The 288,358-nt window shown below is 39.4% G+C and overlaps 11 protein-coding genes across 15 annotated transcripts; 6 read left to right on the plus strand and 5 right to left on the minus strand.

Moving 5' to 3' along the window:
- Nucleotides 1-2,406: 2,406 nt before the first annotated feature.
- Nucleotides 2,407-4,378, minus strand: LOC141805700 (zinc finger and BTB domain-containing protein 26-like). Its single transcript, XM_074690874.1, has 2 exons — nucleotides 4,082-4,378; nucleotides 2,407-3,455 (listed from the first exon to the last, which is right to left on the minus strand). Exons 1-2 carry the CDS (start codon nucleotides 4,376-4,378, stop codon nucleotides 2,544-2,546), a joined length of 1,209 nt encoding a protein of 402 aa, XP_074546975.1. The 3' UTR covers nucleotides 2,407-2,543.
- A 12,875-nt stretch (nucleotides 4,379-17,253) lies between these two features.
- Nucleotides 17,254-68,937, plus strand: LOC141805290 (tyrosine-protein kinase JAK2-like). Of its 2 annotated transcripts, none has more exons than XM_074690258.1 (24): nucleotides 17,254-17,691; nucleotides 31,941-32,227; nucleotides 39,152-39,275; nucleotides 39,374-39,494; nucleotides 40,124-40,269; nucleotides 45,617-45,911; nucleotides 46,093-46,212; nucleotides 49,661-49,818; nucleotides 49,951-50,062; nucleotides 51,458-51,644; nucleotides 51,844-51,968; nucleotides 54,219-54,353; nucleotides 54,499-54,586; nucleotides 56,580-56,707; nucleotides 56,797-56,935; nucleotides 57,064-57,215; nucleotides 57,474-57,624; nucleotides 57,705-57,838; nucleotides 61,565-61,754; nucleotides 62,077-62,201; nucleotides 62,450-62,622; nucleotides 64,721-64,838; nucleotides 65,111-65,224; nucleotides 67,599-68,937. In XM_074690258.1, exons 2-24 carry the CDS (start codon nucleotides 31,975-31,977, stop codon nucleotides 67,704-67,706), a joined length of 3,396 nt encoding a protein of 1,131 aa, XP_074546359.1. In that variant the 5' UTR covers nucleotides 17,254-17,691; nucleotides 31,941-31,974; the 3' UTR covers nucleotides 67,707-68,937. The 2 variants fall into 2 exon arrangements, with proteins under 2 accessions (XP_074546359.1, XP_074546358.1); XM_074690257.1 differs by having other exon boundaries at nucleotides 17,254-17,684.
- Nucleotides 68,938-69,595: 658 nt separating this feature from the next.
- Nucleotides 69,596-70,983, minus strand: rln1 (relaxin 1). The gene is made up of 2 exons (XM_074690842.1): nucleotides 70,569-70,983; nucleotides 69,596-70,048 (listed from the first exon to the last, which is right to left on the minus strand). The coding sequence occupies exons 1-2, from the start codon at nucleotides 70,762-70,764 to the stop codon at nucleotides 69,702-69,704; spliced, it is 543 nt and encodes a 180-aa protein (XP_074546943.1). The 5' UTR covers nucleotides 70,765-70,983; the 3' UTR covers nucleotides 69,596-69,701.
- A 3,149-nt stretch (nucleotides 70,984-74,132) lies between these two features.
- plgrkt (plasminogen receptor, C-terminal lysine transmembrane protein) lies at nucleotides 74,133-97,759 on the minus strand. Its single transcript, XM_074689673.1, has 5 exons — nucleotides 97,621-97,759; nucleotides 97,114-97,215; nucleotides 79,869-79,999; nucleotides 79,203-79,312; nucleotides 74,133-75,829 (listed from the first exon to the last, which is right to left on the minus strand). The coding sequence occupies exons 2-5, from the start codon at nucleotides 97,192-97,194 to the stop codon at nucleotides 75,702-75,704; spliced, it is 450 nt and encodes a 149-aa protein (XP_074545774.1). The 5' UTR covers nucleotides 97,195-97,215; nucleotides 97,621-97,759; the 3' UTR covers nucleotides 74,133-75,701.
- A 2,505-nt stretch (nucleotides 97,760-100,264) lies between these two features.
- LOC141805007 (uncharacterized) lies at nucleotides 100,265-113,247 on the plus strand. Its single transcript, XM_074689672.1, has 10 exons — nucleotides 100,265-100,352; nucleotides 101,624-101,684; nucleotides 101,862-102,130; nucleotides 102,530-102,626; nucleotides 102,864-103,130; nucleotides 106,472-106,579; nucleotides 109,034-109,102; nucleotides 111,046-111,102; nucleotides 112,143-112,269; nucleotides 112,613-113,247. The coding sequence occupies exons 2-10, from the start codon at nucleotides 101,630-101,632 to the stop codon at nucleotides 113,100-113,102; spliced, it is 1,539 nt and encodes a 512-aa protein (XP_074545773.1). The 5' UTR covers nucleotides 100,265-100,352; nucleotides 101,624-101,629; the 3' UTR covers nucleotides 113,103-113,247.
- Nucleotides 113,248-132,297: 19,050 nt separating this feature from the next.
- mrrf (mitochondrial ribosome recycling factor) lies at nucleotides 132,298-159,009 on the minus strand. The gene is made up of 7 exons (XM_074689751.1): nucleotides 158,938-159,009; nucleotides 155,720-155,902; nucleotides 155,452-155,604; nucleotides 146,864-146,982; nucleotides 139,072-139,163; nucleotides 135,133-135,292; nucleotides 132,298-133,018 (listed from the first exon to the last, which is right to left on the minus strand). Exons 2-7 carry the CDS (start codon nucleotides 155,898-155,900, stop codon nucleotides 132,941-132,943), a joined length of 783 nt encoding a protein of 260 aa, XP_074545852.1. The 5' UTR covers nucleotides 155,901-155,902; nucleotides 158,938-159,009; the 3' UTR covers nucleotides 132,298-132,940.
- A 149-nt stretch (nucleotides 159,010-159,158) lies between these two features.
- rbm18 (RNA binding motif protein 18) lies at nucleotides 159,159-186,371 on the plus strand. Of its 2 annotated transcripts, none has more exons than XM_074690719.1 (6): nucleotides 159,159-159,377; nucleotides 161,141-161,254; nucleotides 172,176-172,302; nucleotides 174,064-174,144; nucleotides 182,170-182,270; nucleotides 184,592-186,371. In XM_074690719.1, exons 2-6 carry the CDS (start codon nucleotides 161,148-161,150, stop codon nucleotides 184,773-184,775), a joined length of 600 nt encoding a protein of 199 aa, XP_074546820.1. In that variant the 5' UTR covers nucleotides 159,159-159,377; nucleotides 161,141-161,147; the 3' UTR covers nucleotides 184,776-186,371. The 2 variants fall into 2 exon arrangements, with proteins under 2 accessions (XP_074546820.1, XP_074546819.1); XM_074690718.1 differs by having other exon boundaries at nucleotides 159,160-159,377; nucleotides 174,064-174,150; nucleotides 184,592-186,370.
- Nucleotides 186,372-187,759: 1,388 nt separating this feature from the next.
- On the plus strand, nucleotides 187,760-203,772 carry lhx6a (LIM homeobox 6a). 3 transcript variants are annotated; one of them, XR_012599715.1, is made up of 9 exons: nucleotides 187,760-188,014; nucleotides 188,895-188,966; nucleotides 189,181-189,363; nucleotides 191,170-191,291; nucleotides 201,516-201,736; nucleotides 202,097-202,197; nucleotides 202,313-202,408; nucleotides 202,611-202,765; nucleotides 202,857-203,772. XR_012599715.1 is itself a non-coding variant. In XM_074690591.1 (9 exons), exons 1-9 carry the CDS (start codon nucleotides 187,937-187,939, stop codon nucleotides 202,934-202,936), a joined length of 1,128 nt encoding a protein of 375 aa, XP_074546692.1. In that variant the 5' UTR covers nucleotides 187,760-187,936; the 3' UTR covers nucleotides 202,937-203,772. The 3 variants fall into 3 exon arrangements, 2 of the variants coding, with proteins under 2 accessions (XP_074546692.1, XP_074546693.1); XM_074690591.1 differs by having other exon boundaries at nucleotides 202,591-202,765; XM_074690592.1 differs by having other exon boundaries at nucleotides 201,519-201,736; nucleotides 202,591-202,765.
- Nucleotides 203,773-205,297: 1,525 nt separating this feature from the next.
- On the minus strand, nucleotides 205,298-220,861 carry morn5 (MORN repeat containing 5). Its single transcript, XM_074690870.1, has 5 exons — nucleotides 220,705-220,861; nucleotides 217,598-217,747; nucleotides 216,005-216,114; nucleotides 215,080-215,211; nucleotides 205,298-205,779 (listed from the first exon to the last, which is right to left on the minus strand). The coding sequence occupies exons 1-5, from the start codon at nucleotides 220,749-220,751 to the stop codon at nucleotides 205,697-205,699; spliced, it is 522 nt and encodes a 173-aa protein (XP_074546971.1). The 5' UTR covers nucleotides 220,752-220,861; the 3' UTR covers nucleotides 205,298-205,696.
- A 757-nt stretch (nucleotides 220,862-221,618) lies between these two features.
- Nucleotides 221,619-225,460, plus strand: ndufa8 (NADH:ubiquinone oxidoreductase subunit A8). Its single transcript, XM_074690630.1, has 4 exons — nucleotides 221,619-221,835; nucleotides 222,805-222,968; nucleotides 224,317-224,482; nucleotides 225,079-225,460. The coding sequence occupies exons 1-4, from the start codon at nucleotides 221,785-221,787 to the stop codon at nucleotides 225,214-225,216; spliced, it is 519 nt and encodes a 172-aa protein (XP_074546731.1). The 5' UTR covers nucleotides 221,619-221,784; the 3' UTR covers nucleotides 225,217-225,460.
- A 48,146-nt stretch (nucleotides 225,461-273,606) lies between these two features.
- On the plus strand, nucleotides 273,607-285,866 carry LOC141805467 (keratin, type I cytoskeletal 18). Its single transcript, XM_074690551.1, has 10 exons — nucleotides 273,607-273,678; nucleotides 275,329-275,601; nucleotides 275,706-275,831; nucleotides 276,413-276,495; nucleotides 277,862-278,018; nucleotides 279,234-279,398; nucleotides 281,970-282,095; nucleotides 282,818-283,035; nucleotides 285,013-285,041; nucleotides 285,251-285,866. The coding sequence occupies exons 1-10, from the start codon at nucleotides 273,613-273,615 to the stop codon at nucleotides 285,364-285,366; spliced, it is 1,359 nt and encodes a 452-aa protein (XP_074546652.1). The 5' UTR covers nucleotides 273,607-273,612; the 3' UTR covers nucleotides 285,367-285,866.
- Nucleotides 285,867-288,358: the final 2,492 nt, after the last annotated feature.

Raw genomic sequence — 288,358 nt, forward strand, 5'->3', positions numbered from 1 at the left:
CTTTACGTTTTTCAAATGGAGAAATTGCGTCTGCACAAACCCAACACAGAGATTAAATTTGAGAGAGTTTGGAGACCTTTTTTTGGCACATTGTGGCATCAGCTTGCTTTCATGAGACCATTTTGGTGGTCCTGAGGTTGTGTCTCATCTACCATATCCTTATGTGGCTTACTTCATTACTGAACTGTTGCTCTTGTGTCAACAACTTAACTACTATGTACCATGGACTGGCAGCCATGTTGTGTGTTTAAAAAAAAATATATATTATTATTATTATTATTATTATTATTATTATTATTATTATTATTATTATTATTATTATTATTATTATTATTTGTCTTGTTTGTTTGTCTGTTTAACTATCTTTCCTTAATGTCCATGTGTCCTGTATCTTTGTACTTGACTTTATTTGTGTATTTGATCAAAATGGGTTCTTGTGTATTTTACTACCAGCATATTGATAATTGTAAATTGAAAAATCTGTAAATAATATATATATATATATATATATATATATATATATATATATATATATATATATATATATATATATATATATATATATATATATATATATATATATATATAAAACAGTCAGTCTCCAGGTTGTGTCAGTCTTTGGGTCCTAATATTGAACTGACACAACGTTATCATTTTGTGTATGAGTTTTTAATGCATTACACATAATCACTCCATCACTAACCAGGACTTAAGTCTGTCTGTCCTTCCAACCCTCAGAAAAACAATGTTTCCAGATGTCTGGCCAGCAAGTGACAGAACTTTAATGAGACCTTTCATCAGTAGCCCCCTGTCTTTATCCATTCCCATCTCCAACCCCGAATACGATGTTTTATTTTGACTCAAGCTCAAAATAAACTCTCATAAAGAGTTGGAAAGCACCATTCAGCTGCCCTTAACATATGTCATTGATTTATTTGGCTGTAACTTTGGCTTCTTTTTGAGCATCCAGCTGAGCCCCGAAAAATTCACGCCAACATCCAGGTCTCCGGGAAAGACAGAGTCAGTCTTTAGTTTCCATCTTCTGAGTACAAGTTGAATGTTCAAAGAACAGATGTCTGTCATGTTCAGTATTCAGACAGTGTTTGCTGGTAATGTCAAAGTCACTTGAAGTGCCCTGCACTGCATGTAAAAAGTGAGGACAGGAGCTGTTGCCTTGTTATGCCACAGGAGGGAGCCTGGTCTATAGTCGGTGCGATAAACAAAGTGAGGCAAACACTGGAGCTGTGTGAGAAGCTAGCAGAAGTGCCGGCTGTATTTACACAAATCATCAATCTTACTCAGTAGTTACCCACAAGCACTGAGAAAAGTCATGAAAATGTTTGAAACTTGTGATTTATTTGTTTTTGTGTTCTTCATATTATTTAATCTTGAATGTTAAACATGGTTTTATGAAAATTCCAGAGAATTGAATCCCCACATGTTGGTCCTGTGACAACAAGGTTCATCAGTAGATCATCAGCTACGAATGAGCACGCTCCGTATCCCTGACCTGAGACATTGAGACACTGAGACAGAGGCAGGAGTTTGACTTTGTTCAATAGGACCAAAGCGTAATCCTGTTGCTCAGTTAAACCAGCGAGGTGTCAGTGTGCTGTTGGCTCACATGCTGGTGTGATATGAGGTCAAATAAGAACAGAGCATAAAATAGTTGAGAGTGAGATTAAGATAAGAAGAACAGGGATCTCAGCATCAATAAAATGTAAAACATTTTAAATGAGGAAATTTGAATGAAGTGGCTAGAGCTGTTCTCTCTCAACAATAAGCTTGATCTGACTCCCTGGCTCGACAGGAGCCTTTCAGTGTGGAGTCTCTTGTGTAGGTTCTCTTTGACTTCCTCTCACAGACCAAAGCTTACTTAGGTTGGTTGTAGTTTCCAGTAGATGTGAGCCTGTGTGTGAATGGTTGTCTGCTCTGTGATTGGCTGGTGAACTGGTGACATATTCAGAGCATACCTCAGCTTGTGCCCAATGACAGCTGCAATGGACTCCAGCTCCTGGGACCCCAAAGGAAAAAAGCAGCAAAAGATCATGTATGAATGTTAATTTTATTTATTTGATCATTTAATCAATGAATATTAGTGAGAGCTACAAACACAACACTACTTGGGCAAAAGACACTGACATTAATAGAACAGACAAAAGCCCTTTTGGAGGCAAAAACACACTGTGCCCCCTTCATTAGTGATATTCATACCACTCAGGAAGACCAATACTAATGGTACTTTTGATGGATAAAATTTCAATTAACAGTGTCAGATAATTTTGAGGCTGCACGGTGGTGCAACGGGTGGCCCTGCAGCCTCACAGCAAGAAGGTATATATATATATATATATATATATATATATATATATATATATATATATATATATATATATATTACTCAGGATTTGGTTTAGATGTTTTCCCACTTCCACGCAGCAAAGTGCTTTTTTAACCTTTTATCTTTTGGACATGCACTAAATGAAACCCATGTAAGAATTATCGTTATCTGAATGTATATCAGCGAAAACCTTTCTTCATTCTCACTGGACAGTCTCCTCCTTCAGGTTCTCCATGCTGCTCCTCCCCTGAAAGCCCCTAACATGGCGCTTCAGGCCGAGCTTGTGCTCAAAGTGCACGGAGCAGTAGTGACACTGATGAGGTGTATCCCCTGTGTGCAGGCTGAGGTGGTCTTGCAGTGTGGCCTTATGGGAAAACGTCTTGTGGCACAGCGGGCAGCGAAACAGCTTCACACCCGCATGGACGTGTATGTGCCGAGTCAGGCTGCTTTTTTGGGAAAAACCTTTCCCACAGACTAAACACAGGTACTGTCTGTGCTCCTTCAGGTGGCCCAGGTAACTCTCCAGGTCCTGGAAGACTCGGTCACACCTCCTGCACAGGTACGGCCTCTGGACAGAAACAGTTTCTTCTTTTTTGTCTTCTTCAACCTTATCTTTCTTTTTAGAGTCTAAAGATTCCTCAGGTTCCTCAGGTTCACCTGTTGTGTCTTCAGCCTGAGATGATTCTTGGTGATCGGGCTGGGTTTGTTCACCTCCCTCTGACTCCAGGGTGTTGACACAATAAGCTGCGCCTCCATGTAACTCCTTTGTAGCTAAAGCTTCCCCTCTCTTATCTCTGACCTCCTTCCTTCCTTGAATATCCACCTTGGGTGTTAGCCTCACCTTTGGCTTAGCCTCACATTCTTCACTGAAGACTTCCTGGATGCTGGAGCCAGGCCGGGCCGCATCTTTTTCCCCCTCATTTTCCAGGCTGGCTCCTGAGCCGCTGTTCTCTGTCTGCTGGATTTCCTCCTCCTTGGACAGTTTGTTCAGCTGTAAGAAAGCCAGAGTGGGACTGAGATACTGAGAAACAGCCTGAGCACACTTCTCGGCCACTTGGGTCATCTGGAGTGCGCTGGCTGCAGTGAGGAAGCTGACCAGCTCTCTCAGAGGGACCTAAAGGAGCAAATATATAGTTTAAACACACATAGACCAGATAAAGCCAGTAGTATTTGTGATTTATTACTACACACAATTATATACCCTTCATTTGATATTTTGATAATGTAAACACTGTCTAATGCTAACTCTTACAGGTGTTGCTCTGAGGTGTTTGCCAAAACTGTTTATTTTGTATATAAATGATATCATCATTGTTGTTTAGAGACTGTTAAAATGCATACTTTTTGCTGATGATACAACCTTTTTCTACAGCGGGGAACACTTAAGAGGAGAGTTGAAGGTGATCAATGGAACTAAAAAAATTCAGACACTGGCTTGATGTATACAAATTATCCCTTGATGTTGAAAAGACAATTTCATGGTCCTTGGTAACAAGAAAAAACATTGATGCTCTGTTAAAAATAGAAAAAAAAAAAAAAAGATCAACCAAAAGACTCCCTAGGGGCTGTGGACCCCCTGTTATAGACCTCGGCTTCATCTTGTATTCCTGATGATTTTTCCAGAGCAGCACAACAGGAAACTCACACAATAAATCTTTCAGATGTGATGGGTTTGGAGATGTGACTATTTCCTGGACTTTCTGCTCTAAAGAGTGAGGAAAACTCAAGATGGTATTTCACCTCTAAGAGTCCAGTGTAGCAGGCCAGCAGAAGCCTCCTCCCGACCTCCACACTGGAAACTACTCCCACCCTCAGCTCGGCGCATCCGTCATGGAGCAAGAACTGGTCCCGCAGGAAGTCTGAGGACGCTGCGAGCACCACTCTGTGACCGTGGAAGCAGAGGGGCTGGGCAGGATCCCCGACCAGGAGCGTGATGTCACAGAAGCGGAGCTCCTCTCTGAGAGCGTTCATCTTGGTGAGGATGGAGTCAGCATGGGTGGTGAAGCGGAACAGAAGAGTATCAGGAGTTCTGGCCATGGTGGTCTATCTCTGATAAGAAGAATATTCAAAACATTTTGTTAATAGAAGCTGACAGTAAAAACTTCTTGTCTTGTTGGTTCCCTGACAGCACCAAACTCTTCAAGGAAGGCCACATGTGATTTTATGAAAATGACTGAGGGCCAGCAGCACTTACTGATCTCTTAACCATGAAAGTAACATATGAATGCTCTATTTGTGAACTGTTTCTTGGTGATTTCAGTAAAAATCAGTCACTAAGAGCGCAGCCACACTGGCCAGTCTAACTGTGCCAAAACATGCTTCAACCCAAAGTGTGGTGGTCAGTTTTCTGTAGTGTTATGGCTGCGTAAACATCAGCAAACTGCTTCTGATCAAGAAACATGTTCTCCACCAGGGGGCAATATGGAGAAAATGAATAAGGATGTTTCTATGGCAGGATCAGCATCTGGATTGTTTTTAATATTCAGACTCTTTTTGAACCTAAAACAACATTTTAAGCCCCAAATATTTCTTAACGTGAATTCTGAAGATTTTTTTACCGCACCAAGTTTTGTCTTTTTGCACCATTTCATATCTTTAATCTCCTCTTGTGTCCTTTATTGTGTGTATTGAACCCTCACATTTTCACATCATAATAAAAACATTCATTTACAGACGTCATCTGACATAAAAGTTCTTCACGTCAGATGACGTAGGCACTGCTATGCAGAATGTACAAAGCTTTACCTGTATTCATGCTGCCTATGCACAGTCCAGATGTGGTTCAGTGAGACAACAGTTCTTGTTCCTTGTAGTTTTGGCTGTTTCTTGTCATGTGCGGGTCTTTTAATGTTTGTTCTTAGTGTTTCTGTCTTGGATTTATCCAGTCTCTGTCTTTAGTTTCCCTGTGTTTGGTTTGGTTCTCCTTGTGTTTCCTTCCTGGTTGATTGCCCCTCATTTGTTTCATCTGTGTCCTGTTTTACACCTGTGTTGGTTGTTCCTGTGTCTATACAATCTTCCTTGCCCTTATTTGTCAGTTCATTGTGCGTGTATCCTGTCTGCTGTCGCATGTCTCCTCATCTTCTAGCATCATCTTGTGTTTTTTGCTTTCCTGTGAGTGTTTTGAGTTTTTTGGCTTTTGAAAGAGTTTGGGATTTTCAGGATTTCTTTGTAGTTTTTGATTTTGAGTATCCTGGTAGAATCTACAGGAGCAGGAAACAAGAGGTGGAGGAACCAATTGCAGTTACAACAAATGTCTTATTTGAACTTAACTCAAGATACACAAAAAAAAATCCAAGAGTGGACAGGAAAGCTGCCTCCACCTCCAAAGACCCCACCTACCCCTAACATTGACTCTTCACACTCCTACCCTGCCATCCAGGTCCTAAACAACTGATGGGAGTGTAACATTCACACACTACCTCATGCTCAATTTGCACATATTGCTTTCTTTTTAAATTCTGTTTTCTCTTTCACACATAATAATAATAATAATAATAATAATAATAATAATAATAATAATAATAATAATAATAATAATAATAATTATAATAATAATTATAATAATAATAATAAAAACAATAATAGCAACAATTATAATCATATAATAATAAAAACAATAATAGTAATAATTATAATCATATAATAATAAAAATAATAATAATAAAAACAATAATAGTAATAATTATAATTATTTAACTATAAAAATAATAATGTAATAATAATAATAATAATAATAATAGTTATTATTATTATTATTATTAGTAGTAGTAGTAGTAATTATTTAATTAACTTTTGTTTTTTAAAATTGTTTTAAGAACAATGTAATGATTATTTCACTACCTGCAAATTTGTTTTATTAATTTATTTTAAATAAAATAAATTAATAAAACAAAGTTTATTATTTATTCCTGCACTACCTTTTATGTAGCACTTTGTTTTAGCTGTGGTTGTTTTAAAGTGTTTTATAAATAAAGTTGAGGTGATTTGAATTCTTACTATTATTATTATTATTATTATTATTATTATTATTATTATTATTATTATCATTAACAACAACAACAACAACAACAACAACAACAACAATAATAATTTTATTTCTTTTTGGCTTTTTTTTAATATAGCTACTCTTGGCATTTATTATGGATAGCAAAGAAACTATTTCATTGTACAGGGAAACATGCTTCTTTACTGTACACATGACAGTAAACTCTTTGAATCTTGAAAGCTGTTAGTTTTGAGATGAGAAGAAACAGAGGGTCTCTAAAGCTTTGAGTTCTGGTACTTCGTATATTGATGCTATTTGAAAAGGTTTTCTTTTAGGTTGACATTGACACTTAACAATATTACTGTAGCTCAACACATGTGGTCAAAGTATAACTGATTAGAGGAGATATAAATGGCTAGTTATCAGGATGTGTGAACTTAAACTACTAAAGTCACCCTGACATATTACAGCGACCCACACAGACCATCTGAGTCACAGCACAAACCTGAGCCAGTGCATGGATGAGGCCTGCTGTTCTACACTCAGATCAAAGTTAGAATATGTACTAATATTTATTAACTCAAACATGAGGCGTGCATTTTAAAAAGAGGTTTAAGTTATGCAGTAGAAAAAACAGAGTCGATGACTGAGACACACCTTTCACTGCAGACTCAATCCCAGCCGATCGAGGATCCAGACGAGCTCTTACTGGTTTAAAACTTCAGCATCCCACAATGAGTCTCTGAACAAGCAGTGACGGAAAAATGTTCATGGACTCCAAACGCAGGGAGATGATCTGTAACTTTCAGTGGTGAAGCATCCACATCCTGTTGTCCTCCTGTCTGCTGAGCTCTGTACATTTAAACAGCAGAGTGTGCAGCGCAGGGGCACATGAGCCACTTAACCCCTGCAGTGCCAGTTAGAAAACATGTTTCCAAATGCTTAACCAATTTGAAAAATACTAACTTTTTTTGGATCATCACTGACTTTTTTCAAGTTGCTTATCAAGTTTCTCAGCAAACAGAAGTGAACAGACTGACAGTTTGTATTTTTATCAGCAAGTCTATTCACAGAATTCCCACAGGGGGCTTAAAACTGGATATCAGCCGTGGATCCTCGGAGCTGCTTTGAGAACAATCTGCAGGGGAGCTGACAGGAAACAGTTTCGCTTGAAGAGTCTCTCAGGCTATCACAGTGGCCTTTTTGAAAGCTTGCACTTTCCCACACCCTTCATGATTTTTACCTGCTGATTATTTCTGTTTGTCCTGCTAACACCAGTGTGTTGAACAGCATCAGAGGCTGAGTGAGAGGAGAGGAGAGGAGGATTCAGCCATTTCTCTGTATCAGAGTTAGCTGATGGCTAATTTACCCCAGGAGTCCCTGGGCAGGAGACAGAGACAACCTTAAAAACAAACTACATCAGACAATAATCAATAATAATATCAACAATAATCATAACCATTATACACTGATACAGCAAATATCTCCCACATTGACATTCACAGTACCATATTACAGCTAAATGCATTGCTTTATAACAGCTACACACCATCAAAATGGTGTTAATACATGAAACTTTTACAGCATCAGAAATCTTGACAGAATCTTTCTACACAATCTTTACATCAACATACAGATTTCAGCCAAGTCTCAAATAGGCCTCAAGGATTAAATAAAGTGAGTGCATCCGCACTTAGAAAGTTAAGGTTTGCATGGAGGACTGGGAAAATCTAATCCCTGTACTGTGATTGTTATAGTGAGAGTCCATCCATCCATCCATCTTCCACCACTTATCCAGGTCAGGTTGCAGGAGCAGTGATGCTGTCAACAAATACCAGTGGCCCCTGTCTCCAGCCTTGTCCACCAGCTCCTCTGGGGAGAAACTTCCCAGGCCATCGGACATAAATAATGTGTCCACCGTCTACCTCAGGGTCTCTTCCCAGATGGACATGCCCAAAACAGACTCACCCCCAACCCAGAGTGGGCAGTCCAACCTTTTTTGACAGAGAACCATGGACCCAGACTTAGAGGTGCTGATCTTCATCCTGGTAGCTTTGCACTCGGCTGCAAACCACCCCAGAGGTCAGTGTTCGATGAGGCCAATAAGATCACATCATCTGCAAAAAGCAGAGATGGGGTCTAAGAGCCCCGAAACCTGACTCCCATCACTTGGCTACACTCAGAAATCTTGTTCATAAAAGTGATGAACAGAATCAATGACAAAGGGCAGCATTGGCTGGGAATGATAGTGAGAGCATAACTGGAAAAACCTTCCCAGGCTCTTTATACCAGCTCCACTAAAGCACACAGAGGGATCAACAGCTGGAGAAAGTACAGGATTGTAAAAGGTAATTACCATCATGTATTTTGGGATTGCTCAGAGATGAAAAGTTATTGGGAATCAGTCAGACACAACATGGAGCTAGTTCTTAGACATAAGATCAACTCTTGATATGTGATCTAGTGTTAGATCTGATGCAACCACCACTCCTTGGCATCTACAAAGCAAACACATGCTCAGGGTTGGGTTGCAATGGGCTGGAAAATTTCTGGTAAATTTCATTAAAGTTTCTTGAAAATTCCCAGGAAATTTTGGCTCAGAGATTCTAGATTTTTTTTTCTTTTGCTTTGATCTTGATCAAGACAACATGATTGAAAGATTGAATGCAGATCCACCTGTGCGCCATGAATCACAGGCTGTTGTAAATACCTGAATTTTCTTTCATGGTTTTTGTTGTTCTCGGTAGGGAACCATTAAGGTTCTACAAGTCTAAAAAAAACTTATAAGCGTCATTTACAAATGTTATATCAGGCATATTTACATGTAAATATTTATCACATAAATTCATGACAGACTCAGTTTGGGAAAATTCCCTTAAAAGTAATTTATAATGACATTTTAAATTATTGGGTAACACTTTATTATAGAGGTCTGCAAATTTCATCACACTTAGGTAATAATTAGACTTTTTTTTCCCTATTTCTTTGTAATTACCCCCGAAATTTCATGAGAATTTGGTGAATATTATCACATAACTTCTGGTCAGATTGTGTTTTGCAGTGCGCCTGTACTCACAGTATCACAATCAGGTAAGGCCAATTTACGAACCCACTCTTGGTGAATATCACATCTGAAGCCTTCAGTTCTATCATGTCAAACATTATAGGCCATATCATAAAGGTATACCATTTTGCATGTGATCTCAATTACATCAACAAACTCGGTACTAAAGAACTTGGTGGAATGAAATATCAAATAGCAAACTATCAACTGCTTATTGTGATATCATTCACTTACCATTTCAAAGGTAATTATCTGAGGAAAAAATGAACCTAACTTCTGTATTCAAGAACTAAGCAGCTATTTATCACCTGCTTCTCTGGAAATAGCAGAAACGTTGGGATACTTCTAAAAACATTTTGTGGTGGGTTGTGATTTAATTTCAAATAAATTATTTGCTAACCGTCACCTTCTTACCTTTCAATTTGGAGTCAATTTCAAAGAACCTGGGAAAAAACAGCAACCTACCAATTGTGACTTGGGACCATAGACTGTATATAGAGTAGCCAGTGTAGCTTCGCCATTTATCATTCTACGGTTTTGAAGCCAAAATTTCCCGGTCACAGGCACAGCCATTGGCAGCAGTTGTGCAGTAGAGACTGTGAGGGAGTCTGGGAGAATCTGAGTGGAGCTGGGTGACAAAAATAATAATTATTTTTTTGTCTTTCGAGAGTCTAATCACTTCTTGACTCTACCTTCCGACATATTTTACAATCCCCGAAAAAAAATACACGAGAATCATCGTTAAACGTTATGTAAAGCCTAGATTTTAACCTCGTATAACTAATGAAAACAAAACTTTTCAGGAAAAAAAAAAGACCTGGATACAAGACAGCCAAATGATATCTTCAGATCACCACAACAATCAGATGTGAGAAGCATTTCTATGAGGAGTATTAATTTTTTTTTCAAGTTTGACCACAGCCCATCTGGAATGGTTGGAAAGCCAGATTTTTTAACCTATACTGCAGCCAGCCACCAGGTGGAGCAGTTTTTGTGGCGACCTCACTTTGAGCTTAGCAAGATGATGTCCATAATTTTTTACAGTCTATGCTTGGGACAATAAATGAGGACATTATTTTATAAAAGTTATGTGCTAATTTTAAAGAAATAAGAAAAAAACTTTGTCTAATTATTACCCAAGTGTGATGAAATTTGTGGACCTCTAAAGTAAAGTGTTACCAAATATTGCAGTTTGTAATGAGAAAATTTTTACTTTAAGGACTAAGGAATAAGATTATTTGCCAACACAGAACAGATTTCAGGCTAAGATCCTCAGCTGGACTCCAGATCTCCGACCTCTCTGCCACACAAGGACTGTGATTTTTTTTTAGTTGGTGGTATGTCAGTTTGTCTTTTTGAATTAATCAAAAAAATGTTAATTTAGGAACGCATTGCTTAGGTTGATCTTCAGATGTGCAGCCCTCTCTAATTTCACTGGACAATGAGTACCAAAGGTTGTTGTCGTAATAGACAGAGATTTGCTGAATATCTGTGATTCATTATCTTCAGTTGGCTATCCAAGTTGATCTCCTACTGACGCCAACCAGTGTTATCAATTATTTTGATGGGGAAGGAGCCATGCACAGCTTTCTATGCCAAACAATCAAAGAAATAAAAAAGGGAGGAATAAATAAGAATTTTCTCTTGCAGTGTTAAATAGCATTTCACATGTTTCTTCCTGGACCGCTCATATCAAAATCAACAGAATGTTTGGAAAAGAAGAATATTTTGTTTGTCTTCCAGTCAAGGCTTAGTGATGGTTCGGGTCAAGTTATGTCAGTGGAGACCATCCTTCCACAGCCATAGCAGTTTCTCCAGGTGGCTGGCAGCCACCTCAAACATGAATCTGATGACTGTCTTCCAGCTTGGAGTTATTTAAACCATGTTTGCTCCATGACTGAGAAAACTGATCTGTTCTTCTGTCCTTTTGACTCCGATGGATCGATCAAATGTGGCACATTTAAAAATAAGAGTTTATAAAGTGCTGTATCAGACAGCAGAGCCCTCGTAGGGACCTAAGAACAAAAGAGCTTGAGCTGTTTACCTCAAATTTCAAGAACGCAAACACAAGTGGAACCAAACATCAAGATAACAGCAGTGGAAGGGAAAAGAGGGGTCAGTGAGTGGAAATCAAAACAGAGGGCAAAACTTATATTTCATTAATACATGGAAACATTGATATTGACAAAACATCTTCACTGCATCTAATATTATCTCAATACCATATCAGGCTGAAACAAGCCCCAGTTTGAAAGATTTGGATGATGTAATGTTAGAAACAGCATCTTAAGAGTCCAAGCTGCACAGACTGAAGAGGGACTCAGGGTGGGAACACCTCCTGGGACTGCCTCTGGACCCATAAACCCTGAGAAACTGTGCACACTCCAACAACAATACAAAATGCAGCAGCTTGACTTACAATACAAGGAAATGTGCACATACCACTCCAGTGTTAGCCGACCTACACTGGCTGCATGTTGCTTTTAGGATTGATTTGAAGATTCTTTTAATCACATTTCAGGCCAAGCATGGACTTGCACCTCAGTATATTTATGAGCTTTTAACCCCATATGTACCCCCATGCAGTCTGAGTAAGGGTGACAGAGCTTTCTCAGTGAGAGTCCCTAGACTCTGGAGCCTGCCAGAAGAGATCAGACTTTCACAATCAGTCCCTTGTTTTATTTCACTGCTAAGACCCACACCCACAGAAAAGCTTTTATTTTTTATTCTATTTTCTTTATCTCATTTTATCTTGATTTTATTGGTTTTGCTCCAGTTGATTTATTTATCTGCCTGACTGCTTGTCTTGTTTGTTTTTTATTGCTTTTTACTGTCTGCTGTTTTTTTTCTTTTTTTCTTCTTTTTATTTTATTTTATTGTTACCTTTTTACTGTTTACTGTGAAGCACTTTTTTACTTGTATTAAAAAAATGCTTTATAACTAAATTATTATTATTATTATTATTATTATTATTATTATTATTATTATTATTATTATTATTATTATCATCAGCACTTTAACTTACACATTGTTTTACTTTTGCAGTGCATCCACATATTTATCTATTTATTTCCTTGGATGTCTGTCAGTCTGTGTTTTGCCCCTTTTCTCTTTCTCTTTTGTGTTGTCATTATTGTTGGGTTTAAGATAAAGGGAAAAGGCATCAGAGGCTTTAATGTTAAAACATTACAAGATAAAAATAAATTTTAGACATTTGAACAAAAGCTAGTAGAAAAGATAACAGCAGATGAAAGTCACAAAAGCAGGAAGTAAAATAAAGAAAATATGACTGATTAAAGGAGGAAGATGATGAGGGCAATGGGAGGACCACTTTAAGTCTAAGCAAGTGTGATGTTGTGTGTGTGATGAGGTAAAAAAAAAAGTGGGAAATAGGGTTTACTGCGAAGGATTTCAGGGATCACAGACGACAGAAATCTCACAGACATTGACATGTGTGGTGGAGGTTGGATGGAAGACACCGTCAGGGTCATGCCTTGGAACTACTGAGAAACACGCGCAACCTGGCAACCTGCAGGATCAGGATCAAGATCGGGAGCTGGACATCACCTGCTGATTGCCACTGACACCTGGACCCAATCAGAGGGTCCCTGAAGCAACGCTTCCGCAGAAATCCTCCCCTCCCCAAAAACTACACAACAAAAATAATGAAAACTGAACATTAACAAGAGCCCTTGCCATTAAAGCAAGTTAATAAAAATGAGTTTGAAGAAGGGATTTAGATGTTGTGAAGCTAGAACTTTATGATACCAGGACGAAGTCTCTGTGACATCACACATTTGTTTCTGATACAGACTTTTGAAGCCCATTGTTTACAGGGGCTATATTTAAAATCTGAACTCAGCCTGGCTTCATTTGAGTTATAGTGAGAGTCAAAGGGGGGGCCTTTAGCTGCTTTGTACCAGGCTGTAAACATGTCTATTTCTGCTGTAAACACAGCCTTTTTGAACCAGGATTGTCAGGGCCTGAAATTTTACAACAACCTGAAACAAAAAGAAAAAACGTAAGAAAACCCCAAATGTATTAACTTTTTCCCCAAAATATGACAAGTTGTTACATTTTGGATTGTTGTTACATTCCAGGCTCTAACAAGGCTCTAAATAGGTTTTTCAATGCTGTACAAGTCCGCTTTTTTTTTTTGCTTAGTGTGTGTATTACTGTGGCCAGTAGGTGTCAGAAAATGTGCAAAAGCCAAAACACAAATGCAAATGCTACAACACCACGGAGGTGCAGCTACAACGGAAGTTAAGAGGTCAGTTATCTCAATGAACACAGAAAAGTTGTCAAAGTAAGTAAATGGTTGTTTTCTTTTTTACCTTAAGCTATGATACAAGGCGCTCGGCACGCTGACACCCCCCAGTTCTCTCATTCCTGTCTCCCCAAGTATACTCACTGGCCACTTTATTAGGTAAAGTACACCTTGCTAGTACCGGGTTGGACCCCCTTTTGCCTTCAGAACTGCCTTAATCCTCGGTGGCATAGATTCAACAAGGTACTGGAAACATTCCTCAGAGAGTTAGGTCCTTATTGACATGACAGCATCACACAGTAGCTGCAGATTTGTCGGCTGAACATCCATGATGAGAATCTCCCGTTCCACCACATCCCAAAGGTGCTCTATTGGATTGAGATCTGGGGACTGTGGAGGCCATTTGAGTACAGTGAACTCATTGTCATGTTGAAGAAACCAGTCTGAGATGATTCCAGCTTTATGACATGGAGCGTTATCCTGCTGGAAGTAGCCATCAGAAGATGGGTACACTGTGCTCATAAAGGGATGACATGGTCAGCAACAATACTCAGGTAGGCTGTGGACTTTAAACCAGGCTCAGTTGGTACTAAGGGGCCCAAAGTGAGCCAAGAAAATCTCCCCCACACCATTACACCACCAGCAGCAGCCTGAACCGTTGATACAAGGCAGGACGGATCCATGCTTTAATGTTGACGCAAAATTCTGACCCTACCATCTGAATGTGGAGCAGAAATCCAGACTCATCAGACCAGGCAACGTTTTTCCAATCTTCTATTGTCCAGTTTTGGTGTTGCTGTGTGAATTGTAGCCTCAGTTTCCTGTTCTTATCTGACAGGAGGGTCACCCGGTGTGGTCTTCTGCTGCTGTAGCCCATCTGCCTCAAGGTTGGACGTGTTGTGTGTTCAGAGATGCTCTTCTGCAAACCTCGGTTGTAACCAGTGGTTATTTGAGTTACTGTTGTCTTTCTATCATCTCCAACCAGTCTGTCCATTCTCCTCTGACCTCTGGCATCAACAAGACATTTTGTCCCACAGAACTGCTGCTCACTGGATATTTTCTCTTTTTGGGACCATTCTCTGTAAACCCTAGAGATGGTTGTGGGTTAAAATCCCAGTAGATCAGCAGTTTCTGAAATAATAAATGCACTGAGTTGCTGCTATGTGATTGGCTTATTAGAAATTTGTGTTAACGAGCAGTTGGACAGGTGTGCCTAATAAAGTGGCATGTTTTTAGAAGAGATAAAATTAAAATGTAATTGGGGATAAAGAAAGTGTGAAATCGGATAAATATAGCTAAAACGCCAAAGTTATGACATGACTTATTCATAAAGCTTAATATAGGAACATATATTACAGATAAATAAAGAATTAAGTACTATGAAGGATTTTACAAGGTGAGACCCCTATGATGCTTTATTTATCATTATTGAAGTTAAAAATAAAATCATTCGTATTTTTCCATTTGCATTCCTGTTTTTGCTTTTGCAAATCGTATGACACCATATTTATAGTCCTCGGTCAGGACCTTACAGTATCATCCTGGACAGTGAACCAGGAGGTCATGCGGATCCAGGGAACAGTACTATCCACAAGTACCATCCAAGCGCATAATGTCCCACTTCATCAACCTCAGCCCTTTTCCACATCAGCTTTTCAGCAGAAGCAACAGAAATAGAAAAGGAAGCTGACACTGGTGTGGTGTTAAATCAACACTGTAGAGTTGATTAGGGAGTATGAACTCTAACTCCTTGAATCAACACTGACTCCCTTTAAAGAAATAACCTTTTAGTGGATATACACATATTACGAGCTGAGATAATTCTTTCTCTAATAGAAATCCACTGGTGCTGGTTTATTTTGATATTTTGCTGTAAATTACTGCTGGCCCTGATGCTGTGAAGGTAACGTATCACTTCAAGTTTTGTTCTGAATAGCGCTTGGTGTATCACAGGACAGGTCTTGTCTTTATCTGCAATGCTGGTGTAAGGTTTGTTCTAAAACACATCCATTGCAAAGCTACCCTTGTAGAAAAGGGAGGACATTTTTGTGTGCTGACTGGTTTAACCTTTGTACAGACTTGTTTAGTTGTGCACCTTTAATAGTTTCAGTAAGGGCTGCTCCTTTTCTGCCTGTTTTTCCCCATTTTTAACTCCAACATAGAGAATCGAACACTTTTGATTTTGCCGTGTATCTTACACAAAGTGGACTCCTCTCACATTAGGTTTTACTTACAACCTCTCAGAAGTGTTGGCAACCTGATCCTCAGCGCAGCAGGTAGAGCTCACTGTAGAGGCTTTTGAGATAACTTACCAGACCTTTCCAAACAAGAGAAACCCTGCAGCAGCAGTTATCAGAGTTTGTTCAGCTTTGTTTGGGTGGGAACAAACAGGGTGATGTCATGACCACTTGATGTAGATCCCTTTCTTTTAAACATTACTTACACAGAAAAATAGACCAAGCCTTTTATTTACCCTGGAAAGCTGATGTCCTTCCAATCAAACAGTGTTTGACTCATTTAGCTGACCTTTGGGGGCCACCACTCCAAAGCAGAGCCAAAATGATAACCCTCAGCCAAAACGTTTCAGCTCATTTTCCCCAAACTCCTCAAAAGCTTTGTTTCCGCTCCACTTGGCTCTGTTTTAGAAGTGTTGGAAGCAGCACAGAGCAGTTAGTTCTGGCCAAATATTACTCAAATACAAGTTAAAGTTGAGTAATCAGTTTATTACAGGGAAAAAAAAAGAAAAAAAATTAAAACTATAAAGCAAATTCAGGCTACACCTACTGATTCCAAATTATCCAAGTTTTTCAAGCAAAACAGTATTGTTTACAAAGTTGACAGAAAATAGGATTTTTCAAAGTTTAACAAACTTAAAAGGTTGCATGTGTGCTCATTGTGCATGTGTCTGCTGCATTGTAGTATATCGTGTTTGATATTAAAACATAATCCTGTGAGTAATCCCTGTTTTCTTTTAATCAAATATACCAGTCATCTGATTATATATTTTTTTCTGAGCTGTAACGGATTACAGTTACATTTGTATCCTTATTACTTGATGCCGTTACATGTAATCTGCTACTCCCCAAACCTGAATATATTTTTCATGTATTATTTTCACTATTATAACTTTTTTTTTATTACTTACCTGAAATGAGTCAGAGAGCATCACTAAAGGTCCTCAATTTGCCTATTTGTTTCAGTTTGCTTCCAATGTGTGTTTTTTTTATTTTATTTATTTATTTTATTTTATTTTATTTTATTTATTTATTTTTTTTATTTTATTTTATTTTATTTTATTTATTTTATTTTATTTCATTTTATTATTTTTTTTTTTTTTGGGGGGGGGCTCAAATAAATGAATAAATAATTCAATATTTAAATAAATAAAAGTAATGTCAAAATTGATAACAATAATTACAAAAACACATTTTTTCCCCCTTTTTTCTTTACAAAAAAAGAGGCAACATTTTTCTTTCCTCTTACCTGGTGAAAACGAGCTTCCACAGATCACCCCCATGATCCTAAATCCCACCCTTAGTTCCAGTTCGGGCTTAGGTCTTGTCAAAAACTTCCGTGTCAAACACGGAAGAAGCACCTCCGAGAGAAGCCTCCTGCTCTCCTGCTCCGCCCAACATCCTTCATCAACAGAGAGAAGTCATCGACTTTTACGAGAAGACCACAAAGTGTGAGGAAAACAACGCGAAGCAGAACCAGGACACTAGGTGGTTTAGAGTTTCGTTTCCTAACTGAACCGGAACGTGAAGTCTACCGTGTAGTCAAACGTGAGCAACAAGAGCTTTCTGGGAGTGAGATGTCTGAGAGAGACAGAACATGTGAGGATGACGGAGTGGGACCTTACGGGAAAATAACGGAGCATTAACTCTTCGTGTGTTGACGGATAAGGTGAACGTGACGTGGTGCAGTTTGGCAGACAGCGCGAGCCCGTCCAGAACCTGCCGCGTGCGACTTTCACGACCGAGCTGAGTGGACAGGAACAGTTACACAGCTCTGACAAACAACAGGCAGAGTAAGTGGTGAGTGTGTGTGCGAGTGTGTGTCGCGGCGTCATGCCACCAGTCACAGTTACTTAGTTAAGCAAGAACAAAACACACTGTCCATTAAACAGCTGGTTCCAGGCGCTTCATTGAGTCATGGAGTTGGTGCATTTCGCAAGTAAACGCCACGAAGAAGTTAACTGCTGTTTCTGTGTTTGAAGAGTGGCATAAATCTGTTAACAAAAGGAAAAAAGAAAATGTTCACAGAATAATCCATGACTCTATATTAACTGCTGATTTATGAGCTGTGATGTTTGAGTTCATGCATAGGCCATCTGTGGCTGCTGTCCTCAAACAGCAGTGAAGGAGTAGTTCAACTGCAATTTGTTTAACATGCATTTTGTATCAGCCATGCAAATAAAACTTTTGAGGATAGATGCTGTCAGTCAGTCAGAAATAACCGACATCTACACACATTTCAAAAGATCAGGATGAGATTTGTTGATGAAATTATCAACTTTATTATTCTCATGACAGAATCAGCAAAAAGAAAAATAGAGGCAACTTTTCTCAAGAGATCACCAGAATCAACAAAAGCTGCAGCTCCACACTGTAGTGACAGAAGATAAGAATAGGAAAGTTTTACATCCCCTGAGCTGCAATTTACTCATCGGGCAGTTGCTTAAACCACCCGTATACACTATAAATCAGAGGAAGTGACACAATAGAAGCACAGTTTCTGTTGTGTTTTACAAGGAACGTTTCATGAGAAGTTCAGTATATAACCCAGCTCATTTAAACCAAGAGTTTCTACCCAGAGATTTTACCTGAAGTGTTTTTGGATGCTCCAGTTTCTCATGCTTTCAATATGTTACATCATTAGGGCTTGTCAAGGCACTGACAATGCAATTTTTCAAAACAGTGTTTATAAAAGTGAAAAAGTTGTAGATCAGACTTATTACAAGGTGTTTAACCAGGTTGGTCTGTTTTAACTCAACTAACTGATGAAAAAAGTGAAGAATATTCCAAATCACGTTGTGATCAATATGATTTAGTATTGTACTCTGACACTGAACTTTACAAGCCAGGATAGAAAGTTTTTCTCCTCAGAGCTGTCCAGTCATTTCCCAGTAAAAGACTCAGAAATTACTCTGATTGTGAGTCTGAGAGGGGGGTTGAGTCATTGTTTGTGTCATCCCAAAACTAAAAGCTTTGAGGTAAGAGGAGGAGTAAGTTCTTAAATGCCCTGTGAGGAGCAATCCAAGCATTGGACAGTTGCCTAAAAGCTATACTTAAATTGAATCATGCATTCACTGCACAAGATCTGTGTCTCATTCACTGTCTGCATTGGGGTAATAACATCCTCTGTCTTTGGACGAGGGGTGATAGAAGCATGATTTTTATATCGTCTGTCACAGAGATTCATTGTGAGAGCCCAGTTTTTTAAACACTAGGTGTGTTTTCTTTTCAGAGACATTTACTTTTTGTGTTTTGGATGCTGCAATGTTGCATCAGTGACAAGGATGCACTTTTTTTTAAGTTTACAAAAGCAGAATAGTTGTAAACCAGACTGGGCTAGATTTTTAAAGCCATATAAAGGACTGAAAACGTGGAGAGTATCCATATTTAGATATTATTTTTGATACAGCTATTATTTAATGTATGTCATAAATTCAATTTTACAACCCAGCACAGGACAGTGAGTTCTTTTCATGGTTGTACAGTCATTTTCTTGTAAGAGCCTCAGGAGTTATTCCTGGTGTGAGTCACAATGAGGTGTTGTCTCAGTTTTTTTGTCTTCCTGAAACCAAAAATATTTTGATTCAAACTCTTGGACTGACTGCGAGCCATGTTTGAGGTTATAATATCCAGTTATATCACAATCAGACTCACCATAATACCAGAGATGGTAAAAAGTGAGACATACCATTAGTGATGTTCTGTTTTATAAATGTATTATTTTCATTAATAACTTAAAAAAATACATATTCTCTTATTACTTCACAGTGAGTTTTAACAGTATGTAGGCAGAGTTGATTCATCAGGCTACTTGTTAAAACACTAACATGCAGAAGAAACATTTGGTTGAGGGCTTTACTGGAAGAGCCCGATCACTGACAGGTATGTACAGGGAAAGTACATAATTCTTGGTTCACGGTTTGTGTGCAAGATACGTTCAGGTCACATACAGAGAAGTAAACTGTCAGCACATGTCCAGGAAGAAATGGTTTGGTTTGAAAAAAGATCAAAAAGCAACAGAAATGTCATGTTCAATGGAAAAATGAGCACATCATTTGTACCCTGCGTTCATTTTTCCTGTTAATCTGCCAAAGCAAGAGTCAACAGCATGTCAGCAGACTCAGCACGGCAAACAGTCTCCAGAGACTACACCAATGAGAGCCAAAAACATGGTGGGCCCACATCTCATGGCATTAATCCGTGTTTGGAGCACTTTAAGGGTGGCCTAAATATATTACTGTTCTGTCTTGTTTCTTAAATCTTTGTATTGAGTTTTTAACACAGCTGAAAGTGAACACCAGCACGTGAAATAGGATCAGGTGTACTGGTGATATAGTGTATCACCAGTACACCTGTGTAACCACTGTCAGCCATCATCACTTCCCTTAACAAACAACCAAAATAAATGAGTCAAAACAGCACAAGAAAGGCTGCCAGGTTTTGTTGAAGGTATTGCTAGATCCTGCGAGGGTGAATCTGATCTTTTCTAATTCGATGTGATCTAGAACCTTCCTCAGTCAACTATTATGTGAAGGGGGGCAGCATGTTTCCATTTAAATAAAATGAGTTGTCTTGCTAGTAAAGTTGAAAAGGCCATTACACAGTTTTGTTCATTCTGTTCTGTCTCAGCTCAAACTAGGAGTGCATGAAAGAGGAAATCAAAAAGAAGCTTTGTGGCCTCTACAGATGAAGCTGTGCAGTACTGACTGACTTTTTTTTAACTCCCCCATCCCCAAATCTTTAAGTCATAAAGTAAGTGCAGAGCATGGTCACTTTCCAAGGGAAGTTAGATAACAGCAAAATATGACAGTGTTTTTTCTGTTATGGGAAGTAGGTGATAAAAACCGCCATGGACAACATGAACATCTGACTAATGTTTTACTGGATATTCAATGACAAGGGCTTACGGTCTTTTTATATTTTGGATTCATGATGATTTATTTTCTCTTAGTGGTTGTTTCCTCTGATGTTAGTTTTGTTGACGTCTGTGTACCCAAAACTCCATCCAGGTTATCCCGTTTCATGTTTTCCTCTTCTTTCTCACTAAAGAATACGCACAATGATCAACAGGCTTTTTTTTTTTTAACTTTTCAAAGCTTCTGGTTTTTATCAGAATTCCTTACCAGCATGTGAGAAGATATTAGCAGACAGACAAGAAGGCAAAACAATGTTCCTAGTGAAACAATTTTATTACAATTGGATGACTTTCTTAAAGATGCTATGAGGAGGATCTGTTTTAATTGAACTGCCCGCCACCACACTGTCATGAAAACATGACTTTTAACCCGGGTGTGTGTTTGCTTTGGAACAGATTTTCTCTGTTCAAGTCAACTTTTTACCAGATACAGCGCAACTAGGTATTTATCTGTACAGTTACATAGCATGGTTGTTTGAAATGCGACAACAAGCAAATGTAAGGTTGTACCGTATGCCAGTAGCCGGCTGCTAGCAGCCTGGTGCCATAACGTATCTGTAGGCTATCGTGACAAAACGCAGACGGTCAGTTTGTACTGTAGTTTGGTAGCTGTCCATATGTAGCTCTGACAGCCAGATGCTCTGAGACTCTTCTGTCCTTTTCCTGTCTGACAGTCAGGCTCCTGTGTCCACCACCACTACAAAAAATTAATCACAGAAATTGTTTTTAGCAGAGAAAAGCACAGATCTCTGTGCTTTATCTCCTCTCTCAACTTAACTTTGTCAGCTGGCGTGGTGTTGTCATAGAGACTTAGACGTGCCGTATATCAATCCTGTCCTGCTTGACCCATTCAGGAACCTATGTTGTTTTCAAAGCAGAAATTAACCTATTTATAGCCTGGTTCAAAAAACATCTCCTGTCTGAGTCGCTATTTTTACTATCCGCACACACTGTATGGGGAGTAGGGCTGAACAATTTATCGTTTTCAGATCGGAATCGCAATTTTAGACAATGCAATTTTGAGATCGCCAAAGCAGCAATTTTTTGCAGCGCTCTTGACTGACTCAGGATCTGTTGTGTCAAGTATGATACACATTCTGTTTTACAAATTTGTAGACAATCTATATGTTAAAAGTGCTGGTAAACAGGTCAACAACACAAAGCCTCTGTTTAGGAGTAGAAGTTGATGAAAACAGATTATTTATTATCACTATTGATGATTAAAAAATCGTGAATTGCAATATCTGCCAGAAAAATTAGATCTTTTTCTAAAATCGTTCAGCCCTACATGTGAATATCCCAAAGCTTGATTTGAAGAAAATCGTGAATGGAATTGAAATCACAATATCTGCCAGAAAAACAGAATTCAATCTTTTCTTAAAATCGTTCAGCCCTAACGGGGAGTGAATTTTTTTCTAACTTGTCCTTTCAGAGGATATTAAGATTGCTAGGTCACCCAATCAGAGGCCCAGCTCAGGGTCAAGTGACTGACAGGTGCCCTATAGCTGTACGCAAAGCCCTTGCCACTACCAATATGGCCACTACAGCCGATGTGCTTCATTTTCCGTTTCAGAAACAGAAAGGTGACGTCGGGGAGACTACGTCCATGTTTTATACAGTCTTTGCTTTTCACACATAAACGTTTGCTGGGTGATGTCAGTGCTGTTTCTTGGAAAAAAAACTCCTGACTTGCAGTGTTGTGATAGCCTGTAAGACTCATTGATACCTTGATGCATGAGATGACTCTGTAATGGTGCATTCAAACAATTTGAAAGAAAAAACATTTTAAAATATTGTTTGCGTTCAGTCTTTAAAGAGACTGAACAATCCAAAACTTGTTCCTTTAAAAAAATATCTACATCTTATTCAGGTTTGCTGCACTTTTTTCATGCTGTCTTGGGATCACATCACTTTCAGATCAGTTTGATTCTGGTACAAACCACTGGTGTAAGCCGCAGTACAGCTCTCATATGACAGCGCAACTTCTACAAACAAAGACTGGTGAAAAATGCTTCCATGCATTCAGCAGAGCTCTGATGGCTGATATTTATCGTAGAGGATCAAAAGGAGCCAGATTACAAACTTAACAGAAGACCTTCCCATGACGCTGAAAGAAGCTGTTTTGTAAACAAATGACTGGTCAGACATTTGGGTGATGTTGCTACCCAGACTTGACATTGTATAGTTCACCGACATATCTAACACAGCAAATATTTGAGGGTTCTGTTTGAGTAGGGTCAATAAACACAAAGCAACATGACAAATGGGAAACTCAGTTTTTTGCCTCTTTTGGTTTGAACTCACAACCAGACATTAACAACAGAGCCAAGTGTTTGAATCCAGCTAACAGCACAGATTAAAAAAGACTTTCCCTGGAAATGTTGCTCTGTTTATATTTTCAATTGTAAATCCACTTATAATTACCATTAGCCTTTCCTGTTTTTATCTGAATCATGATGTCCTGTGGATTATCTCACAAGCTAAACAGGATTCTTTTCAGAGACTGAAATTTTTAAGAGATATTTGTGAACACTTGAAACCACTTCCACAGATCAAAGAGTTTTAACACACTGCAGAACCAGAACTTCATATCCAGCAATCACACAAAAAGGAAATGGAAAGTAAAATCCTGAAAGACAGCTAGATGAGTTATGATATTTACACACTCACACTGCAACCACTCAGACCCTCTGGAAAATAAATGGGTCGTAAAGGCCCTGTGGGGGCTTCATAAGTGATCTTAAAAGAATCTAATCTTCATAATCGACAATTGGAAAGGAGATTATCGACCTGGCCTATCTGTGTCAATGGCACATAGACTGAAAGTCTGTTTAACTAAGGCGTCAGATGAACTCGGGTGTGGGGGAGAATCCTTGGAGGTGAGGCTGCATGACAGGTGTGTGCTGAAGGGATGTTAACATACAGGATCTGATCATAAACTGAATTACCAACTCATTGTCTTCCACACATTTACAGATCACTTTGAATCATCTTTCAAGACCCACAGAATATAGTGTTTATGACTTTGTAAATAGCGAAACTACCAAAGAAAAGCGGACTCTCTTCTTTCATGTCTCTCTTCCTGTTTTTGATCCAAAAAACAGAGAAAATACAGTTTTTTAGATGGTTCTTGTCGCGGAAGCTCCATTCTTTACTCCTCTGGACATGGAGATTGGTCAAGCCTTGGTACTACCAATTCCTACATGTGTCCCAAGTTCTCTTGATTCCTTTCAGCCATCTCTAAGTTCGTATTCAGACCTGGACTGTTTGGTCCATTTTAATCGGACCAGGGTTCGTTTCCCACACTGGTGCCGACTTTTCATGCAGGTGTGAATAAACACAAACGAACCCTGGTGCGGACCAACCAACCATACCGAGACCCACTTTTTGAGGTGGTCTTGGTCCGCTTCCAAACGAACTCTAGTGCGGTTCGTGGTTCCAGTGCAGGTCTGAATACAAACCAAGGTCCATCCGAACTAACTACTGGATACATGCACCTTTTGGGCCTAGAAAGCCACCGTAATCTAACCGTCTTTGGTTTATACCTGATCCTCCGTCTTCTGTTTAGCCACGCTGTTGCTGGCATGTTGTGGGTCAGGACACGCAGAGCATAGCGTCTCCTTGCTGCGCGCATTCGTCTTCGCTGTTCCAGAATTTGAAACGGTGTTGTTAAGCCTTCTTTGAAGGAGCTGCTCTTGAAACTAAAAATGATTTAGCAGCTCTAATAAGAGCACAAACACGTTTACCTCCATTTCCAGGTCTGGAGTTTAGAGAATATAGTCCACTTGCACCGCACCAAATGAAAAAAATAAAGTCCGCTTTTGGTCCGGACCAAACAAGTGGACCAAAGGACTTTTCTGGTCTGAATACAGCCTAAAAGTAGAGCTGGAACACACCGTGGTACCCAACCCTTGTGAGTGTCTTTTCAGCAGGACACTATTGCTGAAATGATACGAAGGCAATGACTAATAAGAGAGAGACAGACTAGCACAATGCTTAAAGGTGTTTGTCTTTCCTGCAGACTAGTTTCTCAGAAGGTAAATGTGTGTGTAAGTAGAGTTTCCTTCAGCATTAAAAGGCCCTCAGAACCTGGGACTGGAAACTCTGACAGGAAGAAGTCTGGCCGAGCCAAAGCAACAGGATCAAGAGACAAGTGTCTGAGAGTCAACAGCTGGTTTGATAAGAGCTCACAGGGCAACTCACAGGTGGTAGTAAGCAGTCTCAGTTTCACTTACTGGGAAGAGAAGACTTTGAGTTGCAGGTCTGACTGGTCAAGCTGCACAAAGCAAGACATTGCTAAGACACCAGAATAAGAAAAATATAAACTAGTAAATGACACATCTATCTGTGTGGGAAACAAAGCCCATCAGTGAGCTTTCTTATCTAGCTGAGGAAGTTGTGAAGTATTTGTGGACTGCAGTCAAGGTTTTCTGCAGTGCACAGTGACTGCTGATCCAAACTGTAGACTGAGACTGATTAACGAGTTGGTTTAGGCAGTCAGAGTTGGAGCAAAAACAGCCGGAGAAAGCGAAATGTGTGCGAGCTGATAGCTCCAACCTCAATTAGCAGTCATTCCCAGATAAGACCCTCCAGAGGAACTGCTCTAGCTCTCTGCCTGTTTGCTACATGATAAACATTTTGGGTGTGTAAACACGCTCACAGAAAGACTGTGTGGTCCGTGTTCTTTAAAATGTCCAAACTTTATTCTTTTTTTATCACATTTCGCATTATTGCCTTCCTTCCTCATCTACTGAAGGCTTTATAACCAGAACAGTGCTTTGACACCTTTCTGTGTTTTTTACCCCCAGTTTTCCCCGGCATCTGCTGTTTCCTACCCGGGGCTGAACTTTTATGATACATGAAACTACAGCTACAGTTACAATAAGCTTCAAGTTTAAATGCCATTTTAAGTCTGATTGCATCAGGCATTACAACTTTTTGCCATGCTAGCATGATAATTAAACTCAAGTAAAACCTGGGTGGTAGTCCCTCAGGGATCAATACTCAAACCACTGCTTGGCTGATCACTTTTAAGCCTTGAACACATGTAAAGATAAAGATAAAATATAAAATATACTTTATTCATCTCAGAAGGGAAATTCTTGTAGCTGTCTTTTTGAAAAAAATTATAAATTATGTTTTTATTTTTACAAACAAATGTGAGAGTTTTAAGAAAAAATTGTTTTAAATCGTATTAAACTGCGGTTTCATGTGGATGACAGAACTAAACATCTAAAAATTTGTGCAGTTCCTCAGGTACCCTGCTATGAAGGATCATGGCCTAAATCTCCCCCAGATCTACCTTTTCGAAATGAGTATTTAAATAGGTATGCAGGGCAACCGGTAGGTGTCAGACAATTTGCAGAAGCAACAACACGAATGCAACAGCTACAACACGAATGCAAACACCACAACATGAATGCAAAAGCCACAGCACAAAGGGAGTGCTGCCGCAACAGAAGTTAAAGGGCAGTTATCCTAACGGACCCATAAAAGTTGTTTTCTTTTTTTACCTTCAGCTATGATAAATATAGCTTTGATGCTAACTTTATTGATTCATACAGCTAAATATAAGATGACATATTTTTCTAGTAAATTATAACATAGAAGTACTATGAGGGCTATTACAAGGTGACACCCCTCAGCTTTATTTATCATGGATTAAGATATAAAAGATAATCATTTACTTACTTTTCTAACTTTTCTGTGTCTGATAACAAACCTTTTATAACTTCTGTTGTGGCAGCGTTTCCATTGTGTTGTAGCGTTTACATTGTGTTTTTACACTTGTATTTGTGTTGTGGCTTTTGCAAATCGTCTGACACCCACAGGCCACCGTAAGTATGAGTTATGTAAGTGTTCAAACCAAAATTGTGAAAGTATAAATAAAAAAACAAAGACTACCATTGGTGCTCAGAATTAAACTGTTTACCTACCTACTCTCAGTTTTACAGTTTTTACCTGTATTCAAACAAGTATACACATCACCTGAACTTAACCTCACAGTTGGGCTGTGGGGCAATCCTAGCCACCTACATCCACAACTGCTCACCTTTTACTCAGAGCCTCCCACCACAGTCATGGGGACCTCATAAATACTCAGAGGCCAGAGGAGTCTTGGGAGGACTCTATAGTGGTAGACTCGAGCTTTAATTCTACCAGGGAGCCCAGACTTGCCGGTTGCCTTCTGCAAGCTCTCCAGGCCAGCACTGGTAGCCTTGATGGAGTCTCTGTCATTGAGGTTGTAGCTGAAGACCATGCCAGGGCTCAGGTTTCTCTGTGACCGACTGGATTAGATCTTCTCTAATCTAATGCTTTTTTGCGAAATCATTTTTTTTTTCTGTGAGCAAAGTAAAATAAGGATGTTTGGAAAAGGGGAAAATTCATTGATCTGTTTAACGGCACTCCAAGGGGGGCAAATTATTAGGACCTCAACTGTAAAAGATTTCCGTTAGATGTGAAAAAAGCAAGCCCTTTATAATTGCTTTACATTTGAATATGGTATAGAACTTTCTTTAATATATTGTTGATCATCTCACTGTATAGTTTGTGCATTCTGTATTTTGTGTTTGTATTCACACAGTCACACTTCCTATATTATGGTTTCAGCTGATAACACCGCCCATGTTTGGCTGTTTAACAGAAGGTTACTCTTAGCCCCTCACTGTTGGGTTGTGTAACTGTAGGTCATTAATGTAAAGCCCCTGTGCAGGTTTGTGGTAGACTGCTAAGAACACAAGGAAGTGGCCCCTTGCCTGAAGTTAATGTACTTACTGTATACTTAAAACAGGAAACATACCCAACAAATGTAAATGTAAAAATGTCTCAGTCAGGCCCAGTGTTGGACTGATGTCCCGATCTGCAGAGAAACTCAAATATCAAATATTAGACGTTTTCATCAGATTGCTGTGTCACTGATACTTTACGTAATATTTTCCAAGTGTAAAAACAACCTAATGAACATCGAACCAGGTCAGTCTGTGAAGCCTTTTCATAAGTTGTTGTGCGTTTTAGACCATGAACATATTTTAAGATCAGTGATGCTCATCTTGTGGTTTGATAACAGCTTTGGTCACAGATAGGAATGAAACACATCTAAAGTATCTGAAAAAGTCAACGTTCGGAACCTATGTGGTCCCCAAAGCTGCACCGCTGTCATGCAATTATCATTTTATGCTGCTGATTGATGCAGTTAAGATATTTCCGTGACACATTGGAGTAAACAGATAGACAAATGCGTGCTCTGTTCTGTTCAAACTCAGTTCTCGGTACTGGCAGCATTTGTAAATGAAATTGATGTATGAAACATTCATACTCAGACCTCAAACTTGAATGTTGTAATTTTAGACTTTTGAGAATACCTACATGATGACCTGTCTTCATCTTGTAACTCGTGTCTTAAGTGTTTCCCTGTTGTGGCCCTTTTCATGTATTCCAGCTTGTAGCTCTTTGAGTCTTCACAGGGTCTCATACTTTTTTCTCTGAGTTCACTGAACAATCCTCCTTGAGATCACTTTAAGTGTTTTTTTCCACAGGAATTTTTTATGGAGTCCCACTAGTCTAAGTAATTTAAGTTGGTTAACATGAAAAAAGATGTCTCCATAATTAAGAATTTTGATTTAATTGATGGCCGTTTTTGACTTAAATGGATTTGGTCGATGACTGATTCAATGAATTCATCTAATTCAAAATTTTAAGGACTTTTTATAAACTTGAGAGTGAGTTGGTAACACTGCGTGTTTTACTTGGACTCACTCTGGTGTCTGTGCTCATAGACTGTACTCCATACAGTCTATGGCAGCTTCATGTTGAGCACTTAGTGTACTGGATCTGTTTCACTACAACTGCAGTTTGTTCGTTGGTCGAAACATCTGTCACTTGCTGTGTGACTGCAGCTTAAAGGTCCCATATTTAGCTCCTTTTCCTGCAGTTTAATATGGATCATTGATGTCTTCATAAAATGGTAGTAACATGTTTTGGTCCAAAAAGCCAATAAATCAAGCACAGCAGCATTGTTTCCAGGCTCTCATAGCCCCTCTGTTCAGAACGCTCTGATTTAGTGGGCGTGGCCTTCATATGTAAATGAGCCACCGCTGATACTGCCCCGCTCTTCAGCGTCACTGAGAGCAGCGTCACTGAGAGCAGCGCCACGAGCTCTGAGTGCACAATGTTTAGAAAACAGTGAAGCTCATTTACCGTAAGATTACAGGCTAAAACAACAGGCTAACTGCAGCTAAAGTTAGCATCCTGAAGCTAACACAGAGACCGGGGGGACACTGAGGAAAAGCTCTTCCATCTGCTCCACAGCACACAGCATTTAAAATACTCACATTTCCAGGGTCCCAGGTTTGTTGGAGGATGGTTGGTTAATGCGCCTGGATTCAGATCCAGTCTATTCTCTAGCCCTCTGTTGTACTGTCCAAAGTTGGAAAAGCAGTCGGCCATGAAGTGACTAGCACACATGCACAGTTTTACTGAGTGTAGCTGGCACATTTCCTGATAAATGAACTCTATCCACTTTGTCTTGTCTTCTTCTGAGCTGGGAAGCTTGAGCATGGAACTATGTGGCTGTTTACAAACAAAAAAAGAGCAGTGATGGCTCTTCAGCTTTGGCATTTTCCTTCCCATGGGGAGAGGATGTCTTCCATCATTGCTCTTTGTTTATCCTGTGCCGTTTTTTCTTCTTCGTTGGATTACGTAGCTGACGTGGCTAACACGCGAGAGGGGGCACAGTTGGAAACACAAACAGGATCATGCTTTACTGATCAGACCTGTACCAAACTGTACTGATCCATACCAAACTGCTTGGTGGAAACAGAGTTTAGGAGTTTAGCAGACCCCAGACAGGACAGGCTTTTGTTAGCAATCTCACAGAAAAGATTCACATAAGAAAAAAACAAACACAAAACACAGCTGAGTGATTTTCTTAAGGTTTGTCTTTCCACAACATCAAAGGAATTTTCATTTTTTTCTTTTCTTTAGGAAAATGATTGGTGTTGAATTCCTTGTGCCCTGCATTTGATTTTTTTTTCAACTTACATTTTCCATTGCCTGGGCCAAGCAGCACCTCCCATCTATGCCCTTCGTACTGTCTGTTATCAGCCTGGCATTTCTTAGGCGTTCATCACACCGTGCATGGCTTTGATTGGTATGCAGGGAACTTGTGCACTGTGAAATGTTTTGTGATGTCTGGAGTCAGTGGATTGCCTTTAAGTCCCTGTTAGGACTTTCCTGTGAGGATCCTAACAACGTCTCACTTCTTGATAAATACCTGGTCATTGTTCACAACTTAAAATGAGATTATCAGCACCAAAATAGGCAAGTTCTCATGCTGTTTCTCAGCTTCCTGGTTAGGTCAGACGAGTCAGGTTGGGTTACAGCACATCTAGGTCTCCATGACAACACCAACAAAGCTGACAAAGTTTAGTAGGGAGAAAAGAGATCTATGTTTCTCTGCTGAAAAGAATTTCTATGATTAATTTTGTAGTGATGGTGGACACTGGAGCCTAACTGTCAGACAGAATAAAGGTCAGTGAGCAGATAAAAGATAAACAGGAGAGTGATACAGCCCGGGCTAACACACAAGTTAATCTGTTTTTGATAATGTTTATTCCAACCCACAGTCAGCAGTTATTCTGCAGTGGTCTGTTCAAACTTGAGAGTCTATCAATAAAATGAAGAGTGAGGTTACGTTAGCTCTGCTTGGTAGATGACTGGCAGGACATAACCAGGATTTACTGATGTTACATGTTACATACATGTCTGAGAGCATCGGGCTGAGATTCTTCAGAAATTCTTCATTTCAGTCTTTGTTTATAAACTGGACTGGAAAAAAGTTTCCACTTTTCTCCCACAGAGGGTGAAGTGTTTCTCTCTGACTCAAGTGATGTGCTCCTGATATAGTCTGTAGACATCATCATCATCATCGTTTAACTTTTTCACATGGTCTGGTGTTAAAAAAGCAAACTAAAAATCGTAAATATCAAAGAATTGCAATTTAAACTGAATCGGCAACCCAAGAGTCGTAGTAGAATCAAATCACGAGATTAGCGTGTCGTCCCAGCTCTGCTTTTCAATGCTTTAAAAGTCTGTTTTTTGGCTGGGTGTGTTAGTGGTTCTTGCAACAGTAGGTGCAAGTGCTCATGGGAAACAGAGTCTATATCTTGGACAAACAACCATCTTTTTCAACCCAATATTTTTCTGTGATTAATTAATCACAATTAACGCAGTAAAGCCCCAGCCCCAACCATAACCCTAAATCATCCTTCAAATTGATTATGAAAGGTTTTATCTGGCCGTTTTGACCGACTTGAGAGTCATGACATGAGCCATTTCATCATGAGTGAAGTATCAGTCCTTATTAATTAGGTGCAATAGACTTCTCTTTCCTCACAGGATTATATTTGGGCCTGCCCTTTGACAATTTTTATACAGTTTATTTTCCTGCTTTCTTCATAATAACAAAAGCTACTCCAAACAAAAGCCACTTTAAAATTGGACAATTATTTAAACCAAGCTTGGAAGCAGCTGTTTGTAGTCAACACCCTAAACATTTGCCAACATCTTTGCTGTGTCTCAAATTATTTGTGACTGCAATTTATGAAAAGCAGAGGAACATCTGAGAACAGTTGTGAAATGAAATTGTATTTTTCTGTAAATGAAGTGGCAGCGTTTGATTTGAGACTGCACCAGAAGAAGACTGATACTGATGACGAGTATCCGTACTCAAGGAAGATGATAACTGCTATTTGGGGCCAATATTCGTTTGCAGGAAAAGTGAAGATATTGGCTTCAAAATTTGGGATAATACAAATTCCAACACTTGACTTTGTTTAAATGCCGTTAAGCATATGTTTATTAAACAGCTCCCAGGCTCAGCAGCTATCCTATAAAGTTAAATGAAAACTTAAGGAAATAAAGAGCTCCCTAAAGTTTTCTGGTGCTGTGGGTGGGACAATGCAAGAGACTGCAGACAGAGAGGTGCTGCTGTATTGGAGCCAAATAACACGGTTTTAAATTTACAAAAGTTTTTTGTCTCAAACTTTTTATACATACACTTCTTAGTATCACTCAGCCTAAAAGACTAAAGTGTCTTTGCTACTAATTGCTAATTGCTCTACTTTCTTCTTTCTAGTGCTTCTCAGTTGGATGTTTCTTCAAAGCACCACATGGCCTGTATCATGCTGACAAACATGGACCCCTCCACCTCCAGTCCAACAGCAAATCAGACCGGCCACCTCAGCCTGGCTGATGCACCCCAGCCCAAGCAGGAAAAGGACGTGGTCTGCCTCACCATCTACCTTTACTCTGAAGGAAAGGGAGGGGGCGAGAGTGGGACCGATGCTTCAGGAAGTGTGCTCACATTCCCAGCAGGGGAGTACGTGGCAGAGGAACTGTGCATAAGTGCAGCGAAAGCATGTGGTGAGTCAAAAGTGTATTTCAGTTCTGATTTTCACCCACACACACAAAAGAAGACGTATTTAATGTGTATGAAGTCTATGTAACTAGAGGTCGACCGATATGGGTTTTTTTGGGGGCCGATGCCTATGCTTTCCAAATTTGGGCAGCCAGTGCTGATATGCATAGCTGATTTTTCCAATTTGATATTCAGGCTGATTGTTAAATCAATATTTATCACATTTTTGTGAAACGCAGCAATTTCTGAGCAACTTAAAGAAATCTATTACAACAAGTCGTGTCCAGTCCTCTGAACATTTATTCAGCTTTCAAAACAATGAAATATTTTGTCTGAGTAAACACACAATGTAACAAGCAGTAGTAAACATTTACTCTTCTTAAAATGTAAAAGAAGAAATTTAAACTTATTAATATTATTTGAACAAAAGTATGCAATGTATCCAAGTGGTTCCACAAGTTTGAGGTGCTCATCTTTTTTGTGCCTGATCAAAAATTGCGTCATTTTATACAACGGATCAAAAATCGGCTTTTAAAAGAAAATACGGCCGATGGCTGATAGAGACATGAAGGCCAGAAGCTGAAACTTCATCATATTAAAAAAAACTACATGTGGAACCAGAGTGTGACACTGTTCATTTTCAGTCAACCGTCAATCACCATCACCTCAATAACATATACAGTACCAATGCACAGTACATGGCAATCGGTACTGGTACTCAATGGCACCAATTTTTGGTACTTTTTTGTGTTTATGTGGTAAAAAATATAGATTTTTTGAATCATGAAATATCAAAAATATTCAATTTATCACATTTATTCTTCAATACATAAACTTGCAATGTTGTGTTTATGCCAGCATGGAAAATCACCTACTCTTCCACTCCCTCACAGTCACAAGGATGCATTCAGGTACCTAAACATGGTACCTTTTGGTTTTACCTGAATCAGTACATGGTACTTTTGACAGAATTTGGACGATACCTATAAAAGTAGGGGTGCACTGATCACAATTTTCTGGCCAATCACCGATCTTTAAAAAGCCTGATGATACTGATTTGGGCCAATACCGATTTTTACTCTGTATTTTTTATAATTGACAGCATATACCTTCAATGTTTCAATCTTATTTCACTGAAAATCATTGAACAATATCTTTGAAACAATAAAATCTTTATGTTTTAACTTAAACAACCAATAAAGTGTCATGAGTTTGAGGTCTGAGAGTAAAAAAACCAACAACGGCTGGCTGTCAGACCTTCCTGGAGGTATGTAAGATCAGTTTCATATGTAAGGATGGGTCGATCACTGATCCCTGATCCATGATCACCTATCACCGAGCCCCAAAATTAAGGAAATCGTCACAGATCAATCAGGTGCATGTCTAGTTAGAAGCACCTAATTCGGTACCCATCCCTGGTCCAAAGCTTCGCCACAGAAAGTGGCCTCAAGCCTTGTCTACACAACGTTTTACCCAAAAACAAGTAAAAAAAAAAAAAAAAATCAGCATTTACATGCAAACGCTGAGGGACTAAATACGGTGTAGTAAGCATGCCAAGCCTGTAGGTGGCGCTGTAACTGTCTTTTCCAGTAGACCTCCACTGAAGTAGAGTTGGGCCGGTCATCTGGTGTACTGGTGAAATCTAATGGCAGGATTGGAGCAACAGATGCACATTTTGTTGAAAGACGGCAGATTTAACAGCTTCCACTGAAAACGGCAGCTTGCTGTTTACACGGCAATGGCGACGGCGGTGTTTCTGAAGAATTTAAATCTGGAGGCCATTTTCAAAAGTCTCTGTCTTAGGTTGGCAAAAAACCTGCCATTTCCATGTGAAGGAGAGGCTGAAATGCAACAATGCTTTTGCTTTTCATCAAAAAACCATTGTTGCGTAAATGTCCCCTCAGACCATCTGAAAGCCACTAATTTTAATCTGCTAAACAAACAGGTTTATTGTGCTGTCCCTGCATTTGTCTGCAGAGATCATAGACGGGGCCATAAATGGACATCAGTGTAAATTAAAAGCTTGTTTGTACATTTCATGCCGTCTGCCAAAAAGCTGTGGGAAGAATAACAAAATTTCCCAGCTGATAGCACAGCGATGAGAGAGATGCTCCTCTGGCTGTTTTTCAGATATTTCCACAACAATTCTAATACCCGTGAAACACATGGGGACATATGTTTGTTTTTTTTAGGATAATGTTTAACTCTGTGAGAAGCTCTGAGAAATGTGTATCTCCTCACTAAATAAGGAAACATCTCTCTGCAGAATTTAGAGGCTTGGAGGATCAGGATTTGTGGTTGGTGTTGGTTAACTGAATTTATTCAAAAATCTGAAACGAAAATACACCCTAACTCATTGATCATGCCTTTTCATAATTTCCATTTCATCCTTTTTTTCATTGTCTACTCCTAAACTTCTTCAAACTACTTAAACTTAACAGAGTTTTACCCACTCCTGAGGCTTCTTTTTGTTAAATGTATAAATTGTTAAATTCCAATTTGTCCTGTTTCTTCAGATGACAGTCCACCATCAAAACAAAGAAGAGTCAACGTCAGAATGAGTTGTTTGGCATTGGCAGAGAAGATCTGGCAAATTTTTCATTGGCACAACCCACATACTTAGCTCTGCTGCTCCTTCCACAAATGTATGTTCCTTACAAATATGGCTCCATTTAAAGGGAAATAAACAGGCTTTACAATGGTATAAGATTTATCAACAAGAAGCACTGCTAAAAAATGAAATAATTTACCAAACACACGTCAGTTCTTGTTGTCTGCATTAACTTGTCCATTATATTATGGGAATTAGATTGTTCTCTTGAACAAACAAAGTATGTAAACATATTTAAATGAATGCTTTTAGATTTCTTGCCTGGATTTAATCTGATTATAAAAAAATTGAAGACTTTTTCGTGATCTTCTCATTTGGTGTTTACAGAACAAGAAGTGTCTGTTTAAATACTTTGTGCCTCAATTGTTTTAATAATGAAACAAGCAGGAGAACAGAGGATCCATGTTCCAGGTTCCCCAACTTTTCAGCCCCCAAACAGTGAAGCTAGAGACTTGCAACCCCTGCTGTGGTAATGCATTAATAAGCCAATCTAAAAGGTTTGCGGTTCTTAATGCAGCTAATTTGTAGATAATTTACTGTAACTGTTAATGTTTGAATAATCTGTGTTTCCTAAATCAATCTGCCTCCTCTGATACTGTTGTTATCCTGGCTTAGTCACCTCAGGGATCTTCAACAAAGAAATGTGGACAACAAATCCAATGATATAAAATATGACCCCTTGTTATTTTTGTTTATATTTTTACAACAAGGATGAAATATATAGCCATAAATCGTTTTTGATTTTGTCCTTTGTGCGGTCTGAGAGAGCTGATTTTCCTACACACTGAGGACTCTTTAAAGTAACTAATGATGTATCTTAATCCCATCCACTCACCTGTGCTGTGAGTGAAACTATGTGTGTGTCAGCATTCGAAGGAAGTTATTTTTTCAATTACAATTGTGTGTTGAAGAAAATGGGAAATGTTTTAGCGTTTGATTTTGTCTGTAACAGAAGTAGAGTTCAGTCTAACTTTCTGCTTCTATTTCTACCAAGCGGACATCAGGACGTTTCCGACTGTTGCATCTCTGAGCTTCAGCTCTATCTCTGCAGACCATACTGTTTTACTCTCTTGATAAAAACAAACCCCTCTTTCAGTCTGTGTTATCTTCTGCTTTTTCTGTCCACCTCTTTTTTCCCCCAACTTCCTCTCTTCTTTTGTTTTGTTACCTCCGTAGTCACTCAGTGTGACTAACCTTGTTTCCTTTGAAATCAGTCAAATAAAAAGTGTGTGAGAGATTTTTTAAGGTGATTTCCACTTTTTTATCATCAAAACAAATTTGATATGATAATTTATTATGAAAACCCATTTCAGAACTAGTGTTGTAAGAAAGTTGGGCCATAAATACTGACCTGTGCAGCCTTATGATGAAAAATGATGAGAAAAGTTTTGGCTCCTGTGGTTTGAAAATAAAGAAACTCTTGAAACGTTCATTGTTTATGAATTATTAGACCTGAGGTTGTACTTTTCTCTAGTTGTACTTTCTTTTAACTTAAATTTCACTTCCGCTGTTGTGGTTGAGCACACTTCCTCTCACACACCCTCATGCAATTGGCTAACACTTGTGAGTGCTTCCTGCTGTGCAGCAGCATGTTCTGTCTGCTAATGACCTACTTGGCCTAAGATGACACTTTCTGAAAGTTGTTGGGGCTTTGATGATGTGACAGTAACATGTGAATGGTCAAAATAACAACAACAACAATGGATCAATAGATAAAATCACCTAATGAAAGTGATTTATGCTTTGGTTGTTAGTATTTTTGTGTCCAGATGATCCTCTCTTTATCATACAGTCTACTGTTTACTGAGATGTACAGCCTCTCGTTGCATAAGCATAGCCAGCCACTGAAATGTTGCATTGGTTACAACATTTGGATCTGGAATTGGTGCAGAAACTGCAATAGCCCTGCCTTTGAATTGCGCACAAGCAACAACCCGGTGGCGTCTCCCACGTTAAGAGCTGAAGACTTGTCCATGATTTCCAAAAAGAATTTCAGTTCTCAGTTTATAAGACAGAAGAGCAGGTTTTCACTTTATCTCAGTGTATCTTCAGTAGGTTTGAGCGCAGAGAAGTTTCCGGCAGTTCTTTATCATGTGCATCTATGGTTTTCCTTTTGGCACGATACAGTTTCTACCCATGTTTGTGAACGCTTATAGAAGTGGTTTTGAGCCCATGCAGTGGTTTCCACTAGAGGGATTCCAGATACTGTAGATAATAAAATCCCCAAATTCAATACATGTCTCTATTTGCTTTCATAGAGTTCTGAACCACCTATAGTTTTGACCTCTGAGAGACTAAGGCTGTCTGAAATTCTCATTTTTTACCACATCATGTGAATGGTTTAATGAAAAATAACCTTAGTAGTTTTGAAGTGTTTCTACAGGTTTTTTTAAATTCAACATTTAAAAAAATTCTTGAGTTTTTTCTTTCTTATGTGTCACTGGCATGAAATGGAAAACACACACACACACACACACACACACACACACACACACACACACACGCACGCACGCGCACACACACACAATTGTACATATATATGAATATAAATATAAATATATATCAACCAATTGGTAAATTATCACTGCCAGATTTTGTGTTTATCACCATTTACAGAAATTGGGGTTGTTAGCTGAAAGTATAATAAGAAAAACATGAAAACAACAAACACTGTAAGTGCAAACTATGAAGACAGGCCATGTTTGGGAAAAGTTTAAATAATCTGTGTTTTTATTTTAAATCCTGACATATATCTCATTGTGTGGCACACCTGGATGATTTGGGTTGATTGTGGTTGAGCCAGTTGAAATGTGAAGCTGCAAATTCTTTGGCTTTACTTTTGGGCAGCAGTCGTCTTGTCTATGGTTTGGTTTAATTTAGTTTGAATTGCTGCATAAGAGCTGTAATGATGCTGTCAAGCTGTTTTTGTTTTTGTCTTTTAATTATAAAAAGATAAAACTTAAAGTATTTTTTTCCTCTTTTTGCAACATTTTTTGAAGCAGTCAAGCCATTGATTGGCACTGCAAGTGTTAATGTTTTATTTGTAGTAGAAATGTTCTATTAGATTTAATATGAGCCAGATTCACCTGACAAGGTAAGAAAAATGTCTTATTTTGAGATGTTACAAGTTTAGAGTGACGCAAAAAAACTAAAAAGGAAAATGAAAACATTTAACTTGAAAAATTACTTGTAAAGTCCATTGATGTATGACACATGTCCCAATACTGAGCTGAACAAATACATTATTGTTACCCCAAAGGCAGGTGTTTTTACTCTTTATAGGCAATTCAGGTGTAATTTCTGAAGGTTTTAAATTTTGCAAAAAGACATTTTGGCTCATATTAAGTCTGTTGATACAATTTTGACTGAAAATAGGACAAACACTTGATCAGATTTCAGTTTTTGCAGTGTGTAAGTCAGAGTTCAGTTTTAGCCACCCGTAGCAGACTGGATGTGTCCCTGCTCTGTCTGTGCATTTAATAGAATAGAATAGAATCGAATATACTTTATTTTTCCCAGAGGGGAAATTCAGGAGTCACAGCAGCAATCAAGGAAACAAAAGTAAGAAAGTGTATAGAAAGTGCAAAAAGGTCCATAAGAAAACAGATGCTGACAGCTTGTCCATCATTGTCCAGTTCAGCCAGCCTCCACCTCCACAGGGTCCAGGACTGAGCTCCTTCAGCAGTCTGTTCAGTCTCTGTCTCCTGGATCCTGTCTGCTCACAGCAGGTGAAGTTCTTCCAATGTGGCGTTGGTGTCTGATGTTAGCTCTGTTAGCCATGTCTGTGAATAGCATGATGCTACTCTGCCCTCTGGTCTTCCCTCTGTTGCTGGGTTAGCATAGCTAGCTCATCCACCTTATTGGAGACAGATCTTACGTTCCCAATAATGATGGATGGAAGGACAGGTCCATGTCGTCACTTCTTAGCTCACATCTGGGAACCAGCACGTCGTCCTCACCTCCTCCTCCTCACCTTGTGGGAAGACATCAGGCCTTGCACCAGTTAGCATTGACATACTACAGGCTGCTAACAGCTGAGTTCACATGTAAACAAGCGGCCATGGCTACATGTATGATCTCTAGACAAACTGGAGCAAAAATAGTAAAAATATCACTGAAGACACAAAAAGTTTGGTGTCCACGACTAAAAAATGAAACATACAGAGTAATGACCAACTCCAAATACAATGATGACGAAAAAGAGACAAAAAATGTTACAAGAGAAAGACAAGGAAGAGAGAGCTGCCACAATAGGGCAGCAACAATGATTAACTATGTTTCAATTAAATTAACTATGATTTTTTTGCTGTGTTTGCAGGAATTGCACCGTTGTACCTCAGCTTGTTCAGCCTGATGAATGAGAGTGACCGGACCTGGCTCCCTCCAAACCATATCTTTAAAGTGGAGCAACCAACCAGCGTGAAGGTGCTCTTCAGAATCAGGTAGGTAGTCTTTTTCATATTCTGATTTCAAGTTTGTTGTGTTTTTGTTTTTAGCAACATATTTCTTCTCTCATTGTCTGCTCTCACTTTCTGCCCAGATACTACTTTCCCGGCTGGTATAACAATAGCAATTCTCTGTATGCCCATCGCTGTGGTTTAACCAAAGGGAGGGAAAGCCCTGTGATGGATGATTGTGTCATGGCTTACCAGTTTTTCCAAGTGAGTCTCTATGTCACATATGATATGCTTGTTTTTCTTCTGTGTATGAGTGTGTGTGAAGACTGCGTGTCTGCCTGACATGTCTGCTGCTCTTCTCTGTAAGTTGAGAAAACAGGATGTGGGGTCGCAAGAGTGTTTAAAAAGGACAAATGAGGAAGAGGGTTAGGCCAGGGTTCTTATTGATTTGAGTCTGCACGCCAGTTTACGCAAACTTTTGTGGTGTCTGAATTGTGTCTGCTTTCCCACGTACCGGTGAGGATTTGACAAATGCTGCTCTGACATGCTGTGTTTATCTCTGCTGCCATGTTGACACCAGAATTGATGAGTGTAAACAGACTTAATTATGAAGTATCAGCAGGTCAAACAAAGCCAGGATCAGTTTGTTGATAAAAAATTGATTGAAGTCTTCTCTTCAAACCCACCCAGAAAATATCCCATTGCCAAAAGATAACTCCTAATCTGTCAAAATGAAGGTTAAATAAATATCTCACTTGGAGTAATATCTTTCTCAGACTGCATTTACAGCCATGTTTGGGTATAAGAAGTCACGCAGTCTTAATATGGTAAGAAATGGTACGTCTTTATTCCCCCCTCCACCATTACGTCATGTTGTTTTTTGACTCCTCCAGTGGCGCAGTGACTTCCTGAACGGCTGGGTCAGTATTCCAATAAACCATGAGGCCCAGGAGGAGTGTCTGGGCATGGCAGTGCTGGACATGATGAGGCTGGCCAAAGAGAGTGGACAGTCTCCTGTGAACATCTGCAATGATACCAGGTAGGAGATACAAACAGGCAGAAACCTGGGGCAGAACCAGACTCATGTAAGGGGCTGTTTACACGCCAATGATTTTAGGGTGAAACGCAAAAGTTTTGTTGGGGTTCAGCCTGGCATTAACATGGAAACCGACATAAAACACAAACTTTTGGGAAAGGCCTCCAGAGTGGGATTTTTCTGGAACCCTGCCAACACCTTTGCCCTGTAAACAGTAAGCCAGCATTTTCATTGGAAACGCTGACGTCACACTCGGCTTCCCGCGAGCGCATACAACAGTCTAGAGCTGAAACGATTCCTCGAATGATTCGAGGTACTCGATTACAAAAAATACTCGAGTAATTTTCTCTGCCTTGAGTAATCGTTTAATTTTAAAAAAGATCAAGGAGTGGTATTTCAAATAGAACTGAGGCCATATTAAGAGAGTTTTCAGACCCCTCAAGCTACCTCTTATTCAAAATAGCAACTAGCAACAAATCTAGCTTCTTTTCTGGAGTTTGGAGACTAATGGGTCATTCTACAAAATGGGTGCGATTTGGGTCTGCAACATTTGATGAGATGTACAAGGCACAAAAAATGTGTCAAAGTGTGTTTACAAATTTTGGAGCTACCAAAGCAAGTGCCCTTATTGACATGCTGTATCAGAAAAATCTATTCTTAAAGAGAAAAATTTTCATTAGAAAAATAACTGCTCTTTAACTAAACAAAAATGTATTTTATCCGATTACTCGGTTAATCGATGGGATTTTCAGTAGAATACTTGAATACTAAAATATTCGATAGCTGCAACACTCCAACAGTACTGTTGTTACGATAGTCGTGAACTACCGAGTTGTGCTTGTGCTGCTCAATCTGCTGAATCTGCTGAATCTGCTGACTGTCTTTATACAAAGTGTGCATCTGTTGCTCCACTTTAGCTCTCAGCATTCACCAATATACCAGATGATCAGCCCAACTCTACTTCAGTGGAGATCTACCAAAAGACGCTTCTGGACGAGACAGTTATAGCGCTGACTACAGGCCTGGCATGCTTACTACAGCGTTTTTGTTTTCAGCATTTCCGTGTACACGCAGATTTTTGCCACTGCGTTTTAGCGTTTTCAGATGAAACGTTGTCACGTGAACAGAGCCTTAGACATCCATCTGCTAAGACCGTGTTGTGGGTTAGAGAGAAAGGGTTAGAGGGAGATGCTAAAAGACAAAGAGCTGGACAGAGTTGAAGCAGTGATTGATGATGATGAGACTGTAATATTCAGCTGAAGTCTGGCAGGTCCCCAGCCGCAGGCAGTCTACAGCAGCGATCCAGATGAACTAATGAGATGAGAGAGCTCAGGGACCCCCAGAGGGATCAAAAATCAAAGGTCACCAAAACATCAACAACTGTACTTTTGCTGAGCTGGGGGGTATTCCACGAAGCTGGCTTAGCTCAAAGCCTGGCTTATTTGGGTTAGCCTCGCTAACTTTAGCGAGAGTTGGGTTCCACAAACGAGGCTTAGGCCTAGCGTAGCTTGGTAACCATGGTAAATTAGCCAGTGCGACTAGCCTGGTCCCCGTCAGGCTAAACGTCAGGCTTACCTTAGCTCCGTCTCAGAGAAGGTCTGACCGGCTTCTAAAAGACGCCTTGTGAACTGCAGGTGTCACATTAAATTAATCTATACCTGTAATATTTGATGTTTTTGTTCAGAACCATAAACTGAGACCTTTTGGTAACTTTTCTGACACCTGCTTAAAACCCAAAAAGTCAGAAGGATCGTGAGGCTCCGCTTTCACGGTCTGTATTTATACTGAAAATCAAGATCAAGCGAGCTTTTGTCCTTCAGCTCCACGGGAGGTTTCCGTCCTCCCTGAGCTCGCTTTAGGACACCTGCGTGATCCTTTGACAGGTGAACCGCCCCCAGTTATACTAGACTGGAATAACCGTGAGTTAAGAAATGTGAGATACTAGACTGTCTCCCCACATATTAAGAAAGTTGGTGGCTGAGAGGTTAGAGAGTAGGGCACAGTCGCACAGTGAACCACGTTTTATTTGCGGCGTGGGTTCGATCCCACCAGTGGTAACTATTTGAAAATAATTGATTTTCTTTCTTCTGTCTCCCACGAAGCACAGTCAACATATAACAGAATAAAGGCAGAAATTGTCTTATGATATAAAAGATGACAACAGCCACAATTTTCCATAGAAATACCCTCCTTTACCGGCGGTCCGTTCTGATCATGATGATAATGTAAAGGTGATTCCACATGGTGACATAACTTTGTGTCTTCCTCCTTATTTAAATATAGGGCACTGTATCACGGACACATCTCATCTGACAGCTGAATCATCTCTAATGAAAAAAAATGACATCTCATCTACATGTCTTTTTCTGCTGTTTTAGTCAGTGTTTGATGAAACATCACCCCATGAAGTATATAGGCCTATATATACGAACAGCTTTAATTTAATCAAGAAGAATCTCCTCTGGGCCACAGCAGTGTGAGGAGCTTCAGAGTGAGGAGAAAAAGGTAATCAAACTCAGCAGAAACAGTCAGTGTTGATTTGACACAAAAGCATGATATTCTTGAACCAGCAGCGTCTCTGGCTTTAATTATTGCCACCGTGTTACCCTTTTATGTGATTTTCACCTTGTAGTCATGATACGACTCTATGAGGGGTGTTTTCTCCGCTGAGGGAAACGTCTCCGCTCTCGGTTTTGACATGATTTGGTCATTTCGACAATCGACACGTCGGGGCTTTTTATCTACCGCGGACGCGCGCTTAGCCACAGCTTAGATCAGCCTGGCTTGAATAAGCGTCTCTGAAAATCAGCAGAGCCTCGTTAGTGGAACGACTTGCAGCTAAGATTGAAGTGGCAGCTTATTCAAGCCACGCTTACCGGCGATAGCCCAGCCTTCTTTAGCCAGCTTCGTGGAATACCCCCCTGGTCTTGTACTGTATTGTTTACAAACTGCCAACAAATGAAAGGGTTGGTGGAGCAGTTGAAACCTCTCTCATTCCATACAAGTTTGTAATGTTTGTGAGTGAAATCAACTCGGCATTTACTTTTGTAAACTAAGTGGCTAAATTAGCCTTTTGAAGCCTGTGTCTTTGATCTTCAGTCTCCAACAAATAAGACACATCAAAGAGTTAATTAAGGATAAAATAAGATTCATTCACAGAGATTTTTTCCATGCTGTTGTCACATCAACTGGTTGAAAGTCCACAGATTACAGTGTCACTCTTGAAAAACACCAGCGATGCAAAACTCTGACTGCACAGTGTGACCAGTCTGCAGTGCATTTGTTTCCTTTGCACTGAGGAAATAAAAATTTAAGTAATTAGGGTTGCAACAAAATTTAGCGATGCACAAAATAAAATCAAGTAAAGAAAAAAGTTAAAGGGCCCGAATTTAAGTTGGCGACTGTGTGTACTGTACAAAAATTATTCAGTCCCTGCAAGTCTGGCACCGATCATTTAGGATGTTCATTCATACAATAGCTCTGATGACTCACAGTTTTTGCAAAGATCTGTAAAGTACAGATTGGCTGAATATGCATCAGTCTGCTTCAACATGTGTTTAAATTGGAGTTTTAGAAGTCGCTGTTAATCAGCTGACGCTCGCTACAGCTTATAGATATGCGTTTAGTTATTGGACAAACAGTAGCCAGGGTTACATGAGAAGTTTTGACTTTTCCGAAAACAATAGTATACATGGAAAGGAATATTCCGATCTCTGGTCTACATGCACCGCTATAATCAAACAGAATAGTCAATGGGGCATGCGCAGAAAAACATAAACAAATTGAGAAATGTCTCTAGTTGCGTCTTTCGTCATATCTGAGCATGCGCTGAAAGAACGTACCCTGACAACTTTCCATTTGAGTGAATACATGATACCTCAATTGGTTTGGGGAAAGGAATATTCCACCCCTGTGAAACCGACAAGGCTCAGCACTTTTGTTACAAAAGTTGTTACATTTCAGACTTACTTATTTTTTTAAATTACATTTTGGGTCGTTACATTTCAGGCCCCAATAAGCACTTATCATGTTTCATATTGTATCATTAGTTGACTGTTTTGTTACACCTCTATACAGGGCTTGACATTTACACCCGCCAACCCGCCAAAAACACCGCTAAATAAGGCTCTAGTTCTCACCATGACTAGAGCCTTATTTAGCGGAGGTTTTGTGTGAAAGTAACGCACTGAAAATTCTCTGAATAAAGCGTGAATGCATCTTTGTTTTTGATTTATGTTTTTGGTCAAGTAAAATATGGCCCCGTCTGAGTGCAGAGGAAACCGGCAGAGGAGCAGGGAGGGGGTGTTTGGTGCGAGCGCTCTGGGCTTCTGCTGCACAAAAACACTGCTGTAGGGGTCATTTCTGCCCTAAACCTTGTGATAGGACCCAACTTGTTCCATCCTGGAGTATCACTTTAAAGCAAAACAACTTTCATTAAATTCAATAATAAACTACTGCCTGAATGACTTTGTCTTAATAGACTGCATGTTTTCATATAAAAGAACAACTTTACACACAACCATTCCAAAACTGAATACCTGATAAAGAGCTGTACCTCCAAAGATTTATGTAGTCTTGATTTAAGTGTAAACAGGGGTCAGGTTTTAAATCTAGTTCAAGTAAACTTCTGCACTTCATCGTTAGCTTAAATCATATTAAACATAATTATCCAACAACAAGATTGTGGCTAGTGAAAATGCTGAAACTCTGGGAAACCACTAGCTACAGTGGCTGGTGAGCAAAATAGTTCATGTCAAGCCCTGCCTCTATGATTTAATGGTATAAAGACTGATTATCTGATCACCTGCGCTAGAGCAAAGCAATTGTAAACAAGCCCCAAAATATCACAGTGCTGAGTTTTAGTTTTTTATATTTTATCCTCTCATGCTTGTTTCCTTCATCACACATTCGTTTTAATGCTATTGATGTTCCTGTTTTTTTTCACTCTGTATTCACTTGGAAATCACCCTTGGTGTGAATGGTGCTTTACAAATAAACATGTATTACCAAACGTACCACCTACAGCACCATCTTTCCCTCCAGTTGGAAACATCTGCTGCTGTGCAGAATATCTGCTTACAATGAAAAGACTGTGATCTTATTTTTCAGACTGCATAAGTCCAGTGGATGTCGTGCAAGCTCCCTCCCAAACGTTGTGGGAAGCTCTTTGATATGCTGATGAGCATTTTGTGCAACTTATAACACTGTTAAGGAGTGCGTGACAAATGTCTGTTCAGTACTTGTACTTGAAATTAAATGTGATGGGAAGTCACCAGATGTTTTTTTTTTTAGTCTTTTTACCTCCCTCATCTCTTCGTCTTCTAAATCGAACAACCCTTTCTGCTTTCAGCTACAAGTCCTTCCTGCCAAGATGCATGCAAAACCGCATCCAGGAGTACAACATCTTAACCCGAAAGAGGATCCGCTATCGCTTCAAGAGATTCATCCATCAGTTCAGCGAATGTAAGGCCACAGTGTCGAACCTCAGGCTCAAATACCTCATGAGTCTGGAGATGCTGCTGCCCTCCCTCTACTCCGAGCGCTTCCAAGTCACAGAGCTCTCAGCAGGGAACGTCACCATCATCGTCATGGGCAACAAGGGCATCCAGTGGTCAAAAGGGAAAGAGGAGGTGGGAGAAGAGGAGGTGAGAGCAGAGAGACAGGGTGATAATAATTTCTGTCGCAGTGTGGAGTCATTTCTTCCCACCAATAGGTGGAGCTCTAGGAGTTGCTTTAAATTGCCAGTAACCAGAAGTCTGCTTGTGTGTGCATGCTCCCTCATCTCATACAAATTCAAAGCGCTGTTTGTCCTCTCTGTGTCTCCAGGAGCTGCAGACGTACTGTGACTTCCCAGAGATGATTGACATCAGCATCAAACAGGCCAATAAGGAGGGGTCTGTGGAGAGTCGCATCGTGACCCTCACCCGTCAGGACAACAAAATCATGGTAGAGTGAACACTGGACTCTTTTTTACTGTTAACCAAAATCTTTTCTTTAACAGAACTAGAGAAACAGGAACATCTGTTGTTGGCTCTTGATGAGACCGCTTATCAAAGCCACAAAGTCTAAATTTCCTTGTCTTGTAGTTGAAGCTGGTAAATGAAAAACACAGAAAAATCTTTAAACTTTTGTCCATCGAATAAAACATGACGCTTGAAGCCGTTCTCTTCAGAAAACAAAATATAAAAAGAAAAACAAATGAATCAGTCAAATTTAATAACGTTAGAAGAAGAAACAGAAAATAAACTTGCTGTAGAGGGTTTCTCAAAAAGTCTTCACACTCAGATAGCCACAGGACTAAATTTGGCTTTTAGAAAGTCCAACTCGTAATAAATTCAGATTACGACAGTCAAGATACGTTGATCAATGTGAGTTTTTCTCAACAGACAAAAACAAGTAAACATGACATTGATGGTAAATTAGCGGAGTTTAGCAGTAAAATGTGTGCACAAGTTATTTAGATGATCCTTAATCTCAGTTTTAGAGTAATCCAAACTCATAAAGTAATCCAGATTTAAGTGTCCTTGTTGATCAGACCAAGATGAGGGGGTAAATGAAAGACAGAGCCAGTCTGAGGAACAATGAACAGTCTGTCTAGGACTGAAGGTTACAGCCAGTGACGACTTCAGAAGTCAGTGAAGAGCGTAAAGAAGGTGTAGCGGATGTAGCACAATCTTATAAAGGCTTCTCCATTCTGGAGAGGCACAGACACACAGGATGAAACCGGATCTGATGGGTAAAAAGAGGTTTAGAATTTCTCCTTTTACAAAATACAGTAAGAAGGGAAAGAACTGGACCCATATTCACAAAGCTTTAACTTAGCCGAAGAACTCCTAGAAAGGAGTCTGAGCTTAAGAGTGATTCAGGAAGTTTCTGAGAGCAGCTCTGAGCAAAGAGGAGACAGAAACTTTGATCTTAGTGAGAAGGTGTGGTTGATCCTGTTGCTAGGTATGACGCAGTCTCCTGAAAGCTGTGATTGGTTGGTACAAAACAGGAAAAAGATGAGGGAAAAAAAGCGCTCCATGCTCCTAGTAATGAATGGACAGTGAAATCTACTGATTATATAACTTGGGCTTGCACAGTTTTTCACCTTAGGAGCTCTCTGAAGGTCTAAGACACTTTGTTAATAACTTTTATCTTACAGAGGGAAAATTCCAAGAAAAAATCTTAGCATCAGAGAAATTCTCGGATTTTTCTAAGAATGACGTCACTCAGAGCTACTTTTAGCCTGAGGATGCTTTGTGAATACAGGTTTAAGGTGATGTTAATAGTTTGGAGGCAAACATTTTGTTTGATACATTTGACTTTAGTTGACTTGGACAATCTTTTGTTGCTTTATCCTGCCATGTCCTGCGTTTGGATGATTTCAAGATGTTTGTTTATGTGTCTGAAGACACTGTTAACTGTGATGCTGCCTGTCTTGGCAAGTACACTCTGAAAAAGATTTTTAACCTCAATGAGTTATTTCCTGATTAAATAAAAAAATAAAAAATGATCTGACGGATCCTGATACATCATGTTCCTTAGATTAGATTAAAATCATGCTCCCAGAGTGCAGAGTTTTTGAGCATTGAGCGGTTAGACAAACATCAGTCTCAGGATTAACTCTTATGTGTAGTTTGTCTCTATGAAATACAACATGAAAGCAGACTCTGTGTGGCAGTGTTGCTATGTCACACATTTGTAGATGTTAAAAATTGTACCTGTTAGATGTTTTTGTGTTTATATTCCAGTAAAGGCTTCTGTGATTGTTGTTTTTTCCTGTTAACACTGTGGTATCTAGGGGCTTGTGTTTGGAGGAATGCTGGTGGAGCATTGTGATGTTATTTTATTGCTTCCTCAAGATTTGGCATCATCTATTACCAAAACTTTGAATGCCTCTGACATGAACATATGAACTGAATTGACTAAAGCTTAATGATGGGAATGCCTGGTTTACTCTGCCAAATCTGAAATCTAAGCTAGTGTTTTTGCCTTTTTTTAAAAAAAAATGGCATTATACTTGAAATGAGCCACATTCAACTGACAAGTCCAGAAACACGTCTTATTTTAAGATATCAAAAGACAAAAATAAGGTCCGAGTTACTTGAAGCAAGTATAAATATAAGCTGGTGGGGTAGAAAAAATGTACTTGTCATGTCTCTTGAAAAAATGAATACTTTCTTAATCCATTAAAGTTTTTCTTACCCCACTGGAGGAGGTTTTACTTATTTCAAACAATTTAGACCTAATTTTTTTCTTAAGGTAACTTGAAAGAGACATTTTTCTGGACTGGTCCGATGAAAGTGGCTCATATTAAGTCTAAAAAGACATTCATTCATTCATTTTCCAAGCCGCTTGTTCTGTTCAGGGTGGCTGGAGCCTACTCTAGCTGTCATTGGGCAAGAGACGGGTACACCCTGGACTGATCACCAATCACTGACAACCATTCACACACACTCACACCTTCGGACAACTTGGAGTGTTAACCTGATAAGCATGTTTTTGGACTGTGGGAGGAAGCCGGAGAACCCGGAGAGAACCCACACATGCAAAAGAAGAACATGCAGCTCCACACAGAAAGGTCTACCGGCCAAGCTGGGAATCTTGCTGTGAGGCTGCAGGCTAACCGTTGCGCCACCATGCAGCCCTCCTAAAAAGACATTTCTACTAAAAATAAGACAAAAACACTGGATAAGAGTTCAGTTTTTTGCAGTGTAGAATGTAGCAGCAGTAAAAAAAAAAAAGAAAGAAAGAAGAATGGAACGCCAAGGATAGAAAAGTTAGTTCAGCCAAGAAAAATAAGTGGAGGGATGATGAAAAATAGATTTCTGGTGTTTATTGTAGCAAATCCTAAACACACCATTGTTTTTTAAAGGTTTTTTTAGGGGGCTTTTTCTGCCTTTAATTGGATCAAAGAGAGGACAGTGAATAGTGGAGGAAACAGGGTGAGAGTGGGGACATGCAGGAAAGAGGCCACAGGCTGGATTCAAACTTCGGCCACCCACACGAGGGCCAGCCTCATGGAGCGCGACCAAGAACACTAGGCCAACTGCGCTCAGCGCCATTGGTTTTTAAAGGATACAAAATGTGAAGAAGCTTATGTCTTTGATATGATTTATACACTTTTATTTTTTCATAAACATTTTTATTTATTCATGTTTGCCCTCGTGATGGGTTAAGGGTTTATCATTTGAGAACTAAAGGAAGATTCTGACTCATCTTCACCTCTCTTCTATGATGTGCATGGAGAGGGAAAAACAGCTTTGAGTGTGAGAACCGTGACTCTCAGGCCCACGTGTTTTAAAACCTGAAAATTAAGTTCTTTTTACCAAAAGTGTTCATAATGTTAAAGCTAAAAGTGTTTTAGAAATAATTGACTATATTCCCTGTGTCTTTGTGTCGATCCTCCCAGGAATTGGAGTTTCATTCGCTCCCAGAGGCTCTGTCCTTCGTCTCATTGGTGGACGGGTATTACAGACTGGTTGCAGACGCTCATCATTACCTGTGTAAAGAAGTGGCATCGCCGAGACTCCTCGAATGCATTCAGAGCTATTGCCATGGCCCTGTGTCGTGAGTATCACACACACACACACACACACACACACACACACACACACACACAAAGCTAAACGTAACCTATCAACTCCTGCACCAACAACCACAGAACTTCCTCAAGCACTGACTTTGTCTCTTTGATCACAGGATGGAGTTTACCATCGGTAAGCTGCATCGCTCTGGTAACCACCAGGGCCTGTACATCCTCCGCTGCAGTCCCAGGGACTACGACAAGTTCTTCATGTCTTTTGTTGTGGGGGTGAGTTCTCCATTTGTTGTTTTCATCACTGCAAAGGTCACAACATTTGTTTCTGTGATACGTATGAGGCAAAGGTGTCCAAACTTTTTCAAAGAGCCATGTTTGATTTTGTGAAAATGCAGAGGGCCACGGTTCAATTGTTTACATGAAAGTAACCCACGAAAGCTCTTTTTATGAACTATTTCTTTTAGTGACTTCTGTAAAAATCAGTCTCTAAAGCCCTGTGTTTCCACTGACCAATCCAGGTAAAGATCCTCAAATAACCGAGACAAACTGTCCCATTTTGTGGGACCCTTCTGTTGGGGTCCCAGACTAAATTGATCTGATCCCGGAAGGTGGAGCTACAACACTACAGTCCGTTGATTGGTCAAAAGAATCCTCACTTCCTGTGTGACAGGGGCTGCATTTCTCCTGGCAGAACACAGCCTTTCACATTTGAAATGATACACTACTGATGCTCGGTACCTGGCAATCAGTATCAGTACTCAACAGTACCGATTTTTGGTACTTTTGTGTGTGTTTATGTGGTAATCAATCTTAATTTGTTTAGTTATAAAATCTTAAAGATAAATATTAAAATCTTAATCAAACATAGTTATTTCTCCATCTATAGCCTTGCAATTCTGTGTTCATGTCTAGCATTGAAAATCACCTACTTTTCCATTCCCTCACAGTCACAGGGACGGTTCAGGTACCTAAACATGGTGCCTTTTACATTAAGGTGAATCAATGCTCTATACTACAGACAGAATTAGGTCGGTACCTATATAGGTACCTAATTTGGTACCCATCCCTAGCGGGGTATACTGTGTCGCACTGCCATGGCGTTACGCTATTATGTAACTGACATGGCTATCGGCCTGCCAAGAAGGGCATGGTTGGCTGTGGAAATGCAAACAGGACCAGACTTTACCAAACCAACCTGAACCAAACTGAACTGATCCATACCGGACTGCTTGGTAGGAATGGGGCTTAAGTGTGCTCAAACGTCCTTGTGCCATGGTTACAGACTGATTGAATCAAAGCTCACCTGTCCCTCAGGTGTCTCTTTATACTAGAAGATAGTGCTCAGATCTCTGTAGTGTTAAGTGCTGGGTGAACATCAGCAAACTCTGCTTCTGACCAAGAAACATGTTCTCCATTAGGAGGCGATATGGGGGAAAATATGTCCAGATGTTTTAGCTTTAGCTCTGTACAAGTAGCTGATGCAGAGTCCAAATGTAGTTTGGTGAAACTGGATATACTTTGGTTTTTGCACTTGATTGAGAAAACACCAGATGAAATGTGTTGTAATATTGGCCTAAGTACAAAGATTAGGATTTGGTTTAACCCTGAACACAGCGTTGTTACTGTCTGTAGCACAACTTAATAAAACTCCTCTGTTCTGACTGACAGTATGAGTCCATGGTGGACTACAAACACTGTCAGATCACCAAGACGGAGGCGGGGGAGTTCATCCTGAGCGGTGCCAAGAGGAGTTTCAGCTCACTCAGGGAGCTTCTCCACTGCTACCAAAAGGAGGCGCTGCGCACTGATGGATACACGTTCCAGCTGACTAAGTGCTGCCCCCCCACACCCAAAGGTCAGCTCCTTAAAGAGTCATAAATGAGATTGTTCTGACTCACATCACAACACGACCGTTAGATCTCTGATGGTATTTGATAAAGCTGCTTTAGATTACCCATGAGTCATTTCTTTCTAACCGTCTCTGTTAGTAATCAAATGTAGTGTCATAATATGAGTTTGATGGATAACCACGGTCCAAGTCTGTCTCTCCTCAGATAAATCCAACCTGCTGGTGTGTAGAAACAACCAGGGAGAAGAGGTTCCTCTGTCCCCATCACTCCACAAAAACAACATCAGTCAGATGGTCTTCCACAAGATTCGGAAAGAAGACCTCATCATTGTACGATAATAACCTCTTGTATAAGTTTACGTCAGATCTTTCTCTCAACACACCTTTATTCACATTTCCTGTCATAAATTGTTTTTTATTAAGCCGTACACAGGTGAGCTTCCTGTCTTTCTAATGGTGTCATAACACGGACACCACAGCCCGTTGTCCTAACAAATCAGTGAATCATTCATCTTTTAAACTGAAGGGTCAAACACACTCAGGGGGCGCTTCAGTTTGGTCTTTCTGTATGAAACAAAGACTTCCTCATTGATTTTCTGTCGCAGCGTCTCTAGCTGTCCACGCGAAACATGTGTGAGAAAATTGGAGGTGTTAATGTGACGTGTGAGCTCTCACCACAGCGAGCCTGAACCATTTCTGTCTCAGCAGGTTTTCCGTTTGTGAGAAATCAGAGAAGTGAACAAAAGGTCTGTTGAAGAAAAAACACTGCTGACCTTTAGATAATCACAGTTTGCCTGAAAAAATATATTTTTTGCGAGTAATTCAACTCTTTTGCATTTCCTGCTTAAAAAATGGTTTCAGCAGACTTGAAATCAAGCTTTTACGAGCCTGAACATTGTTTTTGACCTAAAAAATAATCTGTTTGATCCTCTTATCTTCAGCCTCTGATCTCTCAAGTTTTGATCACAAAATTTAAGCCTTTCATTGTTTGTTAATCTGATATTTAAAACCGTAGAGTACAAATTATGCAAACCTTTACAGAGAGCTGTGCATCTTTGCTGGTAGCTTTAAAGAGATCTCTATTGGACTGGTTTTTGTAACTAGACCATTGCGATTTTTTTTTATATGTTTTTAAAAACAACTTCCCGCAGTCTTCCTTAGAAGAGTCTCATGGTGTTGATCAGCTGATTTATAGAGTCCTGGTCTTCTACCTGAAGCAGCAGGATGGCCACACCCCAAGAACTGTCTATTAATAATATTTGGTGTTAGACCAAATGACTGTTTTTGGACTAGCTCTATTTGAAGGCACTGTCAGGACTTTATTAGTGATCTTGAAAAAGTCACTTTTACGAAGTTGCCTGTTCTTAATCCATGATTTAGTATGAGATGATAAGCAGCACCATACTCATTTATCCCTGGATGACCCGACCAATCCATTACAGCACACAGACTCAAGAGAATAAGTAAAAGGAAATAATTTCTTGGATTAATTTTGTAGCAATTCTGGACACTGGAGCTGGACATAGGTCAGAGCAGGAAAAAGCTAAACAGGAAGGTGATAGAGTTCAGGCCAAAACACCAGTTAAATCTATGGTCTGCGGGAATTTTCCTTACTTGTTATTAAACACAATATTCAAACAGGCTCCTCCTCCTTGGCTCAGTGCCAGCGGTAGCACACACCCACAGCCTCAAACCGTGTCAATATGAACACACTCACTAGCCCAGCAACCACGTGTAGGACACTTCAGAGCGGTGCACCTCACGTGGTATGTTAGCACAAGCTAATCACGAGCATCTGACACATACCTGGTTAGCAGAAAGCTAACTTTTGCTACTGTCCAAGTAACTGAAAGCCAGTGAAGGTGGAGCCAAGCTTCACCCTCATTTAGTAAAAAGCCTCATCTGTTTGGCGTTTTGTTTCACTTTGGTCGTGTTTTTCTTTCTCCATCCTAGCCGCTCAGGATAACCTTTTTCCACTTGCTAATGAACAGGCAAAGTCACTTGCTCACTGGGGGGCTTTAATTGGCTGAGGTAACCACGCTTACTCTCCACCCAGAATCACCCTGATACAACCAAAGATGTAAAAAAAAAATACTGTTGAATATTTCTATATAGATAAAGATGATAAATAGATAGATAAATAAATGAATAATAATGAATGTGTGTTATTCATCACCAACAGTCTATCTGCTTTTTGAGTTTCAAAGCAGATCTTTTTACAACAGCTATAATACCTGTGAGCTAGCTTTAGCTTCATCTGACTTCATCAGAGTGCTGCGAAACAGGGACGTTACTCTCTGACCTCCTGCGTTGATAAAATGCAGATGAGGGGCCATGAGCAAGTGAGGTCTGTTTTCGTTGGTCTCAAAGCAGAATCTGGTGATGTTTATTGTGAATAACTGTATCAAATATGAGAAATATAATTTACTGTGAAGTTTAAACCCTTTAACACTTTGCCAAACGATAAACTCAGTTTGATTCTTTGCTGGAGTTGGTCAGGGAATAATGTCTTTGACACAAATCAAACACATAAGATATATAAGTAGGTTTTCCAAAATAACAGAGTCCTTCTGTTTTCAGAAAGAGAGTCTGGGCCAAGGAACGTTCACCAAGATCTTCTGCGGTGTGAGGAAAGAGCTGAGAGACTACGAAGACTTGCACGAGATTGACGTTGTTATCAAAATCCTGGACAAGGCTCACCGCAACTACTCCGAGGTCAGGGAGCGAATCAGAGATTAAATGAGTCAGTCTGTGAACATAAAGTGATAAACTCTTTCTTTATGTGATGGATGTTTTTCTACCACACGTCAAGAAGTGAAAAACTAACTAACTGTCTGTCCTCTGATGTTCTCTCCTCCAGTCGTTCTATGAAGCAGCCAGCATGATGAGCCAGCTCTCACACAAACATTTGCTTCTCAACTATGGCATGTGCGTTTGTGGCGATGAGAGTGAGTAAACAACACACACACACACAAAGTAGCGTTTGGGGCTGTCCTCCCTTGTGCCACTTCAAAGGCCAGTTGTGGACGTGATGCACTGATAAAGAAGAGAAATACGTGTGAACACAGAATTCAAAGGAATCCAGAAAGACTGATCACCTTCTGGACAAGTCAGGGAGATTTCGCGGTTAATAACGTGTGTTGGTATCAGTTTGAGCAAGATAAAGAGTTTTCTGACCTTTGTATTGATTGGATAAAAAACCTAGGGGAGAAACTTCATTTTTGAGTGCAGCCAAAGAGAAAACAAAGACTGTAGAAAAGGAAAGTCCTGAAGTAATTGTCACTTGTCCAAAACCAACTATCCATTGTGTCAGTGGAGCGTAGGTCTGGTGCTTTCTTTGTGAGTCAGTGATCTGTGGAGCTGAAGGCAAAGTTGTGGGGTCGAGGATTTTTATGGAATTAGATTCAAACTGTCTCCGTATATACATTTTTCGTTCCCTTTCATGAGTTTAACACTATGATAAAGAAAAGATTGAAAAAAGAGCTTAAAGTATTAGTGTTGATAACATCTTTCTGTCTGTCCCTTTAGTTCATGTGTCGTTCAGGTGAGCAGCTGCAGTCAACAACAAATCAGTTAAAAACTGTAAAAACAAACACCTAAGTGAGTGTTTGTGTCTTTTATTGAAGTGAAAATGGTCTTTTTAGAATTGATCTAAGTGATATTTACAAGGTTTATCAAGTCCAGAAAACTATCACAGTCCAAGATATTAGAAGTGAAGGATTCTGGCACAGCTTCACTTTCAAGGTTCACGAAGAGGAAAAAAGTTGAGTTAAAAGTTCAAAACTTCAGCCTCAGTTTTAATAAACAGAAAAGTCTTATTCTAAAGTGGACCTGTCCAAATAGACGTTTCATACAGCCACCAGCCATGTCTTAAATGATGCGTACATTTACGTTTTCTGTCAAAATCACAAACCAAACCAAAGTCCGTCTAACATCTTTTTAAACTACATAAAAACTGTGCATTGGCCACTTGTATGAAGCTAAAGCTCTGTCCATTCTACAGAAACTCATCAACTCTTACAGCTGACGTCTTTAAATGAATGGCTTTATCATGATGTGAAAAGTTAAAAGTTCATAAAATACATTAGAAGATACAAGACTGGATTGAAGTTATGAAATAGTGCATAAATGGCAAAAAAAAAAGTAGTGCAGGGAAAAATAAAAAGAACATTTGGTGCAAAAAATATTGTTTGCAGGTCAAAATAATCTGAATAAGAAAAACATTCCTAATCACATCCAGATCCTGATCCTGCCATAAAAACATCCTGACACATTTTCTCCATATCGCCCCCTAATGGAGACTTTTACCTTGGTCAGAAGAAAAGTTTGCTGATGTTTACTCAGCACGTAACACAACAGAAACTGAGCACTGATCATCTGGTTTCAGGGACAAGTGAAGTGCTAAAATGATTAAAATGGGATGGAAATGGGATTGGAAAAATTCACTTGTTTGGTTTCTTGTAGGAAGCAAGTTTTTCTTACACTACTGGCAAACATTTTATACTGTACAAAAAAATTCTGGCATCAAAATAATTGAGGTAAAATACAACCAATGAAAATAAATTAAAATAAAATAAATAGAAATGATTTTGAATTCAGTCAAAATAAAATGTCTTAAATAAAATGACTTAAATCAGTTTAAAGATAATTAAATGAATAAAAATAATTAGAAAAACAATAAATTTAGTTACAAAAACTAAATTGAAATTTTTCAAAATGAAACACTAAAATATATTTTAAAAGTTCTGAAAATGGGGTAGGAATAATTCACTTGTTTTGTTTCTTGTAGCAATCAAATTTGTCTTACAGCATTGGCAGATTTTTTCATAATAAATCCAATGAGACAGTTCTGTAAAAAAATGTGATTTTAACTCTTAGGTTTTAGTTTTTGCAGTGCATGGATCGCTAATGTGTGTGTTGTTTTTGTGTTGTGTGTTGCAGACATGATGGTGCAGGAGTACGGTAAATTTGGCTCTCTGGACATCTACCTTAAAAAGAACAAAAGCAGTGTTAACATCACCTGGAAGCTGGAGGTGGCCAAGCAGCTGGCCTGGGCCATGCACTACCTGGTAAAAAGAAGACAGGATGTGCTTTTTGGTGTGACGTGTCAGTGATCAGCTGACATTATGGTAACCTGTCTGTCTGTCTGTGCACACAGGAGGATAAGAGTCTCATCCATGGAAACATCTGTGCCAAGAACGTCCTGCTGATCAGAGAGGAGGACCGTGTGACGGGCAGCCCGCCCTTCATCAAACTCAGTGATCCGGGCATCAGTATCAGCGTGCTGCCCAGAGAAGGTGAGATGACACGGGTGATTGCACTGACCTGATGTGAGAAGCTGAGATGTCACACCTGAGTGTGAACAATACACGTTCAACTTGTACATCCTTCCTTCTCCCTGTCTCTGCGTCTCCTCCTCCGTCAGTTCTGGTGGAGCGAATCCCATGGATCCCTCCTGAGTGCATCGAAAACTCCAGGAACCTGAGTTTAGCCACTGATAAGTGGGGCTACGGGACCACTCTTTGGGAGATCTGCAGTGGTGGAGATAAGCCGCTCAGCACCCTGGACTGCTCCAAGGTGTCAGACACACGCAGATTGATAGTGATGACTTGATGTTATCGGGAAATTCCGAAAAACTTACTGCACTGGCCCAACTGAGCTCTAAGCCAAAAAACATGTTCATCTCAGCAAGCTGTCCTGGGATGTGCACAGATGTTGGAGCAGTATTTATTTATCTTACATAACAATTGGCGTGAAATTGATTCTGAATTTTTTTTTAGACTAATATCACTAGAACAACTCCTTTCAGCCCTCACTTTTCCTGTCCCTCTTCAGAAAAGCTTGTTCTATGAAGACCGGCACCAGCTGCCGGCTCCGAAGTGGACCGAGCTGGCTAATCTCATTAACAGCTGTATGGACTACGAGCCTCTACACCGACCCTCCTTCAGGGCCGTGATCAGGGATCTCAACAGCCTCTTCACACCAGGTATGAAGAATGTTTATGTCATGTTGTGTGTACACTAGCTCTGATCTAAGGTGACCCTGTGAGTGGACCCTGTGTTGCAGACTATGAGCTGCTGGTGGAGAGCGACATGGTCCCCAACAGGACAAGAGGCCTCGGCTTCCCGTGGGCCGCTGAGAACCAGGAGCCGGCCCAGTTTGAAGAGCGGCACCTCATCTTCCTCAAGCAGCTGGGCAAAGTGAGACGAGCACACAGACGATATAAACACACCCATCAAACAGCAGACTCATCTTCGTTTATACAGCATCTTTCATACATCTGAACATGCACCTCAGAGTGTTCACATTAATACATGAGAGCAAAGAGAGAGGAGGGTCATTTACAGGACTAATAAGTAAAATAACATCAGTCCAAGCGAACCAATACAATAAGATCTGAGAAACATCAAACAATTAGAAAATTAAAGGACAAAAGGAATAAAATTAAAATCAGATAACTTGAATACAATAAAATCTGTAAAATAAAAAAAACTAGAATAGAACACAGTAAAATGAACCAAATATAAAAGGAATAAAAAGTTAAATGGATTAAAACAAATGGATTGGGAAAAAATTAAGTAATGAAAAATGAATTAAAATGATAAAAACAAAAATGATTAAAAAAAAACTAAATTGAGTAAATAAAATTATACTTAAAAAAATATATCAAATTACAATAAATAAAAATACAATCGAATAAAAATTAGAAATCTAATTTAAATAAATGAATTAAAGTAATTGGAGCAAAATACAATGTTTAAAATACAATGAAATAAATTTAATTCAATTGTAATAAAAGAAATAAAAATGATGTTTATTAAGTTAAAAAATGTGTTAGATAATTATTGATAATCAATCGAAAGATAATTAAACAAATGAAAATAAAATAAAATGTATTTAAAAAAAAAATAAAATCTGTAAAATAAAATAAAATATGTAAAATAAAACAAACAAAAATATAACACAACAAAATAACCAAAGTAAAAATGAATCAAAAGTGAAATGGATTAAAATTAATGGATTTGGAAAAATTATAATAATAAAAAAAATGAATTCAAATGATTAATAAAAATGAAAAAAAAAAATTAAGTCAAGTGAGTAAAATAAAATTATATCTTAAACAATATATCAAATTGCAAAAATTTAAAATACAATAGGATTGAAATAATTAACATTATTTAAATAAATGAATTAAAATAATTCAAATAAAATAAACAGAAATAATGTTAATTCAGTTAAAAAATAAATTTTAAAAGTTTAGATAAGATAAGTGAATGAAAATGAAATAATATTTGTTTGATTTTTTTTTTTTACAAATTTAATCAAATAAATATTCAAAAACATAAACTTATCCTTTCAAAAAAAGCACTGAAAATGTACTTCTCTTCCAATCTTATCTATTTCATGTCTTCTTTGAGTAAAAGTTGTCTTCTTAGACCTAAAATGGGCCACGTTTACCGGACAAGTCCAGATTTTTTTATTTTTTTATTTCAAGGTCAGAAGACTTAAATGACACCTGAGTTTCTTGTATAGTGAAACTATACTAAGAACAACTCAAAGACTCTCTAAGATTTCAGTTTTGACAGTGTTCGAGGCAGGTGGTTGTGACTGGTGGAGTCACATACTTATTTCTTTTCGATGGACTCCTTCATGTCCTAAAGTTTCAATGCTTTCATCGCTCATCTTGAGGCGTGTTACTGGAAGGAGTTGCTCCTCCATGTGAACTTTGCTGAGCTGAGCCACCGCGCCAACAGACTGACTTACGGCTTCAGTCACATTCACACGATGTTCATCACCCTCAGGCTGGACAGTTCAGGAAGTGTAGGCGCAATAAATTGTTTTTATGGATGTCACCGCCTTGGAACAATCAGATCAAGTTTTAATTTTCTGATTATCACGCTGCTCCCTCTCTTCACTCGTTGTCTGTCCTTAGCAGACGGAGCAGCAGGCTCAGCATTGTCTTTAAAAGCAGCATCAAAAACTTCAACTCTTCCCATGCACTTTAGCTTTGCTGTAACCTTTAATGATATTCAGAAAAGTGGTGAACAAAACCATAATGGAGCACAGCCAGTGGCTGTGATCCCATTCAAACAACGAGTTTTGTAATTGACCACACATCTATCCCGTGGGTCGATCGCTTCTGGGCTATTTAAATAAAATATTTGTCCAAGCATTTTAAAAGCCTGAGTGGAAAAGCTGGATTAAATAGCCACGTCTGTTTCTCATCCCTTCAGATTGGTTTTTATGTTCAGGTTTATTTATGTGTTAAACTGTAATTCAGTTTATGGTTGGTCAAGAAACAGCATCAAACCTTTAACCCACAGATCAGCCTCATTGTTCTGAAGTAGCAGCATCGAGCGTGTTCGCTGGTCTCTGAAGAAAGATCCTCATCTTTTGTGTTTTCTCATCACCAATCTTAGCTTCTTCCGATCTTTTTCAAAGAGAATCTTAAGAAATTATACAAAATAAAATATATACAAAGAGGAAGATGCCCACATCCGGCTTCAGTCAAACAATGTGCACTGAAAACTTCTGGACATGCAGAATAAAGTTTATTATCTTAAAACTTAAAAACACAAAAGATCTGTTCTTAATGAGGCATTTCCCTGATAGATATTTTTTATCAATAATGTGATCATGTGCTCTGAGACAGCACGTCAGTGCCAACCTGCTGTGCACAGAGAGACTCAAAATCAAACTTTAAGCCACATGTTTTTAGACTTCTTGGGTTATGGAGATGTCTAACTGAGGACTGTGGTATGTTTTGATATGTTGTTATTATGAATGTGACATTCTGAATGTGAATCCTGTGAGTGATTAAACCAGGGACGTGTTATTTTCATTGTTATATTTACGCTGCTAAATGAGGCTGTTTATAGCCTATTTACTGATGACATACCCGGAACATAGAGAGTTTTCTTCCATCTAATGTCAATCTAAACTGCTGTGAAAACCTTCGCCTAGAATGACCATCACTGTCTGAATCATTTTTGAGCAGAAAATGATAAGAGAGCTCATCAGAGATCACAGAGATGTGGATTCACACTGGATAAGAATTATCAGAGGAGCTATGTGTGTCTTGAAATGTGGTTGGTTATTTGCCCCTGGGATTTCTACTTTACAAATTACAGATATGGTTGATTGTCATGGGATTGAAAACGTGAACATCCTCCGCAACTGTTATAAATCCTCAGAGGTTCCCAGGTGAAGCTAACCCTGTGTGAGTAGGTTTTAAGTCTGCAGATGTGCTCACTGAAGGGAAGAGCTCAAAGAAAGACTCTCTTGTACACTTTAAGCTTCTGTTGTTTTCATTGGTTTCCTGTCAGTTGTTCAGCCATGGTGGTTTTATTTTCTGTAAAGCCTTATTACTTTGTGTTGGACCTTTTTTTTGTTTTCACTTTTCCAAATCTGTTTTCTGCCTGGGCTTTTGGTGGTTATTTCATTTGGAATAACTTCCAGATCCCCCCTGTGGTCCACACATCTCCTCATCCTTAGAGCATTAAAAGGCCCATGAACACAGACCGTGTCTGTTCTCAGGTCAGGATCGCTGCTAACCAGAGGATTATTAGAAGTGTTCATGTGTCAACATCATCTCCTGTGTTTTCAGTCTTTCTGAAAAAATATTAAATGATTAATACAATCTTTTGTGTGTGTTTGAAACACATGAAGCTAGAACAAACATAAAATACTGACATGTTTCAGTTTCAGGAGTTAAAACATGGCGCACCAAAAAAACAATCAAAGATAAAACAAAGAAGGAAGATGAATGAGGGAACATAATGCAGAGGAAATCTTATTTTATTATTTCTTTCTCAATTTCTGTGATTTCATAAAGGATCACTACACGCATCAATTGAAGCTTTGCTCTCTTTAAAGGTATGTCCAGTGTAAAAACTTCATTCTTCCTCTTTGTTTCCTGTGTGCAGGGGAACTTTGGCAGTGTGGAGATGTGCCGGTATGACCCCCTGCAGGACAGCACAGGAGAGGTGGTGGCTGTGAAGAAGCTGCAGCACAGCACCGCCGAGCACCTCAGAGACTTTGAGCGGGAGATCGAGATCCTCAAATCCCTCCACCACGAGAACATAGTCAAATACAAAGGAGTCTGCTACAGTGCAGGTACGAGCATGTTCGTTCTGTAATAAGTGTGATGTGTTATTTCCTCACTTCCATCGACAGATCCAAGAGTTAGAGGATCTTTTTTTATCCTGACAGGCTCCTTCAACCCACAAATGTTCCTTTATCTAACCACCAGATAGATTCTCCTACATATCATAATGTCTTTAGAGTTTCCAAACCTTCTGCCTTAGGTGTCAGTGACTGTGTCCATGAAACAAATACATCTTGATTTTCTCATTTGTGCGTCTGCAGAGGCCTCCACTTCACTGCTGTGTCACATTACCTCCCTTAAGTATGGCCGTTAACGTCTTTATTCCTGCAGGACGGAGGAACTTACGGCTGATCATGGAGTACCTCCCCTACGGCAGCCTCAGAGATTATCTCATCAAACACAGGGACCGCTTCGATTCCACGAAACTGCTGCACTACGCATCGCAGATCTGTAAGGTAATGTATCGGAGCGGGCGGTGAAGATGAAAGAGCTTGTGTCAGGGTGGGATGTGGATTTCTTCTGATATGTTTCTCATTGGAGTAACGGCATGTGTGAGTGTGTTTGAATGGGAAATAAAACAAAAAGATATGACACAAAAAAATTTATTCTATTCTTAAATGAAAAACAAAGAACAATGTGACAGGTATATCTCTGTGAAGCCTCATTCAAACTGTTGTTGCTGGTGTGATGTCTTTACTTTCAGGGTATGGACTATCTGGCCATTAAGCGGTACATCCACAGAGACCTGGCCACTCGGAACATCCTGGTGGAGAGTGAGATGAGGGTGAAAATCGGTGATTTCGGACTAACTAAGGTGCTGCCGCAGGACAAAGAGTACTACACGGTCAGAGAGCCTGGAGAGAGCCCCATCTTCTGGTGAGGAAGGCACACTGCATGTGTGCAACAACAGTTCAGGATGTAAATTCATGACTTACAAAGACAGAGGAAAAAAAGACAAAAAAACTACTAGAGAATAACCTTTGATTTAAATCACATTTGACCAGAATACGTCAATGAGATTAAAAAAAAACTTTTTTTTTTACAAGAGAGTTCTGGTCCAAATCTGCAGCAGCACGTTCCAACAAAGTTACAGACAACACACTTTGAAAGACACTTTGACATATCGTAGTTCACACAACAGAAAATTATCTGCAGGATGATTTATCTTCCTCCAGCTCCTACAGAGAACAGCTTATTCAGGCACAAATCCTCCCGCAGCAGTTTCCAAAATATCACCAAACTTTCCAATCTGCCATGTTAAAGCCCAAAATGTAACAACAACCCAAAATGTAACAGAAAAATGTAAAACAACCCAAAATGTAACAACAAACCAAAATGTAACAGAAAAATGTAAAACAACTCAAAATGTAACAACAACCCAAAATCTAATTAAAAAATGTAATAAAACCCAAAATGTAATGTCTGGTCATTACTGTAACAAAAGTGCATGTTACATTTTGGGCAAAACATTTTTTTTATCATATTTTAGGCCCGGTACTCTTGTTACACTTGGGTCCATTATTACATTTAGTGTCTCATTACATTACATTTTTTATCACATTTTTTGGTTGTAGTTACATTTTGGGCTCTACCATGGCCCCCCAAAAGTTGACACTCTCCCTTGATCTTCATATTCTTTGCCTTAAGTAGATGTTAGGTTGTTATCTACTGCAAACAGACAGTGTTCATGCTAACAATCAAACAGGGCCACCCTGTCATGGACAGCTTCATGTTAGAGTAAATACATAGTAACTGCATAGGCAGAGTGGACATTTTTGGCTAATGTGAGCATTTAATGAGCTTATGATGGACTTTGACTGAGCAACATGACTCAGTTAGCATGCAGCCCTGTTCTGTTTAACACATTTATTTTGAATTTCTGAAAGTTTTTCTGAAAGTATTTAACAATTTCACACATGATATGATGAAAATGACCAAACGTGTAAATACATACTCTGTAACTAGCCACTGTTTCAGCCTCCTGTGAAGAAGGACAAAATGCTGTTAGTGATGTCACTGAAAATATCAGAGGGTTTCTTAAAGGGGCAGTCAGGGCGGAGAGCGAGCTCAGTGACACATGCAAAATGTTCACTATCATGATGAAAATAATCAAAATGAATTGTTTAGTAAACCACCTGTTGGAGACAATAAAGACATAAAAAATGATTGTTTGATTTAGTTTCTGATTTTGTATTTTTATATTATATAAACCACTTATTATCATATAAATTATAATATATATAAACATCCAATGAAAAGAAAATGGTTTAAAATGAAGGTAACACATTTTAAGAGACTTATAATTGTACTGATATGTGTTTGGCCACTTATAGTAAGACCCCTGAGTTTTATTATTCTGCTACATTTCCTTTATAACTCAGTGATTCTGATGGGGACTCCAAATGCACTTTATGTGATGATATCAACCCATCTAAAAACCCTTTTTCAAAATTTTAAGATTCACTTCGAGGACACAGAGCAAAGACAAGTTCCCTGACCGGGTCACAGAGTCAAGACTGAAGCTTCCAGCATTTTCTTATTGGATTTAATAACAGGGAGTAAACAAAAAAGAGGGAAACACACATGAAGAATCCTTTTACTGAAAAGGACTCATCAGTGCAGGCCAGCCAACTGGAGCACACAGGGAGTAGTGACAGGGAAGAGACCTAAGACTTGTAATGAACCTCAAAGCTTCATGGTCCATGGGGTGGCTGTGGCTCAGTGGTTGAGTCAGCATCAGAAGGTTGGGAGTTCAGTCCCAGCTGTGACATGTCTAAGTGTCTTAAAACAAGACCCTGTACCACAGTTGCCCCACTGCTGGTTAGCACTGTGTGTGTGCAGAGATGAGTTTGAATGTGTTATCTTAAACTGATGGAAAGCACTTGGAGAAAAAAAAAAAAAAAAACAGGACTTACTTGTGAAATTGAATCCCTTTATCTTTGATGTATCATAATGTGCACCTTCTGTTTTCCAGGTACGCTCCAGAGTCGCTGACAGAGAGCAAGTTCTCGGTGGCGTCAGACGTCTGGAGTTTTGGTGTCGTACTCTACGAACTCTTCACTTACAGCGACAAGAACTGCAGCCCACCAGCAGTACGTCACCAACTCAGTCTTTCTTCAGCTCCCACTCTTTTAATCACAGATTTTAAGGGTCCAGTTAACCGTTCTCCTAATCCGGCCTCTGATTGCTCAGTCAACCGTCTGACCAGATGATACAATTTAATTAATTTAATGAGACATAATTTGGAGCTTTGAAAGAAATCAGTTGATTAAGCACTCAAAAACAGGAAACAATTCTCAATATGATTTTTTGGGGATAAAGGCTTTAAACTTTTTTTAAACAGCTTTCTTTGTCTACTTTTCAGGTGTTTATGGACAAGATGGGAAATGAAAAGCAGGGTCAGATGATCGTCTACCACCTGATCGATCTGCTCAAATCAGGATACAGGCTCCCTGCTCCAGAGAGCTGTCCAAAAGAGGTCAGTGAGTCTCTGCAAACAACAAAAGGCTGTAAATAAACTGTTAAAGGATAAGTTTGGTTCATACAGCTTTTATATTGTTTATAGAGAAGGCTTTCCTGATCCAAGCAGTGCTTCGGGAGATATTTAGATCCAAAATCGTGCAGCGGACGTCCGTATAATGGGATCCATCGGGGCATAGACAGCGCCGCTCCTAAAACTGCATTAATCGTCCAAAAACTCATGTTTTTCACCAATATTCCATCATGGTCTGCTCCGGGTTAGTCCTCTGCTGCAGTCTGTGTCACTCCAGACAGCGCTGTTTGGCTGTAATGACCTCTGAACTGACAAAGACTTTGTTTACGCTTGCCCCTCCGCGCATGCGCAGTACTCTCTGGAGAGCTGACTCCTTTCTTTGAGGGGCAATAGAAAAACAAAGTCTTCGTCAGTTCAGAGGTCATTACAGCCACACAGCGCTGTCTGGAGTGACACAGACTGCAGCAGAGGACTAACCAGGAGCGGACCATGATGGAATATTGGTGAAAAACATGAGTTTTTGGACGATTAATGCAGTTTTAGGAGCGGCGCTGTCTATGCCCCGATGGATCCCATTAAACGGACGTCCGCTTCACGATTTTGGATCTAAATATCTCCCGAAGCACTGCTTGGATCAGGAAAGCCTTCTGGGTGAGTATTTTGTTCTACTTCATTCTATAAACAAGGTAAAGGCTGTATGAACCAAACTTACCCTTTAAGTTGTAGAACTTCCTTATGGAGGAAAAGCTTTCAGCCTTTTCTTTGCATTTAATCCTTTACAGCCTAGTCAGCAAAATGAGAAATGTGTTCAAATAAAAGGACATGCTTTAAAAAGAAATAACTATTTCTTAGCTTGTTTTGTTTTCATTGGATTCATCTTTAATAAGCAGGTCTTTAATTCACCAAAAAAAGTCTGGTCCATCCTCGTGTTGAAAGGAAGTTGCTTAGTTTTGGTGTAAATCAAGACGACTGCGAATCTCAATGCTCTGTGGTTTTTAGGGTGAAGAAAACATCATTTTTAAGCCGACTGCTTGTTTCATACTCAAAAGTAAACGTTTTCTATGTGTTTTGTCTTTATTACCAGAGTTCTGATTGTGATCTCAGAGTTTTGGCTTGTTTCTTGTGAATTGAAATCCAAAAATTCTGATTCCTTTTTCAGAAGTCTTTTATTGCTTGGTATAATTCTGACTTTGACCTATGAGTTCTGAAACATTTATAAAATCCTGAGGTCAAATTCAGAATTTAAATGAAAAAAGTGCAGGATCATTAGACTTTAATTCCGAAGCTTTTTCTTTTTTAATCAACTTTTTTTTTTTAACCAAACAGCTGAATTGATGAATTTATTTAAAGGGGCTTTGAGGAGTTTGAAAGTGATCTTGAAAAAGTCTCCATCTAGATATATGCCTTATCATAACCCACACGTTAAAATGAGATTATCAGCACCAATACTGCTGGTTACAGTTAATTTTAAATTACTACTTCTTAGCTTCCAGGTCTCTATGAAAACACCACGCTGGCTGACGAAGTTTAGCTGTGAGAAGACATAAAACACAGAGATCTGTGTTTTTCTCTGCTGAAAACGATTTCTGTGATTAATTTTGTAGTGATGGTGGACACTGGAGCCTAACTGTCAGACAGAAAAAGGACAGAAGAGCAGAAGAAAGAGAAACAGGAGAGAGATAGAGCACAAGCTAAAGGCTAACACAGGAGCTAAACTGTTTGTGCTAATGTTGATTCCAACCCACAGTCAGCAGTTATTCTGCAGTGGTCTGTTCAAACTTGAGAGTCTATCAATAAAATAAAGAGTGAGGTTACGTTAGCTCTGATTGGTAGATGACTGGCAGGACAGAACCAGGATTCACTAACGTTACACATTACACACATGTCTTAGAGCCAGCTGAGCTAAATATAAATTGCGACCAAACTACTTACAAACTGACAGTGTGTACTTGTCTTCACGGGAGCCTACAGATACATTGGAGCACTGGGCTGCCGATAGCGCTACATACAGAAGGCTGCTGCAACGTTTGCTCTGCTTCAAACTATAGCGCTAAGTAACTTAAATAATACCTTACCTCGTCGCGTTGTATCCAGTAAAAAAATGGCCCTAAAAAAAAGTCGTCCTAACTAAAGAAAAATAGTTTTGATCTGATCTTTGATCTGAGCCACAAGGTGGCGAGGGAGTGTAATTAAAACAGATCCTCCCCATAGTGTCTTTAAAAAACATGGTGTCACTTTTCCTTCTCTTGTTCTAGTGATGTATTTTTTATTTTCTGTCTCTTTGTCCTTCTGTGACACTGTGCTTCTTGATTTTACGTATTTACCCTTTTTTTCCCTGATATTACAACACTTCCCACAGATTCACAAGATCATGACAGAGTGCTGGAACACTGATCCAAGACTTCGCCCCTCCTTCAAGAAACTCATTGTGAGTGTGGAGACCGTACGAGACAGCCTGAGTGACTGAGCAGCTCTGACTCCTGAACCTTTGACCTGCAGGTGTTGACTCCTGGGAAGCCGTGGTCAAAGATAACAAACGAACAATGATTACTTTTGAAAAGTTGGACGTTGGCTTTTCTTTTTTCCTCACATGCCTTAAAGTGTAAATATTGCCAGACAATAACGAGGTGGAATATCAAGAACATGCACTGGTGCTTCTTTCTTTTTCCAGCCACATTAAACACGTACACTACATCTGACTGCAGCACAACACCCCGAACGGGAAAAGCTGTTAAGATAACAAACGAATGAATGAATGCAACAAAAACAGATTGTTTCTGAGGCTTTAAAGAGCAGTTCTCTACAGCGTTAGTTCTGTGTTATTTGTACATATTGTGTTTTATAAAATGGAGAAGAAGAGTCGTTATATATTGGAAAACAAAAGTACTTTTCTATGATTCTGAATGTTTGAGTCTTGAAGCAGCATCAGTGGAGTTGAAACGTGGATAAATCACCAAAAAGTGAAAAGGGAATGTGTCGTATTGTAAAATGTTTTTTTTATGAATGAATGAATGAGGCAGAGAGTCTCAGCGCTGGACGTCGCTGTGTTCTCACGAAGCCAAACCTCTGAGGAGGACTGAGGAGGAAGGCTCCAGGTCTCTTTTTCTCTGGCATTATAAAGACTTTTTGTGTCACTTTGAAGACCCCCTATGAGCCAGGTTTCTTAAAGAGGACTCCTGTTTCACAGAGACTGAATGAGGATGACTCATGAAACAGCTTTTTTGAGCTTTTGAAAATTTCACCTTTCTTTAAAGATGCGTTTGTTTACATCATTTCAGCAGCAGCTCTTCATGAAACATTGAGATTTCAGAGTTTGTTTTCTCTTGTCAGGCTTCTGCGGTAGCATCCTTGTGTTGGTTTACTTTGACTTCATAACCTGTATATAACTTATTTTTACAACATGGAGTCTGTAAGAAGTTTAATGATCTGTTGCTGAATGTGGAGAAAACAAAGGAAGGTGTTTTTATTGTTTTATCTGTGGACAAAGTTTCATTCTGAACTTGAATGACCTCTGCTCTGTGTGTGGCTGTCTGTCTCGTTGATTTGAAGATGTAAACAGTTTGTTTATGATGAGAGGGTTTGAAAATAATGTGCCTTTCATTGTCAAATATAAAAGAATGAGATGTTCTCAAGAGCAGGAAGTCGTAGTTCATGTTTTTAAGTGGCGCAAACACTTGTGGAGCTATGTCTTTATTTCCAACAAACAAAGACGAAAGCAGGCGATAAATAGACATGTTTGCATTATTCCCACCTACACAGGTGAGGATGTGCTTTATTGAGCTTTATTTAAGCTTTTTGTCAATATTTTTTATAAATTTCTCACATTTCTTTCCTAAAACTTAAATTTAATTAGACTCAATTTGTGGTATTTTTTTTTCCACATTTGTTGACATGACTGCAACAAACAGCTGCTTTTAATAATGCCAAGAGTCACATTACATACCACACTGGACATTTTTACCCCGTTTTCCTGCAGGTTGCCAGATTCTGTTTTGATGTTTCTGGAAACAGTTTAAAGAGCATTAAAGAAAGAATCCCTGAGGGGTGGGTGAATGATCGTAATGTTGTGAACAAAGGCCGGTAATATGTTCACAGCAGCCTCAATAACATTATTGTGTGATATTGGCCTGTGCTTTTATGAATGGTGTTGAGTCTGCAGGCAAAAGGTGGACTCTGAATCCTTTCCAAACATAAAAACACAAAAATACAGCAACAACATTTAGTTTTGATACAGTATTGAAAATTTATTCTCTATGATCCAAAGCAGACGTACAGAGAATCTTCTCTTTTCAAACAAAACGTGAAACAAGTGAGAGGAAAAGACTGTGACACAGACATGAAGAAGGAGTAAGGGGATGAGGCTTTGAAAATGAGTTCATTCTGTTTTTACTCAGTGCAGATTCTTTTAAAACAACCTCCTGGATGTCGTCTTACCCCACCCCATCCTCCTCCTCCCCCCGTCTCAGCACAAGCGTCCGATATCATTTTTGGTACAGCCCTGGCTGCAGCACTTTCCCGCCACACCCAGAGAAAAGTTCCTCTTCCTTTTGCTCGCCATGAGCCAGTCATCTGCAGCGGGGTGCGCGTCTGGCTCATCCAACGGCAGGGGTGGCAGAGACCTCTCCACCAGCCCCGGGTCTCTCGACGAATGCTGCGCGTCCCTGAAGAAAGCCAGGAGGTCTGTGAGGGAGTAAGAGGAGGGAGCGTGAGGAGGAGAGGGGGGATCTGCTGCGAGCGCTGTGGAGGGTTGCCAGGTTTGAAAGTGGTCCTCCAGGATAAGGTCGCTGAGGGAAGTCCACTGGGAGGGAGCTGGAAACACGAGAGATGGATTATCAATCACCAAAATCAAGATTCATGTCTGACATTAGCTTTTTATTTTTTTCTTGCACATGTAAACAAATTAAATCTTGTTTTTTTTAATATTTACTTTTTTGTGCAAAGACAGTGGAAATACTAGGGTAGGTGAAATTAACAAACTGCACCATTCAAAGGGGCTTAAACATGAGCTTGTGCTGCATTAGAGGCTCTGTCAAACATTTTAATTACACCCATTTAGACAGAGTTATCACTCTGCAGCCTCCAGCCTTCTTACATGATCTGAAATGGGCTCTGGAGAAATGTGTAACTGAATAAAACCACATTATATTTTCTCGCCTGTGCAATTATCCTCAGCCCAGCAGGAAATCAATTTCTGACTCCAGAAAAAAAAATCCAGACAAGTGTGGTGAAGATGAAATTTGTGCATAAGAAACAAATCCTATCAGATAAACATGATGGATATCAGTGAATAGGAGGAGTAATGAATGGAAAAGCAGATGTGTTCACTCACCAGAGTCCTCCTCCGTGGACCGTCTCCAGCGGGAGCCTCCACAGGTGAAAATGACAGCTCTGATGAACTCCCTCCCGCACAGTTTCACCCCATAGTCCCTGGGCAGGATCAGCTTGCTCATCAGATCAGCCTTCACACAGCTACAAATGCCGCTGACGCACACCACAGCCACAGCCAGAGTCAATCTCCACAGCATCCTGCACTTGTCCTCAAACTAACAGAACGAGGCAGCAGAAGGGTCAGCTAAGCTCCACCTCGGGTCTGATTCAAATCCTGCTCCTCTTTATCTTTTTCTTGTTCTTTTCTTTGTGGTTTTTGTTGCTGCAGCCTGTTGGACGCTGAAGTTGTAGAAGATGTGTCTGTGTGTCTGCCTTGTGCTGCAGCACACTTTGGTTTCCTCTTCTTGTACCCTCAATAGTCTTAGTCACTACTTTACGCATCAACTTGTGTGTTTGACCCAAGCCGTCACCCCCTCCCCCTCCCTCCCTGCCTCCCCATCCTTCTAACACACACACGTCAGCGAGATGGATGACCACAACACACTTGTGTGTTCTTTTTTTACAGATTGCTGTACTGTGAGGGGCTTTGTGCGTAAACAGGCACATCACAATTCATTCATTTTGGGGAAAAGAGCCCATTTAAAAAAGGGAAACTCAGATTATACAGATTCAGTTCACACAGGGTGAATTAGTCCAGCATTTATCTCTTAGTTGAGATTATGATGAATTACCGTTAACAGAACCCACTTTAAAAGAGACCAATAGAATAAAATATTGTAAATATAGAATTGCCTTCTGAAAGTATGTTCTTCTATAAGCACTCAGTACTTGATGGGGCTGACAGCAACCTTCAGCTCATCCTCTGGTGTCTCTCATCTTCCTCTTGAAAATGTCCCCAAGATTCTCCATTTTCTAGCCAATAATGTAGATTAATATCATAAGCAATAAACTGGCTTCTGAGACTTCTGGCGTTGTCGGCAGGAACCAAGTCCAATTGAAAAAAAAGAAATCAGCATCTCCATAAAGCTTGTCAGGTGAAGGAGGCAGAAGTAAACATCTGTGTTGACTCTGGACTTCAGAAAACTCAGTGGACCAACAGCAGCACATGACACCACCCTCTGATTTCACACTGGACTTTCTGAGCCTCTCCGCTCTTCCTCCAGACTCCTGGTCCTTGTTTCACAAAGGTAATTGAAATGAGTTTCATCTGAGAAGAGGATTTTGGACCACTGACGAATTGTCCAGTTCTTCTTGCCCTCAGCCCAGGTTAGACTCTTCTGACGTGGTCTCTGGTTCAGGAGCAGTTTGACTTGGGGAAAGAAACCGTTAAAGTTAAATTCTCTGAACCGTCTGAGCATAGAGACACCTGACTCGGGCCTCAGTCCACCCCTTGTGGCTTTTTTCTTGACAGTCCCCTCCAGGCTGTGGTTCTCCCCGCTGCTTGTTCATTTTTTCGTCCCTTTATCTTTCCAGTGATCTGCTTGGATCCAGCACTCTGTGTCCAGCTTCTTTGGCAGTAACCTTCAGCATCTTACCCTCCTTGAGGAGGGGGTCAGTGACTGTGTCCAGTCAACAGTCTTTCTCATGGTTGTGTCACCAATGGAACCAGACTGAGAGACCAATTAAAGGCTCAGGAAACCTTTACAGGTGTTTCTAGTTCATAGTTCATATGAACATGATTCAACTTTTTCATTTCATTTTTAATTCCTGACACTCTGAACTCTGAGATTCAGAATGGAATAGAATAGAATAGAATAGAATAGAACAGAATAGAATAGAATAGAATAGAATAGAACTTTATTGTCATTGTAACAGGTACAAAAAAATTGAAGTCACAGCAGCTATCAAGAAAACAAAAGTAAGAAAGTGTATAGAAAATACAAAAAGGTCCATAAGAAAATAGATGCTGACAGCTTGTCCATCATTGTCCAGTTCAGCCTCCACCTCCACAGGGTCCAGGACTGAGCTTCTTCAGCAGTCTGTTCAGTCTCTGTCTCCTGGATCCTGTCTGCTCACAGCAGGTGAAGCTCTTCACATGTGGCCTTGGTGTCTGATGTTAGCTCTGTTAGCCATATCTGTGAATAGCATGATGCTACTCTGCCCTCTGGTATTCCCTCTGTTGCTGGGTTAGTACAGCTAGCTCATCCATCTTATTGGAGATAGATCTTACGTTCTCAATAACGATGGATGGAAGGACAGGTCCATGTCAACCATATTTTAGGCGCTACCCAAGTAGCTGCCTGTTGCAGCAGCTCTCTCGTCTTTGTCCGTTTCTTGTAATTTTTTTTCGTCTCTTTTTCGTCATCTTTGTATTTGGAGTGGATCATCACTTTGTATGGTTCATTGTCGGTCACGGACACCAAACTCTTTGTGGCTTCGGCGGTATTTTTTACTACTTTTCTCCTGTGTTTGTCTGGAGATCCTACATGTAACCATGGCTGCATTGTTTACATGCGAAAATAGCTGTTAGCAGCCTGTAGCATGTCAATGCTAACTAGTGTAGGGCTTGATGATTTCCCTCGAGCTGAGGAGGAGGAGGTGAGGACGACGTGCTGGTTCTCAGGTGTGAGCTGGGAGGTGACGACGTGGACCTGTCCTTCCATCCATCGTTGTTGGGAACGTGGGATCTTGCTCCGGTGGGATGGACGAGCTAGCTGTGCTAACCCAGCGGCATCGTGCTGTTCACGGACGTGGCTGACGGAGCTGACATCGGACGCCGCGACACATCGGAGGAGCTTCGCCTGCTGTGAGCAGACAGGATCCTGGAGACAGAGACTGAACAGACTGCTGGGGAGGCTCAGTCCTGGACCCTGTGGAGGTGGAGACTTGCTGGGCTGGAGAGTGGTGGACGAGTGGTGGACGGGATGTCGTCATCTAATTCCTTATGGACATTTTTGCACGTTCTATACTCTTTCTTACTTTTGTTTTCTTTAATGCTGTGGTGACTCCTGAATTTCCCCTCGGGGATAAATAAAGTATTTTCTATTCTATTCTATTCTATTCTATTCTATGTCGTCACTTCTTAGCTCACACCTGAGAACCAGCACCTCCTTCTCCTCACCTTGTGGGTAGATATCAGGCCTTGCACCAGTTGGCACTGACATGCTACAGACTGCTAACAGCTGATTTCACATGTAAACAATGCAGCCATTGTTACATGTAGGATCTCCAGACAAACACAGGAGAAAAGTAGTAAAAATATTGCTGAAGACACAAAAAGTTTGGTGTCTATGACCAACAAATGAGCCATACAAAGTAATGATCCACTCCAAATACAAAGATTACGAAAAAGAGACGAAAAAATTACAAGAAATGGACAAAGAAGAGAGAGCTGCTGCAAAAGACAGCCATAACCAACAGGGCAGCGCCTAGCAACTTTATCTTTATGGCTTTATGAAACATAAAGCCATAAACACCAGGATTAAATCATAAACATGTTAAAAATATCTCACTCTGAGTATATTGTTTTTGTTAATCAAGAACCAAAGTTGGGAGTTCAAAAACGATCAGATACAGTTGTAGTTTCGACCACAGATGATGCCAACCCGCGATCCGGCGGCGTCCCCAACACGTCTGGCAGTGTACTAGGAAACCAAATTTTCACTGTTTGAATTGAGCTACTGAAACACATTTATCTATGCTATTCTAATTAAATTCTAATTAAACTGAGATGCACCTTTATATGTGAAGTACTTGTGTGCACATCACAGATTCAGATTATTCCAAAGAGTTTGAGTCTTTCTCTGCACTTTGCAGGGCAGAAACTGAAGTTTGTAGAAGTTTCAAGCTGCTTTTTCACTGTGTTCAACAGATTAAAAAAATGTCTCTTTCCTTTAAAGATGAATGAAGAGAAGCAAGGTTTTACTGTCGATCGTTTTATTGGATTTTCCATTAAGTATCCATGTTTTCAAACAGGGGTTAATCAGCTTCTTCTTTTATATAAATATCAGCACCTTGGAATATTTTACATCCACCTCATAAAACTCTGGCAAATAAAATGTAAGTTAGAGATGCACGAATGACGCTTACAGCTTTGGCATAAAGAGCAGCTTTTCAAAAACCAAACACCCACAAAATAACTGGGAATACAATTTGGTCTACCCCTTATCTGTTACAAATTCGGTCTGAAAACATAAATACAGCATCAAAATTCAATTTATACAAACCATATTTTCTTCTTGCATTTTAAACACCTTGTGTGCAAATTGGCAGCTCTTCATTAGTTATTTAGCTTTGTTACGTTTGAGAATTGTCAGGGTGAAATAACTGTGAATTTTTATGAATTCTTCTGCACTCTTGTGGGGAAATTTTACTCCATGCAGCTTTAACTCAGGCAGTGACCAACATACTTACAAGACTTGTTCAGACTTCTGCCAAATCAGAGATCCAAATGAAGTTAGTAAACAAGAACCTGATTAAACTGAACAGACTTTCTGTTAATAACATTAAGCTCCAAAGAATCAGCAGTTCAAAGAAAATCATGACTTATTTCCCACTGAGCGCTCCTGACACCATCTCCCTCCAGCCTCCATGGTCTCTTTATTTAGTTAACATGAAATGTAAACATATCATCCAGGTAACTCCACTCTGCAGAAAGACAGCGTCAGGATCTAAACAGTGACGTGTTGCTGTGCTGCATAGCGACGCTCCGGTTGGAAACAATAATCCAGTTGATTTCATCGCTGACGTTTGTATGGGCGGCTCTCAGGACACAATAAAAAACAGCATGCAAACTAAACCAGCTGTTTTCAAGGAAGACGTGCAGAAAACAAGCTGCACAGGTAAGAGGAAACTGTAAAACATGTGAAGTTGAATTGGCACACAGCTCTGACAGCTGAAATCTGTTTATTTATTCTGACTGACTGACAGCAATGACGTCTGAACTCTTATGTACTGACAGCTTAGTTTTAAGTGATTCATTGTGGAAACAGTTTGGCTAATGATGCACCTCAAACTCACAAAAACAATCCTCATTAACTTACATTGATTGTGACTTATTTGACTTAAACTCCATGACAAAGAATTAGTGCAAATCATGGACTGGTGTATGTTTAAAGGCAGGAAATGGTTCAAATGCCATAATAAAGAAAAAGCATGAATGTATGGACTGCATGGTTATGATTTTGTCTTTGCTTCATTTCTCCAAGAAGGAGGCGAGGCTGCTCCGAGCGCGGCGAGCCTTCTCTATGCTATCGAAAGTGGGGGTCCCATGGGGCAGGTCCAGGCGGTCGTGTTCTGACGTCATGATGCTCTCAGCCTCCCCTGAGGATGTAATTAAGAGGAGAAAAATCAAAGAGTAGTGTCGTGGCAAGCGGATGTTTGTGAAAGCAGATGTTTTTGTCAATAATGGTCATGAGGAGCTGGAAGTCAGGGTTTTTACATTTTGGGGCATTTTAGCCTTTGTTGGATAGGACAGCTGAAAAGAGATGCGTGGAGGAAGACTGTGATGAGGTTTTGGTTAAGAGATTCTGTCAACGTTAGCACACATTTCTGAGAAATTTTCCACTGATTTATTTTTCTAATGCTAGCTGCAGCTGCTGCTGCTTCATGTTTCTACAGTGAAAATATGCAGCAGTGAAGACTTAACTGGTGATTTAAATGGCTCTGAGCTTAAATTTGGGTGCTTTTTCCTGCTCACAGAAAACTGGACATGTTAAAAAACTGTAGTCATCTTATCCTCCAATATTTAAAAACATCCACATGGGGAGTGTCCCTTTATACTATCAGCTGCTGCAACTGTGCAAAACAGAGATAATCTGTTTACTGTGCTTCTTCTTAATCATGAATCAAAGACTAGAAAATATCACATTTCAAGACATAAAAAGAACAAAAATGGGGCCTGAGTGTTAGGAGTAAAGAATTCTGCCACTAGGGTTAGAAAAATGTATTTATTTGGTTTCTTGAAATAATAAGTAAATACCTCCAGCCCACCTATCCTCGATGGGGTCCTCGTCTTTTAGCCATGCCTTTTAGCCCCCAGTCTCTGGAACTCTCCCACAAACCATTATCGTGACATTACCTCTCTGTCCACTCTCAAAATGCAGCACAAAACTCATTTGTTTTGATTAGCCTTATATATTTATTCACGCTGTTTGTAGTTTTTATGCAGCTGATTGTGTTTTGATTTCTGTGTTTGTACAGGATGGGCCAGAAAGATTTACCCATCGTATATCTCTTTTTTGTTTGCTTAGTTTTTGTCCTAGAAACTTAACATTTTAGAGAGTTTCTCTTTAAAGGCATAGCTTTTGATGGACCTGAGTTCATTTGTTTACTCCTAATGATTGTAGAGTATGGCATCGAAGGGTAAGCGCGACCAAATTGTGGCCTTGAAGGAGGCTGGACTGACAACAATGCAAATCATGAAAAAGGTGAATGTTTGTCGTAAGACTGTCTACAGTGTCATGAAACAATACAAGGAGACTGGTAATACCTCCAGCAAGCCAATCCCTGGAAGAAAACGTTCAGTCCAGACCAAGACGGTGAGGAAGAGAATCCAGAGGAATCTTCACAGGAGCATGAAAGCAACAGCAAAGAAGTGAACATCTCAAGAACTTCACTGAGAAGAATCGTCAAACAGGGTCTGGGACTGAAAGCACTACAAATGCAACACAGACAACTGATTTCAGCCGCTTCTAAGAAAAAACAGCTTGACAGGGGGGAAATGATGCTGCAGGAGATCCAGAGTGTCGCAGACAAAGTCCTGGTTTGGTCTGATGAGAAGATCTTCACCGTTCAGGCAGTGGTCCATTCCCAGAATGACAGGGTTTATGCACATAGTGCACAGCACCTACCTGAAGACTGCAGAGCTCATTTTGGTGGTCAGAAGCAGCTGGAGTCATGGTGTGGGCTGCTGTTGCATCTGATGGCTCAAAGTCTCTTTGGTCTTCACTCAGGAGGGTGTGAAAGTGAACAGCCAGGTGTTCCTTCAAATGCTTGAAGAAAAAGTGTTGCCTTGGTGAACCAATGTGTTTGGAAACCAGTTTGTCTTCACACAAGATGGAGCAGCAGCTCACAAATCCAATGTCACACAGGCCTGGTGCAAGCAGCACTTTCCTGGCTTCTGGGACAAGAACATGTGGCCTCTGTCAAGTCAATCCAATGGACTTTGTGATCTGGTCTATCCTGGAGAGGGAGGTCTCAGAGTATCTCACAGCAGTGTCACCACTTTGAAGACAGCTCTGATGAAGTCATGGTCAAAACTTGATGCAGAGACAGTGCGGCGCTCATACCAGGCAGTGCCAGGTCGTCTCCAGGCTATGGTGAAGGCAAAGAGGGGCCATATTGAGATGTAAATCTTTTTGTTGACAGAGAATAAAGTTTAGAAACTGTGTTCAATGTTTGTTATGGTTGTCTGCAAGTATTTTTGGATAGTGCGGAAAAAACGATGGGTAAATCTTTCTGGCCCACCCTGTAGGGTGACTTTGAGTGTTATGAAAGGCCCCAATAAATACAATGTGTCATCGATATTATTATTATTATTATAATTTTATTTATTTATTTATTTTAATTATTACTAGAAACATAAGAAGCACATTTTTCAAGCTTCATTTGTATCTTTTGACATAAGACTTTTTTCTGGACTTATCAGCTGAATGTGGCTTACATCGAGTCTCACTGGACATTTTTCACTAAAAATAAGACACAAACACTAGCTTAGATTTCATTTTTTGCAGTTTGCCCTCTCTTTATGTGGTGGAATGTGTAGGTTTGTTAATAAAGAAAGTTAAACAAGTTGTTTTTTAAGCATAAATATTAATGCTTAAATATTAAAATATTAATGCCATAAATATTCTTCATATTTTAACTGAGTGATAAATAGTAAAATATTTACTTTATTTAGGCTATTATACACTATATTGCGAAAAGTATTAGGACAGCAGTGAATTCAGGTGTTCCAGTCACTTCCATGTCCACAGGTGTTTAAAATCAAGCACCGCAGCTGTCGACGGCTTCTACAAACATTTGTGAAAGAATGGGTCACTTTCAGGGCTTGGCCACTTAGTTACAGTGAAAGAAACTCTTAATGCTTCAGCATACCAAGACATGTTGGACAATCGCATGCTCACAACTTTGTGGGAACAGATTGAGGATGGTTTCCTGTTCCAACAGGACTATGCACCAGTGCAAGAACCAAGGTGGTGTAGAGGAATGTGACTGGCCTTCACAGAGTCCTGACAGAAAACCTTTGGGATGAATTCAAGCAGAGACTGCGAGCCAGGCCTTCTCGTCCTACATCAGCACCTGACCTCACAAATGGTCAAAAATTCCCATAAACACACTCTTAAACCTTGTGGAGAGCCTTCCCGGAAGAGCTGAAGCTGTCAAAGCTGCAGAGCCAACTCCAGATTAGATTTAACATGGGATGTCTTTAGAATTCAAGTGCATCTCTGATCCTAATACTTTTATCAACATAATGTTTGATGTAGTTTCCAAATAAAACTAGTAGGTGCTGGACATGATGTGTGACAAGGACAAGTTTCAGTGTACTTAGTTTGTCTTCAGACTATTACTTTTTTGTTTGTTTGTTTATTTCAGGACCAATCTCCCCCAGTAAATTTTGTGTTTCCAGTTGTAAAGCCAGGTAAATGGCTTTGTGTGTCCATGGGTTGATGCTAGAATAATAATGTTGTCTTACCTCTCATTCGATAGATTAGAGTCCCGTAGGCGCTGTCCATCTGGTATGCTAATATGAAGCTGAGAGGAATTATGGGAGCCAGCAGGGCAGGTTTCTTTCTCTTCAGCGCACTGGAGAAATTCAAAGAGATGAAGAAAAGAAACCTAAGCCTACATGAGTAAGGAATAAAACGCCATGCACTCAGAATGTGCATGATTCAACTGAAGCTGGACGATTTGCTCTATAACAAAGAAAAACCTTATCATGATATTTTCAAATCTTTTCTCCTGGGACTATCTGATGAGAAAACAGAAAGATAATCACTGACATGACTGATTTACATCCTGAAACTTTGTAACACCTCAAACAGAAGACACAGGAGTCAGGAATACAACAAGGCAGCTGACACATCCAAATCAACCATGAGTCATCATCCCAGAGAATTTATCCAAGTAGACGCTCTGATGAGTGAAACTAACTAACCACTGAAACTCTTTCACACAAGGTGGATTTAATTTTTTTTAACACAATGAATTATTATGGAGCCACGGAGTTTTACACACTTTGCTGACAGATCGTCTCCACATGGAGCTTTGTTACAGAGTCTGTGTGTGCTTATAACAGATCATGTCTGAGGTTATCGTGTGATGAACGAACTCCTCTGAAAGCAGCTGAAGCAGAACTCACCCTGCAGTGAGCCCCACAGTGGCCACCGTGAAGAAAGCGCCGAAGTAATTGAGGAATTCTCTGGACCAGGCGATCTGCATGGCCATCTGTCTCTCTCTCATCTGGTTCTGCATCAGGATCTGACGTTCCATCTACGCACGCACACACACACACACACACACACACACACACACACACACACACACACACACACACACACACACACACACACACACACACACACACACACACACACAGGAGAGAGGAAGAGGAGGACGTCATCAGGCATGACGAACCTTTGCAGCCAAATATGGACATGGCTGCTTTACAACAGGCAACTTTATCACTGCTGCGCACGTAAATGAAAATGAGAGTTTCAAACTATGGCTTTGACAATTTTTTTACTGGATAAAAAAAAAAAGGAATAAGTTTTTGTCCAAAACTTCAAAGACATGGAGGGAGATAAAGCATTCAATGCAAATACACTCAACAAAAATATAAATGGAACACTTTTGTTTTTGCTCCCATTTTTCACGAGATGGACTCAAAGATCTAAAGTTCATTCCAGATAAACAATATTACCATTTCTCTAAACATTGTTCACAAATCTGTCTAAATGTTTGATAGTGAGCACTTCTGCTTTGCTGAGATAATACATCCCACCTCACAGGTGTGCCACATCAAGATGCTCATCAGACACCATGATTAGTGCACAGGTGTACCTTAGACTGCCCACAATAAAAGGCCACTCTGAAAAGTGCAGTTTTTTTTTTTTTGCTCTACTGGGGGTCTGGGGACTCAGAACCAGTCAGTATCTGGTGTGACCACCATTTGCCTCATGCAGTGCAACACATCTTCTTCGCATAGTTTATCAGATTGTCAATTGTGGCCTGTGGAATGTTGGTCCACTCCTCTTCAATGGCTGTGCCAAGTTGCTGGATATTAGTGGGAACTGGTACACGCTGTCGTATAGAATAGAAAAAATAGAATAGAAAATACTTTATTCATCCCCGAGGGGAAATTCAGGAGTCACAGCAGCAATCAAGAAAACAGAAGTAAGAAAGTGTATAGAAAGTGCAAAAAGGCGCACAAGAAAAATAGATTATGACATCCCGTCCACCACTCTCCAGCCCAGCCAGTCTCCACCTCCACAGGGTCCAGGACTCCATAGGCGCCGGCGTCTGATGTCAGCTCCGTCAGCCACGTCCGTGAACAGCACGATGCCGCTGGGTTAGCACAGCTAGCTCGTCCATCCCACCAGAGATAGATCCCACGTTCCCAACAACGATGGATGGAAGGACAGGTCCATGTCGTCACCTCCCAGCTCACACCTGAGAACCAGCACGTCGTCCTCACCTCCTCCTCCTCACCTTGAGGGAAATCATCAAGCCCTACACAAGTTAGCATTGACATGCTACAGGCTGCTAACAGCTAATTTCACATGTAAACAATGCAGCCATGGTTACATGTAGGATCTCCAGACAAACACAGGAGAAAAGTAGTAAAAATATCACTGAAGACACAAAAAGTTTGGTGTCTGTGACCAACAAATGAGCCATACAAAGTGATGATCCACTCCAAATACAAAAATGACGAAAAAGAGACGAAAAAAATTACAAGAAACGGTCAAAGAAGAGAGAGCTGCTGCAACAGGCAGCTACTTGGGCAGCGCCTAGCAATGGAAAAAAGCCGGTCAACCACATCCCAAACATGCTCAATGGGTGACATGTCCGGTGAGTATGCAGGCCATGCAAGAACTGGGACATTTTAGCTTCCAAGAATGGTGTACAGATCCTTGCAACATGGGGCCGTGCATTATCTTCCTGAAACATGAGGTGATGTTCATGGATGTATGGCACAACAATGGGCCTCAGGATCTCATCACGGTATCTCTGTGCATTCGAAATGCCATCAATAAAATGCACCTGTCTTCTTCATCCATAACAGATGCCTGCCCATACCATAACCCCACCACCACCATGGGCCACTCGATCCAAAACACTGACATCAGCAAAGCGCTCACCCACACGACGCCACACACGCTGTCTGCCATCTGCCCTGAACAATGTTAACCAAGATTCATCCGTAAAGAGAACGCCTCTCCAACGTGCCAGACACCATCGAATGTGAGCATTTGCCCACTCAAGTCTGTTACGGCGCATTCTGGAGTCAGGTTACGACCCCAGAACGACGAGCATGCAGTTGAGCTTCCCTGAGACGGTTTCTGACAGTTTGTGCAGAAATTCTTTGGTTATGCAAACCAATTGTTTCAGCGTCTGTCTGAGTGGGTGGTCTCAGACTATCTTGGAGGTGAACCTGGTTGTGAGGCCGGTTGGATGTACTGCCATATTCTCTGAAACACCTTTGGAGACCGCTTATAGTGGAGAAATGAACATTCAATGCACGAGCAACAGCTCTGGTTGACATTCCTGCTGTCAGCATGCCAATTACACGCTCCCTCAATGCTTGTTGCGACATCTGTGGCATTTTGCTGTGAGACAAAACTGCACTTTTCAGAGTGGCCTTTTATTGTGGGCAGTCTAAGGTACACCTGTGCACTAATCGTGATGTCAGATCAGCATCTTGATGTGGCACACCTGTGAGGTGGGATGGATTATCTCAGCAAAGCAGAAGTGCTCACTATCAAACATTTAGACAGATTTGTGAACAAAATTTGAGAGACATGGTAATTCTGTTTATCTGGAATGAATTTTAGATCTTTGAGTCCAGCTCATGAAAAATGGGAGCAAAAACAAAAATGTTGCGTTTATATTTTTGTTGAGTGTAGTTTCCTTTGGAAACTGTCAGGAAAAACCAACGTGTCGGTGACTCTCATTCAAATAAAAAGTAAACAGGAATATGTTATTATACAGCTCTGTGTAGATAGGTTTCAGCATTTATCCCGACAAAAAACAATGAGAAAAAATTCAACATTTACTCCCAGTTTTGTAACAATTACCTCATATTTTTTGGTTCATTTACTTTTGTAATATCTTTAACCTGTGAGTTGTGTAAGTGCAAAGACACTTTAGGGACACCCTGTATATAATCTTAAAAAAAATAAATCTAACCTCACCAGATGAAACCATAGACTGTATTTAGAGTGGAAAGCATAGCTCTGTCTTTACCATTATTCAGTTTTGAAGCTAAAATACCCCCGTCACAGGTGCAGCCATTCTGCCAGAGTCTGCACAGTAGAGACTCTGAGGGACTCTGGGAATCTGAGTGGAGCCAGGAGACAAAAATGTTTGATTTATTTTTGCTTTAGAGAGTCTAAACTCTTCTTGGCTCTCCGTCTATCCCTCCGACGTATCTTACTATTAAAATAAAAAAACTATACAAGAACAGCAGCTGTCAATCATCGATAAACCTGATGTACAGCCTTGTTTTTTTTTTTTCGTTTTTTTTTTACGTCTAATAACTTACGTAAATAAATTTTTCAGAAAAAAGAGGACTTGAACACGAGGCTTCATATCACCACAGTCCAGAATGACTGGGGAGATGGAGTTTTTGAGCTATACTACAGCCAGCCACCAGGGGGAGCAGCTTCTGTGGTGACCTCACATCGAGCCAAGCAAGATAACGGCGGTTTTTTTTTTTGTTGTTTTTTTTTTTACAGTCTATGAACAAAACCTACTTCACAGACTCCTGACAGCAAGCACTAGATACCTGTGCACTCTCCGATTATTAATACTGTATTCCAGTGTTTTTCACCGAACATATTTTATATACACCATCTTTAAACCACGTTCATATCGTGAGACTGGACTGGGTCAAATTTGCTAACCATGTTATGCACTTCAATTTAAAGCAGTCATAAAGAAAAGAAGAGAATAAGTCAGGTCTGTCTCTGAAACACTTTCTACGCCGATGACTCTTCGCTGCTCTTTTCTGTCCGACACCCAAATGCACAGAAACGCTCGCTTCCACCGCGCTGAGTGACACCCTCATTTAAAAAGCTTTATACTCCTAAAGTGAGAGTGTCACAGACCAGCTTTATGTGCCACTTAACAGGAAAGTGTTGCTGAATAACTGATGATGCCAACCCTTTACAAATTAAAGCCCACAGTTCTGAGTGAGTGAGTGATTTGATTAGAAAAATGTTAACATGTCAGAGGCAAAGCGTTTCTGCTTCAATCGTTCTGCACAAAGTCATGAAGAGTTAAGAACATCTGCATTCATTTACAAACATTTCCATCTGATAGACGGAGCAGTATTTATACCTGAGGTCTGTGTGAAAGTGTTTTATAAAAAAGAGTGAATGAGTCATGTCAAGTGGAAAAAAACACACTAACCTGGCACAGAAAATAAATGTGGAAAGGGCCGACAAATTATAGTTCAGGATTTAAGTGTGTGAAGCAGAACTGCATCTACTGGCATCGTAAACTCGATGACCACTAGAAATCAGGACAGAGCAGGAGGTAGAGATATTTATAACACCGAGGGAAAAGCTGTGAGGCAGAGGCGATTATGTTGACAGATTTGTAATATTTAACTCAGAATTCAAAAACATTAATGCTCAAGAGACTTTACGAAACCTGATGACTCAGTTTGCAGCTTTCCACAGTTCACATTAGTTTAAGATCTTGCAGTTGTGAATAAAGATCAACTTTTCTCAATCTGAGTTTGTGAAGTTTTCTCTAACGTCTTACATTGCCTCATTATCTACCATGTCCCCACAGGTGCGAAACTCAACACCTGATAAATTTTTACAAAGAGATCCGAGTTTGACTGTTTGGAGATGAATCATGCTAATATCTTTTTACACAATGCTTCTGAATTAAAAATGTGAAATGGGTTGTCTTAAAACACGCAGTCTGTTGACTGAATGCCCGGCTTCAAGTGGAGGTTGGAAGCTGATGAAAAGAAAGTGTGAAAAAAAAAAACCCAGAAGAGAAACTCAGGAGGGCTTAACAGTAATCACCGGTCTGTGATGTCACTGCCTGATCAAATTACAGTAAAAAGCTCTTGTGATAATGAAGCAATCAACTTTAAATTCTGATCAAATGTGTTTTCATGAGTGCTGTGAGGCTCCTGGTGACTCAATCAGGATCTTTTCTGTTTGTCAAACACTACAACAGAAAGCACACAACCACAAACAATAAGACTGGATCACATGTGCTTTAATAAAAGTGGTCGATCAGCCAAACTAAGCTAGCCATGCTCCAAAGTGACTGAATATATCTCAAAAAGTAGGAAATTACTTGTTGTAACAAAGCTTTTTGTCAGTAAATCTTAAACTGTTGTAATGCCTATTTCTCTTCCCTCTGTATCTCACACGGCTAAGTTCCAGCCCGATGCAAACACACACAAACACGTGTGCACACACACACAGAGATGAGCACCCTCTGTGCAGCAGACAGAAAGTCAGGGAAAATAACGTCACAACCACAGCACACTGCCGTTTATATTCTTTGAGCTTACTGCTGAGTTCAGACATTTTCTTTCTTTTTATGCTTTGTTTATTTTTTGGCTATTCTCGTGTCGCCCCTCAAACTCTTTGGTGCACCCAAAGCTAGGCATGCCCCACACTGTGACTCAGCTACAGCATTTCAAAAAAGAAAAAAAATGAATACTGAAAAACTCAACGATAGGGTCTGCAGGAATTTTCATCACTTGTTAGTAAACACAACGTTCACTCAACGTTCACTCATTGGCTCAGTGCCAGTGGCAGCGCACACGCACAGCCTTGGGCTGTGATTTCATGATCACACTCACTTGCCAAACAACCTCCTGTAGCATTGCAGTTCCATGTTAAAAAGTTTTGTGAGCCGCGCACCTGACTTGGCATGTTAGCACAAGCTACTCACAGGGCATTTCATGGTTAGCAGAAAGCTTATTTGTGTCTCTCTTTGTCCAGTGCTACTCTCTAAGTACCCCAAAGCGAATGAAAGCTTTATCTGTTTAGCCTTTTGTTTCACTGTGGTTGTGTTTTTCTTTCTTCGCGCAACGTCCACTGTCAAAGCTTCTTCTACTCACTATCATCAACTCACAAAGTTACTTGCTCACCGGGCGCGCTATGATTCAGCTGAGATAACCATGCTAACTCTTTGCCCAGAAATGTCAACCAAAACATCAGCACACAGGCTGAGGAGGGGGGTTGAGGAAGACACAGATGCTGAGATGTGTAGAGTATTTTTGTAAAAGCTGACATTCTATATTTAGAGAAAATCCCAAAGACTCTACCTTTAACTAAATGAAAATAAATAAATAAATAAATAAAACCCCAACAGCATTCAAAGACAAAAATTTAATCAGGATACTGTAGCATGTAGTCCATACTGGAAACAGCACTGTGAGCATTTTTAGTTGTATTTTAAGAGTTCAAAACGTGTAAAAAAGCTATTTGTGTTCTTAAATGAGAAATACATATTCTACAGCCACCATTAATCTCTGCATGTTCCTTACAGCATAGCATGTAACCTCATATTACTATTCTTATTCATCGCAAATCGTAATCGTGCGACTGCATGACCCATGTGATAGAGCAATGAGAGGAGTAAGACCCCTGTTTATGAAAATGGATAACCTACTTAATTTTTTTTTCAAACTTCAAACATCCAATCCACCAAACAAACCCAAACAAGAGCCAGTGGTAGGATAAGCTTTTTGGCATTGGCAGAGAAGATTTAGCGGATTTGTAAAAAGGCCCCGCCCACAGATATAGCTCTGCTGCTTGTGCCACAAAAGCATGCTACCACAAATATTTATTGCCGAGAAGTGTTGTAACAAGTTTTGGAATCTCTTCCTGTCACCAAATTCAAAACATAAATGACTCAACCAGGAAGCTGTAAACTTTTACAGCCTTAGGGACATTTTTTAATAACCTCTATTACTCAACTGAGTGCAGTAAGACATTAGTAAACAACAGTGTTGGTTTTCTAATCAGAAAATCCATGAGATACCATCCACTCAAAGAAAAGTCCAACAGGCAGCAGCAGGTTTTGATCATGAGTCATGTTTTGATTAGACCCCTCTCCAAGAACAGCAAAGGGAAATTACTAATTCATTCATCCAGCCGTTGCCTCCTGAGAGAAACGTGTAATGAGGGGTTTCTGGTGACACGGTGCAAGAAGTGTCATTCCTCTCTTCTGAAACAAGAAGGGAAACTTGATGTTTGATTTCTAGATACTGGAAACCACCCGCTTCCTTTCAGCCCATCATTACGTCTCTTTTATCAACTACCTGTAAGTCTAATTCAGAGGGATCAAAAAAATCAAAGTCCTAGAGACTAAAAGAGGTTCCCCGAATGACTTTTAGGTGGACAGCTTCAGGAGTTTGTCTCTGTTTAAACCAGGCATGTCCAAAGTCAGACATGAGGTTCTTTTTCACATGACCCCAGCTTTCATCTTACAACGTATTACTTGAATGAATCACCGAATGAATCACGTTCTGAATCGGGGGTCACCAGCCTTTTTGAGACTGAGAGCTACCTAATGGGAAATGAGTGGCATGAAGGGCTACTTGTCTGATAAAAACTTTCTGAACAACATTGCACAGATCGCTTTTTGATAACACTGATCATAGTAGAAGTGGTAATACTTTATGTTGTATATTGTTTCTGGATTATTGTTAATATTTTATGATAACGATACAGTACTGATGCCCGATACCTGGCAATCGGTCCCAGTACTCAACGGTACCAATTTTCGGTACTTTTTTGTGTTTATGTGGTAAAAAATATTAATTTGTTTAATAATAAAATATTTCATTTTTCAATTTAATATAATTATTCTACAATACATAACCTTGCAATGCTGTGTTCATGTCCACCATGGAAAAGCACCTACTCTTCCACTCCCTCACAGTCACAAAGATGCATTTAGGTACCTAAATGTGGTACCTTTTGGTTTTAAGTGAATCGGTACCCGGTACTTTTGACAGAATTTGGTCGGCACCTATAAAAGTACCTAATTTGGTACCCATCCCTAATGATGTGTTTGTTCATTTTCTCTTTAAAACAAAACCAGTCTATCTCATGTCTTGCTAACCTACATTTGGACTGTGCTTAGACTACTTTCAAACTCAACAACTCTTACAGCTGACATCGCTAAATTAATGTATTGATCATGATGTAAAAATTAGAGTTCAAAAAACACATTAGAGGACACGAGACTAAATTAAAGCTATGAGGTACAGCAGAAAAGGAAACGGGGTGCAGCGGATGGTTCAGCATGGAGGATAAAATCAGATCTGTGTGAATATAAAGAACAATCCTGATACAATCCTGATCCTGATCCTGACATAAAAACATCCTGACATAATTTCCCTCACATCGCCCTCTAGTGGAGAACAGTGGCACATAACACTACAGAAATCTGAGCACTGATCATCTGGCATGAAGAGACACCTGTGGGACAGGTGAGCTTTGATTTTTGTCAGTCTGTGATGATGAAACAAGGACTGAATCTTATAGAAATCACTAATAGAGCATCCATTTGTTGCTCTGGCAGTTAATAATTACGGCAGTAAGAGTCGTCTACCCTTGATCAATTTCACAGAATCAAATACGGCCTTCTTGGACAAACGTTTGAACACTCCTGGTTTAAACCTAACGTCCAAAAACAAAGATGTCCGCAAAACCTCTACACCATCAGCAGCATTGGTGCAGCAGACGGGGAACCCAGAACAAGCCTCCTGGAGACTTGACCCAGTTATTGTTAGATTAGTGTAGTTAAAGTGTAACCACACCTGCCAGTATGAAGTGTGATTTCTGCTGCTGTGTTAAAGCTAGTGATAGCTTGTTGCTCAAACATTGGTCCAAATCAAACAACCAATCAAGGCTAGCCTGCACTCAACTTTCCAATCACAGCAGCTGTGTACAAACTTTTATCATCAACAAGCAAGTAGACTGCTCTCTTTCCTTTCACACCCTCTCAGACCTCAGTTGTTATTGTTTTTTTAACTTTCTGTGGGAAGTACAGCTACTTTTCTGTCCTTTGAGTGATTCTGTAATAACAAGCCAAGTAGAACAGCATTTACCATGACGGTAGCTGTCATGCGTGTCTGCTGTAAAGTGTGTTGGTAGGCGGGCTAACGTGATCCGAGACAAGGGGAGGAGGAAAGTTTTATCAGCAGGACTTTTTGTGTGCTTACCCAGCTTTCTAAATAACCACCTGGCTGTGTTAAATACTTACATATGATTGGTCAACACCCCTTGATAGCAGATTTAAGTTCTGAATTCACTGAAGCAGTTTGGTACATTTTAAAGTTTATGATTTTGCTTCTTCCTGTTGACAACCTGCTCACAATTTATTATCCCTTACTTAAAGAAGCTCTGAGGACTATCCAGAAAAGCTAGTGTTTACCAGGATAAGGACTCTTTTTCCCATGGGAACTTGCACCCACTGTCATGAAGATGTGGGACCCTAAGGCGTGCGTTTGTTTTGAAGCAAATGAAAAGAGAGCAGATCTTTTTAACACTGATTTTCTTTGTTCAAGACAACTTTTTACCAGATATGAAGTGATCATCTTAAGCCCCGTTTCCACCAAGCAGTCCAGTTTGGATCAGTAAAGCCTGATCCTGTTTGCAATTCCACAGCCAACCGTGCAGCCTCTTGGTAGGCGGTGTGTAAACTGGATGTAAAAGTGGGACACAGTGTAGCCTGCTAATAATCTTTGGTGGGAGTGGGACGGTTTGTCTTAGTCATTAAGAAGCCTGTCTCAGGGTTAGTCAATAGAAACGCCACAAAATGTGTGGGCTATATCCAGAAGTGGCTCTTTTTCAGGATCGCTCAGAAACTCCTCACAGCTCCTTTAATCTCAAGCTTAGCTATAGATGTTTACATTGAGAGTCACAGAAACAGAAACCGGGGATCCTAAAAGCTGTCTAACTCTCAAGGGACTATTCTGGTTTCCAACCTCCAGCATCTTAATGAGGCCTTCCATTTACACTAATTTGGCAGAGGAAACAACAAGCACCATGGGATAAATGCGCCTTTGTAGTTCATTAGCCAATAAAGATTGTAGTTTTAGCAGAAGTTGTCTCATATCCATCCAGTGTAAGTGTTGTTAGATTTTCTATGCTTCTCGTAGGAACAAAAGAAAAAAGAATTCATGGGACTAACTGCAAACAATTTTTACTGACCCTCCTGTCTGAGTCATTAGACATTCTCCATTTTTCAGAGGGAAATATTTTTTAACATCTATGTTGTGAACTGTTAAATATATCATGTTTATATACCTGGAAAATTGAGTTACGTTGGCATTAATTCTATCTTACAAGTTTTTTACAAGGGGCAAAAAAATGAAGCTGGAAGTGATAAAAGTTGCTGTTTGTTTGATGATCTGCTTGAGGCTGGTTGCAGAAAGACCAGAAACCACATACATACCAAGCAAACCCCCCACCCAGACTTTTACAGCATTAAAAAGATATTTACAGCCTGGATCAAAAACAGCCTGAGTATCTAACTCTAATTTGAGTATCTGCACACACTGTATGGGGACTGACAATTTTTCCAACTCAGTGTTTTAGAAGATATTAAGATCATACATTTGCCCAGTCAGAGGCGCAGCTCACGTGCCTGCAGCTTTGGTGCCTTGTAGCTGTTAGTGAGGAGATCCAAAGCTCACCTCTTGAGACAGCATTTCCAAAATCTAATGACTGGCTTCATTTCTCTGTATATCAAACAGATAAGTCACAGAGATGACGTCCACATAAAATACAGCCTATGGTTTCTTTAGATTAACATAAAATGAACTGTGACTCAAAAATACAAAGGTACCACTTGGTAACTTTTAGCCGGGTGTGATCCCCTTTAAGTAAACAACGTCATGGCTTTGTGGAAACTTCTCAACAGATGACAAATAGATCTGGAGACAAGCTCGTACAAGCAGAGGAAGACTGTGGCTGTGAAACAATGACAGGAAAAAAGCAGCGAAGAAAAAGTGAAAGAACCTAATGAGCCATGGTGAGTCCTACCTGAGGTGAGAAACTCACTGACATTTCATATGGACCAAAAGAACAGAACAATACTTAGGGAGCTGATACACAAATCTGCACAGAGTGTGAAAACAACCCACAACACACGATACACAGTATAACTCTGTAATGTCCTGATTACTTCTGCCTGACCATTTACAGATACAGATATGTTTTTTTTATCAATTGTAAAATTTTAATTTATGTTTAATTTCTCCAGAGGGACATTCTAACAGAAGCCAACCAGATCCTTGTCTTTCAATACAACATTACCAGAAGTGAACTAATCTACACCTTTAAAACAATTAGGACTGCCGTCATGCTTGATTCAGATACAGTGATCTAGAGGTGCTGTTTGAATCCCCCGTCTTAATTTGGGCTCTTGAATTCAACACTATAGTATAAAACTTAGAATATCAAATAAAAGAATATATCAACCTTGAGGCAATTTAGGTCTGGAATGAATGCATTTTTTTTATTTTCCTCCCATGCTATTTTGTCCCTTTCAGCACACCATAGCTGAGCCGTTGCAGTGTCTTCTTACTTCTAGTGATAAAAAATGAAGGCATCCCTTTGCCGACATGACTTCATAAAAAATAAAAATAAAATAAATAAAATAAAATGCATGTTGAGTCAAACAGAATTAAACTTCCTGCAACTGTACTTTCAGTATAAGCAACTCCCTGAGGGCTAAGCATACAGCTGCAGCTACTCAGACTATTATTGTTGTTGTTAGTGGGCACCTACAAAAGCCAGCAGATCATGCAGATTTTTAAAGTGTGGGCCAGATATCGGTGACAAAGGGACAATCCATAGGAGGACAGATCTAGTCAACTCAGTTCTGCATGCGTATTTGTTTACAACACATGTGTGCACAACATCATCAACACCAGTAGGTCTGTGCATTTTTTAAAAAAGTATGATGGCCCCAGAGGTATTTCACGCTTGTTTCACCCTTACTCTGGTGGCAACTTGTAAAATGTGCAAGTTTGATTCCTCACTTATCCACTGCTGAGGTCGACAGATGAACTGTAATTCCTGTTATTATACAATAACAGAAATAGTACAGTGAGCTGAAGATGCCAAAACACAATTCTCAGTTTCATCCTCACATTAAGGAATAGAGTATGATATCAAATGCTGGTTCAGTTTCGGTATCGCCTGATACCAAAGCTCACGTATCAGTATTGATATCAGGATTCAAGGATGCATCATCACTTATCAGAAACCAGTACAATCTCTCTTTACAAAAGTAAAGTTTACAACGTTCTTTTTAAAACCTGTGCAGCATTGCTGTGAAAGAAAGAAAAACATTTAAGAGTCTATGAACTGTGTTAAGGTGATCAGTGTAGAAAGGTGAGAAGTGAAACACTTCCACTCTTTCAACTAGTTATCAATATTAATGTGTCCAGCTTTTATTTTTCACACAGTTAACCCTTACTGTTTTTTGGGGTTGCTTGGCGCCGCCCTGTTGGCTATGGCTGCTTTTTGCAGCAGCTCTCTCTTCTTTGTCCGTTTCTTGAATTTTTTCTGTCTCTTTTTCATAATCTTTGTATTGGGAGTGGCTCATTACTTTGTATGGCTCATTTGTTGGTCATGGACACCAAACTTTTTGTGTCTTCAGCGATATTTTTACTACTTTTTGCTCCTATGTCTGCCAGAGATCCTACATGTATCCACGGCTGCATTGTTTACATGTGAAATCAGCTGTTAGCAGTCTGTAGCATGTCACTGCTAACTGGTGTAAGGCCTGATGTCTCCCCACAAGGTGAGGATGACGTGCTGGTTCTCAGGTGTGTGCTAAGAAGTGACGACATGGACCTGTCCTTCCATCCATCATTATTGGGAACGAAGATCTATCTCCAATAAGATGGACGAGCTAGCTGTGCTAACCCAGCAACAGAGGGAATACCAGAGGGCAGAGTAGCATCATGCTATTCACAGACATGGCTAACAAAGCTAACAGCAGACACCAACGCCACATTGGAAGAGCTTCACCTGCTGTGAGCAGACAGGATCCAGGAGACAGAGACTGAACAGACTGCTGAAGAAGCTCAGTCCTGGACCCTGTGGAGGTGGAGGCTGGCTGAACTGGACAATGATGGACAAGCTGTCAGCATCTATTTTCTTATGGACCTTTTTGCACTTTCTGTACACTTTCTTACTTTTGTTTACTTGATTGCTGCTGTGACTTCAATTTTTTGTACCTGTTACAATGACAATAAAGTTCTATTCTGTTCTATTCTATTCTATTCTTTCCTCTTTTTTTTGTTCGTTTTTTTTTGTTTTTTGGGGACTTTGATACCTTTATTCAGAGAGGCAGGGACAGTGGATAGAGCAGGAAACTAGGAGGAAAGTAGGGAGTAACCAAGCAGCAAATATGAAGCTCATAAGGAAGTACTTAAAATTGTAGTCAATCAAGAATCTGCTTGAGGCTGGCTGCAGAAACACTGGTAACTCCATACACACACAAAAAAGCCAGTATTTACAGCTTTAACAAACATGTTTACAGCCTGGTTCAAAAAAGGTTTTGGTTGGAGTTCCCCAATTCTCTAACAGCACTCATCATAATGGAGGAATTTTTTAATTCAACTTCATTTTTTAAGTAATTTAACTTGTGGGTTTTGGCCATAGATGGGCATGGCTGACTTGATTGACAGATGATCACCCTGAAGCTGTTTGCAAAGAGGCTAAAGACACACCTTTTACCTCATTCTGACTCAAACAATGTCTGGTTGAGTTCAGTGTTTCAATTAGGGTCCTCATTGACTGTGGGCTCCAAAACTCATGAACAAATGATCAACGTCACAAACACTACGTCCATATATCATACAGCGCATCACAGTGATATGGGGAGCAGGGCTGCAGGTTGTCGTACCTTGGCCACCTGCTTTAAATGGGGGGCACAACTTCACCAGCAGACAAAAGCAGGACCTGGCTCTTCACTCTTTTTCATCACTTGTAGTTCAAAATGTTCTGCTGTGTGATGCTATTTCTATTAGACCCAATCATTAGTTTCAATCATTTCCTTTAATTTGCAGATATTAAACTCATCTATAAATGCCACTGTGTCAGGCTCCTAAAAGACCATCAATATCACACAAAGCACACAAAGCAATTCAATTTCAGTGTCTGTTAGTGAAAGCACATTTTTTTTATGAGAGCAGGCTTGACCCGGTCTTATAAACCAATCCCTCAGAACATGAGTCATTCAAACACGCCCATTTCCAATGAATTTTCAAGTAAAGCTGGACACACACACACACACACACACACACACACACACACACACACACACACACACACACACACACACACACACACACACACACACACACACACACACACACACACACACACACAAATACCCAGTGGTTTTTGAAATTACCAATCAGCTGAGAAGACCAGACAGACATCATATTTGACACCTTAATGCAGGGGGAGACAAAAATGTTTCTTCACAATAAATCCAAAATTACTGGGGTCAATCTCGCACATTCAATAAAATGATTTAAAAATTCAATTTCATAGAGAAAGATGAAAAAAAGCAGCCTGTTAAAGGCAGTCACACTTGATTATTTTCAACCCTAAAGATGTGACTGAATTATAGACCTGTTACTGTGTTTTTTTTCTGCTAAAATCTTCAAATAAAATCTATAAATAGTACAATATACTTGATATGTGTTGTCTATTTACTAAGTTTTATGTGAATTTTTTTTATACAAAGGGGATCCTTTGGATAATTAAGATGAATATATTCGACTGTCAAATTGGCCAATGAAACAGTATTTGTCCTCAGCAAGATTCAGACATAATATTTCCCTGTGCCTCATGGCCTAAATAAGGGTGCATCTGCAACCCAATCACCAAATATCTGCCATCCACCAATAATATTACTCATCATCTTTCACATTCACAGCAGGAAAAGCAGGAGAACATTGGGGAAGGGTATAAACACAAAAGAGTCAAGTGCAAGTCAGATAATGTTATTGGTGTTATGACAGCCACAAATCCCACCTGCTGCTCTGCTGCTGCCAATCCAGGCATGAATGAATAACAACAAATTTGTCCCGAGACGGAGAGAGAAAAATGTTCTGTGTTCAAATGAAAATCACACACACAAAAAAAAAACGTGATAAGTGACGCAGAGGGACTCAGGGGGGAGACAAAAAACCCCGTCTTTGCATGAGATGGATTGGTAAGACAGACCAAAGCCTGATCTGCGGTGAGTCTGTTTTTAGAAACATTATATCATACCTCAGAAGGAGGAAAGTCTTGGAATCATCGATGAACTTTAAATCATTAATGTCATTGTTAACATAAAGGTCTGTACTTTTTGTATCTTTGTATTACAGTTTCCATGTTCTTGAACATAATCACAGCTGGACATGTGTTTTTATAAACTCCAGTAGACCTCTTGGGGTCACTTGGAAGACTTACCCCATTCTTGGCTGGACAACATGTTGTATATGGAGCTATTATCATAGCAAAACTATTTGTGGTTTCCTGTATGCACTTGTACATCTCTAATGTATTTTCAGGCCTGTTTGTGTCCCTGTGGATCATTTTACAGAAAAATTAAAGAGAAATTACATCTATTTCTCAGTCAGTATTGTTGGAACCCAGTGAGCAAGTCAGAAACCTTGGTGTAATTCTGGATTCAGAATTAAAATCTAAAAGTGACATAACCAACATAAAAATGTCAGCGTTTAACCATTTTATAAATATTTCTGATATCACCAAATAATATCATTCATATCCCAAACTGACACAGAGAAATTAGTCCATGCTTTCATTTCAGCATGGTTAGATTACTGTAACCCCTGGTGCAGTGCGCACAAAGATAGCCAAACAATCTACAGGGTGGCTCCAACTTACGAAAATGTCCAAAAAATGATTTGAACACATCCCCCTGCTTCTAAAAACACTTCATTGGCTCCCCATTCAATACAGAAACTCCTTACTGCATTTATGACTTACTCACATGCTACAGCCTGATCAGATCCCTGAGGTCATCAGTGGGAATTTTATTTGAACTCTCTGGTGAAGCATGTTAAAGCTATGTATGATGAATGTTTGACAGTAACTCTTTTGGGGCAACATCTAGTTTTGAAAACATGAAGTCAATGTGGAAGTGCTGAGTGTTGCTTTTTGTTGTTGGTTTGCTGGAGGCTGGCTGCAGAAAGACCAGAAACCACATTCACACCAAGCCAAAAAAAAAAACCCAAACAAATTTATGGCCTGGTTCAAAAGAAGGCTTGGGTCTGAATAGCTGCCACAGCTCACCTGATTGATAAGTTTGCCCTATGGCTGTTAGCGAGGACGCTCAAAGCCCGCCTCCTGAGTCAGCATTTCCAATATGGTTCCCACGAACGATTGGCTTCATTACTCTGTATTAGGAACAGACGGGTGTCCTCACAGAGACTTTGTCCATATATAAAGTCTATGGTTAGTAGTAGAGCCCGACCGATTAATCAGGCAGGCCGATTAATCAACATCGGCCAAAATGTAGCCAGTTATAAAAATTGTTGTTCCACGGAGATTCTGTCGCTCTTGCTCCTGTGTGTTAATTAATATAAGGCTACTACACAGTGTCTCACTTCATAATGCCATGCAGGATTAACCTGGGCTTTTAAATTGACTTTTTTTTTGGTTGAAATAATTTTTGAAAATGTTTCAATGTATTTTGTTGTAATTGTATTTAAAAAGCAGCGACATTGTTACTTAAAATCTAGTTTAGTCCCATGCATTAAATGGAAGATGAAACTTTTCAATAGCTAGTCATAATTTGTGTTCACAGTATTTATCCTGTGTATACCAGTGAATTTATTACATATATCAGCCAATATATTGGATATTAGTCCATTTATCGGAAAATCGGCTGATATATATGGGATATCAGCTTCTTTTTGCCCCCAGTATCGGTATCGACATCGGCCCCAAAAATCCCATATTGGTTGGGCACTAGTTAGTAGCTGTTATTTGTTTTTCATTATGTTTTTCTTTTTTAAATATTTTTTTATCTGTTTTTTATTGTCATTGTAATGCACATTCAGCTTACCTAGAATAAAATGTTATATTCAAATAAAAAGGCTATAATCATCGAAAATACCAGCTCATTTGTTGTTGTTATTTAGTTTGGTTTTAACAGTAACTTCACATCACAGTTAGGCTGCCAGCATACTTTCTTAAGGGAAAAATACTGTATATTTCAAGCTTGTCCCTGATTTTCCAACACCAAGGAGCAACAAACCTACATCCCCCTGTACCCTTTTCACACAAAGATACAAGTTTAGAAGGTCAGACGTGTTTTTGGTCCTGAGTGAACAGGTGCACAGTACTCACCTGCAGCCGTGAGTTGTGGAGCATGAACTCTTGCTGCTTTTTGAAGTTTGCATCCATGGATTTGGACATTAGAAAACCCATGGTGGCTTTGTAGCTGTTCACCTAAAGACAAAATCTCAAATCAAACTTTTCTGAAGTAATATGCTGAGACAACATCAGAGTACTACACTAACAGCACTAATACTCGTTGCAAATCACAGTTTGACACATACTGAAAGTTTATTTACTGTATGTAACCTGACCTACACTGAAACAGCTTGTCACAGCTGTCAGCTGAGCCTCTGCTTACCCCTTTCAATGCTTCTGTCAAACATTTTGCTGTTCCAGGGTAAAATAAATGCGTTTGGCTCATTTTGTCTGATTGACATTTACTGTTGTCAAAGTGGCTAACGATAAGTGCTAATATAAGTTCAACACACAGTATAAGCTCCCATGCTTCAGCGGACTAGCTTCAGTTTTGACCCTGGTTAATCGCGGCACTTGGCTTAAAATGAAGACTGTACGTACCTAATGTGCTTTGAAGACGTTAAACTAATAAATATAAGATGTTGTTCATGTAAGCAGGGCTATAGAGCGCTCAAGGACACGGGTCTGTCAAAATACACCGCCATGCACACTGCTTCCTATCCACTGCTCCTTGAATGTGACGTCATCGCAATATGTGAAACTCAATACTTCCGGTCCGGCCTTCAAAATAAAAGAATGCAACCACAGGAGGTCACACGTTTCTGATGGGTGAAAAACAGCAATTGAGACATAGTAAAATGGCACAAAGGATTTTATTAGAAGGATAATAAAGTCATATTCCTTTAAGTTTCTTGTAATTCTGTGAGAAATGTCTCCATCTGCTGGTGTTAATGTGTTTCTGTCAACTTAATTTTTGAGTCTGGTGCCTGTTTGCCTCAAAGTGTATCAATGTCGAATTTGGAGAAAACTTAAATGTGTTGATATGTTGATATTTTACACAGTTAATTTATTTATAATGTCTAGTATTGTTTTATATTTTCTGAAATTATTTTTTTCAAGAAAATTGAAACAGTGATTTTAAATTCAATGGATTCAATGAAATGTTGTGACCCAGATGGGTATCATTTTGAATTAAAAATGCCTTTCATATGAGAATAACTTTATGGAAGATTATTAGTAATTAAAATGTCCTTTTTTTCTGCACAACATCTCTGAGGAAAACAAAAACGCTCATATAGATGATAGATAATAGGAATCATGTCAAGGCTACACTGTAGTGCAGTGGGTAGTGCCACTGCCTCACAGTATGGAGGCTCCTGGTTAAATCCCCTGGCTAACAGATATAAGCCTTATGTCACCGTAGACAGTATTGGTGAAATTATTTGCAGCTTTAAGAGAGAAAAGCTTGTTTGTACAAGAGCTATGTGTCACCACATTCCAAGAATGACAGATTAAGTTTGTTTTTATTCACATGACTGGCTAAGAATACAAACACACTCCAAATCTAGATTTTCAAAGGGGTTTCCAAAAGATGATCGGTAAAAAGTGTCGCAACAGGAGTAATAAGGAGCCCTGCAAGTGAACTCCTGCTGGAAAGCCCAAAGATGCAATCAGTCTGTCAATAATACCAGCTCTTAAAATATCTGATTAAATAACTACAAACACGTGTCCCGCTCTTGTATGGAAATAACACCCGGCTAGTGACTTAGAAAGTTTGGTTACGTGCTCTCTGATATGTTTCTGACAGAATTCCCAGTGCATTTTCCATCCAAATGTATTTGCATGTTAGTATGTCTGGGGACAGTTTTACTGTTGGGCAAACTAGCTTTTAGTAACCTATCAAAGAGGAAAGGGAAAAACTGAAAATGTGATAAATTTGCAACCGATTAAAATACATAAAATCATAAGCTTAACCTCAGCCACTTTTTGTTTCTTTTTTTTACATGTTTATCCAACTTAAATTGTAAACCCATGGTTTATTAACAACTTTTTATAGTTATTGACATTGTTGGCTAATGTTTATACATGTTTAAGATTAGCTGAACATGTTTTGTGCAGTTAGATATGTTTATTATTATTTTATTTTACTAAGATAAGCCAAATCCTTTAATTTCATTATTATTTTTTGTTATATTGTTTATGTTTTGTCAGGACCTGTTATTGATAATAAGGTCTTACCAAAGTAATTTATACTTACAGCAAATAAATGAGGAACTAAACCCAAAAGCACTGACGTAAGCTGAGACCTTATATGGATCGTGCTTATCAGGAAATTGTGAAATCCTGATATTTTACTAACATGCAAAGACCACTCAGACTTTCTGAGCCACCCTTTCCAGGCATTGCTCTGCTGGTGGTTCCAAGCTCCAGACTAAAAAAACCAAAGGTGACGGGACTTTTTCTGTTAGAGCTCCTCCAAAGAAAATCAGCCTGGGAAAATCAGCCCATTATTTTATTTGATGATTCTAAATTAATTTAAGCTCAAGATGTTTTCATTTTTCTGTGATTTTATCTTATTTTAACTTTGATTTTATGCTTTTTATTTCATGGCTGACAATTGGTTTGGTTTAATTGTTTCAATGGTTATTGATTTTATCCGTTTATATTGCCCAGTTAATTTTTTTTTAAAATCTGTATTCAAAAGTAAAAAATATTATTAATATCTTAACATAAGGGTGATTAATCACCCTTGTGTAATACTATTAATGATGTTTAACGTGGCTGTGAATGACGTCATACGCAGACACGGGCTTGTGAGCGTCTGTTTCATTGCACGTGCAGCAAACTTTTCGTTGAAAGGAAATACTGTGCAAAGTGTAGCCCTTGCTTTCAGTGTGTCGTACATACTTATGGTAAATTATGGTTATTAACTTCTACTTTGTTCCTTACAGTAAAGCTGCAGTGTTAACTTCCGTGTTAGCGGTTTTACAATTAACTCGACGAGAAGGTATCCTCCCTCTACTCACGGACTGTCCAAAATTTTTTAAAACATAAACAAACAAACAAACAAAAAAACTATTAAAAACTGTAAACTGGATTTTCTAGATGTTTGAGTCGATATGTGAGCTACGGTAAGTCCACTGTCAGAGTATGTGTGAGAAAGCACGTGTGGGTGTGTTTATAGAGAGGGGATATCCCTTGTTACAACAGAGAGCGGGGAACACTTATAACATCACAGTCTACTCAGAACAGACAGAGCTGAGCCCAGCTGTGGAGGGAGGCAGAGGGAGCAAGAGAAAATACATCCAGCTTATGAAGGCTATGTCCTGCAGGTAAGAATTATCTTCTGGTTATCAACAAGAGGCTGAGTTTGCACAGCGTGTTAGCAGTGCTGTGTGAAAAGACTTGTGAAAGACGTGTAACTGATTAATATCAATGGTGCAACAATGTCTCTCATAAAAAAAAAAAAAAAAAAAAAAAACCTGACATTGCGCAAAAAGTTTCCATAAATTTGATTTTATGAGGCTACTACACTGTAAAAATGAAATATAAAATACTTTTAGACAAACTGACTCAAAATAGGGAGAAAACATTGATGTCTGCTGACATGCTCAGTACAACAAAATCATATGAATTATTTTCTACTTGTCATGCGCCTGTGGTTACACCATTTGGCTATTTAATGGGACTGTTGCTTTAATTGGTTAAAAATGGTAGAAATGTCATAAAAGATACTTTGACACCAACAGAAGTGCAAACTACATTTCAACAAACATCTAACATTGAAGTTAAAAGCACATTTTTGATACCAACTCTTACTTGTCAGTGTCCCTGGTGTTATGGTGCTGTTATTACAATTTATTCTGCATTTATGTGTTTGCTGGCTTATTTTATTTATTTTATTTGTGAGGCTTTAGCTTTGACATGCTAAATGTGATACATAATGTTAGAGTGCCTTAGCATTTAATAACAGGAATTGTGTAATAACTGAAGTAGAAATGGCTAATTATCAGATCCACATTTAGAGGTGGATATTTCCTTTGAAGTTGCTTTTTTATCCCATTTTTTGAAAGCACCAAAAAAAAAAAAAAAAAAAAAAACATGATGAGGGTGTTAACTGAGTTTTTCTCCGAAAATTAAACCTTTAAGTGCTGCATAAATAATAGTAATTATAAATAGTAATGATAGGGTTACAACGTGTAAAGACATGATTATTCAAGTCAGCTGATAATAAATAATATGTGTGACATGCATTTCATTTAAAAAGAAATTTGGCTTTGCTTGAGTGAGGAAACAGACATGTAAACACAGCACCAGGAAGTTCTCATTTACCTATTCATAGAAGCTGTTTCTTGTCTCTGAAAAATAGATAAGGAAGTGTTTTTCTTTGCTTTGAGCTGAGTCATGCAATGATCATGTGATGTGTGCTTTTTATGTCTGATCATGGTGATGCTATTTTTTTGCTAGTTGAAAAAATAAACAACATGAAACACTTTGTGGCTGTGGAATTCACATCTGGTATTCTTCAGTAAATATGAGTCATGCTGACGGTATCTTCACCACAAGATTTTAACATCTGTAAACTTTTTTTGTTTTGCTTCAGGTCACAATGGACTTTGTCTTTGTTTTAGTTTTGTATATCATATTTCAGCCAGCTCTCTCTGGTAAGTGAGAAAAATCTCCTTTTTTTTAGTGCATACTAACATAATATGTGGAAGAACATTACCAACAACTGCTTGGTCAACATGATTAAAAAGTATTTGATTTTGCTTTTTGCCTCCTAAGCATGGTTTTGTGCTGTAAATTCTTCTATAATCTTATCAGTTTGTTTTTTTTCCCAGCTGTCTTGTTCACAGTGGAGGCAGAGAAAAGCGCGTATGAAGGAGAGTTTGGAGGATATGTCGAGATGGGCTGCAGCTTTCAGCCGAAACTCTCCTCTCCTCATGCTGACCTGAAGGTGACCTGGTCTCGGATCCATCCCTCTGCTCCCAGTGTTCACGTGTACGGGATGGATAACGGGAAGGAGCTCCCAGACTCCCAGGATCCAGACTATAAGGGCAGAGTGAAGCTGCTCACTGAGGAGCTGGAGCACGGCTTGGCAAAGATACAGGTTTGTACACGCAGGGACATGATCATATTTACACTGAATTTCTCTGTGATGGGACACTTCCTGTGTGCTTCTCCTTATATTTTCAACAGCTGATCCAGGCTTGTCATCTCCTTTTCATCTTTTCTCATGTGGCTGTTTATACTCGAGTCTTATTTATTATCTGTGCTCATATTGTTGTATCAGAAAGACAGAAAGGAAACAACAAAGTTTGGACAAAGAGATGAGTCAAGGTTCACATCCCACATTCCCGTCCTGCGTTTCCCAGCAGCTAGCATTAAACAGAAGTTAACATTTATTATGCAGAAAAGTTCCACGAAGGGATTACACAACCAAATTCTTCACTCTGATTTAAATAATGGTGATAATAACGTCTGTGCTCTGTTCTCTATCATCGTACAGATCTCCGAACTCAGAATCAGTGACTCTGGGACGTACCAGTGTTTGGTGGATACATCAGAAGGAGCTGATTATAAAGCAATAACTCTATCCATTAAAGGTCAGTCGGTTAAACTCTAACACTTTTATCCAATGAAGACATCTGGGGCTTTGTTCTGAGAACTTTCAGCTCAGTGGGTCATTTACTGGCAGTGAGAGGGTGCCTCATCGTGAAACTGAAACCAAACCAGTGTTACTCAATTTTGTAAAAGAAAAAAAGCTTTCAAATTTTATTTTGGGATCTTCCCATTTTTCAAAAACTCTTTACCATAACTATTCCTTTCTGCCCCTCCTCCAGCGCCGTATCGAGCTGTCACCAAGCACGTCCAGAAGTCTTCAGCAGGCGACGAGGTGCTGCTAACCTGCCAGTCTGAGGGGTACCCAGAATCCTCTGTTGTGTGGCAGAGTGGGAGCATGCAGAGCTTCAAAGCCAATACGACTTCTGTCCCAACACCAGAGCAGCTCTTTAATGTCAGCAGTCAGATCCGTGTCCATTCATCAGACAGAAGCAACTACACGTGTCGCTTTACAAGTGATGGCTCCTCCGCAACGTTTCACATTCCAGGTAAACAGGAATTTCCTTTAAAGAGTGTTAGATGCTGACTATGCTTTCCATTTTTGCAAGCCATCATTTCTTATAAACACTCTGATATAAAAAAAGGAATAAAAGGATGAATACATTTGGTAAGTATGACTGTATGTCATCATCTGAGTCACTGTCTCGACTTTTTTCCCTTCACATCCCACGTTAACAGCTTCCCTCCGCCTCACCATCGCCCGCAGTTAAGCTGAAACACAAAAATACAAAAATGTACACTTATGCAGTTATCACCGCCTACTGCTGTTTCCCTTTGGGTTCGCATTTTTCTTTTTCTTGTCACCAGCACCTACACTCATTCTTCAGCACGTTGGTAACAAACAGCCTCATTTAGCTCTGTTTCCTGTGTTGTTCTGTGGAGCTGCAGGAGATGTGAAGGGTTGGCCCCTGAAGTGTTTACCAGCTGACCTGAACTTTTGCAACACGTCTTTTCATGTGTGAAAACATGGCTTCCTGGGTGTGTTTGTGTTTGTGGGTTATCGTGTGCCTGCTTATAGTTGTGCAGAAGACATATCACCATTTTCTTTCAGACAGGAAAATTGTTATTCTGTTGAATATGTATAGTTTGTGCTCTTTATGTTTTGTGTTTAATCTGTTTTTTCTTCTTATCTTGTTTGCTTATTTATTTCTATTTTTTAAGCCCTTGTCCAGTGATTCCCAAAGTTGGGTTGGGACCAAAGAGGTTGACAAAGCCCTGATAGGGAGTTTTTCAAAATGCCTTTATAACCAAATCCTATTGATAAATGCACATTTCATCTATTATTGTGAAACTGCAAACAAAGATGGAGTTACATTTTATATGTACCCATCAAACATAGGATGATTGATAAAAAGCCTTGGGGAGACCTCAGCCAGGATAACAGCAGTATTAGTGACAGCAGCTTGAGCAGAAAACACAACAATATGTGCTCATGGGTTGACAATTAGAGTTTATTTATTTGCTCAGGATGATGCACTTTAACATACTTTCATAACAAAGCATTAATCTGATGTGCTGCACAGAGTTTATAGGAAGTGTTTAGCTCCTGTTTCTAGTTGGGCCTTTGAGTAACTAGATCATTAAATGTGTATTAAGCAGCAATAAAATGGCACAAATAAGTTTACAGTATAACAGTTAAATAAAAAACAAATCAACCTAAAAAACAACAAATTCTAGAAACCAGTTAAAAACATGGCAGACTAAGACTGGTGACAGCTCTGGTTTGCTTTCAGCCAGCACTCGACCTGAGCAGTGAAGGATTTAAGTTTGATTTCAGTTGGTGATGAATTTCAGAGTTTACTGCTTTAAGCACATGAGGTTAATGCTACCCTCACATTATAAGACTTTGAAAAGATTTGGAAAAGACTCCTAGAAACTTTCAGCTCACACCTGCTCACATCTAAAGACCAGTTTTAGTCTCACCCTAGTCTCAGACTGAGATTTTACCAAGACTGTGAATCTTGCAGGATCACTGTTTACAAGACTTAACTCCACCATTCGCTCCTCTTTTTCTACGGTCCATTTTCTCCGTCGCTCCTCCATTGCTTCCATTCCTTCATATCTGCCTGGTTTCCTGTTTACGCTTTCGTCAGAGCTCATCTATTGGTTGTTGATCGTGTGACGTCACTGCGACTTCCGATAATATCAAACATGTTTGATACCATCGCAAACCAAAGACTGGGAAAAGACTGACATGAAACAGCGCAGATTACTATCTCACACTAAACGATCGAGAGCACGTGCGCGCGCCACGACTCCAGTAAAACTCCAAGATTTATTAAAGATTTTCAGGTTTTAGTCTGAGACTGTGAAAATCGTTTGGTGTGAGCCCAGCATAACTGTCCAAATGTTGACCTACATTTTTGGACTGTAACAATTTTCATTCACTCTGCTTCTTCTTATTCTGCTACTGCTGCTCTGCCTTTGAACAATTTGGATGAAGGTTCAGGGGCCAGACTAATTTCCCATTAATCAGTTAAATTAAGTATCTAAACCTTTTTTTTTGTAGTTTTGGTAGGGGTTTGCCAGCCTCCTTCACTACTATTTTGGGGGACTATGAAGTTTGGTAGCCCCTGCTTAAGTCTTGCTTCGATGCTCCTTTCCTTTAGGTCAGTGTTCCGCAATCCTGGTCCTGGGGGACCCCCTGCTCTGCATGTTTTAGACGTTACCCCACTCCAGCACACCTGATTCAAATGAATGGCTCGTTATCAGGCTCGAGCAGAGCTTGATGACGAGCTGATCATTTGAATCAGGTGTGTTGGAGTCAGGAACATAAAAAACATGCAGGGCAGGGGTACCCCTGGACCAGGATTGGGAACCACTACTTTAGGTGACTGTAATGCCTCAGTGTACTTTATTACTTTACATTTTTATTTATGTGTTTGTCTTCTCTATTTCATTCTTTAGATTTTTCTTTTATGTTTTAATTTCACCTGTATGTCATCTTACCAATCTTCCTAAATTTAGACACTTTTGGTCGTCCTGGTCTCTGTTTATGCACTGCAAAAAAATGAAATTTGATCAAGTGTTTTTGTCTAGTTCTCAGAGAAAAATGTCTTTTTAGACTTAATATGAGACACATTGACCTGACCAGTCTAGAAAAATGTCTTACTTCAAGTTATTCAAAGACAAAAGTGAGGTCTATAACAAGAAAAAAAATCTGCCAGTGGAACAGGAGAAAAGTTACTTAAGACTTTTCTTGTTTTATTGGCAGATTTTTTTTATTTATTTTTACTAAAAGCCATTTTTCTGGACTGGTCAGGTGAATGTGGCTTATATCAAGTGATTTTTTACTTGAAATAAGACAAAAAGACTTGATAAGATTTCAGTTTTTTGCAGTGTGTCGTTAAGTTCTTGTGTTGCCTGAGTTTTGATTATCAGGCTTTTTCTTCACGTTGCTAAAATAACAGTTACATCTGTTTGGGATTTTGGAGGATGAGTTCTGATTAAGGTTTTCTGTGTTTTAAGCTTCGCTTTGTTCTTCTGAATAATTTTTCCTCTTTGTCAAAGCACTTTGTAAATCTGCTTATTATTAATATTTTCGGGTCTCTGCTGAATAGATAATATTAAAGGTTATTTTAAAATGAAAGAAAGAACCTTGCAGAAAATACAACAACAAAAAGCAGTGGGTGACTTTAACAGCTGTGCTTGTTTATATTTTGACCACTAAGGGGAAGTTTCTGCCAATCTTTGGTAGATTTGGTTATTTCCATGCTGGTTAACGGTTATGATTTATACATAACCACTTTGTATCCTGAACCTGTAATTCCTGATCTGTGTGTATGATGTAACAGGTGTTGTTAACACTTGTGCTTTGGGTTTTTCACAGATGATGTTCCTGCTCCACCTGAGAGAAATGATGCTCTCATCGTTATATTATGCCTGGCCGCGGTGATCGCTGTCATTTCTGTTGCAGTTTTCATGTACCGGCGAAAAGGTAACTAACTACCTGCTCGATCCCTCGAGTGTCTTTCACCAGTTTTTTTCAATTCTCTAAATTCTTGTGTCATGTTATTCTAAGGTAAAACTTCTTTGTTTACAATTGTCGTGTATCAATACATAACACCAGATTAAAGGAAGTGAAAATTTTGAGGTTATGGTTGGAGTGTTTTGGAGAATTTCTAGCCGTAGTTTCCGTGTTGTTCTCTAAATCCGAACGGCAGCCAATTAAATAAATGCATGTGTGGCTGTCACTGGCCTATCAAAGGTCTGTTCAGGCCTCTTATTTGGGGAAGTCTTCATCACGTTGAAGCCTGTATGTACAGGATTGGCAGATAAAGTTGTTTTGAGGTAGCAGGAACAGAAATGGTACTTTCCAAACTCTCCTTCTCCATCAGCGTAAAATCAGGCTTCTCTCTTTGACTCTTCCTGACTCCTCTTTCCTTTTTCTCTTCCTCAATAAAAAAGAGGATTAGCTGGAGGGAAAGCTCCACCCCAATATGGTTGTGTCTTTGTTGCTGTAATAAACTTATCAGTAGAGCATTAACACTGAGATAAGGTTGCTTAAAGATTTATTTCTTCACTGAGCACTCATTGTTTGCTGGTTTGCAGCCTGTGAAGCAGGTTGCAGGAAGGCGAGGTCACTGCTGGAATGGATTTCCCATCAGGATGTGTGCACATGACAGGAAATAGGAGTAAATAATCCAACTGGTAATGTTGGATTTGAACTTTAATAATCCACAAGTGTGGGAGTGTGGTGATAAGGACAGGAAAGAACTTTAAAAAAGACTCACAGACACGTAGTCATCAGTCAGCCCTAACAGTCATACTGTCTGTGGAATTAATGTTTCATTTCAACTTCAAGTGACACAGAAATCTGAACCATACAACATGTTGAGTCAAGCCATCCAACACAAAAAGAGGAAGTATATATCAGTGCAGACTTGAGGTGTTGACTGTTTTGCTTATAGGGAATTTTTCCAGCATGTGATTCTTGTGCTCTCATGTGAGCATGAGTTAGCTTTTTGGATCTTACGTATGGCACAATAAACAGGTTTGGAAACACCGAGCTGGCTCTGTGTATTATAACAGGGGGAATTTAGAGCTAATCTCTGAATGCGTGGGTGATTTCTCAGTATAACAAACACAGAGATGGTATCAGAAGTAGGTCATCAGCATGTTTCTAGAGGGATGAATGTGTGAAAGTGATGTGACTTCTGACATGTTTCAAATCCTGGAACCGTTAACGGTTACTCTAAAGTGGGTAGGAGGTTGTCGTTCTTGCAACATTTGTGCTGAGCTCAGAGGTGTCAAAGGTTTGGATTAGGAAACAGATCAGCTGTGGTTAAACTCCTTAGAAACAAGATCTTGGTCCTTATACCTGTGACAAGTGGCAAACCAAAGATGTGAAGTTCTTTGAGTGTCCACTTGAGGCAGGCTGCTAAAGCACCAGAAACTGCATACACATCAAATCAAATTCTTTACAGGCAAAATGTCATGTTTCTACAGTGAGTTTCAAAAGAATTGAGTTTGTCCCTTTAAGGTCATGGCTGACCCGATAGATCAGACACCCTGTTCCTGTCTCAAACGAGGCTTGAGGCCTGTCTCTGTACCTTACCTTAACTGGGACAAAGCTAAGTTGCATCAAAGACTGTGTAAAATATGGACGTAATCTCTGTGATGTCATCCATCTGTTTCTAATGAGGATTTTTGAAGCCTCTTGTTGTTGGAGGCCATATTGGAAATGAGGTGGGCTTTGAGCCTCCGTGCTCACAGCTACAGGATTGTGGGCCTGACAGTCAAATGAGCTGTGCCTCTGATGGTTAAACTAGTGATTCTAATATTTTTTGCTGAGTTACAAAAAGTGAAATGAGGTACTCAGACATAAGCTGTTTTTTAACATGTTTTTAATACTGTAAAGGTCGTTTTTTTGTCTTGTTATGTGGTTTCCAGTCTCTCTGCAACCAGCCTCAGTCGGAATCTTTGAGAACTTCAGTTTTTTGCACTTCCGCACTGGCACTTCATTTCTCACGGCCATGGGTTGTGTGCGTCCAGCATTTCCAGTATGGCTTAGTCATGATCGGCTTCAAAACTCTGTGTAAGAAACAAATGGGTGACATCACAGAGACGAGGTTTGTGTGCCTAACAGTCCAGTCTGTATCAAACAAAGTTTTTATGAGTCAAGTAAAATCTGGTGACTTGAAAAAAGAAACTGCATGTTATCTAAAAAGATGAATAGAAAAGAGATGGTTTGATCCTTGTAATCACATGTCAGAGTGTCTTTGGGCAAGGCACTGAACCCTGAATTTCCCCTCCTGCTGATTAGCGAGTGAGAATGAGATTAGCTAATGTCGATGATCTTTTACTGTAGCAGACTCCAATGATTAGAAAAGTGCCATAAACTTTCATTTACTGTTTGTCCACAGATCTAAAGATGTGGTTTTCTTCACAGGCTGCAGAAATGCTGGGACCAGGAACCTTTTGGTCCACGGAGACGGCAGGAATGTCCTGCCTGCGTTTTGTAAGTAACTGCACACCTGCACATAAACTCTGCTTGTGAGTTAAGTTACAGAGTCAATCAACAAAAACAAGATACAGTCTGTCAACAAACACAATGAATCCACAGCACAAGCAGTCAGGGATTTTATTTTGACAACTTGTTGATGACGGTATTACTCAGAAATATTTTACCTTATAAAAACATTTCAGCTGTGAAGATAAAATTGTTGTGCTACAGCAGATCTCACCTGCAGACGGACCTGCAGTTTAAGTTTGACGTGAAAATGCTCAGTGAATGAAAAACACCTTTGGAAAAATTCTTTACAAGCTTTAACTGTGTGTGAGGGCTGACTTTATAACACTTAGTCAGAGGTTTATTTCTACAAATAGAGAAGTGCAAAGATCCTTTTTCATGTGAAGTTGACTATGATGAAATATGCCTTACAGGTTACAGCTGAGGTCACAGTTTTAAGTTAGTTCCAAAAATGTCCCAGGTGCTGTGAAACAATTCAATTCATTTTCAACACAGATTATTCAAACATCCTGGTTTTATTTAGGATGTTTACATTATTTCACTTTGCACACAGGAACAAACTTGTTCGATAAAAACCCCAAAATACCAGGGTCAGAATCATTAGCCCCCCATGCTAACAGTTAGCTGTGTCTCCTTTTTGCTGGATAACAGCATGCAGTCACTTGTTGTTTCTGACACGTCTCTGACACATCTCCTGAAGAACCCCAGCTCCTTCGTCTTCTGCAAATCTTTTAAGCTCCTCAGGATCTGATGGTGGTCTGACCCTGGTCTTCAGTTCACCCCACGGATTCCCATTGGGATTCCACTCAGGGCTCTGTGCAGGCCAGTCAATAGGGCTCACTTTGGTTTTCTGGAGCTGGTGCCTCAACAGGAGCTACGTATGTTTTGGCTCGTTGTCATCTTTGAAGACAAAGCCAGACCCAGTTTTGCTGCAGACTGCTTGAGGTTTTCCTTCATAAACTTCTCATGTCCTTCTTTCTTTGTGATTCCTTCAACCTTGAAGAGATTCCCAGTTCCAGACTGGCCGCTGAAGCATCCCCTCAGCTGGATACTCCCACCATCGTGATTAACTGTGGAGATGATATGGTTTTCTTTTTAATTTCCTCTCCCTTCTTTCTCCAAACATAAGCAGCGTCTCTGTCTCTCTCCAAAGAGCTCAAGTTTGGTCTCATCTGACCAAAAAAGACTTTGTCTGCTTCCAGTCTGCAGAATCCAGCTCCAGATAGTCCTTAACATCCTCCAGTCTGCTGGCTTGAAGGTGTCTCTGTTTTCTGTAGAGGAGGAGTTTTCTTAGCCTTCATCCTCCATAGCAGTTTGTTTCTGGGACATCAGGGCTGTAGTGACAGCCTTTTTCCACACTTCCTGACTGGTCTAAGTCATTAATTTGTGTAGTTTGGTCGTTGTTTTCGACTCTTTCCAGAGTCCAGTTTGAAATCTTTGTCTTCCTACCTCTGCCAGACTTGTACTGGACTGTGTGTCTCCCTCTTTTGATTTCTTGACGATACTTCTCTCTCTACTTCTTGATACTTGGGAGCAATGCTGTGATAGCTTTGCATTTCCTTCACCTGCTTTTTTCCTCCAGTGTAAAGTGGTTTCTTTTGTTTTTGGCCTGAAAAGTCAGTCTTTTAGGGGCTTGATGACTTTGACCCTGGTCTGTTTTTTTGTGAAATATTTTTTTTCTTTTGCGAAGTAAAACAATGTAAGAATCTAAAATTGAAGGATGTTTGGAAAGCTGTGTTCAAAATTCATTCATCTGTTGACAGCTCTTGGGACATTTTTTCTAAAAAAAAAAATTAAAATTTCATAGGAGAGCTGATCATTTTGACCTCAGCCGTATATTAAAATGTTGACCTCTTTTATAGCATGTGACTGCATTAATAAACTAAAGCAATGACTGAGATGTCTAAAAATTGTGTTTTTTTTTCCATCAGGCCTACAAATGAATCCAGAGGTTGATGAGGAGAAGAACAGCCTAAATAAAGACAAAGGTGTGTTTTCAGTTTTGGACCAAACTACATGTCTAAAAAATGGCAAATGTTGATAATTTAGCTGCTCAAACCAGTATTTTTTTTATTTTAGTTTGATTTGATTCGCGCTGATTTTGGTGATTCCTGACAACAAATCAAAAAACTAGAAACAAACGTCCTTTTTTCAACAGTGACCTGTATCCATTACCCAGAGTTGTTGTTGTTGTTGTTAAAAAATATGGGAAAAAAGCATGTTTCAACTTTGTGTGGTTGATTATCCTGGATGAGGTTTCAGGCAGCACAAATGATCAGTCTTGATTACTAATGGCCTTATTTGCATTTGAAGGTTAAAAAAGTGTTGATGTCTTATTTTGAGTCATATAACAGTAAATCTGGGCCATTTTCCCCTGGCAGGTCCAGAAAAATGTCTAATTTTAAGACAATTTAAGACAACAATGATGCTAAATTGCTTGTAATGATCAAGAATTCTGCCAGTAGGATAAGAAAAGTGTATTTGTTTAGTTTCCTAATATAAGAATGTCTTTATACATAAAATGAAACAGGTTGTGTATTCCTTCCCTATTGCAATTTTTATTATTATTATTCCTTAAATAATTCAGACGTCATTTCTGTTTTTGATATAATGAAATTAGACGTTTTGTGGATTTATAAGGAGAATGTGGCTCATAAACATTTTCATCGGATGGAAAAATTTGCTTGGATTTCATTTTTGCAGTTTAGGATTAACTTTGGGACATTGATTGCCAACTGATCCCAGCTCCTGCTGTCACATGCCAAAGCATCCTTGAGCAAGGCACTGAACCCCAAAGTTTTGGATGTTTTTTTCCTGTGTTGTGTTTGACTTAGTGTTGCTCTTCAATGTGTAACACCATCATGAAGTCATCAGAAAAAAAGCTTCTTCTTTTAATCTGTAGTTTTTCTCCTTCTCTGATTTCTGAAAAACGGAGCTTGGAAACATTACTCTGAAAAGAAAACATTAAAACTGGATTGATTAATTTTGATATAAACATGATCATGTCTGATTTTTTTTTTTCCTGTAGGTGGCACAGAGGAAAACCTCGAGGCGGTTTTGAAAGCTCATTACCTCGCTCTTCCCTTCGCTCAGAAGCCACAGCAGCACTGGGAAGCCCTCGGTGTGGAGGTGCTGCCTCACAGGCTGCAAAACAAGTGAGTCACTGATTTCCAATAAAGGATGAGGATGCTAAACTTTACATCAGTGATATCACCTTCAGTGACTAAGTTTTTAGGGCCAGCCCAAGCAGAACGGTCTTAGTTGACCTGTTTTTATTCCTTCTTCCTCTTCTCTGCTTTTCATGATCAAAATGAAGACCAAGCTCATCTACATGCAGCACAGTCTTGTCATGAGCAACAGTGTAAATTTGCCTGAGTTGGAAATTCTGTGGCTTTAATGAAACGTGTGTGAGAGACTCTTGTGGTCATATGTGAAGTCTGTGTTAGTGAATTGGGCTGTATTTAACCCTCTCTTCGCTCCTCCTTCCTTTCCTTTCAGTGAGGGCCAGCGTGTGAACCTCCAAGTTTTACTCCCAGAGGCAGGAGAGACGCTCCTCCTCGAGGGAGCTCCAGGGAGCGGGAAGACAGTATTAGCTCACTTCCTGGTCTCGTCTTGGACCGAAGGACCCGAACATGCCTTCCCTAACCTCCTCGACCTCAGCGCTGTCCGGTTCCTCTTCTACATGGACTGCAGCAACGCAAAGAGCGGCTTGTTGCAGGAAATAACCTCTGAGCTCTCCCTGACAGGAAACAAGTCAACAGGGGACGAGCTGAGGACTGTGCTGACTGGGTCCAGCGAGGCTCTGCTGCTGTTGGACGGGTACAAAGAAGGGGAAGAGATTTTTGATGAGTCTCTGAGGGGGTTTCTGACTGAGCGCGAAGGATGCAGAGTGCTGGTTATGGTCAGCACAGGCCGCAGCGACACGCTGAAGGAAGTGGTTGGGACTGAACGTGTGGTGGAGCTTTTGACAGAAACTGTGACGCGCTGAGTTAACGACAAAGGAAAACAAAAAAACAGGACATTTAGCACTTTCTAAAGACACATTTGAATGATAGATATCTATTTTTTTACTCTTTTTATAACCTGTGGTCAAATTTTTTCAGATGCCCAAGTATGCTGCAGAGCTTTTCTAGTTTATGACATGAAAATGTAAAATAAAAATAAAAACTTTTTTATTCTTGTGAACAGCCTTGACTGTTATTCTTTAAAAAGACAAAGCCTTTTCTCCCACACTGGCCACAGTGAAGCTGATGAGAAACTCCACAGCCCCCGTCTCTTTGTTTCAGCTGGCCGTGCAGCCCCAAAGAGCCATTTCAGCTTTGCGTCAGAGAACTTGAGATAATAGATCAGATATCTGCTGTACTTTTTGAATGATTAAGTTTCTGTTTCGCTTGTTTGGCAGAAAAAGAAAGGACATCGTCAGGTTGATTTGCTAAACTGCAAGCGAAGCAGCGTCTGTGCTGTGAGAGAAAAGGGAAGTGGACCTGTCAGAGAATTACTGGCAAACGTACAGACCTATTCCAGAAACGTTTGCTTAATGAAAACTTTTTTTCTTTGTTGCGTTGTTACTGCACCATTTCCCATGTCGCAGAATGTGTGAATAATTTTCATTTCTGTTCAGTCAGCGTATTTGTCTCTGAGTCATTTCTGTCTGTGTTAAGAGTTTACTTCATCTAGTGAACACAGAGTCAGTAGATGATGCAGGTGATGCTCAGTGGAGCTCACTGCCAATGATTAAAAAAAGCACCAAAGCCCTTCAGGGTGTTGGTTTTTACTTTTTCTAGCGTGAATCAAAACTACAAGCAGCAGTGAGCCTTGGGCCTTTGCAGCATCACAAATGTCTGGGTGTACTGTTGCACAAATCCTGGTGTGCAGAGGTGATAACAGCTGGTTTCTAATTTGTTTTTTACACAATATGAAGCGTGATCACACTTATTCTACATCTCAAAGCTCTGAAATAACATCTCGGTCAAACCAGAAGAAGCTTTGCTCCTGCTCTGTCAAAGAGCATCCCTTACCTCAGTGGAGAGAGGATCATGATTTTGGCCCATTCCTCTGCACAGATTGTCTTTAAATCTGGAATATTCTTTGGTGCCCTCTGGTGAACCCTTTTCTTTTTTTTTTAGCTCTTTCCACAAATGTTCAATTGGATTTAAGTCAGGTGATTGACTAGGCCAGTCTAACAGATTAATTTTCTTTTTTTGAAACCATTTGAGAGTCAACATTGCCGTGTGCTTTGGACCGTTGTCCTGCTGGAAGGTCCAGCCACGTCTCATCTTCATCATCCTGGTGGATGGCAGCAGATTCATATCAAGAATTTCCCCATACATGGCTCCATTCATTGCTCCGTCAATTATATGAAGTTTGCCAACACCATGAGATGAGAAACAACCCCATGCCATGATGCTTCCACCTCCAAACTTCACTGTTGGTGTAGTGTTTTTTGGGTGATGTGCAGTGCCATTTCTCCTCCAAACATGGTATGTAGTATGACAGCCCAAAAGTTCAATTTTGGTCTCATCTGACCAGACAACATTCTCCCAGTATTCTACAGGCTTGTCAAGATGCTGTTTAGCAAACTTTAAAGCAGCTTCAACATGCCTTTTCTTGAAGAATTGAGTCTTGCAGGCTGAGCGTCCATAGAGGCCATGGCGGTGGAGTGCATTGTCTATTGTTTTCTCTTTAACAATTGTACCTGCTGCCTCCAAGTCTTTCTGGAGCTCTTTCAGGGTGGTCCTTGGCTCGTTGAGTGCTCTTCTGACTATCTTTCTGACTCCCTGGTCAGAAATCTTGTAAGGAGCTCCTGTGCGTGGCCTGTTGATGGTAAGGTGGTGCTTCTTCCACTTGTGGTGCTGACTGGAATATTCAGGTGCTTTGATATAAGTCTGTAACCAGTTCCATTCTGATGCTGAGCAACAATCAGGTTGTGAATGTCTTCAGAGAGCTCCTTGCCTTTACCCATCATGAGGTGTGTGGTATTTAACTGCTTGGTGAAAAAAACAACCTTTTTTATAGGACCATCAATTTGCTCTAGCCCAGCTGATGTTGGTTTGCACTAATTGGAAGTTCAAGTAATAATTACTGACAGATTTCAGGTGGTATGGTGCATTTCTTTGCCAAAGTATACAGCCTTTCCATGGTGTGTTCAATACTTTTTTCCTGTGTTATCGTACTTAATTCCACATAATCATTATTTATGGTGTTTGAGGACTTTGAAAAGTAGAACCAGAGACATTTTGTAAGTATGGCTAAAATTTGGCACTGTGGTGTTATTGAATACCGGCAGAAAAAGGGGTTAACCCCCAAGGATGTTCACGCCGACATGGTTGCCACATTAGGGGATGACGCTCCACTTTTATCAACTGTGAAAAAGTGGGCAGCTGAACTCAAGAGGGGTAGGGAGATCCAAGGTCCAGACATCCTGCAACAACCCAAGAAAACATTGACTGTGTTGAAAACTAAAACATGCTGTAAGTGTCAGAAAATGTTGAATCTAATGCATGCCAAGTTTAATCACTATTGCGTCAGGCTGTGAACTTTGCAGCCCACCCTTGTATAAGCATAAGTGTCATATAGAAATGAGATCAGGTTTGTTATGGTCTGGTGCTATAGATAAAGATGAAACTGGGATTCACATTATTCATATTAGTTACTTTTAAAACTTTCCCACCTCCCTCTGCTTCATGAGTAACAGGAAACAAGAACACATGCTGACTTTCCAAAAACAAAGTATTAAGACTGTATCCACTCTCCACTTCTTGATAAACATGTCATAATTAGATACCCACCAAATATAGATGCAGATGATAGCTGATTTTTTTTAAATGACCCTGTCTACTGGTAAAAAATGGTTTGCACAGTTTGGGATTCAGGGGAATCATTACTGTGAGTGTTTGTGTTGCCACATAAAACCATTGAAGCTGACTAACAGCTGATTCAGCGCTGATCAGCTGATGTTTTCAGATCAAGCTTCACATGACGCTCTGAGGATAGGATATCTCATGTTTGTTTGAACAAACATTTGGCTCTGTTTCTTCATCTTTTCTTTTTCTTGCACCTCATCGAGGACTTGGATGGAGGACATGAGAGAGGAATAGATAGATGAAATTTTAGGGATGATGCTGCATCCTCGCCTCTTTAATTATGTACACAAAACACAGGTCATGTGGTTTTTTAAGTGTCTCTGAGCTGTACAACATACAAGGTGTGGACTGGATTAAGTCTGCTGGAGAAGTACAGCAAAATGATTGCAGAGAAAATCAGTAAAATATTTTAATTTCTAGATGTAAAATGATGAAAAGCTGGTGTAGTCAAGCCCCTGTACAAAGACCATGGGGATTTTCTGGTCATTCACGTCTCTTCTATCAGTAAAATGAGGAGGACGGGGGATTAGATGGTCCTCTGGGGGGAAGTTAAGAATTAGTCATTTCAGTGTTTCTGGTCCAGCAGAAAATGAATCTGTTTGTTTTCACTTTTATTTCCAAGAGCTTCATTTCTCCTGAATTGTTAATCATCAGTATTGCAGTACAACATCCCGAGCCCCCACCAGCCGAACACTGTGTCCTGTGAACATAGGAAATGGACCAGTATGTAGCACTTATTTAGTCTTTCTGACCACTGATGATAGCTCTACAGAAGGATTCATCAGTTTTATCTGAACCATCATACCCATACTCATCCACTGACCCACTGACCAACACTTTGGTATTTAGATTATGGACACTTTGACATGTGACTGCAGGAGCTTGGATTGAACCCTCAACCTCCTGACTAGAGACAGGGTTTCTCCTGAGGCACAGCCTCCCCAACATGATCATCCCTCTGTGCACTGTGTCACACTGATTTCAGAACCAGCCACTGTTTGTTAGCCGCTCATAGAGTCAGAGTTTTCAGGTTTGCAGGCCTGATGACCACCAGGAGCCCTGTCCACGTCTGATTTAGAGATCAATCAGTCAGTGCTGAAGTGGGACGAGATGCCAATAACTACATCAGTGTTGGTGCCACCATTGAACATATCTAGTTCATTGGCACCCTCTGCACAAGGAGCTGTGGTTGGCTGTGGTTTCTGGGGCCTGACACACTGGTTCCTGATGGAGGTCGGTGACTGGCCCTGTGTCTATGTCCTGTGGCTGTGGCCGGCTCTCTGCTCCTGCTGCAGACAGCTCCTCTGATGGTACTCTCTCAGCTGGTCGTCTCATGTACACTAGTGTGTGCGAGTGTGTGTGTGTGTGTGGCTTTGGGTGAGACTGTGTATGTGACTGCTGACTATGGGTTTTGTGGCTGTGCAGTTGTGCAGTTGTGTAGGCGAAGTGTGGTTGGGTTGAAGGGCATGTGGGATTGTTTTTAATGGACTGTAAAGCATTTTGTGTTTCACCTTTTTGTCTGAAAAATGCTTTATAAACAGAGCTTTGATTTGATATGATTTGATTTGATTGGGGGCTGCACGGTGGTGCAACAATTAGCGCTGCAGGCTCACAGCAAGAAGGTCAGTAGTGTAACCATAGTCCAACATCATTTAAAGTCCTGCTTGGTTCGATTTCTTCAGGTCAAACTGCTCAGTGTCTGAAAGTATATGAATAAAATCAAACTGCTATCTGGTAGCAAAGCATCAAACCACTGCTTCCTCAACCATCAGCCTCAGCCCTGACCTCAATAGAGCTGTGTGTTAAGTCCACCACTCTAGACCATCTACATCCATGACTGCACTCCTGCCCACTCCAACAACAACAACAACAACACTGTCCTTAAACCTGTGTAATTCCATTGGCAACAATAATAATTGTCTGCACTTCTTTTTTTTCCTCTTGTTTAATCTCTTGAAGTGTTGGTTTTGACTTTAATGAACTACCTAAAGTTTTAAAATGAAAGAAAATTAAAAATGAATTGCTGAATAAAAATAAAAATGATCAATTTTAAAAATATTAAGAAAAAGGAATGAAACACGTGCACTTATTTTGCAAAAGCTGATTGTGGACTTCGGGAGAAAAGAACAGACATTGCCCTGCTGATCAATAGAGACTGTGTGGAGACTCTAGTTCGAGGAGGGCCTGACCTGGAGGTGACATTCAAGAAAGCACAGCAGAGACTTTGCTTCTTGAAACTCCCGAAGCAGAGGCTCTTTTTTCTTTGTCTACCTCTGCTCCACAGGAAGCATGCTTTCATGCTGCATCTGTGATTGTGGTATGGAAGAAAGATCCTCCAGAGGGTTGTTACCACCGACCAACAAAATCGTGGGTTGCCTTCTCCTTCCCTGGATGAACTTTATAACTCATGCTGCCTGAGAAAGACCCACACGCTCCTCAGGGACCTGACACATCACGTGTCTGAACTGCTGTCCTCTGGAGTAGGATTTATAACGATGAAATCAAGAACAAACAGACAGAAAAAAACAGTTTCTACCCTCAAGCAGTTACTGCACTAAACATAAAACTATGTTAACTGTGCAGTAAGTTTTGATGCTATATGTGTATGTGTGGATGTGTGACTTTTTTTACTACATTATTTTAATGTGTAAATACTTATGTTCTTTTTATGATAGTCTCTTTTTCTATCTGCACTGACAAGATTAAGCACTCCAGTTTTATTGTACGTTGTGTAATGATAATCTAATAGTTCATCCTGTTTTATTCTGATGGTGGCGTCTTTGCACCTGTGGCACGATTCACCTTTCAGACTCGGCCTAATAGCAGAGGAGTATTTTGAACTCTGGTGCCCTCTAGAGGTCGTCACACACTCTGATAGTAACGCTCAGAGAATTCAGACTTCCTCCTTGTCTTTATTGACCCTGGTTTCCCTGACAAAGACAGGATGAGGTTATTTTATTAATCACTTCTCAGTAACAGATCCCAAAATACGGTCAAAACCAACCTCCAACCCTTTGACCTCTCTCGGTTTTCTTCATAGTATTGAGGGCATGACATTTAGAAATAGATAAATATAATTTAAACCCAGGAGGGCCCTGAGATCTGTGGACTCTGGCCAGTGGAGCGTTGATTTAAACAAACAAGGTGAAGCAGTGTTTAGCTCTGATGTGACTGTTGTCAAATCCAGGCTGAAATAATTAAACAAGCTTATCATAAAAATTAGATTCAACCTAAATCATCTGTCATTTACATCTTTTTTGCAACCTTATCTTATTTTATCTATTTCAACTTTATTTCTTTAATATCTTTTAATGGTAAGTTCAAATGCTTCAATGGTTTAATACACTGATTAGTCATTGATATATGAAGCAAAATGAGTTGCCTTGTGTATAAAATGTGTTGTATAAATAAAGCAGCCTTGCTTACACATGGACCACAAAAGTATACATTCCTCCCTTAACATGTTAACATGTTATTATTTTTTTTCCCCCATTCAAGTACTATTCAAGGGGGGAAGTGAAAAAAAAAGAATAATAATAATAATAATAATAATAATAAAGAAAATAAAAATAAAATAATAATAATAATAATAATAATAATAATAATAATAATAATAATAATAATAATAATGATTATTATTATTATCATTATTATTATAAAATAGAATACAATAAAAATATATTGTTAGCTAACATGAAAGATACATTATATTCAATGTATACTTCAATAGTATGTTATTCTATAAGAACAACAAAGGTTTTTTTTTTTTTTATCCTCCTCGGTACAGGGGTATCTTTTAGTTTTTCATTTAATTTTATTTAATTTAATTTTTTTCAATTTTATTTTATTTTATTTTAACGGTAATCCATCTTTTCTGACATCGCATTGAGTTTAAAACTAATTCTTAATTTCTAAATTTTTATACAAATCATACACCTGCTTTTTTTGCATAGGAGATGTGACAGCTACAGGAGGACAGAATGACAGGGTTCTAATGACCTGAGTATATTTACATTATAACGCTCAGAGGAGGATGGTGTCTTACTTACACTAGATGGCGCCATTGCTCTTTCAATGCAGGCTTGGCGTGAGCTCTGTGCAGTGTCTCTGATGTTTGCTTATGATGGAAATATGAAGTGATGTCCACTCTGGTGGGAAATGTCACAACAGAGTCTCTGGAAAAGAAGTTAACCCTTGTGGTATCCTGGGGTCATTTTGACCCAGAATGAAATCCTACGCCATCAGACAACAACTACAGAGCATTCCTATTTGTAAACAAGGTCTATTGGGCCTACATTTCAAAAAGAAGGGAAAAAAATCATAGCAAGACTAAAGGAGTAACACAGAATAAATGACAGTAAAACTAGGTGAGGTCATCTTGTCTAGGACAAAAGGTGTACGGCACACAGCAGGATATCAGATAGAAGCTGTTTTCATGTAATGAAAACTGAGTTTGTCTTCTATAGAGTCACTCTCTGTTCTACACCTAACACTGTGTTTTTTCTTAAGACTTTAAAGCTGGTAGTCTTATACATTTTTTATTAAACAGAATAAATAGTTTGAGCTATTTGATGTTTGTTTGTTGAGAAAATCTTATGTTTACATTGTTTAGGCTGGAAAAAGTCTTAAGTGACTTTATTTTTATATATTTTAAATTTTCAAAATAGGAGATTTTGTGACCCTGTGCTAAAAAAAAGCTGTTTCTTGTTGTCCAGAACGTTCAATCCAAGGAAAAGACTCCTCAGTGAAACTCAACTCTCTAACAAACTCACCCCCCTTCTCCACACACACACACACACACACACACACACACACACACACACACACACACACACACACACACACAGAGCGTTAACCCCATCAAACAGGACGGCCTCCTGCATGCGCAGCCCCCATTTCCTCCTCCAACCTCAACCTCTCAGACCAAAGCGGCGGTTTCATCATTTGGTAATTAATATTCTGGGGAAGAGGAAGAGCATCAGGAAACAATTATGCAATAATGTATGGATGTAAATGCACACTGTGTCCACACACACACTCAAACACACACACACACACACACACACACACACACACACACACACACACACACACACACACACACACACACACACACACACACACACACACGAATATATCACGGTGATTGACTCTTCCTCTATTTCAGGATCAGGTTTCTCTCCTACATGCGAGACATCAGAGAACAGGTATTACATGAGCCTCAAACGAGGAAATAGTTTATATTTTCTGAAGTTAAGGAGAACTTAATATCACAACATTATTGGTATAGTCTGGTTCTGTGTACTGGCTCTCTATGCAAAATTTTATACAGACCCTGTTCAACAGGGATCATGCAACATCATTATCAACTTTTACAACAGTGAATGAGGAATAATTTCCCTCTCACAGTAAGATGAGCAGTTTTGATATCATCACTGCAGGACTGTCCACTACTACTGCAGGAGACTGAACTGTCAGTTTAGTTTAGATGCTGGTGAACAATTAAAGTCAGTGAGAGCTGACAAATGTTAGAAATTTGATTCTTGGAGTTTGATTGATAGTTGGTTATAGTAAGAGGTGTAAATAACAAATTACTTCAGTTACTGTCGATGAGAAGCATTTTTTGTGTACTTGTGCTTTTACAGGTACTTTTTAAAATCAGTACTTCTACTTATACTACTATTGCATTTTGCATTTAAAATAGTAATAATAAAAAAATTAAAATTGAAAAGAAAAAAAAAAAGACACGGTCCAAGCTGCCCATCAACAGTGTGCCTGCAGCTGATTGGCTGACAGCTCTGGCCCAGTGATCAAGTGAACTAACACAGAGGAGGAGAAGCTGGTCACATTGAAATCACAACAAATCCTTCCTCAGGACTGCTCAGAGAAACAGATATTTAATTAAGCTGACACCTCTTTCTAACTACAGTCAGAGCAAATGTTAACCTTAACCTGATTCTGATCAGAACAAACCGTCCTGCAATCTGGACACTTCATTGTGAACTCTTTAATCAACTAAAATGAAGGCCAGCAAATGTTTAAATTCTCATAAATGATACATGAAACTGTTTTAATGTCTCCATCATCTGCCGTAAATGCAACCAAACAGTTTTTGTACCAAACAGCTGCTCATGTGGAAAAAGTTAAAAATGACTGGACACTAACTAACCAACTAATTGATGGACATGCCCTTACTTTTTCTCTCTTTTTTCCCTTTCTTTAAATCCTAGAGCAAGACTGTTACTGGCTGTCAATACCTGTATTAATATACAATTAGATGAGGACTGGACTGATTTCTCTTCTTCACACACACTTGATTTGGACAAAGTTTAGTCACACAACCTGACCAAGCTCTGGTCAGAAATTCTAGTCGTCTAAAAATAATCGACACCCCTTACATTGTTCGAGTGAACTGAAAGCAATTAATTCATTGGGGCTTCTTTACACATGTGTGTGCAAGTATTTCATCCTTTTTGGAAAACAGTGAGCAAAAAAGAAACAAAAAGACGTAATCAACCATCACAGGAGGGCTAGTCTGCTTTATGTTCATATCACTTTTTCTATGAAACCAGTAAAAATCAAGAGAGAACATGTTGACCAGAACAGGCAAGTAGGGAGCGTCTACAAAGTGCAGAATGAAAACAAAGAGGGAACTCAAACATTCAGGAACTTCAAGCTTACATAAAATATTTCAGGTCTTTTTACACTGCTGGTAATAGGTCATGGTAAATTGACCTTTAGGTGACACAGGTACAGGTGGGAAAATTAAGATAAGAAATGAAAAACGTGTTTCCGTACCACTTTACACACTAAACCAGACCATTCATACTGTTTCATATGACTTTCTTACTTACTCCTGATAAAATGAAAACATTAAAGATGTGAAACTTGTGTCTGAATGAACAATAATAACAATAAAAAGACTTGATCCCATTAAAGAGTTTGTCACTGGGTGTGCTATAAATGATACTGCAGATGATACAGGGCAGGTCCTGATTCACTAAAAGCTGATTGGATAACAAGTTGATCAGAAATGTGAAGGTCACATTTTTCTGAGGTGTCACACAAATTTTCTTTACTGTGCTGCATGAGCTGGATTTGTTCTGAATACAGAGGAAAAGTCACTTGTTGCAGTTTTGTCTGAGCAAAAGCCGAGGTACGACTCTAACTCTGGGTTGTTACTTTTCAAGGGCGGCTCTGTGGTTTGAGTCCAACACTGATCAATCACTGCAACAGCTTTACATCCCACAAACATGTTTTAAAACCTGGCTCTTTAAAGCCAAAGCAGGAAAAGAAAACATAAAGTCCATGTTAAAGAGTGTTTCTGGTTATACAGTGTGTTGTGTGTTGATTGAGTTTTCTTACTTCTTGAACAGCGACAGGACAGGCTGTGTTACGCTCTGATGTTTGTGGATTTAAAGCCAACAGGATGGCACACTTTTGTTGTCCCCAGGGTCTAACACACAGCTCCAGTCTGAACCCAGTATCCACCTCCACGGGCTCTGACCCAGTCCGTCTGGTAATTGGGATCAGATGAGTGGCAGCAAAAAGTGAGTGGACCTGAGCTCTTCTAACCTGGAAGCATTTATTTTATGGAAAAGATGTTTAGTTAAAGTGCGGCGCGGCAGCCTGCAGCCCAGCCCCTCTAATGACTCTCCAGCTCTCCTGCCCGGGCCTGGAGACAGCACAGTGTGATGGATATGACTGGTGAAACAGGGACACACACACACACATGAACACACACACATGTTGCCATCAGCGTGCACTGTGATGGATATGACTGGTGAAAGCTCTGAACACCGTTTCCTGAGTCCTTCACTTCCTTCCTCCCGGGCCTTAGTCGGCCGGGCTGAGCCGGGTTTCTCTGGACTCGAGCAGGATTGGATTGCAGATTAACTGGCTTCCTGTCCGATTCGTTGGCTGTGTTCATCTGCTTTCCTAACGGTCACTTTTATTTACGAGCAAGCGGTGACGCTACTGAGGATGAATGGGTGTCTTCTGGATGGATGGGATCCTGGAGGTGGAGGGGGCAGAGTTATTAAGCTTGTGGAAAGAATTTAAGAACAAATTATATCGATAATTCTGAGCTCAGTCTCCAAAAGTAATCACTATTTCCACTTATGTGTTCATGCATGCTTTCACGACAGTCATCAATTTCTACCTTTCTTCTCCTGAGCTCTGCATCTTCTTTTTTTAAACTAAAGCACAGATTTCAGTTTTCTACTGCAGTAAAATCTCCATGTTACAAAGTCATCTTCTTCTGTTAAGTATTTTTTCTCAAGACATTAAGAAAATAATGCTTTTAGTTCCACTGCTATAATCTTAGTGTGATAAATATATTAATTAAAGAGTTTTTTCAGACTGTGTATTTTGTCCTTGTAGGGATACTGTAGTGAAGTTGCCACAGTGTCTTACTGCTGCAGTCTTAAAAAAAAAAAGAAAACTTCACCTCTTTAAAAAAAAAAGAAATCCACTTAAAAGAAAATTCCCAGACAGCTCAGTTAAAGAGTTAAAAGTAATTCTTCAAACCAAATGAAATGTATCAACACTTTGAGTTTTTAGCACTCATGAACCAAACGTAAGACTTACCAGACAGATGTCAGCAGGAAAAATGTATTTCAGAAAATCATAGCGTGTCAAAGTGTTTTTCTGAAAACAAACAAACAAACAAAATGAATCTGCTGTATTTACTGAAATAAGAACCTTGTAGTGGTCTCCTGTCTCCATGTCCTGGTTTCAGACCACACTGATGAAGCAATGCAGCACTAATTTGAACAACAATGTGAGAATTATGTTGTTGCATTCATTCAGTTCCCAAATAAGGACACAGCAAGAATAAAACTGAGTTTTTTAAAATACAAAATTAAAGCATCTTAAGTGTGCTTTTAAAAACGAGATAATTAGAGCACTTTGAGTGGTCAGTCCCAACCTGCAACCCCCTTTTCCTGTATGTAACAGCCCACTTACTCTCCCTATCAACTCTGATTAAAGGCATAAAGCCCCAAAATATATATTTTTTTTGTTCTTCCTATTCCTTTTAAAATGCTTTTTAAAAATCAGATGTTGTGTCACTAAATTTTAAGAACCAGCGAATAGTCACAATAAAAACAGTTTGACAGCCCTACAATAAATAAATACATATGACTTCAGTGATACATGGGTTTTCAACAGTGCAGCGAATTATGCTAACTCAGTTAAAAAAAAACAAACTTGAAGCTGAAAGCTGAAATATAATACTTCCATCCATCTATTAAGAGGTTGAAAAGAATAAAAATGATTTGATTTTTTTTTGTTTTGACTGAAAACAGTTTAATTTTTTTAACTTCATAATATAATGTTGAAAATTCACCTGATGTTGCAATAAGACAAAAGTTTTCCTGCAGTTGTTTGGTAGAACACAAAAGTCTCTAATGATTTAATAACTGCAACATCCAAAAGAGTCATTCTACGGAAGCCCAGAGTGCTAACATCCTTCAATTTATTTTATTTGATCCTATTATGAGTTAATTCCTGTTTTGTTTTGTTTTTTCTTTTTTTGTCTTTGGGTTAATTTTTTTTTCTGTTATCTTGAAATAATAAAAAATAATAATAATCTTGAAATAATTTTTCCACAGAAAGAAAATTTCACCAGTTAAGTTAAATTAACTTAGCTCATTATTAAGATAATGAAGCTTGTTTCCTGTGGATGATGTGATTCTTTTCTCCCAAACTAGAAACTAACACTAGTTGATGCCAATAACAGGTTATGATCATCTCACATCTAAATCTGGAGGATTTGAATAATTAAACTCATAACAGGAGGGCAGAGTGAAAAAAAAAAAAAATGAATGTCAACTTAGGGCTTCCATAATTTTCACAATAAAACGAGTTACTGCCTTAAGAATCTGTATATAAGCTCTTTAATCAGGACCCAGAGTGAAAATTAGAGGTAGACCGATATATCGGCAGGCCGATATATGAACAAAAGTAATGATATTGGCCGATATTTGGACATTTGTCTCTATCGGCCATCGGCCGTATTTTCTTTTAAAAAGCCGATTTTTGATCCGTTGTATAAAATGACGCAATTTTTGATCAGGCACAAAAAAGATGAGCACCTCAAACTTGTGGAACCACTTGGATACATTACATACTTTTGTTCAAATTATATTAATAAGTTTAAATTTCTTTTTTGACATTTTAAGAAGAGTGTGAATGTTTACTACTGCTTGTTACATTGTGTGTTTACTCAGACAAAATATTTCATTGTTTTGAAAGCTGAATAAATGTTCAGAGGACTGGACACGACTTGTTGTAATAGATTTCTTTTAGTTGCTCAGAAATTGCTGCGTTTCACAAAAATGTAATAAATATATATTTATTTAACAATCGCCTGAATATCAAATTGGAAAAATTGGCTATGCATATCGCCATCGGCTGCCCAAATTTGGAAAGCATCGGCATCGGCATCGGCATCGGCTCCCAAAAAACCCATATCGGTCGACCTCTAGTGAAAATGTCCCAGACTTTGATAAAAACAGATCAGGCCTCACAGGTTTTTACTTATTTTGAGCTTTTTGGTGTGTTGTGAAGGTTTTGGTATAAAGATGGATTCATAAACTGGGTCCATTGTCATTCCTTCCACCATCCCATCACTACAGGTCCCAGAACCACCCACCACACACCTCTCATCCTCCTCCTCCTCCTCCTCCTCTCCCCTGCTGGCAGCCCTTGATTACACTTGTCTCCAGGGGGAAGGTTTCAGGTCCTCAGAGATAGTAAAATCGAGGGCATTACTGGCTAGTCACTTCAGATCAGGGCGGGGGGAGGAAATGGCGACGGACATAAAGCTAAATATATAATTCCTCCCATGCCGGTAATCACGATGTCCAGACGATTTGAAATGACAGTTTAACCACTTTAGACTGAGGAACGCTTTGTTCCCATTTGAGGAGCGGGTGGTGTGTGTGTGTTGGACAGGGAGCCTCCTCGTGGGGCCCGTGTGGTCCTCTCCCTCTGAATACACGTGGGGGGGAGAAGGAAAAAAAAGAGCGCACGTTCCATGGAGTTAAAATGACTCGCAGACCAGACAGGAGCAATTCTGTGAATGACTGACGGAAGGAAACACTCTCAGCGCCCGGTGTTAGCTTACCTGATTATTAGGAAATCCAACTTCCCCCTAAAAATGGCCGCCCATTTCCCTGTTATAGCGGGTTTGAGCGCCCACCTGGATTAGGCCTAAACGTGGTCTGCATTACTCCAGCGACGACGCTCCTGCAAGCCGTCCAGCTCAGCCAATTACATCTATAAATATTAATAGGCTAATCTGCACATATTCTTCTCCCGCTGCCTCCTGTGAGGGTCAGAGATACTCTTATGAGCATCAAATCCATTTAAATCTTTAGTTCAATTTGCATATGCAGAGATTTTTCCGCCTCAAACAGGCACTCTCCGTGTCTTCCCCCCATCATCACATCCCCAGAGGAGAGGGCATTGGGTATTCACGCTCTGATTGGATCCTTGATGAGATCTTCAGGATGCCTTTTCTCACTCTGATGCTCTTAACACTCCAGAGGTGGTGAGAAGAGAGAGAGATGGGGAATAAGAGGTGTGAGTATGTGTGTGTGTGTGTGCATCCTACCTCTCCTGAAGTGGTCAGCTCTGCAGACTCCTCAGAACGCCAGCTGAAGACAGATCTCAGAGAAGCATCACTCAGACGTTCTCCGTCAAACACATAAAGGCTGTATCACATACTGTCAGTCCTTTTGGAAAGAGTAGCACTACACCATCGTGGAGATCCTCTCTGCACAGCGATGAATAATGCAACACACACATCTGCATAAAAGGAGGGATATTGAGAAGTGGAAGAAGTCGCTGAGAGGGGATGGAGAGAGTGAGATGGAGAGGATCACTCCAGAGAGTTTGAATCTCTTTATTCTGTACAGATCTCAGCTCTGCTTCTCACTGTCTGCGACTGATCTGTGTGTTTTCTGGAAAAAAGATTGAAAGGAAATAATTTCACTCAGTTCAGAACATTCAGGATGACCTTATCTAAGTCCAAAATCACTCATGATCTTCTTGTGTTTCTGATACATGAGCCATGGAGCAGGCCCTGATGTCTGGCAGCGTGTGCTTCCTGGAGAAACTCCTCTTTTTGCATTCTTCGCTCAGAACGGAGATCAAGTTGAGCACGCCGACCAAAGGTTTGTTAAAAGCAGAAAGCCTTCTCCTTCTCAGTGCCAGACTTTGGGATGATCTCATGATCCAGAGTGTTAGTAACAGCATGAGAGCTCTCAAACTTCACCAGGTCATACCAACATGTAGATTCACGTGTCAGGGGCAGTGACGACCTGAAGAAGTCATTCTGCAGACAGGAGTTATAGAGAGGAGAAAATAAAGACAGAAAGCAAAACGTTGAAGGTTGAACCAGTGACTGCAGCAACAAGGACTTCATCCCAGGCATGTCCAAAGTCAGGAGCCAGGAGGAGCCAATCATAGACTGAGGTCTACTTTCATATGGCATTTTCTGTCAAATGCACAAAGACAGTGGAGGCCAAAATGATCACCTAACAAACCTGAAAGTAATGACCTTTTTTTTTGGCTCCAAATCCTGATCCTGAAACATGCAGATGTTTGCTTTGAGCACAACAAATATCAGAAGAAGTGATTCCTCCTGTTTTTAATCTACTTTTAACTTTGATACTTGGTTCGTCCATCTCTTACAGCAGTACATGTCCCTGGCAGAGCGTCAACATGTTTCCTGAGAGCTTCAGCACTAATGTTATACCTCAAGCCAGAGGTTTTCCTTTGATTGTTTAACAGATCTGACCACTTTATTGTACAACTCCACATTAATCTGCTGGATGGGCAGGTTCAGTCCTCATTTCAGTGTTCCTTTTTATTCAAAGTATGACCTAAATCTCCTTATGATGGCTATTCTGTGGTGTATATAGCACCATGACTTAATGATGTCTCATTAGTTTTATAAGTATTTTAACGGAAAATTGAAAAGAAAGAAAAGAAAGAAAAGAAAGAAAGAAAACCACCACCACCAACAATAAGAAAATAAAATTAAAAAAAAAAAAACTGAGCTGAAACCTCAAAATATTCTGATACTTTTTGTCCCTTCTGTATATCTGACGTAGTAACCTCTCACTAAACTACATCTGGACTGTGCATAGGCTGCTTGTCTAAAGCTAAAGCTCTGCACATTCTGCAAAAACTTAACAACTCTTACAACTGACATCTGTAAATAAATGAATTTATCATGTAGTGGAAAACAAAATCACAAATTAGAGGACACAGGACAAGGTTAAAGTTTTAAAATGATGCAGAAAAAAAGTACTGAACTCAGGATAAGAAATATTTGAAGCTCAAAATGTTTATAAAAATAAACATTATACAAAAATCCTGACATATTTTCCTCAAACTACACTTATTTTATCCCAACATTAGACTGTTTCTTTTCAAGAAATAGGTAACAAATAAAGCATCAATATGTGACTCTAACATTGATAAATATATCAAAAAGATATGATCATGCATAGAAAAGAAAAAAAGTAAGGGTGTGCTGAATAAAAAAAAACACAGTTACCTCGTCAGTGTCCCTGAATTCTCTACCTGTGGACATCAAAACAGCAAACTCTCTGAGTGTTTTTCAGAGGTGAAATGGAGACACTTCTTTGTAATTTGTAATCTAACTTGGAGTAATTTCTCTTAATCCCTTGACTGTGATAGATAGATAGATAGATAGATAGATAGATAGATAGATAGATAGATAGATAGATAGATAGATAGATAGATAGATAGATAGATAGATAGATAGATAGATAGATAGATAGATAGATAGATAGATAGATAGATAGATACATAGATAGATAGATACATAGATACATAGATAACTTTATTGTCCCACTTGGGAAATTTGTCTTTCCTTTTGTCTTTTCCATTCCTGTTAAGCAAGACCGAACAGTAAGTGCAGGAATATCAGCCTTGCAGTAGCCAGTAGCCGGTACCCTAGTTAGAACTATGCACTATATGCCGGCTGTTTAATAATATAATAGAAACGGGAATAAAGGAAAGTTTAAAACAGTTACTCTTAGTGTGACACACGCTATAGTGTACTCATACTCTGAAAAAAAGAGTGTGAGAAGGATCAGACAGTACTCTGTTAGTCAGACTAAGCACTGTCATCTCAAAGATCATCTGAAGAGATGGAGAATCCTTATTGTCAATTACTTTCATGGCTGTTTTTTTCCATTCTGGCTAGTCTGGCTTTGAGCTGGACAGAGAGTCCCAAACCAAGCTGCCATACAATATCTTATGGTACTGCCTAGCACTGCATCATAGTAATGACCTCTGCTTTAACATCATTTCATTTTATTTATGACATAGTATTTATATTCTGACTGTATCATATTTATTTAACTTTACTTAATTAATTACACTTAGAAGTCTTTTATATGACTTTCTTCTTCTTACTTATAGTCGTTATTTATTATCTCCATGTTTTTGTGAAGCACTTCAGGCTGTATGTTTAAATATGGATGGTTATGTATAATAAAAACCTCAGCAGATAAACCTCAGATTAAACTAATTTAGAAGCCATAGATGTTTGAACACTTTCAGACACAACCTGCCCGGGAAACTGCTGCATAATCTGGGTTAGTGAAGTTGGTTGGGTGATATAAGAGATAAAATGATCAACAAGACCTAACCTGGACTTGGGGAGCCAGTAAGGGCCTCGGTCTTCATCACAGCAGTCACAGGTTACACTCCCAGACTTGAAGCTTTTGCTGCACATCTTCACTGTTAAACTCACAGAATATAACTAAAATAAAAAAGGACACGTTTACAGGGGATTTCTCCTGAAAGTGAAATTTCTCCAAGTCGTCAGAGTGAGAGGATTAAAGAACAGGAAGTGTTGAGGAGAGTGAAAAGTCTGAGACCACCTCCAGCTACCACTACAACATAAATCATGCAAATGTGACCTTTGCAGCTCCTTACCTCGAGCTAATGAGCAGCAAGATGACTTTAAGTTAGAACAGATAACTGTACTCAGATCTCATGCTTTGTAGGAAAACACACTTTTCTGAGAGAGAAATCTGTACGTTCGAACCAGTAATACATCTGTAAAAGCACACGCAGCCAATAAAAGGCCTGACTATTGACTCAAACATTTACTGAACCCATTCAGTGTTGTATATTTTTGTGAGGAAACGCCAAAGGACACAACAGAACTTACACTGGGACAAAGCTAAATCGCTCCCTCCTTCTTTCACACACACACACAGACACACACACTTGTGAGTGAAAAGGCGGTGCTTGTAGTAGTAGTAAACATTCAAAAGCAGCAGGGTAATTCACTTGATAAATGTCAACTGAAATGAAGCTATCAGCTGAAAGCAATTTCCTCGTGCTTGCCTGTGTTCTGCGCCAGAGACTGGGGAGATTTTCACCCCTCCATCGATCATGAAGCCTCTGTTTTAGGCCAAGGTACACAATGCCCTCAAATTGCTGACATATGGACCTCGAATCACCACAAAAACCTGCCATTTCCAGCCCGCCCCTCCTCTGTCCCGGCCCAGCCACTCCTCTGCTAAACTCTTGTTTATCCAATGAGTGCGCTCTGTTTGGGCCGTTACAGCAAACACAGGGCCAAGGCAAATGTAATAACACCATCATGTGTAGCGTGCAACTACCAGCTAACACTAAAGACAACAAAAAAACCACCTCTGGATCTGCAGCCTCACTATTCCTCAATTCATCTTCTTAATTTGTAAGAAGTCAGACAGCATTTTCGTAAACATAATTACAAGTTTGCAATGTTGCAAAAGTTCTGTAACCATCAAATGAGCGGGTGTCTGAAAGACCAAGTGTGTGGGCAAACTTTTCAAATGAAACCCGTCTGCCGTGTGGGCCGCCTGCGACCAGTAGCAGAGGAAGCAAAAACAAATCATGACAAAGATGAAGACAGCAACCGCATAATGGCACAGAAAGCCTCTCTCTGGTGTAAACAGAGGATGGATGAGGGCAGGGGCATGTGTGTGACGCTGGGTAAGTTCCCCAGTCAAACATGTTCTGGATGCTCTGTGAGCAACGCAGCTTCAAAAGAGCAGCTATTTAGAGACAAAGAGGGCCAAGTGTGCACCATTAAAGCCTCTTTTCCTGATGGACAATCGTAGACGGGGCCTAGAGGTCCGTACACAGGAAAAGTCCATTATCACTCAGAGTAATGGAGAGGGCACGGGGCGGGGGGGCTTCAAACTAAAAGTGCAGAAAAAGAAAAGAAAACAAGAGAAAGAATGATGACGCACATGCTACAAAGCATTTTTCCTTTAATGGAGTCCATCAATAACTTTTCTTTCCCGCGATAGAAGTCGTATTTTCAATCATAGACATGGAGCAGAAATTAAAGACCTTTTTCCTTTAAGTGCTTTTTTTTTTAAACAGACTTTGCATCAATGTGAAACAAATGTTTGGCAACACGCTAATGACATCCTGGGACTCTGGAACATATTCTTTTGCACTCTTGCCACCTAGACAAACCCGCAGCCAGTTTACACACAGACGGGAGCGCTTGTTTTATATAAACAGACAGCCCATGTGGCAAGAGGTTTGATTAGGAGGAGGCCCACAAATCCCATTAAAAGTCCATTTGTAGCGTGTTCTGTGTTTGTTTGAAGACAGGAAGAGTGAGGAGGGTGGAGAGGAGGCAGGCCGTCTGTTGTTGTTGTTGGTGTTGTTTGATGGTTAAAAACAGATAACAAGCAGCAGAAGACGGAAGATCTTCATCAGGGATGCCTGGTTTCTGCCCACACTGACCTCTGTGTGACGCATTAAGTCTGAGAAAACACCTTCTCCAGGTGATGGAGTCACTGTCCGTTATCAGCTCAGAGCGAATGATGCATTACTTCATGTTCGTCCATCTTTGACCTCCAAATATGAATACAGTGAAAATAAAAGCGGTGAGTTTTTCTACATCTCATCCTAACAGCTCTTTGATCTTGGCTGCCAGCTGTTTGTCGATGTCCGCGGTGATGTTGTCCGACATCTGCTGAATCTGTGAGGCACAGAGCAAAGACAAAAAGGATTTAGACGCTTTGTAGGGTTACGATCATCCTCCCTCATTCACAGAGGTGAAATGTAACAAGGCTACGGAGTCTACGGAGGAACTGAATCAGATCAAATCAGATCTGAATCAGATCAAAGTATTAATGGAAAGGTTTTATTTTGGAGGAAGCAGAATTAAAATATATCTTTGATGATAATTTACAATACAGTGTGACTTCTTGGATTTGTAAAAATGGAGCCATGATATAGTCAGCATACTGGAACAACAAGATTGTCTTTAAATCTTGAATATTCTTTGGTGCCCTCTGGTGAACCCTTTTCTTTAGTTCTTTCCACAAATGTTTAGTTGGATTTTAAGTCAGGTGATTGACTAGGCCATTCTAACAGATTGATTTTCTTTTTTTGAAACCATTTGAGAGTCAACTTTGCCGTGTGCTTTGGATCGTTGTCCTGCTGGAAGGTCCAGCCACGTCTCATCTTCATCATCCTGGTGGATGGCAGCAGATTCATATCAAGAATTTCCCCATACATGGCTCCATTCATTGCTCCGTCAGTTATATGAAGTTTGCCAACACCATGAGATGAGAAACAACCCCATGCCATGATGCTTCTACCTCCAAACTTCACTGTTGGTGTAGTGTTTTTTGGCTGATGTGCAGTGCCATTTCTCCTCCAAACATGGTCTGTAGTATGACAGCTGAAAAGTTCAATTTTGGTCTCATCTGACCAGAAAACATTCTCCCAGTATTCTACAGGCTTGTCAAGATGCTGTTTAGCAAACTTTAAACCAGCTTCAACATGCCTTTTCTTGAGGAATGGAGTCTTGCGGGCTGAGCGTCCATAGAGGCCATGGCGGTGGAGTGCATTGCCTATTGTTTTCTCTGTAACAATTGTACCTGCTGCCTCCAAGTCTTTCTGGAGCACTTTCAGGGTGGTCCTTGGCTGGTTGAGTACTCTTCTGACTATCTTTCTGACTCCCTGGTCAGAAATCTTCAAGGAGCTCCTGTGCGTGGCCTGTAGATGGTAAGGTGGTGCTTCTTCCACTTGTGAATAATGGCTCCAACGGTGCTGACTGGAATATTCAGGTGCTTTGATATAAGTCTGTAACCAGTTCCATTCTGATGCTGAGCAACAATCAGGTTGTGAATGTCTTCAGAGAGTTCTTTGCCTTTACCCATCATGAGGTGTGTTGTATTTAACTGCTTGGTGAAAAAACAACCTTGTTGGTTTGCACTGATTGGAAGTTCAAGTAACAATTACTGACAGATTTCAGGTGGTATGGTGCATTTCCTTGCCAAAGTATACAGCCTTTCCATGGTGTGTTCAATACTTTTTTCCTGTGTTATCGTACTTAATTCCACATGATCATTATTTATGGACTTGAATGTCATGATTTATATTCATGTAAGTGTTATTTGAGTTAATACCAATGTCTGGTAGAAATTTTGTTTGAATTGCAGCTTTGGAAATAAATGTAATGAGAAAAAAGTTGACGCGTTCAATATTTATTTTCCCCACTGTATATTCAAATTAGGCTCTGTTAATTACTCAACTTCTTCTTTGCTTGTGTCTATAAAAATAATTAAAGTCTGCATTAACCACTCTCCCTTTTTGTTTCTACAGAACCTAACTTGATGTTATTGTTGTTTTATCCTGTACAGTGTCCTTGGGTGTTTTGAAAGGCGCTTTTAAATAAAATATATTATTATTATGATTATTTTTATTATTATTATTATTATTATAAGTACCAGTAACTCATACCATTTGCTCACCTAAAGCTGAGTTCCACTCACCATTAATGGAGTAAAAATCAATAAACTAGCACCATGCATTGTGGGGCACAGTATTTCACTGAATACTAGGAATCTTTTCCTGAACCAGCAGGATATCCGGGTATTTTTGGCATACTGCAGATTTAACTCTTGTTCTCATATGACATTGTAGCCAAACCAGTACAAACTGCTGGTATTGGAGGCAGTTGGTTGACTCTCTGGCTCTGATGAAGGCCTGACAGGCTGAAAGCTTGGCACATTGAAGTGCAGATATCTTCCTTCAACACAGCTTTTTAGCCCAACACCTTCGCCTCCTCTTTCTGTTACCTACCTGCTTCTCTACTAGTCGTATCGTGTCCTCTGAGTGTGCTCCCTTTGCCTTTTTGGCCCGTGTGACGGCGTTTGATCTCACTTTCCTCAGGGACTCTTTAGCCTTGTTGCTAAACTGCTTTGCCACCTTGGTGAGGTTTTCTCGATGTTCCCGCGTCACTCTGCAGAGAAACAGGGAAAAGACAACAAAGTAAGACGGAATCTACCAGAAGAAAGTCAAAAAGGAGATGCTGCATGAAGATAGGTGACATTAGCTTAGCTTAGCTTAGCTTGACTGATGTCCTCTGAAGCAGCAGCTCCTCTTAAACCAGGACTGAATATTGTTCCAACAGACAGATGTGATCTGCACTTGATAAAATATGTTATGACCGGGCTAAACCCAGCATCAGGCTAATCAGAGAGACTTTTCAGAGATGGGGAGTTGGTGTGTAGTGCTCATGTGACACAGAAACACAAACTGTGCAGATGCAAAATGATTAAAAAAAAACTTGTCCTCACTTGTGCAAATGAGACTGTTAAGTACTCGTGGGCCCGAAGTCTAATCATTTCACTATCAGCCATCGAACAACAATCACTTCCCGAGATCTCAGACCAGAGCTGAAACATCCGTCATCCCAACAACTTTGCATTCACTTTGCATTTGTTAATCACTCACCAAATCCTACTTCCCATTTCACTCTGCCTTTTTGGGTCCTTAATTGGCTTTTTTGCGTTGTTTTTTGCCTTGGGGACTATTTGCAAACAATCCAAGTGCAGCGTCTATTTACCACAAACAATACGGCCTAATTACTGATTCCAGGGCCAATCAAGGAGCGCCTTCTCTTTGGAAATGCAAATGGAGGCTCGAAGCGTGCCGAGACTGATTGCAGGGGGAAAGCAGTCTGACTCTTGTCTCCCTCCTCTGCCAGACTAACACCTGCTGCTCCAAGCACACACACACACAAACACACACACGCACCGACATGCACGTGAACACATGCTGGCATTTACACACAGATACTTATATGCACGTGTGTATATGTAACAAAAAAAGCTAAATATACACATAGAGGGCGATAGTGAATGAGTGACGGATAGTCCTGAGTGTGTTTGACTTGGCAGAGACAAAGAGACGGGCTGAGAGAGGAATATACAGAATAAGAGGGAGAACGAGTGACCCAAACCTCACATCATCACATTGGGGGGTCTCTGTGCAGCTACAAATAAAAGCTCCATAAATCTGTCAGTTACAGCTCAAACTGGATTTATCCAACAGCAGAAACTCAAAACCATGAATGAAGCTCATTGTAAGGTAAAGCTTTGATATTTAACTGAATGTTTATGAATGTTTCATCAATTTACGTTTTAGTCCAAAAAAATGGTCAAATTGATCTCACAGGTTAGCTTAGCATCTAACCGGAGATACATGCTTTTAGGAACAGTGGCTGACTTCTCAGACGTTTCATGTGTTTACAGTCCAGTTGATTTCTTGGTTGATTTTATCTTATCCAGTAGCAGCTGTTCATCTGTTTCCAGTGGGTCTCAGTTTCACTGTAAACAGTAAGTTACACAGAGGCTCTACTCTAACTTCTTTCAGTGGCATGACTCTGAAAAAGAATCTAATTTTCAGTGTTTGATGAAATGATAACATCAAGATGCCACTTCATTCATTCATTTAATTCATCTCCTACAGCTTATCCTGTTCAAGGTTGCTGCTGCCTGGAATCGGTCCCAGCTGTCTTCAGGTGGGAGGTGGGAAACACCCTGGACTGGTCTCCAGCCAGCCAGCCACAGAGACACACAGAGACAGACAACCTCTCAGGTACACACTCACACTCGTGCTAGAGAACATGCAAACTCCACGCCCAAACCAGGATTTGAACTTGTGACCTTCATGCTGTGCAGCAGTACTACCCACTGCAGTTCTGATGCAGATTTAAAAAGTGAAAATGGTAAAAATGAACTTTTCATGCTTAATCAGGATTGTCCTTAAGTGGAACTGAAAACAACATTCAAAATAAATTTTTGCTGAATGGAGATCTACGGTGGCCAGTGGGTGTCAGACGAGTAAAAAATGATTTGTTATCCCACGGACAGAGAAAAGTTGTGAAAGTTAGTAAATGATTTTTTTTTAACTTCATCAATGATTAATAAAGCTTTGTAGGGGTCTCAGCTTGTGATATCCTTCATAGTACTTATATTTCTGTATTCACCCAAAAGATACATCATCTTATATTTACTTTTATGAACCAACAAAGATTCATCATAGCTAAAATTACAAAAGAAAACAACCATTTACGTACTTTCATAACTTTCCTGTGTCTGTTAAGATAACTGTCCTCTTAACTTCTGTTGTGTTGTGGTGTTTGCATTTGTGTTGTTGTTTTTGTTCAGATCGATTAGTTCTGATGCTTTCCAGGAAGTCAGATGACCCTAATGTAGACTGTTTTTATAAAACAGCATAGAGCAGAAAGATCACTTAATTCAATTTTTTTTTGAGCCACACAAGTTAATCAGCTGCACTTGGATGAATTTGTCTCCTCACAGAAAAAACAAACCATGGTAAGATGATAATCAATGGGAGCGGTTATTGTCATGGGCTGCATCCTGCCTGCTTTTACTCTCTCACAGACATGTATATTTCTCCTACATTTACCAAAGCACACTCATTTGTGATTAATAACTAATACTCTCACTACAAATCTACAGAATCAAGGGATCATGATAACTGGCACCTTAAAGTGATACTCCGGGATGGAACAAGTTGGGTCCTATCACAAGGTTTAGGGCAGAAATTACCCCTACAGCAGTGTTTTTGTGCAGCAGAAGCCCAGGGCGCTCGCACCAAACACCCCCTCCCTGCTCCTCTGCAGGTTTCCTCTGCACTTTACTTAACCAAAAAACACAAATAAACGGACTTCCACCGAAAAAATCTGATATCGATCTGCATTCACGCTTTATTTAGAGAATTTTCAGCGCGTTACTTTCACACTAAAACACCGCTAAATAGTTCTAGTTCTCATCGTGTCTCTTCGTCCTGGCAGACTACCTGTGTTTGATTATATCTGGCACGCTGTGCACATGGACTGATACACTAAGCAGCGAGCATCTCGTAGCCAGCTGTGGCTCTGCAGCGGAGGTAGCGCCGTTTTATGACCCGATGAGAACTAGAACCTTAGTTACCGGTGTTTTTGTGTGAAAGTAGCGCGCTGAAAATTCTCTAAATAAAGCGTGAATGCAGACTGATATCAGATTTTTTCTGTGGAAGTCCGTTTATTTGTGTTTTTTGGTTAAGTAAAGTGCAGAGGAAACCTGCAGAGGAGCAGGGAGGGGGTGTTTGGTGCGAGCGCTCTGGGCCTCTGCTGCACAACAACACTGCTGTAGGGGTAAATTCTGCCCTAAACCTTGTGATAGGACCCAACTTGTTCCATCCTTGAGTATCACTTTAAATCTCTGGTGCATAGAGGTCAGAGGGGACAGCTGAATAAAAGTCATTTTTTCTAAATGCAATGTTTTCTGTGGTGGAACTGGAAGATCCTGGTTTTTAACTCTGTGATGCATGTAATATGAAGCCTATGTCAAGATTTTTTCCTTAAGTGGTTTTAAAATATGTTGAAATATTTTGCAAAGCATAAAAAGAAATAATCATTCATGCAATAACCAAAAAAACATAATTTAAGTCATTTTTAGATGAAGTTTATACTTTTTATATGTTGAACTCAGGGACCTGTAGTCCAATGGAGTGGATATATCTATATCTGTATTTTTTTTTCATCCAATAAGGAGAATAAAAACACTGAAGAAAAAAATCTTTTATATTTCGTGTATCAGAGGGTTAAAAAAGGAAATAAAGATGAAATTGAAAGTGCTTGTAGCAGGAAAGTTTTACTATGCTTGAGGCTTTGTGTGTGTGCGTGTGTGTGCGTGTGTGTGTGTTTGTGTGTGTCAGCAATGCACTCACTTGGGAACTGGTACCTTGATGATGGTCCCGTCCACCTCAGGGTTAAGGTTCATACTACTCTCTCTCAGGGCACGGGTGGCAGCAGCTGTGGCCTAGGGGCACACACATATGCATACACAGACAGACAGACAGACAGACAGACAGACAGACACACACACACACACACAGACACACACACACACAGACATGTACACAGAATGTAAGAAACACACACTCACACACTAGCGTGAATGGAAAAGCAGCGCTACAACTGCAGGTAGTGGCCAAGCTCCAGCTGGCAACCATTAAGGTGATGTGGTGTGGATCTAATGTGTGTGTGTGTGTGTGTGTGTGTGTGTGTGTGTGTGTATATGAGTGTTTGGGTGGGGTGTGTGTGTGTGCCTGTGTGTGTGTGTCTGGAAGCCAGTGCGGTGTGGAAGTGCCTCGGGCCACTGTCAGCGCTTGGCCCTGTGGGAGAGGACTGAGAGGTTGCAGGGCAGGGCGTCGACCCGCGGTGACCTCACAGGGGAGTCTGCTTGTGTATGATGCATGGATACACACACAAACACACACACATGTGGTTAGTGTTTTTAGAAATGTTTGTTCTTTTCATCCCACATTTTCACCTTGACACTGAGGATGGTGTAAGTTTATTACGTAGAGGTGACGAGGCAACACACACACAGACTTTATCATATTCACTTTGCGGGGGTCTAATTCTGCAAAAAGCCTAAGAAAAACAAGAAGTTTTTTTTTTTTGCTGTTGTTGTTGAAAAGAGAAAACCCTCCAGCTTGATTCACATCTTCTTCTGTAATGAAGAAACAACTGTAAGGCTGTAAAACATCCCACTGCTGCAGCTGTCTATGGAGAAACAATGAATGCTTTCAACTATAGCAACAGTTAAAGAGGGGGTATTGTGTTTTTTCCCTTTGATACCCTGTAATAGCTTTACATGATTTACAGCTAGATTAAATCCTTGTTTTTCTTGCACTTGTGTTTTAGAAAACCCTTATTTCAGCCTTATTAGAGCCTGATTTGTAACAGCAACCCGAAATGTAATTAAAAAAAGTGATGAAACCCAAAAGGTCATAACGTAACAAAAGTGCTGAGCCTGAAATGTAATAAAAATGTAATAAATACTCCAATGTAACAAGCTATAACATATTACTCAGCATTTTGTTACATCTTGGCTCAGTTATTACATTTCAGGTTGGAACACTTTGTCTTAGCTGCTGTCTCTTTAAAGCCCCCCACTCCACAAACCCTCTTCTCTCTGATTGGCCAGACCCATGGAGGCCTGCTAGGGGAAGAGCTCCAGGCAGGCCTCCAACATGTCCAAGGCAATTTAAAAATCTTCACATGTTTAATATGAACACCCAGCATTGTTAATTTATATCCATGATTAAATTGTGTGAAAGCAGAATACCCCCTCTTTAAGTTTCAACTACAAGGTCTCTGAAAACCTAACAAAAACATAACAAAAAGCTAAAATTAAAGGTGGATGCATTCTACTCCATATATTACTTTTAGCTTCAATTACTGTATTTTATATAAATCATTGATTGACTTGAATAGGAGGTGACTTTCATCTCAGTTATGTTAAAGAGGGGGTGTTGTGCTTCACCTGTATTTAAAACATGCATTTAAAGTAACAATGCTAGATGTTTAGATAAGAGCAGATTTCAAACAGCTACATATTTATATTTTGAATAAATTCATGAACCTGTCTGTAGACTGATCCAAACACTCATTTCTAAAATAAATAATTTTATAATATTTATTCATTTTATTTATAAATGAATAAATAAAATGCACAGGATCTTCATAAAACTTGCTGAGGTGATGAGGTCATCACATAAGTATCTCCTGGCTTGTTAATGATGTGTTGCATCACAGGGTATGCCTCAAAACTCAAGGTCTGCCCAAAGCCATGTCTGCTACAGGCCTCTAGAGGGCTGGCCAATCAGAGTGAGTGAGGTTAGTGGAATGAGGAGTCTTAAAGAGACAGCAGCTAAAACAAAGTGTTTCATACAGAGGCTGATATAATGGTTTCCTTCAACACAAGTGTGAGAAAAAAAGGTATTTTCTTCGAGCTGTAAATCATGTAAAGCTACTACAGTGGTACCAGAGAGTGTGTATAAAAACTTCAAAAAAGCACAATACCCCCTCTTTAAGTTTCATCTTACCTTTCCCTCTATCAAACGTCAAAAGTTTGAAGTTGTAGAGAAGACTAAATTACCTTTAAAAAAAAAAAGGAGTGGAGATTTTGTGCACACCAACAGCAAAAGTGAATTTTCAAGTTTCTGTTCCAGGAGCTGCATTAACTAAAACTAAGAGAAAAGTGAGGATAGACTTTGTTATATTTGACAGACTAATTTGTCAAAGCTCTGACTAGATATGTAAACATGTGCAGAAACTTTCCGTCTCAGCTGTTCTCCTGGACGGCTTATTAAGAAAGTTGGACGATCCTGACTCATTTTGCAACAACACCATCTGTTGTGTTTTTGGGATGACGATAATCAGAGGGAAATGAAAACAAGAGCATCATGTGTTGCTGAAGGGAAACAAGCGATCCAGTGTCAACGGTCGGAGACGCAGCTGTTTCTGGAAATGCTGAGTTATGTCTCTTTAAACGTAAAACCTTCGATGAATTCAGGTGTCATCCTTTGAAATTAAAATTTGTAATTGCTTGGAGGCAGATAAGGAAATATTCTCACATGTGGAGGATAGAATTTGGTTTGTCATATCGAACACAATCCTTTAGTCCAGGAGAAACACTGAGTTACAGTCAGACAGTTTATGCAAATTAGGGAGATGAAGCAAAATCCTTTGAATTAGAAAAAGAGCCACACACCTCTTTCCTTCAACATTCTCTGCAACCCGATGATAATTCCTTCAGCTGAGCTTTACCAAGTCTGCTAATGTCCAATGTGGGGGGAAAAAAATAACATTTCCTTTTTGTAACCTCTCTACTCTTTCCTGACAGCTCCTTCTGGCCTTTTCCGCCGCAGGAAAAATGTGGCAGTGAGATTAAAGGAATTTATTTGTGCGTATTAAATGAATTCATGAGCTTTCTTCCCTTTTGTTAAAGTCATCCGGTGCACAGGCCTCTGGTTGCTCCCTTTGAGTGTGGGGTGATAGATTCAGCGAATACCTATGTTTGATTGTTCTCAGCATCAAATTCATCACCATTCCTCCTCTCTGACGACCGCACCGGTGGTTAAAGAAAAAAACAAGGTGGAATTTCTCTCCAAAAAAAGCAGCGCGGGATCTGGTTAATATGTTGGAGAGGAAGAGAAATTACACCAAAGTCTGACATCAAACGCTGGATGGTTCGGTTCAAAGAGAGGAGGAAATGTGTGTGCGTGTGTAAGCAGCTGAGTCCTGGAGAAAACACTTGACAAACAAAGTGGTGGGATGCTTTAACATGCACACACACACATTAAACGGCTTTGTGATCTAAGCCCTGGTCCCACTCTTCCTTCTGCTCTTAATGAATGAATGGAAAACAATGGCAGGGCCTCAGGAGCGCCTCGTAATGGATAGGCGTCATTATAAGCCTATTAGCTCTGGGTACTGACGACTCACCTCTGTGTGGGTAACACAGGGCATGACAGGGTAGAGGTTGAGTGTGTGTGTGTCCGTCAGGGTGTGTGTGTGTGTGTGTGTGTGTGTGGTCCGTGGTTGGAGATTCTGGGAAGGAAACAGACTCACTGAAAGATCATCCAGCTGGATTCAGGTGAACAGCTGGATCTGAAGATTTGAGGTGCTGATAAAAATGTTGATTTACACGCCGTGTTAAGAAATCACCACAAAGGAGAACAAAGAAGGGAATCCAAACAAATCGGCTCCAAACAGATGACAGGGAGGAAAACAGCAGGTGGTGGGTTAAAAAACTGTTTTGCTGCAACATACGGGCAGCTCTCCACAAATAAGCTGCTCAGAAAAACTGTTTCTGGGTACGGCTGTGTCAGCAGGGCTTTGGTAATCCTCTGACTCCAACAACATCAACAAGTGAAAATTGTCACTTTTCCCTTGGACATCTAAGCATCTAACAGAAACATTGGCACAATTATTTTTTTTTTCCACCAAAAACTGTGTTTCTTCCTGGTTAAGTCTTTATTTCCACTCACAACCTTCACTGAGCTGTAAAACTGAACACTCACTGAAATAACACCAAGAGTCCATCTGTCTGTGGTAAAACTTATACTATTTATTTCTTGCTTTAGCTTTAGGCTGTCTATAGTAAACCCTCTGCAACTCTCATGGTTTTACTGGGCTAAAGTTTGTTGTGATTTTAGGCTATAAGACTGCAAACTGTAGCTGCGACCTCCTCGAATTTCTTCAATATTTCTGTTGAAGTAGCGACTTCCTGGTAAGTATGACTTTTGTTTTCACAGCAAACAGGAATAATGTCAGAAAATGTCATGATGAAAATTAAATTAAATTAGGTGATCTAAATGAAAATTCTGAACTCTAGCCAATCATTTGTGCTACGATAGCCAATCAGGATGACCCTGCAGTGACCAAACCAACAGGTGGATCTTCATACTACAAACTGACTGTATCTGTGTGCAGCTTCCCTGAACTCAGTGACACTTCCTGTTCTGCACTGAGGATTAAAAAATCTGGGTTTAAAAGTATAAGGAGGTCGGATTATCTGGTAAAAAGTGAAAATAAGGGATGCACCGATATCCGATATTGATATTGCCGTTATGTCCTATAACTGATATTTACTGATGTCAATATTGATAAAAAAACAAAACAAAAACAAAAACAATCTGAGACGATGTGTCGAGGTAGTTCAGAAAGAAAGAGCAACGCAATCATGAGAAAAGATGACCATGGAGAGGATCAAAGGATGGAGTGCCAGAGATGAACGCAATCAAAAAAAGTATGTCTTGTCTGTTTTTTGGATCAAAAACAGGAAGAGAGACATAAAAGAAGAGAGTCCACTCTTCTTAGGTAGTTTTGGTGTTAATGTAGTCATAGAAAACAAAAATGGCCAGGAGCTAATGAGTTAATATTGGCCCACTTTTACTCATCGGCTGATACTGATATGTTAAAAAAATGACCAATATCAGCTGATTCGATATTGATACCAATATATCGTGCATCCCTAGTGAAAATGTGTCTTTCAATTTTTTGCTTAGCTGTCAGCAAATTAGCACTGCTCCCATTAGCACAACCAGTTTCACTCATATCAACTGTTTCCTCCACACTCACAGTTACAAAAACTGTTAGGTTACAATTCACAAAAACATTCTGGGTAAAACCTGCAAGCTGTAGCTCTGATGAACAGCTGGGGGGAGGGGCTAAAGCGCAAAGAAAAATAGGAACCAAAATTGAGGTAGGGAGTAAAAAAGAGTGACAAGTAATGCACAAAAAGAAAGTGTGTCCAGGAGAGGAGCTCATAAGTTAAACTCAGAATGCTTTTGTGAAGTGTAACGGTGAGTAAACGTGCAAGTCACTTACAGCCTTGGTGCTCAGATCAACTGTGTGCATAATTAATGAAAGACACACTGTTTGTTCACATGGGTAACCAGTGTGCAATGCTGAATAAGAGAAATACTATATACTGTAACACCGCCATGGTGTTCAAAAATGTCATACCTATCGATATAGGGATAATGTGCTGATTCACATTAAATCAAAAGGTTCCATGTTTAGGTCCCTAAATGCATCCTTGTTACTGTGAGGGACTGGAAGAGTAGGTGATTTTCCATGCTGGACATAAACACAGCATTGTTATGTTACATACTGAAGAAAAAAATGATAAATTGAAAATATATATATATTTTATTATTAAACAAATGTATAGCTATTACCACATGAACACAAAAAAGGACCGAAATTTGGTACCGTTGAGTCCAGGTACCGATTGCCAGGTACTGGGCATCGGTACCGTATCGTTTCAAATGTTAAAGGAACCCATCCCTTTATAGATATCTGTTTAGCCAGCTCACACTAATAAGACAGGAAGCTGCTGCTGTAACATCTGTGAAACGTCACAAATCCTCAGCTGTAAACTGTAAATTGCTTTAATTAGGAGTGTTTGATTGTTTGGACCATTGGCAAGTGTTCATGTTCCCAGAATGCATTTTTTATAACAATATCATACTGTTATACCTAAGTACAATGCATTCCTGATGGGACACTGCTGAAATTTAAGTCTTGCAATGTGTGCTTACTCATCTAAAAAACATGTGCTTACACTGCAAAAAACTAAAATCTTATCAAGTGTTTTTGTCTTATTTTGGGAAAAATAGTCTTGTTTAACTTGATATAAGCCACATTCCACTGATCAGTCCAGAAAAATGTCTTTAAGTTATTTAAAGACAAAACTAAGGTCTGAGTTGCTTGTAACAACTGCAACTCTTCCAGATCCACTGAAGGCTGACAGGAACATCAAAAACCAAAAACACACAAAGACAAAAAAAGATAGTTTTTACATAAAAAATAAACATGTTCACAGCCTGGAGCAAAATCAGTTTTAGCCTGACTCACTTGTTATCAAGCTATCAAACTTAGGAGTTGTGTCAATAAAAAGGCTGAAAATCAGCTTTTTCAGCATGGCCTCTGTCAACAAAGGGCTTCAAATCTCTGCATCATAAACAGATGTGTGATGTCATAGAGATTACGTCCATTACTGTACAGTCTGTTTGTGAGGTATTTGCAAACAAAAGGGGTTTTTATAAGTACTTTCTCATTCAACTTGTACATGCACAGGTCAGGACTGTAGTTTTTGTGAGTCAGATGGAATTAAAGGGACTTCAAAAAAATCTGCCAATGGAACAAGAAAAATTTGATCAAAAATTTGCTTGAAACTAGAATAATGTCTAAATACAAGTAACTTTCTCTTGTTCTATTTGTTGATTTTTTTATTTTACTTGTTACAAGCAATTCAGACCTCATTTTTGTTGTTAAATAACTTGAAATTAGACATTTTTCTGAACTGATCACGTGAATGTGGCTCATATTAAGTCTAAAAAGACACTTCCTGCTGAAAATAAGACAAAATCACTTGACAACACTTCAGTTTTTTCCAGTGTACAGGGGGCGAAACAAGTCCTGAACTGAATATGAATTGTTTTATACAAAATGTTTCAAATGAGAGCACATTTATTTGAGTATTTAACAAGCATTTTACCACATGACTGTATGAAAAGCACTACTAAGCTGTAAATCTGTTCAATATCTAATAATTCAGTCAGACTATCTGATTGTATTCTATCCTGTTAAACGCTGAAAATAAGCACATTAAGTTTTCCAGACCACCAGAGTCCAACCACTAATAAAGTCAGTTCCCCCATGGACAACATTTCTCTCTGCAGCTCTGATTAGCACCGTGCTGGATCATCTAAGAGGCAGCACAGGGAGAGAAAAAGCAGCAAAAAAAGAAAAATAATCCATTCCTTCCTAACCTGGGGGTAAAATGAGGTAATTTCCTCTTCTGTGACAGCTCACACGCAGACATCACCACATCTCAGAGTGTGCACACACAGAGTTCATGTTGCTATCTTTCAGCCCAGAACAAAGGGCTCAGCCAGTGATCAATCAATCTGCATCTGAGAGGAGCAGCTCCAGTTTCATGTACACAGAGATGTGGGCTCAGTGCTCTGCTCTGGCTCACTTTTCCCTCAGCGAGAACCATCGGTCTATCTGTCTGTGCAACGGATTATTTTTATAAAGCTCTCGGTTACTGTGTGCATGTCGGCTTTGGACAAGCGGATACCTGAAGGGTCTGTGTAAGCGCGCTCTTCCAGTTTGGGTCTGTGTGAGCTGATGCATGCACGTGTGTGATCGTCTTACCTCTGGGAAGCTGCTCATGTTGACCATAATGACCTGAGGCGATTTCATGGAGATCTGACCCAGCTGGTTGAGAGGAAACTTCCCGTCTTGAGTCGTCACCACAATGTGATCCAGAGCTCCTTTACAAACACAGAAACATGCAACTGTTTATTTTCTTATTGAGACGCATGCATATTTAATCTAAGACATCATCTTTCAGTACGATGCAGTCACACTGCTGCAAACACTGTTTCATCTAGAGGCATTTAGACTCGGTAGATATGATGTTAATGACATCATTGAGTTTGACTTATTTTCAAGTTGAATTTTGGGGATTTGGTTTTATCTTAAATGATCTTTTATGATACATTAAACGTTAATGTCAACTTTGTCACATTTCTTACTTGAACTTTCTGTTGCTGCTATTTTTTTACAGGGACGTACTGTATAACTGCACCCATCTTCTTTTTAGTGATAGACTCTCACGTTTGTTCAACAAGTCCAAGAAATTGTTGTCTTCAAGAAAAAGGTGGTTCTCAATGCTGAAGTTTGCTGGCCAGTGTAATGCTGTCAAAGGAACTTTTGGTCTAGATGCCGTAAATTCTCCCTAAAAATCCATCCTGACAATGGATGCTGAGAAATAGCATTTATGTTCTTCTTCTTATTTTAATTTCAAGATCACTTATAAAATCCTCATAGTGCTATTAAAAGCAAATAAAAGAATACAGAATACCCTCTGCACAGCACCTTCACCAGACAGAGGAGTGTGTTCAGTGGCAGACTGCTGTCACAGTCCTGCTCCACAGACACACTCAGGAACTCTTTTCTCTCCCGGCCTTACGTCTGTTCAACACCTCACGGTGATGGTCATGTGGTCATGGCAGGGGGGAAAGCACACAGTGACTCTTGGACTAAAATTTAACTTCCTTGTCTTATTTTCCATGTTGCACTTTCTTCTTTTTTCCCCACAACTTTTGAGCAGATTTTTTTTATCCTCAACAGATTTTTTCCTCAACTTTTTAAAGGTTTGTATTAATACTGACATACATTTTTTTTTTTCATTTTTATCCCTGCTTGGGTTCTGGATTTCCAAATCTATTTTAACTGATTAACAGGTGTGTGGGAGGAGGACATCAGTTCTTTTGGGTTCATTTGTAACGATATTCTTGATGTATAAATCTTGTAACCTACTACTTGATGCCTTATACTTCCCTTGGGATCAATAAAGTAGATACTTATTTATCTACACTGCAAAAAAATCTTATCAAGTGTGTTTTTCTTACTTTATAGAAAAAAAGTCTTATCTCAAGTCATTTAACGACAAAAAAGTGAAAAAAAATCTCCCAATGGTGTGAGAAAAAAGTTTCTTGTTTTAAGATCTTCTAATTTTCAGAAACTTGACAAGCGACATTTCTGTCTTTAGATATCTTGAATACAGAATCTCAGCACGCCTGAAGACACAGGTGTGTAGGAAGAGGGTGTTACCCAAAAAGTGTCCACAAAATCAAAGCAAGGTTCCCGCACACTGAATCGCTCTCATTCTAATTTTTATTAATGTAACGTTTCAGTCGGTGTGACCTTCATCAGACATATCAGACAAAATCCTTACCCCTGTATAGGGATGGGTACCTTTTGCATCTAAAATGATACAGTACCGATGTCCGGTACCTGGCAATCGGTACCGGTACTAAATGGTACCAATTTTCGGTACTTTTTTGTGTTTACGTGGTAAAAAATATCAATTCGTTTAAAAATAAAATCTAAAAAAAATTTTGATTTAACATATTTATTTTTCAATATATAACTTTTCAATGCTGTGTTTATGTCCAGCATGGAAGATAGCCTACTCTACCACTCCCCCACAGTCACAAGGATGCATTCAGGTACCTAAACATGGTACCTTTTGGTTTTACGTGAATTGATACCCGGTACTTTTGACAGAATTCGGTCGGTACCTGTTAAAGTTCCTAAGTACCCATCCCTACCCCTGTACATTATATACATCCCTGTTCGTGCAGCTGACCAATCCAAGGACTGTAGGAGTAAGCCTTTTTGATAAGTCTCACCTGTCATGGGCGATTACATTCTATTAACAGGTGCATCACAAAGATTTACATGATATGTAAAACATTTTTTGAAGTATTTTAAATAAATACATGCCAGTTAAATGTGGCTCATTTTAAGTATGATAAGAATGATTTTTTAATTAAAAATAAGACAAAAAATATCTATCTATCTATCTATCTATCTATCTATCTATCTATCTATCTATCTATCTATCTATCTATCTATCTATCTATCTATCTATCTATCTATCTATCTATCTATCTATCTATCTATCCATCCATCTATCTATGAAATGTGGTGCGCAGTGTGTTTTTCTTGGTTTGCAGCAAGTTCTCATGGAGCCTTATTTTGACAGAAAAAAACAGGCGATTCCTCACTGAGACGGTCAGATTTACAAACACACAGACAGATAGACAAATGTGCAGCAGAAGCCACAAGTTGTACGACTGAGTAAAGGGAAAAACTATCAGACTTTCCATGATCTATTGTCTCTCCTCTCTGTCAACACTTAAAGAAGTGAAGCTAATATTGCCAACATGAGTTGACTTCTGTCCACTCTTTCCCTCCATCCCTCCCTCCATCCATCCACCCATCGCTCCTCTCCTCCTCCTCCTCCTCCATCTGGCTAACCTCAGACGCAGTTGTTTCCTTCTTCCCCACCTCTGCCTTACATCACCCTCTCTTTGCTCACCCACAGGGGGGCTGCGCTGATGGTGGTGTGTGTGTGGAAAAGGGCGGGTGAAGAGGAGGTGAGCCAGTGGAGTCATTTTCTCGACGCATTCAATTTGTCTTATGATTTCAAGGGTTATAAAAAGACTTAGCAGACAGATATTAGATGCAGAAGAAGAAATTCTGGATACATGGTTGGTACAATGTGATAAATAAAGACTCAAAAATTGATTTTTGTGCAGCTCTGAGCCGTTCGTCCCACCATGTGTCTCACAGTGGCTCTGGATGAAGCTGTGTGTCATTGTTGTCCAGATCTGGAACCTTCTGTCTGTCTGTCTCTGTTACCTGCGCCTGGATAATGAGCACCTAAACATCTGCTGGTAGTTACAGAGGGGAAACAGACAGACAGACAGAAGGGCCGACATTTCTCTGATTACAAAGGTCGACGTTTGAGGGGGGGATGCTCGAAAACCGGTAGGACAGATAAGGGTGACTAATTGTTTTAAAAAAGTACACTAGACGTAAAAATATAAACTTTCACAGTGTATATTTTCTCTTAGTAGCATATTAAATGATTTGCAGGTCAGTTTAAATGATTAACATCAACCAGGTCACATCATTTCAAATTTAAAAGAGTTATATATGTCTTGGTATCAGAAATTATTCGACATTTGTGATTTTTTTTTCTTTCTGCTTCTGTTTTCTGATGTTGTCAGAGTCTGCTCTGTCTTTAAGTTTGGAAACAAATAAGATGTTTCATCGGTGTGACACAGGAAACAGCAGACAAAGCAATGATCACCTCTTACTACGACCGCCACTTTCTCATTTATATCTACCACACACACACACACACAAGATCCCTCTGTTGTGTGTTCACAACAGTACATACAGTCATATCCACACGTATGTAGTCATAATCGTAATGAGAGCCAGATGACGGGGCTCATGGAACAAACACACACACACACTCTCACACACACACATTTGGATAGCTGACGTAATTTCATTCCACCATCTCATCTCTCCTGTCAGCTCTAAGTCCTGCTGCCTCCCTGGATTACCGCGCAGCTGGACAGAAGGGAGGAGGATGGAGGGACAGGAGGAGAGATGGAGGGACCGAGGGAGAAATGACCACAGAAACAGAAAAAGGACAGGAGGAGAAAAAGAGAAGGATCTGGCTTTTTACTGTGGACAAAAGTTCAATAAGAGCAGGAAATACAGAAGTAGAGAATGAAGATTTGCCAGAATATGCTTGGAAAAAAAAAAAAGAGTAATGTAAGTAATAGAAGGGTTAGAAGGAGGGGTGGGAGACAGAAAATGACTAAAACTGCTCAAATTGCTGAATGATGAGAGGAGAAACACAAAAAAGCTGAAGATGAAGCATTACGGGGAAATAAGAAAAGAAGAAGAATGTTGAACTTGGAAGAAATCTTTCAGACAAGCCGATAGAGAATGAAACTTAAACTTCTTTTTGTAGTTAACTTTCAGAATGCTGCAGATTAAAAATCAGAGGTTGTCTTTCATCTGAGGGGTAAAGAAAAGTTTAAAGTTTCCTCTTTGGGGAGCCTCCAGTACACACCACACCTCTGACTCTGCTGAGCCCAGCTCCACTCTGTTAGAACCCAGAGGCACCGGGTCATGACCTGGATGTAGTTGGGGAAACAGAGGTCAACCTGGGGTCAAGGTAGGGTTACACCCGGGCTCAATCTAGACCCTGAAAGCAATTTGTGAGCAAGCATCAAACACCAGAGGTCAAACCTGAAGCCTATACAGAAGTTTTAAAAACTGCAATTTTTCAAGATCCACTCAAGACTGGCAGGAACATCACAAACCACAAACACACAAAGACAAAAAAGATGTTTTTACATCAAAAACTTAACATGTTTACAGCCTAAAACAAAACCAGTTTTTGCTTGACTCAATTATCACTGAGCTGTAAAAAATAAGGAGTTTTGACCATAGAAAGGCATGGTTGATATAACTGACAGCTGTCTACAGAGAGTCTGAAGACCCGCCTCTTCACCTCATCCAAACTGGACTGAAGTTAGGTTGAGAACAGCTTTTTCAGTATGGCCTCTGTTGACAAAGGGCTTCAAAATTCTGCATCAGAAACAGATGTGTGATGTCACAGAGACTACATCTATCACTGTGGAGGTCTGTTTGTGAGGTATCTGCAAACAAAATGTGTTTTTCTAAGTACTCTCTCATTCAACTTGGACATGCACAAGTCATGAGTGTAGTTTTTGTATTTGTGTGTCAAACTGCAAAGTGGAATTTAACCATAAGGTAGCCATATTCGAGACCCCAGGACTCGATAATGTCGCTTCATATGAGCCAATACCAAAGGAAAAAAAAGATGCTTTAAAGCTGTTTTGAGTCATTCAAACATCCGTCTTACTCTGGGCAGTTTGCAGTAATTAGGGATGTGATTCTGCTGGATTTTATCTGGAAATCCAGATTTTTGATCTAAAGAGGTGACCTTTGTGAATAATGGATATCAACAAAACCACATTTAATAAGAAAAGAGGTTACAAGCTGTGAGCATATCACAATATCTACAATATCAAATGTGTGGACATAACTTTTTCATTAAAAATAAAGGCACTTTATGACACTTAATGAGTTTTTACACCATAGATTGATGCTATTGAAATGATTTTGATATCAGTTTTACTTTCGAAAACCAAAAGTAAAGCCAAGAAAACAGAACAGTCATACTACATTTCTGCGTGTCTTTATAAAAAACAAAGGCTGTTAATAACTTTGATACAATCAAGAACTTCAAACAGGAACTTAAATTTGTTTACTCTAAAATGTCAACCTGTATTATGAGATAAGATAAAAGATAATTATATAAGAATTATTTTGTCGCAGCACATAACAAGTGAGAAGTAAGAGCAGTACTCTGAGATACAGTACACAAAGTATGACTCACTTAAGCTAATTTAACATTGACAATAATAGAGTAAAAATAAAATGAAGTGGGACAATTTGTGGCAAACTAAATAAGTTAATACATAAACAATAGGTAAGCGTAATGAACCAGAGCAGACTATACAGATATAAACATATTAACGACACATAAGGTCAAATAGACCGGAGCAGAATGTACAGATTAACATATCAACAGTAGCATCACTAAGAAATATATCTAAAAAAAAAGAATAAATATGAATATAGTTGCGGTTAATTTCTTACGGATTCTAAGCCCCTCCCCGTTGGCCATTGCTGCCTTTTGCAGCAGCTCTCTCTTCTTTGTCCATTTCTTGTAATTTTTTCCTCTCTTTTTTGTAATCTTTGTATTTGGAGTGCATCATTCCTTTGTATGACTCATTTGTTGGTCATGGACACCAAAGTTTTTGTGTCTTCAGTGATATTTTTACTACTTTTTCTCCTGTGTTTGTCTGGAGATCCTACATGTAACCGTGGCTGCATTGTTTACATGTGAACTCAGCTGTTAGCAGCCTGTAGCATGTAGGGCTGCAACTAACGACTATTTTTAGTGTCGACTAATCTATCAATTATTTTTTCGATTAGTCGATTAATCATGATTATTTTGAGTTTCAACCTAATTTGGCCTTTAAAAGGTGCAGACCTTTATAATTCAACCTGTGTTTTGCATTTTTACTGCATTTACCCAGAGTTAGGTTCTCACCTCTGATTGGTCAGCCCTGTGTCACGTTTGTTTGTTTGTCTTTATTTCATTCATGATGACGTGAAAAAATATAAGTACTAGGCTATACAAAAAATAAATAGGCTAAATCTCAAACTGAATGAAGCAGGTAACAGGGAAATTAAGTTGTTGTACGCAGTGTTGGACAGACCGCTCATTAGTGACTTTGGGCTCGTTTTCTAATGTTTATTTGCTCATTGGGGCTTGCTTTGCTCTCTGTGTGATCCCGTCTGAATCTCTCCCAGCTCTCCATAACAACGCGTTAAGTTTCGTTTCTCTACATGCGCTACTTCCACTTCGCTCATGCACACTCCGCCCCTCCTCCTCCACGCTGAGTGTTACCGCTGCAGTGTGAGCTTGAGAGTGATAAATTTCCTCTCTTTTCTAAAGTTAGGGGAGTTTTGACACTAGTTTGTCGCTTAGATCCTGAAAAATTGTCTGTAACAGAGAATGAAGGAGACTCTCTAGATCACGTTATCAGACGCTAAACTCCGAGAACTGTCAGGCTCCGTCAGAGCCTCCAACAGCGCACAGCGCTCTCTGGAATTGGAGATTTTTCCTCATCAATATTCCTCACGTATGAACTTAGTGATCTTTTCCCATAAAAAGTATCCAATAACACAGCACCTCATTGTGTGAACTGAAGTTACAAATGAGTATTACCCCCTGGTATTTGATTTCACCATACGACAACAACAATAAAAACAATAATACGACGCGTCGACTATTAAAATTTGCGTCGATTAATTTTTTTCGTCGACGTAGTCGATTATGTCGACTAATCGTTGCAGCCCTAGTAGCATGTCAATGCTAACTGGTGTAAGGCCTGATGTTTCCCACAAGGTGAGAAGGAGGTGAGGACGACGTGCTGGTTCTCAGGTGTGAGCTAAGAAGTGATGACATGGACCTGTCCTTCCATCCATTGTTATTGGGAAAGTAAGATCTATCTCCAATAAGATGGAAAAGCTAGCAGTGCTAACCCAGCAACAGAGCGAATACCAGAGGGCAGAGTAGCATCATGCTATTCATGGCTAACAGAGCTAACATCAGACACCAACGCCACATTGGAAGAACTTCACCTGCTGTGAGCAGACAGGATCCAGGAGACAGAGACTGAACAGACTGCTGAAGAAGCTCAGTCCTGGACCCTGTGGAGGTGGAGGCTGGCTGAACTGGACAATGATGAACAAGCTGTCATCATCTATTTTCTTATGGAGCTTTTTGTACTTTCTATACACTTTATTACTTTTGTTTACTTGATTGCTGCTGTGACTTCAATTTTGTTGTACTTGTTACAATGACAATAAAATTCTATTCTGTTCTATTCTATTCTATTCTATTCTAATATGAATAGGGATGCCATCACTTTCCTTAATGCAGCCTGGATTGGGTTTATTTGCAACACCGTCTCTCCAGCCTGGTGTAAGAGATTTCTGTCTGGATTCTTTCTGTGTCTCTTTTTCTCTTCAACAAAGAAATTCAAGATTCTGTTACAACAACAGAAGTTCAGGTTTTCGTGGGTAAGACTGTGCTGCCTGACAGTACGTAAAACAGAAAATTCATGTCCTGATTTTGAAGTCAATATCATTTTTTTTCCTTTCTGGTGCGTGCACTAGAGACAACTCCAGCTGAGGTGTAAAAAACTTTACACTGAGTAAACATTGGTCATGTTTGTTTGCAGCCTTGGGCTGTTGAAATGATTTTCTGCTAAAATGTTGCTGAGACAGAGGTTTGTAAATATTTTAGAATGATTTGGGCAGACACGCAGTGCAAATTTTAAGTGGTTGGAGGACGAAGCTGGGTGTTACAAAAAAAAAGTCGCAGAGGTTTAATCTGGCTGCACCAACCAGCTACAGTTACCAATAATGTCCAGTTTAACTAAAAGAGAATTCAAAGGTAAAATTCCAGATAGGCTCTGAAGATGCTCTTTTTGGGCATAAGAAAACCAATCAGGAAAAGTGTGTTTACCAAAAGACTCTGCCATAATCTATTAAGATTGAAAATGTTTCCATGGTGCAGTTTCATTTCATGGTTTGAGCAACATGTTCACTGTGTCCCCTTTTAAATTAATTTTTTTTGAGGTGACAAATATTTTAAACTTGTGGCTTAAAGTTTCCTTTTTTTACTGATAACACTTGAGTTTTCAACCCAAAGGTGTAAAGTCTGACAGCTAGAGAGTCACCAGAGATGAGTTAAATACCTGGTGATGTCCGGATGCTGAGGTTTCGCGTGAAGTCATCTTTGAGCGCGCTGAGAACAGCCATCATGTCCTTCTCCACTTCATCCAGACTGATGATGTCTTCCACCAGAGCTGAATTAATACTCACCTTAGCTGGCTGGCCCTTTGCTTTGGCTTAGATGACAAAGAGAAGAGACAGAGAGGAAAGAGTGAAGCCCGATGTATAAGATTAATATTAATTATTGCTGCAGAGGTTGCACTCCTTGTCTCTGCCATCTCCTCTTCTCACCTTTCGCCTTCTTCGTGGCGTACAGTCTGGAGCATGCAGCAGGTGGGTAGCAGGGGGTGCACGGGCTCAGAGGTAGTCCAGTGGCTCTGACTCTGGAGGGGAACACAAGGGGAAAGCGGACCTGTCGCACCAGAGTGTGACACAGCAGAGGTCGCAGCACGCTGAGCTGATTCAAAGCCATGACTGTCGAGACAAACAACAGGAAGAGATCGTTAATGAAATGTTGAGTTTTAAAGGAAAAGATAGTTACAGAATCACAAACTGTTCTCTGTGTAAAAAGGAAGTAATAACACTTATCAGCCAGTAGGAGGTGGGCCTACATCTCATTCCAGGTATTACGGCATCAGAGCATCTTGTTAATGCCACAAAAGCATACAGCCAATAAATAGAGCTAAGCCATGTCGCAACACTGAACAATATTTTCCTGTGAAGTTACACCAACTACACCAGTTTTTTCTCCCATATGAGCCCACACCACACTGCAGACCAAAACAAAGTCCACACTCTCCCACACACGTTTGTTTGGGAATTTCTGAAAAGGGGAACCTCCCTTTGAAAAAAAACTACACAACAATATGAAACCAACCGCTCCCTTTCTATTGACTGACAACCTCCCACCTTGAAGCAGAGCTCCACAGTGTGAACCGTGTCAGTGAACCTCATCGGGCACACACAAGCACAGACAAACTGTGAGGTTTGCAAACCCACGGACTCAAACACACGCGAATGCCGGTCTTTCACAGTCAGTGGTTGTGAACAGCTCTCAGTGTACTTTAGCATGACTGACATGCTCTGATGTGTGTGATGTGCATTTCTCACAGTTACCTGTGAGGGGACACAAACCATACAGCGTGTCAAGAGACAGCTTTGCATAAAAAGATAAAAATTAAATGCACTTTCTACTATATTTTGATCTATTGCACACAATTATTTTTCCAAAAATGACACCTTTCAGAGAGTTTGTTTGAATAACATGTCAAAACTTATCATGAATAATCCATCACATCTATTTTTATTTCTGATTTTATTATTCTCATTGGTTGCTACACACTGTCACGACTCCATGCCAGGTGATAATCAACACTGTCCATGCTCTTAACCAAAATCCTCACATGTTTCAAAGGCTATATTTTGGCTACACACTGCACCACCACCTACCGTACTAACCCACAACATTCATCCACGGCTGGCAGGTTTCCTGACAAGCTGATACGATACAGTGCACTGTGGCAGAGCAGGCACGCTCAGATGTGGGATGCTGACGGATCTCTTTACAGTGGAAGCCAAGCAGAAAAAGTGAAGCACAGGTGTTCAGTAGGATACTGTAGCCTCACATCCTGTGGATTTCACACACACTGGAGCAGCTGAAGACACACCTCCTCTCCTTCAAAAACCAGCTGGTGAGCCCGCATGATCTCTCTGCACATTTACAGTTTGAGCAGAAATAATACAGCTCTGTATCTGATCATCTCCTGCCTGTTCGAGAAAGGAGTTCAAACTAGATCTACAACCAAGTTTGAATTCATATCTTCTCCAACTTTTCAGGTGTATTTTGATGAAATAAGTGGTATCTAATCTAAGCAGCTCTTGACTTCCTTTCGCCTCAGGTGAAACTGCTTTCATTGTCCAGCTCCAAAACAAAAAACAAAACAAAAACAAAAGTGGGGTTGATTCAGGTAAACTGGGACAGCTTAAGGAGACAGCCCAGTGTTTCCGCTTTTGAAGACAAAATCAAAAGTAGTTAATGCAGAGACTTCACTTTGGAGGAAACTGACCCAAAATCACATGAAATTAACGGTGACCAAACTCAAGCTGGAAGATGCCCTCAAAAACATGTAGTAGGGGCAAATTGTATACACTTTGCCTTGATTTTAATATAAGAGCATACATTTTGAATGAAAAATATATTGTAAATAAAAACAATACATAAATATAAATGATTTTAGGAGCAAAAAAAATGAGATGAAACAAAAATGAGATATAAAGTACATACTGTAAAGGTTTTTAAATATTTCTTAGAAAAAAATTAACTGTAAACTAATTTCTCATTTTTGTCATGTTTTCCTTTATGGTTTGTTCAAATTAGGGATGGGTACCTTTCACATCTGAAACGATACGGTACCAATGCCCGGTACATGGCAATGGGTACCTGTAACAGTACTAATTTTCAGTACTTTTGTGTGTTTATGTAGTAAAAAATATTTGTTTACAGATAAAATTTTAATTCTTTTCAATTTAACATTTTTATTATTCATTATATAACCTTGCAATGCTGTTTTCATGTCCAGCATGGAAAATCACCTATTCTTCCACTCTCTCACAGCCACAAAGATGCATTTAGGTACCTGAACACGGTACCTTTTGATTTTACATGAATTGGTACCCGGTACTTTTGACAAAATTTGGTCGGTACCTTTAAAAGTGCCTAACTCAGTACCCATCCCTCGTTCAAATTAACCCTCATAACATTTCTATATGACTGGACTTTTTAGATGTATTTAGCTATTTAATGCAGAGAATGCTGCAAAACCAAAACAGGGTTTCAGTGCAAAGTGTGTAACCGGTGATGAAGCAACAATAATTGTTGTTGGAGCATGTTTTATGTCTTGAAATTCAGTGGAGTTACAAAAACTGTCCCACTATACCTGAATGTACCCTATTAAAAGGGGGGAAAAAAAGTATGAGGAGCTTTTACTGATGATCACTTCCGATATTTTGCTTTAGCTCACACAAGGGGTAAATCAAAGTAATATGTCAATTTTATATTTGCACTCAAAATAACACCATTCACTCACTGTTCAATTAGCAAGATATTGCTTGTGTAGAAACCTGGCTTGACTTTCACTTTAAAACACCAATTAAAGACAAATACTTTTTAATTATAAGGTTTGATTATTCTTTTATTGCCTATACTTTTGTCATGAAAATTCAGCCGGCGCAATCTGGTTAATCAGGGCTGCATATTCAAAATAAAAACTCTAGCAAACGGGGAATTTGTGTGACGCTGTATTATTCAGCTTGTAGTAACTCAGTGTAAGAGCAGATATGTGAAGGTCGGTATGAGAGCACATAAACAAGCACTTCTTCGCCCTCTCCTGTCCATAAAAAGCCACCATTTACGTGACTAGATAGAGGCTCAATGATAGTACCGACGAAAACAGCAGCTACAGTTTATAGAAACGGTCACACGGGGTATTAATCAACATAATTACACTTACTCTGGAGTTGTCAGTCTTCACAAAAGCATGTTAGCTAGGAAAAGCCACAGTCTGCTACATCAACATTAAGCGCCCATAAGACTAGCCAGCTGTGTGCTTGAAATCTTTTAGAGGGCATACCAAATGGGCGGGGTTATGGTACTGTTAAGCTTAAAGAGGGGGCACAGACAGCGCCTAACACTAAACCAAACGCCTTCTCCCGACGACGCAAGAAGTTCAATATATGACGCCATCATCCAGCGCCTTTGTTGTTGGGCAGTAAGAAGGCATCCTGTTAGCCAGTTAGCTCGCTTCATCTTTCCGTTTTTTTTTGTGAGTTTAGATCGAAATGAATTAACATATTATGTTCTGACGCACCTGAATCATCCCAAAGCGGGATCCATGCGATACGAGGTCGAAGAAGTTATCCGCCATTGAAGAGGAAGTTTGAAAGATTGAAGGTAAGGTGATGATATCAGGGCTAGCTAAAAGCTAGCAGTCATCAAAACGAAGTACTCATCCTTTGGAGAGGATGTTTTGAGCTGATGTTAATCTTTTCTGGATTTTTACCACCCTGGATAGCCGAGAGTATTTCCACTTTGACGCAATCGATATTAACCTACATAGAAAATAAATCAGTGATCATCAGTAAACCAGCTAAGCTAACATTAGCTTTAAGGAAACAAGCGACGAACACAGACCTCGGTTTCTCTGTTAGTGTGACACTTGGATGTCAAGCTGGACACCTTGCACAATATCCTGGTTTTATTTAAAATGATAATTAGATATCTAAGGTGTTATTGAAAAAGTGTGCTCCTGTCACGACGACTGTTTCTGGACAATTCAGTTACAGTCTTAATATTAATTCAGAGATACAAAACAACAGTAATACACGTGAAAGCATTGCATAGTTAATTAGACTTTCTTGTGCTCAGTTTAATAGTTTATCTCTCATTGTATATTATGTTATTTTATTACTGACTCCGTTTACTTTGCTTCTATTGTGAAGAGCTGCTAAACTGCCTTCCACTGTTTCATAACAATGACAATAAAAATCAATCTTTTATTTTCTGGAGAGCACATAATCTTTTCTTTTAATTTAGCCTGTATATTTAAGCTGTGCTTTTGATGATTAAGTTGCAAAGGGTGGATAAGCTTAACCACACTGTTTACAGGTTTGTTGTTCTTTTGGTACTGGTTTGAAACTAGGTTGCAAGTAAAGTTCCAACTTGTTAAGTCCTGATACCACTACCGACACTTGAGCTTTGGTATCAACCAATACTGATCCAGTCGATTTCTTAATATGAGGATGAAACTGTTTTGTTTCCCTAAAAATAAATTCAATAGAAATATTTATAAACTGACTGTATCATTATTGAATGAGATAATAGATGTGTAAATGTGTGGTGAGTAAATCTCTAGTACTTGCAGCAATCAATTGCAAACCTCAGCCTAATTAAGTGAGAAATTAAATCTGCACATGTAGAAAATTGCCATAGGTGTTGATGGTGAAACAAGCGTAACGTACCTCCATTCTGATGAGCTGCTGTGGTTATCTTCCTGTGGTTGTCTTCACTCTGCTTAGCAATATTATATGCTGACCCACTGGTGTTGATTATGCAACAAGCATTCAAAGTTGTTGTAAACACTGAAGAGCATAGAACTGAGTTGAATAGATCTGGCCCATGGACTGTCCCCCTGTCACTGATATTCGATCCTACTATCTGAGTCTGTATTGATTCATGTAAGGATTATGTATCCCTAGTTTCAACACAGTTTATAGTGTGCCCCACAAGACCTCAAGATGGTATTTTGAAACGCTTAAAACAAGGTAATGAGACATTCAAAAGAAGAAGCAGATAAAACAGAAGCTTAATATGACAGGAGAATCAAGAAATATGGAAGTTAAATTGATAACTGTTTGGAGTTATTTTCCTAAATTTATGCATAGCGTAGGGAGGACTTTTTATGACACAACACCCACTTCGCCTCAATGATACACATCTTCTGAGAGTTGAATGCTTTTATATTGTGAACAAAAAAGAGGGCAGTTGTCTTTGTAAATCACGAATAAAGCCTTCCAATCTACAATTTGCATTCTGTTTTACATATGCCAGTACTTGATTTCTTTGTAAGCCACCAAATCCTAACTGAAATGTAAAAATGACAGCTAATCTCTGCCTTCTCTATGTAATCCCTCGTCTTCTTCTCTGATCTCCCACAGAGTACACATGTCGTCTGCTGCAGGGACAGTGGAAAATGCCTCCATCATTTCAGAGAGTGTGGCCCATGATGGGAACAGATTATGGATAGGCAACATTGATCCTAAGATCACAGAGTGAGTAGAAGAGATATATATTTCTTAACATATTTGAAAGAGAAAAGTGATGTAGGCCTGTCACAATAAATTTTGCTAGATGATAATTTTCCAAAATATTATTGCAGATAAACAATATTATTGTCAATATTATTTTGATTTTTTTTATCCATTTTTTCATTGATGTAATTATGATAAATGGGATAATAAAGTGAGTACAACATATCAAAAGCAAGAAACTTTAATTTCTTAAGAGTATATAACTGTAATTAAAAGGTCAGGATCTTTTAAATAAAATAAATTAAACAAAAAATATAATAAATTTAACAAACAAGAAAGAGAAAAAAATACAATGAAAATGAAATGGACTCTCTTTTAGAAAAAAACACGTCAATGAAAATAATTAATACTAATCAAAAACAATAAAACATAGACCCTGTCTCTAAAGAAAAAATGAAACTCCAAAAAAAAAACCAACAATAAAAAATATAGCCTACATAAACGGGAGTTTATACAGCTCCTGAATTGTTTGTAACATGTACTTTTTCCCAGTCAATCCGTACTGTGTGTCAAACATTTTGAACATTTCTGGCTTTCAACCGTATTGAAGGGCTGCATTTCTTTGGTAATGTAGCTGTCTTTGAGGGCCCACCATTTGGCGCTTTTATTTCTATTTTCTTTGCAGACCAAAAGCCTCAGTAAGAGCGGATTGTCAAAGAACAAGGCTCCGCTGCACCTCCCCTTCTTCTTCTTCGTCGCCACTATTTTCAAACAAATGTGACATATCAGCTCGTTGGTGTTCATGAGCTCACACTTTGTCCATTCTGATAAAAAACAAAATATTCCCATACTGGGACTGTGGCAGGCGGCTTAAGAACTGTATCTTTGGTGCCATCACTCATATTAGCGTGTGTTTCCTCCTTACCCCTCAGGACGCTCGCTTCAGCTCTCTCCGTGTGTACGCGCGAGCAGCCCCGTCTTCACCCCAAAGATCGCATTTTTGACAGATGCTCACTCCGCTATAAATACACTAAATCCGCTATAGAACCTATGCACCCCGATGTTAGGAAAGATAGACGTAGTGAGCCATCTTCTCATTCAGCCTCTTTGGTCAAAAGAGAGGAGGAAAACAAACATGCATGCACGTGTCAGTTTATCGAGGCTGGCAAACTTATCAAGGACGTTTTTATTTATCGTTCAGTTAATTGATTTATTGATTATCGTGACAGGCCTATGTCTATGGTACATGGGCTCTCTTTGAATGTGAACAGGCCGTGTGAACTGGAAACTGCATCAGTCTTGAATACACGCAGCAACAGAAGCTAGTACTGCATCTGCACCGTGTTGTGAACATGAAGCGTTGCTTTTCCACTTGCCTGGCTGTGCCTCATAGAGAGGCAGTGCATTGTGCATGCATATATGATTGATGAACTGTGTGCATAATGTGTGTGTGTGTGTCGCAGGCTGAGACTGAGCAGACAGGGCTGGGTGTGTGAAAGAGAGGCAGCGAGGCATGGAGACCTGCTGTGCTAAGGAGCAGCCATCATTCCTCACTCACCTGCCCTGTTTACTTTCTCTGTGTCAACCGGGATCTGATTGTGAGTGTGTATGTGTGTGTGTGTGTGTGTGTTAAAGTGCATGGTGCATGTTTAGTTTGCAGCTGGTAGTGGTGCAGGCTTCAACACACAGAGGTGTCTGTGTATATTATGAGTTTGTCTCACTTTAAACACCATTATAGGTGCATGCAAACATCCCCCTTTGCAGCATCTGCGCAGAGCTCCAGGCTCGAATTCTGTGATGGAGAGATAGTGCTGTTTTGGGGGCATGAGGGGTGTGTTTTTGTGCCTGTGGGGGCTGCTGGAGAATGTATGGGCCACAGCTCTGGTGGGCGTCTAGACAGGCGTTTCCTTCCCCTCTCCCTGCTCTGCTCTACCTCTCCTGAAATAGCCCACCACCTCACAGCATGGAGGGGAAAACAGGAGAAATGCCCATGGCCCCTGGTGCTGATTGGGAAGATTAATTAGCTCCTGTGTAGCATACGTAGTGCTCTTTCTGTTCCTCTGTTTGTCCTGGTTAGCCAAAGTGAGACCACGAAGTGTGAGGTACATGAGACCACAACACTTGTTTCAAAACTTATTATAATAATAATCCAGAGGGTTTCAAGAGAGCTTTTGTTGTGTGTGGTCAGGCTCGGGCCCTAAATATGAAAAAAAGAGGCTAAATATGAAATATGACATAAAAATATAGTTTTTGTTTTTTACAGTGTAAAGTGCCTAGTAGCTTCTTTTAAAAATATTTCCTTTCATTTTTTACTAGAAATCCTAATTTCATTATTATCACAGCGTGGTCAGTCACAATAGATACATCACAAAAGTCCCCATCTTTCTCCAGAAATAATAAAAAATGCTCTGAGCTTACAAGCAGTAAGTGCTTTTTCTTCGAGAATATCTGAGCTGTATTTTTACACAGAGGGCAGAGTGCGCAGTGGATGATTTAACACCGTATTGATGTATTTGAATGAGGCTCAAACTACCTATAAGCTAACTTTAGACCAGGGGTCTCAAACTCATGCCATGGAGGGCCAAGGGGCTGCAGGTTTTCTTTTCAACCAAAAACTCCACCAGCTGATTTCACTGATTAGTCCCTGCGCTCTGCTTGAAGGTGAGGTAATCAGGGAAATCAGCTGGTGACTTTTTTGGTTGGAAAGAAAACCTGCAGCCTCATGGCTCTCCATGGCACCAGTTTGAGATCCCTGGTCTAGACCAACTTGTGTCCGTTTAGAGAAGAGAGCAACTAATATCTATTATCAGCTATGTTGATTGCATAGCTGATAATTTTAGAAGATGGCTTATATTATATTGTTGTGTTTTACATGTAATAGAAAACAATAGCCCCCCCCTCCCAAAAAATAAATAAATAAATAAATAAATAAATAAATGATTAATTAATTGATTATAATTAATTAATAACACCTCACAGACCACCGAGCTAAATTGCATTGGAACGACAGCCCAGAGAGCAAGCTGATGTCTTATCAACTTGTATCATACATGTGACAATGTTTTTCATACAATTCTACTGTCTCTCTTTCCCCATAAATCCCCATAGAATCGTACACATTGCTTATGTAGGTAGGCTCATTCACCCATCATCCTCTGACTTAATGGGACGAATACATATTGCTCTGCTGAGACATGAGCATTTCTTTTAATTTCTTTTACTCACAGTCACTACACTTGTCTAATGCAACCAAGCAGCGACCTGGGGTCTAAAAACATGAAGCCTTTACAGAAGGGTAAAAAACTGCAGTTCATTCACTGAGTTTGGCTGCAGAAACACTGGAAACCACATACACACCAAGTAAAAAAAAGCCAAACTTTACAGCAAAAATAAACATGTTTACAGTCTGGTTCAGACAAGTCTGATTATATTATAACTCTATCAGCACACACTGTATGGGTTGTACATTTTTGTGTTATTTTGAAGCTATTTAACTTGCATGTTTTTTCCATATAAGGGCATAGCTGAGTTTACTGACTGGCAGGCATCCTGTCTGTCAGTCACTAATAAACCAAAGGCTTAAACTCGGTATCAGAAACAAATGGGTGAAATTATGGACAATACATCAATACATCATACAGTCTATGATCATTACAGATAAATATTAAGCACTGACCAGAAACTGTTTCAAATTTGGTAATATGATGGTTAAACAGACATAATGGAAAGAGCTTAGAGTATTTTTTAGAAGGCCAATCAGCCTAATTCTGTAGGCAAAGATTAACTGGTCTGTCTCTCAACTGCTTTTTGGATTCATTTGTATTTTGCATGAACAGGTTTAATGTAAAATGTAAAGGATAGAATATAAGCAAATAAGCAGTAAGTTATTTATATGTGCAATCTATATCTATTTGGTTTCCCCCTCTGTTATTATTGTAAGATTTAACAAAGTCACATGAAGGCTAACATGCTGTGTTACATGTACATGGTAAACTTTCCTCATATCCTGCTGGCCTCATAATGTGCTGTGAGTGGTTCATGCAGTTAGACATATGGGGTATTACATTACACTTTTAATGTGCTGTAATTGAAAGTTTAGGGCACTAAGAAGCACATTTGGCTTCATTAGCTGATGAGAGTACTTTAAAAATGTCAAGTTCTCTTTCTTGCAGTCAGAGAGAAATATTAGACTTCTTTGACTGTTCGAATTAAAGAGGCTTGCCTTCTTTCTGGCTGAGAAACAAATTTGTGTTTATAGTTAAGTTTTTGAGTTGTTCCTAGTTTTAAAAAGTACAACACGTTCCTGTAAATGGCATTTTGGCTAACAAACATCAGGGAGAGGAGTCGATTCCAACTATGCAGTTTTGAAAAATGACTTTTTTCTTCAACCTCTGTTTTGCAGACTCCTTCTTTTCCTTCTCTTTTTGTGCACGTGGCAGCTCTGCCCTTTTCTTTCTATGTAAATATGAAAGAAAAAGCTTCAAGTCACTAAAAATAACCATTGAACCCAGCTGTTCAAACCATCGTCTTAGAACAGGTATTTTATTTGTAACATTTGGTCAGATCCTTGCATCTTTCTTCTTCCCTGTGCTGAAAACAGAGGCTCTGCAGGTGTAACAGGAGCTTTCACCACCTTTTTATGTTTTTGTGCTTTTGGCTTTTCAGAAAGGGAATTTCTCATTAGAGGTAATCCATCACTCTCCTTCTCTTTGCTGCCTCTCTGGTCTTTGCACACTCTAAGCTGCGTACCTGGAAATTGTCAAGATTTGTTCACAAACTTAAAACCCTGAGCTCTCTGCAGGCTGTTTTATGAAATCATCAAAACAAAACGAACTCCCTGCTTCTTTCTTAAGCTTCCCCTCTGACCTGCTGTTTTTTGGAACAAACTGCTTGTCCTGTCTTTTTTCTGGACAAGACTCACATCCCTTTTCCTTCCTCCCCTCCTGCTCTTCCTCGGTTTGGTATCTCTCCTACCTGGCTCCTCACCTCTGCATCTTCTTTTGGCTTGTCCACCTTTCACCCTCCTGCTAACATCCCCTCTCTGAACTTTACTCCCCCTCTACCCACCTTTCCCTCCCTTTCCTCCCTCCTCCTCCTCTCCTCCTCTTCCTCCGGTGTTTTTTACAGCCCCCAGGAGTAACGATCCATTGTGGTTCAGCTTGCCAGCATCCAAAAATGTTCTTAGAGTGTCAGCCATCCAATATCTAACATTTATACTCCAACACATACACGTGCATGAAGTATGCATTTATTTTAAGTACAGACTGTTGACGTAAGAAAACAGTGGGAGTAATAAATACGATTTTTCTCTCAATAGATGCTTTTTCGTGGGAAGTGAGCCAGGTTTGGAGGAGTATCTGTCACATGGGTATTTTCAGGGTGTTGTCTGGGAAAAGCAGAAATTCTCTTTGGCCTAAAGCCCTCCAGGGAGTCGTACAGCGGTAAAAGACAAAAGTACAACCTGTATCTGAGACACACACACTTCACCCTCCTTATCCCCCACTGAGTCCCATTTATACACATGAATTTATGATGTGACACACACACATACGTACAAACACCAACTGCTCCAGGATTAAAAATAACAAGCATCCAAACAATAAAGTCTGAAGTATTGATTCCTGTTGAACGGTTTTAAAAACACCTGAGGTCACAGTGAGGCCTGAACAGTCACACAAGGAAAAACTGAAAGAAAAACACAGGAAGGTTTTTGATGATTTCTATTGTTGGTGCATTTTTCGTTTTATTGTTTGATATGTTGGACAGCCATCAATGTTTTTTTGCTATACATAAAAAAAACATTGATGGCTGAATTCTGTTTAGTTGCTACTAGGGATGCATGAAATTATCGGCACAATATCGGTATCGGCTGATAAAAGCTTAAAAACAGGTTTATCGGTATCGGCAGATATGAAAATTTCTGCCGATAGGCACAGCTGATAAGGTGCTATTCAGTTAGGATTATTATTATTTTCCATCTGAAAAATAAGCTCCTTAAATAAAATGTAGCACTTCATTTATTTACACTGCAGAGCTCTGTGTCTGTCACCAGGTTGTTACAGTAGCTCTAAAATAATCAAATGTAACTTGGTTATGTTTAAAAATGCATTGTACATTTAAAGTTCATGTGATCTAAAGAAATTATTTTTCTGTATTTCAAAACTGAATGTCTGAGTTTGAAAAGATAATACATTTCTTATTTATAGTAAAATCAAATGTTTTTTGTCTTGTTTTATGTGTGTTTCTTAAACAAATAAGACCGTCACAATAAGAGTAACAAATAAATTCCAGTACAGGATAGACTTAGCTTTCTTTACAGTGAAGAAAACAAACAAACTTGTGATTATCGGTATTGGTATTGGCCAAAAGGGGTTTCGATATATCGGCATATCGGATATCGGCAAAAGTCCAATATCGTGCATCCCTAGTTGCTACTAATGATAGACCGAATATTGGCCCCCTTATTGGGGGCTGAATATTGGCCGATACTGATATTAATCCGATACAATATCAGCATTAAACATACATACTTTTATTACTTATTCTGTAGTATGTCTGTCATGTTAGAAAAGGCTTGATTAAGTGATATTATTCAAAGAAAGAACAGTAGTCAGCAACAGTAGGTATGAGGAAAAACTGACCCATTTATTATTAACCAATGGGCAACAGAAACTGCTTGTATCAGAGATTTTAGACGCATTCTGATACGATACCGATATTTGTTTTTTTTGCTGATATCGGACCGATATCAGATATCAATATTGGACTGGGACACCTCTACTACAAACAATCGGTATCGGTATCCGTCTATCTCTAGTTGCTACAGGGACCTAGTTTGGTGCAGACCTGCTCATTGGAGCAATGGAATGGAACAGAGCCATCGTTCAGGTTTTTGATTTGTTTTTTTTTCTATTCCACATTATTTTGAGACACCAAAGATACTTCTGCCCTTATTGAAAGGATCATTGTACTCAACATTTTTGCCCCACTGAGAAGTAATAGAACCTACCTATGGCACTAAGTGGGCACTGCAACCCAAACTAATGCCACTTAAAAGACCAAGATTCAGTTATTGACAACCTTGAAAGACACAGAAACAGTGTCTTCCCACATGCCATCACTTTGATCAACATTTTTACACTGTCATAAACCCCCAAATTTAAATACCTCAAACACATAAAAAAGCCACAACACAAACACAAGAGCAAAAATATGAATGCAAACAGTGACAGCACAAATGCAAACGTCACAACACAACAGAAGTACAGCTACAACAGATGCCAAAACAGTTTAGTTATCCCGACATAGAAAAGTTGTGAAATTGAGTCAATGATTTTGTACTGTTTTATTTACCAGTAATACGTCATCTTAGATTTAGCTTTATGAATCAGTCTAACATAATGTTAGCATTAGCACATTTATTCCAACTGACAAAGCTGTGTGCTTTAGGATAACTTTCCTCTTTACTACCATTGTGTTGTGGTGTTTGCAAATCAGCTGACACCTACAGGCCACCGTATTTTTTTTTGAATCCAACAGCTTTTAAAAAAAAAAAATCTTCTAAAACTAAGATATTCTGGTTCTGATGCAGCCATGCCACTATCTGCACTCACTGCTTTGTCCCACCTAAAGCACCATCTGATTGGTTACACGCAGAGCCATGGGTCAGGTAACAGCCAATCAGCAGTGAAAGCTGTGCATGCACACTGCTCACACACACTGCAGAGAGGGGAAAAGGTCTGCAGAGTTGAGAAGCTCCGAAAAGCAGATATATGTTTTAAGGGCAAGTTTAGGCAGCAGGCTCTCCTGGAACTGTATCAAACTTCCCAGTCCCAGTTTTTTTACCTTTTTGTTTCATTTTATGAGAAATGCTGCTGAGTCTGGGAGCTGTTTAATAAACATATGTTTAAAGGCATTTAGATGAAGTTAAGAGTTGAAGTTTATGTTATTCAAAACGTTAACACAATATTTTCACTTCTACTGCAAATGAATATCAGCTCCATGCATCAGTTATCATCCTCCTTGATTGCTAATAATTGGTATCTGTATCGACCCTGAAAAACTGCTTTTTGGATTCATTTGTATTTTGCATGAACAGGTTTTAGTTAAAATGTAAAGGATAGTATATAAGCAAATAAGCAGTAAGTTATTGATATGTGCAATTCTATATCAGTTTGGTTTCCCCCTTTTTATTATTATTGTAGGATTAAACAAAGTCACATGGGGGCTAACATGCTATGTTACATGTACATGGTGTACTTTCTTCATACCCTGCTGGCCTCATAATGTGCTGAGTGGTTCATGTAGTTAGACATATGGGGTATTAAATTACACTTTTAATGCACTTTAATTGGCCCTGAATAAACGTATCAGTGTATCTGTAGAACATAACTACAGCCTGTTTGTTTGTATGTTTTATAGCAGCAGTCTTGCGCAGGGTAACTTCCTGTGACTGATGCGAACGCACCTGCTCCTTAGCATGCATAGCAAACGATCACCTGACTGGGACTGAATGCAGTCTACAGGTGACCCTTCACTTGTTCCAGGCTGTCACAGACATATTTTTCCCATAGCTTCCAGTAATCAGATCCACACACACCCACAAATCCTCACAGCGCTGCATAGCTCTTAAGTGAGCACATATCTATGTTTGTATGGAGTCCAGCAGTCCCAGGCAGCTCTGCACAGTGAGTGGATGTTGTTTGTACAGAGCGCGGTGCTCAGGGGGGATTTGAGGCTTCCTCTTTTTTATTCCCTCATTGTCCTGCTACTGTATCCTCAGCATTGTCTCAGTGAGAGATTTACTGTCTCCACGCTGCTACGGCAGCTGGCCCGCTGCTAAAAAGGTGTCAGGGAGAGAAAGCTGTGCTTCTCATTAGCACATATGACAGATTCACAGACTGTAAATCGACACCACTGAGTAATGCATGAACATGCATTGTGTGCATGGAAATGTGAGAAAGAATCAGGTCTGAAGTTATTCTACAAACATCGAATGAAATATTACTCTGGGTTGAAAAACATCTGCCTCTTCATGTTACAGTCCTGTCTGTGTTTCTTGTAATTTTTTTGTTGTACTTAGTGCTCTGCCTCTTCACTCTTTTTATTGCCTATTGGAAAAATTACAAAAATGAAGGAGTACAAAAAAAAAGAAAGAGAAAAACAAAACCCAAAAGCAAAGAACTGACATTTCCAACTGGCTTCTTCATCAATTAATATATCTGGCAGATTGATCATTTGTTGTTTATGGAGTTGTTTTATGAGTTAAAGGGTGAAAGAGGTGTAACTTATAAATTTCAATAAGCGACACCAGTGTTTTTGATAAAAAAAAAATAAATCTGATGTTTGGCAAAATTTTTACTGTGAATATAATTCTATCAGTATACTACACTGTACAAATTAGATAAAAATAATCTTAAACCAACTGGCCCAAAAATGTAGAGAGAACATTGGTTTTCATAATTGGTTACTTGGTTAACAATTGGTTAAAAATGGTAAAAATGTCATATAAATACTAGTGCACCAACAGAAATGCAAAACGCTCATTTAAACAAACATCGAACATGTATTTTTTACAAGTTTAAAGCATATTTTTGACACCAACCCTTGTTTCACTGTCCCCAATTTTGCTCAGTTTCAATAAATTCTAAAAGATGAAATATTTCTACATTCTACAGGTTTTTGAAGTTAGGATTCAGGAAAAAGGAAGTGTGGAAATTCTTGTGAACTTGTTAAAATCCTCTCCAGCAATCGCTCCATGAGACAGGAATATTATTTTTCATACTTAAGAAGCCCAAAAAAGTAGCTGAATCGTAATTACTGCTCATATTTAGGTCTTAAAAAAAAACCATTCTTATACATCACATTACAAAATGAAAACAACCTATTAAATTAATTAAAAGAGAAATGTGATGGGGACAAAATAAAAAAAATAAAATAAAATAAGAGCACAAAAATGATAGAAGATTATCAGTAAAAAAAGGTTAACAACCAACACCAGATAAAGGGAAAATATCAGAAAAATATAGACAACAGAAGATAAAAGGTTTAAACATTTGAGGTTCAAAGGTAAAAGATTAAACATCTTTACTGTTACACTGCCTGAGAAAGAATTAAATGATCATTTAATTGAGGATTTAAATAGGGATGCACGAAATTGGATTTTTGCCAATATCCGATATGCCGATGTATCGAAACCCCTTTTGGCCGATACCGATAATCACAAGTTTGTTTGTTTTTTTCACTGTAAAGAAAGCTAAGTCTATCCTGTACTGGAATTTATATGTTACTCTTATTGTGAAGGTCTTATTTGTTTCAGAAACACACATAAAACAAGACAAAAAACATTTGATTTTACCATAAATAAGAAATGTATTATTTTTTCAAACTCAAGACATTCAGTATTGAAATACAGTAAAAATAATTTCTTTAGATCACATGAACTTTAAATGTAAAATGCATTTTTAAACATAACCAAGTTGCATTTGATTATTTTAGAGCTACTGTAACAACCTGGTGACAGACACAGAGCTCTGCAGTGTAAATAAATGAAGTGCTACATTTTATTTAAGGAGCTTATTTTTCAGATGGAAAATAATAATAATCTTAACTGAATAGCACCTTATCGGCTGTGTCTATCGGCAGAAATTTTCATATCTGCCGATACCGATAAACGTGTTTTTAAGCTTTTATCTGCCGATACTGATAATGTGCCGATAATATCCTGCATCCCTAGATTTAAACACAATCAGAAAATATCCCCTGTAAAAGCTCATTGATCAATGTGAGGATGTCAAAAATGTGCTGTCAACAATAAAACCTCAAAATTAATTCTGCTCTGTGAAGAGACGCTGAAACAGAAGTAGTATGGTCTCTCTGTGTGGCTCACTCATCTTTCCAAATCTTATATTGTTCACCTTTGACCTGACCCCTCTCTCTGTAGGTATCACCTGGTGAAGCTGTTGGAGAAGTTTGGAAACGTGAAGCAGTTTGATTTCTTGTTTCATAAATCTGGGCCTTTGGAGGGACAGCCGCGAGGCTACTGCTTTGTAAACTTCAACACCAGAGAGGTAAGTGCATGATGAAGCTCACATTATGTAGGGGATATTACAGCCGTTTCTTAAAAAAATATAAGCATTCAATATATTAAACAAACTCAGATGCTTCTGTTCTAAGAAAATCACCTGATGTTATAATCATCATTAGCAGATAGACAGGGGCGTATTTAGTCGTTTGGGGGCCCAAGGCAAACCCAGTCAATGGGGCCCTCCATGTCCTTGTAACTCATCTTCCTTAGAGCTAGACTGGCCTTCTCTGGGTCCACTGTCTCTTTCCCAGAATCAAGGCATGAGACAGTGCTTATCTTGTACATGGCAACTTAACGCAACTAAATGCATTTCCTAAAGTTCTGTACTTTAGTTTGATTTAGAAAAAAGTGAATACATAATTTAGTCCACTTTGTCCTGGATTTGAAATCTTTTATGGTCTATTGACAGCTTATTTGTCCCACAGTGGGGAATTTACAGAGTAACAGTAACAAACAAGAAAGTATGAAGTGAAAAACATTACAAAAGGTAAATATTGAAAAAAAAAATAGTAAAGAAAAAATATATAAATATCAAGCACAACATAAAACTGGAAAAAAAAATCTACTGAAAGAGGTGATATTTACAGTTACCATACTTTTTGGTACTATTGTTTTAAATTTAATGTATTTTTATTTGACCCCCTGTCCAGTGAGTTATGTTTCCTAAAAAGAGATTTTGTACAATAATGTTTATCACCAACTCAAAAAGTTTGATTTTGAGAAAATGATCCTGTTTCCTGGGCTAGATAAAGTCCTTAAAATCCTAAAAGTCTTATATGTTTATCTCAAATCTCAGAGCAACATTGTTTTTATTACTGACTTGGTTGAAAATAAGAAAAAAATGGGAAAAAAAGTTTTTTTTAGCACTTTCTTCCTGAATCAAATTTTCAGATGTGTTGTAACATGGAATAGCCCATTGAATAAGAAGGGAGGGGGAGTACACAAAACCATCATTAAAGATAAAGTCTTTTGATGTATTTTGAAGCATGTGAAGTAAGATTTAGAAAAAAGAAATGCTTTCAAATGAAGAGAACTTCATAAATCAGTTTTTAAGAGATGCTTTGGGGGCCCCTGGGAATCTTGGGGCCCCAGGTTTGCCTAATTGTAGCTACGCCCCTGCAGATAGATGCTTTATAATGCAGATATGAGCTTATAAACAAATAATCTCAGAGAATCTCTTATCAGTCATCTCCAGTAAAGAGAACCTGCCCGTGTGTGACTGAAACAGGCAATATTTTAAAAAAAAGTCCTTCAAGGAGCTGCTCAGCCTCACAGGTTCAGTTTGTTTGTTTTGGACTGAGCCTGAGGGGATCGTGATAAGCATCTAGTTTCACAGCTAGTGTCCATCAGTGGGATATGAAGCCCTCCCAGAAGGATTATACAGAGGAAGTGTGTGTTTATCTTCCACATTTAGACACACCGACGCACACACACACACGTGCGCACACACACACAAGAGAAGAAAAAGTGCTTCATTAATATCATTTCGCACCAAAGCCACTTTTTCATTTGATTAGACAAACACATATTTTCTTTTCTCCTCCTCTCAAACACACACTCTCACACATGTTTCATGGTTAAACTGAAGGCAGAGGGGCACGTCATCATCCATTATTGTTTTTGCCTTCTTTTTGTCTCTAAGACTAATTATTTAATGACCGGGTTGCAATCATGAAGGCTGATTTTTAATCATCATTGTAAAGTATCATTTCCTTTTTTTCCCCGTGTGTGTGTGACTCTGCAGGAGGCAGAACGAGCCATCCAGTGTTTAAACGGAAAGCTAGCTCTGTCCAAGAAGCTGGTTGTGCGTTGGGCGCACGCACAGGTGAGGGTAAGTGTCAGCCTCACTTTCATTTTATAAAAACATGAGAATCTGACTCGCCTTGACGGCTACTGCAGGAGTCGGTTTACAGAGAGCAGTGAAATCCCAGAGAAACCGCTGCTCGTCCCTTAACAATAGACAGCCTGCTGGCATCGGGTGAGAGGATATCCTGTATAGAGATGAATCACACCCTACACACACACACGCATACACACACATACGTAGTGGAGCGAGGTCAAGGTCAATGCTGCCGCCTCTGAGGCAACACGTCTAGTGGAGCAGATAAGTGAAAAAATCGTTCACATGATGATGCAAGCATGAAATTTGGTACAGATACTCTCTAAGGGACACTCTTTTGAAATAAAACGTTAGACACGCCAAAATTCAAGATGGCGGCCATTTTTTCAGATGGACGCCATTTCTATCAAACGATTCTTATTTTAAAAGTTCAAATGGTGATGCAAGCATGAAATTTGGTACAGACACTCTCTAAGGGACACTCTTTTGAAATAAAACGTTAGACACGCCAAATTCAAGATGGCGGCCATTTTTATAGATGGACGCCATTTCTATCAGACGATTCTTATTTCAGAAGTTCAAATGGTGATGCAAGCATGAAATTTGGTACAGATGCTGTCTAAGGAACACTCTTTTGAAACAAAATGTTAGACATGCCAAAATTCAAGGTGGCGGCCATTTTTAAAGATGGCCGCCATTTTGTTGAACACTTGTTATTTTAATATATTTCTATTGGTGATGCGAGCATGAGTTTTTGCACATACACTCTCTAACACTCATGAAAAATCAATTTAGACACCCCAAAATACAAATTGGTGACCATTTTTCATGATGGGGGCCATTTTATTCAAGATGGCTGCCATTTCAGTTGAACGCTCATTATTCCAACTCAAACTTAAACGGTGATGCAAATGTAAAATTTGGCACAACTACTCTTTAAGGGACACAAAAACTATGCTAGACATACAAAAATTGAAGAAATTCAAGATGGCCACCATTTTGTTTTAAAAGCTCTGTTTTCATGAACATTAATAATAATGACAATACTAATAATTTAATGGTAAAAACAATAATTACATGAATGCTAAAAAGAATACATTAAAAAACGTTATATAATAATAATTGTTATTACTAGAAAAATAATTTTATGAAGAAAAATAATAATAACCTGAAAAAATGATATATGTTTTATTCTACAGAGGTAAGAGAATTAAAATACAGGCACTTATTTTGGAGGGATTTTTTTTTTTTTTTTTTTTAATCAAACAGCCTAAGTTGGAAGGTGCAAATGTTTCAGGTTGGGGTTCACCTGCACAGCACTGTGCAGCTGCAAGTGTGAATAGAAGAGTAAGCAGCCAGCTTGAGTCTTTGGTATGGCTCAGTCTTTGTGCAGTTATCTTTTCTTTCTTTCTGTGTCTCTCTGTTCCCCTCTCTCTCTTGCTCTTAAAAAAAACATATACATATATATATATATATATATATATATATATATATATATATATATATATATATATATATATATATATATATATATATATATATATGTATATATATATAGTTTCCTCTACACTCAGACGGGCCATAATTTACTTGACGAAAAACACAAATAAACTGACTCCCACCAAAAAACGCTGATATCGGTCTGCATTCACGCTTTATTAAGAGAATTTTCAGTGCATTACTTACACTTACCCAGCACTAATATATATATATATATATATATATATATATATATATATATATATATATATATATATATATATATATATATATGAAAGCATAAAAAAGCAAAAAAAAAACAAAAAAAACAAAGCCTCCCTTGTGACTGTTACCTTGTTACGGTAAGGGAGCTTGTGTACTCTGATGAACTCTGTGAGCTATGCCGTTAGGGGGCAGTTCTGGCAGGTTTAACCAATTCGGACAGGCCAAGGGTAAGGAGTTAGACAAAACACAGTCAAATAAACACTCTTGGCTTACAGTTTTGAAGTTTCGAGTGGCTGTAAATGGTTCCTTGTAAAGGGACCTCACGAGCACTCTTAACACCAGTTTTAGTACGGTGGTGGTTATCCTGAAAAATAACTACCATTTTTAATATTCAAGTGTCAAATGTCCTTGTTCAAATGAGTGGCTCAGAAGGAGTATTTGTGCCATCTTTTAAGCTTGCATCACCATTAGAACCATTGAAAAAAGGAGCATACAATAAAAATAGCAGCCATCTTTAAAAATGGCCGCCATCTTAACATTTTGTTGTGTCTAACATTTTGTTTCAAAAGAGTGTCCCTCAGAGAGTATCTGTACCAAATTTCATGCTTGCATCACCATTAGAACTTTTGATATAAGAATCGTCTGATAGAAATGGCGTCCATCTATGAAAATGGCCGCCATCTTGAATTTTGGCGTTTCTAACATTTTATTTCAAAAGAGTGTCCCTTAGAGAGTATCTGTACCAAATTTCATGCTTGCATCACCATTTGCACTTTTGAAATAAGAATCGTTTGATAGAAATGGCGTCCATCTTTAAAAATGGCCGCCATCTTGAATTTTGGCGTGTCTAACGTTTTATTTCAAAAGAGTGACCCTAAGAGAGTATCTGTACCAAATTTCATGCTTGCATCACCATTTGAACGATTCTCTTGAAATTTTACAGTTATCTGCTCCACTAGTCGTGGGATAAATCTGCTCACAGGTTCCATCAAACTTGGCTCAGTGCTCCATCCTGACCAAATATAGCTTTTCTTATTGATACGGCTGTAAACCTGAGAGTTACAAGTCATTCTCTTCATGTTCAGTTAAAACGTGTTTGTCTTGGTCAGCTATGACTCAGTAACAAACATATTTGAAGTTTTTCACAGCATCTGTCAACATGTTCTGCAGCCCTGCCCTAACTCTCCTCGGTGATCTCAGCTCATTTTCATTTTTTGTGGCGTGTATTCAAAGTCATTACAAGTCATTACTGCACTGTGGTGGTTCAGAGTGGTCAAGTTGCCTTCCCTTTATGTCGTATCATGTGTGTCGTTTTTAATATGCACTTATTGATGCAGCAGGGGATCCTCTTTACCATGTGTTGCTCTGCTGCTCATTGAGACTGAAGTCAGTGAGTCACATATAATTCAGTCATTCCACACACAGTACAATCTAATCTGCAGGGTTAGCTCAGTTGATAAAATGCTTTAGATAGATTTTCAATTAGATCATAAATAAGAAAAATACACTGGGTATAGATTCCAGAAAATTCCTGATATTTAAGTCACAAGCAACATAAACATAGCACAAGAAGTAATAAAATGTGTCCAGCAGTTTATTTCTTTGTTGTTACGATGCCTCTTGGTAATGCCACTGGAAAACCTTTTTAATTAACTTAGAGACACATTTGTAAGAAACATACATCTGTAGGATGAGCAGCAGAGTTGAGTCTGTGGGTTGCACCCATGAAAAATTTGCCAGATTTTATCAGCGAATGCGGGTTGGATGATTGTAGCGTTGTAGCGTCCCCAGCTAATGATGCATTTCATTTGTACTCAAAAGTTGGAATTTACAAGTTCGAAGTGGGAGGTTGAAATTTCCTACTGGGAGGTTGGTGGAGCCTCACCACCCCCAAGTTTACAATCAAAAATGTCTGCCCTGGGTGTAAACAGTAGATCACAATTTTCTGGCTGATCACTGATCACCGATCTTTAAAAAGCCTGACCTGCCAATACTAATTTGAGCCGATACCATTTTTTTTTTTTCATAACTGACAGCATATTCCTTCAGTGTTCCAATCTTTTTTTAATTGAAAATCATTGAAAAACACCTGTCAAACAATAAAATCTTACGATCTTAACTTAAACAACCAGTAAAGTGTCCTGAGTTTTAGGTTTTAGAGCAAAAAGCAACAAAGGCTGGCTATCGGACCTACCCAGAGGTAAATAAGATCAGTTTCATATGTAAGGATGGGCCGATCACTGATCTCTGATCTCTGATCACCGATCACTGATCCCTCCAAATTAAGTAAATCGGCACCGACTGATCAATCAGTGCATGTCTAGTAAACTGTAATTAAGTTCCTGTAATATTTTGTTTATTTTAGCATTTCTGACTAGAGTTTTTCACACTTAACCAGCCGTATACATATTGTTCAATGGCTGTATATAGAAATATTGCTGTTACGGCAAGTTTTTCGGACTTGACAACTGAAATGCTTTCCGATGTAAATGGAACATACCATGAAGCAGTGGTTTGACTCTCAACAGGTGTTCTTAAACTCTTTACCTTCTTCCTTTTCCTCAGTTAAAACATAAACAAACTGAGACATCACCAATAATCAAAACAAAATGAAAATATTTACATTGCAGACACATAATTTAACAAACACAAACTTCTAAGCAAAGTGTGGAGTTAAATAACTTAAAACTATGCGCAGATTTAACTGCCAAAATATTAAGTGAACAAACCCTGAAATTTTAAGAGAAACACTTCAAACTACAGTGACTGGATGGATCATTCAAAGCACCAATCAAACAAGGCAAAGCCAGCCGATGTCACCAGTCACAGAGCTAACTAGAAGCTACACTGAAGCAGCTTCCTGTGAAACATTCAGCACAACAACAAACGTTAGACACCACAAAAACAATAAAACCACTACCTTGTTTCCAGCTTAAGAGGCTGCGATTCATTACCATATGATTCACTTCTCCATGCCCATGTAACACCTGACAGGACGTACCTACCAGGATTGTTTTTGTCATATTTCCTGCACTAACATCACTGAGCCTAGCCTTCAAAATAAAAGCCCCATTCGGTTTCACTCAGTATTCACTTATGAATACAAGTGTCATCATTACATTTGAAACTCCCTACATTTGACTTCCTGTCAGAAAGCTGCTTTGTTTGGCACAGATGCAACACATCCATGTTCCTCTAACCTGCAGCGCTCTAGTGCTCATGATAGTAGTATTGATTGATAATTCCCTTAAATAACATCGAAGCTAATTAAGTGATTTTCTTTTAATTTAGTGTATAGGAAGTGCAAATATTTGGGTTAAAGTGCACTGGTACTGTTCAGGTGGGGTGTGCTGATGAGTATAAAGACATTTGCTCAATGTCCCTCTTTCTGTCTTCTATTCATCTAAAAAATAGTGATTTGCTTAACTTTTAATTGGTGGTAGGAGATGACCAGCCCTGTTTTGGATTTCTGTGTTGCTATTGTTTGAGAAAGTGGAAAGACTACAATCCCTTCCGCAAAATTAGGTTTCCTTTTTTTCCCATTAAACTGGAACATCCCTCTGCTGTTGAACTAATGCAATAAAGCAACATTTTAGTAGTTTCATTCAATAATCATGCGTCAACAGGTGAGAAATGGATGCATCCGAAAAATTGATCCATCAACGTGGACCCCAGAATCTGGAATGCTTCAGTTAGTGCACAAGTTCAAAACTTCAAATTATCATTCCTCAAAAAGCCTGAAAAAGCAAACTGTCCTCCAGTGAAACAGAAGCTTACTCAGACGATAAGCATCATGGAAGCCACTGACAACTGTTTCTAACCCTACCCTCTTATACTTTACCTATAGCGACACTGCCGATGCTGTATTACATTGGCTGGAGTGTCATTAAACTAGGGGTGGGAGACAATATTCATCCACATAAGTATTGGGATTTTTTTGTTTCACAGTTTTTAAATTGTGATTTTTTTTGTTGTTTGCTTTTCAAAAAATATTTTTATTTCTTCAAATTTCTTCAAATTTCTTCTTCTATTTGAGTCTTTGTTTGTAAGGCTGCTCGGAAAAAGTTACTCCTTTTCTTCAGTAGAGGGCGAAATGTTTTTCTTTAATTGTCTAGTAACGTGTTGTCAGATCCCCTGAATAAATCCTAAAAACTGACTCACATGTGATGTACAAATTTGGGGAAGACATGGCCTCCTGATATACTTTGCAGACATCATCATTCAACTTTTTCACTCTTTTTCATCTGGTGTGAAAAAAGTGAACTTAAAATCAGAAATATTAAGAATCACAATATGAATCGAATGGGCACTATAAGAATCAAAAGAATCAAATTGGGAGAAAAGCAAATCGTCCCAGCCCTGTTATTAATGTAACTCTGTCACAGCTTGTTCAATTAGAAAAATTCAAATTGCCTTCACCCAAAATTCTGTGCTTTCCAGTGTGTTATGGTTCATTACGGTAATCACAAGCATGTAATGGAGCCCTGCAAAGCCAAACAATGTAAAGACCACGAAAATGTTAAACTGTTGTTAACACCTCAAGTTTTTGGCCAATCCAGACAGAGATCTGGGAAACCGTGGTTTCCGTCAATTACAGTGTTCTGTCTCACTTATATCCTCAAAAAATCAATTCTGTTTTTCTTCTTTTCAACTGCTAATACTTCCATACCATGTGAAACGATCATTGATGATTTTAACCAGATGTTAAAACTTGGAGGTTATATTCTTCAGTAAAGTTCTTGAAGTTGAATTCTTTTAGTTCAAGGTATTGTAATTAAGACTGCTTGTTAGAGTCTTTAAGTTTGATTCTTTTAGTTTAATAGGCCAGACCAGACAACGACAATCAGATCACACCGGAAGAAATTATAGCTGCTCTTAAAGAAAAACACTGGGTTTTTTCATCTGTTGTGTGATTGTTATGGATTTTACGAGTATACATTTCTTTTTAATCAAAGTGTGCGCACAGTAACATCATCTCACGTAAGCTAGCTACTCAATCCAAATGTATGACCGAGGACAGACTCACCTAACAGAACACATAACACAATGTTAGTATGTTTTTTTCAGTGTATGTTTTTACAGCCAGCTCATTTCCAGTGGTGTGTAGTATTTTTAAGCACGTCTATCTTCACTGGTTTGGATCCATAAGTGACATGCAGGGATAACTGAGTCAGAGACAGTTGGCGTACAAGTTTCTGTCCGACTTCCAGGCTGACATCTTGACTGTATTACTCTGCTTTGAAGCAGAGGAAGTCAAGTTGATGAAGATATATTAAAATGTTTCCCCTTAACTCTTCACAAACATCCTAAAGTTTCCAAATAACAGCTAAGCAGTTGTATAATTCATGGCTTTAATATATACCGTGTTTATCAGCATAGTGACTAACAACAGCCAGATAGAGAGTATGTTTAAAATCAAAAACAAACACTTGTATTTGCTGTTGTACATTACTTTAATCCAAATTCCGAGTTTGATGTTTTTAATGCTGAAATCGCAGAGATTCAGCCAAACTTCCTGAGACACTGAAACATAACTTTCACTGTTCAAAGACTCAGAACAGTCTGATTGGCTCCATTCAGATCTATATGCATTCCAGTGACATGCCTTTAGAAATAGGTGGAAGGGAAGGGTCCTGGCTGGTGGAACGGTCATTGTTTTCAAACTATTCTTGGCTATACATGTTATTTATTTCTTGGCACACTATGCGAGACCATGTGTGCTCTTCTGCACATTTATGTAACTTCTAACCAACTTGATCCAGTGCCACTTACACCACCTGATTTCTCAGAGTCACTCTCTGACAAACAGCTGCTGCTGCAGCTGCAGCTCCACGCTGGAGTGTTTTGTACCATGCATGTACCGTGTGTGACCTTTGTTTTTGTTTGTCTTTCTTCTTTCCTCACAGGTTTGGAGAGTTCAGTGTTGGCTGGTGGAGATGTTTGGAGGTGGTTTTTGAAAGGAATGAGTGCAGACGTTGGTTGTTGATCCTCAGCCTGTCTGATCAGACACATTCAGAATCACTACCTTAGTTTAATATTGTTGGATGTTTATGAGAGGAAGCTTGTCTTGGCTCTCCAGAAGTGTTTTTTTTTAGAAAGTCTGATGTTTCCTAGAAGTCTAATAGGTGTGATTCTTTTCCTTATCCTCCGTCTTCTCCCTGGCTTCCCTTCCCACTGTGCGCTCCTCGACTCCTCGATGTTTCCACCTGTTACTTTACCCTCTTCTCTCTGTCTCTTCATCTGTCCGTCCATCTGTGTTTCTGTTTGTTTGTGTCTTCTTGTTTTGGCCATGTGTCTCTTCTTCAGAGGTTTGAAGGTTTCCGTAATGAGAAGACGATGCCTCCGAGCCTTGAACCTTCGTGCAGCGGGGTGGCAGAGGAAGGAGCTGTAACTGCAAACCACCTCAGGTCAGTAACAAACACCAACACGCACAGAGCATCATCTGTCTGTGGTGTTAATCCATTTTTGAATAAAACATTTATGTCACAGAGTTTGTCCATGAAAAGTCTGCGATCCGGCAATCGGTATCAGTACTCAACACAGTGCCACTTTTTGGTACTTTTGTGTGTGTTTATGTGGTAATAAATATGACTGTGTTTAATTATAAAATCTCAAAGTTTTTTTCGATTTAACACATTTCTTTCTCAATATATAACCTTGCAATGCTGTGTTCATGTCCAGCATGGTCACTACTCTTCCACTCCCTCATAGTAACAAGGATACTTAAACACAGTACCATTTGATTTTGCATGAATTGGTATTCTGTACTACATATAGAATTTGGTCTGTACCTATAAAAGTACCTAATTCAGCACCCATCCCTAATGTTGTATGATTATCAATGAATGCTAGCTTTTTGCCACAGTGTCAACAGGCAGAGACTAAGGGCGTATTCAGACCTGGACTGTTTGGTCCACTTTAAACGGACCAGGGTTTGTTTCCCACGCTGGTTCCGACTTTTCATGCAGGTGTGAATAGACACAAACGAACCCTGGTACAGACCAAACAACCGGACCGAGATCCACTTTTTAAGGTGGTCTCGGTCCGCTTCCAAACGAACTCTGGTGCGGTTCGTGGTTCTCCGGTGCAGGTCTGAATACAAACCAAGGTCCATTTGAAGTAACTACAGGATACATGTGCCTTTTGGGCCTATAAAGCCACCGTAACCTAACCATCCTTGGTTTATACCTGATCCTCCTCGTCCACGCTGTTGCTAGCATGTTGTGGGTCAGGTCATGCAGAGCATAGCGTCTCCTTGCTGCGCGCATTTTTCTTCACTGTTCCAAAATTGTAAACAGTGTTGTTAAGCCTTCTTTGAAGGAGCTGCTCTTGAAACTGAAAATAATTTTGCAGCTCTAATAAGAGCACAAACACATGTTTACCTCCATTTCCAGGTCTGTATTCTGTGTGCCGCCCTTTGTCAGTGCTGTCCAATAAGAGCACTGATCGTCACTCATGTGGATGTGTTTACAGAATATAGTCCACTTGCAAAAAGTACAATCTGAATACAAACCGCACCAAACAAAAAAAAATAAAGTCCACTTTTGGTTCGGACCAAACAAGTGGACCAAAGGACTGTTCTGGTCTGAATACAGCCTCAATGTGCTCCACATCTTCTCATCTTCTCCACTGGTTGTTTTGATAAAGCTTGTGTTTCAAGGTTGTCCCTGCCGACATCTTTACTATAAAGAGGTTAATACCATTGCTATTGTGATTTGACCAATCAGAATCAAGTATTTTGGAAATGTATTGAAGATTGCAAAAACTTTGCTGCAGTGTGACAATACAAAGGTCTTCTCCTCTTGTGCACTTGATGCCGACACTGCTGAGTTTCAAGAGCGAACATATTGAATGCAAACTGATGCATTGGTCAGGCTGTGTCCTCAAAGGGCTCTGATACAGGTGTACATATCAGGTCAGACAAAAGCAACATGAGGAATTATGAAGTGATCCTGAAGTTAAAAAAAAAAACTTTAAACATTTCCTTGACTTGTTGATTCAGATCTGGGTAATCATCTCACAATGCTGTCACTTGAAAATGTTACATTTAGATCTTCTGGATTCGTTGGGTCCATTTATGGTTTATCCAAAGGATACAGTCCTTCATTGATCAGCTCTACCCTGTGAGCTGGTTTTGGGACAGACTGTGGTCTTGTTGCTTTCACAGCAAAGTTTACTCGAGTACAACTGGAAGAAAACTTTGGTTCACTTCATGTCTGTGTCTACATGTTGAAGCATATTTTAAAGTTCTGGTACACTGACCTACTTCAGATAAAAACACTGTACAGGTCTCAGTCATGTGACTCTTATATGGACAGTCCTCAGTTACTTATTAGCTCTTAGGACTCCTCTCAGGAAAATCTCCGCTCTTTGGTTCTTGTGTAAACTTCAGATTCACTCTCTCCACGCAGGACAAGTGAGGAAATAGAAACACTTTCCTCCTCTGCCTCCTCTTTAGGTTTACCTCTCACTCCATTCTTCTGTCACCTGCACTTTTACTACTTCTCCTACATGCTCCTTCAAACCCTGCTTTACCATTCAGATGAAATTTCCTTCTGTTTTTCATGCAACACAACAGATAATCTCAATTTTTGCACCCTTCTACCTCCTCTTCTTTCCTCCTCAGCTAGCAACAAAATCTGTCCATCACACTCTCAGCACCAGCTCCACTATTTCACCCTCAATCTCACAGCGAACATCTCAATCTTTTATTTCCCTCCTCCTTTAGCACGAGTGCAAAGATCCGCGCCATCGAGGCCAAGCTGCAGATGATGGAGGAGAATCCAGACGATGACTACTCAGGCCCGTCAGCGTACGTTTACAACAAGCCACCCGAGAGGAAGCGCTGGGAGCCCTACTCCAAATCCCACCACAGTAACCAGAGCAGGCCCTTCCGCAAGTTTAGGAGATGACCCATCATTCTGGAGAACCCCCCCTCTCTACCTACACACCTCAACCCCCACCTACACACAAACAGACTCTACAGCAGATACTTTAAAGACGATACACATCCTGCCTGCCTGGGATTACACCAGTTTGGAGTTGTTTGTAATCTTTTGACAAACGGGACTCTTTTTGGAGGTACTTGCAGCAATCACAGGCAGGAATAAAAAGTGTATTTTTGGTCATTTTGGGTTATTTAGTTTTGACAAGTGCTGAACCTGACGGCTGCACAGGTTGGATCTCTTGTAAATCTTCTGCTTCCTCACTTTTGGCAGAAATGTTTTGCAGGTGAAACGTACATCCATAAGCCACACGAAGCACAGCTGCAAAGACAGAAATTGTATTACTGAGGAGTCTAAATGCTGGTTCTCTTGTGTTTTTGATGTGTTTTTCCTTTCAGAACACTTAATTTACAGGTCAATAGACTTTTTCCTGTCTTCAAGTGAGACTTCTGGGGAGAACACAGGTGTAACTTTTTACGATAGAGATAAAACAATAAGCCACAAGCCACTCAGCGATATTTACTGTAAGTTGCAGTATTTCTGTATCATGTTTACTCCTGATAGATTGACGTTTTTATTCCTTGAATCCAACTTTTTATACAACTCCAGTCTTTTCACTGATGTTATGTGGTGTGTAGAGCTTTGATATTTCTTTGCCGCAATCCCTTTATTTTGATTAAAGTCCGTTAAATATCATGTCTGCAGCGTGTTGTTGTATAGAACATGTGTGACGAATGGACTCCCCTCTTTACAGGTTCAGCTGTGTCAATGAAACAGACGTGTTTATAAGCATCTTGGTCAACAAATTTTGCTAAGCATAAAATTTCCTATATAGATGATTTTAAACCATTTGCAATTTGAGATACTCGCTGAAATTAATTATCCAACAAATATCTCAGAAGACTTTGGGGATAAAAGTAGAAGAATCCTTAACTCAGTGTTCTGTAAAATGATAGTTGTGTTTGTTTTTTTAACATATCTAATATATTTGAGGCTGAGCAGTCTTTTGCCTTAAGTCGTGTTTTTTTTTTTTATATGTTCTGTTTGTGCAGTCTAACAAAAATTGTTGTGAATCGTTTTAAAACTGTTTTACCCTTTGCTTAAAACTTAAATCTTAAAAAAATTATGAGAAGAAAAAGATGTGAAGTTTTCTTTTCTTTTTTTTTCTTTTCTTTCTTTTTTTTTTTGAAGGTGCTTTTGATGTGATCTGTGTTTTCAGGCTGGACATGCAACGTAAGCACATTACCATTTTCAAAGCAGGAGAGAGAAAAGAAAAATAGTGAAGTCGTTGTTTTTCAACCAAAGCTCTCTTCTAAAGCCATTGGTTTTAAGAGTTAAGCAGGAATATTTAATCTCTGTTTTAAGGATGGCAGCAGGGATGGAGATAAAGAGATAAATTATACAGGAAGGGGTACAAAAAAAAAAAAGTGTGCACAGAATAAATCAAATCCTACCTCTTGACATCAGAAAGCCCTTTTTCAAATGTCTTTTTGTGTGTACAAACGGCTCACATCCTGCAGAGTATTTCTTACAGCCATTAGTAGAGACGGCTGCTTTTATTTTTATTAATGTGTGTATTTGTTTTCAATAAAATCACTTTTATTCGTTAAAACGGTTTTAAATGATTGAATATTTTCATCTCGTTGATTTTAGAAATGATAAGACGCATTTTTCTAGTTGTTGCAGATTTGCATGGACCTCATCCTGCTCCAGAAGTTTATTTCGGGATCTACCTGTGATTGACGTGTCCATCTACACCAGTGCACGCTTGCTCGTTTATTTCCTGTGATTATCAAACTTCCGCTGAGATTAATACGTCCGCATGAGCGCGTTGCTTCATCTCCAACACCCCGTCTACTATTTGCATTAATGACTCTGACTCTCGCTTTTACACGATGGTTTCATTTCTATAAACCACACTGGAAAGCTTACAATATTTTTCAAAATAAAAGCATAAAATAAGATACAGCTTTGCATGTTGAAAAAGTAAAAAATATTTATTAGCTGTATTTTTTTTGTTTTGTTTTGCTGCTTTCAAATAACGCATCTTCCTCAGCATTCATATAACGTGTTGTGAATTTAATCTGCACTGGGAAAAAAAATCAGATTCCAAGATTTTGTTTTATTAATTATTCATTTTTTGTTTTTGTAAAAAAAAAAAAAAAAAAAAAAACTAAATAGACTGCATTTGAAAACAAAAGAAAAACAAAAACAAAAAAGTACCCATCTTATGATAAATGCTTAATATTGAAAAACATGGGGGCGAGGTTTAAAATTAAATTAATTATAGTTAGTATTTGAAAAGGTGCATAAATGACCTTTTTGATAGGTTTTCTTATTTATTTTGAGACAATGTTTTTTCTAATGTAGATAAAACTGAGCCTTAACATACAGAAGCCTACTAACCAGAGATATATTTATGTGCCCGAACATGTCCGTTAATTATCACGTTTCAGGTCTACTTGTATATTTTTAGTAGTAAATAAATGGTAATTATATGAATAACTATAATTCACATTTGGTATTTTCTCTTCTGGCAGCTGCTACAAATGCCTGAGATATCAAACACACTCCGGCAGAGTTTGAGTAAGTTTATGTCATAACTGTTCCAAAGTGTGTCCACCCTTCTCACGCATATGAAGCTCTGTGTTCACCCTCCCCCTTTTTTTAAACTGTGAGGCAGGCCAGAGAGCCACGCAAACTTTCACTACAGCTCCGCACAGTCACTCCGGTTTCTTGTTCTCCTCGTCTTTGCATTCTGTCCTGCACCAGCGGAGCATTGGAGTAAAAAACTGCCAACCCCTTAAATCTGATTCACTTCCTGTAGTCAGACTTTTCCCCTAAAGTGGAGAGAGGGGGGCACACGGGAAGAAATCTTTCTGATACAAAAAAAACGGCTCACTGGAGAAACGAGAAAACCCTCAACTCTGCAAAGCTTCAGAACTTTTGCAGCTTTTGTCAGTGTCAGTCGCACGGAGAGCCAGCGTTAAAACCAACTCTGTGCACGAGTTACACCCGAGTCTGCACATGGTACGGATGCTACAAGTTCTAATCAACATCGCCGAGACTTCTCCAGAATCCACGCGCCGAGTTTGGAGACACTGTACGCTGTGAGACCGCAGGGGTTCATGTACTGGAAAAATGAAGTATTGTCCCCTCTCTCAGAGGGCAATAAGATTCTATCCGAGGGAATTCCCACGAAACAGGTACAGAAATATGGAAGCAGCTGTGCGTCAACTTTGTGCGTAAAAGGTTCGAATTGGAGAGGTGGCACACTTGCGCACTGTATGGGCCTACTCTGTTTCTCTATTTACATTTTTTTGGTGATGATGTAAAACTATTTTTTGTACACTGGAGAGGTGTTTCGCTTTATTGTGAAATAATTTCGCTTTACTCAATTGTTTATCGTTTTGGCGCGCTAAAATCAGATATATTTTCTGTAGCAAACACGCACAGTTTATCTCCAGCCAGAAGCGTCTCGTAGGCGCGACAGTTTTGTTTTGTGTCTCTGTGATGTCACAAGAATCACCGCTTGTGTACTGAGATCAGCTGCACGCGCCAGCCGCTGTGAAGAGGCACGCGCCTCCCTGTTATGAATAGCGTGATTTGCAGTCCGCGAGCCCTCTCGAGCGCTTGCCAATTCGCCTGAGAAGAATTGGATTTTAATTACAGCCATTAAAAATCAAGTTTGCAATTCTTTGGGTGACCCGTTGCCTCTCCCTGATTGACAGTTGAAATTGACACTCCGGGTCCTCTTATCCGCAGCGTTTCGAGCTATTTGTAATTGCAGGTAGTTTTTCCCCCCTTCCACTCTTGTGTCCTGGATTGCGGAGAAAATACTATTATTGTGAGAGGCATGGGTTAAGGGGAAGGGAAAAATCAATCCAAATTGAAATAGCTTCATTAAAATGTGCCTTTTGTTGCGGGGGCCCTTTTAACAGTTATAACCGGGGTTTATTGTCAGGACTACTTTAAAAAGGAGTAGCCTAAGAGAGCTGTCTGCAAATGTGTCCCGAGGACTTCTCAGCTGAAGATGAGACAGGAAAAGTGATAAGGACTGGACGCTTACTGCTCGCTGTCTTCTAGGTGATCTGCACGGAGCATCAGAGTACTCCGGGAGGCTCGCGCTGCAGTGTGGACTCCAAACACACTCCAATGGTAAGAGCTTCATTGCGTATTTATGCTTTTAAACTTCCTTCATCATTCAGCGTAGGAACAACGTGAAGCTTCATGCAGGCTACGTATTATTATTATAATTTGTACATTTGTGCATTACGCATGCATTGCAACAAACAGGCTAACCACATGAAAATGGCGACACGTGCATTTCTGTATTTCTGTATTAGTGAGCCGTGCTAATGATCTCTTGCAGTCTCACTCGGAAGGAGAGTCGCAGCGGTCCAACATGGAGCGGGAGGACACACGATCGTCCCCCAGCACCCCGTCCACCCCCTCCGTGTGTTCGCCCACTTCCACCACCAGCTCGGTGCCCTCCACCGGGAAGAACGTGTGCGCCAGCTGTGGGCAGGAGATCCTGGACAGATACCTGCTGAAGGTGAGAGGCCGAACTTTCAGCCTTGGACTGCAGGAAGCACCTCGTTTATTCTCCGCTTTATTTCCAAGGCTTGCTGTTAGTCAAGCAGCCAACAAACAGCTGCTAACGCGCGTAAGGGCTGACATTTTGCCCTAGTCCTGATAGTATGTGAAGTGTAGCATTTAAAAAAAGGAAAGACACGACTCAATTTTGGATTAACATTTTAAATAAAGACGATATAACAGCACAATTAAAATGGCAGGACAAAAGCTTACAAATATCCACAACCATAAGCTGTCTATTAAAAGTTAAATTCAGAGCACGCCACAAATTATTAAAAATTTAATTCATTTTAATTTTATTCAAATTTAAAATCTTGTCATTTAATTCAGTTTTCTGCTCCACTATAAAACAAAAGTTAACGAATATAAGGCCACAGGCGGTGTTGTGCAGTCCGCAGACACATCGAGGATGTGCTGGTTTCCATTTTTACAGCCTCACTGTCCATACGTCCTGTCTTGTCGCGTGCGCCCGCGTGCTTCTGCAGTCTTCACTCGCGCGCTGATGGGTGTGTTTGTCAGGAAGTGTAACCATTTAGCTCATTATCTGACTGCAGAACAAATAACACAAGAAGACATTTTACACGAAGACTATTGCTTAGAAAAACAGGTATATGTTTGGTTTTTTTTTAATTAAGTAAAATAAAAACAATTCTCCTGAAAACAATTTCAATGGTTAGAAACAACGCAGAATAATTTATTGTGGTTGCTTGTAAAGGAACGAATTTATTCAAAATTATTTCGTTCGATTTTTTTTAATGGAAAAAAACTCATCTGGAGAACTCTTTTACTCTTTTTTTAATAGGCCGTCGTTTCACAATACAAGCACAAAACAACGAGTACTAAAATATTTGGCTTTCTCTCCTCCTACCAATTTTATATAATGGTAATGTTTAGCCACATCCCTTCTGAAGCTAATTCCCTCTATATTTCATATATTTGAATGAAGATGTAGATAAATACAGATTATACTGCTCTGAAATTATTCCTAAAATAAACCTTTCCATGTTCCTGTAAATTACCCAAGTACAACTGAGCTGTTAGATATTCCAAATTGTTCAAACTTGATATTTATCAAATACAGGCTCAGAACAGAACAAGCATTTCTGGACTTATTATAGTATTTGATTACATAAGACAGTTATCATAACTCTTGGAAATAATAAAGCTATTTTCAATTAGGCTTTAAAAATGTTTTGAAAATTATCAGTGAAAAGACTGTGCTGTGTGTAAACCTTCGAGCTGATTCCAGTGATTTTATCGGTGCTTTTTACTGATTGTATGTTGTTTTCCAGGCCCGGAAAATTATTTTCGGAGTTTTTTTTCTAACTTTGATTACTTAAAATGATAGAAAAGTAAACCTAAGAAACAAATTGCAATGCTCAAATGTTCCTAGGTAAATCCACTTTGGAGACATTTTTAAATAGATAAAACAAGAAACACGAAATGACTTCTACATGGTCATTATTATGCTTTACTGACCCACTACAAGATGCGTTATATTGGAATCAAATAAAAAAAAAAAAAAGAAAGAAAGATCATAAATGAGCACACATCTATAAAAATCCTCTTAATTTTTGTGAAGATTGTAGAAAATATTCCCTTTTAACAACTGAACCTCAGACGATATTTACGCTCTTGTTGACGCACAGGCCTCACTTTGCGTATTAGCTTAAATAAATAACGCAGCAGAATCTCACGTTTTCAGTCTCCGCTCCAGTGATTTCACATCAGTGTGTGTGATGACATATCCGCCACCCCTCCGCAGGTGAACAACCTGATCTGGCACGTGCGCTGTCTGGAGTGTTCCGTCTGCAGGACGTCGCTACGTCAGCACAGCAGCTGCTACATCAAAAACAAAGAGATCTTCTGTAAAATGGATTATTTCAGGTAGGGTAAGTTTATGACCATGTTTTCAAAATACCACACTCTCTACACACACACTGTACCCCTCCTCTTCTCATCCATATCTCCCTCATCTCTTTCGCTCTCTGTTACACACGCGCACAAAGGCTTCACACTCGCGCGCGCGCTCTCTTCAGTGGATGGATGCGGGTCGACTAGTGTGATCTTGAAAGACCTTTTGAAAAACACTCAAAGTCTGTAACAAAATAAAGTCTTTAAATGTAGTGTGGAGCTGAAAGATCCAAAATTTTGTTATGACTTCTCAAAACTCGGTTTGAAAGAAGATGTTAATTCTTTACTTTGTAATTAAAAAGGGGCCTGTTGACCTCATGTAGTTTTTGGATTGTATGTCTTCAGGGAGGACATTGCGCAGACAATCTCAGCTCTGCGTACTGTTGTATGTCGGTTAAATTAATTCCTTTTAACATTAACAGTGTTAGACTTTGGGCCTACGATTTTTTTTTTACTAGCATACCTTTTCTGCATTTTAAAAAGTAAACTCAGAGGTTAACACCCTTAGCCAGTTTGCCAGCCCGGTTTACCTTTTCAGACTTGTTTTAGTGTGGCTTAGTGCTTTCATTTGGTCCTTATAGACTATAACATGTTTATTGACACACCAAAATGAGATTCTGCCACAATAATCTTAATTCCTACCAGATATCAGTGAGTTTAATCATTCCTATGAGCTTGAAAATATGAGGATGTGTCCTTTAATCAAAACACAGATTCCACTTCATCTTTAAAGGACAAGTACACAATATTATTTCCAGCTCCAGCACTAGTAGGCTACAAGACATTGCTACTTCTAGTCTTCGACTATAAAAAAAAATAAAATAGGGTTATTCACGCAGACACACTGGGGAACATAAAGCTGTCCATGGGGAGAGACTGGAGTTCAAAGAATTTGCGATTCATAGAAATTCATTCGCAAAATTTAGCGTCTGGTTTACTGTGAACTGTGGACATAGACTGTGAGACTGTGAAGCGTGTGAGTTAGTCTTGGTTGTGTGATTTCTTTTCAATTGTTATGTTCTCTTCTATTCCCCCATTGATTTTGTAGGTGTGTGTGTGTGTGTGTGTGTGTGTGTGTGTGTGTGTGTGTGTGTGTGTGTGTGTGTGTGTGTGTGTGTGTGTGTGTGTGTCCTAGGTTAAATGGGGTTCACACCAGCAACAGTATTTAGTCAAATTCTGTGGCTTAGCCGAGAAGGTGAAGCACATATTGTTTCGACACACATGCCTGTTTTGTGTACATCATTGTGTGTGTGTGTGTGTGTGTGTGTGTGCATGTGTGCATATGTGTTAGTGCTTGAAGCTATACATGCTATACATTTTGCTGTGTGTGTGTCAGATAGAAACCTGAGACCAGGCCACCTCTCTGAGGTTTATAATCACCAGCAATTAGTTGTCCTCCACCCCAGACCCTCAGGCCTCCAGACCAGCAATTAGACCGCCCCGAGTGCCTGGTCAGCATGTTTCTGATCTGAATGAGACTCTTATCCAAACTTAAAACACACTTAAACATTCATGCGCACACTTACACAGAGATACACACCAATATAAAAACATGAATACGATTTACATGCCAATATTAGTTAGAACACACAGCAAACATTGCCTCCTTTTACAGCTCAGGAGAACATACACACAGTGACACACACATAAACATACACTGAGATCTCTGTTTATTTATGTGTGTCCAGCAGCTGCCAATCACTAAATGTAGATTAGTGTTTGCTCGGCCACATCATAATAATATTTTACCTGACCCGTCTCCATTTAAACGCTTCTCCACCGTTCACCCCTCTCGCCCTCATCTCCACTCCCAGGACTACGAGCCGCCAATGATTACGCAGAGTGGATTCAGAAAATGTCAGAGTATCAGAAAATGGTAATACGTAGTGTAATGCGGTTGTCACATAGCTGGATATACTAAGGTCATTGAAGAACCCTGCAGTGATTATGGGAAACAGAGTGGTTGTGAATGAGAAGCATGCCTGAGTATGGAAGCTATAAATGGATGAGGAGTCTTTACCATGTGCAGCCAAAGGATTACTGTGCACCAAAGACACTCTACACACATGCAGCCTCTTAGAAGCTAATCTGTGTGAAGCAAGACCCTGTTCTCTGAGACTGGATTTAGATGTTTGGTCTCTTTTGAGAGTTGAAAAAAAATAATTCATACATACAAAATGTGCAAAACCTAAAGAACTCTAGTCACGCTTTTGCTGCTGTCGTTTCATTGTACCTACATTAGCCTGTTAGCTCAGCAGAAGCTACATTCAGAGGAAACATATTTTGATAAAAGTCAAATGTGACATTTATCACACTTTTTCCTCACAACCTTTGCTGTATTTGAATATTTTTTTTGGCCCCAGAAATACGCAACTTTGAAAACACAAATAGCGAGAAAGCTAATATACAACTGTGTTGGCTGTATGTTAGCTTGTGAGCTAAGGGAAAAATTGCAAGATGTTTCTGGGAGTCTACAAACAAATAAAATTTAAAACAAGCAGAAACAGTGTACTATTACTCTTTATAAAGGTCTTCAAATCCTTAATTAAACAATGATGAAGAAAAAAAAAGGCTAAAATTGCTGAAATAGTCCTGCTAAAGCTAGGTAGCTTTGCTGAGATGAGCTGCAACAGTTAAGTAAATGTTCTGGGAAGCTATAATTTAATCATACATCTAAATCTGTGAATATTTTATCTTTATTTATTAAAGTAGAGAAGAAAATAAAAATCAAATGGTTTTTTTTTTTTTTTTTTGCAGATGCCTTAAGCTTCAAGGATATTGAAAAGTGGCCTTGGATCACTTTCCTCTGCTTTCTTCTAGTTAATAAAAACGTTTCATTTTTTTCTGAGTGAAACTTTTAACAGATAAAAAAAGTTAGTTTTCAAGGTTGAGAGCCTGATAACACATTTAAACTATAAAATACATCTTATGTTATAGTTTCACTCCGATTTGAGGGTAGACTGTACCTGAGGATGAGTGACAAGTTATTTGATAAGGAATTAGATTTGAAAGTCTGGGCTGTGGGTCAAATAGTTGACCATGACTGTAACTGTTACTCAGAATGGTTACAGTCATGAGAGAAAATTCCTCTTTGCATCATAATATTCGATATCCCTGGACGTCAGACTGGAAAAGAAGAAAATATTTAGAGGCTCTTGCAGTAACAGTGAAGCTTTGCTGCAGGGCTGGGGCCTGTACAAAGGTTACCTCTGTAAATATAAACTGTAATCTGGGTTTAGGCCAGATTTAAACAAGGCTAAACACCACTACGAGTCCAGATCCTCTGGGCTGGTTTCAAACCTCTGGAGATATTTCCTCATCTGTGTCAGCCTCTCATCTGGCTTTGGACTGACAGCTGCTTTAATGGGGCGTAATAGCAGGAAATCAGACTGGGTTTCCCTCCATGTATGCATGTGTGTGTGGGTGTGTGTATTGGGGGAGGAAGGTGGTGTGTGTGTGTGTGTACGTCGGAATAGGGGTGCAGGACAGAGCCCACGCTGTGCCTCTCAAACTCATGTCAGGCCTCAGGGGCTTGCACACACACACATTCACACACTCTCTCTCACGCACACACGCAAACCATTTCTTTATCAGCCTCCTCCCTGCACTCCTCACTCCCTCCTTCCCTCCCTCCTTCACCTTGCTCTGCAGAAACATCATCCTCGGTCGTGAGCTGCAGGCCACACAGGAAGTTGCATTGCTGTGCTAATCAGAGGCACCCTGGGATACTGACAGTGTAACCAGAGTCAGTGTATGCAGCGAACTTTGTGTGCATGTGTGTGTGTGTGTGTGTGTGTGTGTATGTTGTACAGTTGTAATAATAATTATTCATCACTCCACCTCTGGTACGCTGATTAGATCTCCCTGGCAACAGAGACATGAGAGGGTACAAAGAGTGGATGAGTTTATCAAGAAGTGAATGATGAGAAATTATGTTTTGTCATAATTATAATAAGACATCTGCTGCACATTTAAATAACGACTATTCAGTCAAACCTGATTCAGATTAGTGTATAAGAAAGAAAAGCATCAGTATTCCTGGTCTCAGTCTCACAGACCTTTGAAAAACACGAATGATGCTGTATTCTGTATATGGTCAAAGATAAATCCTGATTATTTTTGTCTGAGTATGTTGAAAGACGTTGTCTCTTAAGTATGTTGATTAGTTTCCTGTCTCATATTTGAAACGCCACAGTTGACCTCATGATTTAAAACCATAAAATCAATTGAGCCCTTTAAGGACAAATCTGTTGCAGAGATTAGGATTTTTTCAAAGTGTAACAGAAATAATCCAGGAAATATGAATCTTCTTGATTTGAGAGGCAGGTGCAGAAAAAGAGTTAAAATTAGACAAAAGAAAGGAGCAAATAACAAAAGGGGGGTTCAGCGGTGCAGGTTTTCCCTTTTTGACTGATGCAGGGAGCCATGAGGATTGATAGTATTCCAAAATAAACTCCAGGTTTTTGGTTCAGAGACAAAACGAAACAGAAAAAAGACAGACTATATGGAAGAGGAGGGGGGGGGAGGGAGGAGGAGATGTACATGGAGGAAGGAGGGGGTTAAAACGAGGGATGATTTGCAGCTTTTCTGGGTTCTGTCTCGGAGCTTGAAACTGACAAGCTGTCATGCTAGATTAGCTGCAACGTTCCACAATGTTTTCCTCTTTACTGTAGGAACAGGCTGGAATTCTGCGCAACAATCTGAAATGATACTCACTCACAGAACAGTAAGTCAAGGAGACGATTTGTCCCTGGATTGGCTTTATTGGGTTATAAGAGGGTTTTCTTTGTGCTTAAGTTGCACATATCTATGTCAGCATAAGCCCCCTCAAAGTGCTTCAGCAGCTAATTTCATTTTATGGTTATTACAAAAACTGTTACCCTCACCTAACTTCATTACCACGGGGCTGAAATAATTCTGTTTGTTGAGAAGAATAGCAGGCGAGGTGTTATGCAAAAGTCCTTTTTGGATAAATAACAAAAACTTATATTTGGACATTGTTTAGTTAATTAAATGCCATTGTTATTATGCACTAGAGCTGTAGAGATCAAATGCCAATAAAACAGCATTTTAAGACTCTTTAGTTCTACTTTAAACCCACGTACATGTATCCACGTATGGCTGGATTTGCCATTAGTGCACCATCACCTCCAGCCTGCACACATCATTTGTATTTTCTTGCTTCTGTATGGTTTTGTCTGCATTTCCACTGTAAGGGATCTAACAGTGTGTGTAGGACACAGCACGTTTGTTTCTTGGCTCTTTTCAAAAGAAGCAACTGACCTCCTTTTTGTATCACATCAAGCCCAGGGGTTGCCAAATATGCCAATAATGCTGCCACAAATAGATGACCCCCTGCTGTTCACTGCATACTCTAAAAAGCCAATCCAAAAGTTAACAAAAATTCAAAAAACAGGTCTAAGATGCTGAATTTAGCAGATCAATCTAAATTGACACTACCTGTCTGCATTTGTTACTGTGTTTCTCAAATTAATCTGTCTCCACTAACAGCGTCCGTATCCTGGTTTAGTCACCTCAGAGGTCCTCAGCAAAGAAATGTGGAAAACAGATCAAACATGATCTGTTTGCATGGTTTCATATATAAAATGAAGTCCCTGCTTTTGTTTGTATTTTCACATTAATAGATGAAATACCAGATTGTTTCGCAACCATCCCATAAGTGTTTTCTGACCCCTGCTTTTGCGACCACTGAGCCAGCCTACCTGGTGCTCTACAGCAAATCTTATCAGTATAGTTTAAGCTATTTTAGCAACAGACACATATCAAGACCGACCGACTTGTGTACATGAAATTAAGCATAAAAACTTTGACTTGTGGAGCAGAAGGCATTCGGGAGGTTTTTGCATTGGTTTAACCAGCAATTTTCTTGACAACAATGACTGACGTACACAAAGACAGATCTGTTTTAAGCAAGGTGCATTGTGTCTGTATTTTAGTCGGTTAGAATCCAGAAAGTACTGGTTCATTTCTATCTGTTGTTTCAGTTTTGAGGTTGTATGTATGTAGGCTATCTACAAGACTTAAAAACCTGGAGCTAACCTTTGAAGATTTGTTAGTGACTGTCAGTCACCATTCATTATTATATTGCTAAAGAAATGTCCTTTCCTTTTCTTTTGTACTGTTAAACTTTACCAAACGGTAACATTAGCCTGCAGCTATGGGGTAATTTAACAGTGCTATTGACTGGTAAGGCTTAAGTTGGCATAAATTGTTATCTCAAATATGTTGTTTTGACTTAAAATGGCACAATCTATATCTAGCTGTTATATGACGTTAGCAAAGGAGACTGTTTTGACAGTCGTATGGTTCTTCAAAACTGTTAAGTTAGCTTGATAGCTAATGGTAAAGTTTATCCATGGACTGTATATAACAATGGATGTTGTCTCTGTGACGTCATTTGTTCCTGAAACTGAGTTTTGAGGCAAAGCGTTGACCGGGGCCATATTGGAAATGAGATGGACTTTGCGCCTCAATAACAGCTATAGGGCGCCTGCCTGTCAATTAGCTGAGCTGTGCCACTGATTGGTCAAACTCACATTGTTAATATCTCCTAAACTGTAGAGTTAGAAAAAAATGTATTGCCCGTTAGGGATGGGTACCGAATTAGGTACTTTTATAGGTACCGACTGAGTTCTGTCAAAAGTACCAGGTACCGATTCATGTAAATTCAAAAGGTACCATGTTTAGGTACCTTTTAGGTACCTAAATGTATCCTTGTGACTGTGAGAGTGGAAGAGTCGGTAATTTTTCATACTGGACACGAACACAGCATTACAAGGTTATATGTTGAAGAATACATATGTCAAATTGAAAAGAATTCAAATTTTATTATCAAAAAAGTTAATATTTTTACCACATAAACACAAAAGTACTGAAAATTGGTATCACTGAGTACCGATTGCCAGGTACCGGGTATTGGTACCGTATCATTTCAAACATGAAAGGTACCCAGCCCTGTTGCTCGTACAGTGTGTGTCATTGGTGAAATCAGCTTTCAGCATCTTTAGCTCCTACGTGACGTTAGCAAAGGAGACAGTTTTTTTCATGGTGTCGTGTCGTTCTTCAGAACTGTAAAATTAGGACTTGGTAGCTAACAATAAGGTTTAACATTAGCTTGTCTGACAGTTAGACAGGAGTTAATGATGATAAGCTTTAAAAGTTTGTACATGCCCCCTGTGATTTTCACAGTTAATCTATGTTTTACATTGTGCTAGCTAGATAATTACACTTTTCCTGTTGTATTATTTTATGCTACACACACACAGTTAGCTTTCAGCCCAGTGGTGGTTTTCCATTATGTTTTGGTCTTGTCCCTTGATCAGGAAGGGGCTCAAGCTTAAACTTAGTAATGAGTAATCAAATGTCTCTAGATCTTCACCGTCTCTATCTTTGAAGTCTTTGACCCTCCTTCAGGGAGCCAAACAGATCTGACTAGATGCCCTGCATGTACAGAGCGAGGGACACAGCAGTAAAACATGAGACCAGAAAGGAGTTGCTGTGTGAATTCAGTGAACATCGTGGAAAATAAGATGCAGAATGAGGCAGATTCTCAAACAGTGGCCATTTTATTGATGCCCACCAAATATTCTCCACCACATTACACACAGGAAAATGAGTCTTCTGCTCAACAAGCTCATATACATGAAGAGCACTACGAGTTTGTGGGATGTCAGGGATATAGTATGCTTTCATCCCAGATAGAGTGGTCTTGAGAGCACTGATGCACTGCCAAACCCACTCACTTGGCAACCCTTGTGCTTGCTGTCCCCCCGCTCCCTCTGCCATCCACGCTCTTTACTTTGCTATTTCCCCCAGCCATTTGCTTCCTCCCTCCATGTCTGCTCTTTTTATCCTGCCCTCACCAGCTCTGGCCTCCTTCATACCTCTCAACTACTGACTGCTCTTTGAATTAGCCCCATGTCTGTGCTTTTCTTGTACGGGTAGCTACATGTGTTAGTACAACTGTTAGAAATGTTGAGTCACATAAGCTCCAGAGGTTTCTGTCAGTGCAGATTAATCCCATCAATATGGAAATGTTTCCAATTTGAGTAGAAAAAAAGGGACCATACAATTTGCTGTTATTCAGTTTTACCCCTGAGGCAGCACTTTTTCTCAGGCTGCTTACAGATCCTGCCTCCCTCTCAAGATTTGGCAGCTGCTGGCTCAGACAATAGCTCTTAACCTAACCATATCCTTCTCACGCCAAAGGGTTTTGTACCCATTTCACCCGTTTAAATGAAGAGCTTAATCTCCTCCTATAGGAAGTTGGTGGGATATTTCATCTGCAGAAAGTGCCAGCTGTTTAGTGAGGCCTTTGTCTGTAAATTGTATATCTTTAATGTGTTTTAATTTTACACACCTCGATGAAAGGAAACAACATGGTGCTCTGTTCACTCAAGCCTCTTTGCAGCTAAGACACACTGCTGTGACACTTTCTTTTTTTGTCTTGAGTTTAAAGCTACTCTGAGGAGTTTAAAGCCCTTCACAAAGCAGGCTAACGTTGATATGTACGCCTCTATATGACCAACAAAAGCAAACCAGACCATTGATGACGATGACACAGTTTACTTCTATAAAACTATTTTTGATGTTGCAAACTGCTAGTGGGGGGTAGGAGTCAGACAAATTTACCAACTACAAGCTCCAGAAACAAATATTTTCTACAGGAAAGATGTCCAATAAGTTTTTTTTTTTTCTATTTTTGTCGGATAAAAACAACTTCCACAAGTGCAGGACAAAAATAGAAATAAAAGAGGAGGACAAACAAAAAGTGACAGGAGCTTTAAGCTCGAATTCTGTCTCGATTTGAAGTTATCCTTTGTTTTGGGATGTTAAGCATGATCTCCATGTGTCCACCTAACAGGGGGACTTTTTTTTTTCAATGAAACCTTCAATTTCAGATTAAGATGATTAAGTGTTTATTTAAATAACAGAACATGAAGGACTGCATTTGTTTAATTAACATATTTTTTAATATCTGTCTTCATGTACATTTTAAATAAATCATAAAATAAACATTCATCAAATATTTACTAATGCAATAGATGTTTGTCTGAATAAAGCAGCGTTATCCTCCACGCTGAGACTCCAACTGCTGATTTTGTACCTACGTCATAACTCCATCCCCAGTCTTACACACTTTCCTTTAAGCTCTATGGGTTTTACACCAAGCTGGTTCAGACTTACTTTCAGCTGAAAATAGTCCTTGTGTGATGCATTAAATTGTCTTGTTTAAATATCATCTAGAGAAATAAACAAACATTAATTTTTTGAGGTTGCTTGTCAGCTTTTTTTAAGAATATAAATTTTTAGTGGTGAGAAAATGAAAATATCTTCTGAGATCTCTTTGTCCTGTAGACTTTTTGTCCTTCCTGGTATCACTTAAACAGAAATGAAAACAGAATGACACTAGCCTCTCTTGCTTGTGTTAATAGGAATGTTATGGTTGTTATTCAATCCATGGCGGTCTTTACTTTGACCCCGTTCTCTTTCGCCCCCTGTTTGCAGTCAAACTTAAATATTAGAAATGACTCCATCATGTGTTTTCCAGACATTCATTTTGACTTATCCTCTTGATGTATTTGCTGACTTAAGAAGTGTACGCCTCCCTCTATCTGGACATTTATCTTTCATTGTCCCACTCCGTGCTCCTCAAGCCTCGGTTCAGAACAGTAAGTCAGGTGGTTTAGGTTTATATGCAGTCTGACCTCACTGTTGCTATCAGTTACAGCGGCGAGGTTTCAAGTGATGTCATGCAAGTCTTTCTTCGTCTTCCACCCTGTGTAAAAAAAATGTTCCCCTGTGTGTGTGTGTGTGTGAGTGTTTGTGTGCAAGCGTGTGCATATGTCAGGGCCTTCATGCATCAGCCAGGAAATTGCAGGTGTTGGTTTGTTTGCATTCAAAGCTCAGCTTGCAGTCGCAGCCAGGAGTCTTTTTCTGAGGGCCACATCCTCCTCCAAGGTTTCTTCCTTAAACTCTTTGAGTCCTGCCAAAGCTTCAGAATGAAATCATTTAATTTGACTTTTTCTCTCTCAAAGAAAAGGATGTGTATTTAGTTTTGTACACTTTTTGGAAATGTCCATGTGATAAAACTTAAAATATGTTCCCCATTAACTCATCACTAATCCCAGATTCTTTCCCCCTCTCCTGCTCTGTTCTCTTCCCTCTCCCTCACAGTAGGTTTGGTACTAAGTGTGCCCGCTGTGGGCGGCAGATATATGCCAGTGACTGGGTGCGGCGTGCCAGAGGAAACGCATACCACTTAGCATGTTTTGCGTGCTACTCGTGTAAGAGGCAGTTGTCGACTGGAGAGGAGTTTGGCTTGGTGGAGGAGAAGGTTCTGTGTAGGATCCACTATGATACCATGGTGGAGAACCTGAAGAGAGCTGCTGAGAGTGGTGAGTGTTGGCTCTGTCCAGTTTTCTGCTCTAGAGTACTTCCTCAAGATTTCAAATTTCATGTGTTTTGATGTGTTCTTATAGTTCAAATGATAAAAACACAAGATAATGTATCACTTCTCACCTCATTTATTTTTATATTTTGATAGTTGAAATGTTAAACCTGTTTTCAAATGATTTTTTTGTCTTGATTCTGATGGATGTTGTATAAAAAGTCTCTTCCTGAACTGAAAAGAGCTCACGACCTTCAGATCTGGAGGGAAACAATAAAACATACCTCAGCTGTTCAGTTTATAACACATCATTGTTGTAGTTTTATTCCACACATTTGTCATCTCATGAGTCCGTCCTTTCTCTCAGGCAACGGTATCACGTTAGAAGGAGCTGTCCCAACAGAACAAGACAGCCAACCCAAACCGGCCAAAAGGGCGCGGACATCCTTCACTGCAGAGCAGCTACAGGTCAGACACTCACAAAACACGGTGTGCTTACGTCATACTACTACCAAGATCTCAGCACCTTCACTGTATTTTATGAGAGGATGACTTTTTGTTTATGTTTCATCACTTCATGCAGATCATGCAGGCCCAGTTTGCCCAGGACAACAATCCAGACGCTCAGACGTTACAGAAACTAGCGGACATGACGGGCCTCAGCAGGAGAGTTATTCAGGTCTGTACACACAGGACTAAAGAAGGAGTGGAAGTAAAATATTCCACTATGCTTGGCTGTGTATCAGGCTATATCTGCAGTTTGCTCTCTCTTGTAGTATTTGTGAAATGTTGCCTTTAAATCAAGTTGTTCTTTTTGAAGACAATAGCTACATGATGTCTGGTTACGTTACGTCTTCATAGGTGTGGTTTCAAAACTGCAGAGCAAGACACAAAAAGCACACGCCCCAGCACGGTGGGGCTCCCCAGGGTCATCCTCAGTCCAGGATCCCCTCGTCGTTGCCCGATGAGCTGCATTACTCTCCGTTTGGCAGCCCTGAGCGGGCGCGCATGGTGGCTCTGCATGGGTACATCGACAGTGAGTTCATCATTTATTTTTTTCTTTTTTAATCTGAAACAAGATGATTGTTTTTCCACCATCTGAAACTTCTCTTGTGTTTTCTGTTCAGGTCATCCCTTCTCCGTGTTGACCTCTCAGGGTCTACCACACCAGGCCATGTCGCTGCCCCAGCTCCCCCTCAGCCGCTAGCGCTTCACTGCTTTGACCTCTTGACCCCCAGATCTTGGATCTGCCCCCAGAGGTCACACGGGAGTCAGCTTGAAGGGACGACACATCTTACAGGACTACTGGGAAACAGCAAAAGACATGAAAAACTGCTCTTCTTCTTTTTCTTCACTCCTCTTGAGGATAGGAATATCCCTCCTGCAGCTGCTCGGTCAGAAATGAGAGCGAAGCTGTCACGAGCGGGAACTCTCCGGCTGTATCTGACACTACCTTGAGGACTTGTTTTGCTTCCCATGTACAGCATTCTCCACTCTGCTCATAAATCCTCCGACTTGAAGGTGGAGGGAGTTTTAAGAGACTGATTCTGAAGATAAACAAAGAGGGGAAAATTAAAAGAGGAACTGTCGCTGTGCCAGGCACACAGTAGGCCACATTCGAGGTAAGACGCCGCCCTCTTTCCTCTCCCTCATGAAGGAAACCTACATGTAAATGAAATGTGTTGACTGTTGAAATATTTCTTTAGGAATGCCGTAATGACTGGATTACATCTCAAAATTCCCAGATACACTTTAGGTCCACTTTAATGAGATTTAAATTTAGACTTTTGTAGAGAATGAAAATATTGTGTGCCTTAACTTTTCCATCATTGAAAGAAAATTCAGTTATGAAATCAAAATTTCATCCTAAAATTCTTGAGAAGCAAAGATTTCACATTTTTTGTTCTTATTAAAATAAATTACAGAACTTTTGAATCTGCCATCAGGATACAATCTGTTTTATTTCCATGATCAGCGTACAGTTTGTAATGAAGGACAGGCACAGTGCCACAGCGTTCGTATCATGATATTAAAGCTGTAACATTGGAGGCAGCTGCTCATAAATGTTTAGCAGCAACAATCCCACTTCACACACACACACACACACACACACACACACACACACACACACACACACACACACACACACACACACACACACACACACACACAGGGAATTTGAGATGTGTGGACTTGTCATTTTCTTCAAAATCAAAATGTTACATATTTTCATATTTCCAAATAATTGTATTGTCACTAATTTATAATTTCTACAGTTGCTTGTTCAGCCTTCTGTGTGTGTGTGTGTGTGTGTGTGTGTGTGTGTGTGTGTGTGTGTGTGTGTGTGTGTGTGTGTGTGTGTGTGTGTGTGTGTGTGTGTGTGGTGAGTTTCTCTTATGCTAAGAGAAGAAGCGAGTGTTGGTGCATTGGTACAATAGAAAACAGATTGGGGTGTGTGAGCGTGTGTGTGTGTATGTGTGAGTGTGTGAGTGTGTGTTCTGGCAGGGGTAGAGAGTGTTTATCTGTGTTTTCGTGTCATGGCCATTGTGTGAAGAACAGGATCCAACAAGACCTCAATGTCCTTGTATTTATTGAGATGGTAAATCCCTGTAAAGCACTTTTCCCCCCTCTGAAAAAAAAATGTTTTGTTTGTTAAAAAAAAAAAACTTTGAATGAAATGATACAAAAAGTTTATTTGATAGACTGTGCATCATAAATGTTTTGTGTACTAAAATGCAATAAAATAGAATGTGATATTTTTGTGGTTTTTGGATCATTTCTGAGGATAATTTCAAATCACAAACTTTAATTCTGCCACATCAGCTACACAAAGACCAAAAAAGAAAAAAATTTAAGGGCAAGCACTTTTAGATAACAAACAGAAATTAGAAAAATTAAACAAAATGGTGGGAATTTTTAAAAATGTATTTATTTTTATAACCCCTTGCAATGTATATTGTTTGCTCTGCTTGAATGAGTTTACTCGTGTGCTTAATTTTCAATGTTTGTTGGGCGTCTTATCCTTGAAGTGTTAATAAGAAAAGGAGGTTTCAGAGAATAAAATCTGTTTCTTATAATTTTTCTTTTCAATAAAAAGTTGGTTTTTTTTTTTAAAGAATTTTAAAAAACCACAGTCTAAAAGAGTCAGCTTTTAAAGAATGATTTCCTCTGTAATTAGAAAAGAGCTCAGTATTACACTCTGTTAATGTCGACCGCACATGACCAATATGGTTTGGAAAGTTGTCTAATATACCAAGCATGGGTCATAAACTGCAAATTTCATACAATCAGAGCTAAATTATAGCTTTGATTATTGAACCTCAACTAAATGATATCTCATTTTACAAGAGGTAAATGTAACATTTCAATGATGATATGAATACAACCTGATTTTTTGTTTGCAGATGCACTTACTTTTATGACTTCAAATATGAATTAATGGTACGAGGCATCAAAATTTTCCTCCCAGAGATCACAACTGCATAAATGAAGTGTTAATTTCCCTGTTAGTAAACAGCAGAGCTTGAATGTTTAACAAGATCAAATCCATGAATTACCTTTTTTTCCCTTTTAGGTTACTGTTTTTCAGACTTGTCTCTTTTTGAGAGGGTTTTATTTAGTTTTGAAGCAGGTTAAAGTTAAATCCTAGATGAAATTAGATGAAGAGCATTTAGAAAAACTACAGTGAAGTGTCAGAAAGTATATTTTAAGACCACATGAAATAAAGGCAATGCAACTTTTTATTATCATATTTATATAATCCCCCTTGTAAAACATAGGAGCACTTCTGGTACACAACTCAGCATACTGAATCAACAAATGTGGCGATGCACCCTTCAAAAACTCGTTCTTAGATTAAATCAAAACTTCTTTTCTGCCCCACTTTAATATTAGAGTACCATTAATACGCATAAATGCGTCAGATGAGTTTTAGGACAGTCTTTAGTTACTTTTCTCCATCTCGTGTTCAAGAACTGTTTTCAGGATGAACGACAGCCTCATTCTCAGCTTTCCGGCACTTCCGCACAATCCACTCATGCTCTGAGTCATCTGTTGGAAAAAGAAATACTTTGAATTACTAACATTTCTCATCAGGAGTAGAAGTAAATGTAAAAAGAGTCTTTTTTTCTAACGCTTTGCTCTATAGGGAGAGAATAAATACAAACAGCTGATTGGCTATTCAAACGTCTGATTTCACTCAGGCCTAAAACGTTCAAAACAAATCTCTAATAACACATCGGCTGCACAATTAAACCACAGGTCATTCTGAATGTGAGCCTGAATCAGTCAATTGTCATTCAAGTGTCGGCTAAATTCTGTCAAATCAAGATTAAGCCTGACAATTAGGAGAAAATAACTTCTCAGAGCCACTTCAGACACAGATGAATAATAACCCCAAAAATGGACGCCAGTTATTTTAAACCGAAACGACCGCCAGAGGAGCTGATAATAAACCAGTTTTTCATTGTCGCATCTGAAACGGCTCGCTAATTGCAGGTGAAGTGAGCCTCCTCTGCAGCGCGCGCAGCTGCACACACTTGAGGAGCACGCGGGCCTCACCCGCAGGTTCGACGGCGCGCGGGGCTCCTTTTGTACCAAGGAGCAGGTCTGTGGTTCTCCCGTTGATTGTGTGTAATTGGTAGCGATGGGCGTCAACACTAACAGCCACTTCAAGTCTGAAAAAAACAATCTCCCTTTTTTTTCTCGTCCCCCCTCGTTCTTCCTGTTGGGAGCGCGGGGTCAATTTGACGCATCGGGCGCGCGCGGACAGCTGCCACACAAACATGTCCACCGGGCGTTGTGAGGAAGGTGTTATTAAAGCTTCTGCGTCGTTTTCCTCTTGAGGTAGCTGCGTTTATTTCAGAATTTAAGCCTCTGTAATTGGTACAGGTGGCTGCTGTGATCCGGAAACGTCCTCCAAATAAGGGCAAAAGGGATTTTTGTGATTTAACAACTTGTATAAGGCAAAACATGTCGCTCAAAAAACTCCAAATCAAGCTTGTGTGTATTTCTGTGAATTAGGGTGCAGCATTTAGACCAAACACTGTACATTTTATTAAAAATGTAGCAAATTTGTACATTTTTTGTTTTCAAAAAGCTGGTATCTCTGCTGAAGTGCAAACCTTACACGCTTTGTATGAAACACTTTTCTGCTTGACAACATCTCAAAGGTGCAAACCTTCATGTTTGACCTTTGTGCAACGCCCACAGGAGAGAGTGTGTGGAAGCCATAATGGCACCTTGTTAAAGTCTGTTTACCTTAATCCTTAAAATACACTCAGAGGGAAAAGTGTTTCCTTCCAGTCTAATGGCTGTGAACTAACACACACACACTCATACACACACTCTCTCAAACTCACTAGCTTATTAGCCAATGGGGAAAAGTTGTTTTCTTCACACTAATTTGCATAAGGGGGGATCACCATGTGCTGTTTGGTGTCAAAACTGAAAGAAATCACTGTTTCCCCACCTTCTCCATGACAGTGACGATGAATTCTGCTTGTCTGGGGTCATATTTAAGGTCATACATTTTATGGTTCCCTAATCAAACGTACCTAAATGTGAAAGCTCAAATAAACACTCAGATCTACCTACATAAGTCTGTCTCCAATTCACTGCAACCGGAGCACTTCTTGGTTTTGTTTCCTGATGACATCATTGAAAAATAGCTGCGGTTTTCCTGTTTCTAGCTTTGAAGTAAAGATACCGATCTGTAGAAATTATTCATCTATCCGTCACAGCTCGCAGAATTAAAAAGGAATCCTGTTTTATTCCTGTGGAATTCTGCCTCCAACATGTTTGAAAAATGAGAGTTCCAGGAAAGGCAGAATGAGGATACGTCCCACTCCCCAGGGCCCCCCGGCTGATTTTATCTGTCTGTGAAACACCTCGGCTGGACGGGGACAAAGGGAGGGGCTGCGGTTTGGTCACCAGAGGTGTTTTCCTTGGCTGAGGAATGTTTTCAGTGTGGAACTCTTTCTGTGTGGACTTTCAAAGGGAAGCGGTTATTCCAGAAACAGGAAAGTGCTACAAACAATATGGCAGCACATGGATCCTGCTGCTGCTGCTGCTGCTGCTGCTGCAGACTGTTGCTGTCTGTTGCCATGAGAGAATATACAAAACTGACCGTGTGTGTGTGTGTGTGTGTGTGTGTGTGTGTGTGTGTGTGTGTGTGTGTGTGTGTGTGTGTGTGTGTGTGTGTGTGTGTGTGTGTATGTGTGTGTGTTTGTAATAACTGTACACCCTCAATCAGCCAGTGTTGCAGATTTGATTGTGCAGATGTGGCCCATGCATCTTTCCTCTCATTCTTTTTAAATTATACTTTGTAAAGTTGTGCAAATGTTTTTCATTGTACCTCTGAGCTGCAATCTTCATCAGGGAAGACAAATTTAGTTAAATTATGTGAGTCTGGAAGTTTGGAGGAAGGGAGATAAAAAATAATCTTTTTGCACTGTTGGCTAAACATGATTTGTGTTTCTGGATTTGACAGTAATCATCTCATTGTGTTAAAGTTTGTTGACTGTATTTAAGCTGGACTGGTTGACTGCAGCACGACGATTTAACAAGTGCAAGCACATGTTTGTTATCATGCTCTCATGTCACAATAAAAAGGAAAATAATTGAACTTTGTTCTTTAACAAGCAATGCTTTGTGCATTATTACTCATGCAACTGTAACTGTCATGCACAATTTCATTGTAATTTGATGGAGCTCTCTATTTCTATTCACTGTTGGTCAAAATATTGTTAATTCTGAAACTTTGCACCTGTGTGCCATATCATCTTATATCAAACGCATCTTATTTTTTCTAGCAATGAGGCTTTAACAATGTCTTTTTCTTCTGATTTACAGATTAAGCAACACATATTGACTAAATTCAGTGAAAAAAAAAGTGGAGATAAGAGTTTCACAAAGAACATGAGCAAAAAACAGACCCCTGAATGCTCAGCTCTTCATGTCTATGATTTTTAATCACTGTGCAGCAGCAACCCATGCACCTCTCTAATGCATCTCCAAATTGCACGTTTGACTTCCCAACGATGTTCTAAAAAATAAAAAAGTCTTCTTCTTCTTGAAAAAAAGAGGTTTAACTGGTTTTGTATATCAATATGATACAGAGCCAAAGAGTTTGATCAGATACCAATGGCAAAGGGCTGATTCATAGGTCAATTAAATGTTCTTCTGTGTTTATGATAACCACATGCACACAGTACTTCATCAACACCTTAGAGCTGTGCATTTTCTATGGTGGCTGGTAGGTGTCAGATGATTTGCAAATTAAAAAACGCTTTGCAAAAGCACAAATGCAAACAGAACAACATAACGGAAGTTAAAAGAGTTCAACTTTAGCATTTTTCTAACTAACAGTTATCCCAATGGACACAGGAAAGTTGTCAAAATAAGTAAAAACACTGTTTAAAAAAAAAAAAAAAAAAACTCCAGCTATGGTTAACATAGCTGTAATGCTAACATTATGGAATGACTGACTCTTGAAACTTAATATAAATAACACATTACCATAAGGGATGGGTACTGAAAACTAAATCCTGTCTGTAGTACTGAGTACCAGTTCCTGTAATCTCAAACAGTACCATGTTTAGGTACCTAAACACATCCTTGTGACTGTGAGGGAGTGGAAGAGTAGGTAATTTTCCATACTTGACATGAACACAGCAGTGCAAGTTAATATGTAGAGAAATAAATATGTTAAATTGAAAAACTTAAAGATTTTATTGTCAAACTAATTATTGTTTATAAACACACACAAAAGTACTGAAAATGGGTACTGTTGAGTGCCGATATTGATTGCCAGATACCGGCATTTACATACATTTGTGTTATTGCTTTTGCATTTGTGTAGTTCTGCTTGTATTTGTGTTTTCCTTAAGTGTGGTTAAGGAAAATATGAAGGCAAAACATGAACATCTGACACCTACAGGCTACCATAGTATTTGCCAGACAGAGCTAAAATATAAGAAAATATAAAAATAACTACAGCATCAAGTTGAGGTTTTCACCAACAACTCTGACAGGAACTTACAATATGTGCAAGTCTAACTCCTCACTTATCCACTTTTTTTTCTTAAATTAATCAACCAGGGAAGGCTCATTCAGATGAAACATCTCTTTTAAAAGACTGTCCTGGCCAAGACAGCAGCAAGTCATAGAACACAGTAACAAACAACCCAAAACAATGACAAAAGCAGATTACCATGTCCAGTGTAACATCAGAAAAATCAGCCAACAAATCATTACAACCTGATGCATCATCTTCCAAAACCTTCAGTCTACTTTTAAAAAGATACAAAGAGACCTGCTCGCTCAGGCCCAACTTCTCCTGCAACAGGTTCCAAGCTGCAGGAGCCGCATATCTGAAAGTCCTTTTTCCACTGCTGAGGTTTACAGATCAGTTATTATTCCTGTTAGCACTGGAGATTTACACACTGCTTGTTCACACATTTATAATCCCATAAATTTAATAAAGCAGTCAGTTTATGTATATTTTAATTTCCTTTAGAGTTTACAGTGTTAAAAAAGGCTGATGGTTTTGTATCAGATCACATCAGTACTGGCTGATACCAAGGCCCAGGTAGTGTTGTTAAAACTTAAAAATAACTTGTATTCTTCAGAATATAAACATAAACCCTCATAGGTGAAGTGAAATAAAGTGTGTATTTTGGTAGGATTTGGATTAAGAGTTGGTCAAGTCATAGTCTTTGCTTTCAAAATGCTGGATCAACCTCAGAGGAAGTAAGCCAGTTGATTTTTATATATGACGTCTGCATGTGGGATGTGTGCATTTTCACAGCCTTAACATCACAGCCTGCATCAGAACTACAAGTCAGAACTCTGTGTTGAACAAACCGTCAACATAGCTGAACTACAATAAGCTACCACTGTTTTTAAGAGATCATGTTGTAGATCACTGTGGGGAGTTTCAGCGATGTCATAAAGTGGGCGGTTTCCATTATTTATTCCAAAGAACACACTCACAACCCTCCTCTCACTTTATCGTCCTACATTTCTACATCATGATTCAGTATTTTTGACAAATCCCTCCATACATGCAGGCAAACTGGCCGCCAAAAGATCTGTTCAACTCCAAAAATAATCCTTAACCTCTTGGGGAATATTAGCAACAGATCCCATTGTTTTGCTGCGTGGCCAGATGCCAAGATGGATTGTTTGTCTGAGTTAGCAACAGTAACTGAGGCTGGAGAGTAAAGTCATTCAATCGATGTTTAGTTCAAGAGGTCAAAACTTGAATCATCTGCGGTTGAAACCATTTCCATATGTATCTGCTGCAACTTTTCCACATACGATCCCTGCTCGATTCTTCCTCGTCTTGCATGCAGCAGTTGTGATGGCAACACGGGGAGCTCTTTCCTTTTTTCCTTGCAGCAGAAGCAGCAGCAGACGTCCCCCTCTGGGAGGGAGGGAGGGAGGGTGGGTCTTCCCTGTGTGTCCCCTCATCCTCACAGTCCTCATCCTGGGAGGAAGCCATGAGGTAATAAATTCTGTCTTCACACCCACTCTGACAAATGTGCCTTCACCTCCCGGGGTTGAAAAATAAATCCATACAGGATACAGAAGCATCCTTCTCGGGGGCTGAATACCAAGACATGAGAGGGAGGGATACGGTAGCCATACCCAGTGAATGCATGAGCCACGACAACAGTCACATATCTGACTTTATATCTGACTTCAAATTTACTACAATCACTGCAGGGGACTGGAGTATTGTTAGGCTTTTCTTCTTCTCCTGTTATTTTTTTCTATCACTTCCAGAGCTATTAAAATGATTAACAAAGCATGTTAAAAAAAAACCTAAACACACTTTGTCGTCTCTTTACACATCCTGATGACAGGCCTGAGGATGTGGAGCTCCTCACACATGTAAATGAGATGTTTGTGCCGCTGGAACTAATCTGTGTTATGCTGCAAGTAGCTCATCTGCATACAAATATTTTGTCTCAGAGGGGATGGTGAGTCATATCTTGATGTTTTTCCAGGAATCATTTCTCAAAACATGTCTGCATTTGTTGGGTTAAAAGAGGTCAGTTGAATTCACATGCAAACTAAAACAGATTCAGGAGCAAGTCAGAGAATCCAGACTCTGAAGATGTCCCAGTTTCTTTAAAGATGGGAGAATACAAACAGTGTGATGTGACTGCATGAAGAAAATCTTCTGCATGTATTATGAAGTATCTAACCTATAAAGAAGAAAGGTAAAACACCTTTGGATGCATGACATTAAAAGTGTCCATGTTTTGGTCTGATGATGTAAAATCACAGGAGACATGACGAGCAGAGGATGTCAAGTTCTGAGAATTCCAGCGTGGACACCTGACAGACTGCATCGACTTCAAACCGAGGACTGCAGAAGCAGACACTCCTTCAGTGGAAAAATGTGTCTTGAATTTTCCACTTTTGACTAATAACAAAAAAAGAAAACTTTTCAATGACCGCAGCAGGCTTTAGCTGCAGGCTTATCAGATGACTTGTAAGAAAACTCTTCCGTCAGAGAATCCAGGGATAATCCATTTAACATCACTCCATAGGTTCACTGTTATCAAATCCTTCCCATATGGCCACACTGAGTGATGCAGTTATTATAAAATGGGCAAAGACAAAGAGTCCCACCTGAAACAAATTCAATACAAGTGCTCTGGTGGTTCTGTTTTTCAGAGTATTTCCAGTCAGGCTTTGTCTGTTTTTGCACAGAGCTAGCTCTTCATTTGCCAAGTCAACAACTAAATCAGCTGATTCTAATAAAGAAACATCATTTATACACACCTAAAAACTTTAAGACCAGTTGAAGAATTGCAAGAATTTATATTTTGCACTGTTGGGTCTGAAAAAGTTTCAAGTTGAGTTTCAAAATGCAAAAAGAAGAAAAAAAAATTATTGAAAACAATTTAAGTCAACTAGTCTATTCATCCATTGTGACCTGCAGTGTTGTCCTGTTGAAAAACCCAGTCATTCCCACACAGACCAGGGCCCTCAGTCATGAAGGAGGCCCCCTGCAACATCTCCACAGAGCCAGCCGCCGTTTGACGCCCCTGACCAACCTGAAGCTCCATTGGTCCATTGGAGGAAAAAGCCCCAGATCATGTTGGCGTCCCCTCCACTGTGCCACCGTGAAAACATCTCCAGTGGGATCTCCTGGTCATGTCAGTAATGTTGAAGCCATCAGGACGTCAAGGTTCAGTTTTTCTCCTCAGAGAATCAAACTTTCTTCACCTTTCAGTGTCCCATGTTTGCTGCTCTCTGAAAAAGTCTGAACGGCGAGTTTACCTGTGTTTCCACCAAGCAGTACGGGTCGGTTCAGTATGGTTTGGCTCGGTTTGGTACAGTTAAGCCTGATCCTGTTTGTGTTTCCACAGCAAACTGTGCCCTCTCGTGGTAGGCGGCGTGTAAGCCGGATGCCGAAAGCCGCAGCTGTTAAAGAATAGCATGACGCCATAGCAGCTTACCCTGCTATTAAATCCAACAAAGAAGAAAAACACTGCACAGCAAACAAAGAACACGGATGGAAGACATGCAGCATTTCGTCCTCTCTGTGATTAGTATGTAGCTCTTTGATACAAAGTACAATCAAGCTTTGTTTCAGAGAAGTCCGTGTGCCGCCAGGAGAAACGCAGCCGCTGTCAGGGTAAGTGACGATACTTTTGACCAATCAACCGTCTGCAGTGTGTAGCTCCACCTTCAGAGAGTGGATCGGTTCAGTCTGGCACCCATACGGAAGGGTCCCAAAATATAGGCCGGCTCGTCTTGGTTTTTAGGGATCTGTCCCGGGATAAGTCAGTGGAAATGCAGCAAAATGCTCGCCGTATGGAGATGAACCGATCCAGTCTGCTTGGTGGAAATGCGGCTTTTGTGGCGTTGTAGGAGACGAGGCCTTTGAAGACTTGTTTAGTTCTTAAAGCTCTTCTCTATCAGTCGCCGTCTGATGGTTATTGGGCTGCAGTCGGCTCCAGTAACAACCTTAACCTGGGTCAACGATCATCCTGTGCTTTGACGGACAGCCAATCAAATCCTCTGGCTCAGCTCCAATGGAATTTTTTTGTGTCTACCTCTGGACTTTTTTGATTCATAACCCTCAGGATCTTTGAAGAAATTCTGAATGTCTGTCTTACTGTGTCCAGCCTCAGCAGAGATGGCTTGTTGTGAGAGGCCTTACTAATGCAGCTCAACAGCTTAAAGGCTGTGGTTTTAACCTTCTGATCAGCTGATGAACAGGTGATTTCACTTGACTTATTGCTTTGAATACATGTTTTATTCTTTATTTTTCTGTCTCATTCCCATTTCTTCTTTTTTGCATTTTAAAACTCTTCTTAAAATTTTCACAAGATCCAATGGGCAAAATGTATCTGTGTTTTGTATATATATATATATATATATATATATATATATATATATATATATATATATATATATATATATATATATATATATATATATATATATATATATATATATATGACGCATGCCTGGATATATATATATATATATATATATATATATATATATATATATATATATATATATGACGCATGCCTGGATATATATATATATATATATATATATATATATATATATATATATATATATATATATATATATATATATATGTGTGTGTGTGTGTGTGTGTGTTTATGTTATTTTTCAACTGGTCTTAAAACGTTGATTAAGTGTGTATTAGTGACTGAAACCTTCATTCAGAGCTGACTTACGTTTCCAGGCATACGTCACATGTTAGGGTTATCTCTGTACATGGAATCACAGCCATTAGTTTAGGCATGAGTACAAACCCATCATACAAAAATACTTAAGTAATTTCAAAAAAGCCTCTTAGATAAAATTAATACTGCAAACAGACCACTGCACTTATTTCAGTCATTAAAAATGAAATCTAATGCCTGCCATCTAATGCAGTCTCCATTTGACATAAGACTTTCTCTATTCAATTTGAAATGAAAATGTGTGTTTGCTCTTGACTTTCATCTTTGCAATTTTCTTTGGCACAGCATCATGAGATGCCTGGATACCACTCAAAGCTCAGATGGAGCCAATTTGGCATCAAATTGGTGGAACAAAAGTGCACAAACTAATGTGAAATAAGCAGCGAGGAATAGATGGTTGATCCTGATATCACATTGTGTTTCTCTCGAACTGAAACCACAGATAAAAAAACAACCTTTGTGGTTCTTACAGTTTCTGAAATAGGTTGAAAAGTGAATGCCATTAGAGAGATTATTGATATTACTGTGGAAGGTAAACAGCATCCTTCATCTTTGGTGTCACAGGGCTATGGCAGTGGAAATAACAGGATATTTCCCATCTCACCTGCATTCCTGAGGAACCTGCCTGCATAGGAAGTGACAACTCGGGTATTGGGGTCATAGAAACCGTCTCCACAATCGTAGCATCCGTCAGGAATGACACGTGGAGGATGCAGATTGGTTAGGTGAGATTCTCCTGCAGAAATGAAGCAACTGAGTGAATGAAGGAGTAATCCGTCTGAGATTTAAGAACTCATAGATTTAAAAACAATCTCTTTTTAATTAGTATCACTGGGATCAAAATTAAACTCCATTTTTCTTTCATAATCTGGTGCTATTTACATGTTTTTCCATCTCTCAGATGAACTTTTGATTGGATTTGCTCCCTTGTGTTACTCTTATCATGGAATCTGTTCACTTGAAGTGGTCCAGAGACTGAAGCCTTTGAGGTGGGTGGCCCTGGGTTTGAATCATACACTGGACAAAACATGCACATGATCTCAGTTTCATCACCCATTAACTTCTGAAGAGGCTTTTTGAAGCCAGGAGAACGTGGTCGCCATAGTGGAAGTGCTGACTCAACCTTTCCAACGTTTCCCCTTTGCCAACCGACAAAGAGGCAGAATTACAACAGCTCCAGTGCACCCACCTGTCTGTCAAGTCAGAAATGTCACTCTAGACTAGGGCTGCACGATTATCGCAATCGCAATCGCAATGTCAGCACATGCAATTACGTAATCGCAAAAGAGGATATCGCAATCGCAATCGCAATGTCAGCACATGCAATTCAAATTTTTCTCCATGATAACCAAGCAAGTCTGTAGACTCATCATGACACAACTTTTTTTATTAAATCGCAAGCATAATTGCAATCGCAATATTGTCCACCTAATCGCAAATTGCACCTTTTCCCCAAATCGTGCAGCACTACTCTAGACCATCTACACAAACAAATCGAGCCATTCAGACTAAAACATTGGAGTTCCAACCTGAAGGTCTGAGTCCGTTGCATCGCTCACTGTAAAAGCGCCTGTCGTTTAAAGTGCAGTAGTCCCAGTCTGTCTCTTGGTACTGCAGACCATCAGCAAAGAAATATGTGCTCTAAGAAAAAATTACAAGAAAAGATTGATAGGGGTCAAAATAAACAAACTCAAGTTAAAAATCTAGTTATACTTTTACTTCAACATCTAGTGCCGCCTCACAGCAGTGGAACAATCAGATACTGAAAATCAGAAGAAACAGTTTTTGAAAATGCAAAGCTCTGACTGTCCTCTTGACAGTTTTCTTCTGGGAAAGTTTTTTGGCAGAAAGCAGCTGTGGTGAGAACTGTTGAAAGCGAGGTCTTGGGGTTATGCTACTATGTATCCCAGACAAAGTTTCTTGGATAGATAGCTTGCTGTTGAGGTTTGTAAATGTCACTTTTCAGTGCTCTACGCACCACAAAAACTTTTTTTTAATTCCCTCCTATTGTTGTTGAGTAAAGTCAGTAGACTAAGAGATGAAAATCTGAAAACCTCAGCAGATAAAACAAAAGATGGCTGCACTGATATAAACCCCTATAGGAAAGTGGAAAAACATGTGTTTTGGTATTTTGTTTGAATAAACACACTGTGTGTATTTGTGTGTTTCCTCTGAGGAACAAAATGACTATTACTGGGAATATAAACTCAGCATGCTTTGTCCAATGACTGAAATAAAAAGCATTCACTGTTGCATAAATAATAGTATTTTTCATTATGAAAACTGCATTTTTTGAATTATTAGGATGTAGTTGTAGAAGCACTGCTAATAAATGATGAACTATAATGTGAAGAAGGACGCAGAAAGAAAGATTAACGTTCAGAGGAATTGGTTGTGTCACCTCTTTGTTTTTTTCCTCACAAAATAAGTTCGACCGACTGGATAACACCTGGAAAAATTTAAATGAAGTTAATTTTATCTTAAATTAAGTTTTTGACTTTCTTTCAGTAAGCCATCCAGCAAAAGTTTTCAACACACAAGCTATGACGATCAAGCTTATATTAAACTAGGGAGTTTCTGCAGTTTATCTTTTTTTTTTTTTATTGTAAACATTTTAGATAAACTCTGAATTAAATAATTAGTTATTTGACAAAAACAGGTCTTGGATCCTCACCCAGGCTAAGCACATGAAGGGAGAGATGCAGGCACTTTTTCCAGAGCTTGGATCTGTGAATTTCTCTGTGGTTTAGGTCTGTTTTTAATGGAAATCAGTTTTCTCGGGCTGGCATGGATGCAGGTGTAGGGTGGCCTGAGTCAAGTTTAGTCATGGTTTAAAGCTGCTATCATATTAAATGAACCACAACTCAAATGATGATAATAATTGGGAGTGATCACTGTTGTGGCATGAGCCCATGAAAGACTACATCAGAGCAGGAGAGAGTGTAGTTTCATGCAGGAGGGGGGAAAAACTGAGAAACCAAATAAGTGCACCAATAATGGTGAGTGATTGCTAAAAGAGACCAGATGTAATATCAACTATAACCAATGTAAAACACACAGCTTTGCATAAACTTTGACATGCATGCAGGAACACTCACCCACACACGTACACACACACACACACCTGTTTAACTCTGCCGTTTTCCCAGGTGGCCTCATATTTACTTCCATTTAAAAAGTGTAGCACTCCTTTGCCGTGGAACATCCCGTCTTTCATCTCTCCCACATACCTGGTTCCTGTGGGGAAGGTGTACTCTCCTTCTCCATGCATTCTGGGGGAGAGAAGAGACAAACACATTGTATTTCTACAACGTTTGCTAAGCCTAGATTTTTTGCATTAATGAACCACTCAGGGTCCTAATTTATTAAACTCCATGGAAAATTTTCCCGGCATTTTGTGATCCTAAAAAAATAGAATGACACATCAAAAAATAGCATCACAACTACCTCCACTGTCCATTCAAGAACCATCAATCCTAGACAAAGAAAATGCAGTTTTTTGCAAAAGTTGATAAAAAAAAAATCAGTTGATTGAATAAAAAACAAAACAACACCTGAAAAATAAAGAACTAACAATCTGTTATACTAACAAACGACCAAGAAAAAAAGAAACACACTCTTGGTTATAAACAGCATTCATCCTTCTAAGTAGCTCTTTTGAGTCCTTTTTTAATTTGAAGAAAATGTATGTCCCCTTTGCAAGAAATGAAGCTGAACCCATAAACCATGATTTTTCCTCATGCCAAATTGTTGTCCATAAATTGTAATATAAAAAGTATAAATATAAAGAAGTCCACTGGAAAAAAAAGTCCAGTGCCTTTCCAATTTGTTTAATTCATGGAAAATATTTGGTGCTTCTCTGAATACATTTTAAATATACTGTACATCATTGGAAACAATGAAAGGCTCAAAAAGACAACAAATATGAGTACAATTACTTAGAATTCCTTACTGAAATACAATACGTTTTTTCTTTCCTTATCTATCTATCTATCTATCATTTGTTTTTTATTTATTTATTTGTTTGATTTAACTTATCCATTGTTGTTTACCTACAGAGGGATTATTTGTTTATAAACAATGGCGGATGCGCGCACAACTTGGGTGCAGAAGCACTGCGTAGTATAATGGTTTGACAACTGAAGTGGGAGAGTTAACCACCAAAAAACGCATTTTGATGGACGGTAAATGGCTCCTGGTGTGACTGTGACACACCAGGATGACATGCATCAATAAATCAGAAAGTCTCCTAAACCAAAGGAGCACACAGACTGGTGAGTCTGAGACCTGATTCATGATAAAAGAACCAGAAAACTATGTCCAGGGAAATGCACCAAATCACAATATTAAAGGGGACATATCATGCTTGTTTCTCCTTTTCACTATGCCAGACTAGGATGCCTGTAAAGCATTTCTGCCCTCAGTACAAGTCATTTAGTTCCTTTATTGCCCCACAATAGCGTTCTCAATATCCTCATTTTAGGCCATTCTGAAGATCTCGTTGAAACGCTCCGTTTGGAGAATGACCTCCAGTAACCTCGCAACGTCACAGCCCTTTGTGCTCTGATTGGTCGGTTCTATAAGAGGGGTGGAGGGGGTAGAGCCAGGGGGCGGTTTTTGCAGCATGGCAGTATTTACAAAATTGCATTATTGGATGGAGCAGACTGAGCGAGTTTGCTGTTTGCCAAAACTTCACTGTAAGGCATTGATAGCACTAATAAAATGGCAGAGTGTAGGATATGTCCTTTTGTATTGGACCCCGAGTCAGACCTGGACGGTTCTGCAGCTCAGGAGGAAGAAAATCCACCTCGACACAGATCATCTCAAGATGCTTCAGTGTGGTGAGTCAAACCGGTACTGTAACATGTATAGTTTATATGTTTATACTCAGCTCTTGGTGGGTGTATCCCTCAGTGGCGATTGTGCGACTAACTGACATCACAGAGGCAGAGCTGCTTTATCAGATTACCCCAATAAAAAGAAAGGATCCTCGTGTCGTCACAAAGGTCAAAATCTTGCGGCCAACTGGCAATGACCTATTTTCAGAGGCATCAAATCTCGTTCTAGGATATCAGAAAAAATACAATATCTCATATTTTGAAAATTCAGGGGGTGAAAGGTCTTGTTTTCAAATGTATTATATGTGTAAGTATTAAATCAGGGATCAGCACGATATGTCCCCTTTAATGGTTGTGTATTTTGAGGTTAATAGACTGTTTCATTGTTTTCATAATATTACGTAATTTTACTTTGGTCATAAAATCTGTTTCTGATAATCATATAGGTTATCTCACTATTTACTGGCTATACTGAGCCCATGTTTGGTCATAGCCTCAGCTCTAAACAAACTTCTTCATTGAATAATCAAAGTCAAATCTGTATTTTAAGTATCAGCAGTGTTGCTTGTTTGCAGTCAAACCTGGTTAACCGAGGTTGGATAAAGAAGACACATTTAATCACACACCCGCAGACGTCGCTGGTGTATCAGTGTTAAGTGTGTGACCCTGTTAACTGGAGACTCTTGGCTGTTGGCTGAGAGTCACCAGTTAGCACGATTGCTATTAACTACGAAACACCAGTTGCGGTCAAAACTTGATGTTGACGTTGCTTCTATTGTGTAGTATTGTTTCTGACACCTGACCACAGAGCAACTGTACATTTTTATGCTGCTAACAGCGTGAATTAAGTGTTTAAAAAATGAATGGATCTAAATGCTGCTGTCAAGATTATGATGGCTACTGATCATTGACTGTATAAAACATGGACGTAGTCTCGCCGACGTTTTTTGAACCAGGCTGTAAATAGGATAATTTCTGCTTTGGAAATGGCTTTTTTTCTGGCTTGGTGTTTCTGTGACTTCCGCTACTTCCGGAGCCAGCCTCAAGTGAACACGTGAGAAACAGCAGATTTTAGCACTTCCGCATTGCCTCATATTCTCAGACTGGAGGTTGCCGCTTGCTACTGATGGATAATGATGGAACCCTAACCCTAATCCTAACCCTAATCCTAACCCTAACCCTCTATACATACACCACTGACTGATTTGAATAAAACAGTCCACCTGGGAGTCTCTTTGTATATTCAAAGCTGATTTGTCATGGTGTACTCATGGTTTGTTTTGTACATGTATAAAGAGCTCTGACAAAACGAGAAATATAGACAACTTAGAGCAGCGGAAGTATTTAAACTACTATTTGGGGGGTTTATAAAAACATATATGTTTATTTACCTTCCATTTTTTCTTTCTCCTTTGTATCTGCTTTCCCCCAAATCCATTGCTGCATTAACGCTCAGGTGCCTTCTCTTTTCTTTTAATCAAACTAAAAATCTTACTTTTATGGATTTTTACCGACCAGAGCAAGACAGAAACCGGAGCGAAGTGTATCGTCACCATGGCAACAAAGCATCGGTACAGTCTGCCTCGTGCGTGTCATGGTTTGGGGCGGGGTGTTTCGTGCAATACTGCAAACCTCAGGATTTTAAATGGTGATGCTAACGCGATTAAGCTGTCATATCCTTCACTGAGTCATTACTGAAAATTGAAAAAGAATATGGACAAAACATTGTTGTTTATTTGTTATAATTTTTGTATAATCCACAGACAAGCATGTGCTCTGAAAATAAAACACCACAATAAATAAAGCAGAGAGAGGGGAAAAAAAACATGAACAGGAAAAATAATTATTGTTGATATAAAAAATAAAAACACATGCAGTTTTCCAGATAAAAATCCTCTCCAAGATACTTGTTATTATGCCAACAATCAATTCAAAGGATTGAAAGTGTAGTTTAAGTTGTTTTGAATACATGAGGATTGCATTTTTCAGTTTAAATTTATGGATATGAATTTACCGTGTAGTTTTGATTAATTTACATGAAGGATAATACCTTTTGCACATCGATCAAATATCTTTTTTGAGGGGGAAGCGGTTTGCTTTCACTGCGCAGCTCAAACCGGATGTGACGTTTAATGGGCTGTTGACCGTACCCATACAACAAACAACCTTTAAGTCGGCGCTGTAACCATTTTTTATGCACGTGGAGAAGAAGTACTTCATCATAAACTGAGAAAACCCTTTAAAAAAACAAAACAAAAAAAAAAACATATAGATACATTTCAAGTCTTAATAGCGCCATAACTGCGCATGCGGTCGTCATCAGAGCGCGTCCCACAGTTGAGAGCGTCAGGCGCAGTAAAGTGACCTTCTGCTCAGAGTTTGTAGCTCGTCCTAGAGCTAAACCAGGACCTTGAAGGTCCCTACGGGAGCGGTTTTGATTCTCTCCGGTTGTTTTACTGCCACACGCAGCCATGCCCACGACTGTGGAGGTTCCTACGCTGCAGGAGCTGAGTGTGGATGAGGTGAGTCAGGGTTATTGTTATGAATATCATGTACGCCAACTAGCTACGTGAGCTAATGCTAGCTGCTATACTGTGTGAGTTACGCTTTCTCTGTAGTCTCGCGCTGATAGTTTAAAAGATGTCTAACAGCGATAAATGATTTACGGCATGTATGAAACCCACGTCAAAGTCTTTTCATCATGATGTGTATTTTTCTAATGCACTTCTACGTTGACTGATACTAAACATTAGCTACATAAAAGACAAACCGGTGAGCAGTGCATTCCTGCAGGAGTGTTTTTGACTCACTTGACTTGTCCTTGGATGTCAGCTTGTATGTTTCCAAAACAAATATGGCAGCATTAGGAAGTTTCTTTATTTGAAAGGGTCTAATGCTTGAAAGTTTGCTTCACTGAGAATATGAAGTAGATGCAAGAAATACAGGTGTTTAGCTATGGCTTACTTACAACTCCTGTCCCTGATTGGATTGCTTTCACAACCAAAAATTACACTTTAGATTATTTTTGTTGTGTTTAATTCCTTTTTCACTGACTTGAAATAATTTATGCAAGTGAGTCATATGCGTTATACTGGCATGTACTTTTAGTACAGTAAAGTATTTGTCAAGACATCAGTTAAACAAACATGTATCAAGCAAGACCTCTGTAGTGAGTCAAAATATATATTTAAGACGTGAAATTGTACTTCAAGCTAGACTTTTGACCCCAAGGATGCCTCTGAAATTGCTGTCTATGTTCTTTATTTCAGTGAATAAAATACCGAGTGTTAGCTTTTGATGAGTTAGGTGTGCAGTGAATTAAAAAAAATAATTTCAATCAAACACATTCTTTTCACTGTGTTAACTCGGTCACAGTGTCTGTTAAGGACACCAGGGATCTCAACCCCTGGAATTAAATGATAACTCGATGTAAATATGACTGTGTTCATTTGTTCATGTTGTTAATGTGGTTTTGTTCATGTGTTTTCCAGGTTAAAGTGTCATCTGCTGTACTGAAGGCTGCTGCACACCATTTGGGCTCCCAGTGTGACAAACCTAACAAGGAGTTCATGCTGTGCCGCTGGGAGGAAAAGGATCCCAGAAAATGTATAGAAGAAGGAAGGAAGGTTAACGAGTGCACACTCAACTTCTTTAGGTACTTTGCAACTGTGCATCAAAACAATCATGTTTGGGAACCTACACTTGTTGTGATTGCAAGCTGTCCCTTCTGTGACTGATGATTGAATAGAATATAACTTTATTGTCATTGCAACAAGTACAACGAAATTGAAGTGGGATGTAGATGTGGTGAAAAGGTTGTCAGAAATAATGTTCTATTCATTCCATGATGGCTTCTTCATTATGGTTCGGATCATGTGAAGTTCTGTATAACATTGAAGTCTTCATGCACTTGAATGATTAGAGTTTGAATAAGAAATGCGCAATTCAATCCTAGTATCGGGTATCGGGGCCCATCCAGTCCCTCAAAGCTGGATCAGGTATTAGTGGGAAAGGATCAGTCCAAACTTGATACTAAGGCTAAACTATGATTTAGTCTATAAGGTATAAAATTATAGTTTTAGTTAACAGACCACTCAAAGCGCTTTTCTGTTTCATTCACACACTTTTCAACATACCCCCTGCTTTATATTAACTTTGTTTTTATCTTGAAAGAAATGAAAATTGATCAGTTTTTGACTGAAATAAGAGAAAAGTGTGTGGATTAATTGTGAGATTTTTCTGTGCTCCTCTTTCACATGGACCAGCAGACACAGGGCTTTTATTAAATTAAAAAGGTCAAGAAGTACAGGGATTATAATGTGTCTGAATCTGCCCTCAGGGGCCACTGGAGGAAGTGGCCTGGCATTTCTCACTCTGACCCGCTGCGTCTGTGCTAACCGACAGGTTAAAGCAGAGTTGTGTTTCACCTTCTAGTCACTGAGGTGCTTTTGTGTGTGTCCCCAAAAAGTCTGTGTATTTTTTTGGTTCTCCAAAAACACATGACCTCCAAATCTGAAGCCAAAACAAACAGCCGACTCTCTCACCTCAAAGATAAACTGAGAGTTTTTGTGAAGGAGCAACACCTGTAATTATTGTAATGAGGAAAGATTTGAGAAAAGCTGTAATTACGCTGGGACCTGGTTTGATTCTTAGGTGCTTCTGGAAACTGCCAGTCACTGTTTTGGGAGTACTTCAGTGGTATGACCAGTTTAGATTTGTCTGAGACAAACCATGACTGGTAGAAATCTGCAAAGCTCTGACATGGTTGGTTTCCACTGGTGACTTCTGTTCTAACATTTCAGCTCCTTAGATAGAATCACAAGTATTTTGATGTCCCTTTAAATCCTGCATCATGTTTATTCATTTGTTTTTCCAGAGTCTCTCCATCTCTTAAATCATTTGTCTTTCAGCGTTTTGGGGAGAAAACTCCTGACTCCTGTATAGAAACTGATTACCAGGTGTGATTTTATCTCACTCTTGAATGTTTGATTTGTTCCTTGCAGACAAATCAAGGGAAACTGCGCTGAGTCCTTCACTGAGTACTGGACCTGTCTGGATTATTCCAACTTGGCGGAGCTGCGGTACTGCCGTACCCAGCAGAAAGCCTTCGACAGCTGCGTCCTTGACAAGCTGGGCTGGGAGAGACCGGCGCTGGGAGACCTGTCTAAGGTGAGACTTGTGACGGGGTGACTGTACATTCACAAAGAGCGCAGCTCGGTTGATAGGCTCCATTCTCGCTGATTGTGCGCCATGTAAGAGGCTCTGATTGCATCTGCATAGACGCCTCCGTCAGCAGGAGGACTGAGTAGGCAAATCATGTATTTTTCATTCCTTTCTTTCCACAACAAGGCTTTTTAAGGGGCTTGCACAACTTTATTTTAAGAACTCATTGAGCTGCAGCCCTTGAGAAAAGAACAAAATCTAATCTTGACCAAAGCTTTTTCGACTTTTATTTCTGAACACTTTGTTTCTACGGATCCTTCTCATTTAAAATGTTTTGTAGAATCCAAATGATGGAATTTCTTGGATGTCACGTGTTACTTTTAGGCTCTGAGAGAATAAAGGAAAAACAGACAACAGTCACTGACGTAGAGAAAATGTAAATGAGGAAACAAATGAGGGAGAAGTTGGTGCCTTAAATCAAATGAGAAGTGCTGCCGCAGGTAAAGGAGAACAGAGAAAACAGACAAAGTTTCGTGTTGCACACCTCCCTTGCTGCACTGTCAGTGAATCTGAAATCACATCATGTTACTTCTCTTTCACAGGTGACCAAAGTGGCGACCTCGCGGCCCCTCCCTGAGAACCCCTACCACTCTAGACCTCGTCCTGAGCCCAACCCAGTCATCGAGGGTAAACTGGAGCCTTCCAAATACGGCAGCAGGTTATTCTTCTGGAACTGGTGAGGCAGCTCCAGAGTGTACAAAGCCTTCGAAAACCATGAACTGTGTCCAAAAATAAAAACTTTTGGACAGAGCTCATGTGCTGACAGTCAGCAACTGTACGCCCATCACCAACAGTTTGATAAAGGAAGGAGAGATGGATGATGAACCCAGACAGCTTTCCTGACCACCTCTGTAAATGTAATGAGTGACAAAATGCAACATTCTGTTATTATTGTTGTCAAATAATAAAAGAAATAAATTATAATCTCCATTTCCTTTTCCATTTTTTCTATTAACAATCTGTAAGTTCAGGCAGTTCTGTTCATATCTAAATTGCCGGCAGCAGCGTGTTTGCACATCTGTGTTTTGTCAGAGTGTGTGTTGTCAGGCTGATGGAGGCTAGGGTCAAGGGTCAAGGTTGAGGGTCACTACCTGCAGCCAGAGAGAGCTGCTTCTGCTTCCTCCTTTTCTCCCGGCTCACTTCCTGCCTCTGACCTGGAATGGGAGAAGACAGGAGGAGTCATTTCAGAGATGCTCTGAGAAGTATGTTATTGCCGCCCCTTCACACACACTCACAGGCATGCACACACACACACGCACACACATTCATGACCTTAAGTGGAAGGAGACGAAGAGCCCGTTCAAAGGCCTGACAGCCTGTGGAACAAAGCAGACTGTGCCAATGCAAGCACACAGGCACACTCACACACCACTGGGACAGAATCCAAGATCAGGGCTGGACAGTGATGTGGGTGAGGGAGCTTTGATTCAAGTCACCAGAAAAGCTCAGGGTGGCTCACGCATACATTTTGTCGTGACTTAAATAGCTTTTCAGAAAGGTGCACCAACCAATCTGTGTTTTAGCCCATGCTTGCTCTCCTGTTAAGCTTTTTTCTGCTCTGATCTCCTTTTTCTTTTTGACAGGCCAGCTCCAGTGTCCAACATTTACTACAAAATAAATCCAAGAAATCCTCTTCTTCAAGAGAAAGGACAACACAACACTGGCTGATGAAGTTAGCAGTGTTGTTGATCTGTGTTTTTTTTGCGCTACAGCAGAAAAAGGACTGAAGAGCAGAAGAAAGAGAAACAGGAGAGAGATAGAGCACGAGCTAAAGGAGCTAATCTGATTGTGCTAATGTTCATTCCAACCCACAGTCAGCATTTATTCTGCAGTGGTCCGTTCAAACTTGAGAGTCTATCAATAAAATGAAGAGTGAGGTTACGTTAGCTCTACTTGGTAGTTTAACGCTGGCAGAATTATCGAGCTGTGACTAACACTAAATATTACTGGCTGTTAAACTATGATACAAACAGATGTTTGCCTGTTTTCACATTTGAAACTGGGGCGCTACATAACTGTTGATAAATACCTTACCTCAGTGCGTTGTATCTGGTAAAAAGTTGTCTTGAAAAAAGAAAAGTAGAATTAAAAAGAAGATCTGATCTTCATTCATTTCGAAAACAAACGTAGCTTTGCTGAGAGTCATGTCTTCATGACAGAGTATGTACAATTCCAGCAAAAGGTGTTGCTGCAATCCACTTCTAACGGATAGTCCTCACAGCAACTTTAAATTGTGAATTTTGAACAGGCAAATATGTTAAAGATGCTGTGGGAGGATCTGTTTTAATTGGACTGCCTCACCACCTTCTGGCCTGAAGTTTCACACACACTGTTGTGAAGACGCGACTTTTGGGTGTGTTTGTTTTGGAAATGAGTGGAGATAGATCGTCTGTTTACAGCAGCTTTTCATTGTTCAATACAACTTTTTTACCAGATACAACACGATGAGGTAAGTCATTTATCAGTACAGTTACGTAGAAACACAATAACAAGCAAACATTGTGAGTTTGTACCATAGTTTAGAAACTGTTTATGTTTAGCTTAGCTGGCAGCCCGGTGCTCTAAGACATGTATGTAATGTGTAACGTTAATGAATCCTGGTTATGTCCTGCCAGTCATCTACCAGTCAGAGCTGGCGTAACCTCACTCTTCATTTTATTGATAGACTCTCAAGTTTGAACAGACCACTGCAGAATAACTGCTGACTGTGGGTTGGAATCGACATTAGCACAAACAGTTTAGCCCTGTTAGCCTTTAGCTTGTGCTCTATCTCTCTCCTGTTTTTCTTTCTTCTGCTCTTCTGTCCTTTTTCTGTCTGACAGTTAGGCTCCAGTGTCCACCATCACTACAAAATTAATCACAGGAATCGTTTTCAGCAGAGAAAAACACAGATCTCTCTTCTTACTAAACTCTGTCAGCCTGCGTGGTGTTGTCATACAAACTTAGATGTGCTGTAAATCAATCCATTCTGCTTGAAGCTAAGAAGTAGCATTATGTTTGCGCCAATAATCTCATTTTAAAGTGTGGATTACGATCAGACATATATCTTGAAGGGAGCCTTTTTCAAGATCACTTTCAAACTCCTCACAGCTTCTTTAAAGTAAAACGGTTTAGGATCACTCATAAGTTTGTGTTTAAGTAATCACTGAAATCAGCTATTTAGTCATTTTTAACATTAGGGCCAGTATCAGCTTTTTACTCTGTTGTAGTAAAATAAGATTGACAACCTTCTCAGTCCCCAAAGCAGAGCTCTGGCCCTCAGGCTCTCATTTCCCTGTAAGTGAGGTCAACTTCTATCTGCTAAAGCTAACTATGGTCTTTATTTAGAATATGGAAAACGCTCTTTTGTTTACTCTAGATGAAGCATTGATGTTCCAGCTGAATTTGTTTTTCATTCTTCGTACTTAAACATTTTTCCCACAAGTTTTATTTATTCCTCTGACACAAAGTCAGTTTGTAGCCAAAAACACTTTGTCAGGAGCTCTCTGTGCGTGTATATATATTTGCAGACATGAGGCTGCCTGTCTCCTTGTTTTTACAGGGTGTCACTGACAGTAGTTGTAGAAATCCCCCTCACAAGGTGTGGTCTGGACCTGTGACTTGCACAGGAAAAGCCTGACGGACCCTCTTCTGACCTGGACTGTGGGACAAAGGGAGGAGGAGAGGAGGTGTGGATGGAGGGAAACACAGAGGAGAAGGGATGAAGTCGGACAGGAGGTGAAAATAACGGAGGTGAAGAAGGAGAATGATAGAGAGGAGGTAAAGCACAGAATGTTACCAGAAAAAGACGAGGTTAGAAAAGGAGTGAGCTGTAAAATGAAAAGTGGAGCAGGCTGATCGCAGACGGGCTGACTGAGGCTTTGAGGTTGTCCAGTGGCTGCCGCTGAGGCCCCCAGGCTCGTGGCAGGTCCGTCTCCATGCGACTTTCAGGAAGCAGAGGGTCATCGTTTGACACAGCACCGCCACAGGAAAACGGGTTCTGGCACAGGAAAGAAATACAATACAGGGCTTTCACAATGCTACAGCCCGCCTGGGAGCCTGACACGCTAAAACACTCAAACAACCTGACTTGATCATAACACGCAGCTGTCAGCACGGCCATTGTTCAGTGCCAGGTTTGAGATCATAAAAGAATGTTTAAAGTAAGGATGAGCAGCAGCAGTCAGAACCAGTCTGTTTGATCTCAAAGTTATACTTAAAGTCCAGGTCCTGATGCAGTCTGTATCCTCACTCGTGCAGAATCTCTTGACCAATCAGATCCGTGCACTGTGCACTTCTCCTCCATGGGACGTCTGCAGCATCCATTAGGAGTCCCTCACATGAGGGTACACTTGTTTTATCAAAATGTAGGTGTGCTTGATTTGTTTATGTTGGTGTACCCTCTTTGCCATCTTCTGTGATCTTTAGACTGTACATGTCGTTGAGTGCTGCTTTTATGTCTCCCCTTGCCCCGTCGTACAGCACAGGGCGGCTTTGAACAGCCATGCTGGTTGCTTTATGTTTAAAACACATCTACAAGCAACAAGTACCATCACTACGTCTGCAGCCACCACTCATGGAGACAAATAACCCACTCACACACTCACACACACAGGTATATATGTTTGTATACACAGCAGACGTTGTTGAGATCAGTGTTATCAGAGATGACGGCACCTTAACCACAGAGAGAACATCTCAGCAGAGAAGGTTTTTTTGGAGGATTGTTAGATCAACTACCTCAACTTTTGAAGGTCATACAGCAACATTGTGAATAAAAGTTTTGGCCCAAATTAATTTGATAAAAAGACCATGATTACATGATAACGTGTTAAATGTGACAGGATAAACTGATAACTGATTTAATGTATTAATCTTTTTTCTTTTTCGAGGAAACAGTCAAACTTTAAACAGGATGGTGCCGTGATAGTAAAATAAAAGCATCTTATAATAGAAATTTAGGAGGTCTTGCTTTTAACAACATAGAACAGCTTATTCATTTTCTTGAATAAGCTCTGTTTACTTTTTGTCCCATCATGTTTAATAATGTGAAAGAAATCTTATGGTTTACACAAAATAGGAAGAAACTAATGGAAGAAAAAAGTAAAAAGATGTTTTTTTGTCATACTCTAAACTGGCTGTAGGTTTGAGTGTGTGTGTGTGTGTGTGTGTGTGTGTGTGTGTGTGTGTGTGTGTGTGTGTGTGTGTGTGTGTGTGTGTGTGTGTGTGTGTGTGTGTGTGTGTGTGTGTGTGTGTGTGAATAATTGTCTGTCTCTTCATGTTAGCCCTGTGATAGGCTGATGACCTGTCCAAGTGTACCCAACCTTATGCCCAATGACAGCTGGAATGAAATCTGATTGGCCACCTCTGGTGTCACCCCCAAATTCTTAGATACTATTGGCTGTTTGCTTCATCAGAGACAACCTGAAAACCTTTGCAATTTTGTTTTACTTGTTGCAATGACAAATAAAGTTCTATTCTACCTCCAGCTGGGAGAAATGAAGCAATGAGGCCTGCTATACACACGGGCCTTGTACTCCTGAGGTTTGGAGCTGCGCAGCTTCTGGATCTTGTCCTGGCACTTGCTGAAGTACGGGTTCTCCTCCAGATCCGGTGTTAAAAACTGCAGTTCATCAAGTGTCCACTTGAGGCTGGTTGCAGAAAGACAGGATCCCACATACACACCAATTCAGAAAATGAATTTTACAGTGAAAATGTTTACAGCCTGGTTCAAAAAATCCTTAGCGTCTGATTAGGAGGGGGTCGAATCCCTTTAGAACTCAGTATTGTAGAAGGTACTAAAATAGTGAGCTTGCCCAATTAGGTGTACATCTCACCTTACCTGATTGGCAAACTGTTAGTGAGGAGGCTCACAGCCCGCCTTTTTATTGCACACTAAGGGCGTGGTCACACTGGTCATCCAAACCGTGCTGTGCTTAAGCACGATTGCCCCCCCCCCCCCCCCCCCCGCGCATGGCCCGCTTATGTCATCGTGAAGCGTCTGTTTACATGAAGCGCGGTCTCATCAGTCAGCACAATGAGACACAGACAACTCTGCTGATTTATGGTAAGTCGTTTTGGCCCGACACAGCTCTCTAACACCCTGCCTCAATGACTGTCGAGAGATGCGCTCGCGGCAATCATACGTCATGGATCACACGCGCTGTCCGCGTGCTTGTGCTCATTCATGAAGCAAACCGGGCCAAAGCCCACCTCTCTGAAGCGTGCCCAAGCAGAGAAGTGAATTGGGCTCAAGCACGGCACGGCTGTGGTCACACTGGCCATTCAAAACGTGCTTTAGGGCTGAAGCGTGCTTAAGCATGGCACGGTTTGCCAGTGTGACCGCGTCCTAAGTTGTCAGAGTCAGGGTTGAGTTCAGCATTACCAACATGACTTCTGATGATAACAGGCTTCAAAACTCTGCATCAGGAACAGATGGGTGACATCACACACTATGTCCACGTATTATAGTCTATGATCAGAGGCAGCGGTCATTAAAATCACTTTGAGATTAGATTAAATGATTTAAATGTTCCCAGTCTGTTGTTTGACTTTTTATAATTTGAATGTATAAATATGAAACTTGATAGCAGGTGAAGTAGATCGGATGTGTGGCAAGAGGAAAGGTGGATTAATGTTTTTTTTTGTATTTGTGATGAAGCTGATTGAAGTTTTGTCTTAACATACTTCAACCTAAACTGAACCTTTTTTCTTTTAAATGAATGAAGTGATTTAGACTTTTTTTTTTCCTTTTTTACTTTGGTGCAGGTCGTAGTAAGCTGCAAAGCTGTTATAACCCTTGATGGAGCTAAAAGTGATAGCAACACAGTTTGCTTTGATGTGTTCACAGCTGTATCATCTCTGTGGAGTTATATTTCTAACAAAAGTACGTTCCCGTTTTTGTTTTTACATCAAACGTCTGGTTTTAGCTTCTTAATGTTAAACAACAGGGTGTAGAGCTTCATAGCTAGCATATTTCTCACTGTCATGTCTGTGACAGCATTTTTCTGAAAAAGATCAGAGGCCAAAAAATGTTATACAAGTTGTGATTAACCTAAAGACCAAAATGAAAAACTGAACAGCAAAAAAAAAGTGCTAGGTCTTAGTTTTAGGGTCCTTTTTGGTGGCTTCTTTGATATCAAACCTTGTTGACTGATTTGCTGTAGTGTTAAGATTCACTTTGTTTGTCATCTCTTCTCTTTTGTAACATGTTATCAAAGCGTTATCTGTATTTCTGATACTGAGCCAAACACACACACGGAGGCTTCAGGTCTTCAAAGTCTGACTTTGTGTGCTGACAGAGTGATGACCATGACTTGTGTTATGCATTCCAGGCAGACACGCTCCACAGCCGCTCTTTAACGCTGCAGATCTGCCAAACGCCTCTGAATGATGCGCTAAAGACAACATTTGGCAACTTTTAAAGGTAAGGTGTGAGTCGGTTGAAGACAAACAGAGGAGGAGAGATCTTGCTTTGGAGCACACTGACACACGTTCATGCAGATAAACACAGTCATCAATAAACTGGAGGAGTAATAAAATGACAAACAAGGGGTCAAAAGCCCTCATTCGTCTTTGAGGATCTCAATAAATAAAATAAAAGTTTGATTTCATTGTTAAAAAAGGACTCTAAATGACTCTACAGAGACATTAGAGGGATTTTCCAAAAGCTCAGTCGTCTTTTGAGTCTGTTTATTTAAAGTTAAAAAGAAAAAAATGTCCAGTCATTTCATTGTGTGTTTATTCTGAGGTATCTGAGTAAATGCCCTAATGTGGAGTATGTGTTGAGTTATGAAGTCCAAATGACAGCTCAGGCTGTTGTCACACAGCTTAACACTCAAAACGCTGCGGTCTGGGAGCCCAACAGTGCACTGTTTACTTGCCTGCAGGTGTGTGTATGCACCAGTGAGTGTGTGTGTCTTTAAGGATGAATATAAAGTGCCTGCACTTTTAAGTGTTTGTATGTTTGTGCCTTTATAAAGTTCATACTTGTGTTCATGTGTGTGTGTGTGTGTGTGTGTGTGTGTGTGTGTGTGTGTGTGTGTGTGTGTGTGTGTGTGTGTGTGTGTGTGTGTGTGTGTGTGTGTGTGTGTGTGTGTGTGTGTGTGTGTGTGTGTGCAGCTCCTTCTGGGCTGGCCTGTGTTTATCTTGGCCTGATCCCAGACCTTCATCACTTCTCCGCTGATAGCTCCATTCCTCCATCCCTCCGTCCCTCCGGCTATTTACAAGTCTACCGCAGACTGCCTTTTCCCTGCGTGCCAACATCCAATCCGTTTTCCTCTCCTTCTTCTTCTTCTTCTTCTTCTCCTCTCTCTCACACTGTCGTCATTTGCTTTATCTCACTGCGTTCGCCTGCTCGCTAGAGGAAATCTTTCTTGTCTGTTCTTCTCAGCCAAAGAGACCAAATCTGGCCAATTTGGAGCATATATGCACATCCACCCTTTACTCATTCTCTCCTCTGATTCATGTGTTTACACTGAACAGTGAAGAGATTTGTCTTTCTGTGCTTCATGTGGACACAAAGTTTAACAAAGTGTTTACACAGTGAACTAATTTCATACTTTAATGTGGACTTTGGTCGTTAAAATATCTGCTGAAACTCATTCCATCAATTACAGTATAAAAGGGAAATAAAGGAAAACAAATTCTCCTGTTTACAGTCAAATTTTATGCTTTTTACTGAGTGACAAATTAAAGCTTTGGTGTAGCAGAAAAATCAAAGTGTTCTCAAAATAAACCCAAAGGGTCTGAACTCTCACAGTGTCCACGCAAAGAAAAAAAAAGAAAATCACAACAACACACCCTGTTCCATTTTATTATTTGGTGTTTTCAGTCAGGCTTTAAACTTTGTTTTGCAGCATTGGAGGAATACAAAGTCTGCTTTTGTTTTCAGTTCACATCAGTTCTAATAGTTTTAACAGGGGTTATATATAAAGGCTTCTTGTCAGGGTTTGGTACACTATAGACTGCACCATACACACATCATCACCAAAAATGAGGTACAGTCAAAAAATAAAAACAGCAACATTATCCTTTTTCTTTGAGATATATATATATATATATATATATATATATATATATATATATATATATATATATATATATATATATATATATAGATATATATATATAGATATATATAGATATATATATATATAGATATATATAGATAGATAGATTAGTTAATAAAAAATTTTTGGAATGAAGAACAAAAGATTTATGTAAATTTGTTCAATACAATGGACATCCTAAGATTTACATTCATACCCCAACATAGATAACACAATATGGATACACAAGTGCATATATACATTGAAACGTTTGTGCCTGATGCAGAGTTTTGAAGTCCATTGTCATGGCAGCCATGTTGGAAATGCTAAATTCAACCTAGCTCTATTCAAGTTTGGATGGGGTAAAGAGGCAGGCCTTTAAGCTCTTTGTAGACAGCTAAAGTGGCTCAGTGGTGGAGTAGTCACCTCTCAATTGGAAGGTCAAGGGTTCCATTCCAGCTCGAAGTGTCCTCGAGCAAGACATTGAACCCCAAATTGCTCCCACTGTTGTTCATTGGTGTGTAGATGGGTGTGAATGTAGAGCATAAAACTGATGGTTCCAATAGGAAAAACCTCTACCATCAGGGTGTGAACGGGGTATGGATGGGTGAATGAGATTAGCAGTGTAAAACACTATGAGTAGTCTGAGCAACTAGAAAAGCGACAGATAAAAGTACTGTTACATTTACCATTTACTAAAGCATTCCCACCTTAGACTGTATGGATGTAGTCTTCACCCACCAGTTCCTAAACTGAGTAATGAAGCCAAAAGTTGGTGGAGGCCAGACTGGAAATGCCGACTCAAGAGGCGGGCTTTGAGCCTCCTCACTAACAGCTACAGGGCACCAGACCTGTCAGTCAGTAAGCTGCGTCTCTGATTGTGCAAACCTGTGACCTTAATATCCTCTAAGCTGCTGAGTTAGAAAAAACTCACCCCTGTACAGTGTGTGCTAATGCTAACAGTGAAACCAGGCTGGAAATATGTTTTTGGTGCCATAAATATCCATTTTTAAAAAATTTGCTGTGTGGTGTGTGGTTCCGGGTCTTTTTGTATCCACCCTCAAGTGGACTCTCAATGAATGGTCCTTGGTTCCCACCTGTCAGCCATGCCTTTAGATGGACAAAAATACTGTGCAAAATACATGGGGTGATGATGCTAGACTGGGTGGTGTGTGTGGTAAGTGTGTATATGCATTACTTGAGATTTTGTATACTGCATGCAGTGTAAGACTTCAGCCTGATGGGCACCCTGATTGCAGTCAGGTATTTCACACACTGGGCAAAACTCACAAGTTTGTAAACACGTTTGTTTTTGTTGTAAAATTCATCCTTTTTGGCTTGTTGTGTGTGTGGTTTCTTGAACTTCTGAAGCCAGCCTCAAGTGGACACTTGATGAACTGCAGCTTTCGGCTCTTCAGAAAAAAAATCATAATTTTAGAGAGGAGGTTAATGCGTGGTGCGCAAGATAAGAGACACGGGCGGAACATTTGCATCTTCAAAATGTAATCCCTCAAGCAAGAAATGAAAATGTATGCCCAGATTAACTTTTTCTTCTTGAAGACAAAGACAGCTGAAGAGGGGCAGGAAATGTTGGGATTAGAGTCTGAGGCCACTGTTTGTGACATACATTCATGCTTATATTGAAACACCTCTACAGGCTGGGTGTTCTCAGAGACGGTGGTGGGGACAATCACAAAATGAAGAAAATGCCTAAAAATTCAAAATATCAAACGATATCAGCACCTTTTTTAAGTGGAGGTCAAAGGTGCTCCTGTGGCCAGTTTTTTTTTTAGCCTAGTTCTGCTAATTTACCTCTTTTCTATTTTATACTTGACATTAAATCTCTTTTGTGTGCCTAGAGTTTGCAACTGATGAGGAGAAATATAACTGTTTGACCTTTTAGAGCAGGGGTGGCCAACCTGAGCTGCATGTGGCTCTTCGTCTTTTGGTGTGTGGCTCTTAGATCCATAGTTAAATCAAAATCAAATAAATAAAATATTGTTAAGAGTTGTGGTGTGCTGATCAATATAAGATATTGATGCATTGATGCCAACTTTGGGATCAGTATTGATCAATACTTGGGTGATGTGATTGATACTTAAGTTTCAATTTCTTTGCTCTACATGCGATCATAGATAGATAGATAGATAGATAGATAGATAGATAGATAGATAGATAGATAGATAGATAGATAGATAGATAGATAGATAGATAGATAGATAGATAGATAGATAGATAGATAGATGAATGGAACTTTGTCTCTTCTGCAGAAAAAGCAGAAAATTGTCTTCAACATGCCTCCAAGTACCAATGTAAACACAGTAAATCTTGCTTTGAAAATTGGAAACGTATTGATTTTTATTTTATGTCATTTTGTTTATGTGTGAGAGGAAGTGTGTTTGTAAGACCACTTGTGTGATGTGGCTCTTTGTAGTACCACAGTACTTTCTGTTGCTCTTGGTCTCTGACTGGTTGGCCACCCCTGTTTCAGAGCATCTTATGCTGATGAAATGGTTTAAAACTTAAATATTAAGCTGTGTCTCTTACATCCCTTCTAATGGTTTCGTCTTCACAGGTCTTAAACTGAGCTCCCATGCCTGAACCCTTTATTATGAGTCTGTGTGAATCACGACCACATCAGTGATGCTAGTTTTCTTTAATTTGAACTTCCTCACTAAAGGATGATGACTAGATCTCTGCTCCTGTTCCCCAAAGGTCAACACTTTCCTAAACTATCACCTCCAGTCTGCTTTACACAAATTTAATATGACCTGAAACCACGTCAGAGTGACTTTTCAATTGTCACCTCTTATCTTTCTGACTGAATTACAGCTTCAAAGGGAAACATAACGAGCACACTCACAGTTTACACACTGAACTCCAGTCAGCAGTTAAATCCCAGCAGTAGCCAGAATTGACTTATTCCCATGCGCTGTGAAGCCGATGTCGCCCTAATGCTGTTGTGCTTGTGGTTTCTGGAGGTATACTGAAGCATTCCTCGGCCGTGCGCTCATCTAAACAAAGCTAGTTAAAGAGGACACACGGGGGCTCAGGCTACACACTCCTCTGGGTGGCTCCTATCTGACACAGGGCTCGCAGAGTTTTGGGTTTCCTACGCATGTCAAGGTAGGTTAGCTGCTCCCCATGTCAGGCCACTCCGAGGCCCTGGTGGGCTATCACTCAGACTCTTTCCTCTCCCTCCACGCCCTCCACCCACCCACCGCCTGGCCTACACTGACGCACAGCCCGTCTTCTGGCTGTCGTCCCTGGTTTACACGGCGTATTTTTTCCTTGTCTGTGTGTCTCAGACCTTACATCCCCTCTTTTCTTTCCATTCAGATCACCGTGTGTCAGAGGACTCGCTTGTCAGCACTAATTTTTCCTCCGATCCTTTTCTGCATGTAAGGAAACTTTTCTCCAAATGTTTGCATTTCAAAATAAAAGTTAATGTTATGGCTGCAGGTGTTGTTGGCAAAAAACTGGAAGTTTTTTTTCCTTGACACAAGCTCTTTTTATTCTGAGTTTATCCTTTGGATCGAGAGGCAAACTCCTGTGTTGAAAAGTTTGGATGAAGCAAAACTTGAATATGCTTGAGGCTGACCTCAAAAGCCAATAAATCCCATTTGAGTGCTTTAAAAAAATCGAATTTAACCAAGAGAAAAGGACGTTTACAGCCTCATACAGAACACAGCTGTGATTTACTTCATGGTCTGATTTGACTGACAGATGAGTGAATTTGCAGTTGGTCTGCTGTTAGTGGGCTTCATGATGCCTCTCCAGAAATGACCCTGAGACTACGACCATGGTGTACATTGTAGTTTATGTTAAAGCTGTCCTTGAATTGTCTGTATTTCAAAATAAGTTAACTTAAAAACACTGTGTATTAAGGTCTTTGATAAAGAATAATGATTTTTTTTCTTTTTTTTTTTTTTAAATGAAAATGTCTTTCCTGCTGCCCTGGATAGCAGGTAGATCATAACTTTGCTGATCAATAATTGTCTGAATTTCAATATAAGAGCTGTCTTAAATATGTTTTGACACAAGACGCAAGGCTATAATAATAATAATAATAATAATAATAATAATAATTATAATAATAATAATAATAATAATAATAATAATAATAAAATAAAAATAATAATAATAATAATAATAATAAAATTAAGAATCAAATAATAATAATAGTTATTATTATTATTATTATTATTATTATTATTATTATTATTATTATTTGATTTTTTGTGGTTTTGATTTTCATTTCATTTTGATTTTTTTTTTTCAATTTTATTCTACTTTTAATTGAATTTTAAAGCAAGTCTCTGAGTTAAGTTTTTATTTTTTATAAATATTTTTAGTTTCATTTCATTAGTTTTAGTTGTTTTTGTTATATTTGGCAGTTTTGGAGGGGTGAGACTCAGAAGTGTCAGAAAAAGTATTGTGTAATAAAAAAGTCTAAATGTATTCACTGAGGATGGATGAACAACCATCCTCGTAGAACCAGAAAGCTCTGTATCAGTGTTGCCTGTTTTACAGCAGTCAAACAGCCTCGTGCTCCATCACGCTGCCTGGCCGGGGATTGGCTTCTGTTTACCTTGATCAGGTGAGCACATTGTTAGCCTCCCTATGGTCTTTAGGATGAGTGTTGATTTTTTCTACTTGAGAAATGTTTCTCATACTTTATCACCTTCCACTGTGAGGCACCTGCTCTTATCAGAGACACAGCCACTTAAGAGTAATCCCAAATTGGGCTTTGCTGCTTTTTCCCAACTTTCTGTCATTAGTTCTCTGATAGCAGACAAAGTCTGGATGTGTGTTTTCTTGTGCACATGCATCAACTGGCATGAATACAGGAGGAAAACAAAAACATCTTTTCCATCCAAAATAGTGAGTTTATGCATGAGACAGACTGACAAAGACAAAAATAAACTCTATAGTTTTATTTTATTTGCATTAGTTTTGTAAACTCACAATGCAGTTTTAGTTTGTTGTCGTTTTTGTATAGCTTCAGTTTTATTTTTATATTTTATTTTTATTTTGATCAGCCATTTTTAACATTTTTTTCCCACTTCTTGTTTTCTTTGTGTAGTTAGTTTTACTGAACTATAATTGCTCCTCCAAGCGGCGACCTCTGGTCTTCAAATATGAAGACAATGTGGAGATGTTAAAAATGGCAGCCTATCTTAACCCATATTAGGGCATAGCTAATTTGATTGACAGGTGGGCGCCCTGTAGCTGTCTGCAAAGAGATGAAAATCCCACCTCTTTACTTCATCTTAACTCATAATTAGACTTTAGCTTTCCAATATGGCCCCCATCGACGATGGGCTTCTAAAATCTGCTTCAGGAACAAAGTGGACCATGTCGATGTGTTATACAGCCTGTGGTGTTGATCCCAGTTTCCAGGCTCTGATTGTTCCCTGCATCTCAATATAAAAGCTGCTTGTGTTGCCTTCGTCTTCAACGGGGTTGAGGCCTTAGTTCATGATGCAAAGTTATTTTTGCCTTTTTCCGTCTTTTACTGTTAACTTATTGTCTGCTTTTCAAAATAAGTGTCAGTGTAATTATCAGTTGTTGTTTTTTTACTTTTTTTTATTCAGAGTAAATCTGTTCAAACTCCTTTTTAGAAGTTTCTCTAAGAAAGAAAGCTGTTTCAGAAAAATTTAAGTTGATTACTCAATACAAATAATGTTTTGTTTTCTGTTTGCAGTCTATGGCTGAAGCTCTCAGCAGATATTTTTTTGTCTTTTGCTGTTCCCAAGTTGTCTCTCTATTTGTCCAGTTAAGGGCTATCATGTCATGCCATCATGTTTTGTTTTTTGTATTTTTTTTTTGTTATAAAAAAACTTTCCTACATAAAAGAATAAATGACCACAAGACTTTTAAAAATCTTTTTTGAATTTTTTTTTTGCACATATAGTCAAGGTTAAAGTTAGCTCTCTCAGTTTGGCCTGAAACAGAGGAGACCCCTCCTTTTCTCAGCCTTCAGTCTTCTGCGGTGTTGATTTGTTTTGGTCGCTGTGAGGTAGCGAGTAAGAGACAGTCCAGTCCTTAAATCTCACACGTCTTCGCCTGCACACATAAATAATCACACCACTTCCAGGTTTACCGAGCCTGTTAGTGTCCTTCACTAAACAAGCCCTGCTACGACACTGTTGCTTGATTGTGAACGCAGCAGTTTGTGAGTCCAAACTAAAATAACTTTTTGCAGAAGCAAAATAAACGGACAGGGATTTTTCCTGAGAGGAAACCTTTAGTTTACCATATGACATGTTTCTTAATAGTGCTAAAGTGTTCAGTGTTCTTTAAATAAACAATGTGGAGTTTTGCATAGTGGGGCATGAAAGAATGCAGGAGCCTCGCTGCCCTGCTCACATATGTCAGCAATTTGGCTGCCTTGTGTATTTTGGAAGTCGAAAAAAAAAGGAACATTTCAAAGTAAACGAAAGAAGGAAAGTCTTATCCGCCTGGCAGCTGCGCTCCGGACCAAATTGCTTTCAGCTGATGCGCTGCAGCTCAAACTTGCTTGGGTAATGTCAAGTGATGCATTGCAATACTGAGAAAACAACACAGACAAAAAATAAATAAGAAGGGAGAGAAAGGCTGGAAAGTTCCAGCAAAGCCCACAAACCCCAACGACACGCAGACATGCCCATGGACACTTTAAGTTTTAATTTGGAGGTTCCATTTCTTGAATTTGGTGCTTTTTTGAGTCAAAATGTTGGGTTTTGTGTTTATGTGAAATAAAACATTTGTGTAAACGTTTTAAGCATTCTGTGAAGCTCCTGTAAACCTGTGGAGGGGATCATTTTTAAATTGATTTGGTGGTGGATGTATTCACTTTCTTATCATTACAGGTAATCAGGACATACATTTTCACTTTCAGCTAAAACAGGTTGTCCTTTCTGGTAATGACAGGAGTGGCAGTAATGGAATACATTTACTATAGTGACTGCAATTGAGAAGTGTTTTGCGTACTTGTACTTTTTGAGTAGTTTTTAAAACCAGTCCTTTTTTTTTTTTACTTAAAGGATCCAAGATGTCCATCAGCCGTGTGCCTGCTGCTGATTGGCTGATATCTCTGGTCCAGTGATCGGGTGAACTAACACAGAGGAGAAGAACACGCAGCTCATGCTGAAACCACAACAAGTAAACTCATAGGTTGATCCTTTGGGTCAGTAACTGCCCAGAGAAACAGATCTGATAAATCTGACACCTCTTTCCAACCACAGTCAGAGCAAATGTGAACCTAAACCTGATTCTGATCAAGTCTTTAAAGGTTGAGTCTATAGGATTTTCCTAAAAGCAGCATGTCAACTTTTACAAGATTAAACCTGCTCAATCATCCTCTACAGACACTGACACACATGTATAGAGATACATGTGTGTCAGTGTCTGTGTCTGCCTAAACTCCTCTCCTCTGCCTGTATGTTGATCCCTGGTTGTTTCAGGATGGAGGTAAAGACATAGTTACCTCAGCCAATCACAGCACGCCCAGTGTGCAAGTGACTTTGCGTGTTGATTAGCAAGTGGAAGAAGCTTTCTTGAGCAGCTACGATAGTGGACGTAGCACGGAGGAAGGAAAAACAACCAAAGTTAAACAAAATGCCAAACAAATAAAGCTTTTTACTTAACAAGCTTTAAGCTTGGCTCGACTTCCACTCCCTTTTGGGAACTTGGAGAGCAGCATAGGACGTAGAGCGACGTGAGTTAGCTTTCTTTGCTTTGTCAAATACCTGTGATTAGCTTGTGCTAACATGCTAAGTCAGGTGTATGGCTATCAAGTCTCTCAAACATAGAAACACAATGCTACAGGTGGCTGCTGGGCTAATGAGTGTGTTCATGGAGTCATAGTCAGAGGCTGTTGGTGTGTGCTGCCGCTGGCACTGAGCCAAGGAGGAGGAGCCCAGTTTGAATGTTGTGTTTACTAACAAGTAATGAAAATTCCTGCAGACCCTATCTTTAAGGAGATTTAACAGCTCCACAATTTTATTTAGTAGACTTTGTAAATAAAGGACTTCACGTTCACTTTCATAGATCTGCTACTTTTACTTTTACTTAAGTAAAATTTCATCAAAGTAGTGCTTGTTCTTGAGGAAAATGTTTTTAGTCCTCACTTCACCACTGTTGATGCGTCTTCACAAAAGGAGGATAAATGATGAAGATGATGAAGAATGATTCTTTAGTTCAACTACTTCTACTTATCTGAGCAGTTACAAAAAGTTAAGATGAAGTCCAAACTGAGGAAATTGATCTTCCACACATCATTCTCTGGGTTTGTTGCTGCTGCTGAGGATGATGATGTTGATGGTGATGATGATGCTGATGATATGATTTATTTCCCACATTACTTTGTATAACTGCATGCTGGCATCAGCCACTACCTGACAAACACACTCTGAATGCCAGTGCAAACAAACTCTGTGAAAAACAAATGAAGCTGTAAATCAGGAATCAAACCGGGTTTGTTTTTCTTCCAGCGAGCAGGCGTGCTTCCACAAATACACACAAATATTAAATCTCCCAGCACATCAATAAAACCTTTGAATCACAAATGTACTGAAAATATACAGCACAATTACATCGTTTCCACACACAAACACAACATGTGAACATGATGATGCTTCAAGGAGAGGGGAGATGAATGAATCCTCCATTTGTGGTGAGAACATCTGTGAGCGTCTGAAAGTTGAGATTTCACACCAACAGATTAAGACTTATCTCCGCTCTGACCTGCCGGGTCCTCTGCTGGGACTTGACATCAAGCTCATTCACACATTTCATCAGATTCTCTCACAGAGACATTCTTCATGTATAATGAAATAACTTGATCATTTTTCCATCCTCTGAGGGATTTTCTTCTTACAGTTTAAAGGTGGAGTGGAGAAGTTCAGTCGCCTTTTGAGAGCTGTGAAGTGCAGCCGTCAATAGGAACTTAGATAAGCTCTGAGGTTCATCTATGATGACAAAAAGTTGCGTTCAAGAAACTTCTAAAAGAAACTGTTGAGTCGTGATGGTTTTGTTGTGTGTTTAAATACTAATGATTGGATTTAGTATTTCAAGTTCTACTCTCCAAATCTGTCAGAGCATATTATGATATTTTTACTTTCTGTGCTGCAGTTTTTGGAGGTAAAACTTTTGCTGTACAGCAGTACAAGTCTAATATCCCAAAATTTACAAAATAATACATATAGATATATGTACAGAATAGACACCTTAAGTGTGACTCCCCAGATTATATATGCAAAAGGATGATCCATCTGTCTACAGCCTGTCAGGCTCTACACGCGGGGTCCACACGCTTCGCTCTAAAGTAGAAGTTATCAAAGTTTTCTGGCTCGTGTACCCCTTTCAATGACAGTTTCAGCCAGGTACCCCCTTGTACGGCTGAGAAAGTTTTTTGGGAGGGAAATAATACAGGAAAATAACATGAATAAGTGTATGCTTGTGGTTTTACAGTCATAATAACATCAAAATGAAAGATTACCCACATTTTTGTACTTTTATGGTGCAATATTTCACAGAATTAATTGAAGATTAAGGCAACTAGCACATTTGATGACCCAAGGAGCACACCAATTTATTTACTTTTTATTTTATTTTATTTTATTTTATTTTTATTTTTATTTTTATTTATTTTATTTTTATTTATTTTATTTTATTATTTTATTTTTAATCCAGATGTTTAACAGTTACAAAAGTTAAATCACTTTATTTTTTTTAGTGCATTTGTGTTTCATAGACACAGACGTTTATGAACATGAAAACTAAATGCTTTTTTTTTTTTTTTTTTTTTTTTTTTTTTTTACATTTGTCACATACTCCTTGCAGTACTCTCACATACCTCTAGGGGTATGAGTACCCCCATTTTGGGAATCACTGCTCCAAAAGCATTAAAGGCAAGAGTCACTGCATGAAAAATAGGTCAATGAGATGAATCTGGTTTAGTTTCAGTCTGATTAATAACCAGCTATAAACTTCTCATAGGAGCTTTAATGTGCCAAACCCCTGAGATGTAAACTCCTGAAACAATTTTTGTTTATACAACATTTTAAATTTACTCTATGTTACATTACATTAATCGTTTATTTTATGCTTTAATGCAGTTTAAGGCTACTGGGCTGAGATTTTAGGGATGAGGATGTAATGATATGAGATAAAAAAATAGATAATCCAAATATTCTGAGAAAAAAAAAGGTTGTATTGTTGCAAAGAAAGAACAGAGAAGAGTTTATGGTTGGTCTTCATGAATGCTCATATGTCATCACACTGGAGGAAATGAAACATCATCCAGCCGTCTGATTTTTAAAAAGAAGGACGTTAAACATTTTGTTTAACAATCGATTCAGAATCCTGAGACTGTTTACACCGTAGTGCTGATGTGGTACAGTTTTAAATATTATAAAGTTTAATACTATTCAATTAAAAAAAAATTATACAAAGGTTTAACTTTGCAATCTACAAATACTTTGACTTATTTCTCCTAACATAACAGCCTGTAGTTTTATTCTTCTAGATTTATAGCTTTGCTTTTGAAGTTCAAGTCATAGTTTCTTCTTTAGTACAGATATTTCGCAAACACACAGTTATTACGACATTGATGTCAATGTTGACAGCATTAAATTGAATCAAAAACTTACATTTTCATACAGCTTTAAAAAACTTCATCCTCTTGAGTTACGATCTTTGTGTTATGGTTATTAGTGTGAGTGCACTGTGGGAAGACTTCATTTTGGATAAAATGATGACTTAAACATTGGAATACTATTTTTTTTCTCCATATAAGTGAGATTATAACTTAATAATAGCAGTAAGCTTCATTTGTTGTTGTTGTTGTTTTCCTTTATCTTCAAGGTGCAGAAAGTCAGATTGTTTCTAACAAGCAGGAGGATCTCTGTGTATGAGACATTTCCAACACAGGGTTAGCATCCTGACCACAACATACTCCAGACCGTGTACTTCTTTATTTCATTATGTTCCTCGGAAGAAACAATGACCTTGTTTTCTCACTGTTGTTAATTTTAAACATGAAGGAATAACTCTGCAGATGTCTGGTTCATGTCAGAAGTCTCCCCCTGACAAAATATTTCCCCATCCAGACTCACCACCTGCACACCCTGCGCTGTTTGAGGAGAAACAACACTCTGGTTTAAGTTTGAAAAAAAGAAAACGTTTTGGCAACCTTGGTCTGGTCCAACCGAACCAACCAGAGTCCTGAATGAACCCAACAGGTTGACTAACCCCCTCCCCTCGGCCCCTGTTCTGTTTACATTGTGCTGGCAGGGCGATCTGGAAGTGCTTGGCTCGGCTCCGTGCTCACTGGGAACTATCAGACGATAAAGATTTTAAACTATTTTGATATCAGCTCTGTGGAGAGTTGCCATTTCCCTGAGAACATGACTTGCCTCTGGGCTCTGGGGCCTGTCGCACAGCCAGAGGAATAAACACAGCGAAGAGGAGGAGGAGGAGGAGGAGGAGACGGATATGAGAGGATGATTGAAAGAGAGAAAGAGAAAAAGAAAAGTTCTGAAATAAAAACAAATAAGTAAAGTACAAACACACTCTGCAGCAGAAACATCAGAACCAGAGGATGAATCCAGAGTTATTAGACTGCGTGGAAACATCAGTTTCAGATAAGTGCAGACATTCATCATATCAAACAGAACAACACAGAACAACACAGAACAACACAGATACTGTATAGAAAAGCTGTGCAGACCATGTTTGAGCTGATGATCATTGTTCTGTATTCGCAGCAGAGAGCTCCAGGCGCGGTGAGTTAACGGCTCCTACACAGAGGTCAAAGGTCACTGAATTAAAGGGGAAACCTCCAGTCTGGGTTAATTAGGTGAGTTGTTTGGTTTCACCCGGCTCATACACTGCCCGAAGCTGTGTGTGTGTGTGTGTGTGTGTGTGTGTGTGTGTGTGTGTGTGTGTGTGTGTGTGTGTGTGTGTGTGTGTGTGTGTGTGTGTGTGTGTGTGTGTGTGTGTGTGTGTGTGTGTGGACATTGGGGGATGAGTCTGGTGCTGAGTTGAATTTCAAAGCTAACAGCAGCACAAGGTGTTTTACCTGCACTCAGATAATTTTCTCCTTCAGTGCTTTGCATCAGAAACACAGTCGTTAAACTTCACTATATACATTTTGATCAATTACTTAGATTTTGTATGGAAAGATGTTAAAGCTTTGCAGTAAATCACATTCCCTCTCTCTTAATCACAATTTTGAAGTTACATTAACACAAAGGCATTTACACTCACTTAACTTCATTTTACATATATCTGTTAAGAGCTTTTATTGCACTAACTGGACTTATTTTATATTTTTTAGACTTTTCTAATCTGAGCTCTCTGACTGAGCTCCTCTGAGTGCTGCTGTTCAAACCCTTTTACTTTATGATTCCTCCTTTCTGCTTTGATTTTTCAACACTGAGACTCTTAGTTTCTTTCTTGCTAGAAGTCATGTTTCTTATTACGATTTGTAGTGACACAAACATAACAACACTTTACAATGCACATTTTGGCAACAAGACAATTTAAATTGCTTCAAAGAAACATGCTAATAATCTTCAAAAAGGTCCGAATAACACAGGAAAAGAAAACACTGAAAAAACAACTGAACTTTACCAATCTAATTAAAAGAAAACATTTTGGTACGATGAAAAATAGAAAAACAAACAAACAAACAAATTAATTAATAACATGGCTAAAAAAAAAAAAAAAAACAAGACTGAAAAATATTGAAATAGATTTTAAAATACAAGCATGAACGTTTCAGTGCAGAGTTGTGAAATAAAACATATTAAAATGTTGAAAAAAAAAAAAGAAAAGAAAATTCTAATCAAAACAGCTGTGAAAAAAATGAGTCTGGATTTAAAGGAGCTGAGAGTTTCAGCAGATCTGATTTTCTCTCAGAGTTGGTTCCAGGTATTTTGAGCATAGAAGCTGAATGTTGCTTCTCTCTGTTTGTTTCTGACTCTTAGGACCAAAAGTGGACCTGTTCCAGATGACCTGGATCAGAAGATCACTGATATGTTTTGGCCCTAATCTATTCCTAGCTTTAAAGACCAGCAGGAGAGTTTTAAAGTCTGTCCTCTGTCTTTCTTGGTCTTAGTGAGGACTGGAGCAGCAGCTGTTTGACTGATTATTTTAAAGATCCGGTAAAGTCGTGGTCATCAAGTTGACTGGGGACAAATACATGGACACATGTTTACACATCAGGAAATAACTATGAGTTACATTTGATTTCTATTGAACGTGACATAAAATGAAATACAAATTAAGTATATTAACTCTGATAAGATTTTGTTTTTTACTAGAGTGAGTTTATCATTTCCAATGAGCCTAGAAATAACACAATTTTTGAATTTGTCACAAACTACAAGTTTATTATTTTGTCTCTTTGCTGTCTCATTTTTCTTGAGCACGGTCAATATGAGAATCAGTGTTATCTTTTACAGAAGGGACAGTAAAAAGCCAAGTAATTCATAATTCAGCATAGTATTCGCCATGAGGCTTATTTGCATCTGCTGTCCCTGGCAGGTGATATCAGAGTTCATAATAATAAACACAGATAAATAGTACATCATGTTAGCAATAACAATTAAAACAAAACACCAGAATAAAAAAAAAAATGTTTTTTTTTTTTGTTTGTTTGTTTGTTTGTGTGTAATTCTACAACTGTTTGGTACAACTTATCAATATATCATAAAAGGAAACATTCACAGATTCAAAACAGTGAGATGTATAAACACACACACACACACACACACACACAAATGTGTGATTGCAGACCTGATGTGCATCGAGCCATTCCTTAACTTCCTCAGAGGTTAAGAAAGGTTTTAAATAGGGGTGACTTAAATGTGGGGTAGACAAAGACTTAAAACTAAGCAGGTGTTTTGTCTGAAATACTACTACTACTACTACTACTACTACTACTACTACTACTACTAATAATAATAATAATAATAATAATAATAATAATAATAATAATAATAATAATAATAATAAATCATCTTTCCAGACACATTCATGAAGTAGTCCAGAAAAAAAGATTTTTAATTTTTAAGATATTACACAATAAGAATGACACCTTGTGGCCAGAGAAAAATGTACTTGCAAAGTGTCTTGCAATAAAAATTAAGTCTTAATTTAAGAAATGTGTTGAACGGTAAGTGTCTTCATTCAGGACTCTCTCCATAAATAAACACATTGTTCTAGGTTAAAATTTATGTGTGCTTCAGATTATAAACATTAAAAATACATATATATTGACTTTGGAGACTTTGGTGCCATATGTTGGTTTTGGTTATTTTCTTTCTGATCTGTGATAAACATCAGTTTTAATAAATAAGCACAACGCTCTGTGGTGTAATAAAATGACTGTGTTGTTTAATGTCTTTGTTCCTTGCTGATTGTACATGCACATATATTAACAAAGCTAAATGTCTGAACCCTCTGGCCAATCAGTAGGCCCGTCTTCTCTGCTGCAGGCAGGAACGACCAATTAGCCGACCGTGTTTATTCAGTGTTTAGTCACTATTAGCCTCAGTATGATCCCCGCGCTAAAGGGCTAATGGCTGAAAATTTCCCCCTCAGCTTGACTTCACCGGAAAATAATTGATCACATGTGAGAGCAACGGCACGCGTTTCCTCTCATTTTTCTCAGAGAGGTGATATCATGTGGTCAGGCTGCTTGTTCCACACCGAGATACCGTAATCACTTCTAGTGCTACAGAGAGAACAGAAAGAAAGGAAAAGGAGAGGTGGATGGAAAGGTTTAGTGTTTCTTATTGAGGCTCTGTGGTATGAAAACTGCAGATTTATTTGTGTTGATTTTATTCTCCTGAAAGCTAACAGGTAAAAACAGGAAGTATTCCTTTAGGGAAGAAGATCCTGGATCTTTGTCATCTTTCAGATCAGAGCACAGACACCTTTTTTTCCTTTAGTATAAGATCTGATTCAACTTTGTTATAATGATAGATTCAGAATTAATGTGTGTGTGTGTGTGTGTGTGTGTGTGTGTGTGTGTGTGTGTGTGTGTGTGTGTGTGTGTGTGTGTGTGTGTAAACTGATATATTTCTTTCTCTTTTTGATGCCGTGTGCATTTGTAATTATTCACCGTGTGCATCCCATGTAACACGACCCTGAGCTAGTGGTGTGTGTCCAGCACAGGAAGGGGCATGTGTACAAGTACATGAGCACTTAATGTGTGTGTGTGTGTGTGTGTGTGTGTCCCCTATATGTTACATTTACCTAAACTGTGGCTCTCTCTTTTTCCTGCTTCATTTTGACAAATTTGCGTTTCCAGGAAGCCTCTGAGGTCAGCGCAGCATCTGTTGTTACTTAGGTACAAGATGCAGTCATGTGAGCAGACACACACACACACACACACACACACACACACACACACACACACACGCACGCACGCACACACACACACACACACACACACACACACACACACACACACGCACGTACGCACGCACACACACACACACACACACACACACACACACACACACACACACAGGCGCATGGTCAGGAGCTGCTTGGTATAGGTTACTGGAGAACTGAGACCCACTCAGATATGAAGGCGTGTTTAAAGTTCCAAAAGTGACTTTAAGAGGAGTTCAGGTCTAGACCTCCAAATCTAACAGGGGGTTAAGAGGAGGTAAAGCAGGGTCATTGCTTTAAGGGCTCTAATTTTACTTTACAAAACTGTTTTAGCACCAGAGCTGTACAGACAGATTTCTGCTAAAAAGCAATAAAAAAAAGTTAAACTAAGAACGTGGCATGATTACATCAAGGCCAAACCAATTCCTAATGGTATTACTAAAGGATCTGAGAGGACTCTAAGATGATCTTGAAATAGCTGCATTTTCACATAAAGGGCTGTTCATAATCTGCAATTTAAAATGAGATTATACCACGTAAATTTGGTCGACTCCAGTCCAACTCAACTCCGTTTTCTATCAACTCACACCAGGTGCATGTTCACCTCAGCACCTTGCAGGACTCCTGGACGGTTTAAAGGTCCCATATTCTGCTCCTTTTCTGCAGTTTAATATGGATCATTGATGTCTTCATGAAATGTTAGTAACATGTTTTGGTCCAAAAAGCCAATAAATCAAGCACAGCAGCATTGTTTCCAGGCTCTCATAGCCCCTCTGTTCAGAACGCTCTGATTTAGTGGGCGTGACCTTCATATGTAAATGAGCCACCGCTGATAACACCCCGCTCTTCAGCGTCACTGAGAGCGGCGCCACAAGCTCCGAGTGCACAATGTTTAGAAAACAGCGAAGCTCATTTACCGTAACATTACAGGCTAAAACAACATTCTAACAGCAGCTAAAGTTAGCATCCTGAAGCTAACACAGAGACAGGGGGGACACTGAGAAAAAGCTCTTCCATCTGCTCCACAGCACACAGCATTTAAAACACTCACATTTCCAGGGTCTGAGGTTTGTTGGCGGATGGTTGGTAATACGCCTGGATTCAGGTCCAGTCTATTTGCTAGCCCTCTGTTGTACTGTCCAAAGTTGGAAAAGCAGTCGGCTGTGAAGTGACTAGCACACACATGCACAGTTTTACTGAGTGTAGCTGGCACATTTCCTTGATAAATGGACTCAAGCCACTTAGTCTTGTCTTCTTCTGAGATGGGAAGCTTGTGCATGACACTATGTGGTTGTTTACAGCCAAAAACAGTCATTCTCCTCTTCCCGCTGCTGGAGGGAAATCTCTCCAGATGCAGGGAGAGGGGTGGGCAGGGAGGGGGTTCGGGGGTATCTGCTCCGGTGGACCAATCAAGTCAGACTTGCTCCTGATTGGTCAAAAAAGGGAATCGCTGACGTCGGCAAACCCCGGAAATTCCAAACAGCTCGTTTTAGGTCAGGATTTTACATTCATAAGCACTACTAAGTACAGGTTTTGTCATTAATTATCACATTTTGTGGGCTGGGAGGAAAGCCAAATACCCACAAATTTCAATAAAAGACTTAATAAAATGATTTTTGCATAATATGGGACCTTTAAGTCACGCTCGATGAGCCTCTTCTTGGTCAAGTTGGGCTGTAAAACCTCAAAGCTGTTGACTCCTGGTCTAGCTCTGCTCGTCAAGTTGGATTGTTGTTGTAGGAAATATATATATATATACCAATAACGTAGAGACCTGAGGGTAGAAGGATCCAGCCTGTAATGTGTCAGTTACAGGGAACTATTAAAAGGTAACTGATAGTGTCTGACAACAGGGATCTTTATAGGTAAGATTCTGAGCTAATCATCATTTTTATTGACATAAAGTCTGTGATATAAAAGCTTCATGACTTCTCATGGTGTTCACAGTGTATGTGTACAGTTTGTGAGTCTTTCTCTTGTTCGTTTCTCAGAGCAGAGGCCAAAGCGAGCAGTACACCTGGACGGCTACGCCAGCCAAAATGGTCCGTCCGCGGCCTCAACCCTTCTTTGGCCTGTCAGTTTTCATTCCCCTTCATTCACATCTCCTCACCCAAAACCACGTTCATGACCAAACATGGCCTGATCCCATCAAAGTGAAGCTTCAGACTGCCTCAGACAAACCCTTGGATACTCCAGTGATACCACAGAGAAGAAGACGCCCGTTTGATTCTGGATCAGGGCGCCCGCACTGAGCAGAAAGATGAGAAAAGCCAGACATCATAAGACAGATCTGTAAAAGGGAAACGGTTTCTGTTCTCGGTTTGGTCTGGAGCCACAGGAACTGGGCTTCACAGCCAAGTCCCTGAGCAGAACCGATGTAACCTCAGCTGGTTAAACAGGACCCAGTACCGCGGATCGCATAGCTCTGTCTGGGTATGCAGAGGGGCCTGGATTCCAGATCAAACCTCATGTTTGGTTTCGCAGAGAGCCCTTGAAGAGAAGCAGAGGTTAAACATACAGGCTTCATCTGAGAGCTTTTACTTTATGATTTAAACAAACAATTTTATATGATGAACATTTCTGAACTACTCGATTAACAACACCTAGCCTGTGGTTTACATGATCCCTGCATTACTTTCAGCATATTGGAAGTAATATACATTTTTTCCCCAACGAATACTGTCTAAAAAATCTAATCCAATAAGTCTGAACTGATCCAATTAATAAGCATTAAGTAGAAAGTTTTCATCCCCATTGGATATCATCAGTAAATGATTGGACTACTTGCTAGGAGCAAGAACAAATACCAATTTACTCAGCTTTCCTACCAGTGTTTTAACACAATATGTGCTTTGAAGAGCAAAAAAAGCTTTTGTTGACCTTTAGCCTTTTAAGGATATTTGATACAAATTTACACATAAACACTTGTTAAATACACCAACAGCCTAAAACCATGTCTGTTATTTTACCTGGTGAATCCGTCAGTGAATTGTTCAGCCGTCTTATAAGCCTGAACAATAAGAAACAGAGAGAACAGATACATAGATGTCATTTCCCCCCTTAAATTAACAACTTCACATTATCTGGTTTACTTTTGTTTGTTTTTTTTGTAAAACTTTAGTTAATTGAAGTTACAACTTGGAAAGTGTAATAAATTGCATGCATACGGGGATTCATTGTGCATTATTAGGGTGACCATATTCTGAAACTCAAAATGAGGATCCCCCATCAGGCCTCTGGGAGATACTGTAAAAATACCCAGAGATACTCAAAGACAACAAAGTAGCTGTATACACCACATTTATTGAATTCATTTATTAGGAACATTCATTCTATGTTTGGAGTGAACTTTTCTGTGACCTTAAAATTAAGAATGGCTGACATAAACACCTAAATAAAAAGAAGCACAAAGAAAAAAAAAGAAGAAGCACCAGCCTATTGCGCAAAAATATATTTCCTTTATGCAAAAACATAAATAATGGCTCCAAATCTTAGTAAAACTAAAAGAAAAAAAGAGATGGTTGATTCTTGTTTATTAATGTAATGTATAACTAATGGCCCAAAGTTAAAGTAAAAGGAAATGAGAGGTGACATGTTCTTTTTTTTTCCTTTAGTCCTTCTAGTCTTCTTTATTTTCCTGTATACAGTGTTTACACTGATGTCATGATTTGGGCAGTTACCTGGATGTGCGGCCATATTGGAGGTACACGAACGCAAACATTGAATGGATGGAGATAGAAGTGTGTGGTACAATGTGATTTAAAGATGTCTCATCTGCTAACAGGTGTGGAAAAAACTTAGAGCTCACTAAAACCAACTGTAAAGGACTCAGACAGCAAGAAAAAGAGAGAGATTTTTAAAAAATATGCCTAACTAACTGGAGAGACCCGTACAAAGAATTAGATTAGAGATTAGAGGAGACAGATGCGTTGGAGAAAAAAGACGATTTAAACAAGAAGGTGGACTCCCGCACACTGTCTAACTTGGAAGAAAATCATTTATTTGCAACGTTCCGGTCTCAGACCTTCATCAGGCAAACTGCTTTTTCAAAAGAGCAGGACGTCTTAAATAAGAAGTGGTGATCATACCTGTGGCCAATCACCATCAAGACATAACATCTGCACCAGAAAAATAAATACCCAGGAAAACAAACACACATTGACTTCCTGACTAAAATAGTCATCATGATGACAGTCTATTTAAAGCCTACAAATAAGGTTCAAAATAAAAACATTACTCACAAAATATGCCGTTTAGGGGGCATTAAAGGTCCATAAGACAAGTTACATGAGAAACATTACATTAAACTTTAAGTTGACACAGTCCATTAATAATTAAATCACTTAATTCCCCGAAAGATAAAAAGCCTAGAATGAGGTATGTTGAAAGTCTACTTCAGTCTACCTGTATCTCATGAAAGTGCACTGGAACAGCAGTTGAACTCGTAACTTCCCACCTGTGAACTCGTACCAGATCGATGTACTCCGAGTTACTTGTGATGTAACATCACTGCCAAAACAATATAATAATATTATAGCTCTGACATTAGCTAGTTTTCAGAGCATTAATCAGTACAAAATTCATTTCAATATAATGACAAATACCGTAAAATATGAAGTATAAGTGTCTATCACCTTATGCGCCATTTCTCTTCCTCCCTTTTACTCAGTGAGCAAGTCTCAGGCTTTTTTGGAGATTGAAATGATTAAGAAATATGTTTATAGCATCTGCCATGTTGGTTTGTTTACACATTAGAATTCCTTGCGCTCTAAGGTTGGAAGTTAAGGTCTGAACTCAGAGCTTTCACCTGGGAAATTTCTATGTGCACATATCCTAAATGAATCTACCTCCAATTAATCAGTTTTATCACTGTTTAGTCACCTTGGGTCTTCACCAAAGAAATAAGGAAACCAGGTCAAACATGTTCTGTTTGCATGCTTCTATATAAAGCTGAACTCATATTTGATTTTAGATTTTTAAAAGAATTGATAAAATGTGTGATTGTAACTCATTTTTGTCCTCCACTTTAGAAACCACTGCACTAAACTGCACTATAGAAACAGGAAGTAGTTGAAAATGTGTGTCAGACTTCATATGAATAATTGTCTCCAGGAGATGAAGTGCAGCAGAGGGCTGATCTTCAGCTCTGTTCAGATCAGGAGGCGAGCCAATCTGTGTGTGTTGCTCAACATGTAAATGCAGCGTGCTGCAGAATCTGTCCACCAGTCGTCAGCCTGGGTTTCAACTGTTGCTGTCTTCAGTGTGACTCCACACCGTGCCTGTGAGACGTAGAGGTATCCCCACTCTGCCCCTGGGCTGGTGGACTCTCTGTGGCCTGCCGTGTTAACAGCAGCGACCTGTTAGAGGAGCTCGGACCACCCCAAAGCGGCTTCCTTTAACAAAACTCAACCAGATGTGTAATGAAGGCCGGAGTACGCGTGAGGACAGTGTGAGTGTAAGTGTGTGTGTGAGTGTAATCATTCTCACCTGCTGATGCCGTGTGTGCTGATTCAACCCCCCCAGGGTGGAGGGATGCAACCCTGCAGTCCCCATGTCGAGCTGAACCAACAGTTTCTGCCTGTCCCCCGTGTTGTGTCCTCCTTTTGTGCAGATCTCACGTCACATGCCAAACTTTGCTCTTTTTATTTGAAGTATTTCAGCGTCTCATACCCTCAGGGCTTACATGAGGGATTCATTTTCATATTCGCTTTCTCCAGCCTTCGTCCCCTCTTCACCTCTTTAACCACTCCTCCTCCTCCTCCTCTCCATCCCTCTTGCATACCTTACAGCTGTTGTTTTGGATTAGTCAAATAGCTCCTGTCAGATCCAGTGATCCCTCTCCTTTGCCACCCACAGAGCTGCACCACGCACCCAGTTCCTCCTTTCTCCAGCGTGTGCAGAGGGCAGATTGACGTCTTTGACAGGTGCGTGTTGAGGTGTTTCTGTGGGCGGGGCTTGGAGGCTGCCATTGTGTCGGAGCCTTTTCAGATCTGGTAAAGCGCAACGGTGCTGGTGTAGCTCTCACACCTCTTAGGGAGGGGAAAAAAAAAGGTTTTGTTTTTCCAAACCGCACGAGAATTGTCAGAAATTCCCAGCGTTTGACTTCCCTGGAATTCACCTTACCTTTCAACCACTCATCGTTTTATTTTTTGGCACAATTTTGACAGCTGCAGGTCTGGTCATCCGTGCCGAGCGAGACAGACTGACACTGAAAGGAGTTTTGACATGATGATGGCAGGAGTAATGGTGTTATTTCAGTCATTTGGAGAGAGGGAGTTTCTTTGTGAGCATGTGAATATGTGTGGCAGATAAAACTGAGAGGAAGAGGGTCTGGTTGCAAAAGCACGGCAAAGATTTGATGTGATACGATTTTACGCAGCGTTTAGAGGAGGTGGGGCATAGTTTGACAGAAACGTGTTGAATCACTGATGTTGTTTTAGTGATTACAGAAACGAGCTGTTTTCAGTTCAGAGGTTCAGTGAGACAGAATAGGGGTGCGGACAAAGATAACAAAAGAGACACTGTGACTTTAACAAATGACTGACATTAAACTATCCTAACACCAATGACCATTTATGGCCATGGCGTTACATTGTGTATGGTCAGGGGGTTAGACGAAAATCTATTATTTTGAAGCAGTTTACTTTGTTCTAAGCCTTAAAGGGTACATTATATCTATCTATCTATCTATCTATCTATCTATCTATCTATCTATCTATCTATCTATCTATCTATCTATCTATCTATCTATCTATCTATCTATCTTTATATATACAAACAATTTCTCAGTCTGTCTGCTCATATTCTTTGATGTCTGGAGTATTTTCTTATCCCATCTAATGTGAAATAAGCCAACTTTGGCCCTTATGCACATTCAGTCTTTCTACCAAGCCCCGTTTCCACCAAGCAGTCCGGTTTTGACCAGTACATTTTGGTACAGGTTGGCTCAGTTAAGCTTGGCCCTGTCTGCGTTTCCACAGCCAACTGTGCCTCCTTGTGGTAGGCAGCATCTAAGCTGGATGCCAATTGCCGCATCAGTAACATAATAGTGTGACGCCATAGCAGCACGACACAGTGTACTTCGCTAATAAATCCAACAAAGAAGAAAAAGGTGACACAGTAAAAAAAAAAGAGTAACTATGGAAGACATCCAACAATTTCACTTCTTTATGATTGGCATGTGGCTCTTTGTTACAAATAACAATCAAGCTTTGATTCAGAGAGAAAAATACAACTGCTGTTGCATGGTAAGTGACAATGCTGTCGACCAATCAGCGATCTGCAGTGTTGAAGCTCCATCTTTGGAGTTTAGATCAGTTTAGTCTGGTGCCCGTACAGAAGGCTGCCCAAAAGTGGGACGGCTTGTCTTGGTTATTTGGAGATCTGTCCCCCAAATAGCTGTAAAATGCGTGCCATGCCGAGGTGAACCGCTTGGTGGAAACAGGGCTTTGGTTCTAAAATGCTGTCATAAAACAGCCTGTTAGCTAAATGCACATTATCGTCCAGCTAACTATTTACCACCAGAGCAATGCAGGTGCAGATTATGTTATGATTAAGAATCAAAGAGAACCTCCTGGAAAACCCCATCTAACAAATTTGAACTGTGCATGTATACCGCCCATAAACAGCAATAAACCTGGTGAGTGGTAACAGTGTGACTGAGAGAAGATCAAGTGAAACATTCTTTAGTGGAAGTGATGGACATTTTATAACAAGAAAATGAAATGTACAAACAGCTGTTGTTAGCCAGTCAATCAGATAAACAAACTCAGACAAAGGGAACTTTGAGCCAAAGATCTTGATCAGAGTAAAGGTGTGTGGTGTCTCTGAGCGCACAGTAAACAGACTTCAAAATAAAATAAGCAATATGAAAACTGCTTTGAGGAACAAGCACCACAGAAATGCTACAGTACCTCCATAAATAACTCTACAAACATTTGTTTGATGAACTCCAACATTTCACCACATACATCTTGGAAGGACCCAAACGCAGTAAAACTGTCAGCAGCTAGCCTTGCTGGGTTGGGACTTCGATTGTCTCCCTTATCTCATCTGTTCACTGAAAAAATGTTGTCTCCTAAATCTTAAGTTGCTGTATAGCTACACATCACCACCTTTCCAAAGGATTGTCCACTGTCTTTGTGTTTTTTTTTTCTTGAACGGTAACGTGTAAGCATGATGTCTACCTTTAAACAGCTGAACAGGCGCTGTAATCTTTAGCGCCTGTAATGAATGTACCTCTATTATATTTATCGCTCTATTGGTCTGTTAATCTGGCTCATGCACACTACTAATCTTTTTTTTTTTTCACCATTACTACAAATGATACATGTTCCTCACTAATGGCTTGATGTGCATACAGGCCCTGGTCCAAAGTACGATTTGCTTAAAAAAAAAATTTAGAGAGGGTAATGTTTTTTGTTTTGCTTTTAATAATGAAAAAATGAGCAATTGACAGGTCAAATACTTGTTTAATTTAACTGTAGGCCCCATTACGTTCAGATCAATTGAACTTCTGTCTTAATGCAAACTAAAAGACATGAAATATTTCATTTTCTGCAACAGCCCCCCTTTTGACTTAAAAAATGGCATAGTTGGGTTTCAAGACTGTGGATAAGAGCTGATCATGCCAACATGGCAGAGTATTTAAGGTAAATATTCAACTTAATGATTCTTTAAAATGTAACATCAAACCTATTTGGTTAAGATTTCACATCAATTCAAAATGATATGTCTAATTAGGCAAAGTAAACCGTTTGTTCTGATGTCAGACTTCCTTTCCATCTTTCCTGTTGGTGCATCATCTGCAGCTTTTTTGTCTTTCTTTAATCCACATCTCTGCAAATTTCTGAGGAGGGAACAAACACACGTCTGGTTCATTGACAGTGGTGAAGAGAAGACTGTTCAGTGTGAGCATGGGGGGACGTTCGCAAATTCTGAGCCCGCTGACGGTTCTGGTCAGGTGAAAGTTAGTGCCAGCAATGTAGGCTACTCGTGTAAGAAAACTTAGTCGCAGCCTTTCTCTTATCACTCCCCTGAGGATGAAACTCATTCATCCCTCCCAACAAACCACACCCTGTCCAAATCTACATGTAGTGCTATCTCCAGCTCTGTCTTTAAACACCAGTGTTAAAATGACAGAGAGTTAATAACTTACTGGGCTAGGGTCCTGCCGACAGTGCCAAAAGAACCAAAAGCATGAGGAAGATGAGAGTCACTGATGAGACGAAGACTGCTCAAAAGCACCTGGGATTTCTTAAAACCTCAGCCAGCGTCAGAATATCAATGCATTTCACAGATGTTATGTTTACTAAATTGCTGTTTTAGCTCAGGATGCCAAGTCATGGATTAAACAAGGAATCACAGTGTTTTTGCAAATTTTCATGTTGTTCCATCTCATAGTTCTCATGATATCTTAAAGTATTTCTGCTCTCATCTTTTGACTGGACTGCTGTTTGCTTTGTTTCAGCCTCACTTATTGTGGCTGGTAGCTGTCAGCTGTTTATGAGCTCCTGAGTGATGCATCAATCACTTAAACACACATAGACTGATGTGGTGGCTTTAATCAGTTAGCGCTGTGCTAATGAAAAGACTTATTATCCAGTCAGCAGGCACTATTATAAAGACATCATGCCTGATGAGTGTGCGTGTGTGTGTGTGTGTGTGTGTGTGTGTGTGTGTGTGTGTGTGTGTGTGTGTGTGTGTGTGTGTGTAAGACAAAGAGAGAAAGCAATGAGCCATGGAGGAAATAAACTGGGATACCAGTTTAAGCTGAGATTTGACCTTATCCCCTTTTCTTCTTCTGTTCCTTCCTCGCCTCCTACTGCTCTCGTCTTCTCATCCTGATGTTTTCTCTCCTTCAGACACAATCTGATCCCCTCGTTGTATTGAAGGCTTTCTCTATGAGTGTGCCTTTTTATTTGAAGCTAAATTTACAGAATGAGGTATTTTTACGCGTGTATTTTGATGTACATATATTTTTGTGTACACAGTAGTTAGAACAACTTTGTGGTTTTACATGGGGCGCCAGCAGTAAAGTTGCACTACAAATAACAACAACGTTCCTCCACATTTAACTCTAAAACATCACTATTATGCAGATTTAGAGAAAGATTTGTGAAACTTATCTATCAAATATGTCAAATGTTATATGTAAATGTTATGGATGAATGTCCTGATTCTAAATATTTAGCTACGTTTCTAAACATTTAGATTTCATTCTAAATATTTAGCTTAGATTTCCAAATATTTAGCTTTATTTCTGAATTTGAAGTCAAGATAAGGTACAATTTCTAATATGTAAATTTACACTCCCGTCCACCGGGAGCACCAAAATAAAAATTTAAGGAAGTGACCTGGCCAAGTGGGATTTTGAGATAAACATGAGTACTTCATACTCAAGCCTATTTATTTTGTTTTTATTTTGGTGCTTCCTGTGGGCGGGGGCTGTGATTTTCATATTAGCTAAATGTTTAGTCATCCTGGCTCAAGATTTAGAGCATGCTACATATATAGATATCAAAGCTAAATATTTAGCAATCTGAACTAAGTATTTAGAATGAAAACTAAATGTTTAGAAATGTAGCTTAATATTTAGAATCAGGGCATTCAGACGTAACAATTTGATATAACATTTATCTTTCAGATAAGACATTAAACACACATATCTATATTCGACAGATATATTTCACAAATATTCCTTTAAATCTGCATAACAAGTGATGTTTTGGAGCTAAATGTGGAAAAATGTTGCTATTTGTGCAACTTTACAATCTGAGCCCCATAGAGATAAAAAGGCTGTAATGTGTGTGTGTTGACACTTGGATTTATGATGCAGGAAATAACAGCTATGTTACTACAACAATGGGAGATCCACAGCACTTCACTGCAAACACACACACACACACACACACACACTGGCATTCACTGCTCTGAAGTCCCTTCATACCACAAGGAACTCCCTTCCTGCTGCAATGCTGGCACACACACACACACACACACACACATACACACACACACATACACATACACACACACACACACTCCGACTCAGCAGATGTGTATCCTCAGTTTTAAAGTAAAGTTAAAGAAAGAGGTGAAAAGTCACGTGCAGCCTCACTGCTCTCTGACATCGCTGTGTTATTGTCACACACTAAATGATAGCTCCCGGCGTTAGCCTATAGCCTGCTCTCTGTGTGTAATCTCTGTGAGACAATAGGCTTGAGTGGCAGTGTTCACTTCTGCTCGTATAATAAGCTTTCTTTCATGTGACCCCACCCCCCTCAGCCTCCATGGACACACTGAAGGCCCACTTCAGACCAGCAAAGACGTTGTAGCCGGCGTCCTCTTCCCCCCCTGTGAATGTAGGTGATATAAAATACATGAGATTATGCTCATTTCATTGAGCTTTTCTCCCAATTCTCTACCACAATGCAGTAACAGCCAATCACCTGCATTAAACAGCCTAAATACAGGGTGTGAGACTTGTTACACCACTACCCGCTGGCTTGTAATTGAAACTTTTCCATTCTGTGTGGGTTTTTTCTTTTTTCTTTTTCTTCTCGTGCTTTGGCTGCCGAGGGGAGATTGGCAGCTTTGAGTGGCCAGCAGATGAAGCGGCTGGCGCGCTAATGAATAGAACGCTGATTGCAGGATCCCCGAGATGCAAATTACGGTGCCTGCCACCCCTGACGACCGGCAATTACCGGGCCGCCGCCGCGGACGCCTCGTGCATATTCATCGCGCCCGCTGGGCATATTGATCAACAACTTACTCCAAGCAAGAAGCGCTGAAATGTATCATGTCGATGCTGCGGCACTAAAATCTTTCTTATACTGTGTAAGAATAGACACGGTAACAGCTACTGTGACAGGAGCTAGCTCAAGGCTAACCGCCAATATCTTTACAAAAAAGTCAACATCTACCAGATAATATTCTTACTCCTTTTTTTTTATGTTTTCCTGCTTTATGACATGCAGCTCTTTCTGTTTTTAGAGGACACATTTCAGTTGTCATGCTGGTTTAATCTCATTTGCAGTGGAATTAATCAGGACAAGTAAAGAAAAGAAAGCATGCAATTTTCATTTAGTTTCCTCCTCAATTGTCCTTCACTGCCGATTAGACCACTTTCATTTAGTTTTAACATAAATCACCACAATTTGAAAGTCAGAATTAAGTCATTATACTAATAGGTATTCATCAGGGACTGTGTTAGAATGACAAGTGTTTTCATGCTGCTAATAAGAACTTACAGCTACTCACTTCACACAGTGTGGTTTTTTACCTTCATAACTGACAACTTAAGTTTGTCTGTTTTAGTTTATTTTTTCTGCATTTACATTTTGGAGAGCATGCGTTTTCTTTACAGACTGACTCCAGAAAACACACACACACACACACACACACACATGCACGCACAGCTCACAGACTTCAGGACATGCAATATGAATATGAAAGGGCCTCTTTCAACAACAACGGAAAAACAAGAGTGCTGCCAGCGCCTAATGGGACCAGAATGATGGAAAGCTGAGCAACATGGGATTTTGAGCTCTCTGCCTCAAAACAAACATCCAATGATCACATTAGCGGTGGATCACAGAGCTGTGTCATTATTGTCTTGTGTGTCCCGTCTAGTTTGATGCCTTAGCCTCATCACTTTTTGTCTTGAAGAAAAGAAATAAAAAACAATGACAATATATTATTTTTTCAGCAGAGTACACTTTGTGTGGAATCTGTTTATTACTGCATTAAATAGATACCGTGAGCCCACATTACACAGAACAATGATGACTCACATTGCACTTGAATAGGAAGATTATTGTGGTTCAGTCTCGTCATAAAGTTAATTTATCTCAGTCCTGTTGACTGTACTTGGTGTTTTTCTCTGATTTACAAACACATGAAAAAACACAGAGCAGCTGCAAAATCTGTCACCGCAGCATACGTGTCATGGAATCTACAGGGGACACATGGTAAAAATTCACAAGCTGGGTCATTGATCACATATTGTTTTATGAACAGGTAAACAGCATTTCATGTTGAAAATATGATAAGTGCAAACATGATAATACAGTTTTAAAGCCCCTTTTCATCAAATCCTATTTGTTACATAAGAACATTTTCTTTTTAACGCCACTTGTCACAGAGAGCATCCAGACAGACCAAGATACAGCAAAAATATATTTCTTTCTATTTTCCAAACATGATTTAAACAGCAAGCAACACTTTAAAGGAGGGCTCCTCACGGAGACATCTCCCAACTCTTCTCTCCAGTCCTAGGCTCTGGAGAGGTCTCCTCACTCTCTGCCATGCTACACCTTTTAACACCTTCCCCTCAGGTGCCACTGATTACCCCGCACTCACAAAAAGAAAAACACACCGGTAACCAAACCTTCCCCCATTAACATCCTGTAACTTAAAGGAACACTATTGATAAAAATGTAATGATGGATTAACGTTAACAACAGAAGAAAATGAATTTGATGAATAAACTGATTGGTCAATCCTTAAATCCAAAATAAGATACAGATAACCTTAACCCCTAAATTCAACAAAGCACAACATAACATACCAAAACAACATTCCCCCATTTATGTTTAGAGTGTGAATGTATATATGAAAGTGTAGGAGTATGTATGTGTATGTGTATGTGTGTGTATGTGTATGTGTGTGTATGTGTATGCATGTGTATGTATGTGTATGTGTATGCATGTGTATGTGTATGTGTATGTGTGTGTATGTGTCTGCATGTGTATGTGTGTGTATGTGTATGCATGTGTATGTGTGTGTATGTATGTGTGTGTGTGTGTGTGTGTGTGTGTGTGTGTGTGTGTGTGTGTGTGTGTGTGTGTGTGTGTGTATGTGTGTGTAAGTATGTGTATGTGTGTGAATGGGTGAGTGAAAGGCTCAGACAGACAGGGCAGCAGGCCCAGCAGAACCTCCCTTCACACCACTAATCAGAAATAGTAAGATAACTTTTAAATCATGAGTGTGTGCCATTGAATGTATTCACCCAACACTCAGTGGTGTGTACAGACACTTTCAAGGGGAAAAAAAAGTTAGATACAGCACATACAGCCACAAAAGAAGGCACTGAGTTCCTTGTGTTTCCAAGGAGCCTTTAGCCCAAATTTGGCTCCAAAGAGGGCACTTTACTGAATAATTGCATCTCAAGAGTGCACTTCAGCAAGCATTCTGTTGGCTCCAGAGGGGGCACCTTAGCATGTTATTGCCTCCCAAGAGAGCACTTTAGTGTGCTTTTTTTGCCTCCAAATGGGGCCCTTTAGCACACATCTTAGCTCCTAGCGGGCTCCCTTTGTGGACACCACTGCCAGGGAAATTAGCTAAGTTGGTCCCTGACTGATGTTGTTTTCAACTTTTGCAAAATCTTGGTTTGATTTAAAAATATATATTTGTAAAATCATCATTTTTCCACATAAAAAAAAACAAGCAGTAATCTTGGGAAATGACTCATAAAGGACTGAAAAAAAAAAATACAATTTTTTTCAGTAGAAACAAAGAGCCTGGTACAAAAAAAACAACAATGGTTTACATAACTAATTCTTGTAATGGCACACGCTGTATGGGAGGAAAATGTTTTTATAAGTCAAGCAGATATGAAGGATATGGTTTGTCCTATTAAAGGCCCAGCTTACCTGACAGGCAGGTGCCCTACAGCTGTTGATGAGGGATTCAAAGCCTGCCTTATGGCTCCTTCTGACGATTTGCTTTAAATCTCTGTATTAGAAACACACAGGTGATGTCATAGACACCACAGCCACATAGCATAGTAGCTTTAAAAGCTAGCAAGATAATAAAAATAAAACAATAAGCCCAAAAAGTCTCCACATTTCCGAGAATAATGGGAAATGCTCAACATTTGTTCCATGGAAAATGCTCTGATACAGTCAAATCAGTCATAATAGGGAAGTGATTAAGACTCTTTGGCCATTCTTCACATCAACAATTTTATATTATCGCTGCCTAAGTGCCTATGAGCCATGCAGGTTACTCACATATCTGGTGCAACAGTTCCAGGCTTTAGCTGCACCAGCTCCCAAAAGTGCTACCTCTCAGTCCACTCAGCACCCCCTGACTCCCTGTAAGTGTGAACATGGTAGGGATGTGTACCTCTGTGAGAAGTTTTCCTCTTGAAACAGCAGTTACACACACACACACACACACACACACACACACACATACACACACACACACACACACACACACACACACACACACACACACACACACACACACACACACACACACACAGCTCTTTCAACTTTTCATACACTTACCAGCGCTGCATAAAGATCCTTATCTTAAATATTACCAACCCGCCTGATAATCATCTTCACACACACATTGAGCAGCTTGACGTGTTTCCGTTACACAAAAACAACCTGCACCCAGGAGGAATGTGGTGGGGGTGGGGGTGGGGGGCAGGACCAAGACACAGGGTGGAAAAAACGTCTTATAGTTGAAGCAAAAGAAAGAAAGAGCGAGGGCAGGTGCTGACCTCCAGAGTTGCTCACATATGTTGTTATCGCTGTAATTATTCTGCTGCAGATTGGTATCTTCTTATCACAGGGAGGCTGGTGCACCAAAGTCCGCCCATCAAACAGCGACTCAGGGACCAAATTGCATCAATCAGGGTCTGGAGTGCAGCGGTGCTTTGAGTACTTTAAATTGGAGGAATAACAAATCTACATCCTTTGGTTACCTTAGATTTCAACTTTAGATGGGAAACTGTGAGAAACGAAGCAAGGCGGCAGAAAAACAACAAAGAATTAGAAAGAATTTGACCTGAAAGCTCCTCAAAGAACAGCCTGCAGCTGATAACACGGCTCGTTTGCATGAACATCATGACGCTCAGCGCCTTAAAAACTCATTTGTGACAAAGTGAAATGTTGCTTACAGCTTGAAGAGTTGATCCAAATCATTATGTGGTTTTGGTCCTTATTCATTTACTATTGCTGTGCTTTATGTGGAACAGGTGCATCGTGGATAATGTGTAGTGCTATGTTGTTTATTGTTTGCAGGTTTGTGGTTACATGCATTGCTGTTTAAATCAAAGCTGTTGATTATTTTAATTTTTTGTAATTGCATTAATAGTTATGTAGTGCTATTGTTTGAATGAGCAAACTTTGTAAACTCAGTTTGTTGCGTAGTTTAGTAACAGGCTATGTGTAGCGCTACTGACAGCCCAGTGCTCTGAGACATGTCTGTAATGTATAATATTAGTGAATCCTGGTCATGTCCTGCCAGTCATCTACCAATCAGAGCTAACGTAACCTCACTCTTCATTTGATTTATTTCATTTTTATTTTTTAATTAGCCTTTAGCTCTATCTCTCTCCTGTTTATCTTTCTTCTGCTCTTCTGTCCTTTTCCTGTCTGACAGTTAGGCTCCAGTGTCCACCATCACTACAAAATTAATCACAGAAATCGTTTTCAGCAGAGAAAAACACAGATCTGTCTTTTTGGCTAAACTTTGCCAGCCAGTGTGGTGTTGTGTTTGGAACTAATGCTGCCGATCAATCCTGTCTGACCGGACCAGAAAACTGATAAAAAGCATTTACAAATAAGCTACAGTGGTACTGATAGTCTCATTTTAAAATGTGAATTACGATCGGGTATATATTTAAAAGTGAGACCACTTAGAAACTTCTCACAGTCCCTGTAAGATCATGAGTTCACCCAATCAGAGGCAGAGCTCAGCTGATTGACAGGGGGGTGCCCTATAGATGTTATTGAGGAGGCTCAAACCCACCCCATTTCCAATATGGCTGCTGCCAACAATTTGCCATAGAACTCTGTTTCAGAAACAGATGGGTGACATCACAGGGACTCCATGTAGTAATATGTTGTATCATGTTGTTTTGAGTTTTGTCGTATCACATTGTTCTGCATGTGGTTGTGTGTTATTTTTACAGAATCCTGCTGGTTGTGTTGTGTGGTAATGTATGTATAGGGGCCTTGCCCAAAGGAAGAGGGCACCTTCTAGCAAGAGCTAGATTTTACAGGTAGCCAGTGTAGAGATGCTAACAGATGTGCTCTCTCCTCCTACCCGAGCGGCAGCGTTCTGAACCAGCTGAAGAGTCCTTTTAGATTTATTAGGACAGCCGGATAAAAGAGAGTTACAGTACTACAGCCTAGAAGAAACGAAAGTATGGACCAGTTTCTCAGCATCGCTCCGAGACAAGATGTGTCTAATTCCAGATGAAAGAATGCTATCCTTGAGACCTGTTGGATGCGAGAGTTAAAGGACAGGTCCTCATTAAAAAGAACTCCCAGGTTCCTGACAGTGGTGCTGGAAGCCAAGCTGATGTCGTCCGAGGTGGCGATGTTGTTCAAAAAAGCTTCTCTGAGATGTTTCGGTCCAAAAACAATGACTTCAGCCTTCTCTGAGTTCAGCAGCAAGAAGTTTCTGCTCATCCAGGACCTTACGTCTTTGAGGCATGCTTCACGTTTAGAAAGGCGGTTGGTTTCTTCAGGCTTCATTTACAAGTAAAGCTGAGTGTCATCTGCATAGCAGTGAAAGTTTATGGAGTGTTTCCTCAATATGGTGCCAAGAGGAAGCATATACAAGACGAAAAGAATAGGTCCTAGCACTGAACCTCGAGGAACTCCATATTACACCCCGGTGTGCAAAGAAGATACATTGTTCACATGAATGAAGTGATGTCGATCAGAAAGATATGATCGAAGCCAAGCTAAAGTGGTTCCTGAGATACCAAGAAGACCCTCTAATAGGGATGTCCCGATCACCTTTTTTTTGCTCCCGATCTGATTCCGATTTATTTATTTTGAGTATCTGCCAATCCCGATATTTCCTGATCCGATCTTTCAGCAATGCATTAGGAAAAAAGAAAAGAAAAAAACTCCTAGAAGTTGTCTTTTGAGTTTTATTTTATTTTATTTAAATGGAGGTATCATTCTAGCCAACATGGATATAGCTTTTTTTCTCCACTTAGTGCAGCATTGGATCAACAAAATAAAAATAAAGCTTCTCAGTGGTGCATCACAAGATTATGATGATTTTCTATTATACACATTTTAATTAAAAACAAGAACTAAGGCCCCAGGCTTTTTCCGATTCTGTCTCCCCCGATCCCCGATGGTTGAAAAATGCCCCAATCCGATCCCGATCACGTGATCGGATCGAGACATCCCTACCCTCTAATCTCTGCAGAAGAATGCGATGATCAATAGTGTCGAAAGCGGCACTAAGATCGAGCAAGACAAGCACAGAAAGAAGACCACTGTCCAAAGCCAAAAGTAGATCATTGGTTACTTTCAGCAGCGCAGTCTCAGTGCTATGGTTGGCTCTGAACCCAGACTGAAAGACCTCAAAGAGACTGTTGTTTTGAAGAAACTCATTCAGACTATTTTTTCAACTTGAGCAGGACTCGTTTGTTTTAGTTGAGCACCATATTCTTTCTAATTTCCTCAATTTTTGTTTGAGCTCACGAGTTTGAGCGTTGTACCACAGAGCCGAACGATGTCGTCTGAGAGTCCTCTGTCTAAGCGGAGCAATCGAATCGAGGACGGCTTGAAGAAAACCCGTGGTATCCGCAACAAGCTGATCAAGCTGAGAGGGAGCATAAGATATCTCTGCAAAGGTAGAGCAAGAATTCAAGGCAGCAGGAATAGCTTCCTTGAAAATGTCTACAGCTCTGTCAGACAAGTTCCTGGACAAGATGATTTTACTTGCAGGTGTAAAATCCGACAGCAAGACTTTGAAAGTAAAATGGAAGAAATGATCCGACAGAAGAGGATTCTGTGGTAAGACTGCCAAGTTGACAGGTTCCACGCCATGAGCAAGAACAAGATCCAAGGTGTGGTTAAAGCAATGAGTAAGATGGTTCACAGACTGTGTGAAACAGAAAGAATCCAGTAATGACATGAAGGCAATACAAAGACTATCATCAATGACGTCCACATGAATATTAAAGTCACCAACGATGATGATTTTATCTGAAAGACGAATGATGTTGGAAAGGAACTCTACAGCTAGATGCAAGAAATTAAGAAAAAGACTTTCAAAGAGCTGAAGCCTAGTTCAGGTCTAGTGCTACTATTAAAGCAAGAGTTGAAAATAATCCCCCCCCCCCTCCAAGACCCAAGACGTTTTTTGAACCAGGCTGTAAATATGTTTTTAATGCTGTAAAGTCTGTTTTTATGGCTGGGTGTGTATGTGACTTCTGGTCTTTCTGCAGGAGTAGGAGATATAAATATAATCATTTGGCACTCGCAGGGTGATTTACCAAATCTGAAACTGTAAGTATCGCTGTTTTTGCCTCCATATTTTCATTTGATACTGTATAAATGGGTTGGGGCTTTTTGCTTCAGGTTATATCATAATGTATAGTGTCACACTATGGGGTATCATATGTGGTGATATATTGCAGTGTATCTTTTAATATGTATGGTATCACACAGTGTCGTACCATGTTGTGTCATGGTCTGTAATGTCTCGTTGTGTCATGCAGGTTACTGTTTGGCTTACTGTGAGGCCCCTTGATTGAAAATGCTTTAAAAATAGATTATTATAACAGTTACTACACCTCTAAATAAAAAGTTACAGTCAGAAATGATCTCTTAATGGATCTGTTAATGTGTACCTTTGCAGAAATGCTGCAATAATTGCAGAAAAGATGGAGACTTTTGATGAAATTCAGATATCTATTCAATCACCAGTTACTACTGTCTACTAAACCAGTGCTGTTAAAATCTTTTGTAACAGTGTGATTGATTGGTGATGCCTGGTTGTTTGATTAAGTGGGGTGAAATTTGAAGCACATCACTAAAAAGCATTTCTGATTTTAAAAGTGGTTAATGTCTTAAATCCATACGATGTTATAAATATGTTAGGGAGATTGTTGATTTTTGAATGAGTAAATGAGTTACCTGAATCTGATCTGGCAGCCAGCTGAGAACAGGACTGCTGTTATTAAGAGGATAAATCATCCACAAAACAGTTGCAACTTTTGACATATCCTATTACAAATAAGAGGCCTTTTTGATAACTTTGGATGCAACTTAATTTTTTCCTTGTAGGACTCTGCATGCTCACAGTCTGTTTACATCCCAAATACACATCCCAACTGTCCATGTGTGTATCAGTGAGCTCCTCTGTGTGTCAGTGTTTGCCTGTCTGTCCATCAGCCAGCCAGCAAGAGGGCAAGAGAGTCCTGGCAGCAGCAGAATTGTAACAGGAAGCAATCACTTCAGGAGCCAAATGACTATCGAGAGGCTTCAGTCACGTTCATGGCTAGAGCAGCGAGGATGTTGCACAGCGTGATACCAAAGACATTTCAGGTCCATTTATAGAGCTGCAGTTCAATCTCAGTTTCCTTCTTACTTTTCTTTACCCAGCTGAATCAAAACACACTCCGTCGATATCCTTCAATTATCACAAGTTGACCCGACCCAGCCTGTACATCTCTGTGACCCCTCTTCTGAGCTGGTGTGTGTGTGAGTGTGTGCTGCTGTGGTCACATCATCATTTGTGACAGGGGTCATGAGGGGTCAAGTGGGGTCATGAGTAGTATCCTGACATCCTGCCAGTCTAATCACCTGTTTATTTTTCTAACAAGCAAACCTCTATCCACTCCGATGGCAGGAGAGAAGTGAAAGTGAGAGGAAAGGTTGATTAGGGTTCAGGTTCACTCTGATTGATAACTGATATCATGCTGTGATGGGTCCCTGGGATTAAATGATATCTGTTAGTGCAAAGCACAGGGATGCATAGTTTAACGTTGATTAATGTCTCTGTTAAAAGCCCAAACGTGTTTTTGGGTCAAACAAGAAACTCAGTGTGAATGATTCAAATCCACTGATCTTTATTTGAAAGAAAGAGTAAATGTGACTGAATTTCTGGTTTTAAAGATAAATGTGAGCTAACTTTCCTTTAGCTCTAGGGTGCAGCTGTTAAAAAATAAAGCCCCGAGTTTAAATATTTTTCCATCCATGTAACATTACTTAGCTCAAACGTAGCTCTGAAAAAAATAATAAATCAATAAAATTTTTTAAAAAATCATGAAAGTTAAAATGTAATTGAGGCATTTTTCTTACCCTAAATCTACTTCTGATATAAATTAAATCACAATATAATACATACAGAAAAAATACAATTTATTTTAATCACAATAGCAAGACATTTTTTTTATCACTCTACAATTTTACAGACACTTACAAAATGTTGTAAAAGACCATCCATTGAGATTACTGGGTAGTGTAGCTCTTTGCTGCCCTCTTTTGGAGAGTACGTGCTCCTGCTTTGTTGGCTTGTATTAACCAATCTTTGCCACAGCGTGGCGCTAGATCAACGCAGTAACACAGTCAAGGACAGGCAAGTGATGTGATCACGTTTCTATTTATCTATTTATGTATCTATTTACAATATCTATTTACAGTATTTATTTACAATATCTATTTACAGTATTTATTTAATACACACGTATTTAAAATAAAATAAAATAAAATAGTTGATTTACTACATAAATAAATAAATAAATAAATAAATAAATAAATAAATAAATAAATAAATAAGCCACATAACAGAAAAAAAATTAACATATAATCTGAAAAAAAAAGTTAGATTTTTTTAAAGGTATAACTAGTTAGAAAAAAACAGCTTTACTGTCATTGTTCAAGTAAAGTCTAATGCAAACATTGTCAGTACAAGATGATACTAAAAAAAAATACAGTAACCATAAATATTTAATATAAACAATAAAAAAGAAACACACCAATTTCAAGTCAAGTACTATTTTGCATCAAAAGCATTTATTGTTTTGGGTAAAAACAAAATATAAATGAATAAATATAAAAATAAATAGAAGTTTTTTTAATAAGTTTTCCCTGATTCCAACTTTCCTTGTTTCCTTGTTCATGTACTGTGTATGAAATGTTATTCAATAATAATAATAATAATAATAATAATAATAATAATAATAATAATAATAATAATAATAATAATAATGATAATAGATCAATAAAAATACCAATTTCATCACTTTAAAATATGAACAAATATGGTACATAACCAGTCAGAGGAAAGGCTGAAATTTCTCACTGATATGAATACTGTGCCTGCTAACAGTCACCACAGTCTTGATATTAGTTCCTGAATGAATATGATCATGAGTAGCCGTCCATGATGTGGTTAGCTTATCTGAATACCACATAAAACTACCAAGTGCTGCAGCTCTGAGTTAATAAAAGATTCAAACAGGAATCATAAAAGCCATAAAATGATATATAGAGATATAAATGGTCACATATTACTCATTTTCTGGAAGTGCATGCAAATAATGGCATTTATAATGCTGACAGGCACAAGGCGTGTTTCATCCTGCTGGAATTTGAATATGATAATACCAGGGAGAGACAGGCTCCATCCACATCTTTTTAATATCAGACGTCCCTCTGTTTTTCTGCCTGACTGTTCATGGATGAAGGTCACTGGAGCTATTGTCAAGTTGCAGGAAAAACAGTATCTGTCCTTCTTTGTGTTGGCTGAACAGCAAACAGAGAGCGTGTGTGCATGAACAGTCAATAAGTGGAAGTAAATATTGACCACACAGGTGTCTGTTTGTTGCCGACCTTTAAGTGTGATCTACACAGAAACACACAAGCACACACACACATACACACACTTCTTTGTGAGTCTATGCAGAGTAAATAAAGTGAACACTTGGCCTGTTGTGACTTCATCCCACTGCAGCTTAAACAGCACCTTAATTATCAGACTCAAAACCTACCCATGTTTTCCAAAGATTTTTTTTTTTAGGTTTTTCTAGTTGAGCTTTTGTGCTTTCTTGTTTTATATATACAAACAGAAAGCCTCTCATCCAGGCCCTCCTAACCTATTTAAACAGAGGCTTTGCGTCCCACTCCATGTTTGTTTCGAAGCAGGTTTTTTCTGTCTCAGAAACACTTGTTGAATATTTTATCACCCACAGGAAGAAGGAGGGTCCAGTTACAGAGAGACGACTGACTGCAGGACAGGAGGGCTCCAGAGAAGGCAGCTACAGCTCCACCTGCACAGACACAGAGAGGTAGAGCTCTGCTGTGATCGGGGATGAAGTAATGTGGATGTAGCAGCACAAGCAGAACGGCCGTTAAAAGAATCCGTCCATTGTTTATGTTTTAAATGTTTCTTATATTGCATACATACAATTAAAAAATGAAAATGTCAATGTGTCGTAACAAGGTCTCCAGTACCTTTCAGCTCATTGTTTTGGGTCACGAGCCTCACCTCTACTGTTCTCTGTTCTTGTATCTGTAACCACAGCAGGCTTCTGACTCAGTCAGTGAAATAGTAAACATACCTGGAGTACATTTGGAACTGGAGGAGACCAAAAGCAGAGCTTAAAGGAGAGTTAATGTTGAACTTGTGCTAACCTGTTGGCCAAAAACAGGACTTCAAATGTGTAATTAGGATAAAATCACTATACTGGCTGTATACCTCAGAGGCCTTTTGTCAACATGCGATACATCTTAGCCTGATATCAGATACAGTAACTTTAAGCAAGTTTTTGTCATATTTTAATACTCTTATTTAGACTTGACACAACCAGAAAAATAGCTTCAAGGATTTTAAAAAGGCAAAAATGACACCATTACTGCTCACAAGGAATTAAAAAATCTGCTGATGGGGAGAAAAAATTTGCCTTTCAAGTTTCTTGAATGAAGACATTTTTATTTATTCAATTAACTTGACAAGCATGTTTCTTGTTTACCCTTTGCTAGCAATTCAAGCACCATTTTTGTGACATTTCTCTGGACGTATATGTTGCACATTTAATCTAATAAGACAGTTTTTTCTAAAATTAAGAAGAAAAAAAAAAACTTGTTTAGATGTCAGTTTTTGGCAATGTTGGGCTGACAGATTGTTGTGTTGTTCTACTGTTAAAAAACTTCCCAACTCACAGTTTTGGAAATTTTGTTCCACTTTGAGGTTTCAGTCTTGGTAGAAATGTCATAAAATATTGTATTAAAGCCAAACTGGTTGATAATTTAACAAGTGCTGGGTCTAATATGTAAGTTAAAAAATGTTTTATAACCCAAATTGTGATACCGGACCCAAATGGTACATTTTGTGTCAGGTATTACGATTTGATTTTTTTTTTAATCTTCTTTTTAAACTACATTCCAAACACGTCTTTTCTTGTTTGTATGGTTTTGTAAATACAAAAACAATAGAAATTCACCTGTTAAAGGAAAAGTTTCTCTGTGCTGACTGTTAAAAAAATTGTGTGCATGTTTTTTAGATTAATCAATTTATATTTTTATTTTATTTTATTTATTAAGTTATTTAGTTATTTAGTTATTAATATCTTTATTTTATTTATTTATTTATTTATCTCGCATGTGGGATGTTTGGCTCTTTATAGATATTTGCTGGCTATAGATTTTAAATAGTGCTGAATTTCAATGGAATTTCTTAATTGCATATCCTTACCAAAAAAAAAAAAAAAAAAATTGGGATGTGTATGGATGTAACCATGGAGTCACTTAGGTTTCAACAGTTTCATTTCAAGACCTGACACCTTGCTTCCAAATCTCCAGGTGAAGCGAATACACCTCCTGGTCTGAGCTGACTCCACCCACTTCCTGCATACCTGTATATAAAGACACCTGTGGCATGAGAAGCACACAGCCTCCTGTACTCCTCTGGACTCTACTGCTCATCCTCCTGAAGATAAAGCTGGTAAGTAGATTTTTTTTTAAAATTTCTGATTCAGTATCTTCATGCTATCAAGCAACTTTGCATATCAATATATTTTCCAAATCCAAATCCAAATCCACTTTATTTATATAGCACATTTTAAAAACAGACAAACATCTCCAAAATGCTGTACAAAAGTAAAAACCATAAAATAAATTAAACATAAAAAAAAATAAAAAATAAAAACATGAATTAAAATGATAAATAAGATAAAATAAATTAAAAGACACAGGGGACATTTTAGGGTGATTGTACTTTTGTTAAATTCTGGTTTTGTGGTCGTTAAATTATTGAAGTAATATTCAAAGTTATAAAGAAATTTTCCACTTTCTTCAAGCTAATTGCTCTCGTTTCATTACTAACTTTCATTCAAAGCTGTCATCTGGAGCATTTGTCTGCAAGTGAAGAGATGATAAAAAATGAAATCTAATGACAACCCATTTCCTGCTGAACAAAGTCTCTCCTTGTGTCCCTGGAATTCGCTCGGAATATTTTCCCCGATCATTTCCCCAAAGCTCTATCTTTCATCTGAACAAGGAGCTGTCTGTCCCCTGCTCGCTCCTTTGTAGAGTTGTGGGAACGGTGTTGCGAGGATCAGGTGACACAGAGATAGAGAGGTTCCCTTGACTGCTAACACACAAAAGCAGGCATGCGCGAAGGGAACAAGAACACACACACACACACACACACAAAGGACAAAGATGCCCTGTTAATATGACACACAAGGTTATGAGACCAGAAAGACAATAGTGGTCATATTCAAACATCACTCAGATTTTCTTTGCATTGAGCTGGATATGATTTTAATACATGACTAAAGGCTTTTATTTTTTAAATCCACTTTCATTTCCTTTTTCCCTCAGTGCCATGAATTTGCTCTGACGCTCCACTTGAATCTGAATCTGTCTTATTACCAAAGTTTAAAAAAACTCAAGAGTGTTCTCCCTGTTCCCTCAGAGGTGCTTCTTTAACCCAGACTCAAGCTGTCTCTCATTTACATTTTGAATCTACATCAACTTTAATATCATCTGAGCATGAGCGGAGCTCAGATGGACAGACTGAAGTGACTCTGACCTTAAGAAAAAGCCCTCTCATGATGGTTTCCTGTGCTCTTTTAATGACTCCTCGTCCCGTTTTCTGGGGGCGTTTATTCGTTTTAAAATATGAGGCCCCTACTTGGGGCTTGAGTCTGGTTCAGCGCTCAGACGAAAAGGCATTTGCTCAAGTGCTTGAAAGAGCTTTTCACAGCCAGAGCTCATGTTACATTAGCTCTAAATGACTGCAGAGGTCCGGCTTTAGAGAAGTGATGCATTTTCCTTATGAGGAGTGCTGTTTGGAAATCCGTTTTCCCTTTTTCATGACAATGAATCTTAAGAAGCTGAGATAGATGCATCGAGAGGGATTATTCTTGCTCTGCACCACAACCTTGTCTATTTTCCCAAAGTTCCTCCTCTTTGTTGCAATAATCAATCCAACATTATACATTATGATAAATGAAAGAAATGCTAAGATCTGATATAAACCTACAGGAGAATTAGTCATGGACTCAAGAGCCTCATAAATTGTACCAAAGCATGATTAAAATCACTCCTGGTGTTCTCATCACCTCCGCATCTCTGTTCCTCTTCCCAGCCTCCCACCATGGCCTCCAGCATGTCAGTGAGGAGTTTCTCCATGAGCCGTCAGCCGTCCTTCTCCAGCCGCTCTCTGATGGACACGGGCCGCTCTCGCTCCAGGGCTTCCGTCTCCTTCGCAGCAGCCAGCCAGCTGAGCCGCTCGACCTCCATCAGCCACGACCTCAACGGGCCGAGCAGCCTGCAGCTCAACGGACTTCACGGCAACAGCACCAACGACAAGGAGGCCATGCAGAGTCTCAACAACCGCCTGGCCAACTACCTGGACAAGGTGTGACACGCTCAAAATGATGTTGACTTCCTGGTCAGCAGTCAGATGGAGGAGGAAATTAAATGATTAACAACTTAAACATGTTTTTGTTTCTATTTCACCAGGTTCGTTCTCTGGAGCGCTCCAATGCAGACCTGGAGATGAAGATCAAGCAGCTGATGATTGACCGCATCCCTAAAGGTCATGACCTCGACTCCATGATGGCACAAGCCCACGCTGTGGAGCAAGAGGTAGATGGCTGTTAAACAGAGAAGCACACAGTGGTAGTGGCTGTGGGAGTTTTACATAGACAAATAATGATGAACATGTTTGAATCGAAGCATCTGAGCAGCCTGCACTTCATCTTTGAGTCAACTCAACCCAAACCTGGAGTTAATGATTATTTTAAAGAAACAGTTACAGTTTAATGAAGCTGGAATGTGTCTGTGACTTTAGTAATCATTTGCAACATCTGTTTCAAAGCTCTTTACTGTTATTTTATTTAAGGCAAACTGAGGATTAGTAAGTGATGGTGCTAAGCCTCTCTTTGATATATTTTCCTGTTTATACTCCAACAAACTACAAACTGAGTTTACAAGGTTTGCTTGTTGTCATATTTCAAACAATAGCGCTACCTTACTATAGACATATTACCTTGGAAAAATTAGGGTTAAAATAGAGTTAAAAAAAAATTTGCTCTCCAAAACAAATGCACCCTTTGGTATGAGTCACATCTTAACGACAGTGGGTGATGGTGCTCATGGGAAACATCAGGTGTCAAATGTAGAGGATGCAGTGTGAAGACTTTAATCTTGCTTTAATCTTTGCTCAGGTGAGGAAGAAGACGCTGGAAAATGCCCGTCTCATGTTGGAGATCGATAACGCTAAACTGGCCGCTGATGACTTCAGAATCAAGTGAGTCACATGGTCACACTCAAGATGTTTCAGTGAAGTTTGATGTTAAAGCTTTAAACCATGTTTTACATTAGTTGTGATGAATTTACCCAGATCCATGGCTCATCAACTTATAAATATATTAAGCATATATCATTAGCCTCAAAGCATACTTGCTTAAGTCAAAGAAATTTGAATAAAATAAAAATAAGTTCCCAATAATAATACAAAAAATGTAAGAAAAAAAACATTAGTATAAGTTAAAAAAATGTATTTTTTCCATCTTTTCTGAAAACCTTGAAATTTAACTTAGACGATAATGATATGAGGCTAGTGATGTGCTGGTGCATAGCAGGGGTGGTGCCAGGATTTCAGTTTGAGGTGGGCCTTAAATTACAAAAGTTAGATTACTTTTTCCATATAACTGTAGAAAAACTACCGTTTCAAAGAGAATTTTGGTGCTGCTTGCTCTTTTTATATTTGATTTTATAACATTTTGGTGCATCAATTGTACTTACCTGTAAATGCTCTTCATGGTATTAGCCAAAGAGTTACACTGTAAAGCACCAGCGGGCTGCTGCCTCAACTTTTCATTTGTTATGGGCTGTAAAAGCAGCAACATTAACCTCAGTTGAATAAAAGACAAAAATCTACAGCCTTCCCCAAAATCAGTCCTACCAGTATAACATAAGGTTGAATTTTTCACAACACCATTTAAGTTTTTTTTTTTTCTAACAGACAAAAAGATTCCCATATTCAGCTCATTTTCTAAAGACAGAGCATCTGACAATAATGAATCGAGCCTAAAGTTACAAAATTTTACAATATCCCGTTTAAACAGATTAAAAAAAAGAAAAGAAAAAAAGAAAAAGAATATAAATTGATTAATAAAGAAAAAATCTAAGAAAAGTGTTGGGTGGGCCTGTTGGAAGGTGGGTAAGCCTAAGAATGTTGGACCCACCCATAACCCACTTATAACACCAGGTGCATGGTGAACTGGGGTGTGGTTACTGGGGTGGCTGGAGCTGGCGCCAGGATCACCTGGAATCTGCTTGGCCACCCACAGCAGAGCTATCAACCACTTTGTTCACCTGAAGTTTTAAAACCTGAACCTCATGGACTTTAAGAGAAAGACCAAATTGTTGGACAATTTCACAAAAACTGTTTTTAATAAGATCTATGTATGACAGGTAAAGAAAAGTTTAATTTCAGTCTGCCACCTTCTACACTCTGGGCCCCTACCTTTGCCCCCCAAAAGGAAAACTCTAGACACGCCCCTGATGGTGACCATATTAAACATGGAACTGAAGTTTTGTTTCTTGATTTCAAAGAGTAGATTAACGCACATCAAGTGTTGAGTTTTCTGCTGTTTACTGGACTTCTGTAGATGGGAGACTGAGATGGTGATGTGTCAGTCCGTGGAGAGAGACTGTGTCGCTCTGAAAAAGGCGAAAACCGACCACGAGCAGATCATTGCCTCTCTGAGAGGAGACCTGGACAGCCTGAAAGAAGAACTGTACTTCCTGAAGAAAAACCATGAGGAGGTATTCCTGTTCACCTGAACCACCTGTCCTCTTTTTTTCTCTCTTTGTTCACATTAAGACAGCACGCAGCTCTTTTAACACTCCGTGTTATTGTGTGTACTCTGGCTGCTCCATTAGTCCACATTTTCCTCATCTCGTTTTCATTTTTGGCTCTGCGACCTGGCCTCACAAACAACAAGCTGTTTGATATCACACTGACCTCATTTGCTGGACTTAAGAGGTGCTTTTAACAGCCTGAGGGGGGAGTACAGGACATGAAGGGAGGGGTTAGAGGGAGGGAGGTGGTCCTATGGTTACTACGGACAAAAGGAGCAGGTAGATCTGGTTTCCCAATGGTGTCTTTCTGTCTGATCAGCTGATCAGAGGAGCGTGAAGGAGGAAGTAAGATAAACTTACCCTCGAAGTAAAGCAGGTATTGTTGTCCTGCTTATCGAAGAGGCATCAAATCAGATCAAATTATTAAGAAATGAAGAGTCCAATAAGAGTTTGAACCAGACCTGGTTTGGCTCACAGGCCCAATTTGACCAACACATAATAATCTGTTTTAGAGTTTAAGAGAGAATTTCAATGAATGAGACTAGATAATTAAGGATTTGTTAGTCCTCTTTGACTTCAGTGGGGGAGGGCTGTGCTTGGTGAACTAGTTCATCGTGGGCTCTGAATGTCTCCTTATCTACCTCCATCTACAAACTCTATGTCAGCTCTTTATGTTGACAATGTCGACTTTTCTCACACAAAAACAGAGAAGCAGCATCTCTGGGGGTTAGCTGGAAAACAGGTCAGATGTCTCCCATGCATCCCTCCCCCAGTGACATGGTTTAACCAAACCGTCCAACACAAGCTGGAGCGAAGTGTAGAGAAGCATTAAAACCAGACCACAGCACATTAAACTAAAGTGTGCCTCAGTAAGAGAGAGTGAAAGAGATCCAGCGTGCACACATGAATGGAGAGCAGGAGTGAAGGCACGGTGTGTGGGTAAGACGAGCTCTGCTGCATCAACTATTGATGGAGAACATCTAAATTATGAAGGTGGCCTCACCTCTGCTGACCTGTGGTGGTGTAGGATTCTCTGAACAGTTGCACAGAAGTCAAAACTTATACTATTTATTTAACATATATGCACCAACTCTGGTACAGTTCAGACTCAGATTTGAAGGCAACATGTCGCTCACAGTAAATGTTGAAGTATTTGGTATTTCTTCTCCCCCCCTGCAGGAAATGGAGCAGATGAGGTCTCGTATTGCTCAGGACGAGGTGAATGTGGAGGTGGACTCTGCCAGTGGACCAGAGCTGGGCACCATCCTGTCTGGTCTGCGCTCCCAGTATGAGGGCATCGTCAAGAACAATAAGGAACAGGCAGAGCAGTGGTACCGCAAGAAGGTGTGAGACAAAAACAGACCCCATGATTCATGAATGTGAAGTATTGTATGACAGGTATATATATGACAGATCTAGTATGAGCCAATATGAACTGAATTTACCTGAAAAATGTAAAAAAAAAATGTATATATATATATATATATATATATATATATATATATATATATATATATATATATATATATATATATATATATATATATATATAAATCCTGCTCAATATATCTTTTAAAATCAACCTGTCAAAGGCAAAGTTTCTCTGAGTTGACAGTAAGTTAGATTTTAGTAAGGTTATATATAATCAAATATCTATCTATCTATCTATATATATATCTATATATCTATATATATATATATATATATATATATATATATATATATATATATATATATATATATATTTATATATATATATATATATATATATATATATATATATATATATATATATATATATATATATATATATATATATTTATATTTATATATATATATATATATATATATATATATATATATATATATATATATATATATATATATATATATATATATATATATACCGTACTAAAATTTACCAAAAAAAAAAGAGCTTTAGACACCCTTAAATGTCCTAAAACTTGGAGAACTTTAAACATTGGAACCAAGCAACAAGTTATCAGTACAACAGTGACAAAGCTGCTCATACTGAAATCTAAGCAGGTGTTTTTGTGTACTGTACTGATCCAAATACAAGATGACCCAGAATATGAGACTACCCCCTTTTTTCAAGACACAGTTTGAGAAAAAAGGCTATTTGATTAAATTCAATACAAACCAAAGGAGGATGATGTCTATAACAGCATATTGCCATATCATAGTGCAACTCATATCACACTTGAGAAAAATTATGATAAATGAGATAGATTGTTGTTTATTACGGTGTAATTGTGCAATATCTAGTGCATCCAACACCACAGTGGACAATGGCATAAAGGGTGGCATCTGGCTCCCCTGGAAGTCAAGTTCTCTAAATTGAGCCAGATCACAGCAGAAGTATTTTAAGGTTTCCTCTCTCATAGATCAGGTCTTTACCTTTTTCTTTTATTCAACAGACTAAATAGCCTTATGTTATTAGTCTTATTTACACAATGGGATGTCATGTCTGTAGCAGGCGGAGGGTCCGGAAAAATAATGTTGCTACAACCATAAGAAAAGCAGAACAAAAAGTTGTCTGATTAAACTTTATTTGAGCCACATTTGTTTCAGAAACTTAGAAACATGTGTTACATTACGGTTTTAAAAGATAGAGATGAGGCCAAGGGCTGCACGGTGACGCAAGAGTTAGCGCTGCAGCCTCACAGCAAGGTCACTGGTTCAATTCCCAGTTTGGCCAGTGGGCCTTTCTGTGTGGAGTTTACATGTTCTCCCCATGCATGCATGGGTACTCTGGCTTTCTCACACAGTCCAAAAACATGCTCAACAGGTTAATTGATCACTCTAAATTGCCCCTAGGTGTGAGTGTGTGAGTGAATGGTTGTCTGTCTGTCTGTGGCCATACCCACATGGTTATTTTCAAAAATGAATATCCCCTCCCTCGTTTGTTTTAAAACATACTTTTGTCCACACGCAGCGGGTAAATCCGCCGGTGAGTGCCGCTCCAAGCACGCCAAACCCATAATGGACAGTGTTTTCCTAACGTAAAACCCATGCCAGCCAATCAGAATGAGCCCCCGTCATTCAGCTGTGATGTTTCAGAACCAAAAACTCTGTGTACCGGCGTCTACACGAAACCATGAAACGGGAGTTTTCCAAAATCTTCACTTTGGCTGGAGTTTTACGAAAACATCGTTTTTAGTGACACAAAGCTGCGGTTTTGTGTGGTCATATAAAAATATATGCAGTTTCCCAAATACCCGTATAAGGCTACGTGTGGACATGGCCTGAGTCAGCCCTGTGATTGGCTGGCAACCAGTCCAGGGTGTACCCCACCTCACGCGAACAGCTGGGATAGGCTCCAGCCACCCGGGACCCTGAACAAGATAAGCGGTTCAGAAAAAGAATCAATGAATGAAAATGATATCTCACTTGCTTGCAAGAGTAAAAAAAATAAGCAATAACTAACTAAAGTGGTCAGAAAAATTAACATGTTTCTTGAAACTTAAATACTGATTTTATGCAAGAAACTAAACATGTTAATATTTCCAACCCCACTTACAGTTTTATTTACTCTTAACAGGCAATTCAGGCATTGTTTGTGTCATTTCAAATCTTAAAAAAGGAGATTTGTATGGATTTGTTAGGTGAATCTAGCTCATATTTAGTAGAATAGACCATATGTACTAAAAATAAAACATAAACTCTTGATTACATTTTTTGTCTCTTCACCCTTTCACCACTACATTTGTTTTTTCTAACCTCTCAGTTGTGGGTCTAGAACCTTCCCACTGCAAACTGCTCCTGTGTTGATGTTAATTGGCGTACAGTGGCTTCAAGCGTTGAATAATAGATTACACTCTGGGAAATAGTAGCTTTTGAGACTTTATAAAAGTATTTAACCCTTATTCTTTATCTGTTTCATGCCCATCGCAGCTGGAGACGGTGCAGAATGAGGTGAAGGAGAGCAACGAGGCCCTGAGAGGAGCTCAGAGCGAGCTGGTGGAGAGGCAGCGCTTCCTGCAGACCCTGGAGGTGGAGCTGGAGAGTCTGCACAAACAGGTGAGCTGCTGCTTCACCTGAAAACACAGCCGAACTATCTCATTCACACTGATTCATGGTTAAGAAAATAAAACAAACATCATTTGTGGCACCAGCAGGTTTACTGAGAGCTGTCAGAGCATGACACGGCTGTGTTTGGGCTTAAAATAATTACGCAAGGGGTATTTCTGCATTTGGAGATGTGCAAACAGGGTCTGAAGTGGATCCTGGGCTCTGCAAACAGGACTCTAAGATGAGGTCCAGGTATTTCCTTCTCACAAAGCTGTGTTATGTTAGAGAAATACTGGATTTATCAGGGATTAATGGACTGACAGCACAGAAAGTCCTTACACAGGTTCAGCTTCGGCTTTTTATGTGTGCACAATCATGCTTCTGTATCACATCAGGAAAGATCTTATTTGTGTTTTTGTGTTTTAATCCCGTGTTGACAGTAAACATGTTCTCCCACGCTGCTAAGTCATGCAGGGACGTTCAGGATTCAGTCAGATTGTATGGGGGTGAGTTTCGGTGGTTAGAGGGGTAATCCAGTCTGAGTGGTGAATGTTTGTTTTGGATGCCAGGGCTTCATCAGTTCATCAGTTCCTGTTGTTGATAATGGTTTGAGTTTCAGAATCAGACACTGTGATGATGGATAAATCAGAGAATTATGAATCATTTTTGGATATTTCTTGAGAATAACTCAAGCTCATCATGGTGATATCAGATTTCTGTTTCCCCCTCAGATTGCAGCTCTGGAGGGTAACCTGGGTGAGACCAGTGTGAAATACTCCACTGAGATGGAGCGTCTGCAGAGCACCCTGAGCCAGCTGGAGGACGACCTCTCCCAGCTCAGGCTGGACATGCAGCGCAACAAAACCGACTACGATCATCTGCTCCGCATCAAGCAGAGCCTGGAGATGGAGATCGCCACCTACAGGCGTCTGCTGGAAGGGGAGGAAACGTGAGTTGAGATTAGTGATGGGACGTTCGGCTCTTTTCAAAGAGACGGTTCTTCTAGCAAGGCTTCCAAAGAAGAGCCGGATCTTTCAGCCATTGAACAGCTCCTGGTTTGGTTTTATTTGTAGCCTCATAGGCTGCCATGCTGTCAATCAAAACACAGTTCTGGTGAACAGAGCTGAGCGAATGTTGTCCCTTTGCAACAGAGCTGGTGGACGTGCTAGTTCCAGGCTAGTGCCTGGGTTAGCACAGGTTCTTTGTGTTTCCACCAATGAAGCTCCAGCTCCAGGAGCTAAAACCTGGTGCACCAACTCTTTGCTGGGCAAGAGCAAACTACTAGCCACGTTTACATGACGAGTTTTTCGTCTTTCAGAATGACTTTTCTGAAAACAAAAGTGTACATGGAAAGGAATATTCCATCCTCTGGTCTACATGCGCCGCTATAATGAAACAGAATAGTCAGTGGGGCATGCGTAGAAAAACGTAAACATCACTTGATTTATCAAAGCTGGAGGACGACAGTTTGTTTATCACGGTATTGTAATACTCTGTACTGCAAGTTTTTTGTCCGTCCAGTCTTGAAATTATGTTCAGTTCTTTCAAAGTTTGGATCAAAAACAAACTTTATGCAGCAGTCCAGTGCTGACGGCTCGCCGCCATTTTTAAAATTGAGGAACGTCTCTAGTTGTGTCTTACGCTGAAAGAACGTACCCAGACAACTTTCTGTTTGAGTGGATACATGATACCTCAATCGGTTTGGGGAAAGGAATATTCCACTCCTGTGAAACTGATTAAATGTCCATTCGGATTGGCTCTTTTCTTTTAGAATGAGGTGTATACAAAGGTTAAATTCTTTCTGTTTGAGCAAATAAACCGAATGCAAGCGGAATATTTGGGTCCATGTAAACGTGGCTATTGACTAGGTCAGAGGCCAGGGTTATCGTGACCAAAGATCGGCGGTGGAAAACAGACATTTTTAAAAAGGAAAGCTACCGATCCAGTTGTCTGTTGGTTTGTCAGAGTTTCCCATTCAAAACTTCCAAGTTTGATGTTAATAGATTTTTTTCGAACACTCAACAGCTGTTACTGTTGGCTGTAACCATGCCAAGAAAACAACAGCCCTACTCTATGTAACTTTCATCCCAACACATCCCACAACTTTAAGAAGAAAAACAAACAGGACAGACATTGACTGTTGAACCACCCATCACTGGTGATGCATTCATTTTAGCTTTCTAGTTCTCAAGCACACAATAACTTATCTTAACAGTACACATCTCCATTATCAAACGCTAACATCTCACCAAGTCTGTCATCGTATGCAGTGATGTACTGACGTTTTACGGTGATGCAATGGTGTGGCTCCAACTTGGCTCCTTGCTTAGAGAAAACCAAACTGGTTCTCAGGGAGAACGTGGTTAAAACCAATTAAGCACAAGCACTGAATGAGCACCTGGGTATTTTGATGGAAATTTTATGGGAGCAATTCACTGCAAAGCATCGGCTCTTAGAGACTCATCTTCTGCACAACACATCACTCATTGTTACAGATCAATGGAAGTCACCGTCACAGGAAGTTTGTTGGGATAAAATGAAGTCTAGCTTGTTTAAAAGAACTCTGTGGTTTCATAACTGAATCCTTGACTGTGCACAAATGTCACAGTCAACAGATCATATTGCTGGTTCAACCTTAAAACTCTGTGCTTACTTTTTCTGTCACTGACATTTCTTACAACAGTTAAGCTTAAAGACCAACACCGTTGGAACAACCCAGCTTTTGTTTTGCATATAAAACTAAAGGTTGAGCTTTGTGGGTGCTGATAGTCTCCACAGACCAGTTTGCCCCTGCTTTGTGTTAATCCGCTCAGTAAGATAGAGAATAAAGATATCCTCCAGAATGTCGAGCCATACAGTGAATGTGGTCAAGTTGTTTTCATGACTAAACAAATCCAATGCTGACATGTTTACTCTTTCCCCTCAGGGTCAAGGAAGTTCCTCCTCCTCCAAAAAGTAAGTACTTGGCTTTAAATATTTAACAGGTCAACAATTCATGTGTAGAGTTTTATCACAGCCTGAGGGAAAACCAGAGGTCAGGAGAGGGGGATTGAATCTTTAATAACAAAGGAAAGAAGATGAGTTTGCTAAAAACCTTTTGCAGAATAATTCAACCTAAAAATCCCAGTCAGTTTAATCCCATTGTATTATTTCTCTCTGTGCAGAGGAGCCTGATGTTCGCACCAGGAAGATTGTGAAGGTGGTGACTCAGACGATGGTCAACGGCAAAGTGGTGGACGAATCCAGCGAGGTAGAGCAGATCGAGGAGACCAAGAAATAAGTAAACAAAGGAGAATGTAAAGACACGAAAATATGATTGAACAGAGAAGCTGATGATAACAGGGTTTGTAGAGAGGGAGGGAGGAAACAAAGAAGATTAGTGTCTGAGTATATTTCAGGAACGATGGAGGGTCATGTATCCCTGACCAGGGTATTCTGGGGTTATTATTTGGCTTTTATTACTTTGTGTTTTTAGATAAATGTTTTCCTTCAGTTGACTGGGGTGTGCTCAGCCCCACTGAATGCTTGTTTTACATTCTTATACTCATTTTGAATAGTTGTGTGTGTTTCTGTGGGTTTGTGTGATATCAGCTGACTAACCTTCTTCTTGTTACTTCACTGATAAAATGCTTTGTTGCTAAAGGGGATATTTATTTCTTAGCATGAGAAAGTGTACTTTAGCAAATCTAATAGACGCTGTGACTCATTTTACAAGAATATCACTGCATTGTTTTTGCTGTTTTTTTGTGTTTTTATTCTGAATAAAGTTTATGTTATCCATACGCCATGCAAATGTCTTTCAATGCATTATTCAACCATTTTTTTTACTTGACCCTGTAATATCAGTGGCTGTTAGGTTCTCCACATGAAGGATCTTTGAGCTCAGTGCAAGCAGTTTGCAATGTCTGCATGTGGATGATAATATAAGAACACAAGTATGCAAAAAATCATGCATATTATACACTAGGGAGGTCTAAGGAATGAAAAGCATGTACTCATTCTTCAGGGAAATGGTTTAAGCATGAGTTGTTTTTTTTTCTCTCGGTGAGTCAATGGACCTTGAAATCTAGTTGAAAATAAGGAAGAAACCTTTGAAATAAGCTGAGTTGGTTCATATTATCTTTGTAGGATACCATATCACCATAAACTGTATAAAACATGGATGTGATGTCTCTTTCTGGTACAGTGAAATGAAGCCATTGGATATGACACAGGCTTTAAAACTCCTTTCTAACAGCTATAGGGTACTGTCAGTCACGAAACCTGACTGTGTCTTTGATTGGACAATAAAATGATCCTAATATCTTCTAAAGTGTAGAGTTAGAAATAAAATTAATCTGTCGTACAGTGTGCGCCACTAATGAAGCTAGTGTTTTGGACCCAGCCAACCAGGCTGTAAATACGTTTTTAAAGCTGTAAAAGTCAGTTTTTATGGCTGGGTGTGTACGTGACTTCCAGTCTTTCAGCAGCCAGCCTCAAGCGGATCCTCGATGAACAGCTACTTTTAGCAGACTTTTAGGCTTCTTTTTTCTAAAGTGGATGTTGCTCCTTGCTGATACTCATTTCCCAGCAGGAAGTCAGGTGCACAGCTCTTGAGATTTTCCCACATAGAATAAAATAGAATAGAATGGAACTTTATTGTCATTGTAACAAGCCCAACAAAATTGAAGTCACAGCAACAATCAAGAAAACAAAAGTAAGAAAGTGTATAGAAAGTGCAAAAAGGTCCATAAGAAAATAGATGATGACATCTTGTCCATCATTGTCCATTTCAGCCAGCCTCCACCTCCACAGGGTCCAGGACTGAGCCTCTTCAGCAGTCTGTTCAGTCTCTGTCTCCTGGATCCTGTCTGCTCACAGCAGGTGAAGCTCTTCCAGTGTGGTGTTGGTGTCTGATGTTAGCTCTGTTAGCCATGTCTGTGAATAGCATGATGCTACTCTGCCCTTTAGTATTCCCTCTGTTGCTGGGTTAGCATGGATAGCTTGTCCATCTTATTGGAGATAGATTTTACGTTCCCAATAACCATGGATGGAAGGACAGGTCCATGTCGTCACTTCTTAGCTCACACCTGAGAACCAGCACGTCGTCCTCACCTCCTTCTCCTCACCTTGTGGGAAGACATCAGATCTTGCACCAGTTAGCATTGACATGCTAAAGGCTGCTAACAGCTAATTTCACATGTAAACAATGCAGCCATGGTTACATGTAGGATCTCCAGACAAACAGGAGAAAAAGTAGTAAAAATATCACTGAAGACACAAAAAGTTTGGTGTCCATGACCAACAAATGAACCATACAAAGTAATATACAAAGTAAAATAGAAAAGCGACCCAAAGTGAGAGGAAGCCAAACCAAGGTTCACCTTTGTTTGATTGGACAATGGGCCTGCATTCACTGCTACTGCTTTGGAGCATCCATTGCTTCTATGTGGTGTATTTCACAATTATTGTAGTAAAATTTTTGTTTCTGAGAATTTTCATTTCAGACTTGGCATTTCCTTCTTGATGTAACACTTGAAAACAAATATATCCACTAATTAATAACTAATTAATAATAACAAATGTGTTTTTTTTATATTGAGATATTCCTTTTTGCAGTGTATGTCACCTTCAACTTTTTGTATATTTAGGGTAGTTCAAGTTCACAGTGGGAAAATAGTGAAAGTTTATTTGTTTATTGCCCGTTAGCTCATAACAACCCGCTACATATTGGTAATAGATATGAAACAACAACTGTGTTTTCCAACAGAAAGATGCTACTAGATTTAGGTTTTGTTAATTCTAGCTAAAACCAAACAAGAACATTGTGTGAAGTGCAGTGTTTTTGAGCTAGCATTAATGCGTTTGACAGTCAATAAAAGTGTTTACAAGCCCTACTTTGCCTCACCATACGTTATAAATACATAAACATATCTTGATAGCAACTTTAACACACTATTAGCTCCATCATTTGTGGACAAAATCTTTAGAATATTTGACAGAAGGCATTAAACATATTGAGTTTGCTAATTTATTTTGTGACAACAAGCTACCTTTACAGAGGGAGCAATTCAAAGTGACAATACAACATGCAACTTCAAAAATGTTAACATGGGGTGGCCCACTATTGGCTAAGATACGACTCTTTTCTCATCTCTGTTTTAGAAGTTAAGTTATGTATTGTAAAATCATTGTTGGTTTTATGTTTACCTGGTACTCCTCTGACAAAATTGGACATGGTCTGCTAGCGGTGAAGAACTGTGCAATATTTTCATCAAGCCTTCTTACCTCCC

The sequence above is a fragment of the Halichoeres trimaculatus genome, unplaced genomic scaffold, assembly GCF_033239565.1.
Source record: "Halichoeres trimaculatus isolate MK-OKI-2021-1 unplaced genomic scaffold, fHalTri1.1 fHalTri1_scaffold_16, whole genome shotgun sequence".
NCBI classification, from domain to species: domain Eukaryota; kingdom Metazoa; phylum Chordata; class Actinopteri; order Labriformes; family Labridae; genus Halichoeres; species Halichoeres trimaculatus.

Bases quoted from the DNA above. Each gene is read 5' to 3' on its own strand.
- ndufa8 (XM_074690630.1), top strand. From the start codon at position 221,785: ATGCCCACGACTGTGGAGGTTCCTACGCTGCAGGAGCTGAGTGTGGAT. The intron at 221,836-222,804 runs GTGAGTCAGGGT...TGTGTTTTCCAG, and splicing joins AGGAGCTGAGTGTGGATGAG to GTTAAAGTGTCATCTGCTGT. The intron at 224,483-225,078 runs GTGAGACTTGTG...TCTCTTTCACAG, and splicing joins CGCTGGGAGACCTGTCTAAG to GTGACCAAAGTGGCGACCTC.
- plgrkt (XM_074689673.1), bottom strand. From the start codon at position 97,194: ATGGGTTTTCTAATGTCCAAATCCATGGATGCAAACTTCAAAAAGCAG. The intron at 80,000-97,113 runs GTGAGTACTGTG...GTGCGTGCGTAG, and splicing joins TCCACAACTCACGGCTGCAG to ATGGAACGTCAGATCCTGAT. The intron at 79,313-79,868 runs GTGAGTTCTGCT...GAATTTCTCCAG, and splicing joins ACTGTGGGGCTCACTGCAGG to TGCGCTGAAGAGAAAGAAAC.
- mrrf (XM_074689751.1), bottom strand. From the start codon at position 155,900: ATGGCTTTGAATCAGCTCAGCGTGCTGCGACCTCTGCTGTGTCACACT. The intron at 146,983-155,451 runs GTATTTAACTCA...GTGTTTGTAAAG, and splicing joins CAGCATCCGGACATCACCAG to GAGCTCTGGATCACATTGTG. The intron at 139,164-146,863 runs GTAAGACGATCA...GTGTGCCCCTAG, and splicing joins ACATGAGCAGCTTCCCAGAG to GCCACAGCTGCTGCCACCCG.
- LOC141805700 (XM_074690874.1), bottom strand. From the start codon at position 4,378: ATGGCCAGAACTCCTGATACTCTTCTGTTCCGCTTCACCACCCATGCT. The intron at 3,456-4,081 runs GTGAAATACCAT...TTGCTCCTTTAG, and splicing joins GCTACACTGGACTCTTAGAG to GTCCCTCTGAGAGAGCTGGT.
- LOC141805467 (XM_074690551.1), top strand. From the start codon at position 273,613: ATGAGAAGCACACAGCCTCCTGTACTCCTCTGGACTCTACTGCTCATC. The intron at 276,496-277,861 runs GTGAGTCACATG...GGACTTCTGTAG, and splicing joins GCTGATGACTTCAGAATCAA to ATGGGAGACTGAGATGGTGA. The intron at 285,042-285,250 runs GTAAGTACTTGG...CTCTCTGTGCAG, and splicing joins AGTTCCTCCTCCTCCAAAAA to AGGAGCCTGATGTTCGCACC.
- rbm18 (XM_074690718.1), top strand. From the start codon at position 161,148: ATGTCGTCTGCTGCAGGGACAGTGGAAAATGCCTCCATCATTTCAGAG. The intron at 172,303-174,063 runs GTAAGTGCATGA...GTGACTCTGCAG, and splicing joins TAAACTTCAACACCAGAGAG to GAGGCAGAACGAGCCATCCA. The intron at 174,151-182,169 runs GTAAGTGTCAGC...TCTCTTCTTCAG, and splicing joins GGGCGCACGCACAGGTGAGG to AGGTTTGAAGGTTTCCGTAA.
- morn5 (XM_074690870.1), bottom strand. From the start codon at position 220,751: ATGGATTTGGGGGAAAGCAGATACAAAGGAGAAAGAAAAAATGGAAG. The intron at 216,115-217,597 runs GTGTGTGTGTGT...TTTTTCTTAGAG, and splicing joins AACGGCAGAGTTAAACAGGT to CACATATTTCTTTGCTGATG. The intron at 215,212-216,004 runs GTTGGAACTCCA...TCATTTCTGCAG, and splicing joins CAACGGACTCAGACCTTCAG to GAGAATCTCACCTAACCAAT.
- rln1 (XM_074690842.1), bottom strand. From the start codon at position 70,764: ATGCTGTGGAGATTGACTCTGGCTGTGGCTGTGGTGTGCGTCAGCGGC. The intron at 70,049-70,568 runs GTGAGTGAACAC...TCGTGTTTCCAG, and splicing joins GTCCACGGAGGAGGACTCTG to CTCCCTCCCAGTGGACTTCC.
- LOC141805007 (XM_074689672.1), top strand. From the start codon at position 101,630: ATGGACTTTGTCTTTGTTTTAGTTTTGTATATCATATTTCAGCCAGCT. The intron at 106,580-109,033 runs GTAACTAACTAC...TTTTCTTCACAG, and splicing joins TTTCATGTACCGGCGAAAAG to GCTGCAGAAATGCTGGGACC. The intron at 112,270-112,612 runs GTGAGTCACTGA...CTTTCCTTTCAG, and splicing joins CCTCACAGGCTGCAAAACAA to TGAGGGCCAGCGTGTGAACC.
- lhx6a (XM_074690591.1), top strand. From the start codon at position 187,937: ATGTACTGGAAAAATGAAGTATTGTCCCCTCTCTCAGAGGGCAATAAG. The intron at 188,015-188,894 runs GTACAGAAATAT...GCTGTCTTCTAG, and splicing joins AGGGAATTCCCACGAAACAG to GTGATCTGCACGGAGCATCA. The intron at 191,292-201,515 runs GTAGGGTAAGTT...TCTCCCTCACAG, and splicing joins TGTAAAATGGATTATTTCAG to TAGGTTTGGTACTAAGTGTG.
- LOC141805290 (XM_074690258.1), top strand. From the start codon at position 31,975: ATGGCCTGTATCATGCTGACAAACATGGACCCCTCCACCTCCAGTCCA. The intron at 39,276-39,373 runs GTAGGTAGTCTT...CTTTCTGCCCAG, and splicing joins AAGGTGCTCTTCAGAATCAG to ATACTACTTTCCCGGCTGGT. The intron at 51,969-54,218 runs GTACGATAATAA...TTCTGTTTTCAG, and splicing joins GGAAAGAAGACCTCATCATT to AAAGAGAGTCTGGGCCAAGG.